The following is a 288,358-nucleotide window of genomic DNA, read 5'->3' as shown; positions in this document are numbered from 1 at the left end:
GGGGAACTGTGGCTGCCCTTGACATTTCTCATAAGCAGATTTTAGCAGGAGAAAAGCCCAGGCGGGGGTGGGGCAGGCCCCCATGAAAATGCCAAGATTCTGTGACTCTTTCCTCTTCCCACTGCCCCTAACAGAAACTATATCTCACAGGGTTCATTTGCTCATTTTTTTCCCCCAGCAAGTACTATATAGGGCATCAATTACACACCAGGTATACTGCTAGGTGCTGGCTGCAGGAGCCAAATTGTTCCTGCTTTCACAGAGCTTCAGGCCACTGGGGAATCAAAAATCAAACAAGTAAATGAAAAACAAACATATGACAATAGCTATGAGAGAGAACTGCATAGTTCTGTGAAAATGTGTATCGGGGAGTTGCCAAGACAGGGCCAAGACGTGCAGGCATTGACCAGCTGGGGGGTTTGTGAGTGCCAGAGAGAAGCCATGCAGAGGGAACAGCATGTGCAAAGGTCTCTTGGCAGAAGGAAAGAACTGAAGAAGGCCACTGTGGTGGCACAGGAGGCCAGGCAGAGGCCCCACCGTGCAGGGCTTTAGAAGTCCTAACAAAAATGCCTAGGAAAAAGGGGAAGCCCTTGTGCTCCAAGCTGAGGGTGCTGGATTTAAAGGTGTCCTCTGATTCTCCCAAGGCCTCTGATTCCTCCCAAGGAAAATCTTGGTCCAGAGATCTGATTCCTCCCTCTCACTAGCTACATTTAAGCAGACACTCAATTCCTGTCTACTCCACCTTAGAAATTGCTCTCAAGTGGACCTTCTTCTCCCTAAGCCCACCACCACTGCCTCAGTGGGATCCCAGCCTTCCCACCCTCCCACCCCCAGACTATTGCAGTTCAGGCTTCTCCACCTGAGAATCTTCCCTCTGCAACCCACCGTCCATGGTGGCTTCCTTCCTGAAATGTACACCTGGCCTCTTCCTGGCTTGTGCACCTCCGGTGGCTCCCCGGAGCCTGGAGAAGCAACCCCAGTCTCTTGGAGCAGCCCTTATGCCTCTGTTCTTCCTGAGCTAACCTACCTGCTAGTCCCCCTTGTCTCCTTACTCCCCAGCGTCCCCCTACTCCCCTGCAGACCAGATGCCATAGACCAAAGGAACTCCTTGGCCTCCCACAAACACACATGTACCATCACTTTGCTGTTTCCTTTTCCTGGAATGCCATTCCTTCTGCACTGGAAACTCCCTTGTCTTTGTCAACATAGTCACACTCTGCCAGACACCATCAAATCCCCCAGGCAGGGAAATTCTGCTGCTACAGCTCCTTCACCCTGGCTAGGGAGAGCCAGCCTCGCTTGAGGGCAAACACTCCTATACTATCTGGCCCATGATGGATGCTCAAGAAATGATGGGAGCCAAGTCCACATATTATATGATTCCATTTATATGCAATGTTCAGAACGAGCAAATCCATAGGAGACAGAAAACAGGTTAGTGATTGCCAGGGGCTGGAGGAGAAGGGAATTGGGAGATATGAGATTTCATTCTGGAATAATGGGAATGTCCTGGAATTAGTGGTGATGGTTGTACAACACTGTGAACACACTAAAGAATACTGAGTTGCACACTTTAAAATGGCAGATTTTATGTTACATGAACTTTAACTTAACAAAAATTTTTATAGCCCTGGCTGGAGTAGCTCAGTGGATTGAGCACGGGCTGTGAGCCAAAGTGTCACAGGTTCGATTCCCAGTCAGGGTACATGCCTGGGTTGCAGGCCATGACCCCCAGCAACCACACATTGATGTTTTTTTTTTTCTCTCTCTCTATCTCCCTTCATTCCCTCTCTAAAAATAAATAAATAAAATCTTTAAAAAACCCTGCAGGATTCTGTATGCTGAAAATTTAAAAAAAAATTATAAAAAATGATGAAAAGATGAATGAATTACAAAAGATTTTTTTATTTTCTAATTTTCTTTTATCCCATATCTTTCCCCCATTCCCCACCTACTTTCCATTGGAAACCATTTTAATTTAAATAATAGAATTTATCCAATCACAGACCACATCTGAATTATAATAAAGTACCAATTAGTAGCCCCAGATCATTGGGGTTTGACTCTTTGGCGGTTTGTCTTTCTCCCACTCATGGAGAAACTGTGAAGGGGGAGAAGCTATCTTGTCCTGGTGTGTCATCTTTAATACACCCATCATCCGCCTTGCTAAAGACCAAACTTGGACTGCTATCAATAGTAAAAGTCATCATTAGGATTGTTTGAAGTTAGACTGTGGTTAAAATAAATTTCCAAAGCCCTTTATCCCATGGGCTCATTGGCTCATCATGAGAACCTTCTGGGGAGGGGCATCCTTTTGGTGGAGAGAGAAGCATGTGCCCGTATTGCCCAGGGAGTGGCCTAGGGGACTGAGCTGAGTTCTTCTGAACTGTTGGTTATTTCTGCTCAACTTTTCTTTAAATGTGTGGGCTGTATTTGCTACTCCTGTACTTGCCACTTGGATTGTACTTGTCACTCTAGAGCCAACATTCCTGGGAACATGGGAAAACACTAGAAGGTACTGACATTGAGGAGATCACTGGGGCCATTTTAGCAGAAAACGACAGAGACGAGCCCCAATGAACGAGGTTTCTGGTGTTGACTCCTCTTCTTACGACTGACTCAAGTTCTCATCTTCAGCCCCAAGAGGCCTATGAGACACACTGTTAAGTGGAAATTACAGCCACCCCCTCATCCCACGATCTGACAAATATCCTTCTGATCAGAGAATTCTCAGCTGAGGAACTTAAGATGTGATTTTCAAAAGTGGATTGGGGAACCAGTTAATCTATGAAAAGTTTTGTAAATAGTCCCCATGGATTAATAAGGAAATCCTGCCCTGACTGATGTGGCTCAGTGGGTTGGGTGTCATCCCTCAAACTGAAAGGTCTCAGGTTCAATTCTGGGTCCCTGTTGCAGGGGCAGTGGAGGTAGTGAGTGCAAGAGGCAACCAATCAATGTTTCTCTTTTTCTCCCTCCCCACCTTCTAAAAATAAATAAATAAAATCTTTTTAAAAAGCAAAAGGAAGTCACTTACATTACAAAAGAGAATTTCAACCATATTGCAGACAAATTATGTGACTCATTTGTTACAGTTTAGCATTTTCTTAGCATGTACTATATTGCAAGTACTACTCTAAACGCTTTAGGTAGATTAATGCATTTAGTTCTCACAACAACCCTGTAAGGTAGATATTGCTATTGCCCTCATTTTATAGATGAGGAAATTGAGGCACGAAGAGGTTAGGTAATTTGCCCGAGGCTGCACAACTAGCAAATGGCTAAGCTGGAATTTGAAACCAGGCAGCCTGGCTCCAGAGTCCAAAGACAAATGAGGCCCACAGCGCTGCGGTTGATGGGACAGGCAATCAATGTGAACGCGCGGTTTTGGCTGACTGTACCGGTGGAGGACACAGCACAGGGAAGTAAATGTGCGTTTAACAGATCTCACAGGAAGTTAATTTGTAAAACGCGTTCCGTTGTGCAGTTTGCATTTTTCTCCCAGAGAGGAAACAGTCTGTGTGGACTATTTTCATATGTTTGTGAGCTGACCTGATGGGCCAGCTTAAAGGTTGGGAGCTGGCGGGGGATGGAGTGAAGGTCAGTGGGCTGGGCTGGGTGAAGGAGGTGGGTCAGCCTCCTTATTCAGCTCCGCCCCCACGCAACTAAGCACTCTGCAAGACTATATCCTTCATCTGCCTCCTGTCCTTTCCTCCCGCAGGCTAGACGCCTCCCACATCACAGAAAGACTGCAGATCAGCTCCCTTGTCCTCTAGAGAGAAGTGTCCTGTTTCTAAGGCAAAGAGCTAGACAGTGATGGTTAATTAAAATTTCAAGTAGGCAGTGGCTTCCTTGGTCGGCTGAAGAGAGGGTCAGCACTAATTGTTTTAAAAGAGCATTGTAGAGAGCCTGCAAGTCAGTTGGATGCTTGCCTGACTTGGGCCCAGAAAAGGGCCTGGTACCCACCTTCTCCCTGCCGCAGCGCTACTCCCACATCCTTACTTCCCGGGGAAGGCGCTGAAATTCCTGCCTTTTACACGCTGTGGGTGTTGGCCAGGGAATGAGGGGTGGAGTGGGGGTGAGGGGACGGCTTCCGGACCCCTGGGCAGCTCCTGCCCTAAGATCCCAAGCTCTGTGAGAAAAGCCCTTTAGGACAGCTATGTGGCTTTTGAGCCATGTGGCTGCCCCCTTTCCTGGGAGACACTCAGACTCTCATCTCTAAAGTCACGGGCATCTCCCCCACAGACACACCCTTCCCTGCAGAAGGCGGCCCAGGGCAGGCACACAGTGTCGACAGAACGACTCACTTTTGATTGTTTCACTGACTGAGTGTGGCAGTGTCAGGAGTGGGCATGTGTGCAGGAGGCCCCTGCCCCAGCACTAGCTTTATCCCTCTGGCCTCCAAAGAGTCTGCCATGTGCAGAGCAGGTTAAAGACACCGAGAAGGTGAAATTCTGTGTGTGTGTGTGTGTGTGTGTGTGTGTGTGTGTGTGTGGAGGGGAAGGGACTGGGGATATCCATTCTCGCGTCCAATGCAGGCTCCTCTCTGCCATCTCCCTGCTCTCTGTCCTTCAGGCCAGGGCCAATTGGGTCTCTACTAAGAGGAAAGAGATAGCAAAGTCCACCAGAAACTTCCTTCTCATTCTCCAGGGAGTCAGGGGTCTGCCCCATGGAGACCCCTCGATCGTGCTGACCAGGAGTCCATGTCGTCCTTTCGCAAAGGCAAAACAGATAGCCTCCTGTGCAGCGCGGATGAAGACTTAGGAAAGGTGCCACCCTCAATATTTTTATTTTTTGTGCCTGATATCCCATCATCAGCAGTTCTCACTGTTGGGTTTCAATGGTTTAAATGCTTATGGGAAGAGGAGAGTGTTACTGTTACAGGGTGCAGCCAAGAGGGGGGACCCCAAATAGGCATTTGACATGGGGTCTAGAACTTAAGGTATCCAGGAGATTTTAAGATGTCTTCACCCCCATTCCCCAGGTGTGAGCTGGGGGAAGGGACACGTGGAGAAGGGCCTTTGAAAGCTGTTTCTCATAGCAACAGCCTTGCAGCTAACCTCTGGCGTGGTCATTTAACATATCTATAGCCTTTGGCTGGTCACTTAGATATGTTAAATAGCTATGGCCATGCTCAGAGCCAGGGGAATGGAAGTATCTTCCCCACCAAGATGTGACTGGGGGCAGGTCCCCCAAGCTACAGTGCCTGCGCAGGAGCTTGGAGAAGATTGGCTCCAGGACATGGGGCCACACGTGCCCAGACTCATGATGGCAGCCCAGTAAAGCTGGGAGGATATGAGTTCTGGCATGTGAAGCTGAGTGTGGGAGGAGTCGGAAATGGGGCTGCAGAGGAAGATTGGCGCGGGGATTTAAACCCAGACACGGCAGCCATTGAAGAGAGAACCACGCGGCCTGGACAGAGTGGGGACTCTCCCTTCCTGCAGCCCTGAGAAGGGGAGAACCATGCGCAGCCCTAAGAGGGAGAACCACGCAGCCTGGACAGAGTGGAGACTCCCACAGCCCTGAGAGAGAGGGAGAACCATGCGGCTGTGGAAGTGAGGAGAGGATCACAGCCCTGAGGGAGAGAACCACGTGGTTTTGACAGAGTGGGGACCCCCGCAGCTTTAGAAGGGGGAGCCACCACCTGGTTTTAGCAGAGATCCCGGCGACACAGCTAAGGGTGCCGGGAACCCAGGGAGGTCTCCCAGTGGAGATGGAGTACTAACTGGGAATAACCAGAGGACTGCCTGAGCCATGGACTTCTATTTCTTTTCCTGAGATACGGTACTCTGGACTGGGCAAAGGGGGAAGGAAGGAAGGACTGTGTCTGTTTATGAGTGTTTTAAGGGACTTTTGGATTTTGGTGAAGACATTAGGTCACTACTTTAAGTCTGTATAGCACTAAATAAACATTTCCTTTCCTTTTCACAAATCTCTGGCATTGAGAGATGTCTTTCCTCTGGCGGCAGACATAACGGACCTGGGGGCTTCTTTCAGTAATAGTATATCATCCCATGCCCCCCCCTGTTTGTTCTGTAACATTACTCTTGAAGACCCCTCTCCTAGCATTGAAATCCCCCCAGGAGAGAAAGGCCCTGGGGTGGCACAAATCTCCCCCTCCCCCAGGCCTGGAGCAGGGTGGGGTGGGGGTCGCTCAGTCGGGGCAGGTGTGTAGAAGACTGGTGTTCTTGACTTCCCTATTCTGCTGTGAGCTGTGCAGCAGTGAGTGAAGGAGCGAAAGGCAGGGAGAAGTGGTAGGCTCATTGTGAGTGGCTGCTGTGAAGTTTAATTCAATTCAGACTGGCTGGCTTATTGAATCAATGTTGGGAAAACACAGTGCTCTCCTGGGAAGAGAGGTGTTTGGTATAAATAGAAGGTATTATCACTGCGAGGCAACTGGGGGACGGCGTGTTGCTCAGCACAGCTTACGGCAGTCAAGAGCCCCAGCCGTGGGCTGCTGGGGTGAGAGAAACCTGCTTTCGTTCGCTTGTCCCGAGAGAAGGAGCCTTTCCTCCCTTCGGGGATCACGATCAGGGTGACCTGAGCAGACCCAGCACCCTCTCCGGGGGCTTGGCCCCTTCTCTGCTGGGCACACTGTGCCACCTGCATTCTCAGGGGGCGCTTGGTAGGGTCCTGGCCCTGCCTGTGACCTGGCAGGAATCAAGAGATCACCGCTCTGCACTCAGACTCTGCACCAGGGCTGTGCTTCCCCTGATGTTGGGAACCGCCCTGACTGGTATCAGAGGCTGAAACCCCCACCTAGCTAAGGCTAAGGGAACGCCCTTGGAACTGTAAGCCAGCAAGGAGACAAAAGCTTATCTTCCTGGCAGGAATGCTGCTTCTGCTGCTTTATTCATAACTGAACCCCAAAAAGCTTGGTCGGTTAGCCAAAGACGGGTAAGATTCCCCACGGGGGAACGACCTAAGCCAGGCACGATCACTTTTGGGAGGCCCCCCAAAAGAAGGACTTGGGGGGCTGCAGCAAAAGGGGGGTGATGGACCCTCGCTCCTCGGCTCTGACATAGCCTGAGTTCTCAGCATCTGGAAGAAAATCTCCTTATCTCTCGGTTGCCTTAGTTCCCTTGCTCCACCTAAGCCTGAAACAATGACAGGGTGGTGCAGCTCGGTACTGAGAAGTGCGGATTCCCCTGGGTGATCAGGCCTAAGAAAGAACATGTAAATTACTGTGAAACCTTCTTTGTTTAGAATGCTCTCAGTTGAATGAGAAGGGTCTTAGGAGGAAGTTAGTTTGTTCCTCAGTCTTACAGCTCTTTGACCCCCAACTCAATAGACCGGCAGAGTTCTTTGTTTTCTATAGTTCCTTACTTCCCCTAATGAGTACTGTACTTTACCTGAATTATTATGCAAAATGAGCCTAATAAAAGCAGGTATGGACGGTAAATCAGCGCGCTCCCCACTGGGGGGGTGGCCATTTCGTCCCTACTTCCCCACAGAAACTAGTCTGTCTCTGTGCATGTGTTGTTTTTTCTCGCATGTTTTGTCGAGCCATCCACAGCGTTCCGTGGTCACTGCTGGCCGGTGACCCACGCACAACACCCTGACACCACCCTGTCCTGTTTATAAGATGGCTTTATCAAGATACAATCCACACACCATACAACTCACCGATTTCAGTTTGTGGTTCAGTGTTCTTTGGTGTATTTACAGATACATACAACCATCACCACAATTTTAAAACATTTTATCACCCCCAAAAGAAACACTGTACCTTTTAGCTTCCACCCACCCTCAGCCCCCATCTTCCCACCAACACAACCTCACACTAAGCAACAACCCTACGTCTTATCTCCACAGATTTACCTAATCCGGGCATTTCATACGAATGGAATTGTATAATATGTGGTCTGTGCGTCTGGCTTTCTTCACTTGGCATGATTTTTTAGAGGTTCACCTGTGCTGTAGCGTGTGTTAGTGCCTCATCCCTGTTTATGGCCAAATAGTATCAATTGTAGGGTACACTGCGTTTTGTTTATTAATTTACCCGTTGATGGACATTTTGGTTGTTGCTACCTTTTGGCTATTATGAGTGATTTTTTTGTGTACATATGTTTTCACTTTTCTTGGAAATATATCTAGGTGTGGAATTACTGGGTCACATGGTAACTTCAAGTTTAATTGCTTGGGGAACCCCACCTTGTCCTTAATAGCTGTTGTCAAATAACTGATTTAAGGAGTACCGGATAGGCAACCATTCCAGAACACTCACTGAGCTTTTTCTGTGTGCCAAGCACTGCTCTGGAAGCTGGGGAAACAGCACTGAGCAGAGGTCAGGCAGCCGGGTAGCTTTGCCTCGGTGAGCACTTTGGCTTTTACTTTGAATGAAATGCAGACAATTTGGAGTTCCCCCCCACCAAAAAAAAAAGATGTATTGAGGTATAATTTACAAATAACAAGCTGTGCACTTACAAAGTGTGCAATGTCACAACATCTAACATGTATATTTATCCATGAAATAGTCACCACAAGATAGTGAACATCATCCCCCAAAGTTCCCTTGTGCCCCTCTGTCATTCCTCCCTCCCTCCCTTCCTCTCCACCTACCCCCAGGCTACCACTGATGCAACTGCAAATTAGCCTCATTTTCTACAATGAAACCATGTGCTCTTTTTAGTGTGGCCTTCTTTCACTTAGCATAATTATTTTGAGGTTTATCTGTATTGTTGCTTGTGGTAATAGTTTATTCCTTTTTTTCCGCTGGATTTGTATGGATTGTCCATTGTATGGATGCATGACAATGTGTTAATCATCCCCAGCTGGTGGACACTTGGGGTATTTCCAGTTTGGAGCTCTTATAAATAAGGCTGCTCTAAATATATGTGCACATATATAAGTCTTTGAATGGACATATGCTTTGGTATCTCTGGAGTAAATACCTAGGAGTGGGCTGGATCATATGGCTTAACTTACGAGCAACAAGCTGCTTTCTAAAGTGATTGTACCATTCCCTACGCTCTCACCAGCAGTGCATGAGAGTCCAGTCACTCCACTTCCTTTCCAACACGTGGGACGGGCGGTCTTTTTAATTTTACCCATTCTGATAGGTACGCAATGGTATCTCATTGTGATTTGAATGTGCATTTCCCAATAACCAGTGATGTTGAGCATCTTTTTATGTGTTTATTTGCCATCTATCTCTTCTTTGGAGAAGCATCTGTCTAAATCTTTTACCAATTAAAAATGGGTTGTTTGTTTTCTTACTATTGAATTTTGAGAATTCATTGTATATATACTTTCTCAAATATATGATTTATAAATATTTTCTCCTAAGCTATGGCTTACCTTTTCACTCTTTTAAGTGTCTTTCAAACTGAAGAAATTTCTAATTTTGATGAAGTATCATTCATCAGTTTCTTCTTTTTTGAGTCATGCTTTTGGTATCCTATCTTAGGAAACTTTGCCTAACCTGAGGCACAAGATTTTTTCCCCTGTTTTCTTCTCCAAGGCTTATAGCTTAAGACTTGACATTTAAGTCTGTGATTAATGTTGAGTTTTTTTTTTTTATATGATGAGGAGTATGGATTGAAGTTCATTCTTTTGGGACATTAATTGAAAAGACTATTCTTTCTCCTCTGCATTACCTTTGTACCTTTGTTAAAAATCACTTGTCCATATACATTTGAGTTTATTTCTGGACTTTCTATTCTGTGCTGTTGGGAACTGCCCTGCCTGGTATCAGAAGCTATAACTTCCACCAAGGCTAAGGCTGAGGGAGTGGCCTTGGACCGTAAGCCAGCAAGGAGACAAAAGCTTATCTCCCTGGCAGAAGCGCTGCTTCTGCTGCTTCATTCATAAATGAACGCCAATGCTTGGTCAGTTAGCCAATGACACATAAGATTCCCCATGGGGGCAATGATCTAAGACAGGCACAATCACATGGGAGGCCCCCAAGAAAGGACTTTGGGGGCTACAGCAAAAGGGGGTGATGGACCCTCACTCCTTGGCTTTGACATAGCCTGAGTCCTCATCGTCTGGGAGAAAATCTCCTTATCCCTTGGCTGCCTTACTTCCCTTGCTCCACCTAAGCCTGGAACAATGATAGGGTGGTGCAGCTCTGTGCTGAAAAGGGTGAGTTCCCTGAGTGATCAGGCCTAAGAAAGAATATGTAAAATCCTGCGAAACCTGCTTTGTTTAGAATGCTCTCAGTTGAATGATAAGGGTCCAAGGAAGAAGTAAGTTTGTTCTTTAAAGTTTTACAGCTCTTTGACCCTGACTCAAAATAGGCCCTCAGACTTCCTTGTTATCTATTGTTTGATCCTTACTTCCCAGCAATGTTTAATGAGCTTTACCTGAATTCCTATGCAAACGAAACCAATAAAAAGCCTCTCCAGAGGGGGAACGGGGCGCTCCCCACGTGAGGAGTGGGCATGGCACCCTCCAGGAGAGAGGGTGGCCAAGGCGCTCCCCACGTGAGAAGTGATCCTGCTGTTCCTATTCCCCCACAGGACCTGGTAGTCTCTGTGTATGTTTTTAGCATGTTTCGATGAGCATCCGAAGCCACGGTGGATAATGCTGGCCGGTATCCTCCACACTGTGCCGTTGATCTATTTGTCTATTTTTATGGCAAAACCACCCTGTCTGGATTCACTTTACAGTGAATTTGAAGTCAGGCAATGTTCCTCCAGGTTTTCAAAGCTGTTTCGGTCATTCCATGTAATTTTTTAGAATCAGCCTGTCAGTTTCTACAGAAGAACCTCCTAGAATTTTGACTGGAATTTCACTGACCCTCTGGGAAAATTCGGGAGATCTGACATCTTGCCAGTGCTGAGTCCTGTGAGCCGGGAACACAGAACACTCCTCCCTTTGCTTAGGTCTCCGGTTGCTCTCAGCAGTGTTTTGTAGTTCGCCGTGTCCAGGTCTCTGCAGGGTGCCTGTGCTCTCACATATCTTCACATAGCACGCTCAGCTACTAGGGGAGCTCCAGATCTGTAGCAATTGTTTTTCTGGCTGACTCATAGAGCAAAACGCCTCCTGGGGCCACTTGCTGGGAATAAACATGTGGCATTAGCAAATGCCCACTTTCTCTGCCAGAGAGCACCCTGTGGCTGCCGCCTGGGGATTGATGAGGCTTTCTGGCTGCCATCCTGCAGAACTGCGAGCTCAGCCTAAGTTCCTTGGAGCTTCATACCCAGCCCAAGCCCAGCACTGAAATGCACAGAAGCAGGGTTGAGCCTGTCTTGCGGAAAGCTGGCTCCTTCCTCACACTCAGCTCGGTGCACATCTTTCCTGACACGCGCTCATCAGTTCAGATCTGCATATGTCCACTGAATCATTTTCTTGGAGACTACTCTAAGTTTTTCCAGGAAAACACCCACAAATGAGAAATAGCCAGATCGGTGCTGTTGATGCCAAAAGCCAAGATATAGTGGTGTCAGGGTGAGTTTGGAGCTCAGAAGAACTTCTGTGAATTCTTCCACTAGGTGTTTCTAAGATTAGTCAGTTCCCCTCACCCAGGCTCCATCACCTCATGCTGGGTTAAAGCCATAGATGCCAGGCTGGCCTCTCTGCCTCTAGACTCTCAACAGCAAGTAATTTCTGCATGGGGTGGGCTAGATTTATCCTTATACATCATTATATGCATCAAACTGATCTCCTGCTCAAGAACCATCTGTGACTCCCCAGTGTCCTCATGATGAGGTCCAAAGTCTTTGGCCTAGTATTTAAGGAACCCCGACATTTGATCCTTCCCTGTGTGCCCCAAATACTCTGTTTCAGCTAGACCAGTCTTACTGGCCCCAGCATGCTCCCACCTCTAAGCCTTTGCTCCTATGTGCCCAGTCCTGCCCATCCCTACACTCAACTGCTCAAATCTCCTTAAAGATCAGCAGACAGGGGCTGCCTCCATCACCCAGCTGCAGGCCCTGCTCAGCCTTCTGCAGGCAAGCTCTCGGCATTTCAGTGTCAGTACCTTCCCACACACCTGCTCTGCCGGGCTCAGGCTTGCACCTGCTCCGAGGCTGTGCTGCCCTGGACTGGGGTTTTCCTGCTTGTGAAGCTGGAAGAGGCACTCCTCAGCTGCTTGAATTCTCCTCCTACTCTCTTTTGATTCCTCAACTTCCATGCGGAAAGTGTCACCCACAGATGTGAAGGCTGATTACCTTTAAGTCTGGGGCTGGTGCTAGTACAGACACAGTGACTAGATCCTGGGTTAAAGGGCCCTCAAGGGCCTTCTGGAGGGCATTGTCTGCCCAGGGCGAGCTTCCCTTTCAGCTTGCCTACCTGGAAAGCAATTCCCAGCCATTCTTGCCAACCTATTCACTCACTGAGCCAGAGAACATATTTTTTGGTGAGAGATTTGAGCATAATTTTCTGCTTTCAAGGGACCTCCCACATCAAGTCCAATGTCCTATCCCTACCTCTGGCACCTGAACTCCACCATTAGACATTAGAGGGCCCTTTTGGTGGTGTACGGCACTGCCCACTTCACGCTCCTGGTCTGAGTGCCAGTGGGTATCCGTGAGGAGGGTGAGTCAGAATCTTCATTTACAAATAAAAGCACTGACACAGCTTCTACCCAAGTCTGCCAGCTTCCTCTTCAACCAGAGGGCACTCCCAAGCCCTTCCTGTATGGACATCCCAGGGTCACCTCCAGCCCTCAGGAGGAACGAGTTTATCTGGCCTCTCCCTGCATAGGAGACAGCTCGAGGGCCTGTTCTAGTGGCTGGCTTTCCGCACCTCAAGCTCTGGGTGTAGCTATGAGTTGAGTTCTTCATCTATGTCCTCTGCCTCTGTGCACCTGAGAGCAGGTGTGCGAGGAACAGACACAGGCCACCAGCTGCTCGCCCCTCTTGGGCAGCTGGTGGACTTGGCTTCATACATTCAGCACTGGCTTAAAGAGCTGTGTGGGTTACCGATGCCAAGTGCTGCGTTGGCTTGAGGTCTCCTGGGCCTGGACAAGCTCCGGGCGTGTTTCCTCCCTCAAGGCCCTGCCCTGAGTGGGACCTGAGGTTCAACAGCTTCTTGACTGGGCGTTTCCTTTGTTTCCAGTTCTTACACTGTCATAAACAGTGCAGCAAGGATCGTCTCTGCGTGTCCTGTCTGTCACAGAAAGGGCCTCGATGGGAACCAGACAAAGACAGGAGGGCTGCTCAGAATCCAAATGGATTTAAATCTATTCAAGAGGTGTGGCCTTACCAGTTTGGAAGATCATGAAAAGAATGAAGAATAGCATTAAGTAGTCAACAGAGGAGTTCCAAGGAGTGAGGAAGGGATGGGGGTGGGGACACAAACCAAACTCGAGAATTAGGGAAGGTGCAATCCAGGGCCCCTAGGCTGAGAGCAGCCCATTTAGAGGGTGTGAACTGAGAGTCCCAGCGTCTAAGCGAAGCTGCTGTGTAATTGGGCTCAAACTGTCCCTACTGCATTAGAAAAGTCTCCTTAGGAGCCTGTGGCTCCAGATCCCATGCCACAGCCATAAATGTGATCTGTGTGTAACCTCTGCCATGGCTTTTAAATGATGACAGCACTGATGTTGCTGCCACTCTTCCGCCAGGCCAGGCTGGGGCCCTCCCAATGTCAAGGGAAGGAGAACTGAAGCTCCTCTTCCTCACAGGGAATGCCTGGCTCTGGAGGAGCCCATGGGACTGGAAACTGCCATGGGCCTCTAGGGCCACCAGCTTGCCCTGACCGTCCCTTTGAAGCTGGTTAAGATCTTACCAGTCATTTTCGCCAGGTCGTTCCAGCCCCCACCCACCCTCCAGTGCCAAAGTCCCATTTTTAGGCTTCATTATGGCTGGACCCTTCGTCAGTCACTTTAATCCTTATCAGGTATGTATTGCTGCACAGCAAACCATCCCCAAATGTAGTAAATTAAAACAATGACAACACATTTTTCTCCCGAGTCTTTAATGTAGGCAGGGCCTAGTGGGGACAGCTCCTGTCGTCTCTACTCGGTGTCAGCTGAAATCCCCTGGGGGCTTACTCACCCCCATCCCGGCAGCAGTCAGGCCAGACCAACAAACTCATCCCTACTTTGTCCACGTGGCCTGGGCTCCCTCACAGCACGGTGGCTGAGTTCCACGGCCTCGCGTCTAGAGAGAGAGGCCGATGGAAGCGATCCTGCCTTTCCTGGCCTAGCCCCATAAGTCACAGACCATCCCTGTCACCACATTCTGTGTAGTGGTAGTCCCAAAGGCCCACCCAGTTTCAAAAGCAGGGGGCGGGGAAATACAGTCCAGCTCTTGGTGGAGTAGCAACAAGCTTCTGGAACATGTGGGACCGGAGTTATTGCCGTGACCATCTTTGGAAACTGTAATCTTACACGCTTCTGCACGGTGCTGTCATTGGCTATGGGCCACTCCAGGGGGCAAAGTCCCAGGTGATTTCAGCTGGGAAAAGTAACGACCTGAGGGCTGTCTGCCTGAGGTAGTCCCCGGTGGGGGCTGTTCGAAACACAGGCACAGGAAAGTCGGGGACAGGGTGCACAGAAACTCTCAGGAGTCTGCCCAGGAGCTCTGGGAGGCACATCCCAGTGTCTGGTCCAGGATAACAATACAAATAATGGATGGATCAGAAGTCAGGGTGAATTATATCCCTACCCCTCATCTCACGTGATCACAGACATCTCAGTCTTTTGAGAAACAATTAAGTGACAGAAAATGTGAACCCAAGATCGGCTAGAGGCTCATCTGTGACCAAGAGCTGGCCTGACCTACATGTCCATCACTCAAACCCTTGCGGTCTCTGCCTGCGGGAGGGAAGGACCACTGGCTCTCCCTGCATACCACACTGTTACTTAGACATGCCTGGTGTTGATCCGATGCAGGCTAAAAGTCAAACCCGTTGGTTTTCTGTTTGTTTGCTTTTTACTCATGGTCTTACACATATGCAAAATGAATTCTTCATCTACTGAACATGGTGTTCCAGTAAGGTTTTGATAATCACTACCAAAACAATTGTAAAGGTGTTTGTTGGGCCACTGTGACTGTATCGTTTTGGGTGTGGTCAGCTGGCTCCCCTGAGATAACAATGGGAGAGAGATTTTTCCCTAAGAATGAGCAAACACGTGCACGGGCGGGGGCCTGCAAAAGCTACAGTACTCCTTGCCTGCCAACACCAGGAGGGCTGGTGCACCTGTCTGTTAGGGCCGTGTCGTGGAATAGGCTTTCTCACTGTAAGGTGAGGTTTTTTATGCCACATCAAACCTTGAAGTTTCCCCCTTACTGTCCAAACTGCAGCGGCTTAGATCCCTCCCACCATCCCAGGGCAGCTCGGAGAATACTCCGAGTAACAGAAGCAAGGATCAACTGAGCTTTTGTCCTGGGAGAGGTGGGGGGGGCAGGGAGAGTGTTGTTCCCAGACGAGCAGACACCCTTTCTCCTGCAGAGCAGTCTCTGAAGGAGGCAGCCTGACTCTAGTTCTGACATCACAGGACAAACAGCCTGACAGGCTGCCTCAGTTTCCTCAAGGCGACTGTGACCAGACTGGTCTGAAGAGACACTGAGGTTGACAGGACATAGAGGTCCCCTGTGCCACTGTGCTTGGCAGTCCCCATCACCGCCCCTACCCCCAGCCAGGGGGCCTGTGGCGGGGGAGTGGCACTCCTGTGACTTTATGTAAACACTCGGTTGTGTCTCTCAAGACCAGGAGCTTCCAGCTTTCCTAAGGACCCAGGCCCGTGGCTGTGACTCCCATGGCTAGGTTCTATTTCTCTCTTCTAAAACCTTGATCCATCTCGGAGTCTTTAATGAAGAACAGTTTTAATATACAAAGCAACTTCTCAGGGGATATCACTCATCTAATCCCAGGCCTCTGCCTCCTTTAAAAAATGAACAATCTAAACCATAAGAGAAAACCATTGTATTCATAGAACCCCAACCCACATGGGGAAATACAGCAAACTAACTCTTCCACAGCATTCCAGGTGGTGCTCAGCCCTTCCTTCCTCTTCTTTGGTGGATGCCATGGAAGGTAGCAGACCTGCTCTACACTTTGCCTCTAGAGCTGTTCCCTCGGCATTGGAAAATGCACCAGATTTGGAGACGGAAGGCCCGGGAACAAGTCCCAACTCAGCCCTTACTAGCTGTGTAACTGAGGCAAATCTCACAGTCCCTCTGAGCCTGCTTCCCCACCCACGTCTGCCTTCTCCTCCTCAGGCGTGAGGCAGAGGACAGATGAGATGCATGGGAAACCTCAGTGAGCTCCAAAACTCGCTCTGTCAATATAGATAGTTATAACTGGCACTGACTCAGTACAAACCCCAGGTTCCTTGCCTTGGGACATTGCGGAAGACCTCTGCAGGATCTTGAAGCTAGGGCAGAATTGAGTGATCCCTAAAGACCATCGGGCTGCTCCGGAGACACACATTGCAAGGCCTCGTGCCCTCAGTGCTGTCCTTGAACCTCTCAGGCAGGCAGCCCCGTGGAGCGGTGCTGAGGATGAACTGTCTGTGCATACAGTGACCGGAACTGCTTCCCCCCTCCCCCCCCAAAACTGGCTACTGACACCAAACGTAAGAAGTTGGCTTACGGAATTAATGAAGACCTCAAAAAAAAGCGTGAGTTGGGGTGAAATGCCAGCATTACGCTGGGTGATGAGGTGTGATTAGCGAACATGAATTTGTGGCTGTTTGACCTGGGCAGCCCCTCTTCAGCTCCCTGGAGCTCCCACCTACCAGGGCCCGCTCTCAGAAAGGCCTGCTGTCAGTCCGTGCATCATTTGGGCTGAAATACACTCATAAAAATTCTTACAGGTTTAGACGTTTCTTCGTTAACATAGATAACTGTATTATCACAAATTGCCATTCTTCCTCAGTAATCTACCTTCTAAACAAAGTCAGACATATTTAAGCCTGTATTCCCTATTTTAAATGTCATGGGGATTTAGAGTATGTGTGGTTTCTGAAGATGCAGAAAGAGGGTGAGAGTTTAATCACATTACTTAGTGAAAGTACAGTTGCTCTATTCCAAATGCTAGTTCTACAGAGCATATGTAAGGATTCTGGGACTTCAATAAACATATCTGTGGAACACTCTTCAATTTTCAAAAAAGAAGGCTAAGCTAGGAAATTTTTTTAAATAACAAAAGTAACCATACTTCCTGACATTGCAGTCAGGCTTTCCTGAGGGACATGACTTATGTTTACCCTGACGGTTTTAGAAAGCACAAAGATATTTCAAGCAGACATTCCGCAAAGATGTGGGCATTGGACTATGTGACAAGACTTGCTGTTTCCTAATGCTTTCTGACAGACAGAAATAAATATATATCTTTACACCCTTTGGAGTAGCGCAGGGTACTAGTGCTATGAAATCACACATCAACCTGGTCTTTTAAGCACTGTTATCTTCACCATCCTGTGATTGAGGGATGGAACAGCACGAAGCTGTCACTGGCTGTCACTGGCACTGGTCAAACAACTCAGCATCATCCAAAGCATCGTCTTCCGCTGTGACAGACAATGCTAAGAATGAATGGCCCATTAACAACCCTACCATCCATCACCCACATCACATCCTATGTGGATGGGATATAAGATTGGATTAAATCAAACTGGATGTTTACACAATTTTCTATCAAGAGATTGGCTGGTACACAGTTGGGATTCAAATGCATGCTTATTACTTCGTGACAGAAAACAAGGGTTCTCAAGATCACTTGCATTTGTAAGGTTTTGTCTAGTGTTAAAGTGGTTCACGGTCATAAAGAGACTGAATTTTCAAACTGGTATCCTGAGCAATGCACTTCGAAAAAACCCACCAGGGGTTCCCATACTACCCCCAAACTTCAATTTCCTGACAGTCAAGTGTCTTAATAAATCATATCATAGACGTTTAACATGTTAAAAGTGTTACATAATAAAAACCGCTGCTTGGTTACTCTGCTTGGATGCTACTCTAAAGACTGATCCCTTAAGAGTTGAACCCTGTGGATTTTTAAACTCAGAAATGCAAATCAGCAAAGCTAGGTGGAGTAAACTCCATGATACTTAGTTTGTGTACTAAAAGGTAGCCGAGAACAAACAATATGAACAGGCATTATAGCGCAGGTCAGGGCAGAAAAATTATCAGCCTTTTTTTCTCTAGGAAACGAATGCTTTTCCAATAAAAGAAAATTTCTAACATGGAATACTGTGCATATTACATTATAGTACTCAATGAAATAAATGCAAACACTAAAATAAAGAAAAATTATTCATAGGAGGCAATCCCTTGGATAAAACAAAACAAACCTTAATCAAGACAAAGGTAAAACAAGGCCCTGACCAGGTAACCCACAAGTTTCCTGAGGGAAAACACTGCCCTTTGTGTTCCGTTCAGGGGTTTCATGGTCATCACCACACTTTTTAATTCATGTCTTCAACCACTGCTTGAAGAAAACGGCTGTGAGTGTACAACAAAAGACTTAAGAGGAAGGATAGCAAATTACTTCAACACTTAAATTCAGTCAAGCTTAAATATAAAAGCCAAAGGACACGATTAGAACTGGGTTTACTTCCTTTTTTAAAAAAAAGATTTTATTATTTATTTTTAGAGAGAGGGGAAGGGAGGGAGAGAAGCATCGACTGGTTGCCTCTCACACATGCCCAACCGAGCGGGGCGTGCCTGGCCTGCATCCCAGGCTTGTGCTCTGACCGGGAATCGAACCAGCAACCTTTCAGTTCACAGGCAGGCTCTCCATCCACTGAGCCATACCAGTCCTGGCTGGTATTTCCTTTTAAATCAAGGAAATCTGGTAGTTTTCATATCCAATATATACAAAAATCAACCAGAGAAGGACTTTCTCCGGCTGAAGCTGAGTGGGGAACTTAGAGCTTGATTAGAACTCTGGCTCCAATGTCATTCATTCCCCTTAGCCAATTACAGAGCCTACTGAGGAAGGTGCTTTAACCACGATTATCCTAATAACATCGGGAGCTGACTTATTCCTAAGGAATGCTCTCTGAATACTTGAAATGATCATCCAAAATAAAAAGGGCAAAATAAAATTATTTATCTGCTAGTGGATAAATAACAAAACTGTGGGCTGTGGGTTTCAGTCACCAAGTCTTAGAAGTGCTCTACATTATTTAAAATTAAAATGCCGGATACACTGATCTTACATTTAACGGGATCCTGCCAATTTTCTTATGTCCTACCTACTGTAAGTAGGTAGACAACCAAACCACCTCATGCTTTCTAGTTCCTCAGGACTTTCACCAGTTTCTGGTGACTGCCAACTGCAAAGGCAGGAACCATGTCTCTTTTGTTCTACAGTAAGTTATTTAGAATTTAGTATTAGGATCAGCTTGTATTTCGTATGCATGTGCGTGAATGTGACTGAAGTATGACTGTGAGCATGAAAACATGCTTAGATGATAATTTCATTACAAATGATTATCTAAACACCTATCAAACTTTACAATTTTATGATTTAAAAATCAGTTTAATTATATCTGTTTTTTTCTGATAATTTTTAAGATGGTTTCTTGTGCCCTGGTCGGTGTGGCTCAGTTGGTTGGAGCGTTGTCCAGTAAACAGAAAGATTGAGGGTTTGATTCCCGGTCAGGGAACATGCCTGGGTTGCAGGTTCAGTCCCCGGTCAGGGTGGGTGCAGGAGGCAACCCGTGGACAGCCGAGCAGCCCCGCCTGATGCACAGCCGCCTGCGGCTGACAGTTGGAACCCCATGTGGTGCCTCCACCTGCCAGCGCGACGCAGAATCACCCGTGATGGAGCCAGGCTGGCTGAGAAGGGCCAAACAGGGCTTAAAATGGTGGCTTAGTTCAAATGTTTACATTAATAAATGTTTTACCGCCAAATAATTGATTCCATGTGATAATTGTGCTATTAAAAATCATAGGATTTACTTTCTAAAGTAATAACTCATAGGCTGTGCTGGTGACACACATCAGAAGCAGATGGCATAATTGTTCAAGCTGTCTGAGTCTCACTGTGACTTTGTTAAACTTCATCTGAGGACAAGACCAAGGGTCTAAACGGAAGGTCTGCAGGTCACAATGAAAGAGCTCCCTTTCCATGGCATGCACATAGACACACACATTCACACACCCATTCACAGTCATTCATACACATTGACATACGTGTTCACACCATTACACACCTTTACACATCATTACACACATCCATTCATAGTCACACACACACTCATTCATACACTCACACACATTCACATCCATTCTCGCACACACATATCTGTAGTGAGGGCTGGGGTAGACACCCAGACGCCGCACCTGGGGCTGGCCCCAGGGTGCTGGTCCTGCTCACTCCTCAGATCTGGGCTGTCAAGATCTCCTACCTATAAAACTTCATTAGTTGTTTCCTTGGGTTTCCTTAAACTGCCCCCTGGTGCAGCCTTTCCAGGTGGAGCACAGCACGCCTGTGAGCCCCTCCCCCAGTCTGTCAGGCCACTCTGTCAGAGGACAAGCAGCATGAGAGTCACAAAAAGAGAGGAAGGAAGGAACAGAAAGCAACTCATGAAACCCACATCTCATACGATCGTTAAGAGCTCTGAAGAAAATGCTGAGCTCTGCAGAACCTTCAGGTCCCAGCCTCTCTATTCTTCAAGGATAATTTTCTTCCTTTCCTTTCTAGTTCTCATGTGAAATGCATTCTTTATGAGAGAAGAGAAAAAGTTAAGAGCCAAAATTCTACCACTGGCTGATGGGAGGAAAATGATGCAGCCTCATTCCCTCCTTGGGATATGACCACAAGTGTCCAGGCCCCCCCCTCCCCCCAGAAGACTCCCTCCCTATCTCCTTGCACATGAATTTCCTCAGACAGGTCAGTGCTCTATGACTCAGATGTAGGACCACATTTCTAACCCAGCGCACGCCACCTGCAGCATCACAGAAGCAAACACAGATTGACACATCAGTGACAGCAGCAAGAGAGGCGGAATAGTTACTGACATTTACTACGTGTCTGGTATAGGAATAAGGGCTTCCTGTGAATTGACTTAACTTCATTTAAACTTCAACAGCCCTGGCCAGTGTGGCTCAGTTGGTTGGAGCATCATAACCAAAAGGCTGAAGGTTCAGTTCCCGGGTCAGGGCATATACCTAAGTCTTGGGTTTGATCCCCAATCTGAGCACTTGTGATCCTTGGTCCAGGCATGGAAGGCAACCAGTTGATGCTTGTCTCTCGTGTTAATGTAACTCTCTCTCTAAAAACAGTAAAAAATGTCCTTGGGTAAGGATTACAAATTTTTTAAAAAGAAAAAAACTTTCAACAGAGTCTATGTTGCAGTTATTATTACCTCATTTTGCAGGTGTGGAAACTGAGGGTTAAACATCCTTTTCAAAGTGGTGAAGCTGCATTCAAGGTCAAATGCACAGTCTGGAGCCTGACCTCCTCCATGTAGGTGCAGATCCTGCGGTGCACAGGCGGTGCCAAGTAGAGCCTGGATGTGGGGTGGATGGAATCAATCACTCCAAGGTGGCAGCTGAGGTCCTGGGAAAGAGGCTGTGAACAGAACGGGCGCTGATCCTCACTGCAGCCACACCGCCTGGCCCCACGCCACTCTGTGGGCCCCAGAAGACAGGAGTGTTCCCAGCACTTAGGCTCTCATGCACCGTCACCCGGGAGCCTGACACCCTCCCTACACTGGCGTGTGGATGAAGGCCTTTCCTCCTGTCTCCCCCACGAGGATCTGGGGCTGCTGCTGACCTGTGTCCCCAGCACATGGCCTAAGGCCCTGCCCTCGGCACTTCTATCACCGGCTGGGACATGCAGAGAGACACGCAGATGGACAGATAGATGGCGGGTGACTGAAGGCAGAGGAAAGGGCATGCATGCATCTTTCCCGTTTTCCCCAAGTCAGGACTCTTCTCGCTGGACGTCTCACAGGACTGTCACTGCAGTATTTAAAGGTCACACAGTGACCCCCAATGACTAGCGTTAAAGATGTCCCGAGGCCAGGAACGTGGGGCCTGCTTCAATGAACAGATAAGGGTGGTGCGTAAGTTACATATTAATTAATAGTTCAGAGTCACTCAAGGATTCAAAAAACTTTCGTTCCCTTTGGTAACCTAATTTCTGATTTTACTTACTTTGCAAACCTTTAAATACTTTAAATTTTTTAAAAGAGTTATTTAATTTTAGAGAGATAGGAGAAAGAGAGGAAGAGAAGCATCGATGGGTTGCCTCTTGCACACCCTCACCTGGGGACTTGGCCCTCAACCCAGGCATGTGCCCTGACTGGAACTGAACCTGTGGTTTGCAGGTCAGCACTCAATCCACTGAGCTATACCAGCCAGGGCTAAACACTTTAAATTCTAATGAAAGTAATAAATACACATGTTTAACATATAAAATAGTGCAGAGAGCTGATTAGACAAGAAGAGATGCAAAAGAGAGAGAGATGGGGATGAGTAAGCGAGAGCAGAAAGGAGGGGAGGGGAGGGGGAAGGGGAGGGAAGGGAAGAGAAAAGAGAGGAGGGAGGGTCCCTCTAGCCCACCTCCCCACCTCCAGACCTGCTCCTCAAGGGAACCACTGCAATTGGCTTTGAGGTCAGATCTCTAGGGGTCACCTCCACACCTTTCCATAAAGCTAACACACCTTCTTGATCTGACGTGGTGCTTCCCCTGCTGACGGTAAGGACACGGCTCCTTCGCCATTGCCCCCGCTGTCAGTGCGGTCACATCAGTCTGTAGCGTATTTGAAGTTGAGTCTACAGTGATCATGGATTCGTAACACTTTCACTAACGAGAGAGGTGCCCTTCATATCCTGCCATGCACATGAAGGTGGCCACATGGTCACCCTCTTCTTCCTGTCCTCACCTCTGCTGCTGATGCATGCTTCACCTGGTTAGGGCTGGCAACACTTGCCGTCTACTTTTACTCATAACTAAGTCTCTTGTGTTTGCCTACAGAGTCTAGAAAGTTGAAAACAAATCACCCTGAATTAGCATAGCTAATCACTGTAACAGACAAACCCCAGGATGAAGAGCGGCACAACCACGAGTGTTCGTTTCCTGTGTGCCTGCTCGTGAAGGCAAACAGGTGCATGCGCAGCCACTTGGGACCCCAGGTGCGAGGCTCTGCCACCCTAACCCTGAGACTTCCCCTGCAGTCCTTGGCATCCCACTTCAGCCACAGCCAGGAGGAGCCCTGCAGGGTCTGGTCACAGGTCACAGAGAACCTGCCCCCCACCCCCATGGGAAGTCCCCTGGCCAACCCCTGCTGCTCGTCACCCCCACACCCTTGCATCAGGGGAAGGTGTACCTGACCTGCCTCGGGGTCGGACTTCTTCCAGTCACAGGAGAGGCTCCGAGTGCCTCTGTCTTACACTTCACCAAGTATCCGAGCCAACTCTTGTTTTCAGCAAACCGTGTTGGACCGTGCATTTATTATGGAGTGTTTCCCTACGATTTCTAATTGCCTTTCATTGTTGAGAGAGAAGGAAGACCAACTCTCGGCACCAGGATGCTGTGTGCTGCAGACAGTGCTCGGACCTACTCTGTTTCCTCTGCTGTGACTGTTCTCACGCTGCCTCTTGTCGGCCCAGCAGCCCAACACTTGGACTGTAACTTCTTGTCTCGTATGGAGTGACTAGTGGTTTCTTCTCTTTATTCTCTGCCTTTCATGGCCCCCATTTCCCACCCTCTCATGCTCACTGCCGAGTCCATGGGCGACTTCCTACCCCTCTGGAATGTCTGTCCTGGGCCCCCGAACAAGGTGCTCCTGTGTAACTGGCTGCGCACCAGCCACCCAGACGTCCTCTGCCCCCACAGTATCAGGTTCCTGGTACCATGGACCCTGTTGCTTCATCCTTTGTACAAAGCAACATGAGGCTGGTGTGATCGCACGTGCCTGTTACACATGTCCCAGGGGGTGGCCACTGGACACTAAGTTCTACAAAGCATTTACAACTTGTCCCTGTACTGAGAGAACATTTCTGGCAACCATCACCACACGTCAGAGCTACTCAACAAAAGCCACTTGGGGCTGTAGGTGGGCACTGAGGATGATCTGAGTGTCTTTACAGCATCATGTTTAGTGGCAGAGACACCTGGATCTGTTTCACATTCCATACATAGAGCCTCAGGAGAGGACAGCCTGTCCTGCTTACTACCCTGCTTACTGCCTCTCACTTTCAAAACTCAGGGCCAGATTTACATCTGCAGTGTCTCAGGTATTTTGACAAATGCTTCCTTATCACTTCTCTGATTCAGCACCAAAGTCCTACAGGCCTCCTCAGGGGGTTGTTGAACAGTTCACGCCACAGACTCCCGGAGCTCGCCGTGTGCTCGGCCCTGTCCTGAGTGCTGGAGAACTGGCTGCTGCTGTTCCCCGTCTGGACCGCCCGGTGAGTGCCGCAGTAACAGTGCAGAGAACTAAATACTCTCACGCACAAATGGGCACAAAGAGAATAGGAAACCTGTCTACTATCGGTGGTTTCTGTCAATGTCAATATCCCAGTTGTGAGATTTTTAAATATGTTATTATTGAAGGAACTAGGTCAGAGAATGTAGACCCTCTCTGCATTATTTCTTATAAACAATGTGAATCTACAATTATATCAAAAAAGGGTTAAAAAATAAAAGGAAGGATCCAGACTTTTTTGGCCCTGTCCCAGAGATCCTGGCCCAGTAGGTCTGGCTGAGGCCTGGGCTGGGTATAAGGAGCTGCCCAGGGTACCTGGTGGTTGGTGGGACCAAGGGCCACCACCCAGAGCATCCACCTCGGCAGGTTCCGTCCCCTTCTCCCATCGTGGGCGGTGCCAACACCTTCAACAGAGCTGATGTGTCTCCGCCACTTCTAATGTGATCACACAGGTGAACGGTTCCTTCCCTTTACCTTTACTGGTTTCTTAAAGGAGTTTCCAAATTGTTGAACCATCTCACAAATCACAGTGTGGGCAGCACACTCCCCAGACAGGGACCCTTCTGCTTCATTAAACCACATCTAACAAGTGACACGGATGGGGCCAGCAGTGTCATTCCCTGAACACGGTGCCGGGGACCTATCGGCAGAGCAGATTCACTACTTGGGGCCTTGGCTGGGTCCTGGCGGCTGTCACAGACTCAGTGCCCCTGAGTGACTCTCCTCAAGGATGAGTGATGATCACAGGGAAGGTGGCAATGTCAGCAGGGGTGTGTGCCTTTTAATTATCTGCAGATCTCAGCTGTAGAAATGGTACTTATGCTCTGTCAGATTTAAGGGATGATGAATAATTTTTCTGTGCACACTCAGCAGAGTGGTGTTCATATTAGGGGAATAATAATACCTTGTCTTCATTTGCTCTCTCCCTTCCAGAGACGGCTCCAATTAATCTTTCAACTTGGCTGTGAGAAAGGAAAAGTAATGATGGTGGGTGAAATCAACACACCCCATTTTAGGGAGTTAAACAAAGATGAGAGTCTTTCAGCTAAGATGGAGGCATAGGTAGATTCACTTTGCTTCCTTGCACAACCAAAAGAAGGACAACAACAAATGTGAACAAAAAAATAACCAGAACTGCCAGAAAATCAAACTATATGGAAGTCTGACAACCAAGGAGTTAAAAAAGAAATGCTTATCCAGACCAGTAGGAGGGGCAGAGATGGGCAGCCAGGCAGAGAGGACTTTCAGCAAGGTGGCAGCTTGGAGGACCAGGGCGGGCAGCAGCTGTCGGACCAGGTGGTCCCACATTCTTGTGCAGATAAGCCAGGAAGAACAGCTAGGGAGCGAGACAGACCATACAACCCAGGGTTCCAGTGTGGGGAAATAAAGCCTCAAAACTTCTGACTGTAAAAACCTGTGGGGGTTGAGGCAGCAGTGGGAGAAACTCCCAGCCTCACAGGAGAGTTCATTGGAGAGACCCACAGGGTCCTAGAATGTACACAAACCCACCCACCTGGGAATCAGCACCAGAAGGGCCCAATTTGCTTGTGGGTAGTGGGGGAAATGACTGAAAGCCAGCAGAGAGCAGCGCTTGCATCATCGTTCCCTCTCGGACCCCTCCCCCACATGCAGTGTCACAGCGCAGCTATGTGGGTTGCCCCGCCCTGGTGAATACCTAAGGCTCTGCCCCTTACTGCATAATTGGCACACTGAGATAAGAAAATATGGCCCAAGTGAAAGAACAGATCAAAGCTCCAAAAATAGAACTAAGCAATTAAAGGATAGCCAACCTATTGGATTCAGGGTTCAAAACACTGGTAGTCAGGATACTCACAGAAATCATTGAGTTTGGTCACAAAATAGAAGAAAAAATGAAGGCTATGAAAAGTGAAATAAAGGAAAATGTCCGGGAACCAATAGTGACGGGAAGGAAACTGGGACTCAAATCAATGAAAGTGTGAAATATATGAAATATATTGAAATATGTGAAATACATGAAATGAAATATATGAAAGTGTGGACCAGAAGGAAAAAATAAACATTCAACCAGAACAGAATGAAGAAACAAGAATTCAAAAAAATGAGGAGAGGCTTAGGAACCTCTGAGACAACTTTAAACATTCCAGCATCTGAATCATAGGGATGCCAGGAGACCAACAAGAAATTGCAAGAGCAGCAAGAAATTGAAAACTTATTTGAAAAAATAATGAACAAGAACTTTCCCAATCTGGCAAAGGAATAGACTTCTAGGAAGCCCAAGAAGTTCAGAGAGTCCCAAAGAAGTTGGGCCCAAAGAAGTATACACCAAGGCACATCATAATTACATTATCCAAGATTAAAGGTAGGGACAGAATCTTAAAAGCAGCAAGAGAAAAGGAGACAGTTACCTACAAAGTAGTTCTCATAAGACTATCAGCTGATTTCTCAAAAGTAACCTCACAGGTGAGCAGGCGTTGGAAAGAAGTATTCAAAGTCATGAAAGGCAAGGACCCACATCCAAGATTACTCTATCCAGCAAAGCTATCATTTAGAATGGAAGGACAGATAAAGTGCTTCCCAGATAAGGTCAAGTTAAAGGAGTTCATCATCACCAAGACCTTTTATATGAAAGTTAAAGGGACTTATCTAAGAAAAAAAAGAAGATAAAAAATATGAAGAGTAAAATGACAACAAACTCACAACTATTAACAACCAAACCTAAAAAAAATCCCCAGAAACAGAAATAAACTAAGCAAGCAACTAGAACAGGAACACAGAAATGGAGGGAAGATAACCCTCCAATCACATGGAGGGTTATCAGCAGGGAGGGGGAGAACAGGTTAAAAGGTACAGGGAATAGGGAGCATAAATGGTAGGTACAAAACAGAAAGGGGAGGTTAAGAATAGTATGGGAAATGGAGAAGCCAAAGAACTTATATGTGTGACCCATGGACATGCTGGTGGAAGGGGGGGTACAGGGTGGAGGGGAGTAAAGGGGGAAAAAAATGGGTCAACTGTAATAGCATAATCATTAAAATATATTTAAAAAAAACAAAGATGAGAGATGGAAAGTGATTCATCGAAAGTCCTACACTTACCCAGCAGTCAAGCCAGGGAGATCGTAACTGCCCCCCGAAGACTCTGCTTGTTAGGGTAATAACACTGAGCTGTCACAATGGACTTTTCAGCCAACTGCATCCACCTTCTTCAGGGAGAACATCCAGAGGGAAGGATAAAATAAAAAATAGCTCATACCAGCAACATAGCACTTTAAAGGGCTGTGAGTAGAGAAAACATTGTCCACTGACTTCTAAAGAAAGTTTACTTGCTGTTGAGACTCACTTTCTTCCTTCCTTTTCTTCTTCTTAAAGAAAGAGAACAGACCTGGCTGGCGTGGCTCAGTGGATTGAGCACCGGACTGCGAACCAAAAAGTCACCAGTTCTATTCCCAGGCAGGGCACATGCCTGGGTGGCAGGCCAGGTCCCCATCTGGGAGCGTGCGAGAGGCAACTAATCTACATCTCTCCCACAGATGTTTCTCTCCCTCTCTTTCTCTCTCTCTCTCCCTCAAATAAATAAATAAAATCTTTAAAATAAATAAATAAATAAATTGGCCTTTTTTAAAAAAAAGGAGAAAGAGAACACATCATTCTGGAGCCACTATGATGGAGCAGGTCCATGGCCAGCCATCCCCCCAGTGAAAAGCCGGTGTCCGCAGACTCTGGATGGAAGCAGCAGTGGGTAGACTGGGGACGGAAGTCAGAACTGGACGAATGGCCAGCATGGTGGTGACCTGATGGGTTTTCCCACCTTGATCTCAGCTCTGTCCTAAAGGCGGTGAGGCTTAGCCCAGCTCCATGGGCAGGAGGGGAATGACACAGAGAGGACTGGACTAGGGGCCCTGCTCCTGCCCTAAAGCTGCAGCCATGGCCCGATGTAAGCTCCTAAAATGCTGAGGAAAAACATGTTTCTGGCAAGGACCTGGGGAAATGGGCCCCTGTACATCAAAGACTTTGGGGGGAGTCGTGCTTATTTTTTTCTCTCTTTTTCTCTTGCCAGTTTGTCCTGAAAACCACTCAGTTATGGAAGCTGCAACACAGTGCATGGGGGTAGAGGAATCTAAGATTCTGAGAGAAACCAGACCTTCTAGCTGAAGGACCTGGAAGGTGGCAGAGACTCCAGGAGAAGCCGCACTGGTGGTGAGCTGAGCCCACACGGAGCACAGCCCGGGGGCCAGCACCGGCTCTGGTCACACTGGTGCTGAGGTCACCCCCACAGACGCTGAGACAGAACTGCGGTCTGAACCTACTGTTCTCTCAGGCTGAAACAGTGGTCTCCTGTCTTCTGCCGTGCAGTGTTGGGAAGACAGACTATGGGGCCCCGTCCAGTGAGGAGTGAGGGCCGCACAGCCATCGCTAGCTTCCTCTGAAGTTTGGAGGGAGAAAATAACTGAATTTGAGTAGGCAAGTGGGGCGGGGTGGCCGGAGCTCCAGAGCCCCAGCCTGCAGACCCAGCACACCCTGGATTTTAGTTCTGAGAACGAGTTCATTTTTTGCAAATAAACCTATTTTTCTTTTGCGCTTTCAGTCTTTCCCTATGTTTTCTGTGTTAAAGACTAACTTTCTTATCTGAAAGGTGAACACAGTCAAGGGAAGAGCAGCTGTCAGCCCTCAGCATGGCTGGGGTAGGGAGGTGCTAATTCAGCATGGATTTCTTTCTTCCATCCATCCATGCATCCACTCACCCATCCATCCATGCCTTCCTTCCTGCCTGCTCATGTATTTGTGAATGGAGAAGACCCAGTTGACATCCTAGCACAAGTGGTCACAGCAACATCTGGGCCAGAGAAGGAGTGGCCATTCTGGTCCAGCCGCTCCAGCCAGCCCCACTCAGCACTACAGACTGGGCCTTGAGATACCGTCCACCAAGGATGGAGCAGGACACCTGAGGAGCAGGCACCTGAGCCTGCCTCTGCCACAGCCTAGACCTCCTCCCTGAGAGCAGGGAAGGGCAGGTGCTAAGGGAAGTGTAGCCCTACACCAAGGGCCCAAAATCCCCAGCTAGGGGAAGTACACAAAAGTAGGGTATTACCAACATTTGCCCACTGTACAGATGAGAAAACTAAGGCTTAGAGAGAAAAGGTGCCTGGCTCAAAGTCACACAAAGTCAAGAATAGCCCAGGAACTAGGAAGGGGAGAAAGGAAAAGGAGGAAAAGATGGGAGGAAAGGAAAGGAAGAGAAAAAGAGGACCCTGGGGCTCAGGCTGGAATCTGCAGGAGCAGTGGGCAGTTGCCCAGGCAGCTGGATCTGGCCTCCCTTTGTGTCCGGGTCTGCAGGGTGGGTGGCCAGGGACCCACCCACCTTTGCCCCAGGGCAGGGCCAGGGCTCCAGCTGCTGTGCGCGCCTGCCCTCTGGTGGAAAAATCTGGAAATATTTCCCCATTGCATCTCCACCCCACCCCCTCTCCTCCTGTACTTTTTTTTAAAAATATTTGTTATTAATTTTTTATTTTTAGAAAGAGGGAAAGGGTGAAAGAGAGGGAGAGAAACATCGATGTGAGAGAGAAACATGGGTCGGTTGCCTCTCGTACACGCCCCAACCAGGGACCCAACCCGCAAAATAAGCATTTGCCCTCCCTGGAAATTGAACTGGCCACCATCGCTTTGCAGGACCCAACCAACTAAGCCGCACTGGTCAAAGCACCCGCCTCCTCCCATACTTCTAAAGGAACCTGAGGGTGTAAAGTCAGTGAGGCACCTACTGTGCACCTTACTGAGCTGAGCGAGGGGCTGAACGGGAGATGAGGAAAGAAGGAAAACAGCAGTGTTTCTGCGAGTGTATAGATCGGGGCAGGACAGAGGAGGACACAGACCGTGGCCATAGGATGAGGTAGGGACTTGGCTGAGGGAGCTCAGGTGTCACATAGTAGGGTTGGTTTAAAGTAGGGCAGCCCCAAATCAGGGGTGTGAGGGGCCCAAGGGTGTTCTCCCACACAGGCCGGTCCCATTCTACACACAGCCCCGGGGCAGAGGGGACGTCAGGTGTGCAGCTGTGTCTGCTGTGGAGCCTCGGGGCTGTGGGGCAAGGGGGCAGATAAAATCCCTCTCCTCACGGTCTTCACCCAGCCTCACCCTGGACAGGCTGAGGGAAGAGATGGGTGAGGACTTAGGCTCTGGAGCCAGGCTGCCTGGGGCCTTCTGACACTGGGAGACCTGGGCACTTACTTCCTCTCTGGGGGCTCCAGGCTCCCCACCGGTGAGACGGTAATGAGAGGTCTAGTGCCCAGGTCCGAGGGTTGCCTGTGAGCATTAAAGACACTGGCACAGGAAAAGCATGTGGTAAGTGCTATTTATGCCGCCCTTCTTCCTTTTGAAGTGTCACCTCTCACTCCCATGGCAGACACTTCCACATGAGGGCAGAGGCACCTTATCACCCAAGGACACTGAGCTGTGGCTGTGCTGAGCCTGCAACCCAAGAGCAGGGCACAGGCTTGGGCACTCCAAGGACAGCGCTGCAGCCTGGATTCCCAGCCCCCTCGTGTGTGTCCCTGAGGCCCTGAACTCTCTCCTCAGTGAAGACTTTGCTCAGGACCCTCCCACAGGACCCTCCGGGCTGCTGCAGTCTGGTTTCAGAGTTGCATCATACAGTTTTTGCCTAAAGCATTGGCTACAGGCAATACATCGACCGAACTTGTCTCTCTGGAAACTGAAGAGCTCTCAACCCCCACTACTCAGAACGTGGTCCTTGAACCAGCAGCGTCGATATCACCAGGCAGCTGACTGGCAGTGCAGACCCTCAGGCTCCACCCCAGATCCATGGTACCAGAACCTTCGTTTTAACAGGAGCCCAGGTGATCTGTGGGCATTGCTGTTTGAGAAGCAAGAGTGTCTTCAGCAATGATGCTATGGTGGCAAATGAATGGGAGGTGGTGCACATGCTCACTGAGCCTTCCCTGTGCTAGGATCTGGGAATTCTGGGGGTGCTGGCCGAGGTCAGAGTCTCCTGGCTCACATGGTCAGCCAGAACTCCACTGTCACGGCCACGCTGACCAGCCAGAGCTGGGAGGGAAGGATGTGCAAAAAGCCCTGGGGTGTGCAAATAATCCCCTGCCCCTCACCCTCCACTATGGGCCAGGATCTGTCCCGGCTCTCTGGCTCAGAGCAAACTCTGGGAGTGGACCCTAACTCCTCTAGATGTGGGGCCAGAGCTGGGGCTAGGAGCAGGCACCCTGTCAGGGCAGCCCCAGTGTGGGAAGAGCTTGGATGGAGCCCTGCAGAAATGCAGAGGAGGAACACTGGTACTGGTGGGTGGAGACAAGGACCAGGACTCTGGCTTCAGGGCTGGCTCAGTGGGTGGGGGATGGGTGAGGGCAGCACCCTCTGCTTCCCACAGCACTCACCTGTGCACAGCCAGGGCAGGGTCAGGCTGTGAGCAGAGCCCAGGGATGCAGGGGCCCTGAGGGCACTTCAGGAGGTAACTGGGGTTCAGGGGGCATTGCCCACTCCCCACAGGTAGGGGACAGCGAGAACCTACCAGTTGTTCACTGGGTATAAGGGAGGAGGACCAGGGCTGGACTGGGGGGTGGACTTCCTCTGTGGGGGCTCAGGAAGAGTTTCAGGGAGAACAGCCTGACACGGGGATAAGGCTGCCTGGAGCCTGTTCGTCAAAGCCCTGGACACCCTGAGGTGGCAGGCCCTGGGTCTCTCTCTGAGTCAGGCCACACCCCTGTTCCCACAGCCCCCCTGTGCCAGTTGGCTGCCAACATTTGCTGAGTGGCTGAGTGACCTGGCAACTTGGTCAGGGCCCTTGACCTGCAGAGGAGCCTCAAGCACTGGTGCTGCCGCCCCCAGTAGCTGTGGTTGGGAGGGCCCTCCGGGCCTGGGTGTCTGGATGCCAAAGACCTCCCAGGGCCTGGTTTCTGAGTTTGGGCCTCACCACACAGGGGGTTTCTGCCAGTCCCACTTGACAAATGAGGAGACCGAGACCTGCGGGAGCACCTAAGTTTTGGTGAGCCCCCCAGGCTCCAGAAAATGAGGCTGGGTTCCTGGTACCCTCAGAGGCCTTGTCAATAGGCTGCCCAATTAAATTTGAATTTCAGATAAACAACAAATAATCTTCCAATATTCATGGTCTCATGCAGTATTTTATGTCTGATTGGCTGTATCTGGCAGCCCTGCTTGTCCAGCCATGGAGCTGAGCCTGCGCAGCCCCACGCCAGGTCAGGAGCTGGAGGGGCCAGCTCCCAGGTCACCCCAGGACACGGGCACATGGCCCTCGTGGTGGAGCCACCGCTCATGCCCAAAGAGTTGGAGCCTCAGTCCAGCTCCAGCCCCCTAAGCTCGGCAGCTCGGAGGCCCTCAGACCTCCCTGCTCAGCCCTTACCACCCACACCACGGCCGGAGGAAGGTCATCTCCACTCAAGCTCCTCCACAGCAACCCCAGTGGCCAGAGGCACAGGCTGTCCCATCATGGCCTGACATCACTCTCTCCCTGACACTGTCCCCAGGAATCTCAAACAGAACTGGAGGGGAGCTGCTATTGAAGGGGTGGCCAGGCAGCAGGCCAGCTAGTGAGGAGATCCAGGCAGCCCAAATACTGCCTGTCCCACCCCCTGCAGGCCTGCAGCCCCAAGGATGCAGCCTCCGCAGCCTCCAAGCTGCTCCCACTTCCAACGGCCAAAATTCCTGCTCCCCAAGTAAGAAATGAGCAAAAACTCAAAGGCAAGGAGTTAAGATCACCAGGGCTGTCACAGCCCTAGGATGGGAGTCCCCAGGCCATGCCAGAAGCAACACCAAGGTCAACTGGCCACCAGAGACCCACAGGCTGGCCTGTGGGGGACAAGAGGCAAACCCAGGGTGAACCTGGTCTGCAGCTGGGACCCACCCCCTCCACGAGCAGCTCACAAAGCGGCGACTGCATCTCTGACCAAATATTGAGACACAGGTTTTGACCAAAAGAAAAAAAGAGGGATTTTTCATTTGTGAATTTATTTGGGATGTCCTAAAGAGATTTAAGGAATCAAATATTCATGAATCTTTTATTACAAAAATAAAATTTTATGAAATCAGATGTGTGTGTGCCATCCACCCCTCTGCGGCCCTCGCTGTGCCTGGGGCTTGGGGGCGGGGCCTTCACAGGCCACCTTTCAGGTGCTGAGAGGAGCGGAGGGACAGACAGGTGAACCAGAGCCACGAAGAAAACAGACTTCGGTGACGTGCCTAGGGAGTGATGGGGACAATATTGGTTTTCTATCACGACCCTAACGAATGACCTCAGACTGAGTGGCCCACACCAAGAAGTGTGGGATCGCAGGTACTGTGGGTCAGAGGCCCAAGGCGGGTTCCTCAGATTGCGCTCCTTCTGCTCCTTGTCCGGAGGCCCTTGCCCCTGCTCAGGCAGTGCCGGCCCAATCCCTCCTTACAATACAGGACAGCTCCCTTTCTTGTCCCCTGTCCCTGCCAAAGCCACTCCCAGCTTCTAGGGACCGCCCCAAAACTTCGGCCCAGGGTTCTTTCATCCAGCCTCAAAGCCAAGAACTGGGTTGAGCCCCGCCCATGGTATCTCTGATCCACCTCCCTGCCCACTTTCAAGAACACTGGTTACATTGACCCACCTGGCTGATCCGGGGCAGCTGCCGGGTTACCTATGACCTGTCTTACCACTGTGGCCCATCACCACATGATATGCCACAGTGCTGGGTTGGGACCTCTGCAGTGACTCCTGAATAGGGTCAGGGAAGGGCTCTCCAGGATGTTATACTCAAACTAAGACTTAGCTGTTGAGACGCATCTGGCCACACGGAGAACTGGAGAAGCCCCCCACAAAGGGACAACAAGTTCCCCCAGGGCAGGGAGAGGCGGGCTGGCCGGGGTGCAGGGCAGGATGGGTGGGCAGATGAAGGGCCTTGGGTAGGTTGAAAATGTTATCACACCATTAAGGTTTTTAGGCATGAGAATGACATAATCTGATTTATATTTTTAAAGATCGCCCAGTGATTTAACATTAGAAATGGTAATTAAGATGTGCCTTGAGAGCATAGGTGGGATTTAGACAGATGAAGAGGGTGAGAAATGGGCTTCAGGTACAGAGACCGGGGACATAGCCCAGAGGCAGGAGACAGGGAGACCAGAGACCAGAGTGCATGCCAGTAAGAGACCTGTGAGAGACAGGACAGGGCAGGGGAACAGAAGACCCTCCGGGAATGGGACAGGGCACGGGTGGGGGGATCCTCCATGGAGGGTATAGGGCAGAGGGGGTAGGGGACCCTCCATAGAGGGTGTAGGGCAGAGTGGGTAGGGGACCCTCCATGGAGGGTGCAGAGCAGAGTGGGGAGGGGACCCTTTATGGAGTGGATAGGGCAGGAAGAAGGGGATGAGGGGCAGGTGACGGGTGATACCACCCCGTCCATGGAGGGTACCATATTTCCCCTTCCTGTCTCTTCCCAGGTTCCCTTGTGCCCCCCACCCCCGGCCCCCCGTCCTCCCCTCCCCCACATTCCCTGCCCTGACACTCTCAGGTCCCCTGTTCCCCCTGCCCTGCCCCTCTCCTGGCCTTCTGTTCCCCCCCGCCCTGCTTCCTCTATGGAGGGTCCCCTTTCCCCCTTCCCTCTCTTCTTCACAGAGGGCCCCTGTTCCCCTGCCTGTCCCCTCACTCCCGGGCTGGGACTCCGAGGGGCGGCGCCCTGGTCTGCTGTGTCCATCTCTCCTGCCTCCTGGCTGCGTTCCCACTCTCCGCACCTGAGGCACAGCTCGCCCTCTTCATCTGTCTAAATGAGCGATTTTCAACAGGTGTGCCACACAAATTTTCAAAACAAGAAATACCTGACCATTCAGTCAGGGGCACCGACCCTTCTCCCTTAGACTGTCAAGTTAAAAAATGACAACAAACTCACAACTATCAATATCTGAACCTAAAAAGAAACAAAAACAAAACCAAACTAAGCAAGCACTAGAACAGGAACAGAATCACAGAAATGGAGATCACATGGAGGGTTATCAGCAGGGAGGGGGAGGGAGGAGAATGGGGGGAAGTTACAGGGAATAAGAAGCATAATTGCTAGGTGCAAAATAGACAGGGGGAAGTTAAGAATAGTGTGGGAAATGTAGAAGCCAAAGAACTTATATGTACGACCCATGGTCATGAACTAAGGGGGCTGGGGGATGCTTGTGGGAGTGGGATATAGGATAGAGGGGTATAAAGGGGAGAAAAAATGGGACAACTGTAATAGCATAATCAATAAAATATATTTTAAAAAATGACAATACAGTTTCAAGCAGGAGCCTAAAGAAATGTCTTGCTATGGTCTGTTGGCCATTCAAAAGTTAGGAAATTTAACAGTCTTAGACATTAGAAATGTCTAAGAAGAGAGAAAAGGAGAAACGAGAGGGGAAAATGAGAAATGAGGGAAAAAGGAAGACAGAAAGAAAAGAAAAAAAATGATAAAAGTCTTAAAAAGAGACCAAGGCCCTTGACTAAATACTCAGGTGCTGCATGCTTTAAACATTCTCGCAGCACACAAGTTTGCCTGCCACGGCACAGCTGCTGAAAATCACCGGTTTAAATCCTGTGTACTCGAGACACTTCTCAAACATCATGTTAAGTGTCAAATCACTACGTGGTTTTCGGAGAGGAAGACGGGGAAGAGGTAAGGAGGGTGTAGAGGGAATGAATGGTGATGGAAGGGGACTTGACATGGGGTGGGGAACACACAATACAGTGTACGGATGATGGATTCTAGAATCGTACAGCTGAAACTCATATAATTTTATTAACCAATGTCGTCCCGATAAATTAAATTAAAAATAAATAAATAAAGGGTGGAGCCTTGGAGCGTGGAGCCCTCAGGAAAGGACGAATGCCCTTCTCAAAGAGGGCCCGCACTAGACTGATCAGGGGAACCACCTTGTAAACTTATAAATGTCTAACCACTATGCTGTACACCTGGAACTAATATTGAATGTCAACTCTAATTGAAAAAGTGTTTAATTAATGGAAATAAAATACATAAAAATAAAAAATGCAAATGGGAGTGGTCTTTTAAAAATATAAATCAGATCACGTCATTCTCGTGCCTGAAAGCCTCACTGGCTCCAGCAGCTGTCAGCTGCGCGGACGGGCTCACTGCGGGACAGTGCTGCACTGCCGGAGAGGAGTGTCCTGACCTCTTCCTCCAGGTGCCTCTGTCTGTCCTGGCGGCCTCTGGCACTGGGGCAAGGCAACACTGTGCCTTGAGAGTGAGCTAAGCATTCACTTAGGCTGCTTAGTTCTAGTGTAGGAACAGACACAGAAAAAATAAAATTAAAAAAAAAACCCTTAATGGTTTTGATAGCATTTCAGCCCACCCCAGGGACCTTTATCCGCCCACCCATACTCCCATGCACCGCCCCAGCCCACCCATACTCCCATGCACCATCCCAGCCCACCCGGCTCATGCAGCCCTGAGGGCAAAGGCTGGGAGGGCGCCGTCCGGGCAGCCAGTGAACTTGCATCTGGTTGGACATCTGAATGGAACTGCAGTTCCCTTAGAGGGGAAATGGAGGGAGGCCCCTGCTGGGATCAGCCACACACGAGAAGACTAAACTTTTCATGAACAGTGACAGGATCGCAGCTGCGTGACCTCACCATGTTCTCACTCCTCCTCTGCATCCCAGGGGACCATGGGTCACCCATAGCAGGAAGCAGCTCTCTGGCCTCTGAGAACCCATGGACCCTCTGTGGAGCCCTTGAGCTCACACTGCTGATCTCAGACTACGGATCCTGGACACCTTAAGTCCTGGGATCTGTCCTGTTTCAACATTGTAATTCCACTCTTACAAAGAAAGCCAGCTCTGAGTCCCTCGTACACTGCTGGTGCAGCTGCTGTGGAAAACAGTGTGAAAGTTCCTCAAAACAAACAAACAAACAAACAAACAAACAAACAAACAAACAGCCACAGAACTACCATGTGCTCTGGCAATCCCATTTCTGGGTGTTTACTCAAAGAACCGAAGGCAGGGCCTTAAAGAGATGCACGCCCATGTTCACAGCAGCGTTATTCACAACAGTGAAAACATGCAAGCAACCCAAGTTGAATGGGCAAACCCAATGAGGTCCATCCACAAAGTGGAATCTGACTCCTCCTCAAGAGGAAGGACATTGCGAGAGATCCAAGATGGCAGCGGAGCAAGTGGATGTTACACTCACTTCCTCCCTGGACCAAACTGGAATTACAACTAAGATACAGGGCAAGCAACCTGAATAATCAACTGGACTAGCTGAAGAGAAGTCTTATAACCAAGGATTTAAAGAAGCTGTCACGTTGAGATTGCTAGGAAGGGCGGAGACACAAAGAGGGACTGACTGAGTTGTGTGGCTCTTAGGCGGAGGCCATTCCCTGCACCTTCCTCCAGGCTGACCGGTACCAGATAAAAACACAACAAAGAGAGAAAATTATAGGCCAATAACATTGATGAACACCAATGCTAAAATCCTCAACAAAATTTTAGGAAACCAGTTCCAGCAATACATTTAAAAGATTATTACACATAAAATAAATAAATAAATAAATAAAAGATTATACATCATGTTCAAGTGGGCTTAATTACAGGCATGCAAGGTTTGTATATCTGCATATCAATAAGTGTGATATACCATATAAACAAAATGAAGGATAAAAATTACATACATACTCATATCAAGAGATGCAGAAAAAGCATTTGATGTAATCCAACATCCATTTATGATAAAAAATGTCAGTGGTGGGAACAGAGGGAACATACCTCAACATAATAAAGGCCATATATGATAAACCACAGCAAACATCATACTCAACAGACAAAAACTAAAAGCATTTCAACTTAAGATCAGGAACAAGTAATATTATTCAACATACTACTGGAAGTCCTAGCCACAGCAACCAGACAATAAGAAGAAACAAAAGGTGTCCAAATTGGAAAGGAGGAAGTAAAAACTGTCTTTATTTGCAGATGACAGGATGCTATATACAGTGAAGCCTCAAGATTTCACCAAAAAACCGCTAGAACAATTATATGAATCCGGTAAAGTGGCAGGATACAAAATAGATATCCAGAAATCAGTTGCATTTTTATACACTAGTAATGAACTATCAGGAAGGGAAACCAAGAGAACAATCCCATTTACAATCTCATAACATAAAAAAACAAATCTCGGAATAGATTTAACCAAGTATGTAAAAGACCTCAGTGCCTCAGATGGGTTCTGGCAGCTGTGACAGGCATGGTGCCCATGAATGACGCTGCTCAAGGACACATGATGATTAGGTGGAAGGCGGCACCATCATTGGGAGCATATGCTTTTTAATTATCTATAGATCGCAACTGCAGAAATGATACTTGATGCTCTGTCAAAGGTAAGGGATGATTAATATTTCTCTGTGTACTTGGCAGAATGGTGCTCAAAATTGTGGTAATAACAGTACCTCATCTTCATATGCACTCTTCTTCCAGAGATGGCTCCAATTCATCTTTCAACTTGGCTGCAAGAAGGGAAAAGTTGTGACAGTGGGCAAAATCAACACACCCCATTCAGCAAGGGTTAAACGAAGTTGAGAGACAGAAAGTCATCAAAAGTCCGACACTTACCCCATGGTCAAGCCAGGGGGATGCTAATTGTGCCTCGAAGACTCTGCTTGTTAGGGTAATAACACTGAGCTGTCATAACGGACTTTTCCATGTCTGAACCCAGTGAAATCTACTTGCTCCTTGTGTCCCATGATGAGGACCAGGGAGCCCCCATGGCTCATCCTCTCCACAGCAACGCAGGGACCCCGGGCTCCTCCATCAGGTGGCTCCAACAAGTGCCCGGGAGGCCTGCTGCCCCTCCACACACAGCGGCCAACGAGCACAAACCAAGGGCGTGCGGGACAGATGGACAGACGGTGTCAGAAAGGCCTGGGAGGAGCCACTCACAGCTGGTTCCACCTCTGCCCAGAGAGGCTCAGAAACACAGAACAGCACGAACTGCGTGTGTCTCAAAACTGAGACAGCACCGCCACCCTCCGGTCCTGGTATCTGACTCTGGGCAGATACCGGGACCAGAACTGGCTCCATCCACCTTCTTCAGGGAGAATATCCGGAGGGAAGAATAAAATAAAAATAGCTCATGCCAACTACATAGCACTTCAAAGGACTCTGAGTACAAAAAACACTGTCCACTGACTTCTAAAGAAGGTTTGCTTACTGTTCAGGCTCACTTTCTTACTTCCTCTTCTAGTTCTTAAAGAAAGAAAATACACTGTTCTGGAGCCACCGAGGTGGAGCAGGTCCACGGCCAGGTATCCCCCACTGATGACAACCACGAGCTCAGGACAGAAGAGAGAAGCCAGTGTCCGCAGACTCTGGACGGAAGCAGCAGTGGGCAGACTGGGAGCGAAAGTCAGAACTGGACGAATGACCAGCATGGCGGTGACCTGATGGGTTTTCCCAGCTCGATCTCAGCTCTGTCTTAAAAATGGTGAATCTCAGCACAGCTCCATGGGCAGGAAGGGAATGACACTGAGAGGGCTGGACTAGGGCCTGTCGGAGCCAGAGTGGGGGGCTGCTGGGGACCCTTTCCTCTTCTCTCCTGACTCTGCTCCTGCCCTGAAGCTGCAGCCATGGCCGGGATGTAAGTTCCTAAACTGCCAAGGAACAATATATCTCTGGCAAAGACCTGGGGAAACGGGCCGCTGTTCTCCACAATCTGGGGGCCATCCTGCTTATTTTTTTCTTTCTTTTTTTTAGTCTCTTGCCAGTTTGCTCTGAAAAGCATCCTGTTATGTGAATCTGCAACACTGCTTGGGGGGAGAGGAATCTAAGATTCTGAGAGAAACCAGACCTTCTAGCTGAAGGACCTGGAAGGTGGCAGAGACTCCAGGAGAAGCCGCACTGGTGGTGAGCTGAGCCCACACGGAGCACAGCCCAGGGGCCAGCACCGGCTCTGGTCACACTGGTGCTGAGGTCACCCCCACAGACGCTGAGACAGAACTGCGGTCTGAACCTACTGTTCTCACAGGCTGAAACAGTGGTCTCCTGTCCTCTGCCGTGCAGTGTTGAGAAGACAGACTATGGGGCCCCGTCCAGTGAGGAGTGAGGGCCGCACAGCCATCGCTAGCTTCCTCCGAAGTTTGGAGGGAGAAAATAACTGAATTTGAGTAGGCAAGTGGGGCGGGGTGGCCGGAGCTCCAGAGCCCCAGCCTGCAGACCCAGCACACCCTGGATTTTAGTTCTGAGAACGAGTTCATTTTTTGCAAATAAACCTATTTTTCTTTTGCGCTTTCAGTCTTTCCCTATGTTTTCTGTGTTAAAGACTAACTTTCTTGTCTGAAAGGTGAACACAGTCAAGGGAAGAGCAGCTGTCAGCCCTCAGCGTGGCTGGGATGGGGTGAGATGCTAATTCAGCATGAGTTCCATTGTGCGCACAGGCCCAGCTGGACCTCAGAGCCCCCGGGGCACCAGGCTTGGTTCTGCGCCTTTAACTGGGGGAGGAGGGGGGTGTCAGGCAGGTCTGCCTGTGCTTGCCAGTGGCCCGTCAGTCCTCCCGGTTCAGATGGTGAATGTGGAGATGCTGTGACCGATCCACGCCCACGAGGTATAATCATGCTATGGCATCCTGCTTTTAAGCCACGTGGGCTTCACTTAATTCATCCATGTCAGTACTTCTGAGAAGCTTAGGCAGAAAAGTAAGTTAATCTAACTTATGTTTATAATCACTTAAATTTTTTTTTAAGATTTCAAACTACTCAAAAGTAGAGAAAATAGTCAAATGAACACCCATGCACTAATACGCATATTCAGCAACTAAACAGTTTTTGTCCATTTCTTCATCCATCTCTTATTTTGGTTTGCTGAAGTATTAAAAAAAAGTCAGATGTCATGTTCTTTTACTCCTACACACTTCCACGTGCATCTCTGAAAATGTGGTCATTTTCACATATAACATGGTGTCATTATTGCATCTGTATTAAAGATACAGTGCTATTCCTTGGTATCATGTAATAGCAAGTTTGTCATAAAATTTCCCAGATGGTCTGAAACATGTTTGTTTAACATCTAGTGTGTTTTAATCAGGATCCAAAGAAGATTCACCCAATAATAGATTTGCTTATTCTGTGGCTTACATTTAAAATAATGAACTTAACCACCGTGTTAAGAATAGACTGCAGCAGGACAAGGCAGGGCCGGAAAACCAATTCCAAGGTCATTGACCTGATCCAGTTGAGACATGGTGGGACCTGGACCAGCGCAGCAGCGGAGGTGGTGGAAAACGGTGGAGTCTGTGTGTGCGTTAAAGATGATGCTCACAGCATTTGCTGATGGGTCAGATTTGTAGCAGGAGAGTGAGGGATCACAGTTTGGGCATAAAGATGATTTTAAAGTGCAAACATTTGAAATCTTATCTGAATTTCCCTTAACTGACCAGAGCAGATAAAAAGACCAAGGCCTACTGGCAGCAAAGGCCACCAAAGCCTCTGTGAGGGTCCTCAGGGCCACAGGGGCTGAGGTGGGAAGACCCTCTGGATCCAGACGGGCTTGTGCAGCGGTGGGTGCACTTCGGGAGCAGTGAAGACATTCGTTACAGAGACTTGATAGTGGACAGAGCTCGACCAGGGAGGCCCAAGTGCAGCGCCGTGAGGTGGGGGCCCGCAGCAGTGGGCCCTCCCCAATGGTTTGCAGGACTGCCTTCAACGGCAATGCCGAGTAGCATTTGTAATCATTTGAGACAGAGGAGCGTCTAGAGGAAGATAATGGGTTTTCTGCTTATAAAGGAAAGTGAAAGCTGGAAAGATTGATTTGAAAAATGAAAGAGATCAAGGAGATGTAATCGTATTTGCACCTCGCCCTCATAGAACAGATCACACTGGTTTCAAAAGAGTCTGAAGATGGATGTATGAGGGACGGTCTCATTCACCGCAGCCCTGAGGTCAGCATCTCTTGAAAATTACATTCAGTTTTAAATAGTCTCCAAACAGAAGCCTCACTGTTCCCTCCCTGACCACCTTCAGGGTGTTGCCTCTGTCCATTATGTTCTCTCCATCTCGCTCAGCATTCCAGGTGGAGTCTGTGCAGGCACAGCCAGGGTTGCAAACAGGCACAGAATGACCATTCTGGACCAGACTCTGCCACGCCTGCCACCCTGAGCAATCTAATCACCTTAGGCCTGTCCGTTTGGAACCGTTAGGGAAGGTCTCAGAGACACCAGATGAATGAGGCATATTAAACCTGTTTGGTGTCAGGAGACAGAAACCCACTCTGAATGGTAAATGCACGGACCTGTCAATCGCAGGCATCCTGAAACTGGGAAACATACAGCCAGTCAGTCCTCTTGGAACCTGGTACAGGGACATTAGGAACCAAGGCTTTTCTCTCCATCCCCCAGGGAGCTATGTGGACTTGGAGAGCCTGCACCATCCTTTGGCTCTCTACTTTCTGTGGTTTCTCTGCTCCTCACTGATTTCACATTGTGTGTGACTTTGACACACCATAGACTGTGAGTGAGAACAACTCCAAGGAAGAGGCATGAGCTGGGTGACCACCTTTCTGCAGTGGGAAACCATGCATCCACAGGCAGATTCTCTAGGGCCAGTAATCTGGATTAGGGACAGGTTCTGTGCCAGCTCCAAGCTGGTAGTCTTCTGCATGTATTTTGAGGGCACTTGGGAACTCCCTCCTCCAGAAATTCTACAATTAGAGCCTCTTTTGTGTTAAGCCTTCTACGGGCAAGGCCTTGATGTAAGGAAGGAGCAGAGAGGGACAGGAAACTGTCTCCTGAGGAACAGCAATGAGAAGAATGTTTTTGTTTTTTTATTTTATTTACTTTGACAGAGAGGAGAAGGGAGGGAGATAAGGAGCAAAACCTCAATCAGTTGCCTCTCATACACCCCCAACCGGAGGCCTGGCCCACAACCCAGGCATGTGCCCTGACCAAGAATCAAACTAGCGACCCTTCGGTTTGCAAGTCAACACCCAGTCCACTGAGCCATACCAGTCAGGGCAGGAATTCTGTGATAATTCACATAAGAGGATCTCACTCTGTAAAAGTGTTAGTTGAAGGGAGATGAATTGACAAGTGTCCAAACTGTGATGAGCACCGTCTGAAGTGTAGGCTGCCTAGAAGCTGTGGCTCTGGGAGGCGGAGGGCAGAGTAAGTCGAGTTCCAGAAGAAGTTGAACTAGAGCTTGTGGGTCCATGATGAGGAGGACTTGGGTATGCCTAGGGAGAAAGGGGGGCACTGAGGAGGGGAACTGACCCCCATGGCATTTAACACCCAGCTTTAAAACAATCCTCAAAACAAGAGTTAAAGATTTAAGAACAAGACTCATTCCAATATAAAATGGACATGCACTGAAGATTTTTTATTCTGCTTTTTAATGAGGGAAAAAGTAAGATGTTAAGACACAACATTCTAGGGGTCAGGGCAGGTGAGTCAGAGAGGGGCAGGAGGTGCGTGTGGCCACAAAGAGGCCAGATGAGGAATTTGGGGGGAGTGGATCTGTTCAGCATCATGATGGTATCAGTGTCGATATCCTGTCTGTGACAGAGCACTATAGTGTTGCAGGGAATTACCATTAGGGGAAACTGGGTAGAGAGTATATAGAATCATCATTATTTCTTACAATAGCATGTGAATCTACAATGATCTCCATATAAAGCTGGGCATTTATAGACAATTTAATAAACATTAAAATAAGTTTGCTGAGTTATATATGAAAATTAGTTAATGTCCTATGGGGCAATAAGTAATAACTTGGGGGTTATTTTTTCTTCTGTATGTAAATCATATGCACAAATATTCAGGTTACTATGCAACTTCACAGACTATGTGCCCTTAATTAGTAGTAAATAGCAAAGTCAAACAATGGTATATTCCCTTTAAAAATTAATATTTAAAAGAACATGCTACCATCAGGGATGAAAACCTTTTCTTAGGATTACTCTTTGGGGGAATGTGAGTTAAACTGGGAAATGGCAGATTTAGAAGAAAAAAGATTTTCATATACGTATGTGGGAGTTCATAAAAAAATGTGACTCAGAAGGTTAGAATTTTGGGCTTATATACCATCTTAATAGGGGAAGTGAATGAGGAAAAAGGGCCTAATGGGAAAACAAATGACTTTTAAGAAAGACAAATAGGCCCACAAGGGAATAGACAGGAGATATGAAAGCTCTGTGACAACGACTGTCTCGGTGATTTCTTCTCTCTGATCACAGGACTCCCGGAGGAGGGGATTTATAACAGCTGAATTATTTTGAGAGGCTCTGCTTTTAGGCAGAAAAGGGGAGTTCAGAAAAAATAACTTCACAGTCATCTTCTTGGGCTTTTATAAGTTTAGAATAATATATATATGGTCTTCCCAGAAGGTATGCAGCCATTTAATATGAAAAATAGAGACATTTATTGAAGAAGATACAAGATACAAAAACATTACATAGGACAATGACGTCTCAGTCCCCTTCAAAGTAGACATCTTGGGACCTCACACAGTTCTCCCAATTGCCATCAGCTGCCCTGTTGTATTTCCTGAATCTCATTGACAGTCTAAAATCTCTTCCCTTTCAAAAGTGATTTTAGTTTTGGGAAAAGTGAGAAGCTTCAGGGTGCCAAATCTGGGCTGTAGGAGAGCTGAGTCATCTGGGTGATTTGATGTTTCACCAAAAAACTCTGCACGAGACGTGATGCATGAGTGGGCGTGTTGTCAGGATGAAGCTGCCAATCACCAGTTGCCCATAGCTGCGGCCTTCTGAATCATCTGAAAAATCTCTGCAGAGGAATGTTCAAGCTGAATGCAAAATTTGATGCAGTTTCATTGCTCTACTTGCTCAGTCGTTTTGAATACAATGGCCACATAGTACACGTGCTCACTCAACGGCATCACTGCCCCCACTGACCAGTACAGTGAAGTCATCATTGTTCACGTATGTGCATTCCAGTCCACTCTCCTTGGCTGCCAGGTTACATTGATGTTGCACAAACTGTTCTTGTTATATTAACAATGGCTGGACTTTTTCTGGACAAAACTCTAATATACACATATACATATACACAGCAATCCCCCTTATCCATTGTTTCAGTTAACCATGATCCAAAAATATTAAATGGAAAATTCCAGAAATAATCTGTAAGTTTTAAATTGTGGACCATTTTGAGTAGCCTTATGAAATCTTGAGCCATCCTCCCCATCCCACCTGTGATGGGAATCATCCCTTTGTCCAGTGTATTCACACTGCATAGTGTCCCTGCCCAGTAGTCACTTAGTGGCCATCTTGGTTATTAGATTATGACTATCAAGGTACTTTGTGCACTCTCACAAAGAAAAACCAAGAAAAAAATCCCATTTCCTACAGCAACAAAAATAAATAAAGTATCTAGCAATAAACTTAACCAAGAAGGTAAAAGACCTGTACTCAGAAAACTACAGAACACTGAAGAAAGAAATTGAGGAAGACACAAATTAATGGAAGCACATACTGTGTTCATGGATTGGAAGAATTAACATTAAAAGGTCCATACTAAAAAGGCAGAAAACTGTACTTGAACAACAATTAAAAGAAAAGGAAAAAGAGTCCATACTACCCAAAGTAAACTATAGATTCAATGCAATTCCTATTAAAACACCAATGGCATGTTTCTCAGATCTAGAACAAATACTTCAGAAATTGATATGCAACCAAACAGGATCCCAAATAGCCACAGCAATCTGGAGAAAATTGAACAAAGTTGAAGGAATCATAATACCTGCTATCACACCTTATTACAAGTCCACTGTAATCAAAACAGACTGGTACTGGCATAAAAACAGACACATAGCTCAATGGAACAGAATAGAGAGTCCAGAAATAAACCCATGTCTCTATGATCACTTTACATTTGACAAAGAGGGTATGAACATACAATGGAATAAAAATAGCCTCTTCAATAAATGGTGTTGGGAGAACTGGATTGGTACATGCAAAAAAAAATGAAACTAGACCACTGACTTACACCATACACCAGAATAAACTCAAAATGTATAAAAGACTTAAACACAGCCATGACACCATAAAAGTCCTAGAGGAGAACATAGGCAGTAAAATTTCAGATATCCCATGTAGCAATATTTTTGATGATATATCTCCTAGGGCAAGGGAGATAAAGGAAAAAAATAAATAAATGGAACTACATCTAATTGAAAAGCTTCTGCTCAGCTAAAGAAACAATCATCAAAATGAAAAGGGAACTGACTCTATGGGAGAACATACTTGCCAATGATACACTGGACAAGAGTTTAATCCAAAAGGACTCACACAACTCAACACCAGGAAGACAAACAATACAATCAAAAAACGGGCAGAGGACCTGAATAGATACCTCTCCACCCCATAGACATATGAAAAAATGCTCAACATCACTAGCCATCATAGAGATGTAAATTAAAACCACACTGATATAGCACCTCATACCAGTCGAAATGACTATCATCAATAAATCAACAAACAACAAGTACTGGCAAGGATGCAGACAAGAGGGGACCTTAGTGCCCTGTTGGTGGGAATGCAGATTGGTGTACCCACTGTGGAAAACAGTATGGAATTTCCTCAAAGAATTAAAAATGGAACTGCCTTATGACCCAGTGATTCCATTGCTAGGAATACGCCCTAAGAGTCTCAAAACACCAATTCAAAAGAACTAATGCACTCCGATGTTTATAGCAGTGCTATTTACAATAGTGAAGTGCTGAAAACAGCCTAAGTACCCATCAGTAGATGAATGGATTAAAAAACTGTGGTCTGTCTACACAGTGGAATATTACATAGCAGAAAGAAAGAAGGAATTCCTACCTTTTGTGAGGGCATGGATGGAACCAAAGACTATTATGCTAGGTGAAATAAGCCAGTCTGTGAAAGACAAATACCATATGATCTCATTTATAAGAGAAATCTGCCCTGGCTGGTGTAGCTCAGTGGATTGAGCGTGGGCTGCGAACCAAAGTATCACAGGTTCAATTCCCAGTCAGGGCACATACCTAGGTTGCAGGCCACAGTTCCCAGCAACCGCATATTGATGTTTCTCTCTCTCTCTCTCTTTCTCCCTCCCTTCCCTCTCTAAAAATAAAATAAATAAAATCTTTTTAAAAAAGAGAAATCTAATGACAAAATAAACTAATAAGCAAAACAGAACCAGAGATATGGAAACTGGGAACAGACTGACAGCTGTCAGAGGACAGGGGGTGGTGGGGAGGGAATGGTGATAAAAAAAGGGAAGAGACTAGTCAAAGAACATGAATGAATGACCCATGGCCATGGATAATGGGGTGGGGATGGACTGTGGGACTGGGGAATGGGGCTGAATGGAGGAGGACAAAGGTGGGGGGGAATTGGGACAACTGTAATAGAATAAACAAGAATAAAACAAAAAAAGGTGCTTGCAGCGCTTATATTCAAGTGAGTCTCATTGTACTTAATAATGGCCCCAAAGTGCAAAATCAGTAATACTGGCAATTTGGACATGCCAAAGAGAAGCCATAAAGCGTTTGTCTGTATAGGAAACAGCATAGCATGTGTGTGTGTGTATGTATGGCTCAGTAGTATCTGCAGTTCTAGGCAACCAGTGGGGTTGTTGCAACATATCACCTGCAGGTAAGTGCATTTGGGTTTCCTGAAATTCCAGCTTCCAGGACTGCATAGCTCCCTCACAAACCTAGTTATTCTAGATCTACCCCTGGCCCCCATGAGGTCCAGCATACCCTTCCCACCTGCATTCATCACAGCCCTTTACTTTTCTCCCACAGGTAATCCTCCTCAGTTGAAGTCTATCTGGTGGTGGGCCCAGGTACCAATAGCCCTCTCTGCACACACCTTGTATGCTTGGGAAAGAGAAACTGAAACCCTTTTTACTTAGTCTCTCAAAAGGAAAGTAATACCCGTCCAGCAAGATATCATGCATTGTTCAGTCCCCACTGGGAAGATTACTGCATACAAATCATTCCTTCATTTCGCCCCCTCCCTTCCTTCCCCCTACCCTTCCTCCCTCCCTCCCCTGACCTTTCAGGAGAGCCTGCTGGGCTCTCCATCCTGCCCTGCATGACCCTGGGTGTCCTCATCACTTCTTCCCAAGCCTGCCTGCACAGTCAGCTCTCCCCAGCATCTAGGTCAGAGCCCGCTCACTGGCCTCTGGGCATCCCAGCCTCGAAATCAAAGAGAATCTGTTAGGAAAATTAATGTGCCCAATAACTGCTGCCTGTATTTTTATTAGAACAAACTCGCTCAGAAGTGGGGAAGCTGTCCCTGCGGGCAGATTTTCCAGACAGCATACTGTCTTCATCTTGTTTCTGAGATTAAAGTGACCTCTTTATTAGAAAGAGGTGCCCTGGCTGGCATTGCTCAGTGGGTTGCTCACTGGCCTATGAACTGGTAGGTCACTGGTTCAATTCCTGGTCAGGGCACGTGCCCAGGTTGTGGGCTAGGTCCCCAGTTGGAGGTGTGCAGTTACCAAGAGGTAACTGATTGATGTTTCTCTCCTGTTTTTCTCCCCCTCCCCCTCTCTCTAAAAACTAAGTAAATAAAATCTTTTTTTTTTTTTTTTTTAAAGAAGAGATTCCAGTAGAGGATTTTCTTCCTCTGGCACTACTGATATCCAAAAGGTCCCAGTTTCCCCGCATCTAACCCTATCTGACTTTGGAAGGAGAAGAGGGCTTGGCTGGAAGGTTCAAGGGCTGGCCTCCTGCTGGACACATCCTGTGTTCTGTGCATTCAGGGGCACAGCATCCTCCCTGGGTCCAAAGAGCAAAGTCCCTTCATCTCTTTGGTCTTATTTCGCCTTCTGTAAGATGTGGTGGCTGGATGGGAGGGTCTCAGAGATGGGGCTCTCATATTCAGTGATTGGGATAGAAGAAGAGGCAGGAACTAAAATGACAAAGCAGAAATCCAAGTGACCTTTTGGAGCACTCAAAGGTGTGCCAGTGAGCAGGATTTACTGTTGGCCTGGTGACAGTCACCCATCACACTGCTGGGGAAGGTTGGGTGTTCAGATGAGGGACCTAATTTCTGCATTGCACTGGAAGAGATGAGAAAGCCTATCCTCTCCCACCACCTCCATACCCAGCTCCTCACCAGCATGTGGCGGTGTGGCACAGACGAATCCTTTCCTTGCTTTAACGATCTAGTTTACTGCAGAAATATAAAATATTCATGCTGAGAAAGGCCAGGGAAGCATCACAAATGCTTCCCAGGGGTTTATTTGTGCCAGGGGCTTGAATTTATGGGGAAAATAAACCGCCTTTTCCTCTGAGAAGCAATGCTGGGAGAAGCAGGACACGACTCTCAAGAGGACACAATACCCAAGAGAACTTCGAGCAGTGGTTCCCTACAGAAGGGCTTGGGGAGGGGCCAGCTGAGGGCCACAGGGAGGGGCTGTGGCCCCAGTAGAGAGGTCTTCTGAGATCATATTTCATGGTAATTTGGAGGATCAAGGATGTAAGTGGGAGGTGGCTACCTGCCAGCCGAACCAGGAGGAGGTAAGAATTAAGTAATAAATTAAATTAAATTAAACTTAGGGAGTCTCTTCTTTGCTGGTGTCCACCCCCCAGGCCCCCCCCCCCCACCTGGAGGAGGAGCAACACTGAGGAACAGAATCCAGCTAGTTCATTGCTTTTACAACATGTCATGGAACTACTGTTGATGGAGTTTATGAGGACACTGGCCAGACTCTGGATAGATTGCCTGTAGAATTTACCAACTGTGGTCAGTGCCACAAAAGCTGCTGGAACCTACCTTTTTTTCTCCCTTTCATTTTAAAAATGAAGGTGTAATTTACATATAGTAAAATTCATCCCTTTCAATGCATAGTGTTGTGAGTTTTGGCTACAGCCATTCACCACAATCAAAATATAGAATAGTTTCATCAGCCACAAAACATTCATTGTTTCCCTTTGCAGTCAACCCCTCCCCCAACCAGTCCCTGGTAACCACTGATCTGTTTCTGTCCCTGTGGTTTCCCCTTTTCCCAAATGTCACATAAGCGGAAGTATACAGTATGTAGCTTTAAATACAGCCTCCTTCACCTAGCAGAAGGCAACTGAGATTCATCCATGCTGTCCCAACACACCAATCGTCCATGCCTTTTTATTGCTGAATAGCATTTCATTGTCTGGATGCACCACATTTTATTTATTTATGCTCCACTTGAGGGGCACTTGGGTTGTTTCCAGTTTCTAGTAATTAGGAATAAAGCTGTTATAAACAGATTTTCATTTCTCTTGGGTAAATACCTGTGAGTGGGTTTTTCGGGTAGTATGATAAAATGTTTAACTTTCTACAAAACTGCCCAACTGTTTTCTGCAGAGGCTGTATTATCTGGCCAGCCCACCAGCAGTGTAGGCACATTTCGGTTGCTTTGCATCCTCACCGGAACTTGGGTTTGTTAGGCTTTTAATTTTAGCCATTCTAGTAGGTGTAGCGGGTCTTATTGTGGTTTAAATTTGCATTTCCCTAATGACTAATTATGTTAAACATTTTTGCATGTTTTTTTTTTTTGGCCATTCATATATCATCTTTGGGGAAGTGTCTGTTCAAATATTTTATCCATTTTTAAAAGTTGAGTTGACTGGGTTTTTAAAAATTATTATTGAGTTTGATGCGTTCTTTATATATTCTAGATTCGAGTCTTTTATCAGATATGTTTTGCAAACATTCTTTCCCAGCTTGTGGCTTACCTTTTTATTCCTTTAACAGTGTCTTTTAAAGAGCAGAACTTCTTAATTTTGATAAAGTCTAGGTTATTAATTTTTTCTTTTGTAGATTATGCTTTTAGTGTCATATGTAAAAAATCTCAGCCTAACCCAAGGCCACAATGTCTTCTCCTAGTTGTTCAGTTTTGTTTTACCTTTATATCTAGAAACACCTTGGGCTCATTTTTATAGAGTACAAAATATGGATTAAGGGTTATTTTTTTGCACGTGGATATCTAATTGTTCTGGCACCGTTTCTTGAAATGCCTACATTTTCTCCATTGAATTATCTCTGCATCTTTGTCAAATTCAATAGACTGTATATGTGTGGACCTATTTCTGGACTCCCATTCTTACCTATATGTCTCTCCTTTCTCCAGTACCACCCTGTCCTGACTACTGTGGCTTCTGGTAAGTCTAGAAGTCAGGTAGTGTCAGTTCTCCAACATTGTTCTTTTTCAAAATTGTGTTGGCTATTCAAGTTCTTTTACCTTTCCATGGAAACTTTAAAATCAGCTTGTAAGCACCACTTTTCTCTGAGGAGCCCACAGGTTTGCAAGGGCTGCCCAATCAGGATCCACACCACTGCTCATGATTTATCAAGACACGGTCTGCCCTGGCTGGTGTGGCTCAGTGGGTTGAGCACTGGCTTGAGAACCAGAGGTCACTGGTTCCATTCCTGGTCAGGGCACGTGCCTGGGCGGCGGGCCAGGTCCCCAGTTGGCAGTGCACCAGAGGCAACCAATGAATGTTTCTTTCACATGTCAGTGTTTCTCTCCCTCTTTCTAAAAAATAAATAAAATCTAAGAGAAAAAAAGACATAGTTCTAGTGTAGGGTGACGGTTTGTGCAAGACTCTGAGACCAGACGGCTCAGATTCTAACTCCAGTTCTTACTAGAACACGGGAAGCTTACCTGATATCCTGTGCCTCAATTTTCCTTTCCATACAAATGGAGGAAATGGCGGCACCTAGTTCACAGGATTTTTTGGTGAGGGCTGTGCTAACATGTGGAAAACAAAACAGTACCCAGCACACAGTAGGCCCTTGATAAGTGTTAGCTATTATTTATATTAGTTTTACTTATCTCAATCTTTCCCCTTCTCTCTACACTCCCACCAACACTCCACAACCACTGAACTACTGGTTTTTCTTTCAAGGGTCCTTCTCAGGCTTTTGAGCCTTTTGATAGCCAGCTTCTCACATGGCTACAGCCCTCCTGGATGTTCAATGTACAGACATCCTTTGCTGTTTTGTCTTAGCTGTTCCCTCTCATTATGACGTTCTGTAGGAAGTCTGCTTTGTGAGCCATATGCTTTGGCTAATAGTAAAAGGCCAGGCTGAGCTCTGCTTACTGTGTCCCAGGCCACCCAGGCTAAAGGCCAAGTCCCAGTTATGACCCTCACCACTGCCAGCAAGCAAGACCTGTGCCTCCCCCATCGCACTGGTTCCATTCTTCCTCCATCAGCCTGGCATATCCCCAAGGGCAGGAACTTGATCTGTCTGGTTCCATCAAGGCCTTCTCAACAGTGGAAACGGCTTCCCCCATAGGACCAGGAGTCGCTGGAGGTAAAGCCTCAGTGTCCTGATCTACCACAGACCCCCAGCAGGGTATTCGTACTTTTCCCACCAGGGTGGGGTGGCTGAAGGTGGGGGGCTATACCAATTTCTATGGGGAATACCTTTTTTACTAAATATTTTAATGATTTTTACAATCATAGTTGTACAATGGACTGCCTTTTTAAACAGAACTCACTGGGTATCACTTAATTTTTTCTTGATAGTTCAAAGCCAAAAGCATGTGCACCGGTGACTGTGCACTAGTGTCCTCACTGCGGCCGTTTAAGGCACGTGGGCTGCTTACACCCCGCCCTTGTGTCTCCCCTACATTCCTGCAGACTGAGGGCACGGGCTTCCTCCTCTGTCAACACTTACCTGTTTTCAGGCCCACCCCTTTCTTTCTCTAAGCTGAGAAATGAATCTGAACACTAGCAGGACCCCATTATTAATGGCAATAACAATGAGAAAGAGAAAAACAGCCCCTGGGAACCGGGCACTGGCCTGAGCAGGCTGTGGAGGCCTGCCGTTGGACAGAGGGCTCTCACAGAATGTCTAGTGGGACCAGTTCGCTCCGTGAGCTGAGTCAGAGCTTGACAACAAACGAGACTGCCGTCCACCTGCAGTCATGTCTAAACATGGACCAAACAAGGGTATGGTCCAAACCACAAAAACATCCTTCCTGTTTGTCTGATATGGATGACTGTTGCTTCTTTGCCAATTACAGCTTTTGCTTCACTTCATTCCTCCCATTTTCTAGGTGAGAAATGTTAAGATTCCCAAGGACAGAATTACCTTCACTTTCAGACACTATCTTATTCAGAGCAAACCCTGCTTCTCTGAACACTCCTCAAAGTCATCTAACACAGATCCTTAATAAGCCTTTAAGAAACAGTGCTACGAGATATGAGATACACCGCCTTACCTCAAAGGGGAGGATCCCAGTAGAATTACAAGAATGACAGCAGGGCCATTAGGAAGCTTTCTGTGTCCCTCATGTCCCAACCCTCCCCAGAAACCTGGTTATTTGTGAATCTGCATACATTTCAGATCAACACAAAATCAGTTGGGAACATGATCACTCACTACCTCCTACACTGCCTGCCCTGCCCCCCCCCCAAACCCCCTCCACATTATCCTGAGAAAAGGATATGCTCAGTTCTTCTTATTACATTAAGAAGCACAAAGAAATTAACTGCTCAAAAAATTATTGGTAGAACAGTGTCTGCCAACAGAAATTGTTTCAATAACAATTGCCCAGAAGAGAGTGCACAAAGCTGTTGAGACATCTACAGGTTTCTTTTCAGCAAGCCTTCCCAGCTATTCAGAAGACATAAAAATGATCTTTGCAATGAACAAGTAGTGTTTTATTTCCATAGGGGAAGTATTGCTCATTTAAATCATTTCATTTCCTTTATGAAACAGGAAGCAAATGTCTCACACTTTTGGAAGGTGGTAGCCATACAAAAATACATCTCAGTGTAAATGCAAGGCTATTCTGTTCATTATAGTGAAAAGTTTGAAATTTGAGCTAATGTTTTAAATCTAAGAAAAGAGAATTGATAGTGCAGACGATGTGCTTTCTTCCAGTTTTCTGTTCCGAGGGTCGTCCAGAGACCGTACTTCGGGCTCTTTCAAGCAAAAAGGACGTTTGCATTTCATCCGGAGTTGCAGATGGGAGTAAGTCAGGGCCTCCGACAGGGGGCGCTGCCCGCTCCTCCTTCCTTTGTATCAGGACCTCGGTGGGTCAGGAAGAAGCCCAAGCTGTTAGCCTATGGGAATTTTCCATTCTACAGGCTGTATTCCTAAATGCTGTCCTTTAATGCCCCGTATCTGTCTGTGAGAAGGAGGAAAAAACTATTTTCTGCTATATGGCAGTGTTTTCTTTGTCATTCTCTATTGAGCTATCATTAAGTTATGGTGTTCTCTGGAGAAATCACTTTAATCTCTTTGGGGGTGTCTTACAAGGCCCTGAAGGTGATTCAAGTACATCCAGGCAATAACTTCTCTACTGAATCAGAGAATAAGCTGTTAGAAAAACTCATTTGCTGTTTCACTTGAGTGTCCCTCTCTCCAGAGGCGGCCCTCAGCTGAATGGCCTGGCCGACAGGCGCGGCCTCCTGCTGCGTCCCAACAGCGGCATCCGCTTTGTGCTTCCACTGGCTGACTGCTAATTCCTGCTACCATCTTAACCGCTGGCCGCCCAAGGCTCCGGAGGACCGCAAGGGAGCTTGAGACCCCCTTTAGGGGGTTCTGCAATTAAAGACAAAAGAAAATCTTTCAAGAATTAAAGTGGAAAAATATCTTTTTTTTCTGCCTTTCTAGGTTTTCTGCTGGGTCTTTGTAACAAAAGGCAGATTAACAAGAGAAAAGCAAACACATCTATTTAGTGTAAGTTTTAAGAGACAAAGGAGTCTTCCTAAAACAATAAAGACCCGAAAAAAACAGTCAATCTGCATTTTTATGCTAGGATGGAGGAAGAGCTGAAAGTCAAGGAGAGCCCTGGTTGGTGTGGCTCGGCAGGGCCAGTGCTGGACTGGAAGACAGAAGGTTGCCAGTTCAATTCCCAGTCAGGGCACATGCCTGTGGTGGGGGCCAGATCCCTCTGTGAGAGCACTCCAGAGGCAACCAATGTTTCTTTCCATCGCTATCTCCCTCCTTTCCCCTCTCTCTAGAAAATTTAAAAATCTATTTTGAAAAGGCCATTGGAAAATAGGATAGGACAAAGTTAGGAGCTAAGGGTAGTAAACTGGAGATAAAGGGTTTGGAGATAAGGCCTGTCCCTCTCTGGAGATCAGGATGCTCCTTGTCTCCAGGTAGAGGGAAGGTACCTCTCACATGAGGGTTTTATGACCTGCTTCAAGGAAGGTCAAAGACTCCCTCCTGAAATTGCTAATTCTCTGATTCCATTGGCTTAAAGTATTCAGTATACCAAGGTGCCATATTTTGGGGTTTTGTGTGCTGAGCCCTGCCAGGATTGCAGGCAGCGGGCCGACACTGCAGCAGGAGAGACGGCTCCAGGCATTAGGGCAGTCTCCCTCACTCTCTCATTTTAGTTTGCTTTCCTGCTTCCAGTCCTGGTGAGCTCAGCCCTCAGTTTCTAGATAAACAAAGCTGCCAAACACTCCTTTTCTTTTTTAAGGTTTTATTTATTTATTTTTAGAGAAGGGAAGGGAGGGAAAAAGAGAGGGAGAGAAACATTAATGTGTGGTTGCCTCCCACATGCCCCCCACTGGGGACCTGGCCCACAACCTAGGCATGTGCCCTGACTGTGAATAGAACTGGTGACCCTTTGGTTTGCAGTCCAGTGCTCAATCCACTGAGCCACACCAGCCAGGGCCCAAACACTCCTTTTTGCAGGTTTTCCACCCATCCCACCTTCCAGAAATTTCTCCCACACAGATGTTGGCTGAACTGAATTGTTGAAAACACAGGGCTCCCTACTACAGATTCTGCTGGCAGCTGGACTCCCGTCCATAGGACTTCTAGTCTCTGTTTCTCCGTCTGTGAAATGGAAATAATCAAAAGGAGGGCTAGCCTGTCATCCTTGAAGTCCCGATGGGAGTCAGGATATTTCCAAAAGGTGGAGAAAGACTCTTTGTAGACTCTTTCCTTGAGGCCTGAGAATTTAACCACATAGTCCTGGAAATAATGATTCACATGCTCTATTTTCCCATTTTTTGAATGAATGAATGGATGGGTGGATGGATAAGTGGTCTAAGGTCAAACTATACAGTCTCTGCTTCATTAACCAGAGTCAAATCTCAGATCATGAGAGCTGGGAGAGACCTTGAGGACCATATAATGCAGAGATTCTCAACTGCTCTTATAACCCTGAGCTTTTAGAAAGTGTGGTGCCTGGGCCCCACCCCCAAACTAATTATATCTGGCTCTTTGCAGGGAGAGCCACCGCTGCCTTTTGTCGAAGTTCCCCAGGTGATGTCTCTGGCCCCCAGAAACAAGCACCAAGGATCTGGTCCAACATGCTCTCAACATGGATAAGACAAGCTGTAGAGGTGATGTGAGTCCAACCAAAGCCTCACAGGAATGGGATCCTGTGGCTTGCGGCCACCAAAGGGAGGCGAGGGCCACACCCGGAGCAGGAGAACAGAGAACTGCAGGAGGTCAGTTAGTCTACCAGTTTTTTTGTTTTTTTAAATCCTCACCTGTGGACATTTTCTCATGGCTTTTAAGGAGAGAGAGAAACATCGATGTGAGAGAGAAACACCAATCAGTTGCCTCCTGCACACTACAGAACAGGGGATCAAACCTTCAACCCAGGCATGCGCCCTGGCCAGTGAACACTACTGGTTACAGGATGTCACTCCAACCCACTGGGTCAAACCGGCCAGGCAGTCAATCAGTGTTGAATACCTGGTGTGCCAAGATCTGGACTAAGTGCTGAGGTTAAAAGAACACAAAAATAAATTTCTTTCACTTCTCCCAAGGAGCAAAGTATTTGTGGATGAACTTAACAACACATCCATAACTGGAGCAAGGGGAAAGTGGGCCTTATGCTCAAAAACGTTCATCGGAGTATTATTTACAATAGTGAAAAACTGAAAATAGTAGTCTGGTCGTAGAATTCCTAAGTAAACACTAGGTTTTATCTACTTGATGGAATTTTAAAGCCATGAAGTAAAGCTTAGTTTTCCTAGGACAATTATTATTACAAGGAAATGTCCTCATTATAAGTGGAAAATATGTGTAAGACATGACCTCGTACACAGGCTATGATCATCGGTTGTACGTACACGTGAAAGCCTAGAAGGAAACATTCCGAATGTGAAGAGGTACCGAGAACAGGGTACTTCCTCTTTCTTACTTTTTCCTTCCTTTTCTCTAGTGTTCAACCATTTTTAAATGAGTTAGGCCAGGGAGTTGGAACTGCCTGACTGGTGAACAATGGGGGCCATTCCTTGCCTCTGTACCTTGGGAGTGCCCTGCAGTTTGAATGGCATCAGTGCAGGGATCCTCACCTGCAGGCACGGGCTCGGAGAGACCTCCCAGGGGCTTCCCAGTGGGTTAACTGGAAAATCAGGTGTTAAAAAACAGAACCCAAGTCTCTGTCCTGTTTTTTCTACTCTGGATTTTGGTGGATTTGCACAGTCTCAACACCTTGACAGACATTATAAGGGAGGTTGTGCTGATGGGTTCTGCACATTCTGGGGAGCTGGGCCTGTCCTGGGGCCTGGAGCTTGCCCCTCATCCTCCTCAGCCCCTCACGCAGGAATGGAGACCCATGAACAACCAACCTTACAACCAGGTGTGGAGGGAAAAGTGCCTGTGGGACACTGGCTCCTTGAATTGATCACCAAAACGATCTTGAAAACCAAATTAAGTTTGTTCTCACTGTGGGGAGGCAGAACACTACCAGAGTCTTAGGAGTACGGAGGAGGGAGGGCAAAGTGGGGGCGAGGTGGGTATTTCTATGTGGGAACTTGATTAGAATTGAGTGAGGATCGTAGTGCAATAGTTTAGAATTGATGGATACAGCAAGGCTAGGATTTGAAGGCAAAGATTTTGAAAAGTCTTGGGTAGTAAACTGTCTGTTGTGGTTTCAAACTGTTAAAAAATAAAATAAGGCATGTTAAAACTTTAAAATTTATTTGAACAAAATGGATTTGATTGGGCAACGCCAAGCCAGAAGTCGTTAGAAGCCTTCCATGGCTGGGAGCTGGAGGAAAACTCTGTAGGAAAAGGTGGAAGCAAACTAAAGAAATTACTGATTGTCTAGGGCTGTTTGCTGGTTGTTCTTAGGTTCCCATTTCACACCTTGAGGCATTTACAGGCTTAGATTTTGGCCAGTCTAAAGGTTTTCTTGTTTATTTATTTGACTTAACACTATTGAAGAGTCGAACAGTGTGATGTTCCTGGAAATCAGAGTCCCTCCACCTCAGCACTTTTGACATTTGGGGCTGTCCTGTGCAATGTAGGATATTCCACATCATTCCTGGCCTCTCCCCACCAGATGCCAGAAGCCCTCCTCACCCATAATCATGAAAACCAAAAATGTCTCTTGCATTGCTAAATGTTTCCTGGGGGATATTTAAATTTAAACGACTCTGTCAGGAAGTTCTTAGCATCAACAGTAAAGTTATTTGTAACTTTTATCCTCCTTGGCCAGAGTTTCCTATAATAGTAAAGTAAGGCTGATAAGTACAGTTGGAAGAGTAAACTCATGTTAATATTGACCGTAAGTCTAGGGGTGTAGGGGGTTTGGCTTCCGACCCCTAGCCTGCAGCTTCTTGCATTCTCCTGTTGGTTTACAGTCAGCTTTTAGCTAGAAGATATTACATCTGTACAGTCACGAATCGGTGGCATCTAAGGAATGAAAAGAAAACGTGCCAAGGTTTATTGAGCCCTTACCTGGAGGTCATAGACTTCACATTATCCCATGAAGTGCCATTACCCATTTTGTAGACTGAAAAACTGAGGCTCAGAAAAATGAAGAGAATTGCTCCTGTCACTCAGTGAATGGTGAGGTTGGAATCTGACTGCAAGGGTCTGCCTCTAAACCTAGTTGCCAGATTTAAACTTTGTGTGGGACAGGGTGCTGGCCGCTGAACTGTTGGGAGGAGGAGAGGTGAGGAGTCGAGGGAGCGTTGCTAAGAGAGGTGGTGGGGTGAAGCCCAGCCTCTTGGTCTCTGGTTTGAGCGCCTGGAGAGGAGTGACCCCTGGTGGCCACGCGGCATATTGCAGCCACAGCCAATCCAGCCGCTGCACTAGGACAGGGGCGGACATTTGTTCTCGGTTCTGACCTCTACCCAAGAGCAGAGATCCTACCAGGGCCTGCGGGAAGGAAGCCATGAAGGCGAGCCAGGATCAGGGCCACCGAGGAGCTTTTTCAAGCTTGTACACTGGAGGGCCATTCTCGGGCTGAGTCAGGCACTTTATCGCCCCCAGGCGGCTGATCTGCAAAGAGCCTTAAACTTAAGAGGACCAAAGGAAGAACTGCTGAAATCTGTGTCTTCCTGTCCTCTATTTCTCCACCAGGCTTCCTGGCTCCTCTGCCCACTCCAACACGTGGGGAGTCAAATCCAAACTGAGGGCAGCACTGGAGGGAAGTTCCTTAATAAAATCAGGAGGAGCCCTGGCTGATGTGGCTCAGTGGATTGAGTGTCAGCTTGAGAACCAAAGGGACACCGGTTTGATTCCCAGTCAGGACACATGCCTGGGTTGCAGGCCGGATTCCCAGTAGGGGCCAGGCAAGGGGAACCACACATTGATGTTTCTCTCCCTCTTTTCCTCCCTCCCTTCCCTTCTCTCTAAAAATAAATAAACAAAAAATATTTTTTAAAAATCAGCAGGAGTCTGTGCCCAGGGTAGAGTCCTATAGTTGCCTTTGTGTCAATCTGCTTTTTAGTAGATTTCTTTAGTGCCATACAGGCTCCACATGTCCCCGCAGGGGACTCATTCCTATTCCAGAATTCCTCTGTGCCCTGCGCTGTGCTAGGATATGTCAGTGCTGAGGGTTGCAGACATTACCCACTTGTGGCCTGCTTTCCCGGTGTTGAAGAGACAAGACTGAACACCCAGCCACACAGCAGGTGTGTCTTCCACCCCAAGCCCTAAAGAGACCTCCCTGCTGGCCCTTTTCTCTGAGAGCTGCAGAGGCCAGAGTGACTTGGGAAGGTGTTAAGGTGTCTCCCCAAAGGCCCCTTTCACATTCCTTGGTTGTGTATTTGGCCCTGAGACAGGCCAGTCAGCCAGGACAAGTGGAATAGGGAAACTGAGACAGATAGTTACCGTATTTTGCCATGTATAAGGTGTACTTTTCGCCCAGATTTTTGAGGGAAAAATAAGGATACCCATTGTACATGGGTAGTACTAATTCTGTACCTATATAAATGTTTTTGATTCTTTTATTTATGCTTATGCATTAAAAGTGTAACTCTAGAAAGCAATAATGATATCTGTATGCAAAATAATATCCCTTATGATACAAAAAACAAACATCTAAATATAAATAAAAAATAATTGAATTAAAAATTAAAAGATTTTTTTCCTGACAGTTTGAGCCAAAAATATGGATATGCATTATACACGGCAAAATATGGTAACTGGCCAACCAATTTATAGCCATCCAGTAAATTCTATCTTTTCTAAACCAAGGACACTTAACAGTAAATGGTTTACACTTCTCCTCCCCAACCAGAGCGTAAATATCATATTTTTCAGACCATAAGACGCACCTAGGTTTCAGAGGGAAATAGGGAAAAAATTTTGAAGCCAAAAATGTGGTAAAATATTTAATAACATAAATAACTTAATATTTCACCAATGTAAATGTAAACAGAACTCAACAGCAGCATTAACAACCATTATTCCTCCCAAATTTGGGGCTGGGGGAGTGTGTCTTATAGTCCAAAAAATATGGTAACTTAGATCACCCTATTCAGGGAGATAGATCCAGAAATCCAATTAGTGCCATTTGTGCTAACCATTCCCAAGGAAGGTTGGAGTTAAGGGAATAAATCTCATTTTGGAGCATTAGCATAAAACTAATGAGTATTCTATTGAGATCCTTCCCTAAGACCTCCCTAAACACCCAGACTTTAAAAACCCTCAAAACAACAACCACCAAAAAAATGGAACAACACAGATCTCCTCTCTCTCTCTCACTCACCTCATGCTCAGGGCTTTTTCTTCCCTTACAGATGTGCATCTCCTAAACCCTAAGGGTCCCCACAAGACTTGCAACCAGGGGAGCAATGGGCAATGACAGCTCATCCTGGGCTAACCCCCTGAACCTGTCCCCAAGACCCCCTTTTCTCTGAGTTCTCGGAGAGCCAAATCAGCACAGCCTAGACTCTCTCCTGCTGCTGCTTCTCTCCTAGGCTGCTCCTCATTTCATTGTCTCCAGCTTTAATATCACCGGGACTTGTGTACGAACCCACACACCCCCAGCTGGCCTTAGGGAGCCCCAATAATGGCCAGGCCCCCTTTCCAGCAACAACTCAGAACTCGTCCTGCTCTCTGATTATGGCCCAGGCTCTACAGGACTCAGGAGGGCTCACATTCAATGCCTAAACTGCCTGTTTTTCTCCTTCCCTCTGTATTCCCTCTCCACCCTGCTCTGTGCAGGGGGCTGACGGCTTCACCAGGCCTCCCTTGTCCTCTGGCTGCAGATTGGGTTCAGCCAGAGGGGTAAGTGGGTTGCCCCCCATGTCCTACTGCTGGGCTGAGGGTTGGTAGGGGTTGGGTTTCTGCACCTGAGGCCACAGCATTATGGACGACCTCTCCCACAGCTACAGTCTCCCCCAGTTCTGGTAAGGACTCTTTTCCTTGCCCTTTCAGGGCTCAGGGGTAAAGTAAGAAGAGGGTGCTTAGTTAACTAGTAACCAGGAAAGAACAATGAGCCTTTCTAAAATAGCTTGCTGAGAAAAACCATGGGGGCAGTCACGTTTATCTTCCACAGCTTCAGCACTACAGATCAGTGATTACAGAAAACAGTGCCTGGTTTTTCTACATCCTGATAAAAATCACCTCAAAGGGTTCTGAAGTAATTTAATTATTTCCAAACCCTACCCCCAGACTCCCTGACGCCAGGGGGCACAAGGACCCAACCTTATCTTCCCTATACATTTACTGTAAAACCATTCACGGTTGCACCACATGTACCTTAATTGAAACTTCTAACACACCAGATGTATGGGGTCTGGCAGAAGTAAGGCTTGTTTGAGTGTGGTTGGTAGGGTATGTGAATGTTTTGCATGAGATGAACAGCAGTTTGAACATTTCACTTAAAATGTCATATGGTGTGCTTGTGTGTGATATTTTTATATTACAGAATTACATGCTTACGATTTGGTAATAAAAGTTTTGTAATAAAAAAAGGGGGTTATTTGTGCTGGACCCTGTATGCTAGGTTTACTTCTCTGCTTTTGTAAGCACCCAAACTTTTCCAAAGGTGGAGCTGCTATTTCCAGGTTTCTTGAAACTCTGCTCTTGGGCTGTATGTGTCAGGAGCCAAAAAACACTTTCTAATATTTTCAGAGATTCTGGTTCTTTTTGTTGACAGGGGGTAGTGGCTTGAGAAGAAACTTTTCCTCTACTGTCTTAGGTTAAGTTCCTGAGGGCTTGTAAATTAAATTTTAAAAAGACAGGAAAACAGTCACACGATTTGTGTTAATATTTGTAGGCACAGAAGCTCACAGAAAAGAAACATGTGGGGGTTCAGAACAAGCCACCCAAGATGTGCTTCTGTGGTCTATGGATGGTTTTGAGCTAACAGCAATTGTAGTGTCAGGCTCAAGAGAAACTTTGGCCTAGAAGAACTTGAATTAGGGGCCTTACCCATAATAAGGTATTATTAGAGATAACATTTTTGACCTACCTCTATGGCAGGGGAAACTCGTCTGCTCTTCTCAGCATCACACTTTGGCCCTTTGAAGTTCCCAAGGCAACTTACCTCATCCCTAGCTCAGAATGTCTCATGGACCTAGACCTTCCTTCCTACCTCTGAACCTTTCCAGCATGTCTCTGACTTTCATTCATGCATGTGAGATTTCCATGCACATATAAGTATTAAATTTGGTTATTTTCTCTTGCTAGTCTGTCTCATGTCTATGTGAGTATTAGACCAGCCAGGGAGAACCTTGAGGGTAGAAGAAAATGTGTTTCTCCCCCACAAACAAAACTCGAAGAAGTGGTTCAACTCAGGGGCTTATATACCCTTTTAACAAAGGAAAGAGGGATTGGGCCCGAAGGGATGATAAAGTGTGGGAAAGTGACTAGGAAATATGTGGGGGAAACTAGTAGAAGATAAGGGTTATTTTAGTAGGCTTTGTTTATGCAAATTCATCTTAGTGCTGACTCTCTGTCTCTGGTGATAAGAGTCTCTTTTCCTGGTGTGGGATGGGGGACACCTTCAACAGGAAAATGTATAGCTTTTCAGGCAGATAAGAGGAGAGCAGACAACTCTTTCTGCACCTGTTGATTCTCAACTGCCTTCAGCTCCAAATAATCCTTATGCTAAAGTGGTATATTTCGGGATGGCACGTCCTGATGCCCTTCGCTTCTTGCTGTGGCTTGCGCTTGCATGCTCTGTCATCATCCATTGTTGATTTCTGTTAACCCAGACCGTTGTAAATGTTGTAAACAGCCTCTTGTTTGTCTTTTTAGACTGGCAGAGTGCCAAGGCCAGTCTCTGACTCCTACCCCTGCCCCTCTCTTCTCATGGAGCACCGAGGATGTGCTGGCATATAGTTGGACACAGAGATGATAAGACCGTCAAGGCCTCACAGCCTAGAGCGGCAGGGAGACCGTAACAGGTAGGGAGGCTGTGGTGGGAGCTTGCAGAGCCACCCAGCCCTGCCCCAAGCGTCCAGGGGGCTTCCCGAACGAGACCGGCGAGCTGAACGGAGGAAAGCAGACAATGCAGGGAGCGGCGGCAGCGGCAGCGTACATTTGAGTGCAGAGATGTCATGTGAGGGGGACTGAAGTTTTGTAACCCCAAAATATGCCTTTTGGGATATTGATTTTAAGCTGGTTATTTTTAAGAAACAAGAGACTCAGAAAGAACCCAGGACCCTCCCTCTTACCTGACGATAGGAATTCAGATAGAAAAACCTGCTTAAATGAAGGCAGCGTCACCTTAGCACCGGAACACAAACCAAACGCGGCGGACCGGGAGACGTGCAGCAGAGCCTGCTTGTCGGGCTCCCCTCCGTGTCCCGTTGCTTCTGGGTGGCCTGGCAAGAGTTTGTTTGCCACGTGTCCGCTCTCTCATCTACCAGTAAAGTACCTGCTTTCCCTTTGAATCCCAGACCCCTGCCTCTCTCTCCTTTGCCCAGAATGGTATCTGCACTTCAACGGCCCAATGCACCCTCCATCTCCTGTTCTTACGGCATCCCCACATGATGTCTGCAATAAACTTTAGACATTTTCTCCTGCTAATCCGTCTCCTGTTAATTTGGTCACTAGCCCAGTCAGAAGAACTTGGAAAGGTGGGGGGAAATTGTTTTTTTTTTTACTCCCACAACATTCCTCAGGCACCAAAATGGCCACAGGGAGGCCCTGCCTGGATGCAGGGCGACCACTTGGCACGCCCCGAGCGGACAGTGCGCCCTTCCCGGTGCTGGGCCCCGCTCTCTGGCACTGCTGGTTTGACCGCGGAACTGCAGCAGCCACGACACAGAAAACTCCGTCCTGAAAGGACCCGAGTGCGGCCAGGCAGCGAGTGCGAGGACATGTGTGAGTTGCGTGCTCGGCGGGCGGGTTCGGCCATGCCCATTCTCCCACCTCCCAATGCTGTAGAGGTGAGTTTCTTCTCCCACCTCTGTTCCCTGAGGACCAGCAGAAAGGTGTCCCTTCTGTCTTAGCATCTGAGCAGACTTGACAGACCGCCTTCCTGAGGTTGTGGCTGGGGTTTGATTGGGGCTGGGCTGGCTGCCTGGAGAACGGCTGAGGGGGCGGAAGGCCAGGGGTCAGGCCAAGGGGACCCCTCTCTCACAAGCCCTCCCTCGGCTTCCCACTGGCCTCCCCTGCAGGGGGCTTGGGGAGAGCGCCAGGGCCGGCTCCCCTGCTGGAGGCCCAGGGCTGGGCAAATCCCACCCGCGCCTCCCTCTCTCCTCTTCTCCCAGCCTGATGAAAACCTGTCAGAGCCTCACAGAACGCAGCTTAAAAAGGCAAAGGAGCCCTGGCTGGTGCGGTTCAGTGGACTGAGTGCCTGCCTGTGAACCAAAAGTTTGCTGGTTCAATTTCCAGTCAGGGCACATTCCTGGGTTTTGGGCAGGTCCCCACTTGGGGCGTGTGTGAGGCAACCAATTGATGTGATCTCTCACATTGATGTTTCTCTTTCTCCCTCCCTCCCCCTCTCTCTAATAATAAATAAGTAAAAAAAAAAATTTAAAGGAAAGGCAGATGTAGAGGGAAGGCAGGAAGCGATCTCCCTATTGTGCCCTCTAGCTGGAGACAGGACCCCAGACCACTTCAGGGGAGTGTGGTTGTCAGAATGTCCCACACCCTGTGTTATCTGCCCCCCTTGAGTGTGGGCTGCGCCTGTGAATGTGACAGAATATCACCCCTGTGATTAGGCTGCTGCTCAGCTGACTTTGAATTAATCAGAAGGAAGACCACCCATGATGGGCATGACCTAGTCAGGTGAGCCCTTTTAGACAAAGCATCGGGTCAGAGACACATTCTCTTGCTGGCCTCAAGAAGGAGGCAAGCTGCCAGGTGTGAGAGGGCCTATGGACGGGGCATGTGGCGAGGACCCGGGCAGCCCCTAGGAGCTGAGGGTGACCCCTGGCCAACAGCCAGTGAGAAGGCAGGGATTTTAGTCCTACAACTGTGGGAACTGAATTTTGCCAACATCCTGCACTTGGAAGAGAACCCCAAATTACAGGTGAGATCACAGCCCTGGCTGACACCTTGATCTCAGAGGCAGAGACCCTGCCAAGAGGACACAGCTGACTGGCCTAGGCTCTTCCCAGAAACTGTGAGATAATAAGTTTGTGTTGTTTTTTTAAGCTGCTAAGTGTGTGGTAGTTTGGTATGCAGCAACAGGGAAGTAATACAGGCAGTGTTTATAGGCCTTACCATCATCCTGGGCACCTCCATTCTGGAACATTCCCACTAACCCCTGACTTTCTTCTTAACCAGAAAGAGTTAGAGAGCTAACAACCCACAGAAAGCCCCCCACATGGCATGTGCTAAAAGGAAGACCCCTTCAACCCAAGAAATCTCTCATATCTCCTGTTGTGCTCTAGTACCAAATATTCACCAGTACTCATGTAGCCAACAAATATTCATGTAGTTATCTATTGTCGCAGTAATGCTGTATAATAAATTATACAAAGACATAGTGAGCTAAAGGAATTACTACTTATTGTTATTTGTGAATCTGTGGGCTGGCTTTTTGGTTCTTCCAATCTCAGGGGACTCACTTACGAGTCCATAGGCAGCTGCAGGTCAGGTAAGTGGCTCTGCTGCTCTTGGCTGGCGCTCTTGCACATCTGAGGGTCAGCTGGTTGTGGACCGCCGCCGCTAGGCTGACTCAGATCTTCTCTACATTCCTCTCACAACCCTTCAGCGCAGACGGCGGGGTATATTGTCATGGCAATGGCAGGAGGCAAGAAAGAATAAGCCCGATTGTTCAGGAGAGCAAGTGGGAGTGCATGTGTGCTTTCCAAACCTCTGCTTGCAGTCGTGTTTGCTAATATCCCATTGGCCAGAGCAAGGCACATAGTGATCCCAGAGACAAAATGCGAGGGGCCTATACAATTACAGGAAGAAAGGAGGCATTGATGCAATGAGCTTGCCACAGGGCCAGATACACACAGGCATTGTTCTGGGCTCTGCAATGGGAAAGAGGCTTTGAACACGACTGCAGTATAGTGAGCAAGGAAATAAGAGGGGTGGCAGGAAATAAGGCTGGAGAAGTGGCAGGACCAGCGATAGGAAATGTGGGTTGTATTCCAAGTGTGACTGGGAATCCACTGGAACATGGTAATGGGGGTGGGGGTGACTACACTACATGATCTGATTGTGACTGTGCTTCTTAACAGGTCACTTTGTCTGTTACATAGAGAATCAATGAAAGTTAGGGAGATAAGTGAGCAGGAGGATACTAGGGGTAGTAGAGAGAAGGGAAAGGACAGTTTTGAGCTATGTTTGGAAGTGGAACTGGCAGAAATTGCTGAGGCTTTGGCTGTGGAGAGTAAGAGAGGAGGAGGTACCAAAGTTTCTGGCTTGAGCAACTTGGGACCAGAGCGGTGCCACTTACAAAGGTAGAGAAGAGGCAGAGGACAGGTTGGGAGGAGGGATCAGGAGTTCAGCTTTGAATATACTGCCATGCACAGCATAAAGATGTTTCAGTCAACAGCGGACCGCGTGTGACGCTGGTCCCATAAGATTATAAGGGAGCTGAAAAATTCCTGTCACGCGTTCAAGGCAATACTGGTGTAAACTAACCTGCTGTACTGCCAGCTCTATAAAAGTAGAGCATGTACAATTATGAACAGTACGTAATACCTGACAATGATAATAAATGTTACTTGTTTATGTATTTATATACTATACTTTTTAATCATTATTTTAGCATGTACTCTACTTACTAAAAAAATGTTTGTCATAAAACAGTGTGCTGTATTGAGCCGGTAGCAGCCTCATATACCTCGCATTTACCATGTCTCTTGATTGCATCATTTTCTCTTGTGCCTGGTTTAATCTTGTGTTGTTTTATACAGTATGTGCTCTATGGCCTTGTAGCCTAGGAGCAAGAAGATATACCACATGGCCTAGGTGTGTAGAAGGCTGTACTATCTAGGTGTGTGTGAGTGCACTCTGTGATGTCTGCAGAGTGATGAAATAGCTTAGAGAGACATTTCTTAGAATGTGTCCCAGATGTTGAGCGACATATGACTGCGTTAAGTGTGAGACACTCATGAGACAACCAGGCTATTGAGCATGTGGGTCTAGAACTGCAGAAGGAAGATTTGTCCTGAGGTTGGGTCTTTCCAGAGAGAAAACTGGTTGGCTGGGGCACAATTTCTAACTTAATGGGTTGTAGGTCTTGGAGGCAAGGGTCTTGAAAGCCTTGACGAGCAAGCTGTAATCTCAGTAAGTCAACTGCTTAGTTAGTTTACAATCTTATCTTTTTAGGAGCTGACATTTCCTGGAGCAAGCAGCTAAAATATTTCTGCTTGGTCCTAGTATTATTTAACACAAGGACAGGAAAGTGTGTTCACTCAGTTCTCATCATTAACTGGGAGGCCTCAGGCAAGCGACTTTTTTAAAAAGAATTAAGTAACCATTTTTATGGTACTTATTGTGCTGGGCAGTTCTGAGTGCTTTATGGCTATTAATTCATTTAATTTTTACAACTCCCCAGTGAGATGAGTACTGTTATTTGCCCCAAGTTACAGATGTGCCTCTCTCAGACGCAGACCAAGTAGCCTGTCTGAGGTCACACCGCTGGTGAATGGTAATAAATTTGGGCCCCGGCCTTCAGACTCTTAATCTTTCCCTTGTTTAGCTGCTTAACTTCTCAGCTTTCCCTTATAGACAATGAGAGGGCTGGCCTAGATGATAAAGGCTGGGAGTTGGGGAAAGGGGGAGATAGTAAAGAAAGAATCATTCATGACACTTTTTAAAGATGGTAAGACAGACTTTATTCAAGAGGGGCTATTACAATAGGGTTTTGTAGTTGGCCAGAGAGACTGTGCTTGAACACAATAAGAAAAACTGGGGATTTATAGCCCAGGCATGGGGGCTCTTTGGGGTCAGTGGATAGAAAATTACCAAGAGGCAGGGTAATTCTTTGTTAAAATGACCTAACAGGATTTCTGTTGAAGGCAGGCTAGAGCGAAAAGATATCAAGGGTGACTGGATGACAGTGTGTGTGGGGGTGAGGGGGGGGGGATGTGGGGGAGGGGTGTTCATTAAACTAACTCATTAGGATTCTTGGTAAAAGTGGACAATGCAGAGATGAAGTGGAAACCCAAAAGTCAAGGCCTAGTTAAGAAGAAAGTTCAGAGGAGTCTGACTAGAGTCTGTTCAAGGAAAGAATCTTTGTTAGGAGGAAATCTTCCTCTACCATCTTATGCTAAGAGAATGGGCCCAGTGGCTGCCAAGCAGTCAGCTTGTAACCAAAAAGATAGGGAGTGGGCTGCTACCTCCTGGTTTAAATGACAGTGATGTTGAGTTGAATTTTGAAGATGAAGATACATTAGAGAACTCTGGACTTGCAGGAAGATGAAGAGTATGAACCATTAAAAAATAAAGATCTCAGATTTCCCTAAAGATAGACTAAAAATTGAAGCAGAGGCAAAGCAAATGCATATGAAGAGTATCCTGGAATTCCCTTACATATATGGAATAAATTTCAAGAATTGCATAAAAAACACTCTTTCCCTGACTGGTGTGGCTCAGTTGGTTGGGAGTTGTCCCACAAAGCAAAAGGTTGCTGGTTTGATTCCTAGTCAGGACATGTGCCTGGGTGGCATGTGGGAGAGGCAGCAGATCAATGTTTCTCCCTCTTTTTCTCCTTCCCTTTCCTTCTCTCTAAAAATAGTAAATAAAATCTTAAAAACACTCTGAACTTCAAGATTTGGAAAGAAAAAAAAAAAGAAAATGCTCCAGAAAAGGTAAATTGAAGAGTGAAGAAGAATCTCATTGTGAATGGCCTGTCCTCAAGTGAAACCTAGTGGAAGGAACTTACTCAGCAATCTGAAGTCAATAACAGGTCGGAATGCCCTATTAAAAAGAAAAAAAAATTGAGAAGTTGAGCCTTGAAAAGAGCATAAACCAGGCTGTGGAAGAGTGAAATATCTAGCTACCCAAGAGCTTGGTATAAAAATTGCCAAAGCAATTGCTGCCATAACTTTGCAAAAGCCAAAAAGGAAGCTGAAAATTCACAGGTTGCTCAGAAAAAGAAGAAACTTGCATGGGGATTGGAAGCAAAGAAGAGATGGGAAACCAAAAGCAACACGGGGCACATGTAACTTGCCAGAGTTCTTCAAGATATTTGCATCTTTACTTGAGTTTTTACTTGAGTCTTCAATTGCTCAATTTACTGAAAAGATTTTCCTGCTTATGTTACTTACATATGTTGGTGGGAAAAAAAGCATAAAATTTGGGAGTTGGTTATCAAATCTTTTTAATCTTTTTCTAAAGAGTTCATCTTACTACATGAATAAAATGAAGTGTTCCATTATTTGTACACGGAATATAAGCATACATACAGAGAAAAAAGATGGGATTTCATTCATTCATTCATTCATTCATACAGTGTGGGGTAAAAGTAGGTTTACAGCTGTTTATATGGAAAATAATAAAATAATTAATAAGCAAGACAAGAATAAACTGTTTCATGTATTTACAACTATAAACCTACTTTTGTCCCACCCTGTATAGACCTGCAATATAAGATCAATTTTACATTTTTTATGATTTAATTATTAATTTTTAGTGAGAAAGGGGCAGGGAGAAAGAAAGAGGGAGAGAGAGAAAGAGTCACCCATTTGTTGTTCCACTTATTTATGTACTCATTGGTTGATTCTTGATTTTATTTATTTATTTTTAGAGAGAGGGGAAGGGAGTAAGAGAGAGGAAGAGAAATATTGCTGTGAGAGAAACATCAGTTGGTTGTCTCTCACACACCCATGACTGCGGGCCTGGCCTGCAACCCAGACATGTGCCCCAACTGCGACCGGGGGTCGACGTTTTGGTTTTCAGGACAAGATCCAACCCACAGAGCCATACCAGCCAGGGCCATTGGTTAATTCTTGTTTGTACCCTGACCAGACCCAAACCTGCAACCGTAGCGTATCAGGATGACACTCTAACCAAATGACCTACCTGGCCAGGGTCTGAAATTGTGTTTTTAAGATTGACATTTGTTCATAACAGATTAGTCATCATTGCTTCTCAGCCTTTTGGCTAAGAGGAAGTATAATGGATTAGTCATAGTGTAAGAAATTCTCAATTGATATTGGCTTCACAAATGACATTATTTTAATGTTATAAAAGTAATTTTTGGTTCTTTATGGCATGCAGTAGAGTCAATACGGTCACATAATAAAAGCAACTGATTAATTTTTGTGTACCTCCAGATAAAAAATATTACAGTGAAAAAGGGAAGGAGGGAGAATGAGGTCTGCAAATTAAACTGACAAAAAACAGATTAGCAAGAGAAGAGACGGTTTATTTATAGGTGGATCGCACATGTCCGTGGGAGTGCTCATCTAACTTAGGGGCTTGTCCAACTGCTAGGGAAAAGGGGTGGGGGGAAGCTCTTCCTACAGGAAGAACAAATAGGTTTCTTTAGGGAAGACAAGCGGCTTTTGGGGAGAACAAAAGAGAGATAAGAATGTTAGGGATAATGTTTATTTATGAAGGTACATGTAGTCTTCATCTTCAGAGCCATCAAATATCCTTTGACAAAGGATTTATGGTACATTTACTCTTGGTTTTTCTCCTGGGAGCAGGCCCACTCCAAAGGAAGGAATTTATGACAGTCCTCACTTGTCAGAAGTTTCTTTTTTTAGTTAGATAAGAGAAGCTTTGAGAAGGCATCTATCTGCTTCTGTTGAATCTCAGATGTCTTCAGCTTAAAATAATCTTTATACCAATTCTGAGGTTCCAGGGTGAGTTTCCATTGGGCTGATCCAGTTCTACCATTCTGTGGTTTAGAGTGAAATGGCAAATGACAACCTGCGACATGTCACAAGCTGCATGCCACAGATGCTGGGGCCACAGCTATCACACCACAGTTTGGGGTCTGTGGCCTGAAGAGGCTGTTCTCTGAGACTGCGCTGATGAGAGGGAATTGTGTGTTCAGAGGAGGGGCTGGAGTGGGCAGGGATTTCAACTGAGGTGGCAGAGGCTTTTTGAATTTGGATTGGTGCAGGGAAGTGGGTGAGGGCATTGCAAGGGCAGCAACGGCACAGGGAGGGAAGGGATTTATTTATATTTATTGGGCACACGTTATATGCTTTCCATCCTCCCAATAATTGTGGTACCAGTTCAAAGATCATGCACCCGATGCTTCAAAAGGCCAAAACTCGACATGTCAGAGTTTGGAGTAAGGAAAGGTTTTTTGATCGAGAAGGTGCCAGGTGAGAAGATTGGATCCCTGATTCTCAAATCCATCTTAAGAAACTACAGAATTTAGCCTTCTTTTCTGTCAAGGGAAGGGAAAACGGGAGGGCTATTTTTGTGAAAACTCAAACTTCAAACAGAACTCCTCTAATGACCAGCATGTCTAAAGAAGGAGCTGATAACGGGAAGGCCACAGGAGCTGTGCAGGCTTGAATACGAGGGAGTCAGAGAGGCTGAGCCTTTCGCTCCATTGGCAACACTGTGAGGTAGATATTAGTTGATCCCCATTTGTCAGATTGGGCAACCAAAGTGAAAGTGCAAGTAATTTACCCCGGGTTGCCAGAATTTGTAGGTGAGGACATCAGGATTGACACCAGGTCTGCATGGCTTCAAGGTGGGGATGACCCCAGAACGGTGAAGGTAAAAGGCAGGAATGAAGTTAGCTGGGGAGACAGCCTGGAGCCAGATCTTGGAGGTTAGAAGCTGAGACCATATTCCACGTGAAAGGGCTACTCTAGTAACTAGAAAAGCACCTGGCAGTTCTACGCAGGATGTCTCTGGAAGCCAGAGAAATGCTGGTGCTAGCTCTCCCTATACTGGTGCTGATTGTGGTCAGAGGTAATATGGAAGTTTCCAAGGAAGCTAGCTACAAGTTGGAGAAGAAGGCTGAGAGTCTGGGAGGGGAGTCCCTCCAGCCCATGGAAGCCGGCTGGCCTATCTTTCCTCCCTCCAGGTGGTCTAGGCCCTGTGGGTTCCCAGCCAGTCTCTCAGAGCCCCCCCACACCTTGGGCACTTGGCAGGGTACACAGGCCCCTTTGATTCTGTCCTTTTGCTGCTGGAAAGACAGGCTGCAGCTGGCATCTCCCACCTGGCTGCCACAAAGTCCTTCCCCTCCTTATTTCTCAGGACTGAGAAAGTAAAAATTAGCAAGGAATGGAAAGTTAAAAATGTGCCCTCCATTCACTGGGCTGAGACAACAAAGATAAAACCAGCAACAATGTAAAACAGGAAACACTATTTTCTCCCAAGGACAAGCTGCAGCTGCAAAGTGGTATCAGCATAACAACCATCCAAACCTGTAAGAATTTTTATGAGCTTATTTGAGCCAAACTGACAATAGCTGGGAAGCAAAACCTCAACAGATTGAGAAAATGATCCAGAAAATAGCAGTTCTGCACCTTATTTTATACATTTCAATCAAAGAAGATGTAAGTGGGTTACATGAAATCCACTGGTGATAGATTAGACAAGCAGGAGAAAGCAAAAGTGTGGGACCTCTGACACTGGATAAAAAGTAAAACCATAGACACGTTTGTTCTTCCTTTACTCAGGTAGGTACAGCATAGTTAACAGTTAACAATTAACACAGTCACAGTAACAACCAGGGGATGTGTGGTCTCCCTTTGGGGGGGCGCCTGTGTCCAGGGGGGTCTGGAAAAAGGAAACTACTCTGACATTTCAAAGGTCTGTTATCTAGATGCAAACAGACAACAGACAGGCTCAATCAAGATAATGACTGACTTATGTCTGGGAAGATTCTGGTCTGGGACTTGACTGCCACGAGGATCTGCTTTTAGTTAGAAAGTTTTCAATCTCAGACCATCCGATGTGGTCACTTTGGGTCTGAGCTTTCAAGGCCGCCGTGCAGGCCTCCCCTGAGCTTGTCAGGTTTAGTGTGTGGCCCCTTTTCATCCCCATAGGCCCGAGGACTACTGCTTTCTTTCTTTGTTTTTTAATTTAAATTTTTATTAAATTTATTGGGTGACATTTGTTAATAAGATTATGTAGGTTTCAAGTGTGCAATTCTATAATACATCATCTGTATATTGTTTTGTGAGTTCACCTCCTATGCTTTCTTTACTGAGAAATCTGGTTCTCTAAAATCATAGACAAACAAAAACTTTGCTGTTTGAAACTGTATTAGCAGTAGTGAAATAACCCACTACGCTTCTCTTGCTTGGAGCCCCTAATTCACTTTACACAGAGAAGCAGCTTTGAATTACAACACAGGTGGACAACAGTAGACGGATTTTGGGCACTCCATTCCACATCCATCTTAACTTTGTGGGTTCTAAGGAAATGGGACCTTGGCTTCACTTTGAGATCTACACATAGCTTTGCTCTGAGCCCGTTCCACCCAGTCCCAAAGCACAGAACAGCTTTTTCTTTTGTTTTCCTTTGTTTGGTTTTCCTTTGTTTGGACAGATGCCCCGTGGTTCCCCGCTGTGCCATGGAGTCTCCTTCCTTGCAACTGGCCAAAAAAACCTGACTTTGTCAGACTGGAAGCTTCTCCCTGGTGATTAAAGGCTGTTTGGGCTAGGACAGGACCCTCATAAAATGCCTTTTTCCAGACTTGACTTTATCTCCCAAGGCCCAAGAAAAAGGCAAAGATTGTTGTGTCAGCCTGTTCCTTGGATGGATGGAGAAGGAATGCAGAGAGCTGTATACTCTGCTCCATTTATCTGGTGTTCATGGTGGGGCGGGCATTGGGCTGAGGGCTTTACAATGCCATTTCACTCAATCCTCACCACAACTAGGTGAAGAAACTGAGGCACAGGGAGAGGTTCAAAAACTTGCCCAACAGTCATGCAGTTGGTAAGCAGCTTAGCTGGGATTTGAGCACGGGAACTCTGGATGTAGAGTTTGAGTGCAGAGCTCTTAACCATGAGGCCAGAGGCTCCTAAACCAAAATCTCTGGTGCTCTTAATCCTGCAGTACTTTCTCCACTAAACTCCCAGGCCAAAAGGGATACTTAACAGTTCCATTTAAGTTTTACGTCCATATAGCTTAATAAACATTTATGTCCTAATAATTTACTGTTTGAAAAAAATGCATGTAAATTAAAAGAAAAAATAATATCTTTATTCCATTCTTAAATATCCCATACAGAGTGTCAGCTGATGGTCATCGATGCCAATTCAATGCCAACAGGAATCTCTGATTTGGGGTGCAGTAAAGAAGAAAACCTCATTCAGTGAAAACAGCTCAACTGTGACATAGCACGGCTGTGGAACAGCTCAAGAGTGTTACAGCTCAATTATGAAGCAGCATGGCTGTGGAACAGCCCTGTGAGGTTGCCCTGGGGCAGGGTGGCCCTGCTCTGCTGTGCTTCACCTGCTTCAGTAAGCCCTGTTCTGCCCTGCTCTGCTCCACACTGGTTCATTTGCTCTGGTCCGGCGAGACTTCTTCGGTGTTTCAGCTCCAGCAGGGGAAACACAGTCTCCTATCCTGGGTGGAAAGGGAAACTGCACTCCCTGAGCCCCAGGGGGAGCTGATGTATACAGACCAGAATGCTGCCTCTGGCCCCTGATTGGTCCATTCTCATTTAAATGAGGACTCCTAATCAGTGAAGTGTGATGGGTCCAAAAAGCACTGTCCCAACTGGTTAGAATGGAATAGCTCTGACTGGTCAGTAGAGCTGCAGACCAATCTTTTATAAGGGCTGACTCAGGTGGCAGGTACATAGCACAGACAGACAGTTTAGTGCAGGCTTCTCCCTAAAGCATGAATCCCGTGAGAGACCCCTGTTTAGAAATGGCTGCTAGTCTCTTTTAGAACAAAGTTAACCACCAGGAACCCTTCTATCTTCTTTCTCAGCATCCATAATAGTGATGGGAGGTGAGTGCTGATTGGGCTGCCAACTCCTCAAACTTTGGACTCTTTTGGATACCACCACCCTCGTTCCACATTAATTTCTCTCATGGTACTTGCTTTTTATTACAGAAAAGACCACAACTTCAGCTTCATAAAGATTATTTTGTGGGGACCCACTCAGAACCCTAGAGTTTGTATAGAGATTATTTTAATCGGAAGACAGTTAAGATTTAACAGAGCTTCCTTTATTTGACTAAAAGCAGCAACTTCTGAGAAATGAGGATGACATAAATCCCCTCTCTAAAGGAGTTTCATGATCACAAAGAAGAGGGAAAGTCCACTCATACCTCAATAAATAATTATCACAAACTGTTTGTTCTCTTAAAAACCCATTTGTCTTTCCTTTTTAAAAATTTATTTATTTATTTATTTATTTTTAGAGATAGAAGATGGGAGGGAGAAAGAGAGGGAGGGAAACCCTGATGTGTGACAGAAACATAGATCGATTGCCTCTTGCACGCCCCCTACAGGGGACCTGGCCCGAAACCCAGGCATGTGCCCTGACCTGGAATCCAACTGGCAACCTTTTGATTTGCAGTCCAATGTTCAACCCACTGAGCCATACCAGCCAGGGCCATTTGTCTTTCCTAAAGAAACCTATTTGTCCTTCCAATAGAAACCGTTTCTTCCCCCTCTCTTCCATGCACTAAGTAGATATATAAGCCCCAAATTCTAACCATCCCTTTGAGTTACCTAGTTATCACTGAGCACTCCTGCATGTACTGGTGTTGCATTCCAAATAAACTTTCTTTTCTTTTACTAATCTGTCTTTTGTCAGTTTAAGTTGTGAACTCCCCAAAGTGAACCTAAGCAGGTAGAAGAAATGTTTTTTCTCCCCCATCAATGTCATCAAAACTGTGAACTACCTTTCCTTCGTAGTTTTCTGCAGTGACCCACAAATGTCGATGACTTTCTCTTGAAATTTAAGTACACCCTATGGTGTCTCTGTGAATTTATTCTAGTTCACTGGAGTGCCTTGGTGCTCAGTGTGGGAACCAAGGTATTGGCCTAAATCCCTGTCAAAGTGATCTGACATAATCTATGGGCTTGCTGGGACTGGCATAGTTTAACTGCTTCTTTTCTCAGCAGCCTCTGTCTTCTCTGGACGTGTCTGTCTGGTTCATGGCTGTGTCCCCTGTGCCAACATCAGTGTCTGGCACAAGTAAGAACTCATTTGAAGGAGGTGTCACCTGGGCTTAGGGAGCACAGGTGCAGCTCGCACACTAACTCCTGAAAGATATTTCACCCCCCACCCCCCTCACTTAGGAGTCATCCCAGAGTAAGTGTGTCCAGACCTTTGGATAAAAATACTATTTCCTGATCTTCTGGCTCTTTTTCCCCAGACTTTATGGAGACCATATTCTCCCTATTTCCCCATTCTTTCTATTGTATAGCAAACAATACAGCTGCATTAGGTTACTGTTTATTATACTATAGTCTGTTCTTAACACAACAGTCTGCATTAGATTAGGTCACACTTCTGCACAAAACTTGCAACTGCTCCCCAGCTTACTCAGGGTCAAAGCTAAAAGTCCATAAGTGTTTGGATGACCTGCCCTCGACTTTCTTCTCTGAACGTCCTGCTGCTCCCCCCAGCTCATCCTCTTTGCAGCCATTTGGGCCTTCTTGCAGTTCTCAAATGCAGAATGTTTGCTCTTCACTTAGGAGTTGTTTCCTCTGCCTGGAAGGCCCTTCACTTAGACATGTGGAACCAGTTAGGACCACCCAAATGGGACAAGCAAAGGCTAATTACTCGGAGCATGCTACAGCAAGGGAGTCAGCCACCATCATTTGCGTTTGGCAGTGACTCGAAGGCATTGCTGCAGGGGTTGTTGTTTGGTTCCCTGGACTGGTTGCTACAGATATGGCTGACTTCCTGAGCTGGCTGCTGCAAACTGAAGCCAAAGCACCTGGCAGCAACCAGTCCAGAAATGACTGGTCAATGACAGGTCAGCTCAGCTTCTCTATTTTTTTGTTCCCACTTGAAACTCAGGACCAATCAGAGAAAGCGAAATATGTTCCCCAAGCCAATCACAGAATATGTTCTGCTTCTAGTTAGCCCACCTCCAGCTTTTCCATGCCAACTACCTCCAATTAGGGCACGCCTGAAGCTTTCCCTTTGTTCACTATGAAGCTTACCTGCTCCTCTGCCTGTCTTTAAGTCTCTGCCAAATGCAAATGATAGTACCTGACTCCCTTGATGTAGCAAGCTTTAAATAAGTGTCTTGTTCTGTTCATTCTTATTTCAGTATTCTTCACGTGTATCTATACTCAGTACATACCTTCTGGAGATGGCTAGGTGTTCTTGTCTACCAAGGGATTGTGTGTTTGATGCGTTAACTGAAGAAGAGGTTCAGGCTGTAATAAAGAACAAAAAGCATTCATTTGAGCAAAAAGATTGCAACCTGAGAAATGCCAACTCAGGTGGCAACCTGTAGGGTAACTCAGGATGTGGCCCCTCCACAACCTCAGAGAACAGGTGGCCGCCTGGCTAGCCGCCATAAAGAAGGAGGAACACAGTCTATATCTGCATAGAACAGCCCCTGTGTCTCAAGGCTCCTGTGTTTATCACAAAAGTGTAGAATTTTCACACACTACTCCCTCCCTAACCCTATAAGTAACACCAAGCTGGAGGCAGGGTGTGGTCTTTTTTCTCCCACTGATCTGTGCACTCCCCTGCAACATAAGTAATAAACAGCATGTCTGCATCTGCTTGTGCTCCGGGTGGTTTTTCAGAATATCACGAACACAAGTACGGCTCCTCAGTTTGGAGCTCCTGTGTTATACAACCTAAACTGCATTCTGGAGAAGACAAAGAAAGGCAGGGTTTATAAAGCCGAACCCCACAAAGTGTAATTCTCTCATGCAAAAAAAAAAAAAAGGATAGCAGGGTCCTGGCTCAGTGGGTTAGGTACTGGCCTGTGAACCAAAAGGTTTCCTGTTGGATTCCTAGCCAGGCCAGGTCCCCGGCTGGGGGCATGAGAGAGGTAGCCAATTGATGTTTCTCTCCCTCTTTCTCTTCCCCTCTAAAAATAAGTAAATAAAATCTTTTTTTAAAAAAAGGGATAGCAGGGATTGGTTAGACCCAATATACAAATGAAGATGGACTCTAACTTTAAGGAAGAAAGTCAAGTCCACATATGTCCACCAACAGCTGTTCCAGGATGTTTATGGATTCGAACTGAGTGTAGCAACAGAAATAGCAACTTAATGGCAGTGCCGAGAACTGAGGCACATGGGTATGCATGAGCCAGCTTCTCTAATAGCTTCTTCATTATTTTAAGTCATTCTCTTAGCAATGTTTATTCCATTTCCATTTCTGCATTATCAGATGATTCTAAGATGTGTAACTTGTTACTTGTCTAATTCTTTAATAAGATTTGTGGGGGGCATCTGTCAATGGAAGAAAAGTCCAAATCTGTAGGAATTTTTATGAGTTTATTTGAGCCAAACTGCCAATTGCCCGAAGCAAAATCTCAATGGATTGAGAAGATGCTCCAGAGAGTGGCAGTTTTGCACCTTATTTTATACACACAATCAAAGGAGGAGGGGGTTACATGAAATTCATCAGCGATAGATTAGGGAGGTGGGAGAAAGTAAGACAGGGAATCTTTGGGATTGGATAAGAAGTGAAACAAATAGACACATACTTCTTTCACATAGGCAGTTACAAGGTGGTTAACAGTTGACAGTTAACACGATAGCAATCATAATGAGGGGCTTGTGGTCTCTGCTCTGGTAGGAGATTGTGCCCTGATGGGTCTGGAAAAAGGAAATTACCCTGACATTCCAAAGGTATGTTATCTAGATACAAAAAGACAACAGACAGGCTCAGTTAGGGTAAGGACTGATCTTTGCCAAAAGATCCATTGGTCCAGGACATGACTACCTGCCATACTTGCTTTTGATTAGAAAGTTTCAAATTTAGACCATTCTATGTGGTTACTTCCAGTCTCTGAGTTTATGAGGCCACCATGCAGGCCTCCCCTGAGCTTGTCAGGTTTCGTATGTGGCCCTTTTCATCCACATATCTAACTATAGCCTTCAAAATCTGGCCCAAGGTTGATATTGTTCTCATGACTGATGAGGGAAAAAAAGTTCAGAGAAGAAAAATTACTAGGTTATCTGGCTGGTAGGGTGGGCTTAGAGCCTAGGCCCCCATTACCCCAAAACGTAGGCTCACAACCTTTGTCCCATAACTGGCTTATTCCCTTAGGGCCTCCATTTCCTTTTTGTAAAACAAGAATATCATATTAAGTTGAACCAAATGAAACAGTAATATTGCATTTCAAAAAAGGTTCAATATTGGCAATTTCATGCAGTTCATCCTAATTCAAGTTTGTTGTGAGGCTTCAATAAAATAATGTGAAATAAAAGGAAGTCTAACATTTGTCAATAACACAGGACTTCAGGAGCAGCGTCCCAGAATTTACCACTAAATTCCCTACACCATCATTTTCTAGCTGATCTTGGGCAAATTACTTCAGCCATTTGTGCCAACAATTCCTAATCTGTAATTCTGAAACCCAAAAAGTTCCAAAACCCTAAAGTTTTGTGGCAAACTCACTTGGTAGCAGATTTTGACCCAAGCTGACCTGAGCCTATTCATAAGCTTCATTGTCAACAAGGAACTACAACCCCAAAACGCAATCACTTGTGTTAAACTCCACTTAAGCATGCCAAGGCTTTAATACGTAACCTGATTTCAGCCTTCCCCAGGAACGTAATTTTAACACATTGGTCTGGAATTTCCTGGTCAGCAGAATGAGGTAATCCTCCTAATAAACCCTATTGTCCCCCAAAGAAAGTAAATAATCCTCAACTTCATTTATGATTTCTTTTTCTCGCTGCTTCTGTGCCCTTAAAAACCTTTCCCTTTCTGTAGCCCTCTGGCGCTTTCTACTTGCTAGTAGGGATGCTGCTCAATTTATGAATCATTCAATAAAGTTAATTAAATCTTTAAAATTTACTCAGTTGAATTCTTGTTACCAATATTTATCCTACTTAATGTGAATAAGCATGTTTTGCTGCAGGAATGTTTGATTTCAAGGTGTTGCCCAAACTCTCTGGAAGTGTCACATTATCTACCCTTCGAATATATACCTTTGAAATATATTTGAAAAAACCTGATTTTATTATTTGCTTAACAAAGAAAAGTGTGTGACAGAACACAGCTTCTCCTAACAAACTAGAGCTGATCTTATATAGGTAATTACCAAAATACAGCTGTTGCTGACTGGGGCTGGTTTCCCGGATTCTGGATTCCAGTTATTTACTTACCATTTGGGATTAGGGCCAAAAGATGGTCAGCCTTCTTATATCTTTTTATGTACACCCTGTAAAAAATCCTTCATTCTGACGCCCAGGTTTAGATAAAACTACAGGCCTCAGCCCTGGCTGGTGTGGCTCAGTGGATTGAGCACAGGCCTGTGAACCGAAAGATGGTGGGTTTGATTTCCCGTGGGGCACATGCCTGGGTTGAGGGCCAGGTCCCTGGTTGGGCGGGGGCGGGGGGGGGGGTCTCTGAGTTAGTCAACTAATGTTTCTCTCCTCTTTCTCTCTCCCTTCCTCTCTTCCTGAAAATAAATAAAACCTTAAAAAAAAAAGGAGTGTGAACCTTAAGTATTTACCTCATAGGTTGAGAGGATTTAATTAATCTATTTAAAATGATTGAATTATTGCCTGGCAAAGGGTAGTTGGCAGGTTTTTATCATAAATACGTGAAGGACTTGCCACTTAACATTCATTTAGCAAATATTTGTCAAGTGCCTCTGTGCAACGCTTTGAGAACACAACGTGAACAGGAGACTAGATCTACTGCAGACAAAAGTTTGGGTCCGTAATTTTCCGGTTCCTTGGTAGGTGTCCAACCGCAGGATTTTCGAGCAGGCGCTGGCTGGAAGAGATATCCCTGCAAGGGTCTCTATTCGCGGCCCTTCGCTTTGTCCACGGGACCTCAGACGCTCATGCCTCCACGCCGTATAAGCACTCCGCACACTGGAGCCCACCCTGTGCTCGCAGCCACCACGACCACCCCTTTCTGAGCCTGAGCACTTTTCCGTACCGGTAGCCCCGCAGCTGCGCCGGCTTCCGGCCGAGGTGTTCCGGTCCCGAGAAGCCCCCCGCATCTGCGCACCAGGCCCAAGGCTGTTCCCGCCAGGGGGGCAGCAAGGCGCAGCGGCCCGACCCCTCCCCTTCCCCGTGCGGCCCGGCTCCAGGAGGGGGCGGGGCCGAGCGCGCTCCGCTTAGACACCGCCCGCGCACTTCGAGGTGCCTGCGGATTGGCGGCTGGGGCCAGTATTCCTCCGGCGCATCGCGCGCCTCCCCCCAGATTTCCCGCCAGCAGGCGCCGCGCGGTCGGTTCTGTGCTTCTAGTCGCTCGGTCGGATAGAGCGGTTGGGCCTTGCCGCCTGTCGCTATGTCTCGACAGAGCACACTGTACAGCTTCTTCCCCAAGTCTCCAGCGGCGCTGAATAATAGCAACAAGGCCCGGGTCAAGGCCTCAGGTGAAGGCGGCGCTGCCGCTGCCACCAGGGCCTCCCCTTCCCCCAGCGGGGATGCGGCCTGGAGCGAAGACGGGCCTGGGCCCGGGCCGTTGGCGAGCTCCGCGTCGCCGCCCGAGGCGAGGGACCTCAACGGAGGGCTACAGAGGTCGACAGCGCCTGCGGTCCCCTCCAGGTAGCCGGGTGGGGTGTGGGGGTCGAAGGCAGGAGCACCGCGGCGGGACGCACGGAGCCCGGGGTACAGAGGCTTGTCTCGGGGCACTGGAGTGTGTGCGGCCAGGCCCTGGGCTCGGAGGAGCTGGGGTTGCACACTTCGTTTGAAAGAATATCGGGGCTGAGTTTGTAGCATTGGGGGTGTAGACTGTAAACAACGCAGGAGGAAATAGACTGCAGGAGGAAGGGGGGAGGGGAGACGCGCAGAGTTGGGAGGAAGAGGAGATAGATGCATTCCGCTAGGTTGGAGGGCTGGGTGGAGGAGAGAAAGTGCAAGCAGCTTGGGGTTCGGGGAAGAATGGGGAGATGTGAGCCTTGTGGATGGGGCGGAAAGATTTGCCCGATTCCCGCACGGTGCGTACCCAGGGCGGGGGAGGGGTGGCGGGAAAAAAGTGCCTAAGGGGGAGGATAAACGCTGGCGCCCTGGGCAGTGTGGGTGCGCGGCTTCCCAGGATGCCAGGAGAATGGGTGCCAGGAGAAGATTCCTTCTTGAAAGACGAAAAAGTGAATTAGGACTCCGGTAGACGTTCGGGGAACTTTGGATACGAAGCTCCAACGCCGAGACGCTTTGGGGGACGGACGGTCGGCCCTCGGCCTAGGTTTTGCGTTATGCCGTTGGGAGTGGTGTAGACCTCTAGCTGAGAGCGGCGGAGGGTGGGGGGTGTGTCACAGCGCTAGACGTGCGGGTCTGATTGGTCCTAGGGAGGATTGCGAGTTGCAGGGGCGGGGTGGGGGGGGGGCGGGGAGAAAGTGGTGGGATCTCCTGGGTCATTCCCCAGGTTGATAGCTGTATACCAAAACAGTGAAAAATTGAGTCTTTTAATTTTGACACATGGAAGTATTGAGTTGAATAAAATGTTATTTCATGAAAAAGAGCACCATTTCTGTCGGTCCCGCGGAGGGTGGAGCACTATAATTTTTTCGGAGTCCAGTGTCTTGAAAGTATTTGATCCGACCCTGGGCAGGGATGTACAAACGAAGTTGTGGGGAAGTTGTCTGCATGTATGCTGTTTCCTGGGCAATTTTTTTGTTGTTGTTGTTATTTCAGTGCTTAGCTGCCTTTTTGTCCCGAGTAGAAAGTGACATTTTGAAAAGCTGGCATTTACTGTATCCCAGATGTTGAATTGGGCACAAAGTGTAAGGGTAGCTGTGTGAAAGGATGAAGAAATAGAGGTTCAGAAAATACAAAGAACTCCCAAGATCAGAGAGTTGGGTAGTGGTTTTGAGTAGTTGATTTGAAATGTCCTGTGTTAATAGGCATTCTACAGATTTTTCAAGTCCAAGTGCAATTATAACGCTACCCTCATTTAAACGACCTTCTAAGGCTGTTTATATAGTTGTGTGAAGAGTATAGCAGGATGTGCCTACCCAGAATATGCCTCTTTGGCATAAAGATTATTTTGAGCTAATTATTTTTGAGAAATAGCTGACAAAAGAGAAACTCAACACTGTAATAGCTATCTTCCATACAGGAAATGTACATTTATAAAGGAAATCTCCATTTGTAAGGGTGTCTCCCTCTCTGTATCAGAAAGAGAAGGATGACTCTAAATTACAAGCAACTTATTAATGGAGAAGGTACTGACCTAAATCTGCATAACAACCATACCGATGTTAACTTTTCCCCCGGTAACCTCCCATAACTTCCCCTCCACCTTTCTTTTGTCTTTAGCTGCAGGTGGTATTTAAGGTGGTGGCGACTTGGGCTGTCTCAGGGAGTTACTCAGTTTTCCTTAGTATCTCCCATGTATACGGGAGGTATGCTTGTTAATAGGCTTTTGTTTACTTTTTTCTTGTTAATTTTTTATTACAGAAGGTCTCAGCCAAGAACTGAGAAGGGTAGAGGGAGAAATATTTTTCCTCCCCTACACATGCATCCTTCCTAACAGACTTTTTTTATGGTGAGAGATAGTACGTGGTGTTACGTTTACTTGAATGTGAATTGATTTTTCTTGCATCCATGCTAAACAGACACATTTATTGTATGGTTGTGCTTTGTATTGAGTAGGGAGCATATGCTATTTTTTTTTTCAAATTATAAGAGGAAGTTTATTTAGAAAGTTAACAGGTAGTGAGTCCAGTGGGCTGTATCGGCACACGTAGCACGTTTCAGAGACAGAAGAAGGGTCCTGGGGGTTTAGGAGAGAGAAAGGCAGAGGTAACATGCCTGAGGGGAAGAAGAGAGGGAAGGTAAAGTCATGGGCTTATTCCCCCATAGGGAGAAAGCCTATTTGTTTTTTGAGGTTTGACCTCAGGAAACCTGTAAAAGCATAGCATTATTTACACTTGACCTACTATGGGGACCATTTCTAGAGTATTCAAGAAAGATGGGCATTTCATACTAGGTTTCTTCATTTATTTTTAAGATTGATTTGAGAGAGAAACATAAGTTTGTTGTTCCACTTATTTTATACATTCATTGGTTGATTTTTTAAAAAAGATTTTATTTATTTTTAAACAGGGGAAAGGGAGGGAGAGAAACATCAACGTGTGGTTGCCTCTTGCATGCTCACTGGGGGCCTGGCCTGCCGCAACCCAGGCATGTCCCCTGACTGGGAATTGAACTAGCGACCTTTTGTTTCTCAGGCCTGCACTCAATCCATTGAGCTACACCAGCCAGACATTTTTTGATTTTTGTATGTGCCCTGACTGGGGATCAAACCCACAAACTTGGCCTATTAGGAGGATTCTATAACCAACTAAACTACCCAGCCAGGGCCTAGCTCAGTTGTTTAGTTAGAGCATCCTCTGGGGTGCTTCATTTTGATACTAGGCTTATAAAGAAACTCTCCAGTACCTGTGTATAGATTGGGCCTTGATTCATCCTTCATTCAGCAAATGTTCATGTACCTATTCTGCCATGTACAGTATTAGGCATTGTGGATCCTGGATATAATAGTGAACAGGACAAGCAAAAAGGCAGTAATAGAGCAGGAGCAGTGTATGAGTTCTGTGTGCTTTGGGACCAGGAGGGGTGGGGGCATGTATTGATCAGGGTAGCCTTTCACCTCTCTAGGCTGAGACCCAGAGGGTGTATAAGAGTTAGCCAGGCTACAGTGCGGGTGAGGGAGGGGATATTAGGAAGTCAATTTAGGAAGAGGAAGGTCCTGCAAGTTGTGGCTAGAAAACAGAAGGTGGAAGCCATGGAGAAGGTATGCAGGGATGCAGTTGTGAACAAGCTGACGGGGCCACAAAGACATTTTGACTTCTGAGGGTCAGACGAAAGCTTTAAGAGACATTGAGACCCTGGCTGGTGTGGTTCAGTGGATTGAGCATCAGCTTGTGGACCAAAAGGTCACTGGCTCGATTCCTAGTCAGGGCACATGCCTGGTTTGCTCGCCAGGTCCCTAGTTGGGGGCGTGTGAGAGGCAAAACTGGTCTATGCTGTTCTCAGATGTTTCTCTACCTCCCCCCTTCCCCCTCTCTAAAAATAAATACAATCTTTTAAAAGATGATGTTGAGCATTGTTCCCCCCTCCATTTTATTTTTTTTTCAAATTTATTTTTCAGAAATTGAACATCTTAATGTTGTTTAGATTTCCTCTTGTGCTCAAGTGTTAAGTGTTTTACCTATTTTTTCCTAATTCTTTGTAAATCCACGTGTGATGCAAAAAGTCTTTCTCCATTCTGGTTTGTCCTTTTGTTCAGGTTATGAGATCTTTTGAAATGAAGTTACTGATTGTAATGTTGAACTTGGCAGTCTTTTTCTCTATGGCTAATGCTTCTGTAGGTTTCATTAAGAAATTCACAGAGCAGAGTGATACTTTAGAACTAAGTGTGGTGTTTGGCAGGGGAGACCACTCAGGAGCCCGCTGTGGAAATGGAGAGCAGATGGGGGTGATGGCAGTGAGGACAGAGGATTTAGAAGTGGCTGAAAGAGTAGGTGGGTATTGATGAAGATTTAGATTACGGGGGATGAAAGAGAAAGGAGTCAAGATGACATCAGTTTGAAGTAAATGTGCCCTGGGCCTGATTTTCAATACTTATTTTTTCTGTTGTTATATTAAGATCGTAATTGACAAAGCTGTGAGCAAGACTTCTGACTACTTAAATCTGGCTTTTAAAAACAAATCATGGCCAGTGCCTTCTTCATAATCTCATTTCGATAATTGCTGTTTGTGGGTAATGAGGACATTCATAGGTTAGAAGTGGTACATCAGACTGACAAGTTTTGAGTCTTAAGATAACTATCTGCCCTAGCTGTAGGTGCATTTCCTGAGAACTTTCATATAGTTAAACATTTATAGTAATATTTTGTTCCAAGTTCTATCACGCTAATATATGTAATTGTAAGAAAAGGATTCAAGCTTTTAAAAAAGTATGATTGTGAACTCATAGTTTTGCAGACTTGACTTGTTTTAATTGGCATAATTAAAACAGGCATTTTAAAAAGATGCTCAACTTATACTTGGGCCAGGAGCCTTTTTTAAGCTGGCTTTTTAGGACTTTTTATAATATTATTACCTTAGAACTTTTGAAAACATTTTTTTATTCTGATGACAGTTCTCAATTTTCCCAGTTTCAAGGCATGGACTTAAGCTGTTCTCCAAAGAAACCTGGTTGCTAATACTGTTTAGGAAATACAGTAGTAGAGGCTAGTTTGGATAATTATTTTAATAATCACCTTAGACCTAGTGCATAAGTGATGGGAAACACTACTTAGGGACTGGAGCCGAAGCTTTGAAAGCAGGGTATGTGGGTAGAGGTACAGGTAAATGGACAGGTATGATGGGAGCCTTGGAGTTAATCGCTCTGATTACTTCTCTCTCTTTCCCTCCCTCCCTCCCTCCCTCCCTCCCTCCCTCCCTTCCTCCCTTCCTTCCTATCACTGCATTTAGTTAGTGGACGGTAGGGGAAGTCTGCTCTAATGGTCCACCTTGAAAGGCAAAAGCAAGCACAAACACTGGTAGTTTGGTTTGAAGAGTGTTTGCCTATCTGTGGTGACTCTGTTTACATACACGAGTTTTTGTTGGACAAACCCAGTTTATCTTTTATTGTTTAGAGGCAAATTGTAGCAATGCTTTTGTTATCTATATTTTTAAAAAAGTAGGTAGCTAAAAATGTTGATTATAAATTTGGGCACAATAAGTAATGGACACCAAGGTTATAGACTAAAGAGAAAATAAAAATAATGTGATTTTTAAAGTAATCTTGAAAGATAGGCTCAATGCATGTTTAACTTTACTAAGTCACTTATTTTGGGTTGTTTCATTTGTTTTTCTGAGATGTCAGATTTTATTTTTTCATTGTTTTTAAAATCCCAATATGTCAGACATTTAGGATATATTAAAGTTTTAAAATACTTGTAAAGTCATAATTGAATAAATAAAGATATGATACAAGTCCAATATTAATTTTGGCGTTTCAGGTTGGGCGTTAAGGAAAAGCTAATGTATTTTACATTGTAGTTAATGTATACTTAGATGTAAGGTGACTCTTTGGCCTAGATAAATACATATTTTAAGATTTTATTTATTTTTAGAGAGAGGGCAAGGGAGGGAGAGAGGGAAACATTGATGTGCCAGAGAGAAAGCCATAGTAGGTTGCCTCTCTTATGCACTGCGTCCTGGTTGATTCTGCAACCCTGGCGTCTGACCCGACTTCCCTGATCGGGAATCCAACTGATGACCTTTGGCTTTGCCAGAGGATGCTCAGCCAGTTGAGCCCCACACAGGCCAGGGCAGGCCCAGATATTTTCAAACTGAACTTACATTTACATGGGGCTAGATGCTCCTTGTTAATATTAACACATTCTAAGTTATATGAAAAATGAAATAGGAGATATAGTCAAATATTAAAATACAGTAAAGATAATATGACTTAAAAGAAAGTTTGATGTAGAGCCTGTTGTATACGTCATGTTATTTTATAAGATTGTTTTGCAGGTCCTTTTACATTGGACCTTGTATGAAAGATAGCAGATAATTGTAGCACATTCCAGCTGTCATTCCACACATATTTACATATTTTAAAATACAGTAGCATTGGCAGAAAAAAATTGGAATTTTTGCATGGATGTATTCCTTTTATTTTGGCCTTTGGAAACTGCACAACTACTAGAGGTAAAATTTTTAAATTACCTTTAAAGAATTAGAGTTTGCACACAAAAATTAATAAATTGGAAAAATTTTAATGAGAAATGCTCACAATTTTTAGTTCCTCATTTCTCTTTGTGGCTTGAAACCAGTGTTTCCTAGGCCGGAATTTTTAGTTATGTTTTCTTAAAGCCTTTTAGCATTGGAGTAGAACCATGTCTTAAGTTTTTCAGTCTTAGCATTTTATAGTATACTGCCAATTCATAAAGCAGAGAAGTTTGGTTATATGTGAGATTCTGTAAGTATAAGGTTATATTTAGGGTAAGGTGGTATTGAAAAACAATTTTTGTTTAAACAGTTCAGTTTATAATATTTCAGTTTTACAGGTGAATTTATTTTAAAACTAACAGTGTAATTAGCTTTTTACAAATATTTTTTTCTCTAGTGACAAGGCACATTTGCCTTTCAAATAAATTTAAAGACATTAAAATTTAAAGTTGGTTGTTTGGAAAGGGATGTTTTTTAATCATTTGTGAGACCTCTGAACATTGTTTCACAATTTGCACTATATTTGTAGAAATGACAAGTTTTAACGTAACAACAGTCTTAGAAAGCTCGAGTTTTTTCCTTTGGGATAAAACTAGGGTGATTAACTTATTTGTGTTAAAACTACTATTGCATAGTATAGTTATAGATATAAAACAAACAAAAAAATCTCCCCCATATGTCTTTTGGGTCTCAGGAACTTGAGTCACTGTTGAGCATAGAGAGGAACTTCAGGAGGCAGGCATGTGTGGCTATCTCACATTTTTTTTTTTCTCAAGAATTTTTATCTTTTTATTTAATTTCCCTGGGAGCCCCTAAGATTCTTGCAAATGCTCAGTTGCCTCCTTTCAGCCAAAATATAATTTCAGTGGGTTTGGGGCATCTCGCTCCCTTGAACTTTAGATGGTAGCACCAAGATGTGCCTTCTTTTTAAGATTTTATTTATTTATTTTTTAGAGGTGGGGGAGGTGGGGGAGAGGGAGAGAGAGAGATACATAGATATGTGCGGTTGCTGGGGGTTATAACTTGCAACCCAGGCATATTACCCTGGCTGGGAATCGAACCTGCGACACTTTGGTTTGCAGCCTGTGCTCAATCCACTGAGCTACACCAGCCAGGGATAAGATGTGCCTTCTTATCAAAGTCTCTGATATAGTAACTCCATTCTTGAGAATGCGTAACCTCTATAGACATATATGTAATGAAATAGCTAGTGTTCAACTGAGTCCGTCTTTTGTTCTTTCAATCTATATAACTCAGTTTACACAGATAAGGAAAAATTATTTTCAGTTTTACAAACCAAGACTACTTTGTAAATCTCCATACTGGTTAGCATCAGGGCTTATCTAGAGATATTTAATAATTTCAATACATGGAGGAGGAACTGTTCTAAACTGGCCAGTGGTGGTGTTAGAGCTTCTCTATGAACACACCAAAACCTTACTTGAGTCTCCATTTCAAGGGATTTAATTGCCTTAAAGAAGGGCAGCCAGGCTTGACAGATGGCTATCCCTACCCGTCCTCCTTCACAAAGATCCGCCTTGGCAAACACGGTTTGAAGCCTGATGTCTCAAGACTATATAGCCAGAAATATGCTTCCTTGGCGTTATGTGTATTTGCTCTGTTTAGGCCACTTCCAAAAGTTCAGGCTCAGAATGCATAGTGTGTTTATGTAAATAAAGGTTATTTCCCTCCTTTAGCAGCAGAAGTAAAAAAAGTAATGGCTTTAGGGGTACTCTCAGCTACTTAAGTACAGACAAAGCTTGTGGTTTTCTGAGACCAGTGTGATAGACTTTGTGGTTACGAGGCTAGTGCCTGAGTTTAAGGGAAAGCCTGCTTGACAATAGGGAGGCTTGTAAACAAACGATTCTGTACAGTGATGCAGAGCAATAAGGGTATTTGTCTCTTGCTAATTACTGGGTCTGTTAGTAAGACAGAAGCGTGGTAAGAAGTTTGAATTGTGCAGACACAGCGTTCTGTTTGAAGATGACCAATGTGGTGAGCTTGACTGCAACCTTTACAAATTTGTAAAGGTTACTGTAGATTTCTGTAAGTTGAGAAATACTCTATTTACTATAAAGGCCCTTGAGACAAGCACCAGCGAAAGTCATGCTCCGGTTCTTGTTTCTTCGGTAATTGTCTAGGTGTGGGGTTTCTACCTCACATATTTTGAAGAAAGGAATGCTTTAATTTCATGATTAGGTCTGAATAAAATGGCCTCATTTTACTAATGATGGTCACTTTTCTAAAATGTCTAAAATATTATTGTTTGTAGTGTACTTATTTTGGTAGTTATTCAGTGAAAAAACCTCTAAGCAGGCTTAGAAAATCTTGGTATATGGTACCTGAGCAGGGTTTATCAGCTTTGTGGACTCTTCTGTAGTCTGTTAGCTAGATTCTTCTACCCCTGCCCTTCCCCTCCCTCTTTCTCCTCTCCCTTTCTCAGGGAGCCTTCAGGGCTAAACCAGTTTTTTGTGAAGATTGAATCTATTTTGAATCTGTAGGCATATGTACTGCTACCTGATATTTTGGCGGGGGGCACTTAACCTGTTGACAAGGTTTTTCATGAAGCCAGATTTTTAGGAGCAGGTGAGTAGTAGTGGGCTAGGTAGCTTTGGTTAGTGTTTGGGATGTAGAGAAGCTTAACTGAAGAGCACAAGCAAAGTCTAATGAGGTAATATTTAATATAACTAGCAAGTTACATAGTTGATATATTTGATGTTTTACTGACAAGTACTGTGGTTAGAGCCACTTCCCAATTCATACTGTGTTGGAGAACAGGTGTGATTTGTAACTTGGAGAACATTGTGCAAGTCTGTACCTTTATCCTGCAGTCAGTAGCTTACCAGAGTTTTGCCATAGTTTTTAAGCTTTGAAAGAGTCTGAGAAAGTTTCTCACCTTAGTACTAGAATTCATTATATTTGTGTTAGTTTATATGTTGTGATACCTGCTTATGTTTAAAAAATAACTTGAAAATCTGATTTTAAAAAATCATTAACTCTAAAATTTATGTTCTTGGAAACTTCAGAGGAGTCTTAACAATATATTGTTGGAATTGTTTATTCATAGGTAATTACCTTTAATGCAGCTTAACCGAATATTAACCAAGTTGTGTTTCCTTTTGGCAACAGTTCTTGTGACTTCTCACCAGGTGATTTGGTTTGGGCCAAGATGGAGGGCTACCCCTGGTGGCCTTGCCTGGTTTACAACCACCCTTTTGATGGAACATTCATCCGTGAGAAAGGGAAGTCTGCCCGGGTTCATGTACAATTTTTTGATGACAGCCCAACAAGGGGCTGGGTTAGCAGAAGGCTATTAAAGCCATATACAGGTAAGAGCCACTTTCTAGGAGGGGGCGGGTAGAGTACGTATGTGTATGTATGTAAGAGAATGAGAGCCTGCACATGTGTGCACAAGTGTCAGTGTCTTCCATGAGGTGAAATTGTGTATTTTACTTCATCGGATTACAGGAGTGGTGGGGTGAAAGGTTTAGTATGGAAAAAGGATAAGATGCATCTAGTCTTTAATTCGTTGGTTGCATAGAGAGGAATTTTTGTGTCCTTTGAGTGACTTACAGCAATATCATGCCCTAAAAGGAAAAATGATTTCATAATTTGATCTTACGACTTGGACCAAAATATCAAATTCAGACACGAAAAGGGTAAATTAAACAGTATGACCATCCTAAAGGATCAAAAAGAAATGCAGTGCCATTAGGACATGTAGCACACAGATCAACAGCATTCTCCAGGACAGTTAGAGATGTGTACTTAGCTTTCAAATTCCTCACCTACGAGCACATCCGAGTTCACTTTCATATCAGATTTGTTGAACTTTAATTTCTCCCAGGTCCAGCTGTATTTATCACAGCAGACGACAGTAATATGTGTAGCTTCACTTAGGTTAGTGCGTGCACCCTGTTAATCTCTTGAATTCCAAAGAGCATGTATAGTATGATTGCGTAATACAGTGACTAGACACACTCAAGCATGACCATGGCCTTCTCCATCAATCCTCAGACTTTCCAGGCTAGGACATGATTGAGCTCAATGTTTTAGAATCAGCACAAGGATTGGTTTCCCAGAAATATCTGGGACTCATGCATTTTGGTCATAGTACTTATCCTGCAGGGTAGGGGTAGGGGAGGGCTCACTGAAGAAAATAAGTCTACATGGAAACCTGACATGCAAGAAGGGAAGATAATCAGAAAATTTGGTTCTGTCTTCTCCAGTAGTTTGCTTTGTAATCTTGGCCAACCAAAGTAATTTATTTCTGATACTGTTTACTCACATAAAATGAGTTGGACTAGATGATGAAAGAGGTCTTTTTCCATGAGTAATTTTGAGATTCTAAACACAGCTTTAGCAAATGACTTTAAAAAGGGATCAGAAAGCTTCTGTGTATATTGTCATTATTTTCTAAAGTCACTCCTGTGCATATAGGTCTTTGTCCTTTAAATTTCTAAATTGTTGCAAAACATACATGTGAATAAATCAGAGAGGCATGGATAAAATAAAGTCCATTTTGTGTGGGGGGGCTGTCCTTAGAATTGTATAGTAGAGGATTTGCATCACAGTCTGTTGGGAATGATTTTGGTTGTAATTTGCTGCAGCTTTTTAGAGAAATGGGAAATAGCAGCCTTATTTTAGGCAGTCCATAAAAGTTGGTAAATCCTTGGAAACTTAGGACTGTCCTATTAGTTTCAGTATACAGAAGAAGGAAATAATGTGAAGTTTGGATCGTTTCAATTTAGGCAGATTCAGGTTTGTTTTCCAATTATAGTTACATTTGTTCAGAAGAAAACACATTTCTAGTTATAACTCCTGGAAAAGAACTAAACAGTTTTGTACCATTAGACTAGTGATCTTCTGCATCTACTTTTTTGCTCAGTGGATAGAAGTGTCATATAATATTACAGCTTTTAAATATATTTTATTTATTTTTAGAGAGGGGAAAGGAGGGAGAAGAAGAGGGAGAGAAACATCAGTGTGCGAGAGAAACATTGCTCAGTTTCCTCTCATGCCAACGGGGAACCTGGCCCGCAACCCAGGCATGTGTCCTGGCTGGGAATTAAAGTGGCAACCTTTTGGTCTGTAGGCTGGCTCTCAACCCCCTGAGCCACACAGCCAGGGCTACTACATCTTTTTAAAGTGAAACAAATAAAGGAAGAGTTTTACTTTAAAGCAGAGCTACTGTTTTGAAAAAAAAAAAAAAAAATTAACACATTCAAAGTCTCAACAGGGTTACCCACTCAAAATGTTAGGGTCCCTTATTTTAGAGTTATTTTTTAATACAACCTTACTGCCTTGGGGACAAACTTATTTCTAATATCATAGCTTAATTTAATGGACAGTGTAGTCCTGAAGTAATTAAAAAAAAAAAAAAAAAGGATCTCAAAACAAACTCCTTGACATCTCATGCCTCACCCCCAAGAGGTATGCCTTACCTGTTTGTTTAGGGCTATAGTCCCTGGTCATTAGGAGGAGAGAGACGGTGGTTCTGGGTGATGCAGGTTCAAGGAGGCAAAATAGGTAATTTCAGTTCCACTGGTTGTTTTACCCTGAAGATTCCTTCCTTGTGGGCTTTATTGATCTATCTATATGAATTTAATACTTGATTGTTGTCATTCTTGTTTATTTGGGCAAGTGCTGTAGGTTGAACCAACTATCCAGCCAACGGTTCTTATTTATAAGTGTGTATTTAGGTTCAAAATCAAAGGAAGCCCAGAAAGGAGGTCATTTTTATAGTGCAAAGCCTGAAATACTCAGAGCAATGCAACGTGCAGATGAAGCCTTGAATAAAGACAAGATTAAGAGGCTTGAATTGGCAGTGTGTGATGAGCCCTCAGAACCAGAGGAGGAAGAAATGGAGGTGAGACATTGCAAACAGTTATTTCTGCTAGGACAGTGATGGAAAAAAAGGGAGGGTGCATGTTAAAGTAATACTCTCTTGTTTTACATCTATATACTTCGGTCCTCATACACACATGCTTTTTTCTGAAGTTTTATAAGATTTAAACAACCTTGGTTTCAAATGTTAATGGTCATTATTTGAGTGAATTAAGTCCCGTTAAGGAAATGAACAAATAATTTGTCCACTTAAAACATTTTCTAATAGAGGAAATTAATGAGATATGTGCTTAACAGATTCTTGTATAAGCTTGGTTTTATGTTTTGTTCTTTTGTCTTATAGATGAGGGGAAAAGTGAGTTAATATAATGGGTATTTTAAGAGAAATGAAAGAAAAGTTTTTAATTTTAATTTTGAGGTTGTGGCCAAGGGGGTCATGACATTACTCAGGCTTAGAACTGGATGGTAACTACAGTGATTTTTTTTTAGCCTTCACTTGTGAGAGAGGTCCATGATAAGTAGATGTGTCTTGTCCAAGAAGATACAGTTGGTTTGTGAAAGATCGAGGACTAGAATTGGTAAAGATTAATTTACAGCTTTATTATACTAAAGAATATATAAAATGGTAAACTTCATAAATATGTGTTCTGTAGAAGAGGTAACCCTGGAAGATAACAGAGGGAGATTTAAAGGTTTTATTTCTACAGCTATAATAATTACATCACCTATGGGTATCCGTGGTGTGTGGGAATGCTTCATCTCTATTGGATAGGATTGAACTGTCAGGACAGAATTACTAATCTTGAATGTGTATTTGTTCTAATGTTAGGTGAAACTGAAATTGATATATGCCTTGAGAAAGAAAATTATTTCCATTTTTGAAGGTTGGTTTTTCTTTTGGTATATGAAGTTGCAGCATACTGAGAGGTATTCCAGAGCAACGCTGTAATTTTCCAAATTTTGCTTTGTTTTTAAATGCTCTTTCCTTGCCTGACAGGTAGGTGCAACTTATGCATCAGATAAGAGTGAAGAAGACCATGAAATGGAGAGTGAAGAGGAAGTACCACCTAAGGTGCAAGGATCTAGGCGAAGTAGCCGCCAAATTAAAAAACGAAGAGTCATATCAGACTCTGAGAGCGACATCGGTGGCTCTGATGTGGAATTCAAGCCAGATGCTAAGGAAGAAGGAAGCAGTGATGAAATAAGCAGTGGATTGGGGGATAGTGACAGCGAAAGCCTGCACAGCTCTGTCAAAGTTGCTCCAAAGCGGAAGAGAATGGTGACTGGAAATGGTTCTCTCAAAAGGAAAAGTTCAAGGAAGGAAATGCCCTCAGTCACCAAACGAGCAACCAGCATTTCATCTGAAACCAGGAGTGCTTTGTGTGCTTTCTCTGCCCCTCAAAATTCTGAATCCCAAGCCCACATTAGCGGAGGATGTGATGATAATAGTCGCCCCACTGTCTGGTATCATGAAACTTTAGAGTGGCTTAAGGAGGAAAAGAGAAGAGATGTGCACAGGAGGCGACCCGATAATCCCGATTTTGATGCATCTACACTCCATGTGCCTGAGGATTTCCTTAATTCCTGTACTCCTGGGATGAGGAAGTGGTGGCAGATTAAGTCTCAGAACTTTGATCTTGTCATATTTTATAAGGTGGGGAAGTTTTATGAGCTGTACCACATGGATGCTCTTATTGGAGTCAATGAATTAGGGCTGGTGTTCATGAAAGGCAACTGGGCCCATTCTGGTTTCCCTGAAATTGCATTTGGCCGATACTCAGATTCTCTGGTCCAGAAGGGCTACAAAGTAGCACGAGTGGAACAGACTGAGACCCCGGAAATGATGGAGGCAAGATGCCGAAAGATGGCGCATATATGTAAGCATGATAAAGTGGTGAGGAGGGAGATTTGTAGGGTCATTACTAAGGGTACACAGACATACAGTGTGCTGGAAGGTGACCCCTCTGAGAACTACAGCAAATATCTTCTTAGCCTCAAAGAAAAAGAGGATGATAATTCTGGCCACACTCGAGTATATGGTGTATGCTTCGTTGATGCCTCGCTTGGAAAGTTTTTCATAGGTCAGTTTTCAGATGATCGCCATTGTTCCAGGTTTAGGACTCTAGTGGCACATTATCCTCCAGTACAAGTCTTGTTTGAGAAAGGAAATCTCTCAACAGAAACTAAGATGATTTTGAAGGGTTCATTATCCTCTTCTCTTCAGGAAGCTCTGATACCAGGCTCCCAGTTTTGGGATGCAGCCAAAACTTTGAGAACTCTCCTTGAAGAAGGATATTTTACAGAAAAGTTAAATGAGGACAGTGGGGTGATGTTACCCCAGGTGCTTAAGGGTATGACTTCAGAGTCTGATTCTATTGGGTTGACACCAGGAGAGAAGAGTGAATTGGCCCTCTCTGCTCTAGGTGGTTGTGTCTTCTACCTCAAAAAATGCCTTATCGATCAGGAGCTTTTATCAATGGCTAATTTTGAAGAATATATTCCCTTGGATTCAGACATGGTCAATGCTACAAGACCTGGTGCTTTTTTTTCTAAAGCCAGTCAACGAATGGTGCTAGATTCTGTGACATTAAACAACTTGGAGATTTTTCTGAATGGAACAAATGGTTCTACTGAAGGTACTCTGCTAGAGAAGATTGATACCTGCCATACTCCTTTTGGTAAGCGGCTCCTAAAGCAATGGCTTTGTGCCCCACTGTGTAACCCTTCTGCTATCAACGATCGTCTGGATGCTATTGAAGATCTAATGGTTGTGCCTGACAAAATCCCTGAGCTTGCAGACCTTCTAAAGAAGCTTCCAGACCTTGAGAGACTATTGAGTAAAATTCATAATGTTGGCTCTCCCTTGAAGAGTCAGAACCATCCAGATAGTAGGGCTATAATGTATGAAGAAACTACCTATAGCAAAAAAAAGATTATTGATTTTCTTTCTGCTCTGGAAGGATTCAAAGTAATGAGTAAAATTATAGGGATTATGGAAGAAGTCATTGATGACTTTAAGTCTAAAATCCTTAAGCAGGTCATTACTCTGCAGACAAAAAATCCTGAAGGCCGTTTTCCAGATTTAACTGTAGAACTGAACCGATGGGATACAGCCTTTGACCATGAAAAGGCTCGAAAGACTGGACTGATTACTCCCAAAGCAGGATTTGACTCTGATTATGACCAAGCTCTTGCTGACATAAAAGAAAATGAGCAGAGCCTCTTGGAATACTTGGAGAAACAGCGCAGTCGAATTGGCTGTAGGACCATAGTTTACTGGGGAATTGGCAGGAACCGTTACCAGTTGGAAATCCCAGAGAATTTCATCACCCGTAACTTGCCAGAAGAATACGAACTGAAGTCCACCAAGAAGGGCTGTAAACGATACTGGACCAAAACTATTGAGAAGAAGCTGGCTAATCTGATAAATGCTGAAGAACGGAGAGATGTATCACTGAAGGATTGCATGCGGCGACTATTCTATAACTTTGATAAAAATTACAAGAACTGGCAGGCTGCTGTAGAGTGCATTGCGGTGTTGGGTAAGATTTTCAACAAACTTGCTTCTAAGGCTTTGGTTAGTAATATCCCGTGTCCCAGTTGTGCATATCCCTTAACATAAGTAAGGTTATGGTGTTTTGAAAAGTATGAAATATACTTGCCTCCTCATGAGGCAAAATAAGATAACTAGACTGCCCATAGTCATGTAAGTCATTCACTGGAAACTTCATTGTTAGTAAGTAGCCTTCTGGCCTTCCTTCAGTTTTAAATAATTGAATAAAAGATTAATAAAAGTAAATACTTTAAATGAGACAATTTCCAAATAAACTTTTAGTATTTGAAGAATACTGTTTTTGATTTCCCATTTTTGTTAACACTAATTTACAACTATCCCTTGACCCACCACTTGAGGTTTTTGCATAACCTCTGCATTTTTTATATTTTAGTGAATCATTACATGCCTGTTTCAAGAGATTCTAAATTATCCCTTTCTCTTAGCCCAAATTGTCACTTTCATCCCTGCAGTTGACTTCTAAGAGCCCTAATTTATGTATTTGTAATTTATAACCTTTTCAGCTTCATTCATTTTTCTTTGTATTTCAAGGCTAACTTTTTGAAGCCTTTACTGTTTTACAGCTTAGGGGTTTTTTTTGTTTTTAATATAGCTACCACAGTTTACCCAACATTTGTAACCCAAATTATGCTATCCAAATTTGTAACATAATTTTGGTCTGAACCTCAGCTGTCCAGAAAAGCATCTTCATGTATTTTGAGTACCACATTTTTTTTTGCTTAAGCCAGTATAGCAAACAGTTTGGTGGGTATATTAAAATCCTCCCTCAACAGTGTTCAAAATTGGTGAATTTATTTTCCTCTATTAAGGTTTGTCTACTGTCAGAATGTTCTGCTTCTCCCAGGAAGTGTTAGCTTCAGAATTATGTTCTGTAATGAAACCACATATAACACTTAAGCTAATGACTCATTTACAGTTAATGAAAGCACTGTATTATGCAATTAATGATAATATCACTAATTAAAGTGCCTACTGTAGCTGTCAAAAAAGGAATTAGAACATACCACCTCCATTGAAAAAGCATTTTTGAAAAAGATTTTGTAGAAGTTGGGTTTTTGAGATTATCAAGAAACTTCAAAAATGATGAAACCTCACTTTTCCTTTCTTTAACAGATGTCTTATTGTGCTTGGCTAACTACAGTCGAGGGGGTGATGGTCCTATGTGTCGTCCAGTAATTCTGTTACCAAAAGAAGATGCTCCTGTCTTCTTAGACCTTAAAGGATCACGCCATCCCTGCATCACAAAGACTTTTTTTGGAGCAGAGTTTATTCCCAATGACATTGTAATAGGCTGTGAGGAGGAAGAAGAGGAAAATGGCAAAGCTTATTGTGTGCTTGTTACTGGACCTAACATGGGGGGCAAGTCTACCCTTATGAGACAGGTAAACTATGAAGGTTTTGTTACAGAAAGTCATTTGTAACAGTTTAAGAGTGAATGTTTTAATGCCTTTAGACCATCCTTGTCCAAACAGCACATGAATTACATAGAATTCAGTCAGTGACTTAAGGAATGAAAGGGAACTTGAATGTTTATAAAATTTGATCATTGTATTTTTCTAATCACTCGACTATCTGTCTCGTGTTAAGAGAGGAACATGTTAAAAAGGCAAGGGAGGTTTCAGGTCGTGATTTTTTTTTTTAAGATTTTACCTATTTTATTTTTAGAGAGAGGGGAAGGAAGAGAGGTAGAGAAACATCGGTGTGGGGTTGCCTCCCACACTCCCCCTACTGGGGACCTGGCCTGCAACCCAGGCATGTGCCCTGACTGGGAATCAACCAGTGGCCTTCTGGTTTGCAGGCTGGCACACAGTCCACTGAGCCACACCTGCCAGGGCTCATGATTTCTTTATAAGCTTTTTGACTTCATTCTCTCTGAAGGTAGATACATTCATAACAGAAATAATGCAAATGTTGCAGGTTGTCTTTCGATTAGATTCATTTGTAGGAATTCTTACAAAAGAGCCATGGCAGAGTTATTCATCTAGAAAAGCAAAATTCATGACCTCTAGTAACTGTTAACAACTGCTTTTAGGGAATACAATAAATGTATTTTGTCTTCTCTTTATACCAGAGATTGGTCTACACGAGTTTTACATTTGTAATGGGTTGTAGGAAAAAAGGCCAATCACGTGAGAAAGACATTGAGCCCTTGACAGAAATGTTGGCTCTCCTGCACTTCTGCACTAAATTATACTTAAGTTCACCAGATTTGCTAACTAGATAGAGGGAGACAGCATAATGCAGTATCGTGGTTCTCAACTTACAAAATATGGAATGCTCCTTGAATTTGCATGTCATCCTTTTGCAAGGGCCAAGCTAAGCTTCTTTATATTGTTCCAGTGTTAGTATCTGTGTTGTTAAAGCTGGCACCTTTTGTTTTTAATACAAAATAAAATCACCTACAGAGCTCATCAAAAATGTATGGGGAGAATGTCCTTCTCTGAAATGAATCCACTTGGACTGGAATTGGTTCTAAGCACCCCAAATGGTTTTACTGTATAGCCAGGGTTGAGAATCAGTAGTTTAGTACACAAGCTGAGATTTCAGAACAAGTTAGGACCTAAGCCACTTACTTGCCTTCTCAGTCTCACTTTTCTTACTTGGGATTGTGAAGTTTTTAAGTGTCTGATTCTACCTATATAATGGTTCTTAAGAAAGATTAATGTTTAGCTTAGGTTATTGTCTGTCTTCTGTATATGTATGTATCTATCATAGTCTTTTAATACCCGTCATAAAAGACTTTTTCCTCCCTTATTCACACAGGCTGGCTTATTAGCTGTATTGGCCCAGATGGGTTGTTATGTACCTGCGGAAGTGTGCAGGCTCACACCAATTGATAGAGTATTTACTAGACTTGGTGCCTCAGACAGAATAATGTCAGGTGAGGTTTTTTTTTTCCCTTGCATGAGGCTTTATTACTTGATTTTTCTTTCTTTTTTTGGTGTTATGTGAAGCAAAATGCTCTCAGGCATTTGAAAACACTATGAAATTCTTAAAATACTGTGAGTAATCTCTTTAATGACATTTAACCTTTTGTACAACTGGGCAGCTCATGATAAATGCAAATAGTAGGAACCTGTAAGATGAACTTACTGTACTGTTGTAATAGGATTTTTTAAATGATTGCCCATTTGTGATTTTTTTAAGGTGAAAGTACATTTTTTGTCGAATTGAGTGAAACTGCCAGTATACTTACACATGCAACAGCACATTCTCTGGTGCTTGTGGATGAATTAGGTAAGACAGTACAATTTCCATTTGAAGGCTATCTTTAAAACAAGTATTAAAAAAAGAATATGAATGGACTCAACTTTGTGCCATAGACCCACAGTTGGCGATAATGTGTAAAGTCTTTGATTACGGAATTTCTTAATCCTATTCAAATTTGGTTGCTATAAAATATGGGGATAACAAGAGTACCTAGGGAGAATAGGGAAGTTCTGAAGATCAGGGGGTACTTGACAGTAGTCTTAAAATGAAATGGACCCTCACTCCAAGGGCTAAGCAGACCTATTTGACTAAACAACCTAATTTTTATCCTGAGGACACACCCATTGATTTTAGAGAAGGGCAACGGGGAGGGAAAGGACAGGAAACATCAGATCAGTTGCACACCTACCAGGGACTCCAGGGACCACACCCACAAGCTAATAAGTAAGGTATGTGCCCTGACCAGAAATTGAACCCACAACCTTTTGGGTTTGCGGGACAATGCTCCAACCAACTGAGCCACACTGGCTAGGGCTAGAATACTTGTAACTGATGTTGTTGTACCCTGTTTTTTGAGTGAGGTACATCCTTTTTAGGGAGATACTAATTTATGCATGTTTTACTTTCCTAGGAAGAGGTACTGCAACATTTGATGGGACAGCAATAGCAAGTGCAGTTGTTAAAGAACTTGCTGAGAATATCAAGTGTCGTACATTGTTTTCTACCCACTATCATTCCTTAGTTGAAGATTATTCTCAAAATGTTGCAGTGCGCCTAGGACACATGGTATGTACAGACTGCTTATTCAGAAATTGGTTAGGTTTTTGAGATAATCAAGTTGGGTACTTTCATTGTTAGCACATGAGTATAACTAGTATTTCTCATTTTTAGGCATGCATGGTAGAAAATGAATGTGAAGATCCCAGTCAAGAGACTATTACCTTCCTTTATAAATTCATTAAGGGAGCGTGTCCTAAAAGCTATGGCTTTAATGCAGCAAGGCTTGCTAATCTTCCAGAGGAGGTTATTCAAAAGGGACATAGAAAAGCAAGAGAATTTGAGAAGATAACTAATTCACTGCGATTATTTCGGTAATTATAATTGGCCATAATTTTGTTATGCAGCTGACCTTATTTAAAACAGTAAAGAGAGATAGATGATGTACTTTGAAAAATGTGAACTAAAACTTTTTTTTTTTTTAATTTTAAGGGAAATTTGCCTGGCTAGTGAAAGGTCGACTGTAGATGCTGAAGCTGTCCATAAGTTGTTGACTATGATTGAGGAATTATAGACTACATCAGAAGACTTGAGTTCATTTTTTTTTTTTTGGACAAAGGTGGTAAATTCAGACAACGTTATGATCTAATAAACTTTATTTTTTAAAAATGACCATTTTTCCATTTCTTTCTAGGAAATTAAACCCTTTTAATTCTTATCTACCTTCTACATAATGGTTATTGAATACTTCACAATATATTAAGTCTAGATGTTATGGTACATGCATACACTTTCAGGCTGTTTTATACCCACTGTCACCAATACACATAAATGGGGGAGGGAAGCTATGAAACTGTATAGGGCTGTATATATACTTGTCTCAGCTTAATGCAGGAAATTGTTTTAATTTCCAGCAGTTTGTCTAAACTGTTCAAAAAAAAACTTATGAACAGAGTTCAAATACAGGACTGTTTTGAAGAGACTTTCTAAAGTGTACTTTAAAACATAGTAGTTTTTACCTTTCACAAAACTGAGTTACAAGAATACTTTTGTTTTACAGTGCATCCCTTCCTAGGAAGTCTCATTAAAACACTCACTTTTCTAGGGGTGATTCTGAATGCTGCACAGGGAAGGGAAGGAAATAATAGTCTTAACTTTTCTTAAAGGATACCAGAAACATTGCTGGATATAATTTAAGGTTAGTGTTTTCTCTTTCATAGAAAGAACGTACATCCTGGGACATGAGTACATTACAGCGAGTCTAGGTGTGCTAACAAAACAGGGCACGTTCAAGTACAGTAAGATTCTGCTTGAAATTAAAATAAAAAAACAAACTACATGAGATTAAAGCATTAAAATCATATTTCTCAATCTGAATACATGTTAAAAAAATCAAAAGAAATGCAGAAGTGCTAGCTCACATTTTTACCATATTACAAAAAGCAATTGGTACCCATGTCCATAAAGGCAGCAACAAAGCTGCTTGTTGTCTATTGAAGAGAGTTCTACTGCAAATTGGACTGCATTCAATGCTAGCTGTAAAAACACCAGCTTTTTTTCAGAAGTTGGTATCTGTACAAAATTGCAGCTTATTTTTCTTCACTTCTGTCCCTTCAAGTCTTTACACAGTAATGCTAAAACACCCAGCTTTGAGATCCTGAGTCAATATATTGCCACTTTCTTTTTGGTAGCTTCAGCTTCATAGTGTCAACTGACCTCATGTATCCATTTTTAATACAGTCTCTTCCTGTAGCATGGGCAAATATTTTAAATCTTCTTCCAAAAATGTTTTAAGTTATGTTAGAATGGCAGAACTTTTTCTTTAGGTAAGGAATTCAGTTGTGCTGCAATGTATTAGATTCTATAGGTGGAGCAGAGTCATATAGTGTATCTGTATCATGTGTAGGCTCACCAGCTAATGTACAAGGATTAGACAGTGTTCCAGCACCACAGTCACAGAAAAACCTAAAGCAAAATGAAAACCCAAAAATTAGGAAGGGGAGGAATAACTGGGTAATAGAGCAGGCAAGAAGGGGGTGGGGGAGTAATTGGGTAATTGAGCAGGCAAGTATGCTACATACCTATCATGTCTAATAAATTCTACATCATGTCCCTGATGGCACTTCTTAATGCAGTTCACACATATGGCATTTCGATCTGTGGTGTTACAAGTGTGACATCTAAAAAGCAAAAGTTTACATTATTTTTTTCTTGAACATGTTATTCAAAATAATTACTATCAAGTACTACTAAAACAATTACGGGGAGAGGAGAGCCAAAACTCAGTAACTGGGATGTATGGGAACACATCAGAGTCTTGTACTTTCTCCCATATTTATGGTCTCAAACACAGGATCCTCCAGTAGACTGATCACAGAACTCCACGTGGACAAATTATAAAATTTTGTCTTTCAACTGGCAAATACCCAATTTACTCTGCCTTGGCTTACACATGCAAGGGGTAGGGGTGGGGTATCTAAAAACACTAGCTCTTGCCAGTATAGGTGAAAAAAAAAAATCTCCCCCTTTTTCCAGACTCGTAAATAATTTAGAAATATACCTGTAGAAATCATGCATGGGATAGCTGGTATAGCTTGATATTTTATATAAACATTGACCTCTACTAACAGCCTTTTCTATGGCATCTTGATTGTTCATTATTTTGTTATCTGCAATAAAAAAAAGTAAAATTCTAGAGGAGAAAGACATAAGAGAGATAATAGATTATAGGGTTATTGTAACAGAGGCTAACCAATGAAGTAAATAAGAACAGAAAACGGGCTTTCCTTTTGTGTGAGGTACTCCAACTAAAACTGAAGTCAAAACAAAACTTGAAAATCTTGAGTTCTTCGTCGAGTGACAAGAAAATAAGTTACCTAGAGAGCAGTGGCTTTTGATTATTACCTTTTCATAGCATATTTTGTGTATTTATAGGCAAAATGTAGATGCCAACATACCTTTCATTGTCACATTAACACCAGATGCTAAAAATAAGCCTCCAAACCGGTTGTTAAAAATCTGATTGCCTTCTAGTGTTGCAGTCGCATGATTCGTAATTTCAATACCTGAAGTAAAATTTAAACAGATGTATCACTTTATATACTAGTTCTTTTATATCAGATGTATATTAAAGTGCAAGTGTTTACCTGAATGACTGACAGTAACATTTACTTTCCACTGTTAATACACTATACTGGTATGATACAAGATGGTTCATAGTTTACTACTTTTATAAAACTTTGCGAACTAACAAGAGGATAGTGCCTACAAACATGTTTAGGTAACAGCTGGTTTATATACTGGAGAGGAGCTACATGATTATTTGGAATATTAAAAGTAATTGTCTTCATTAGCAAAAAGGTGAAGTATATATGCAGGATACTTGGATTTCACTTATCAAGATTTTTAGAAATGTGTGTGTGAGGCCAGAGGCTTGAATTTATCTGTATTCCTAATGGTAGTAGTACAAAACCTGCATTTATTCTATCCCAATTAATGTTTCATAAGAGTAGGAGAATCCAGAACTTGCATTAGGTACTCTCATAACGAACTGTAAATAGGCATTCAGCCACTTTTGCAGCACACTTGGCACACCTTTAGTTATTAAGCAAAACAGGACACACTAAAACCCAACCACTAACATATAGAAAAAACAACCTAGAAGTAACAAAAGAAAATACAAACCTGCAGCAAATCCATCAAATATTCTGTTTTTCCTTAAGACTGGATGACTATTAGTGCTGATGAGAACACCTGCTTGAGCATTCCTGAAAATATCATTTTCTTCAAGGAGACCTATAATAAAATATTTCCTTAGATTAAGGCTAATGCATATAATAATTTTGGGTGGTATTGAAGGTTTTTTTTTTTTTAAAGTTTCTTATTTAACTGCATTGTGAAATTCAAAGAGTTAACTTGTCAACTGGAAAGCAAGTTCATTAGCAATTCAGGTTAGTAAAAAATTGCAAAAAAATTGCAGGTGACCATTCTAGCCAATAAACGGAAGTTTCATGGTTACAGGGACCATATCTACTTGACCCACCATTGTATCCCCTGTGCCTGACATATAGTTGATTCCCACTGAACACTGCTGAATTAATTCCTTTGAAACATTTTTAGAACCTTTGTACCCTACCCTCAAGTTTTAGTTGAAGTCCTGGTTATGTGTGACCATTATTACTATAATGATTCCTTGATCAATTTCCTTTACTCCAGTCTCTCAACTCTTATGACGTCCCTTCTCTGCTAAAGAAACTTTCATAATAATGTTTTAAATTAACTTGCCATTTAAAGCCTTTCAAAATATTCCCCAAGCTACTTCTTTGTCTCACTCCATTTACCTATGCTCTGAATATTTTTATCCTTAATGTGTTTGGTTTATATTATTTCCTCTTCCTGGAATGTCCTGTATTCTTCCTTCCTCATGTCATTTCCTCTGGGAAGTTTTTAGTTTCCTTTCATCAAATGTATGATTCTTCTGGCAGTTTAACAACTACTAAAAGTTAGCCAAGGAATTGGACTTTGGGCCTTCTTATACCAACTCTTACTAGCACTGAGTGGGCAAATAACTTACCTTGTCATTAGCATAATATCACTTACCACATACAATTACTGTGAGAATTAAGTCAACATATGTAAAGGTACATAGCAGTAAATAAGTATGAGCTAATATTAATACTATAAAATTTACTCATGTACAGTGAATTATAGTTAGCTGTGAACTAGTGTTTCTCTGCCCTGTGAAAATGTGAAACATGTTATTTTTGTAGGTATTTGACCCATCTGGTATTTCACAGTACTGACCACTAACCTCAAGTACTTTTGCTAAGGTCTAGTCCAACTCCATATTCTGAAAGCACACAGAAAGCCTCTTATGATTTGGGCCCTGCTCCTTCACCAGCCTGAGCTTCCAGTACCTTTTGCCTTACTAAACCACTTTGTTTCATTCAGACTTGCTTATTACAATGTGCCATTCCATTAGACTAAAGTTTCTGGATGCAGTGCTGTTTTATTCACCATTATATCTTTAGCACCTGTATCACGGTGGTTGGTATAGAGGTATTCAATTAATAATAACAAATGAAAAACTGAAAGAATTATGCCTTCTAGTCCTAGAATGGCCTGCTTCTCACATGTTCCCCACTCCTATTTTCCAGTGAATACTCATTTTTAAAGACACAGCTTAAGAACGATTTTACTTCATGCATCTTTTCTCAATACCTTACAAATAAAACTACCATTTTGTATTGTGTTTCCTCACATCTTGTAAAGATTCCTATCAGAGATATGTTCATTGAATTACTAAATTACTATATAAACTACTGGCGAGTCTATGTTATTAATAGACAGAATCATAATTCCTTGGTTGCAGTAATAAATTTTGTTGATTAAATCTTTGTATGTTAGAGTAATAACTGGCTATCCTTCCATACAAGGTTAAGTATACAATGTTGGGTTACTGACATTTCAGGAATGGTGATAAATTTGCACTAGTCATTCTTTCCCAGTCTCTATGAACATGAATTTGCAAAGGGCAGGGACTGTGGAACTTTTGCCTCATTACAAAGTGTGTTGACCTTTATGGATACCAAACCCAGCACACCTTAGCTTCATCAATTCCCTTCTCCAACAAACAGTTCTAAACAGGTTCAAAGCAATTTATCTATTACAGACATTTTAATATATTTACAAACCAATTTCTCACACCTAGTTCTATAACTTGACTTTTAAGTTTATTATAATTATATCACTCTTCTGAATAGTAAAAAGTCCAGAGAAGCTAAACAAACTCAGCTACCTTAAAAAAGCCTTACTAACAACAGGCACAATCAGGGTGGCTACAGAATGAAAAAAATTCAGCAAACATTTGTCTACTTTAGGCACTAATCTTCTAAACCATCTCAAAGACTTGATAAGAAAAAAAATTGAAATTTACTCATTTATAACATGTTAATTGGCAATGTCATTGATGGTTAAAGATATGGAAGAAGAATAATGGAAAATTGGGGTTTTGACTAATGCAAAATTAACAACAATACCTCGACCCCCATTAAATATACAGATGCCACCATCTCTTCCATCATGGATTTTATTTCTTCTTAGTGTAGGGTTACTATCTGTCTTAATCCAGACTCCAGCCATCGCATTGTCAAATATTTCATTGTCTTCTATACAGCCTAGACCTATAAATGCAAAAATTTAGGTTATGTTATTTAGAAAGTATGTTACTAAAGACAATTAGCACTGAGAAAAAGATGAAAGATTACACATACCAGAATTATAAACTAGGATTCCACCATTCTGTCCTCCCCAGATTTTGTTGCGCCTAATTTTGGGGTTGCTTCCAGTCCTATGGATAGAATAGAAAACAATGCCATTTTAATTGCTTCCACTTATAGGTAACTAAAAATCCACATTAATCATCATTAAAAAATATAGTGGAGTCCTTCAAAATGCTTTATATTAAACCAATTAATAAACTGGTTTAATTTCCCACAGAACAATTATATTTTATGTTGTTACTACAGAGTTTCTTAACATGTAAACTAAATGGAGGGGGTAAGATTAAATGACTGTTATGTACTTGTTTCATGTAAAATGAAGAGTTGAATTATACGATTAGGACTACTAGAGTTTCAAAAACTTATAATACAGGAAAGAGGGGGTGTGAAAAACTATTAATTTTATAGAAATAGCATAAAAACACGAGCTCCCACTTATGGGTGCCTACAATATGCCAGGCATAGCTCACAAATATTTTTATATAACTTTCCACTATCCCAGTATGGTTGAGTACATTGAATGTTATCCTCAGCTAGTCCAAAAAAGTTACAGACTGACAATTTAAACCAAGAGTATGATAGAGTGTGAATATATATACAAAAGAGGATTAAACACTGAATAACAAGAACTTCTCCTACATACCCCACATATTCCCTACTCCCTCCCAAAAGAAAGCCAAATGTGAAAATATTTACCTTATCTGAACCCCTGAATACATATGATTATAGATATCATTGTCTTCTAGCACTCCATGTCCATTGTCATAAAAATAAACACCAACCTAAAATTTAAAAAAAGTTTTTTTTTTTTTCAAATGACAAGTGTTTACAAAACAATTATTCCCACACAAGAGTCCAAGAAAATCTTACCTGCTTGCCACTGTGTATCCTGTTTCTTCTCAGTACTGGAGTGCTGCCAGTTGTTACCCAGACCCCAGCCAGAGTATTACTATAAACTTCATTCTCTTCTATTACACCTTGTCCTTTCTCGTGCTAAATAAAAGTTACACTGATTACAATATATATTTTATATAAGTAAGAAGTTTTTAGTACATTCCCCTCTCTAAAGACAGTTTTAACAAAAACAAAAATTTTTTAATTTTTGTTCTTTATGTGGGACAAGGAGGCAATGATAACATTTTTATGTAGCCTCTAAGTTTAGGTCCCCAAAGTTTTTATACTATTCTTTATGTGGTTTTGTACTTTTAAATCTACTATAGTAAGAGTAGTATCATGCAATTTTTTTTTAAACAAAAGAATTTCTAAGATATAGAGCAAACTAAAGATCTCTCATTTAGTAAGTTAATATTTATTTCAAACTTATCACTGGTAAAAATCACTTCAAAATGACATGGTCTCAGATTGCTAAAATTTTTATTTTTAGCAGAAGATTTAAGACAAGAATATTTCTAGAACTGTAAATAAAAATTGGAATCACACCTGTCATTACCTAGAGCTTTCAGAAATTAGGATCCTATTATTTTCTTATGAGAGTCAGTTTTAACAGTTTGATACCATAGTAACAGAAGACATATAGAGGCTTTAAAATTTTGTAATATGCTGAATTATGTTTCAACATAAATTCATGTGAAAATTGGCTTTTTTTTCTCTGGAAAATTTCAGAGATTCAAATAGTAGTCAGTCACACTGGCAAAATTCCAGTGCAACAAATATGATTCAGACTGACAAACAGCTGTTGTTGTAAGTTTAGCCAATACTACCAATTATAATTAAAAAACTTTAAAAAGATTCATCTATTCTACCTAGATTTAAGTCAGTTGATTAAATTTTACAGAACTCTACACACACGATAAAATTAAACATCATTTATATATACTCACAGGGAGAATAAGAGTCTTATTCACTGTCTAAATATTAAAGACAGTCACAAATTCATAGCCTAAAAAATTGGCCTACCTCAAGCTAGATATAATTCTGCTCCCTCCCTCCTTCTCCCCTGGTTTTGATGTATGAGATTCCAGAACTGTACTTATTAACTTACCACATAAATTCCACCATGTTGGCCATCATGAATTTTGTTATGTCGAACAATTGGACAACTGTTTGTCCTAATCTGAATTCCTGCTAATGCATTTCCTATTTAAAAGTAAAAGTTACATTGTCAATATATGGAACCTAGTGAAACATAGTATAAGTTTCACATTATGTAGTAGTTAAAATTCTTACTAATTTTAATAAAAGCACAATTCTATAAAATGTAATATTTAGGAAGATACTTCTGGGGAACTATGTGTAAAAAGATGCAAAGGTTTATAGGCAGTATAGGTATAGTGATTAAGGGTAGAGACTCTTGGCCAGGCTGCATAGTTTTAAGTCCCAGGAAATTCTACCTACTTCCTGGGTGACTTTGAGTAAGTTATTTAACTTTTCTGTACCTCTGTTTCCTGATCACTAAGTGGGAATATTTAATAGGATCTACTTCATAGGGCTGATGTGAATATTACATGACTTAATTTAGGTAAGGTGCTCAGAACAGAGCTTGGCACTGAGTAAGTTTTATTTATATAAGTATTGTCATTGTTAGCAAAAGAGAGTCTAGGAAAGTATCAGTGTCTAGCACATAGGAATCCAATAAGTTGCTGAATTAGTATCTCAAAAGTTTTAATGAGGATTAAATATTTTCCCTTTCTAGTAACAAACTACAATGGGAATAATTGTTAAACGATGGAGTGAATTTAAGGAAACTGTAGATAATCCTTGAGATTATTTATCTACCTTATTTATATTTTCATCCCTGGTATCTGGCACAGTACCAGGTACATAGTACGTATTTAGTAAATGTTAAGTGAGTATTACAGAATAATCTTTAATGAGAATTTTTAAAAAATTGGATCAGTTCTACTTAGTTTTAAACCAGACCATTTTGCTAACGTGAGGAAGACAGGTCAAACTAAAATTTTACAGAACAAAACCACATGCTTACCATAAATGTCATTTCCTTCAATAAGGCCTCGTCCATCACCAAAGATGTAAACTCCCCCTTGGTTTCCATTAAATATAGAATTTCCCCTATAATTAAGTGAAATAATAAAAATAAGCACTGATTCAGCAAAGTTTACTTGCTTTATCTAATTAATTATAAAACCACTCATGATGATATAATCTTGGGAAATTATTCAACTTTTATGGTCCTCCAGTTTCCTAATCCATCAAATGAGAGACTCAGGCTGGTGTGGCTCGGTGGATTGAATGCCAGCCTGTGAAGGAAAGGTCACTGGTTTGATTGCCAGTCAGGGCACATGCCTGGCTTGTGGGACAGGTCCCCAGTTGGGGGGCACACGAGAGGCCAACCACACATTGATGTTTCCCTCCCTCCCTCACTCTCCCTTCCCCTCCCACTCTAAAAATCAATCAATCAATCAATCAATCAATCTTTAAAAAAAATAAAACTCCTCTCAAAATGGCTCACACATTCAAAAAAACTTTTTTGAAGCTGATCTAGACACATTTGCCAAATAGTAACAAGATGGAAAACCCATACACTAATAAAACCACCAGAAAATAAAATTTGACAATTAAAATACTTTATGGTCTTTAGTTAAATTACAATAGTTCTGTTTAACATTCTTAAGCAATGCCTTTAAGACTGGATCTGTTTGTTTCCTCATTGTGGCCAGAGGGAGAGGCAGAAACTTAAAAAAAAAAAAAAAAAAAAGATTTCAGGTATTTATTTTTAGAGAGAGGTGAAAGGAGGAAGAAAGAGATGGAGAGAAACATCAATCTGAAAAATACTGATTGGTTGCCTCTTGCATGCACTCCGACTGGGGGCTGAACTCACAACCCAGGCATGTGCCCCAACCAGGAATCTAACCAGTGAGTGAACTGAAACAGCCACCTTGACCTTTCACTTTGTGGGACAATGCCCAACTAACGGAGCCACACTGGTCAGGGGTCTGGGCCAGTGGCAGAAACTATTAAAGAAGAAGTCACAGCTTGAAGTTTTGACTTTTTTGTTATTCTTGGTCTGTTTGTTCAAGAGTCTTTGAAACAGTTTGCTGAGTCATTCTATTGGTTGACTCTCAGAGAACAAAGAATGATAGGTCACTCTGGTTCTAGCCCTTTTACTCATTTACAATGCATTTTGATGAATTTAAAGTTAAAATATGATAACTGTAACAGAATAAACAATAAAAAAATTAAAAAATAAAGTTAAAACTATAGCATTTAGAACTGTCCATAAAGTAATATCGACCATGGCTTAGATCATTAATAAAAAATGAATCAAACACAAAATAAATGCAATAGCTATGCTCATTCAGATGCACAGTATTAGGAAATGTTATTTTATAGCAGATAGGTACCTAGAAAAACCAGCAAGAGTTAAAGCTAAGTATTTTGACTTTTCTTTTTTATTTGAGCCCTCACTTGAGGATATGCCCATTGATTTTAGAGAGAGAGAGAAAAGACTGGGGAGGGAGAAGGAGAGGGAGAAACACTGATATGAAAGAAATATCAATAGGTTGCCACCTGTACGTGCCCTGACCTGGGATTGAACCCACAACCTAGGTATATGCCCTGATTGGGGTTCAAACCTGCAAACCTTTGGTGCATAGGATGACGCTCCAACCAACTGAGCCACCATCCAGTCAGGGCTTGACTTTTTTAATAACATGAAACAAAATAAGAAAAGTAGTTTCTATTCATAATATACATAAATACCTTATTGTTGGGTCACTATTTGAGGTAATCCATACACCTGCAAAGTTGTTTGCATAGATTTTATTTTCTATGAATTGTCCTCTTCCTTTTTCGTGGACATATATTCCTCCCGTCTGCCCATGATGAATTTCACATCGAACCACTGTGGGATTAGCATAGGCTTTTACTTCAAAGCCTGCTATCCTGTTTCTGTGTATGTTGCAACTTTCAAAGTAACCCTGAAAAATACAGAAATCAAACCTGTAGCTAAGACTACTTTCCAAAAAGAAACACTAAAAAACTTTTTAATATACACCTCGAAATTAAGAATCAGAGATGTTCAAGAGTAAGAATAAAGTATAGATATACACTAAATTTCCAATGATAAACATATAAGAAAATGTTTAATTTTAGTACAACAGAACTACAAACCCTCTAATTAGTCTGAATATATTCAATGCCAGGAAAAGAAAAATACAGAAAGATTTATTCAATTAACTGCAAATAAGTACCATTACCCCAAAAGTATATATATTCTTCAAAGTATTTGTGAATATTAAAGAAAATAAATCCTTGTAGCCTCAAAAATGTCCCAAGAAACTAACTTCTAAAAAGTTGACCTAGGAATATAATGACACTACAGAAAGACAAAGACAAAAAGATTTCCATGGTAGCCTAACAATAGTGAACTGGCTAAATAAAATGTTTTTGAAGACTATGCTCATGGTATAAATACTATCATGTTAAATGAAAAGAACAGTCTATACTTCAAGGTAGTGTACATAAAGTATGATCTCAATTTTATTTAAAGAAAACTCGAAGGATTAAATAAAAATATGAGGGCATGATCATCTGAGTAGTGGCATTAAGGATGATTTCTGTATCCTTTATACTTCTCTGAATTTCTTAAATTTTCTACAGTGGACATGTTTTGCTCATCTTATAATGAGAATAAAAGTACTCTAACACTGACATTTTAAAATCTAAGACTCAATTGAGATTAAATATTAAGAGAAAAAAGATACTGTAGCACTCAGTAGCCAAATTGTGACATCCACCCATCCATCCACACCTCTTGTTAAACTTCCATGTACTGACCTATATTATTTATATATTTGTCTTATCTATTTATACCTGATCATAATCTCCTGAAAGGAAAGAACTATCCAACTATGCAAGACTTTATACATAGCAAGCACTCAAGTAGGATTTGACAACCTTTTGCCATAGAAATCTAGCAGAATTTAAAACAGGATGTTAATTCTGAATACTCTAGTATACTGCATGTTTAACTCTTTAAGAACATGGACCTCTGAACATAACATTTAGAAGTAGTTTTCAGGCTTCATCTTCCAGAGATAAGGTGCAAATTATCTATCATTTACCATCTTATAATGAGAATAAAAGTACTCTAACACTGACATTTTAAATTCTAAGACTCAATTGAGATTAAATATTAAGAGAAAAAAGATACTGTAGCACTCAGTAGCCAAATTGTGACATCCACCCATCCATCCACACCTCTTGTTAAACTTCCATGTACTGACCATTTATCTATCATTTACCACTATCATTTACATTTGGATTATAATCTTACTCATTTTCTTTAAAAAAATTGGGAGTTAAATAAAAATTGTTTCTTTGTAAGTTTTTCTTCTTTGATTTATACCAAATAAATGGATACTGGGTGAATTTATACAAACTATTAAGGCAAAACAGAGCACCAAAGAACAAAAACAAATTTAGAAAGAGGCTAAACTAAAAGAATTTAATGTTCTATTGAAATAATTAAACTTATATTTCTGCTGCATTTATCTCTGAGAAGGAAGCTCAACTAGTCTTTTAGTCTCTCTCTGCCTAAAGTTAAATGACATACTTGATTGGTAAACCTGGGAAAGAATAAACTAGGTATGCTCAATTCAGCTTCACCCCTTTCCTCATAGAAGTGAGCTACCCTTAGGTAGTAAGCCTTCTGCTGCTACTCAAACACTGCACCTGTGACTAAGTGGGTAAGCCTACTTAATTTTGGAGTTCAGTTGAACAAACCCAGTTTGGTTCTCATTTTAAGTTGTACATTCCAACTTAACCTTAAAAAGTAACAAAGATAATATGTCAGCCTCCTCATGCTACTTCATGGCTTTATTTCTTAATTGGTTCACAATGTGACAGAGAAATGTGAGCTATTTTGGGGGCTTTCATGAAAATCCCAATTAACAGGCTGCTGTCATGTCCTGGCTATCCTAGTTAAACATACAGTAGTACTCCAAGTATACTTTGCTATATATTGACTAAACATTATCAAATGTGAGAATGCTCTTTCTCTATTTTCTTTACGTTTTAATTTTGCACAATAAGGGAATCAACTAGATCAACAAGGTTATTTAGGCAAACAGCTGATCACTCTTTATTTTCCCTTACCCAGAGGCCCATACTTCCAATTCTTTTAGTGGATTTGTTGATCTGCCTCCATATTTTAATATAAAGACTTATATTGTTATATCTTGAGCTTTTAGATTCAGGTATTATCTACTGACTTCCTATTATGGAAGATGAGAATTGAACTCTCCTACATTTCTATCCCCCATCATACACATTCACACACTGTATTTTTCCTATGTACTAACATCATCATTTGGGTTAGATTAGTGTGCTATTCAGAACTGAACAAATTTCAATTTTCCCTGAAGTTAGTAATTATCTTATTCTTTCTCTTTGCTTAAATCTCTCGTGATAATCTATCCTAAACTTGTTATACCAGTTGTTTAAATTACCTCTTATTCACATTAGATTTATCAATTTATCTTCCTAAATATAAGCAGGTTTTATCATCTGCTCTAACCTGGACTGGTTGCCCTGGTCACAAGCACAAGGTCATTTATCACATTCAATTCAGATTACGCTAAAAAATGTCCCCTATTTCTGTCAACGATGGAGTTTGTAATCTTTATCTTCTGTTTTAGGGTAACTTTCAAGAAAAGAATGCAGCAAAGAAAATTTTTTCCTTCATGTCTTAAAATCAGAAGCCTCTACAATACAACAACTGTGATTTATTACATTTACAAATAACAACTGATAAACGTACAGTTTTATAATTTTACAAGGATATATCTCTTTAGTATTATTCTGGGTTAAAGGGCTCAGTTAATATAAATCTGCTTTAAAATACTTTTTAATGAAATGAATCTGTTTTGTTGGGATGCCTTTAGTAAAATGGTCTAATACAGAACTGTAGGTAGAATTTAGACAGAATTCTACTTTGTTTTTTAAATGCAAACCACAGAAGCTCCAAAATCTATGCAAAACTCCAAAGGCACAGACATTTTACCCCATATTATGTGATTTATGGCCCTACTAGAAGATACCAGATTGCTAATGGCTTCTTTATATTTAAAATAAAAGCTCATTAACTTCTTGGCACAAGCATTTCTAAATTTTTGCCATACACATTACTTAAAGTTATCATTCTATCAAGTTAAAAACACTGATATAAAAAATAACAGATGAGACTAAGCACTTTATATTTAAAATTTCTTGAAATAAAGTATTCTTTATTAAATGACAGTAAAAGGCACTCAAGTGTTTCTCTTAAAACTCTCCACACCCCAACAAAGAATAAAAAGGAGGAAGAAAATACATGCTATCTTCACTGAAATAAACTTCCATAACCCCAAAATATAATCTATAAAAATGCTTGCTAAATACTGAGAAATCTGGATAAGGAAGAGCAAGGTGCTAAGAGCACAAATGTTACCTTAAAAACCTTCAGCAAGGCAGTTTCTCCTAAGTAACTGAAGGTTCTAATAAGCCTACCTAATGATCTACTCAAGTGATGGGATCTAGTGGCATGAATAGAACAACAGAGAAGGAAACGGAGTGTTATTTTCACAGAAATAAGTCACAAGAAGTAAATCTGAAGAAGAAAACCCACTACATTATGTGTAATTTCTGTCATATAAAATTTAAGTTTCCTATCTAAGGTAGACTATCCAAAGTAATATGAGAGGAGACAGGACAGCCAGATTTCAGCACAGAGAATTTGTCATCTGTCAATGTGTCATGAGTTAAATTCATAAATTTGGAAATGTCTCAAAAATTTAAACCAATTTGGTATTCTTATATCATTTTAATTTTATTGAACAAAATGCTCTGTAATGGATTTAATATTAAACAAAGATAATTAGAGAACTGAGAACATTGATAGAAAAATTATTTTTAGTAGTGAGATTGGCATTGTGGTTATGTGATAGAAAAAAGAAAGAATCCTCATCTTTTAAAGATACATGCTAAAATATTTACGGATGGGATAATGATGTCAGGATTTACTTAAAAATAATCCAGAGAATAAAGAGGAGAGTTAAAGAGTGAGGAGGTACTGATGAAACAAAATTGGCCATGAACTGATAGTTGCTGAAAGTGGAGGATGGGCACATGGGGATTCATTATACTATTCTCTCCACTTTTATGTACATTAGAAAGATTTCATAAAACAAAAATACATTTAAAAATTAGAGATAAAAACCAACTGGAAACAAAACAGAAAAAGAGACAAAGGTATGGAGACAGTAAAGAACACAGATTTAAAGAAATCACATAAATCTTAAAGGAAAGGAACAATTTAAGTAATAGGAAAGAAAGGAACATATGGAACAGAAATAATGTAAGTAAAACAATACACTTATTTTTAAAAAGTTTTTATTTTTAGAGAGAGGGGAAGGGAGGGTAAAAGAGATGGAGAGAAACATTAATGTGCGAGAGAAACTTCAATCAATTGCTTCTCATATACTCCCAACTTTAGAGCATGTGCCCTGACCAGGAATTGAACTGGCGAACTTTCAGTTCACAAGCTGGCACTTAATACACTGAGCCACACCAGCCAAGGTGTAAACAATCTTTTATAATTAATTCTTATGAATAAGGAAATTTAAATTCTAAGTATGTCACAGACAAGGAAAAACAATTTCAGAACAAAAAAGATAAATATAAATATAATTAAATAGTACAGATTCAAAGAGGACAATACAAAAACTAGTTCAAAGGTTTATTTTGCTGTTCTCTGAAATTCTATAGAAAACAAAGTCAAATTTTAAAAAGGTTATCTTTAGTGACATCATCCTACCAAACATGAGCTGCAATAAAGACAAGCAAAAAAAATATAATTAAGTCCTCACTTAAAGTGGTTGGTTGATGGGTTCTTGGAAACTTCAATTTTAAACAAAACAATGTATAAAGAAACCAATTTAACCATTGGCTACTTGACATAAGCAAGAGTTACTGTATTTTGTGATGTATAATGCATACTTTTTTGCCCAAATTTTTGAGGGAAAAAATAGAATGAGCATTATACACAGGTAGTAATTGTATCTGTTCTTGTGTTTTGTAATTGTTACATAAAATTCCTTGTATCATAATATGTTCAAAAATAAATGCTAAAATTCCTTTATAATACAAAAAACAAGTACTTAAATATAAATAAACAACTGAATTAAGAAATTAAAATGAAATACTCTTTCCTGAATGTTTTGGCCAAAACAAAACAAAACAAAACAAACAAACAAAAAAAACCATGGGAGCACATTATACATGGCAAAATATGGTAAGTTCCTACATGTGTTTTTGGTCACGAAAACATCACCAAATTTCTAAATAAAGACACAAAACACATCAGACACTGAAGTAAAGGTGAGCTACACATACATTTAAGAAAGATTAATAAATATAGGATAATTATTTTTCAACCTGTTTATTCCAGTTCACAGTCAAAGGTGGCTGGAGCCTATCTGTAGCTCATGGAGCAAGGAGGAACCAAACCTGGACAGGATGTCCTTCCATCTCAGGGTGCATACATGATTTTTTTTTTCTTATTAAAGATTTTACTTATGCCCTGGCTGGTGTGGCTCAGTGGACTGAGTGCCAGCCTGCAAACCAAAGGGTCGCCAGTCCAATTCCTAGTCAGGGCACATGCTGGGTTGTGGGCCAAGTCCCCATTTGGGAGTGCACAAGAGGCAACCACACACTGATATTTCTCTCCCTCTCTTCCTCCCTCCCGTCCCTTCTTTTTGGAAATAAATAAAATATATTTTCAAACATTTTATTTATTTATTTCCAAAGAGAGGGGGCGGGAGGGAGAAACATGAATCAGCTGCTTCTCACACGCCCCCAACTGGGTACCTGGCCTGCAATCCAGGCATGAGGGCACACTCATGATTTGGACACCAATTAACCTAGTGTGCACATCTTTGGGATGTGAAAGGAGACTAAAGCACCAGGAGAAAATGCGTGCAGATAAGGGGAGAATATTCTGTGCAACTCCACAAAGACCATGGACCCAGCCTAGAATGTTTTCTCATTGACATTATAAGAAAATGATGTTATTCAGGGATCTGTCGTACTTGGAATGGAAGAACATTTTACCAAAGGATTTTAAAGAACTGTGCTGCAATACTAAAACACATGACAGGCCTAAGATATACTTTATTTTAATCCTTCCCTTACAAGTCTCGTTATTAATCCTTAGTGCCTACAGTTGTTTAAAAAAAAAGTTATAAAAAATAGATTTCCGGTCAAGATGAAGGCATAGGTAGCCACACTTTGCCTCCTTGCACAACCACAAAAAGAAGCACAACTACCTCAAAACAATTAACACCCAGAACTGTCAGAAAAATGAACGGTATGGGCGTCTGACAAGCAAGGATTTAAATAAGCCAACTCATCCAGAGGGACAGGAGAGGCAAAGACGTGGAGACAGGTGGAGAGGCAGGGAGAAACAGTGTGGTGCGGAGAAGCAGAGGTGGGATGGGCATTCCCACATTCACATGTGGTATATAAAAATCAGGAGGGATACCTTGAAAGAGAGCAATCCCAGCCCCAAGGTAGACAGCACAGCTGGGAAGATAACTCCCCATAACTTCTGGCTGTAAACACCAGTGGGGGTTGGGGCAGCAGAAGAAACCACCGAATTTTCAGGAGACTGCATGGTCTTAGAACTTACGCAAACCTACCCATGTTGGGATTCAGCACCAGCAGCAGCTTGAAGGGTACCAGTTGCATACAGGAAGTGAGAGAAGTGACTGGAAAGGGGCAAGGGCTGGGCAAACCTCCAGAAGCCAGGCAGTGGTATCATCCCCTCTCCAAGCCCTCCCCCAACAAAGAACTACCAAGGGTTGAAGCAGGTTCCCCCAACTCTGGTGATTATTTAAGGCTCCACCCCCACACAATTTACAGGTGCCTTTTCTACAACAGGCCATGCTACTAAGACAGGGAGTCAAAGCAGCTCTACTTAATACACTGAAACAAACACAGGGAGGCTGCCAAATTGAAGAGACAGGGAAATATAGCCCAAATGAAAGAACAGAACAAAATCCCAGAAAAGTAACTAAACAAATTGGAGATAACCAACCTATCAGATGCAGAGTTCAAAACACTGGTAGATAAGGATGCTCAAAGAACTCACTGAGTATGGCAACAACATAAAGGAAGAAATGAAGATTACACCAAGTGAAATGAAAAATCTACAGGGAACCAACAGAAAAGAAGGAAATCAGGATTTAAATCAACGATTTGGAACATAAGGCAGAATTAAGCATTCAGCCCGAACAGAAAGAAGAAACAAGAATTCAAGAAAAACAAGAGTAGTACAAGAAGCCTCTAGGTCATCTTCAAATGTACCAATATCTGAATCATAGGTATGCCAGAAGAGGAAGAAAATGAAAACTTATTTGAAAATATAATTAAAGAAAACTTCCTCAATTTGGTGAAGGAAATAGACATACAAGTCCAAGAAGCACAGAGAGTCCCAAACAAGTTGGACCCAAAGAGAACCACACCAAGACATATCATAATTAAAATGTCAAAAGTTAAAGAGAATCTTAAAAGCAGTAAGAGAAAAGAAGAGGGTTACCTACAAAGGAGTTTCTATAAGGCAAAAGGGAGAGGATGGGGGGAAAGGTTCACAGATTAAAAAGCATAATTGGCAGATATGAAATAGACATGGGGATGTTAAGAACAGTACAGGAAATGGAGAAGCCCAAAAACTTACACGTACCACGCAGGGACATGAACTAAGGGGGGATTTCTGGAGGGAAGGGTGGTAATGGGTGAAGGGGGTCAAAGGGGGGAAAATTGGGACAATTTTTAAAAAAAGGTTTTACTTATTTATTTTCAGACAAAGGGGAAGGGGGGGAGAAAAAGAGGGAGAGAAACCTCAGCGTGTGGTTGCCTCTCATGTGCCCCCCACTGGAGACATGGCTTGCAAACCAGGCATGTGCTCTGACTGGGAATCAAACCAGAGACCCTTTGGTTCACAGGCCACACCTCAATCCACTGAGCCACACCAGCCAGGTGGGACAACTATTAATAGCATAATCAATAAAATATATTTTTAAAAAGTTATAAAAAGTGAACTGTATCAGGGGTGTGTTATAAATAATTATGATGATGAACTTTAGTAAGTAATCATCAGGATAGGTATTTTTAAAATGAGGAAATTACTCAGATTAAAATTATATTGATACCTCAAATCATTTGTGAATGAGAACAGTGGCAAGCATAAAACTGATATTTGAAATGTATGTAATTCTGGGGCAGTGTAAAGGCAACACAGGCAAAGAAAGTCTACTAAAGGATAGTTCCATTACAAAATAAGGGACCATTTAAGAACTATAGCCCATCTTCCACACCTTTGCCCAGACTCTCCAATTCCCACCTCCTTGGAGAAAACACCTACAGTTTGCAACAAAATGTATCTTTAAAAAAATTAAAACAAAACAAAACATTTTATTTACTTTTAGAGAGGGGGGAATAAAGGGGGAAAGAGAGGGAGAGAAACATCAACTATTTGCCTCTTGTGAGCCCTTAACTGGGGAACTGTCCCAAAACCCAGGTATGCGCCCTGACCAGGGATCAAACTAGTTATCTTTCGGTCCATAGGCTGGGGCTTGGCTCAATCCACTGAGCCACACTGGCCAGGGCAAAATGTCAGTATCTTTATTCCAGCTGGAGAAGGGCAAATGGTCATCTCCACTCTGTTTTCTTATTAACCAGCCTGAGCTACAACCCAAGTTGTAAACGGATTGTTTTTCTCAGGTTATAGCTGTCCCAGGAATAATGATGAACTGTTTGGGTCTATCTAATCAGAACCTGATAAAAGGGTATACTCCTCACAGTCTAGTTCAGCTTAAAAAAAAATTCTGCAAATGATGAAAATAAAGAATTTCCTTTGCTAACAGATTTGTGTATGTGAATTTAATGTTCCCAAGTTGCTTGAGTAATGCCATACAATAGCAACAAAACTTCAACCCCCACACCTCAGACATCAAAAAATGTACTAAGACTTGAAAATTACCTCAATGAAAATTACACATTAAATGAAAATACCTGAATAGGCACCCAAGAACACATTTTAAATAGTAGCCTGAGAGCTCAAAAATCTGTCTATAGAAAATTGTGTAAAATGGTATAGTAGTATTTAAAACATACCATCCATAAAGATGCCTAATTAACTGCTGTGTAATAGTTTCAGAATTTATATATTACTACTGTACCTCTTACTAAAAGTTCTGCCAGTTAAAAAATTTTTTAAACAGGAGTAAAATGGAAGTCAAACTAATGATAAAACCATCACTTCTCAAAGTACATACTACAAACAACCTGTATTAAACTCACTTATGATGCTTATTAAAAAAATGCATATCCTGGGCCTGATCCTTGAAAATTCTGATTTACAATGTATGGGTGATTTTTTATACACACTTACATTTGAGAACTACTGGATCAGATATTAATCCTCTCAAATGTCATATCAATTCCCTATGGACTCCATCTTTTCTACATGATTACAGTGTGAGATCCATGAATGTACAGAATATTGCATATTGATTTTAAAATGTAATGCTGAAATGAAATCTCTTTTAAATCTATACCCTGCAATTCAGATAGTTTGGTGGTTACAAAATGTTGAAACCTATGTGAAATTTAACTGATATGAGGTCAGTTTTTCTTAATAGAAAAGCTTTTCTTAATTTTATTCTTAATAGAATAAATGTTCTTACCATGCCATGATCAAATGTGAACACACCAACATCACGTCCATGATGAATATGATTCCGTCTAATAATTGGGTTTCCATGATTTTTAACCCAAATCCCAGCTAAAGCATTATTGGAAATTTCATTATCCTCATATATTCCCTATAACAATTAATCAGAAATAAACATTATTAAAGCCTCAAAAATATTTTAAAAGAATAAAAGCACAAGATTAAAAAAATACCTGGGCATGATCTGTTATATAAAGTCCAACATTTTCACAGTCGCTGATATTACAGTGCTTGATAGTGGGACATGCTCCTTGACCACTAACACATACTGCAGAGCCAACTATAAAAGAACAAATTTATTTAAAAACCTATTGGGCAACAACACAGTGACTATTTTATAATGAAACATACAGGAAACACTAACCTGTACATGTACTTCGGATGATACAGTGATCAATAATAGGACTACAATTTACTGTAATTTCTAAGCAGTGGTGTGCATTGTGGTGTTGAGCAGATTTGTCATCAGGGTTAAACTAAAAAAATACAAATTTTGTTAACTAAACAATCACTGCTTTAATGATTTGAACACATTATTTTACATCTTAAAATTTCTTACCCTTATTGTCATATATCCAACATAAGCATCTTCAGAACCTTCCATAAAAACAAAGGTTGAATCTCTAGTGTTTTCAATTATAACTTTGTCTGCTACTTTTCCAGGTGCTGTGGAGAAAATATTTAGAGCATATTACCTTTATTAGACGGATGAAATGGAAATTAAAAAATTACTTTTAAAAAATATACTTTAAAAATACAGTACAAATACTTTGCTACAAAACTAGTATAATACTTTTTATTGTTTCTAAGTTGAGTAATTTTTTAACAGAGAACTTTTAAAAATCATTAATATTGAGTAGGGAGGACAAATACCCATTTTATTGGCAACTGTTTCACTGGCCTTTACTAAAGGCAGTCATATTTAAGGTAGATATTATTTAAGTATCATACTGAAATCCATATATAATAATACTAATATTCAGCTACAAATAGTATTTACTGTTGAAAGAAACCTCTTTATTTAAACTTATTTCCAAAACTGGCCTTGATTTAGAAAGTAATAAAAATCACTATGCAGAAATTTGCCACACCTCCTTCCCCTTTTTTATGGTGGAAATGAGGGAGGGAAGAAGGGGCAGTAATGCAAATATTATGAACAAGCCCTCTTAAAATGGTCTATATATACTATACCGGGGGTGTCAAACTCATTTTCACTGGGGGCCTTATTAGCCTCACAGTTGCCTTCAAAGGGCCAAAATGTAATTTCAACTCTTTAACAGTTAAGGAGTAGTTACATTTATACAGTCCTAGAATTACTTCAGCCATTTCAAGCCAATCGCAAGGCTGACATGGCCCCTGGTGAAAATGAGTTTGACACCTCTGTATATCCTTAAAAAAATCAGAGATATCATAAGTCTTCAAATGACTGATCAGTGCTCAACACATATTTTATTACATTTATTCACAGAATCTCGAGGTAAAAACAGCTTTTATATAACACAAAACTATGTAAGATAAAACAAACATTTGTCTTTCCTTAATGAAAAACCAATAAGGCAGTTGAACAAAGTATTGACATCAAGAAATACATACATCTTAAAAATAAATAGCTAACCTCCATAATTTCTGAAGTCCGTGTTTTCATTTCTATCATTATAAAATAGGCATGATATTTAATTCCTATTTTTTCCTCCCATTAAGGTATTATCAAGGTTCATCTAAATTTTAAGTCACCAACATTTAATAAACCCATTATGCAAGTAAAATATTAAAATTCTGATAACAGTGCATTTCAAAATACCTGCACCAATCATGGTAATTGGAGATTCAATATATATCCATTCATCAGTATATATTCCAGAATGAACAAAGATAAGTCCATCAAAATGAGCTTCTTGTACTCCACCAAGGGCATCTTCAATTGTGTCATAATACTAAAAAAATAAAAAATAAAAGTGTCAGTATAGAACTAAAAGATTACCATTTTAAGTCCAATAAAAACATACATCAAACTTACCAACATATTTTCTCTTCCTTTATATCTTGCAGGGTTACTGTAGAAATGTTCAGCAAATCCTGGCTTTACATGTGCACCTTTATACTAAATGTAAACAAAACAAAACAAAAAAAACAAAACCAAAATGAAATCATATTCTAAATTAATTTAGTATTCCTGTATGAACATTAAAAAAATGACCAATTATTGCAACTAATTTTCTTTTGCATATGCAATATAAAATCTGGAACAGCTTATGACTCAGTAATATCTAAGAACAGACAAGGTTTCTCAATTTCAGCACTATGGGTATTGTGGGACAGACAGGTCTTTGTTGTGAGGACTATCCTATGCACTGTAAAACATTTAGCAGCATTCATGTCTCTACCCACTAGCTACCAGTAGTATCCTCTTCTCCAGTTGTGACAACTAAAAATATCTCCAGAAGTTGTGCAAAAGTACCCTAGCTAAGAACCATTAGTAAAGGACTATATGAAATTAAGCTAAATGTGAAACTTTAAAAAAACTACTGAACACTAATAACTTAAACACAAGTTCAAACATATCCATAGAAAGTACAACTGCTTTCATGCTACTGATACTGTCAATGTTTAAATTATTAATAAATGTCAGTAGTAAAATTGTAGAATATTTTGTTGGTTGATAAATGTTCAATGGCTTGAAACCTATTCTTGAGATTAAAAATTTTTTTAAACTTAATCTTATTTGCTATCCGGTTAATTGTTTGTCTTTGCCCAGTGATACATGTTCCTCTGTAGTATCTATTACTTCATCAGGGTCATTACACCTGTTGTTATGAATGTGGCAAAATGTTTACCTCAGTAAGTCATGGAATACCTGGAACATTCCCTGTTTTCACAAGGTTCACAAGATAGGTTCATATAACAACAGAAATATTTCCCTGCATCAGTTTAAATTTTTTAAAAAGGAAATTTTATTTACAAATATATTATATATATAAACCAATTTTTCTATTTATATATCATACCAACTGCTGGAAACTCTCTTTCCAAGGATTTGGATGTTCATATTCTTCTGGATTAATCTGGTAGAATTTGCCAGGTTCAGGATGCATCATAGGGCGGGTATATTCAAATACTTCCATATATAATCGTTTCCTGAAGGTGGATAAGGAATTAAAGAGTTCTTCATAAAATATCTTTTAAACAATTCCAAAACATTATTTGAGGATTCAAAATAGTTTACCCTTAGCACCATACAAGCTGTTGCGAAATATAGAAAGTATAAAGGAGATAACTTATACTTTCAGTATATTCATTAATAGTTTACTCTATTACCTTCCAGTCTTTTAATCTACAGATAGTTTCATTTGTTACAGTTGTGATTTACATAGCATACAAAAACAAAATTTTGTATTCTGCTCTTTTTTTTATAACATACCATTTTCCCATGCTATTTTTTAAAATATATTTTACTGATTATGCTATTACAGTTGTTCCATTTCCCCCTTTATTCCCCTCCACCCTATGCACCCCGTCCCACCTGCACTCCCCCCCTTTAGTTCATGTCCATGGGTCGTACATATAAGTTCTTCGGCTTCTACATTTCCTACACTATTCTTAACCTCCCCCCGTCTATCTTCTACCTACCATTTATGCTCCTTATTCTCTGTACCTTTTCCTCCTCTCTCCCCACTCATGCCCCTGCTGATAACCCTCCATGTGATCTCCATTTCTGTGATTCTGTTCCTGTTCTAGTTGTTTGCTTAGTTTGTTTCTGTTTTGGTGTTTTTTTTTTTTTTTTTTTAGGTTTGATTGTTAATAATTGTGAGTTTGCTGTCCTTTTACTATTCATGTTTTTTCTTTATCTTCTTTTCTCAGATAAGTCCCTTTAACTTTCATATACTAAGGGCTTGGTGATGATGAACTCCTTTAACTTGACCTTATCTGAGAAGCACTTGATCTGCCCTTCCATTCTAAATGAAAACTTTGCTGGATAGAGCAATCTTGGATGTAGGTCCATCCTTGCCTTTCATGATTTCGAATATGTCTTTCTGGTCCCTTCTTGCCTCCAAGGTTTCTTTTGAGAAATCAGCTGACAGTCTTATGGGCACTCTTTTGTAGGTACCTGTTTCCTTTTCTCTTGCTGCTTTTAAGATTCTCTCCTTATCTTTAATCTTGGGTAATGTAATGATGATGTACCTTGGTGTGGTCCTCCTTGGGTCCAACTTCTTTGGGACTCTCTGAGCTTCCTGGACGTCTATTTCCTTTGCCAAATTAAGGAAGTTCTCCTTCATTATTTTTTCAAGCAAGTTTTCCATTTCTTCCTCTTCCTCTTCTCTTTCTGGTACTCCTATGAGTCAGATGTTGGAATATTTAAAGATGTCCTGGAGGTTCCTAAGCCTCTCATTTTTTTGGATTCATGTTTCTTCATTCTGTTCTGGTTGAATGCTTCTTTCTCCCTTCTGGTCCACACCGTTCATTTGAGTCCCAGTTTCCTTACTGTCACTGTTGGTTCCCTGTACATTTTCCCTTATTTCACTTAGCATAGCCTTCATTTTTTCATCTAATTTGTGACCATATTCAACCAATTCTGTGAACATCCTGATTACCAGTGTTTTGAACTGTGCATCTGATAGGTTGGCTATCTCTTCATCGCTTAGTTGTATTTTTTCTGGAGCTCTGATATGATCTTTCATTTGAGCCATATTTTTTTTGTCATGGCATGCCTGTTACATAATAAGGGGAGGAGCCTTAGGTGTTCACCAGGGAAGGGCAACCCACGTGGTTGCGTTGTGATGCTGTATGTGGTGGAGGGGTTCAAGAAGGAACAATGCCGCTTGCTTGCTCCATTCTCTGCCAGTTTTCAGTCACTTTCTCAGCCACCCATAATCAAATTAGGCCCTTTTGGTGCTGATTCCTGAGGGTGGGCTTGTGTATGTTCTAGGACCCTGTTGGTCTCTCCAATGAACTCTCCTGTGAGGCTGGGAGTTTCTCCCGCTGCAGCCTCAACCCCCACAAATGTTTTCAATCAGAGGTTTGAGGCTTTATTTCCCCATGCTGGAACCCTGGGTTGCACGGTGTGTCTCGTTCCCCAGTTGTTCCTTCCGGTTTCTCTGCACTTGAATGTGGGACCGCCCAGTCCTCAATCAGCCACCTCCCCCGCCAGCTGCAGCCTTGCCCACCCAGGTCCACCAGCTGCTGCCTTGCCAAGAGTCCTCTCTGCCCGGCTGCCTGTCTCTGCCCCTCCTACAAGTCTGGATGAATGTTTCTTCTTTAACTCCTTGGTTGTTGGACTTTCATACAGTTCAATTTTCTGTCAGTTCTGGTTGTTTTTTTATTCTTAAATTTGTTGTTGTTCTTTGGCTGCATGATTTGGTTCCATGCTTCCATCTTGGCTGGAAGTCCTCCCCATGCTATTATAAACTATAAAAGTCACTGCTCATGACTATACCTCAACCCTCCAAGTAGACATTACTTTGTGTTCACTTAGTTCATTTCCTTATTGCCAGACATAATTTCAAATTTCTCCTCACTATTAACTATGCCATTATAAAAAATATGTACAGAAGGCAAAAAAATTTTCAGAAGTGGAATTTTCAGAAGTGGCTATGAATACAACTGTCCAAGTTTTTTCCAACAGTGATATATAAAACCCATATCCTCACTAAACTATCTGTTTTAAATTAGATTTAGTTCTGATTTTAAAAAGCAATTAAATAACAAACATTTCACACAATCACACAGTTGTTATTAACTGATAACCAGAGAAAGTACTTCATTTATTATTTTATAAATACCAAGTTGACAACTCACATTTGTGATAAACAGGTAACTTAGAATTTATAAGCAATCTAATTTTATTCTTATTTAATTGTAATCACCAACTTGCACTTCACTTTCCCTATCATCTTTACTATTTTGGGTAGCAAATAATGTATCTCAAGGTAATAAATAAATTTTCACTTACCACAAAATTGGATCATTAGCAAGCTCACTGAAGCGTTTACACACACAAGCTGCTCTACAAAGATCCTGTTCCAGCAAGTAAGAGAAGATTTTTAGAACTACTTCATCTGGCAGTTTCTCCTGAAGATACTGTTCAGCAGGTGCTGCTATAAAGAGATTAGCAAATAAAATATAAACAATCTATTACTTATAATGTTAGCAGTGACTTTCCCAATTTTTTAGAAAGCGGCATTTTGCCCTAGCTGGTGTGGCTCAGTGGACTGAATGCTAGCCTGTGAACCAAAAGGTCACAGGTTCGATTCCCTAGTTAGGGCACATGCCTGGGTTGCAGGCCAGGTCTCCAGTAGGGGGTGTGTGAAAGGCAACCACATATTGATGTTTCTCTCCCTCTCTTTCTCCCTCCCTTCCCCCTCTCTAAAAAATAAGTAAATAAATAAAATATTTAAAAAGAAAAAGCATCATTTTCATTTTATCTAATGAATATCTTATTTTGTGATGACAATCATTTTATAAACATTTTCCTTTCACAGATGACACATTTATTTTCTTTTATGCTAACTTAAGTATTCTCTTTTAGCTATTTTGTACCATTTTGGAAACTGGTGAAAGTACATATATAAAAGGTATTTTTATATAACAAAGTCACAGAATGAGATGTCAGAGCTGTTACACGTTTATTCTATAATAATCACTTTCTCAATCCCAAATATAATACTAAAAAGTACATTTAAATTTAAGTATTTTGGTATGAAACAAAATTTAAAAATAATTATTGGACCTTCTCCCTTAGTTTTCCCATAGAAAATACCTGCCAGATCTTGTGATTTTCCAGACACTCTTGCACGTTTTGCACGATGACCAAAGTTTTCTGTAGCTGAAGTTGAGGCACCCTTCAAAAACAAAATGAAAACTAAGCAAATATTTTTACCATACATAATAATTACTTCTAAAAAATGATGACATTCCCTTTTTTGTTTGTTTCCTAACAATTCTTTCATTACAAAAAGAAAAGTAGTTACATTTAATTTACCTCCATACTGCTCTTTGTAGGACACGCTGTTCTTTTCGGCAAAAGAGTTTTCCTACGAAGTTGGTAAGGACTATTTTGTGCACCAGGACCTGATTCTTCTGCAACCATATCTGCAGGTACATCATCATCTGTTATAAACAAAAGCAATATGAAAAATGACATTTAAAAATCTCTATGAATACAGTGAACTTTTTAAAAACCTATATTTTTGGAGGGGTAATATAACTTTTATATAAAATTCCAGTTAACTTGATAATAATCATCTGAAAGAAATACTGGTTTTCTACTGTATTTCTTACTTCAAAATAGATTCCAAAATATATCCTATATTAAAATACGAAAAGTAAACAAAACCATTAGAAGAAAATAAAATTTTTTTTATAATGTTAAAGTGGAGAAGCTCCTTTAAGGTTATTAACACAAAAGTTGGAAGGCATTAAAAAAAAAAGGTGAGAAGGATGTTCACTTGATGAGGGGCTTGCCCAAGAGGGATGGGAAGGACAGTCTAGTGAGGTGTGTCAGAGTCAAAGCAGGGTGAAGAGGATATCCATTGAGAGGGACAGCCTGGTATGGGATATCAGATACCAACCAGGATCAAAAGAATGGCCACACAGAGTGTGTTCTGGCATAGGGTACTGAAGAGGAGAAAGAAGAAAGTCTGCATGGAGGACAAGGTAGCTTAGAATGAAGAGTCAGAACAAGGAGAGAAGAGTATTGCACAGCAGAGGGGATGGTGGACCTGGAAGACTGGTTACATGCTATAAAGGAATTGACCAAATAATTATATAAGATAATGGAAGCCAGATACCTTCAGTCAGAGAAGAGAGTTAAAATACAAAAAAAAAAAAAAAGAGAAAACTAGAATAAACTCGATGTTGTTAGACTAGAATTGAAGGTATCAACATGGAACTCATGATTTTTAATAGTTACAGAAATAAATATAAACATAAATGTTTGGATGCATGTATGCATATATATTCCCTAGCTCTGTCCACTGAGAACGAGCCTAGAAGCAGTGGCATTCCAATACCAATGAGCACGAGTAATATTTGGAGCTTGGCTTATGAATAACATTTTCTATAAAAAGAAATACTGTATTTTACAGTGCATAATGCACACCTTTTTGCCCAAAATTTTTAGGGAAAAATAAGGATGAGCATAATACATGGGTATACTGATTATATACCATGGGTATAATAATGGGCATAATAATCCTGTGAACAATGTACACAAAAATGTAGGTGTGCATTATACACAGCAAAATACAGTAAAGTCTCCTTGGAGAAATGGCTGATTCCAGGTTGGGGGAAATATAAGATGACCCTGGAGTATCTTGTGGTAGTAACAGAAAGGGCTTAAAGAATGATGAAGACATGGCAAAAAACCACAGATGTAGGCCTGAGTGGTCACCCACTAACAAAATTGTATTGGAGCATCAAAATTCATGATAGTAAAGGGATTCACACACATAGTGAACAGCAACCCATAAATTCATACTGCTATAAATAAATAAATAAACCAGAAGTTTGATAAAGAATGGGATGTTTAAAGTACCTTTCCCACAAAAACTTAAGTAGAAAGGGAAAAACAGTAACTCTATGGTAGAGATGCCAATCAGAGAGTGCCTTAATCAAGTGATCATCACCATTACTAGGACAAACTGAAACAGTGTGCCACCTGATAGCCTACAAGATCACTGTACTGTATCTATGATATTCCTAAAAAACATGCATAAGCTGAAGTGTGAAAACATCAGAAAGCCAAATGTGTTCTACTGTTTGAATCATCCTCAAAATTGTCAGTCATAGAAGCCAGGGAAAATCTGAGGAACTGTTCCAGACTGAAGTATATTAAAGAGATAAAGCATATACTGAAGAGATACAGCAAATAAACAGCAACATGTGGTTTTGAACTGGATCCTTTTGCTAACAGGTTGGTATTAGGACCAATACTGAAGCTTTGATAGGAGTCTAATGATTAGAAGACAGCAATGTGTCAATGTTAATTTTCTGATTTTCATAGTCATTTAGGAGAATATTCTTATTTGTAGGAAATACAGATTAAAAATTAGGAGGTGATAGGACAACAGGCTGTCAGTTTACTCTGGAAAGGATCAGGGGAACAAACTTTGTTTTGTACCACTAACTCTTCTTTAAGTTTGGATTGTTATAACAAGTTGCATGAGAAACCAGAAGAAAAATTAGCAAAACTAATGCATACTATTTAAGAATCTATACTTTGTTATTAAAATTAATTTTTAAAAGTCCAAAAAAAAAGGCCCTGGCTGGTGTGGCTCAGTTGGTCGAGCATCTTCCTGCAGAGGTAAGGGGTGCCTGTTCAGTTCGTGGTCAGGGCATGTGCCTGGGATTCTGGCCTGGTCCCTAGTTGGATCATGTGTGAGAGATGACAAGGTTTGTTTTCTCTCCCTCCTTCTCCCTATTTCCCTACCTTCCCCCCTCTCTAAAACAAACAAATAAATAAAATCTTTAAAGAAAGCCAGAAAATGATTATCATATAAATGTTTTTTGTGGAAAGGACAGGATTATGACTAGAGTGGAGCACATAAAAGGCTTCCACAGTGGTTGGCAAAGTTCTATTTCTTGACCTGTTGGTATTACAATACCAATCTTAGTAATAATTGTAAACTTTAATAATAGTTCAATAAGCTATAGATTTCTTTTATTTGAGTTTCTCAACCTGGCTGTATTTTATAATAATAGAGGATTTTTAAAAGATGAGGGGTTTTAAGGGTATAACATTAAAAAATAGGGGTTTTCCTAAGAGCAGTTCTTGGTCAAATTAACATTTTTAAGCCTAAATTTTCTCAACTATTAAAGATGATAACAGTACCTTGCAATCCCCAGGGCTGTTGAAAGGATATAAATAGAATAAAATATGCAGAACACCTGTCAGCAGTACACATGGCTCACATTAAGTCTTTAATAAATGTTTCAGCAATTATTTCAGTTAAATAATATTCTATTAACATTACTTTTAAACAAAACTTGGATAAGTTTTCTATGTATTGCAATATAGTGAGAAAATATAGCCAATGTGACATGCCGCGGTATTTGTGGAGTCATTCCATTGTAGTTTAATATGTGGTTATATTTCTATAAATGTTTCATGTGCTTGAAAGAGACACCTACATTCTATATTTTATAGTAAAGCATAAATATATCTAAAATATCAAGTCTGTTCATTGTGTGTTCAAATATTCTATACCTTTACTTTGTTGGTAGTGGTAGCAGTGGTGGTTTCATTTGTCTTTTGTCTGTTGAAGTAAAACTTCCTCTAAAACTTCCCACTGTATCTGTAGGTAGTCCATTTATTTTTAGTATGTAAATTTTTGCTTTTATTATACTTTGATATGTTATTTGGAATACAGGTTCAAGATTATTATTTCTTCCTGGTGAATTATTCCTTTCATCATTATGCTTAATAATACTTTTTACCTTAAAAATCTATTTTTGGCTGATAATATTTTCTAACAATTTTTAGTTTTGTTTTATATTGGCCCAGCACTTTTTTAACCCTGCATTTTCAACTTTTACTTTCAGGTCACTGCATTTTAAATTTAGTTCTTCTTAACCACTTATTGCTAGATTTTCTTTTCAGCCAAAGCAAGAATATCTGTCTAATCTGCTATTTGACACATCAAACACCAATTTCTATGATTATATTTTTAATTTCAAAAGTTTCCTTGGTTTTCTTTTCCAACTTTTTAAAAAAAATACTGGTCTATTACTTCACTACACTTCATTTCCTTTTTCAATTCTTTTAATCATTTTATACACTTATTTTATATTCTTTTAGATTGTTTTAAAATCAGACACTTCTTAAAATCTAAGCACAATTAGAGACATTGCTTCAGGTTCTAGGCTGTATGCCGCAGTTTTAGTGCTAGCTATATTTTGGCAAGGCCCAAGGCCCCATTTCCTATCCCTGTATGTTCCCTAAAATTCCGCCCCAGATCCATCAAGGACTTATAACCAGGAGTTAAAGGTCTTTGTGCTATTTTATACAGGAGTATCCCCTTTCTTTTACTGCTTTGATTCCTCTCATTTCTGCAAGTGGGAATTTCCTTCATTTTTTTCTTTCCTCAAGAGTTTAGCTATGCATTTATAGTTTTGTGTTACATTTCTTTATTTATAGTGTGTATGCATGTGGGGGTGATATCTCTGTCAGCTTGGTTTACATGCTGTGAGTAGTCAGTCAGTAAGCCAGTCAGTTTCTACAACACTCAAGTACATTCTCAAACTCTTCATCCCATCCAACCCTCTCTCACCCTCCAACTTTTGTTTAAAATCTACAGACAGTATTATTAGAAATCCACCCACCCCAGAATTCTCTTTTCCTTCTCACCATCAACACAACAAATATTAAAGACTGAAAAGTAAGGAATTCAGAGGTAATAACAGGAAAGAGAAGGTGTTGGTTAATTCAGCTACAATCTGAAGTTCCCACCAAATACATGAAGCTACATGGCTTGAATCATATAATGTCATAGTAACCTCAACCTCCCATTCATAAACACTGTCCTGTTCTAAAGCATTCAAAGCTCAGTTACAAAATAATTGGATCAAACTCTTATTTGAGCAGGGGTAAAGAATCTGTGCTAAATTTCCATACAGTTCTCATAATAAGTTACCACTGACTATAAGGTACTGTGCCAGAAGATTTTTACAAAGGGGTCATTCTGAAAAGACCATTTGTAAGAAGCAAAGGAAAAAGTTAAATAAAATCTCTGGTTATTAGTGTTCTCCTCATTGTTTGAACTCCTGTAGCACAGTGTATATATACACCATACATTCTTTACCATACCATAGCTGCCTTATGTTGTTACTTACTTTTTTGGTATATGCCTTATTTTCCTAATAAAATCATAAGCTTTGAAGGAAAGGCCCCTCCCTCTTTTATATTCTTCCTCAGTGTCTAGCTCAGTGCCCAATAAGTATTTATTTATGACTTTTTAATTGTATTTTTCCCATTACCATTTACCCCTCTTGTACCATCTTCCATTTCCACTCACCTCCCGCTACACCACAATCACCACACTACTGTCCATGCCTGCAAGTCCTTTTTCTTGTTTGCTGGATCCCTCCATTCCCTAACCCCTCACCCCCAGAGCTGTCAGCCTGCTATCTCTGAATGTGTCTATTTTGCTATTCAGCTTGTTCATTAGATTCCACATGAGTGAAATCATATGGTATTTATCTTTTTCTGACCCAACAAGTATTTAAATGTTTATTCTCATCTATGAAGGCCCTCTAATTTTACTCAATTCAAAGAATTTTCCCAAGAAACCATCACTAGTGGTGGGCTGTGATGACTTACAAACTACTTTACAGAAAGCAAAAACCCAGACAGGAACTACTTCACTTCTACCTACCTCTTAGTCCACAAATTCAATTACATGTATGTTTATCCATTTTTTTTGTTCCTTTATGAAATTATGGAGAAGTATTTCCCAAGATAGATTTGGAACATAAGAAGCAAACAGAAAACATCTGTCAAATAATCAATGGTAGCTTATCTGGCTCCAAATCAAGAATCAAGAAATCATGAAGTTATTACTTATGTCTTCTTCCAACAACAAAGTCTATAAACAAGCCCTCAAAATAGCATCATGTTAAAATTTTTTTAACTTTATAGCTTTTCACTATTACATGTAATATGAGAATGCTAATATTTAATGTCAAACTGTAATATATAACTAATAAAAATAACTGAACATCAAAATATTTAATTTCAACTGTAAGTTATAGAAAAACTAATTTTCAGTTCGGAAAAATGTTCTTGACCAGGTATCTCCAATAGAAACAGGATGTGAGCCATATTTTGTAATTTTTAAGTTTCTAGTAGCCAAATAAATTTTAATATAATTTAACTCTCTCTCTATAAAATTACATTTCAAATTATAATATAAAATGATAAGATACTTTACATTTTTCCTACTGAATTTTTGAAATCACTATGTATTTTTAACATAGCATGCCTAAAATTCAGACAAGCCATATTTAAAGTGCTCAATAGCCACACGTGGCTAGTGGCTACCCTAAATGGACTGACTATACATGCACACAACATAGTTACTAAATTTTTATTGATCCCCTTAAATAAAAAGTGCCATGCACTTTTTTTATTTTAGATTTGACTATAAATCTTATAAAAACATACTAGAGTCTTCATTATTACTAGGAACTACAGTGGAAAGGCAAAGGCTTCTGGAGAATAAAAGCATGCTTCCTTGACCCCCCCACCCAAAAAGTTTTTTTTTGAAATCTTTGATATTAAATAGCACTGGAAATTTACATTAGGATTCATTTCAACAAAAGAAGACACTTAATTCTACACATTCTGAGGCTAGCAGGATACCTTAACTTTTACATACCTTTATTTTAAAGATTCACAAAAGACTATACTAATGACTGGCTGGAGCTTAAAGTCTATACACTTTAGGGTATAGAGTAATCTAAAGTTACAGGGTAGTTTATAGAATTTAATGTACAAAAAGTTTTACCCCCCTCCCCAATATATACATTCCACATTACTTACCCATAGCTACAGATCAGACTGGACACTTAGGCAAATCTGTGCTAGTAACTGTGCTTAGAAACAGCCCCCAATCTCATGGTATAAAGAACCACACTTGGCAACTGTTTCTAACACAGCTGGGAACTACCACAACTTTTTTCCAACTACTAAAAAAATCCACAAATGAACTGAAATCATGGCAAACATTTATTTTAAATTACAGTATTTTACTAAAAACTTAAATATTTTACTTTAAAGATTTACTTACAAGATTTTAAGGTCAGGTCTCCAGAATTAAAGTCCTTTTAAAAATCTGCTTTATAAAAGCCTGCCTTGTTGTAATCAGATGCTTCTAATTGTGTTATATATAGTCACAAACTTTAAACAATTTAATTACTCAGAAGACTGTTTTATACTTCCATTAATGTACTGTTATTATTTATACACACATGTACTTAAGCACACACACACACACTTCTGAATTTTCACCACAACATGAACTACAAGGATTATTTAAGGCTGCTCAAAGAAAATTTATTTACACTGACCACTGAATAATCTTTGGAAACTAAATCTCTGATATTATGAAGAACTATACTGGAAACTCAAGTAAGGCTTCAGTTCAACAGAAGAAATTTAAACAAATTCATTCTAGATTGCTTTAAAGTGTGTTTAACAAATACTTGCTCAGTGAATAAAGAATAAAAGAATGAATGTACCACACACTGTATGAAGTAAACAGAACCACCAAACAATACTGTATTTGCCCTCCAAGAGCCTGGGAGTGACTATAATACAGTCAATAGTAATACAGTATGTCACATACTGCAATAGTGATAAACAGAAGGTAGTACAGGAACACATGGTAACATCTAATCCAATCTTAGATGAGGTAGGCATTTGAGTGAAGATTTCAAGACAGCCCACGCTGAGATGAATGACAACTGGGAGTTAGTCAAACAGGAGGAGTAGCATGTGTGAAGATCTGAAGGTGTTCACCTCCAACATAGGTCTGAAGGAACTGTAAGTTGCTCTGTATGGTTGAATCATATAGCAGGGGACAGATTATAAAGGCTGCTATGAACACCTTAAAAAATTTAGATTTTGCCCTGGCTGGTGTAGCTCAGTGGATTGAGCTCGGGCTGCAAACCAAAGCACTGCAGGTTCGATTCCCAGTTAGGGCACATGCCTGGGTTGCAGGCCACGGCCTCCAGCAACCGCACATTGATGTTTCTCTCTCTCTTTCTCCAACCCTTCCCTTTCTAAAAATAAATAAATAAAATCTTTTAAAAAAATTTAGATTTTTATCTTAAAGGCCAAGGATAGCCAATGAGGAGTTTTAAACAGAACAGTGACAAATTTTGATTTGTGTTTTAGGAAGATTACCTGAACCGTGTAAAAATGGTTGAAAATGGATGATGGCACTGGTGGTGGGAGATCAGTTAGGAGGTTATGGCACTTACATGTATCTTAGATAAACATGTCTTGAATTATGGTAGCAGAAATGGACGAATGGCATAGATTTGAGGTTTAGTAACAAACTAAATTCATTAAACTTGGTGGCTGAATATATATTAGTAGGAGTGGAGATCAGGATGGAGCCAGGAATATTAGTCTGGACAGTTCAATGGGTGACGGTACCATGTATATTGAGGCGAGACCTTTGTGGGCAAGACAGAGAGGGGGAGGAGGAAAAAGATGAGCTCAGGTTTCGATTTTGAGTTTTGAGGTACCTGTGGGACATTCAAGTGGAGATTCTTAACAAAACTAAATATATGATCTCAAGCTCCAGTGAGTGATATGGACAAAAGAATTAGAGAATTTTGTCACTCTGAAAATATACTGTATTAGGAATGGAGGTTCAGAAAGTGTAGCTCTCAACATTTACATATGGTACAATATTGATGTTTCATGGTAGGTGTGCTGTCCAACTCTCAGGAACCAGTCATATAATGCTAAAAAATTTTTTATCTATTGATGTCAAAATTATCAATACTGTATATAAAAATGTCTGTAGGTCCCAGAATTGACAAGAATTCAAAACTCTAGCTTGATGAGAATAATAAAAAGAAAACCAACTGACAACTACTAATTCAAGGATTAACATCCCTTAGGAATAGCTGAGCTTTATTTTCATTCTTTCCTGCTACACTATCACATTCTGTTCTCCTAGGACACCCCCCGCCCACCATTGCTTTCAGGGAAAGGAGGAGTATAAAATAACTTCACCCTAAAGTGGAACATGTATTAATTTTTTCTTTCAATTATTATTATTTTTAAATATATTTTATTGATTATGCTGTTACTGTTGTCCCATTTCCCCCTTCACTCCCCTCCACCCTGTACACCCTTCTCCCACCCACATTCCCCCCTTTAGTTCATGTCCATGTGTCATAAGTTCTTTAGCTTCTACATTTCCCATATTATTCTTGCCCTCCTCCTGTCTATTTTCTACCTACCATCTATGCTACTTATTCTCTGTACCTTTTCCTATTCTCTCCTCCTCCCGCTCCCCTGTTGCTAACCCACCATGTGATCACCCTTTCTGTGGTTCTGTTCCTGTTCTAGTTGTTTGCTTAGTTTCTTTTGGTTTTGTTTCAGGTGTGATTGTTAATAATTGTGAGTTTGCTGTCCTTTTACTATACATGCTTTTTCTTTATCTTCTTTTCTTAGATAAGTCCCTTTAACATTTCATAAAATAAGGGCTTGGTGATGATGAACTCCTTTAACTTGACCTTATCTGAGAAGCATTTATCTGCCCTTCCATTCTAAATGAAAGATTTGCTGGATAGAGCAATCTTGGATGGAGGTCCTTGCCTTTCATGACTTGGAATACTTCTTCCCAGCCCCTTCTTGACTGTAAGGTCTCTTTTGAGAAATCAGTTGACAGTCTGATGGGAACTCCTTTGTAGGTTAGTCTCCTTATCTCTTGCTGCTTCTAGGATTCTCTCCTTCATTTTTACCTTGGCTAATGTAATTATGATGTGCCTTGGTGTGTTCCTTCTTGGGACCAACTTCTTTGGGACTCTCTGAGCTTCCTGGACTTCCTGGAAGTCTATTTCCTTTGCCAGAATGGGGAAGTTCTCCTTTATTATTTGTTCAAATGAGTTTTTAATTTCTGGCTCTTCCTCTTCTCCTTCTGGTACCCCTATAATTCAGATGTTGGAACGTTTAAAGATGTCCTGGAGGTTCCTAAGCTTCTCCTCGTTTTTTTGAATTCTTATTTCTCTGTTCTTTCCTGTTTGGTTGTTTCTTCCTTTTGGTCCACTCTATTGAGTCCCGGTTTCCTTCCCATCACTATTGGTTCCCTGTGCATTTTCCTTAATTTCTCTTATCATAGCCTGCATTTGTTTATCTAATTTGAGACCAAAATCAACCAATTCTGTGAGCCTCCTGATCACCAGTGCTTTGAACTGTGCATCTGATAGGTTAGCTATCTCTCCATCACTTAAAAGGATGGGTTCTGGGGCTTTGATTTGTTCTTCTGTTTGAGCTACCTCTTCTCTCTTTCCTCTGGGGGGGGGGGGGTCTGGTCACACCTGTTACAGTGAGGGGCAGAGGCTTAGGTATTCACCAGGGCAGGGCACCCCAGTCACTGGGTTGTGACGTTGTATGTGGGGGCGGGGTTGAGAGGGAACAATCATGGTTGCTCTGTTCTCTGTGGGACCTTAGTCCCCTCTGCTGCTCCCCCCAAGCAAACTGGGCCCCTCTGGTGCCAATTCCCGTGTGGGTGGGCTTGTGTACACTGTGGGACCCTCCAAGGACCTCCCCTGTGAGGCTGCTTGTCACTCCGTGCACCTCAACTCCCACAGGTGTCCTCCATCAGTGTCCCAAGGCTCTATTTCCCAGCACTGTAATCCTGGGTTGCGTGCACTGCCTTGCTTTACAATCACCGCCTCACTGGGTCTGCCGGTTGCCACCCCTGGGACAGGGTCTGCCAGCTGCCACCTGCGCACTCAGGGTCCACCCGCTGTGGTCTTGCGTGTCCCGATGCCTTACGCGCCTGGTCCCACTGCTCTCTGCTGTCCACGCTTGGCTGCTTGTCTCCGCCCTTCCTACTGGTCTGGATGCACGGGTCTAATTCAACTTCTTGGTTGTCCGACTTCCATTCAGATCAATTTTCTGTCATTTCTGGATGTTATTCTGTTTCTAAATTGTTGTTGTCCCTATCTTGGTTGTGCGTGGAGGTACAGTGCGTCCACCTATGCCTCCATCTTGGCTGGAAGTCCCCTATTTATTATTTTAATTGTTGTTCAGGTACAATTGTCTCCACTTTCACCCCCCCCCACCATCCCCACCTCCCACCCTCGAACCCATCCCCTTTGGCTTTGTCCATGTGTCCTTCATACATGCTCCTTGATGCCCCATTATCCCCGATTATCCCTCTCCCTCTTCCTCCTCTCTGATTACTGTCAAATTGTTCTTTATTTCAATGTCTTTGGTTATAGTTTGCTTGCTTGCTTGCTTGTTCTGTTGATTAGGTTCCACTTATAGGTGAGATCATATGGTATTTCTCTTCAATCACTTGGCTTGTTTCACTTAGTATAATGCTCTCCAGTTCCACCCACGCTATTGCAAAAGGTAAGAATTCCTTCTTTTTTTACCACTGCCTAGTATTCCATTGTGTAAATGCACCATAGTATTTTGATCCATTCATTTACTAATGAACACTGAGGTTGCTTCTAGCACTTGGCTATGGTAGATTGTGCTGCTATAAACATTGGGGTACACAGGTTCTTTTTAATTGGTGTTTCAGGATAATTAGGGTATAATTCCACAGTGGTATTGCTGGGTCAAAAGGTAGTTCCACTTTTAGTTTTCTGAGGAGATTAAATACTGTTTTCCACAGTGGCTTCACCAGTCTGTATTCCCACCAACAGTGTGCACTAGGGTTCCCTTTCCACAACCTCTCCAATACTTGTTTGTTGATGATGGCCATTCTGATTGGTATGAAGTGGTATCTCATTGTGGTTTTAATTTGCATCTCTCTAATGGCTAGTGATGCTGAGCATCTTTTCATATGTCTCTGGGCCCTCTGTATGTCCTCCTTGGAGAAATGTCTGTTCAGGTCCTTTGCCCATTTTTTAATTGGGTTGTCTGTCTTCCTTAAAAAATGAAACTTGACTACCAACTTACACCATCCACAAAAATAAATTCAAATAGATAAAAGACTTAAATTTAAGTTGTGACACCATAAAAGTCCTTGAGGAGAACACAGGTAGGAAAGTCTCAGATATTCCACACAGCAGTATCTTCACCAATATGTCCCTATATCTCAGGATAAGAAATAGAAGTCTGTGGCTCAGATAGCCCCTGGTTCTTCCCGGTAACCCGTGCTTGGCTGGCAGGCCTCCCACGGTTCACAGCACCTTCAGCTAGCTATGTTTCCAGGATTTCCAATTCTTAATCCAAACCCACATGGTACCTTCTCAAGACTCACCAGCAAGAGTCCTTTCACCTCTTTCCTTCCAGCAATGTCTTTCCTGCATTCTTCCAAACTGCTAAGAGAAAGCTCTACATTGCTGCTACATCTTGGTTTCCAGCTTCCTAAGCTGCGTGGTGAAGGGAGCCCCAAAATTGCATAGTTCTCCCCAAAAATGCATGGTTCCACATCTTGCAAGAAAACAATGTGTTTCCTGCAACCTCAAGACAGTGTGGTTCCGACCCCAAAGTGGAACATTTTAAAATTCTTTCTTACAGTCTCATATTTTTACCTCTAGTTTTACATTTTCACTATTTCCGAAAGTGAGAAAATTCACAAAATAGTAATTACTCTTTTCTACTTTATCAAAAAAGAAAAATATCTTTATTTTTAAAAAGATTTTATTTATTTATTTTTAGACAGAGGGGATGGGTGGGAGAAAGAGAGGGAAAGAAACATCAATGTGTGGTTGCTTCTCATGCCCCCCCTACTGGAGACCTGGCCCACAACCCGGCCATATGCCCTGACTGGGAATCGAACTGGCAACCCTTTGGTTCACAGGCTGGCGCTCAATCCACTGAGCTACACTACCAGGGCAAGAAAAATATCTTTAAAGTTAGTAACTTTTCAATACATTTTAAATATTTTTAAGTTTGATTGAATGACAATGTAATTCAAAAGTAGCATTACATCTAAAGTAGAAGCTGATATTATCAGAGTATCACGTGCATCATTAACTCAAGATCAGAATAATCATGGCCCCAAATCAACGATTAAGACAAACCTAACTCTAAGCTAATCTAAGATTCATAAAAGTCATTTGCTAGTCACTATAAACATGTCAGTGAGGGACTTGATCTAGTAGGGAAGCTAAGCAGGGGTGTCCAACCCACAGCCTGTGGGCCGCATGCAGCCCAGGATGTTTTATGAATGCAGCCCAATGCAAAATTGTAAATTTACTTAAAATGGTTTTTTTGCTCATCAGTTTTCATAATGTTTGTGTATTTAATGTGTGGCCTAGATAACTCTTCTTCCAGTGTGGCCAAGAGATGCCAAAAGGTTGGACACCCAATTGAAAACAACAAATTCATACTAAAGACATAATATGCAAGGTGTTACAAAAGTATAAAATAGGAGACACAAATGAACATAAGCATAGGGTTTAAGAGAAAACAATTTAGCTTGTCCCTAATTTTATTTTCACATAAAATTTAGAAAATTTTAGAAATGCTTTTTATTAGTTCAGTTTTAGGGGGAAGAAATAGCCAAGACTAGGAGGAGGGTAGAGCATGAAGATCAAAATGAGAATAAGGCTATTATACCCTTATAAATGTTAAATGCTTAAACTCTGATGTGACTTCATCTCAGAAACTATGTTTTGAAGGAAGGAAAATGGACAGAGAGAGCAGGGCAAGAGAGAGGGGAGTGGGGAGGCTGAGCATCATCAGTTTTTTTCTTCTCAGTTCCACAGTGAGACCATAATTTCCAGAAATGTATGATTTCTGGTAACATTTTAGAGATCAACAGATCACCTGACAAGAAAAATACTAGTTTGTTTTACTGAGGCCCATTAAGGTTCAGTTAAATACTGAAGGTTAGTTAGTAAGTGGTAGCAAAACAATTTTTAGGTCAATGGAGTCCAAGTACAACATTTTTATTACTTACTTTTAACAAGGAGTCTCAAAAAAGTTTACTATATAATCAACACAAATGATGATGTGACAGAATTGGAATAACAGTAGTACTACTACTACTGCTACTACTAGTAAACCGAAAAACTGAAAACTTAAAAGTGCAGGCACTAGTGTTTCAAGGGTTTTATATACGTATTAACTCACTGAATCCTTGTATAAGATCTATTAGGAACATATTATTATTCCTATTTTACAGATGAGGAAACTAGGCAGAAGGTTAAGCATCTTGCCCAAGATCACACAGTATTAAGTAGCAGAGGCAGTCTAGCTCTAGAGCACGACACTCTTAACCACTGTTCTATCCAAATATAAAAGAATACCAGGAAATGGTACACATACGACTTTAGGAAATGTTTACAGAATTAAAGAAAAATCAAATCATACTTTTTCATGTCTTTATTCAAAGTGTTGAGTTAACATTTTATACAGAACCACAAAAATCTCTTTAGATATGTTTCTATTGTAAATATTAATAATATTTGGAGACTAATGACACAAAAACAAGCCATGTAGAGGAAGCTACTCCCTAATAAAGCATGCTACAACAGAAAAGGGAGCTGTCAAGTTCCCTGAAAGCCTCAGAGAAGCTTTAAACACTGAAAATCTAAGTACAAAAAAGGGTAACAGTAATATGTGGATCTGAAAACAATGGCATTCACTGTAGATCAATAAAAGGAAGTCTAGTCTCCTCATCAAACTATGAAACAAGAGTGAAGGTAGGATAAAGAAATTTCCAGATATGCAGAGACTTACAAAAGTTAACTCCTATATAACCTTAGAAAGTCACTCAAGGACATACTTCAACAAAACTAGGGAGTAAATATACAAAGAGGAAGATTTGGAATGTAGTAATTAATGACACCATCACAGAAAAACAACAAAGGGAAGAAATTCCAAGGTAAAGGGTGTGAGGCAGGACTATATATTGGAACAAGGCTCCAGAGGGCTGTAGGAATATAATTTCCTGGGCAGTAGGGGTGGGTGGGGGGGCGGGCGGGGGGCAGAGGGTTATATACTGGAGAGCTTATAAAAACTTGAGGGAATGATAAAGGCAATTATGTGAAATGTATAAAAGAATCCATCAAAATAATTCAGAACAATCTCTTTTGAGTGACCTAGGAATAATATTAGGTAGTAGTGAAATAGAATCTAACATGTACTTGGCTCTACAGAGAAAATCTCTCCATATGCATAATAACACAGAACACATTATTTTTCAATATCTAGAATCAACCTACATACAAATCACTGTGGAAAATATCTCATTAACAATATACATGTTATTTAACATTGACAATGGAAATGCAGAGTTGAAACAGTTTAGTGGTGAAAGGCAAGAACCATGGTATCCTCATCTTACAAAGAAGCGAGTCTATATTCATAGTTGAGGAAATATAAAATTAAGCTTTAAGTATGTGCTTTAAAATTACATTGGGATGAAGTAGGTGGAGGGAATGCTATAAGTAAACCATCGCAGCAGAAATCAAGAAATCAACAATGTTTAAATTTCATGGAGAAACAGTAGGATAAGTTTTGAGCAGCAAAATAGAAGACATCGTGCTATTTATGCACAGAAATTCATCCACTTTACTCAAAGTTAACTGCTCAGGATTCACTTATCTTTACTCTGCTCACAGTTCTTTTCATTAGGGCATCAGATTTCCAAGTCTCCAAATGGGAAATTTTGTTATCTGAAGATTACAAAATCAATATATATATTGCCCCAGTCAACAAAGAACATGCCATTTGTTTGGAGAGAAGGACATGTATGGTAATTAAGAAGCAAAACAGTATCTATCTATTATCTATCTATTTATCTATCATGCTATGCTACAGTACTAGATCATGTGAGACAATTAGAGGCTATGAATATAGTTTATATTCATGTATATTTTATGAATATAAAATAAGGTATTACCTCTGTAGTGCAAACAGTTCATATAAAAATTATAGAAACACAATGAAAAATAAAAGTAAATGTGGTTCAGAATTACAGGGGAAGATTTTATAGGACAGAAATGGAGCTTGAGGATAAGTTATGAGCAGACAATGAAAGATGAAAAACTAGGTGTTCAGAAAAAAAAGACACAAAAATCACAAAAAAAGGGAAGGAGTTCAGTGAATCTGTCTTATTCAGGAGCTTTCATGGGAGGACATAGGAGACTAAAGAAGTAGGTCTTCAGGAATCCACAGGCACAGAATGAAAATATTTTTTAGACGAGATATTTCTTACTACCAAAATTATAAGGAAACATCCTTAGTGGTTGCAAATATAGAAAACATAAGGCAGCTCTAGCAGAATTTTTAAAAAGTCCATTATTTTTGTATTTTTATGTGTAAAGAAAAAAATATATATACACGTATGTCAATCTACCTGCAAGTTTTACTGAAGTAAATAAAATATCACATTAAAGAACAGCAGATGGCGCCAAAATGTTTATTTTTCCACCACTGCCCTGAGTCACATAAATCATTAACTGAAACCAAAAGGAAAAACTCATCATATTAGAATTGAAGAGTATTAAAAAAAATTACAAATTATCCAGGTTGTCACGTGGTATAGCCATAGACTGATGTCAATAACAATGACCTAGAGCATGAATACCTACTTAAAAATACAGGATTCCATCAAATACAAAAACAACTATTGGAGTTACTTTTGGTTTTACTAAAAATTTAACTGTACTTCTTTCAAAAGAGTTACTAGTGTGAATAAAGTATTAATATCTACAAAATTAAAGAAACTGATATCAATATTTACATAATAAACTCTTAATGGCACTAACAAAACTGATCAGCAATATAGATAATTAAAAATACCCTTCACAGAAATGTATTTTTCCCTTCTTGATTCTAAGATGTATAATGAGGACTACCACAATAAAATATACCCACTGATCTCAAGATTATCTAGAGTTTAAAATATGAAAATGTAAAATTTTTAAAAATTGAGGGTTTGGAGAACACTTGTGTCAACATCAATGGCTCCCGTAAAAAAATACACCTGTATGGTTTACTTTTTTTATTGAATTTATTGGAGTGACATTGGTTAATAAAATTATATAGGTTTCTGGTGCACAATTTTATAATACATCATCTGTATATGGTCAAGTTTCCTACTATCAGCATTTATCCCCACTATACCCTCTTCTATCTCCCTCCACCTTCCCTTTCCCTCTGTGTCTATGAGGGTGTTTTCTTGTTTTTGTTTTTGCTTAATCCCTTCATCTTTTTTACCTAATCCTGCAACACCCCTCTCTCCCCTCTGACAACTGTCTGTCTGTTCTCTATTTTGTTAGTTTATTTTATTCATTAGATTCCACATATGAATGAAATCATATAGTACTTGTCTTTCTCTGATTGGCTTACTTCACTTAAGCATAATGCTTTTTAGGTCCATCCATGCTGTCACAAAGGATAAGATTTCCTTCTTTTTTAACAGCCAAGTAGTATTCAATTGTGTAAATGTACCACAGCTTTTTTTTTTTTTTTTTAATCCACTGATCTACTGATGGACACCTGGGCTGCTGCTTCCAAATCATGGCTATTGTAAATAGTGTTGCAATGAACATAGGGGTGCATATATCCTTTCAAACTAGTCTGGATTAGGTCAAGATTAAACTAATTTGCACTGATTGAAGTCCAAGTGGTGGTAAGAAAACTTGGCAATATTTAGAAGTGATAGGTGCTAGATGATTTACACACACAAAAAATAGTACATTTTCATAAATTCATCAACAAATGAGACCTCAAAAAAGACTGTGGTTCGATCACTTGTGTACAACTAAAGCTTTACTGTGGTCTTTCTTATCTGTAGCCCTCAAAGTGTTTTCATAGCAATTTTTTTCAGGATAGCTGAGGGTTTTATACCCATTTTAAGCACCAAAACAGAATTTTAATTTTAATCATTATAGTTGAAAATATTTCTGAAGTAAATTTAGCCTTTAAAAGAATATCCTTAAAATAATGTAACCTTTTCTTGATTATAAGATAGTCATTAGGATCATGAAATTAATCTACTGTTTTGTAATATGATGAGACCCTGAGGATTAATTTGCCAGTATAAAGCTATTTTCTGGAGTATGTTGTCCGAAACTGTTGGGTTTCTTGTGTTACTGTTGCAGTTTATGGATTTTTCCTCCTCCCCTTTTTTGCTGTCATGTTCTTAGCTGTCACTTCTAGCTGTCCAGGAGCCTGACCATAGACTCCTCTTTTCTCTGATAAACCAAAGAAATTGTATGCCATGTATCTGTTTTAAAAATAAGGGTAAAATGGCACCAAAAAGGGGGCTTAGGAGACTTTTCCAAAAATAAAGTACATGGGTTTTAGAACTATGTAATTCGGCCCAGAAGTCTTTATTGCTTCTGCTTCTTAGCATTAAGATAAATTACATTACTGGACAGCTTTATTCCAAATAGTTTAAAATACTTTAACATTGTGCTCCGAGTGGTTAAAACTCATCTGCCTGACAGCACACAACTAAAGGATCTCTAACAGCAGCTATGACATTAGAAATTGGCTATATTTTACATGATTGGTTAATACATTTCAATGACAATTACAAACACAAGTTTTCAATCTTATCCTTAACATTTATTTTACCTTAACCAAGGTTAAGCAAAACTGCAGCCTCGTAAGCAAAAATCAAAAAGTTCAAACAAACTGTCCTTTGTTCCACTGGATAATGGGAGAAAAAAGGTTTTTCCTCTTCTCTATTATTTTTTGAGTTGGGAAGTATAGCAGCGTTCAAACCTAGTTGTGCACTGCATCACCTGTGGACTTTGTAAAAACACACATATAGCCACACTTTACTTTCTATGGAGTGGACATTGTGATTGACTTCATAATATCTACCTACCACAAATGAATAGTCTAGCTATTTACGGTAATTCCACTCAAGGATGAGCAGGCCTAAACCAATTTGGCCCAAGGAGATACAAGAAGTAGCTTGCTTTTTTGGCTTCTGGGTTAGAGAGGGAGGTCATTCTCTCTTTTCTCCTAGTAGATACAAACAAGGATAAATGCTGCATTATTTATGGTAGGCAGTCATCCTAGGCCCTTGAGGGGAATTAACTTGAGACAAAACTTGTCATGTGAGATAAGTTTTCTTATTGTTAAGACAGTTTGAGTCAGATTTAAGCTACTCAACACCCAAAAGCATCTTGAATTTTGAAAAAGATCCACTGTTAACAACATACAACCAGGGTTGAAAGCCATTGGACTGGAGAAATAATAATCTAAAATTCAAAAGGAATTTAAACACCTAAAGGAACTTGAAAAAGAACAAAAAAGCCCAAAGTGAGAAGAAAGAAGGAAATAATAAAGATCAGAGCAGAAATAAACAAAATAGTCTAAAAAATACAAAAGATCGATGAATCCAAGAGCTGACTCTTTGAAAAGATAAACAAGATTGACAAAACTTTAACTGATTCATCAAGAAAAACACAAAGAGGACCCAAATAAATAAAATCAGAAATAAAAACTGACACCAAACAAATACAAAGGATTATAAGAAAATATTAGGAACTGTATGCCAACAATTTGGACAGCCTAATACAAAATGGATAAATTCCTAGAAACATACAATCTTCACAAATTAAATCAGGAAGAATCAGAGAATCTGAATAAACAGATTATACCTAATAAAACTGAAACAGTAATGATAATTAAAAAAAAACCTCCCAACAAACAAAATCCCTCGACCAGATGGTTCACAAGTGAAATTTTACTAAACATTCCAAGAAGGACTAACTCCTCCCCTTCTCAAACTATTCCAAAAAATTCAAGAGGAGGGAAGACTCCCAAACTCATTTTACGAGGCCAGCATTATCCTAATTACAAAACTAGATAAAGACACTATAAAAAAGAAAATCATAGGCTAGTATCACTGATGGACATAGATGCTAAAATCCTGAATGAAATTTTAGCAAACTGAACACAGCGGTACATAAAAAAAAATCATACATCATGATCAAGTGGGATTTATTCTGGAAATGCAAGGTTGGTACATTTGCAAATCAATAAATGTGATACATCACATAAACAAAAGGAAGGATAAAAATCACATGACCATATCAATGATGTAGAGAAAGAATGATAAAACCAAGCACCCATTTATGATCAAAACTCTCAGGAAAGTGGGAAGAGGGAACATACCTAAACTTATTAAGAACATATATGACAAACCACTGCCAGCATCATACTCAATAGGGAAAAACTATGAACATTCCCCTTAAGACTGGGATGTCCGTTTTCACCTCTCTTATTGAACATAGTACTGGAAGTCCTACCCACAGCAATCAGACAAGAAGAAATAAAAGGCATCCAACTTGGAAAGAAAGAAGTAAAACTGTTATCTGCATATGACATGATACTGTACATAGAGAACCCTAGAGATTCCATCAAGAAACTACTAGGACTGAAAAATGAATTTAGTAAAGTAGCCAGATGCAAAATTAATACACAGAAATCAGTTGCATTTTTATATGTCAATAATGAACTATCAGAGAGAGAAATTAAGAAAACAATCCCATTCACAATTGCTTCAAAAAGAACAAAATACCTAGGCATAAATTTAACCAAGGATGTAAAAGATCTGTACTTGGAAAATTGTAAGACACTGAAGAAAGAAATTTAAAAAAGATACAAATTAGTGGAAACAGATACCGTGTTTATGAATAGGAAGAGTTAACAGCATTAAAATGACCATAATACCCAAAGCAATCTACAGATTCAATGCAATTTCTATCAAGATACCAATGATGTATTTTATAGAACTACAACAAATATTTCAAAAATTTATATGGAACCACAAAAAGACCATGCACAGCAACAGTGATCTTGAGAAAGAGGAACAAAGTTGGAGGAATCATGGTACCTAATATCAAAGTATATTACAAGGCCATAGTAATCAAAACAGCCTGGTACTGTCATAAAAACAGACACAAATCAATGGAACAGAACAGAGAAGTTCAGAAACAAACCCACATCTTTATAGTTAATTAATATTCGACAGAGGAAGCAAACACATACAATGGACTATAAGGATAGTTTATGAAATAAATGGTGTTGCGAAAACTGGGTAGATGCATGCAGAAAAATGAAACTGGACCACCTTCTTACACTACAAACAAGAATAAATTCAAAATGGATTAAAAACTTAAATGTAACTTTTCTCACTTATTTTGCCAACAATATTTTAAAGTAAAATATTAACCTAACACTTTCAGTTTGTGGTACATAAGAGTTCAACAAACACCTATAAAGAAACAATTCAAAACAAAAATTGATTACATCAATTGATTATAAAACAAAAATTGATTAGAAATTGTTATATAACCCAAATCTATTGGCCTCTTCTGCTGACAGACTCTAGACTTCTAGTTGAGCAGATGACCATCTATAATACAGCCCACACATTTCTCAGCCTCCCTAACAGCTGAGCTGGCCATATGACCAGGTTTTGGCCAATGGGATATAAGAAGTGTCCTGGTATGACTTCTGGGACAGGTTCTAAAGGGAAGAAGAGAGCCCTTCTTCACCCTGTTTGCTAAGTACAATGTTGGAACAGGAACAAATATTTTGAACCATAAAAGTCATGTGCTGAAGGATAGTGTAGTAATTGAAAAGGAACCTAGGACCATAATGTCATACATAGTAGAACCTTCAAACTAATGTTATAAGCTTACCTCTAGACTTTCATCCCAACAGAGAAAAATAAATTTCTACATTTTTAAACAATTGCTGCTTTAGGTTTCCTGTCACTCTCACTAATCTAATTTTAAATAATAATCACACAAAGCAAAAACATTCTATGCATTTGTGTAAGAATCTTAAATACATTTTAGACATTAGTGGAAACAACATGAGCTATTAGAGTCAACAGAACTTGTTCAAATCTAAGTTCTGCTACTTAGCTATATGACTTTGGGCAGATTACTTTGTCTCACTCTCCACAGCTGTAAAATGGCAGAAAAATATCTGCTTCTTAGAATTATTATTGGGATTAAATATAATAAAGGGGGAAAATGAGAAAACAAAAGGAAAGCAAATGTCAGCAACGAGAGGTAAGAAAAGTATTAGCTGGGAAAAGGAAATCAAAATAAAGTTTAGGAACTTCCAGTCAAGATGGCGGCATGGGCAGACATGGTTTGCTGCGTCATACAACCTCATCAAATTTACAACTAAAACATAGAACAACCATTACTCAGAACTGCCAAATATTGAGCTGAATGGAAAAGTCTGACAACTATGGATTTAAAGAAACTATCTCCATCCAGACTGGTAAAAGGGAAGCAGATGCAGAACAGGCTGGTTCCTCACTAGCAAGTGGTGGATAAAAATTAGGGAGGAATATCTTGGGAGTAAGGACTCCCAGTCCCACACCAGGCCTCCCAGTCCAGCATTCCAGCACCAGGAAGATAAGCCCCCACAACTTCTGGCTGCAAAAACCAGTGGGGATTGAGTTGGTGGAAGAAACGTCTGGAGTCCCAAGCAGTTCCTCAAAGAACCCACACATGGACTTACCTACTCAGACTTACTCCCTTGAGCTCCAGCACCAGGGTAGCAGCTTGAGAGGCACTACGTGTCTGCCATCAAGGCAAGCAGAGGTCACTGTCCCTTTTTTAAACCTTCCCCCCACAGACCCAACAAGCCAGTGCCATATCTGAGATTCCATCAACCTGGTTAACACTGTTTGACTTGATCTGGAGATCCCCAGAAACTCAGCCCCACCTAACTTACAGACCCACCCAAGCTGCTTTTCCGTATTAATGGGTAGTCTTGGCTCATACCGCACAACTTCCTAAATAAATTTTCTCAAACAAGCAACAGCTGGCCTCAGTGAGCCCCAGGCCAGGCACTAGCAGCAGCCAGCCTAGATTCACAGCTAGGCTTCACCTGGGAATCTCCAAGACCAGCACAAGTAGCAGCCATCTAATATTGCTTTACAGCTCAGGCATGGTAGCAAAAGAGGTGAGGGCTGACCTTGGTCTGCACCACCAGGGAAAACCCAGGGCCAGCACACCCGGTGGACAGCTACAGACCACATCAGAGCACCACCATCCTGCACCTGCTCAACTGATCCTCCATGAATGGCAGAGGTTGGGGGTCAGTGGTCACAGCCAATCCTTGTAGCTGACCGTCTAGGATAAATCCCTCCCACTGATCTGCCAAGAGCAACCAAGGCTCAACTACAAGAGGACGGTGTACTCAGTTCACAAAAAGGATACATCTCAAGTACCCAATTTGGATAGCAGGGAAGGTTGTGCACTGGACCCTATAGGACACCTATTACATTAGGCCACACTACCAAGACATGGAGTCAAAGCATTTCTACCTAATGCACAGAAACAAACACAAGGAGGCTGCCAAAGTGAGGAGACAAACACAGTGCTAACGAAAGAACAGATCAAAACTCCAGAAAAAGAGCTATACAACATGGAGATAAGCAATCTATGAGATGCAGAGATCAAAACACTGGTTGTAAGTATACTCAAGGAAGTCAGTGAGGATCTCAACAGCATAAAAAAGATCCAATCAGAAATGAAGGTTACACTAATTGAAATAATGAACAATTTACAGGGAAATGACAGTACAGTGGATGAAGCTGAAGATCAAATCAATGATTTGGAACATGAGGAAGCAAAATACAACCAATCAGAACAAGAAGAAAAAAGAATCCAAAGAAAAATGAAGATAGTATAAGCAGCCTCTGGGATAACTTCAGGAGGTCCAACATTCCCATCATAGGGGTACCAGTAGGAGAAGAGAAAAAGCAAGAAATTGGAAATCTGTTTGAAAATTAATGAAAGAAAACTTCCCTAATTTGGTTAAGGAAATAGACATCAAGTCCAGGAAGCACAGAGAGTTCCAAACAAGATGGATGCAAAGAGGCCTACTTCCAAGACACATCATAATTAAAATGCCAAAGGTTAAAGATAAAGAATCTTAAAAGCAGCAAGAGAAAAGAAGGTACCCACTGGGGAGTTCCCATAAGACTGTTAGCTTATTTCTCAAAAGAAACCTTATAGACTAGAAGGGATTGGCAAGAAATATTCAAAGTCATAAAAAGCAGGGACCTATGGTCGCTTTACCCAGTAAAGATATCATTTAGAATCGTAGGGCAGATAAAGAACTTTCCAGTCAAAAAAAAATTAAAGGAGTCCATCATCACTGAATCATTATTACATGAAATGTTAAAGGAACTTATTTAAGAAAACGATCAAAACTATGAACAATAAAATGGCAAAAAATACGTATCTATAAAAAATTGAATCTATAAAACACAAACTATGTAAACACGAAGAACAGAGACAGAATCATGGATACAGAGAGTGTCTTGATGGTTGTTAGATGGGAGGGGGATGTGGGAGAATGAGTGAAGAGGGAGAGGATTAAAAAGTACAAATAGGTAGTTACAGAATAGACACATGGATATAAAGTACAGTATAGTGAACAGGGTAGCCAGAGAACTCATACACATGACCCATGGCCATGAACAATGGTGGGGGTACTACCTGGGAGAATAGGGGTGCTGGGTGGAGAGGGAAAAATCAGGACAGCTGTAATAACATAATCAATAAAATATAATAAAAATGATATTTTAAAACCTAAAAATAATGTACATAGTGGGTTGGCCAAAAAGTTCATTTAGTTTTTTCCATATGATGGCTCTAGTACTGCTTAATTGTCTTCATTCAAACTTCATTTGAAACAATTTTGTTGGATTGTATTGTGACAGCTGTCATAACAGCATGCATTTTATAAAAAAAAAGTATTAAAATTGATGAATTTTTGTGCAGCCATTTTAGTCATGATGGAAGAAACTACACAACATTTTCAATGTATTATGATTTATTATTTCAAGAAAGGTCAAAATGCAAAAAAGGATTTGTGCAGTATATGGAGAAGGTACTGTAACTGATCGAAAGTGTTAAAAGTGTTTTTGCCAAGTTTCTTGGTACTACTGACATTTTGGCCAAATAAGTTTTTGCTGTGGGACTGTCATGCACTGGATGATGTTTAATAGCACCCTTGGCCTCTATCCACTAGAAGTCTATAGCAGGAGATAGCTGACATACTCAAAATACCTAAATCAATCAAGTTATTGGTGAAAATGAAAAATGTGTCTTTATTTTATGGAAAAAAACTAAATGAACTCTCTGGCCAACCCAATAGGAGGTCATTCAAACACATTATTTCATCTTTTATAACATAACACCTGTAAAATAAGAGTACTATATTATATGACATCTAAGGGTTCTTCTGCATCTAAGATTATCTCACACGACTATGTTATATCAGAAATATCTATTATCTATCTAGCAAGTTTGCCCAAAAACTTTCAGTTCTAAGCCACTCACAAAGACACACACACACACACACACACACACACACACACCCTCCAGTAACAAGCAGAACTTGCCATGATAAGCCTTGATTATCTTGACTCTTTTAATGTACATAATACTGTGCTGACTCTACAAAGTTTTGATCATCTGGTATATCTTGTGTGTATTCTCAGAGTAGCAATTTATAAGGATTAAGGCTTTCAATGACACAACTTATAAATGAGAGTTACCCTAAAGATTAAAAACAATCTTCTACTTGCTTGCAGGTTACACATTTTGTTTAACATAGCTGCCTTTAATTAATTGTTTTTTAATTAGCTAATTACTAATTTAATTAGTTAGTTTATTGGCACATTGTAGTATCAGACAGGCTAGGTTAAATTGCAGCAATGAACAATTAAAAAATATCTAGCTTTATCCCGGCCAGGCAGCTCAGTTGGTTGGTGTGTCATCCCATGTGCCTAAAAGACTGCAGATTTGATTCCTGGTCAGGGCACATACCTAGATTGCTGGTTCAATCCTGGGTCAGGGCGTGTATGAGAAGCAGCTGTTTGATGTTTCTTTCTCTCTCCACCACCCCCCTCTCTAAAATCAATAAACATATCCTTGGGTGAAGATTAAAAAAAGTTAAAACAATCTCCAGCTTCAAACAACAAAGATTTACTTCTTGCTCACTCTGCCTGTCTATCACTGGTTGGTGAAGAGCTCTGCTCTGTAAAATTATTCTCTGGAATTCAGACTTATGGAGTAACTACTCTCTGAAATACTGTTAGTGACAGCAGAAGAAAAGAGGGCTCTGGAAGGTCTCATACTGGCAATTAAATGATTGGCCTGGAAGTGACATATTCATTTCCAACTATTTAGGAAGAACTGTATACACAGCCCAGTGACAGAGTGGTCAGGATGTACCAAATGGAGAAGAGCCAAAAATATTTATTAAGTATAAATGAGTACACCAAGTGGCCATCCTAATGACACAGAAAGATGTTAAATAAATGTTTTGTAGTGATTAAGATTTAAGAAATCATTAATTCTAATAGTCATGTCATCACTTAAAATTAGGAACTTAAAAACTTCACTGAATTCATCAACATTCTTCTTACAGAAGTACTAAACTCTAGGGGAAGGCACATTAAATGCTTTGAGTATGTCAGTAGAATTGATAATACATATCTGTATCTATGTGGACAGATACAGAGACATACATAAACATATTCTCCTGAAGACACTATAGATCAGGGAAAGAGAGGTGGCAATGCTAGCCCAAATTCAGGGATTTTTAAAAAAACCATTTTGTTGATCCTAGTTAGTTAGTGTTAGCTTCCCATGCCACAAGGAATGAGAACAATTTTTAAAAAGCCTTTGCATATGGGGAAATAAATTAGCAAGGGTCACATAGTTAATTGCCTACAAAGGTCACAGGTAAAGAAAGTGAGAGAAGTGAAACAGTAAGAAATGGTGGGGGATGCAGAGAACTACAGAGTTTATGGCTCATGCAACCCTTACACAATGCTAAACCGTGGCCAACTTTTGGAATTCAAGCCAGTGCTATCAGGTGATATAAAATGTTAAAGGAATCCAGGAATCAAGATGATGTGAAATTTCACATTTAAAATGTTGGGAACCAACTGAATTTACTTTTTACAAAGACTGTGCAGAATAAAACATTCTACTGACCAGATCCATCTGTTAGTTGTAAATCTGAAACCTCAGGCTAGGCAAAGTTAAAGACCTTTTATGCACACATCTTCTGGAAAGCTGCCTGATTCTTGACTGTTGTCTTAGAGGCATCTTAGAAAAATAACTCATTATTTTAAGGAGGGTGGGAATATTGAGGTAAAAATTAGGAGTCTGACAGAACAGACCTAAAGTACTTTATACAATTCTGCTTTTAAAATTATTTAAAATACATTAATATAAACGTTAGTATAAGAAAAAATTTTAGCAGAAACTCCTAAAGTACTATTTTAATGAAGTTAAAGTGTCAGAGTTTAGTTTTTTTGTAGGGATTAAACAAAAGTAATTTATATCCAAACAGATCTCCCAAAATCCAATTAAAGAGTTCAGATTTTTCTTAACTTGTCCTTCAAATACAGTGCTATACTATGGAACCCTGATAGACATGACTAAGGGTTTTTTATTGAAGTACACACATTTTGTTGTTGTTCAAGTTATAGATATTCTACAGTTCACCTTAATAATGACTGATAGGATGGATTTGCAAGATTGCTTACCTGGGATAAATCTTAAGAAATTTACATGACTTTTGCTTCATTTAGCACGGTTCAAATTAAACTTAACTCTTAGACATTTGCTTATCACTTTAGAACCATACTTCTGTGCCACAAAATTTAATGAATAAGCTAGGGAAATAGCTTGCTTTTTCCTTTAATCCTTCTATGAGAGATAAAAGTAAAATTGCTCTATGTAAACAAATAAATTATACATGGCAGTTTTTTAATTTCATGCTTTACTAAGAAACACAACTTCCATACATTTATATTTATTGTATACATTTATCTAAATTACACAATTGATTATATTAGATTAAAAACATGTATTTATATTCCATATATTTGTATTGTCACCCCCAGACACAAATTTCAACTTTTTAAACTTCAACTGATAAAGACTAACTTATTACAAGATCTTGCTATCTAGTAGGTCCATTTTAGCAGTTTTCATATTTTCTGTACAAAAGTATTTAATTATTGAATTATTTTATAGCAGAGTTCTTCTAATTGTTCTTAGGGAAATGTAAATGCCAAAGAGATCGAAGTAGAACAGGGATGAAAAAAAAGGGGAGACTGTTTTATATTTAATGTATGAATAATTATTATTAGTAATTATTACTCTGTCCTCTTTCTCTGATTTGTTTTTTCAAAGCATTTATCATTTATCATACACTAGACTGTAAACTTCATGAAAATGGGATTCTGATTTATACACTGCTATACCACAGATGCCTAGTTCCTGGGAGATGGTAGATGCTCCATATATGCTCAATGAATGTGTTAAAATATTTTTTTCTCTTGAATTTGTTTAAAGTGACAGGTTACATTAAGTGGTTTTCTGGTATTAAACCAACTTTGTATTTCTGGAATTAATACCATTTCATTACTATAAGCTGGGTTTAACCAGCTAATGTTTTAAGATTTTGGCATCCCTGTTCGTAAGATATTTTCCTATACTGTTATTGGTTGATTTGGGTGTCAAATATTTTTGTATTATTTCACTAACATATATAATATAAATGCTCTAGAAATACTTGTTGAATGATTAGTCTTTTAAAATACACAATTCTTTTTCCTATTTTTTGTAACTATAAAATTTTGGGGTTTGGTGTATTTTTGGTGGGGGAGTTGGTACAGGGGAATTTGGTTTTGTTTTCTACTTAGCATTTACTGGTAATTAACTGATTAGCATTATTTATTTCTAAAGTTAATTTTGGCAATTTACATCTTTCTAAAAATAATGGTTCATGTTATCTGGGATTCAAATTTATTACATGATGTATTCATTGAACTATCTATCATAGGATTCTTAAAATTCTTACCCTATCTTTGGTTATACTTCTTTTTGCTTAATATTGCTTATTTATATCTTTTTTCCTTTATTACTCTTGTTAGAAGTTTATCTATTAGTCTATATATTGACTAAATAGTCTAATTATTTATTTCATTAATTTTTACTTTATATTGCTTTTGTCTTTAGCTTCATTCTTGTCTCCTACTTCCAAGAGGTTAAGATTCAATCACTTTACATTCCATCTTTTAAAATCAGTATTTTTAAGGCATCAACTGTCTGTTCACTACAAAACTTGCAACTGGTAAGTTCTGACATGCAGTGTTTGTGTCAAAGGATTCTAAATATGTTGTAATTTCTAAAATGATTTTCTCTGATAAGTTCTCTACATAGTTTTCAAATGTAATTTTAAAACCCATTGTTGATTTCTCATTTAGTTGAAGTTCAAGAATATGCTCTAACTGATACTGATTCCATGAAATCTGATGAAACTTCCACTATGACTTAATACAAATTTAACTTTTGTAACTTAAATTTTGCACACCTGAAAATAATGTATATGCTCTACTTGTATGTGTGTACATATTTTTAAAACCAAGCCTGCCAATTGTATTGCTTAATCTTTTATATACTAATTTTGTGAGGTATGACTATGACTGTGGACTCATCCATTTTTCTATGCTTTTTGGATTAATATTTTTCTTCACATATTATAAGGGTATTATACTTTATTCTACTTCACATATGATTGGCAGTGTGCCTTAGTAATGATTTGTTTTTTCAATTTTTTTAAAAAGATTTTATTTATTTTAGAGAGAGGGGAAGGGAAGAAGAGAGAGAGAGAAACATCAAAGTGTGGTTGCCTCTCATGTGACCCCCAATGGGAACCTGGCCCACAACCCAGGCTTGTGCCCTGACTGGGAATCCAACCGGAGACCCTTTGGTTTGCAGCACACACACAATTCACTGAGCTACACCAGCCAGGGCTGATTTCTAAGGTAGATATAATATTTCAATAGTTTCTCCTCATAAATGTGACATTGCTCAAGTGTCTTTGAGGTTTGTTTTTAAGAAGTTCAATGATATTCTGACTCTAGATCATTGGTATGACCCCTCCCCCCAAACTCCCTGAACCTTTTAGGTTTTTCTCTTTATCCCTGATGTCCTGAAACTTCATCATATCCACAATGTAAGTCTTTTATCATTCACTGTCATGAATGCTTTGTGGGCCACCCCAGTTTGCATGCAAATTCAATTTGACTTAAGTTTTCATAAATTTTCTTGAAATACTTGTTTAAATTACTTCCTCTCCCTTTTATTTTTCTGGAACTCCTTGTACTTGAGAGCTGGACCTTCCAGACTGGCAGTTCTCTACTTTTCTTACCCATATTCCATAATGTTGGTCTTTGGATTCTAGTGTCTGGGAAACTTCAACTTTAACAATTCTATTTGTATAATTAATTCTTGTTATATTTATTTTCCATTTTCATTCTCCATATACAAAGACAACTATTATAAATATCATGAATCTTTTATCACAAAACAAGTATCAGTATTTTTTAAAAGATTTTATTTTATTTGTTTTTAGACATAGGGAAAGGAAGGGAGAAACAGAGAGTGAGAAACACCAATGTGGTTGCCTCTCATGTGCCCTCAACTGAGTACTTGGCTTGCAACCCAGGCATGTGCCCTGACTGGGAATCAAACCAGTGACCCATTGGTCGCAGGCTGGCACTCAATCCACTGAGCCACACCAGCAAGGGCTTTAAAAGATTTTATTTACTTTTTAGAGAGAGGGGAAGGGAGGGAGAAGGAGAGAGAATGAAGTATCAGTGTGCAAGAGAAACATCAATCAATTGCCTCTCACATGTCCCCACCTGGGGAACCTGGCCTGCAACCCAGGCATGTGTTCTGACTGGGAATCGAATCTACAACCTTTTGGTTCACAGGTCCGCCAGCACTCAATCCACTGAATCACACCAGCCAGGGTGCATTGGTTCTTACACATGGTTTGATGAAGGATTCTGATCACCTTTCCCTTTCACAAGATATCACACTGGTCCATAATACTGATTGGGCTTAGTGAGCTAGTAATAGCAACTACTCTACACTTATTGGTAAAATATGTATGTGCCAGGAAGTAGGAAATAAATCTGACAAAAATTCAGGTGTGTTTAACTTCAGTGAAACTTCTACAGATCAGTGGTGCTGGAATGTTGATCACTTTCTAGGGTGAATGATAAGTTTTTGCATCTGGCCTCTCCTACAATTAATTACACACACACACACACACACACACACACACACTGCCTAGTTGGCCTCTTTGGATTTTGGAGGCAATATTTTTCATTTGGGTGTGTTACTCTGGTTCATTTATTAAATATTCCAAAAAGCTGCTAGTGAGATCTTGAACAAGTGAAGGCTCTGCAATAGCTCCAATCTACTGTGTAAGCTGCTCTGACATGGGTTATATGATCCAGTAGATCCAATGGTGCTTGAAGTAGCAGAGAGGGATGCGGTTTGGAACCTCTCGCAGGCTCCCATAGGAGAACTACAGCACATGCCTGTTGGCATCTGGAGTGAAACCCTCACTTCCTTTGCAGATAACTACTTTCCTTTTAAGAACCACCTCTTGACCTGCTACTGGGCCTTAGTAGAGACTGAACACTTAACTATGGGTCTTCAAGTTACCATGCAACCTGAGCGGATCATAAATTGGGTGTTATCTGATACACCAAGCCATAAAGTTGGGTGTATACAGCAGCATTCCATCATCAAATAGAAGTGGTATATATGAGACAGGTCCCAAGCAGGTCCTGAAGACACAAGTAAGTTACATGAAGATGTGGCCCAAATGTCCATGGTCCTTATCCCTGCCACACTACCTTTTTTCTCCCAGCCTGCGCCTACAGCCTCATGGGTGGTTCCCTACAATCCACTGACAGAGAAAAAGAAAACTGAGGCATGGGTTACAGATGGTTCTGCATGATATGCAATCACAACCTGAGAGTGGACAGCTGTGGCACTACAGACTCTTTCTGGGACATCCGTGAAGGACAGTAGTAAAAAAAAAAATCTTCCCTGTGGGCTGAAATTCAAGTAGTGCACCAGGTTGTTTATTCTGCTTGAAAGGAGAAATTGCCAGACATGCGATTATATACCAATTCATCAGCTACGGTCAATAGTTTGACTAGATCAGCGATTTTCAATTGGTGTGCTGCAGTAGGCATACCGACATGCTGCAAGAATTTTTAAAACACACAACACCTGACTATTTAGTCAGGGGCATTGACCTCTTTTCCCTTATACTGTCAAATAAAAAAATGACAGCAGCCAACACAATAGGTGTGAATGAATCAAAATTATACTTATTTTGTTGTCAGATTGGCAAAAAATAATATTTTTTGGTGTGCTGCACAAATTTATTAATTGGTTCATATGTACCATGAGATGAAAAGGGTTGAAAATTGTTGGGTTAGATTGTCAGGGACTTGGAAGGAACATGATTGGAAAATTGTTGACAGGGAAGACTAAGAAAAAGGTATGCACCTCTCTGAATGTGTGAAAGAAGATATGTGTCCAATCTTGATGCCCACCAAAGAGTGACTTCATCAGAGGACAATGTGAGTTATCAAGTGGATAGGATGACTATTCTGGGGGTATCAGCCAGCCTCTTTTTCTAGCCACCTCTGTCATAGCCCAATGGGCTCATAAACAAAGTGGTCATGGTGTAAGGATGGAGGTTATACATGGTGGGTTCAGCAACATGGACTTACAATCACCAAGACCAGCTTGGCTACAGCCATTGTTAATTGCCCAATCTGCTAGTAGCAGAGATCAACACCAAATCCCCTATGAGGCACCATTTCCCAGGGTGATCAGCCTCGTAGCAGGCTCACTACACTGGACCCACTCTCATCATGGAAGGTGCAGCATTTGTTCTTACTGGCATACACTTACTCTGGGTACGGATTTGTCTTCCTTGCATGCAATGTTTCTGCCAAAACTGCCATCGGTGGACTTACAGGATGCCTTATCCACCCTCATGGTATTCATAGAGCATTATTTTTGATCAAGGGAATTCACTGAAGTGCAGCAATGGACCCATGCTCATGTGATTTACTGGTTGTACCATATGCCCTACTGTCCTGAAGCAGTTCTCTTGACAGAAAAGTGGGATGGCCTTTTAAGACTCAAGTTACAGCACCAGCTGGATGGCAATATCTTACAGGGCTGGGACAAGGTTCTCCAGGTGGCTGTATATGCTCTGAATAAGCATCCAGTATATGGTGCTGTTTCTCCAATAGCAGGATTCACAAATTCAGGAATTAAGGAGTGTAAATTCAAGTGGCAGCCCTCACTATTACCCCTAGTGATGCACTAGCAAAATTTTTGTTTCATGTCCCTAAGGCCCTATGCTCTATGGCCAAGAGGTCTTAGTTCCAAAAGTAGGAATGCATCTATCAGGAGATAATAAGAATGATTCCACTAAATTAAAAGTTAAAACTGTCATCTGGACATTTTTGGACTCTTCATGCCTCTGAATCAACAGGTAAAGAAGGGAGTTACTGTACTGCTGATATTACAGAACCAAGGGGAAGTTGGACTGTTACTCAACAATGAAGGTAAAGAGTATATCCAAAATACAGGGGGGACCCCCAAGGGCATCTCTAAGTATTACCATGACCTTGTATTAAAATTATTGAAAAACTACAACAATCTAATTCAGGGAGGACTACTTAATGGCCCAGACCCTTCAGGATAAAAGTTTGGGTCACTACACTAAGTAAAGAACCATGATCAGTTAGCTGAGTTGCTTCCTGAAGGCAAAGGTACTATAGAATGGGTAGTGGATTAAGGTAGTTCTAAATATCAGATATGCCATGACTGGTTACAAAAGCCAAAAACTGAAATTGACATGAATTACTTTTTTACTTTGTTATGAATATGTCTCTGTTGCATGTTTTCCTTCCCTCTCTTATCCTCTTATCATTTAACATAAGATGTACTGACTTTATATCATAGTATGTAAACTATACATAAAAATAACATCACAATATTTAAATTATTGGGTTATCCAGAAGAGTAAACATCATCTAAAGACTTTGTATCCTTCTCTGGGAAAAGGGTTTGTGTGTTTTGATAGTGGCATCATGGTAGGTGGAAGTATGACCTTGTTATTGTCTTGATTTGGATACTAAAAATGATTTAAGGAAATATTTATGGTATCAGTTTGACAAGAGGTGAACTTGTAATGGCAGACTGGTGTAATATAGCTGCAAGCCAAGCAATGCCAAGGATTAACAGCCACCAACATAATCTAGGAATAGGAAAGGAAGGATTTTACCCAGAGTCTCAGAGAGCACATGGTCCTGCTCACACATTGATTCTGAACTTCTAGCCTCCAAAACTGTGAGTGAATAAATTTGTTTTAAACCACTCAGTTTAGTGCCTGGTTATGGAAGCCCTAGGAAATGAATACAACACATATTTACAAATTTTACCTATCTACACTCAGACTGGTAGATGGGACACCTAGATTGCTTCCATCTTTCTGCTGCTACAAGTAATATACTGCAATGAACACCCATGCACATATCCCCTGTGAAACTCGTAGAAATACAGCTTGAGATATATATATCTAGAAACAAAAATGTTGGGTCATGAGATATTCATATTCTTAACCTAAATACCACTAAACTGAGCCTCAGAATGACTACAGAGTATATACTCCTATAACACTTAGAATTATTCAGTGTAGTAGTATTACAAAACCCACAAATTCTTTGATACTTCTCCCTTTATAAGTGAAGCCTATTCCTCTTCCCTTAACTTTGGCTGGACTTAGTGACTTGCTTCTAATGAATAGAAAGTGACAATATGCAGTATGGGAGAAGAGGTCATAAAAGGCACAGTGGCTTCCTGTTTGTCCCCTCTTGGATACTTGCGGTGGAGGGAAGCCGGATGCCATGTGTCTTAGCTTAGGCTGCTGTAACAAAATACTATTGCTGAGTGGCTTATCAACAACAGAAATTTATTTTTCATAGTTGTGTAGGCTGAAGTCCAAGATCATAATGCCAGCATGATTGGATTCGGGTCGAGGGCCCTCTCCTAGGTTGCAGATAGCTGGCGTTTTCCTGTATCTTCATGAGGAAAAAAAAAGAGTGAACGAATTCTTTGGCCTCTTCTTAGAACAGCACTAATTCCACTCACGAGGGCTCCACTTTAGTCATCCAATCACTTCTTAAAGGCCCCATTTACAAATACCGTAACATTGGGGATTATAGTTCAACAATATACTTTCAACGTATAAACTTTGGGGAGGAGGAGGGAATCATTCCATTCTGTACATAACTCCATGTCATTAGGAGCAGCCTCATGAATCCGCTCAAGCAGCCCTGTGGATAGGCCCATGCAGTGGAAAACTAAGACCTTCTGCCAATAAACCAGCAAGGGACTCAATGAGTCCTGCAATCTTAAAAGCGGATGTTCCAGTCCCAGTCAAACCTTCAAATGACTGCAGCCCTGGCCGACAACTTGACTGCAGCTTCATGAGAGACCTTGGAGTAGAACTACCCAGTTGAACTACTACCAGATTCCTGATCTTCAGTATCTGTGAGACAATAAATGTTTAAGAATAAAGTAGGAAAACAAAGTGTCAGTGTCAATAATGAAACCATAAGTCTATGGTTTTAGACAGGTTAGTTTTCCCAGAAACTACTCTTGTAACTTCTTTGAAAGACATAAATCTATAAATCAAAGAGGCAAAGAGGGTTAAAGCTTGGGGTTTTCAACTTTTAATATGCAGACTTTCCATTTAATCATCTTAGGTTGAAGGCTCCACCCTCACCTGTATGTATCTGGTATATTTTCTCCTATAAAAAACCTTCAGCTTTTTGTCTTGATGGTAAAGATGCAAAATACCTACTAGCATAAGACACAGGGAGAGAGCTGAAGTCTAATCACACTTTTTAAAGTCTTACTACCAGTGAGACTCTAGGTTTTTTGCCTTGTCCTACACTCAGCTTTCGCAGGCCTTGGGGGTGGTTTGGCATGATTTCGCTTGTTTCTTGGATATGCCAAGTTGGTTACCACTCATTTATTCATTTTTCAGTTGCCAAAAACTGGTTCTTTTCCTTTTCCCTATCTATTGTAGGTTTATGTTTTTTTAAAATTATTTGCTGTAACATTATAGTGTTTCAGAGGAAACAAAGATAAACATGAGTTCAATTCACCTTTTCCATCCCTTTACCTTTAATCTGTGTTCCTTCACTTTGAGTGTACCTCTTGTATGTAGCTGTTGACTTAAAAAAAAAAAAACTATTATAACTGCTAAATACCCATAATTAATTGTAATTAATTTAATATTTATAATTAATTATCTTTCTACTTTTTGGGTTTAAAATCTATTTTTAAAGACTTTACTTATTTTTAGAGAGGGGAAGGGAGGGAGAAAAAGTGGGAGAGAACCATCAACTATTTGCCTCTTGCATGCACCCAAATGGGGAAACTGGCCCAAAACCCAGGCATTTGCCCTGACCAGGGATCAAACTGGTGACCTTTTGGTTCACAGGCTGGCACTCACTCCACTAAGCCACACCACCCAGGGCTACTTTTTTGTTTTATTATTACATTTATTCCGTTTTTTTTCTTTATTTCACACTCTCCCCTTTCCTGTTCTTTTCTCATACTTTAACTCTTAATGTACTATTTATCATCTCAGTCCAATGGACTAGTTCTTTAAAATAAATTTCAGGTCATTTTATAAATTATTTACAGAAGATTGAAGGAATAGTGAAAGATAACCTCATTAGAAATTTTAGTAAGAATTTAAATGTAGCAAACCTCTTTGTTCAAAGTAATTTTTTACAAACATCATTAAGAGAGGGAGGTACACTGTCACAGGGCTGCTTTCAGCAAAAGGGCATGACCTAGGCTTATGATGCAAAATATTCCTGTTGAATGATTAACTGAAGGAGAATACCACAGTTCTTTTTGTCTTTCATCAGAAATATATTGTGTGTTCACCAATTCTTAGATCTGAGAGAATTCATACAGGATTTGATTATCTCAAGACTCATAATCTGAGATTTAATGTACATGATCAATTTTGCTATTATATTTAGAGTATAGAGCGGTAATATCTAATAGAACTTTCTGCAATGATGAAAATGTTATATATGAAAGCCAGTGAAATGAAGCTAACAGTTACACTCCCTCTCTACATAACCAACCCACAGTTAGTGTGACGGAGGGACTAAATTTTAAATTCCATTAATTAATCTTAATTAATTTAAATATAAACAGTCACATGTAGTAAGTGGCTTACTATATTGGACAGCTCAGGTCTACAGTGCTAACTATCTTTGCATTTATTTTCTGATCTGTATGTCTCTCATCTTTTATACCGTTTCAAAGGAGCATGCAACACTTGAGAAATGCAATTTAAAAACTGAAAAATGACTATTTCACTATTGTATCTTTCTTCTAGGAGATTCTATCATTCTTGCTTAATTTTAATCTTTGTTTTTCTTTTAGCATAGTAGTATATAATCACTGGTAATGATAAAATTCCTAAAATTAAATATCGTAATATTTAAAGATACAGGAAACCTAAGATCACTAAGACCCCAATAATGTACCTTTTAGATTTATAAAAAGGGTCTGATGGACTCATGGTAATTACAATAATAATAGTAAGTACAATTTTCTGTTCTTTGAAGATCTCTAAGAAAGGATAAGTAAAAACACCAACCCTTATAAGAACTGTTGAAAAAGAAAAACAAAAAACTAAAATTAGTCCAACTGATCCCGACGGTACACCGGTGGTTAAGCTTTCTACACTTTTAAATTTCAGCTCTGTTGGCCTGGAAGCCATTGATTTTATTTCCATTCTTTCCATAGTCACCCTTAGGTTAAAAAAGAAACAGATGCAGCACCAGCAAACATGCACTGAGTGCTTACATGCACTAAGTACTATTCTAATAGCTTCGTATGCATTTCACTTAATCCTCACAACACTATGAGGAGGTATTTCATTCTCATTTATAGATAAGAAAATTTAGGTACAAGAAGGTGAAATAACTGTAATGTTACACAGCTAGTAAGGGCTAAACTAAGATTCCATCCAGGTAGTCTGGCTGCAGAGCCAAGAAAATAGTATTTATATTTTTGTAAGGTGCCCTAAAGTAAGTCAGTATCTCTGTATTCACTTTTTGTGAACTAGATAATATTAGAATTTTTGACTCAATGTAATCATTCCCTTTTGTTCCAACTTTATTATTCTCTAATATTTTTGTTCTACCATTACAAATATTCTACCCATTTACAATCAATAGTAAGCCCTATTTAGTAACATTTTTAAAACCAATTATTTGCTCATGATGTATTCTTTTATCCATTTCTTTCTCTAGTTTACTATTTTCCTGCTCAAGTACACCCTTTGATTCTTATACTAAGTTTTTATAAGTGAAGAACTCTCAGTTTTTGTGTGTATCCTCACTTTAGGCCTATTTTTGCTAATAGTTTAAAAGAGTACAGAATTCAGGGAAAAGTTACGTTCTTTCTACATTTTGAGGATAGAACATCCTATTATTTTCTGGAAATTACTGTTCCAGTAAATATACTGTTATTATAACTGATGTTCTGGTGTAAGCATTTTGCCTTACCATTTTAATGAACTCTATTTTTTATATTCAGCAATTTCATTATTGAGCATTTAGAAGATTTTTTTGGGGGGGTATTTATCCTGTTAAGCTATTGTTCAGTAATGTACAATTTCAATATGGAAACATAAGTTTTACTTCAATTCTGAAAAGCTTAATCACTGTACCATTAAATATTGTTTCTATGCTACTCTAATCTGTCCTAAAATTTCTTTTGGAAATAATGTTTGAATCTTTCAGGTTATGTTCAATATTTATTTTCATATCTTTCATTTCTCTCTCGCTACATTCTAGATGAATTCAATATTATATTCCAAATAACTGAAATTCTTTTACTGACTGTGTTCCTTCAAGTATATCCCATCTACTGAATTCAGTTAAATGATTTGTGTTCTCTTCTGATATCCACTTGTTAATTAACATTTACTTTTGTTTTTTTTACTATTATTGTTTATTTTGTCTCCTTGAGAATCTTAAATGTACTCAGTCACTTTAAGACTGTTTTTCATAGACTAAGAATTCACTTAAATGAGAATATCAATTATACCCCCTTACTCCCACACAAAAGGAACCATACTACAAACAGTACTATGATTCCCTTTTTTCCCCACTAAGCAGAGATACTTCTGTTAGTACACAGAGCATTTAATTTTTTTTTAATGGTATTGACCAGGTTTTTTCTCCCCAAGGGTTAGATTTTCTTGGTGTTCTTGAATTTTGTTTGCTGTTCCACTGTAAGTCAATGTTTGGGGGGGGGGGGGCACTGCTGGGTACGTTTATGTGCTTACCTTACTCTAACAGTTTTCATTTGCTATCATCTCACCACCACCCCAGAAAGAGGCTTCTAATTGCTACAGATGGCTCTTCCTCGAGATCCAGTCAATAAGTCATGGGTAGGTCGACCCAGATCTTATGCAGGAGGTTTTCATTGTTTCCTTCCAACACTGTGAACATGCAATTTATATATATTTAGTTCCTAGCTAACATACTGTTTTTGTTCAAGTTCAAAGATGTTTTATTTTTGTTTTGTCTTTAAGAATAAACACATTTTAATTTTGGAAAATAGTATCCAATCACATTCCACAGGTATGTATCTCAGTTGCATTCTCAACAGCAATGTATGAGACAGCTTTTACCCACAAGACTATTATCCAACTTTTATGTGTTTGCCTAATAGGTAAACTATATCATTTTGGTTTGATCTGAATTTCTCTTACTATGAATGAGGTCAGCAACTTCTCATATGCTTATAAGCCATTTGCATTTATTTTTCTGTAAATTATCTATTTATATCTTTGCTCACTTTTTTATTGGATTGCAAAATCTTTTAAAATTGAGTTTCCAGAATATTCTTTATGATATAAATTATAGATAAGTTTTGCTAGTTTTTAATAATGTATTTTGATTTTACTGATATGGTTTTTGACACTGAGCACTCTTCAAAAATTGTGGTAGCCCTGACTGGTGTGGTTCAGTTGGTTGGGTGCTGTCCTGCAAAGCAAAATGTTGGTGGTTAGATTCCTGGTCAGGGCACATGTCTGGGTTGTGCATTCAGTCCCCAGGCTTAATGGATCAGGGCACCTGCATAGGGCAATTAATTGATGTTTCTCTCCCTTGCTTTTTTCCTTCTTCCACCCTCTTTAAAAATAGATAAATAAAGTGTTTAAAAAAAACTGTGGTGAAACACACATGGAGTTTACCACCTTAATAATTTTTAAGCATACAATTTAGTAGTATTAATTACAAGCAAATTGTTGAGCAACAGATCTCTAGAGCTTCACCTTGCAAAACAAACTCTGCCTACTGAACAGTAACTCCCCTTTTCCTTCTCCTCCTTGCCCCTTGGCACCTCCCATTCTACTTTCTATGCACGTGACTACTTTTGATACCTCATCTAAGTAAGTAGCATCTGTCTTTTTGTGAATGGCTTATTTCACCTGGCATAATGTCCTGAAGGTTCATCTATATTGTACACCCACTGTATGTACATATCACATTTTCCTTATCCATTCAGAAATTCTTTTTTAATGCAGTAAATTTATCCATTTATAAATTCTGGATTCAGTTGAAAATATCTTCCTCACACGAACATTAAAAAACAAACTTCTTTAATGTTTTCTTCTACTACTTTCATCACTTTGTTTTTCATTGAACCATTTGTATTATGTGTGAAATACAGATCCAACTTCTTTTGTATGGCTATCCAGCTGGCCCCAGAGTGAATCAGTTGATCTTTTCACTACTGATTTGAGATGCTACCTTAATAATATTATATTCTTATATGTGTTTGAAACCATTTCTGGACTTTCTATTCTGTTTCACTGATCCATGTGCCTGTTGGCTCCTATTGTACTGTTTTATATATTATATCTTAATATCTGGCAAGGCTAGTTCACCCTTGGTACTCTTCACTTTTCAGTCTTCTTGGCTATTCTTGTTTACTTTTTCTTTATTAACTTTGGAATTAGTATGTCTAGTTTTAAAATTAGTTTGTAAATTACCCCAATTAAGAACTATTGCTTAATATCTCATAATCAAATATTTCTTACTACTGATGTTTTCATTATTCCTCATACTTTCTGTAAATTTCTGCTTAGCCTAGGTTGCTACTGATATAGATACAGCTGTTGAATTTTCATCATATTCTTTAATAAGTGCCCATCTTTACTATTGCTTTTTAGTGTGAATTCCACCTTGTACATTAAGATCATGATACCCTAAATTCTGTTCACTTTGCCCATCTTTTAAAATGTTAGCCTTTCACAATCATTTTGTTGTAGGTGTACACATTGCATAAACCTTGAATCTAATCTGAGTATCTTTTTCTTTTAAAGATGAGTTAAGTCTTATTTATGTTTTTTTTTTATATGTAAGATATGTTTGGTCTTAGTACTGACATGTTTTGTTACGAGTGTGGCTCTCAGTATTCTTTTAGTATATGATTTTTTTTTGAAAGCTTTATAGTTCTTTCAATACTTGTAAGACTTACATTTTTGTTCTAGTGGTTACACTTATAACTTAGTAGAATTCCCCTAGATTTCCATCTCTTTACATAACTATTAGTTCCTTATTATGAACAATGTCAAAATTAACGTTTCCTCTTCCTCCCCCTACCCAATTTAATCAATAGTGTTATCTTTAGGGCTTCCTCTGGAGTGTTAAATGTTTATACTTCAATTATTTGATTTGTGATCTTTACATATCTTTCAACTACCAGTAATCACAATGAGGTATAATCTATAAACTTCCTTCTTTCAAATTTTATTAGGTTTTATTACTTCTACATCACCAGGGTCTATAACATTGTTCTGTCATCATGATCTCTATATTTGTTTTAGTTTTTAGGACTATAAAATATATATATATATATATTCTATCTATCTGTCTATCTATCTATATATATATATATACATACACACACACAGATATAGACAGACTCTCTACCTATATAGAGTCTCTACCTATATATAATCTAAGCTTACTACCAATCCTTTCCTCAAATGTCTCTCGGATGGCTGAAGTTTACACTTTAGTATTTTCCTCCAGAAGTGCTCCTGTAAACAACATTCCCTGAGTTCTGTTTGCTATCTTTTATACTTGAAGAGTGGCATGACTGGATATGAAATCTCTGGCTCCTACTTTAATTCTTTATCTTGTAAATACTGCTCTACTGATTTCTGGTATTGAATGTTGGGGAGAAATCTGAGGCCAGCCTGATATCAACCCCTTATAAAGGATTTTGTGCAGGGGATGAGGAGGGTAGTTGGCTGACCAAAGGAATCTGTTTATCTTTATGACCATTCTGATTAGTTTTCCCTTGCACAGATGCCCTTTCAATATATAAATTTTAGTTCAGTAATTGTACAGTAGTAATTTGTTGTTGCACTGAACTGCTAAAGGGGTTTCACTTTTAAGTGTGTTGGATCTATTGCCTTTTGTATTATTTTCTAAAAATTAAAAATATCTTTAGTTCCATTTCATTTTGTCCATTTTTCTTATTTTTATCCTTATGTCCCTTATTGTGCTTTCCTCAGGTCTAGTATGTTCCTTGGGATCCTTCCAATTTCATCTGCATTTTTGCTCTATTTTTAAAAAATTATCTTCTCTCATTTCATTTTCTCCTGTTACCTTGCCATCTCTTTCCAGACTTTCTGCATTTCTGCTTATGTTCTCCTTTCATAGAAAATGAAGATTTTCCCAACTCTAAGTAAGTGTATGGTGCAATTTTGGGTGACAATTTTCACATGCTCTGTAGGACATTTTTCTAACGAGTGACTTCTTTTGTCATTTGAAAGTTTTGCTGTTGCTGTTATTTTCTTTTGTATTTTTCATCATAAAATATGTTGGATTTTTCCTGAAGCAGCTATTTACTGGTGTGGAGAGGCTTCACAGTCCAGAGACTCCTCCTTTGATGCCATATAGAGAATACAGAGAAAAGCTGGTTCCTGTACATATGGCTCTGTGTCCATGTAGCTCTGCTTTTTCAAACCAGGTATTTCTGTCACTAATTTTGCCAATATAAACAAGAGATTTAGATTTTGAACTTCAAGGTGAACACCTTGCTCAGTAAGTGTATTTTAAGCACACAGCTTCCTCCCCTTCTCAGATGCTTTTGATAGCCCTTTAATAAAATTTAGAGCCTACATATTATGTCTTTCAGTTCACTGAAAATGGTAAGTTGAGACATTTTTTTCCCTTCTCACTTTTTACATGACTTAGAAAGATGCAGACTTATGCAGCTATATTTATGCTGAAAGTCTTATTATAAATTGTGTATGCCTGTTTAATCTATCACTGTTGTCTTTGAGAAGGCGGAGAATCTCAATATTGGAACTCACAGCAGCCATCCTGATGACTTCTCCTTATAGTATATTATAGAGAAAAATTAGAGGTAAGCTCCTTGTCAGTCAATAAAACTCAAGAACATACATAATGTGTATTACATACCACTGAGAATCATTTTCAAAGAATACATGCATTTGTATTTCTAGTGGGAAAACAGTAACACGTTAAGTAAGAGAAAATATATATCTATAGTATGATTCCAATGAAAGTATTGTACTTCTACATGTTTCTATAAATTACATTTACAGCAAAAGAAATGGCATAGTTTCTTTAGTTTGGCTGTTGCTAACTTTCAATTTCTTTTTATACCTTACTGAATTTTCAAAATTTTCTTGGGAAACCCACAACTGATTATTTATTACTTCTGCCTTCCAGAAGCAACTATAGTGCAACTATAGTGCAACTGGTGATCATTTTCATTCAACAAATATTTCCTAAAAATAAGTATTTTTATAAATTTATACATGGAATAATACTAATATAGCATAGTATGTAATTTAAACTTTATTCAGATTGTTTTTAATCAGAAAGACATGGATTCTAACCCTACAGTTGCTATTTACTAGCTCTTGTGAGTTGTTTAAATTACCTAAACTTCTGTATCCTCATATGTAAAATGAGTATATTACCTACATATGGGAGATGTATGAATAAAATGAGCGTTTAGTGTCTACCTAGAACAGAGTGATCACGAAATGTGGTTATAAATATTCCAACTACTAAAGAGTAATTATAATATAATTACTACAGAAATTCCTTGTGCTTCTTTCCCATGGATATCTAGATAGCGTAATTGGCACTTAATTGCTTATAAAACATTTTCTTGTTATGCTCAGTATATAATATATTAATTATACATCAGTTCTATTGTATATTACAAATCCACACACTAATAGTATATAACTATTAATAAGAAAAATATATTTCTGGTGAGTTTTCAGAAACTTCATCGCCAAACAGTATTGTTAACAAACATTTGGGACACAGAACAAGATGAGCTTACAGTATAAAGTGTTATCAAATAGTTACTGATAATCATTCACACATTAAGTGTAAATGGACCTACCAACAACTGTAAATGATAGCAAGTACTTGAGGTTGGGATATGGGGTAGCTACCAAGAAAGCATGTGGGTACAAAAGGAAGTGACCAAATAATGAAATCAGGCAACAACTGAACGCACAATTTTATATCAGTGTCAAAAAAACAATTACACACACGCGTGCGCATATACATATATGGAATAGCAATGTGTATGGTTTGTTAAAAAACATTATGTAGATGAGTATGTCAAAAGAAAAATCATATTAAAGAAAAACAGGTAGCCAGAGTGTAGAAGCCTCTGAATTCCAGACAAAGAATTTAGATTATTCCAGAAGTGGTAAAGCCTTGAAGATAGAAGAGTGCCTAAATTCAACTTTAATTTCCCTTTTGAAAAAGAAACACTGACATAAAGTGAACTGAGAGATGAACAGAACATGATGACAGAGTAAAATTTCTGTCCTGGTAACTCTTCCAATGCCCTTTGTCTGGCCCATTTCCTCTTACTAAGAATATCCTCCCACCCCCCTTTCCTCTATCTGTGACATACTCATTCTTCAAGATCTAGTTTAAGTATCCCTTTTTGCTGCGAAGTCTTTCCAAACCATTTTCATCCCTTAGACTAGTTTCCCCTCAATTCTTCAGTATTTCATGTATTCACTCATTTGATAATAATTCACCTCACACATTAATAGTGAGATTATTTTTTAAATGGCAACATCTATCAAACAAAAATGCAAATATCATTTTGACTTAAATCACTTTTATGAAGCTATTACTGAAATCATGACATAAATATATTTGTACAAAGATGTTCACTATAGTCCTATAATAGCACACACACAAAAAGAGCCTAAATATTAATCAGTAGAGGTACATTTAATATAAATCGTGGTCTAACTGGTGTGGCTAGGTTGGCTGGGCATTATTTTACAGAGCAAAAGATCGCCAGTTTGACTCCTGGTCTGGGCCTGAGTTGTGGTTTTAGCCCCCGCTACCCCCGTCAGGTCATGTATAAGAGGCAACCAATAGATGTTTCTTTCTCACACTGATGGTTCTCCCTCCCTCTTTGTCTTTCCCTTTCTCCCTCTCTAAAATATATATATATTTATATAAATAAATCATGGTACATTCGTATAATGGACTTTTCTACAACTGTAAAAAAGGCGGTAACTTTACAATTATATTGATATAGAAAAATGCCCTGGATATATTTAAGTAAAAACTTAACTTACAAATTAATACATACAGTCTGGTTTTTTTGAGTGAAAAAAGTTATGTGTATTATATACACATGCATTAAAAATTCAAAAGTAAACACAGTTAAGAGTAATTTGGGGCGAAGACAGGTGAAGAGGAAAGAACTGACTTCATTTTTATGTACTTCTGTATTCATTAATTCACTTCTCAATCATTAAAAAATTCTGAGAGTACCAGGTACTTATGATTTATACCATTCACTTGGCACGTACACATTAAATATCTTTTAAGGGAATATATTATGTTCCTGTTTAACCCCATTGAACCATAAATATCTTGAAGGCAAGTTCTTACTTTCCCAGAGGAACCACAACACCCTAGAACTGAATGTTTATAGATGCACATGTCTATGTAAAAGTATTTTAAAAAAGAAATGAACAGGTTCACATCTAATTTATGATAGTGGTAGTTTCTGAGAACAGTCAAAGTGAGGAGGAGAATGAGTACGTTTTAGCTCAATAATTAACATTTTACCTCTAAAATGTTTTTCTTTTTTTTTTTAAGATTTTATTTATTTATTTTTAGAGAGGGAAGGGAGGGAGAAAGAGAGAGAGAGAGAAACATCAATGTGCGGTTGCTGGGGGTCATGGCCTGCAACCCAGGCATGTACCCTGCCCAGGAATCGAACCTGCGACACTTTGGTTCGCAGCCCGTGCTCAATCCACTGAACTACGCCAGCCAGGGTGTAAAATGTTTTTCATAAAAACTCACGTATATTAATTATCTGTATGTTAGATAAGGTGCCATTTTTTCTTCTGTCATTTGCATTAACTTTATTAGCACCTATGAAGTCAATTTCTTGATTATTCTTCAGTGATTTTTTAAAATTTCTTTTGTCCTTGCTTAAGAAAAACTACTTTCTCCTAATTCTTTTGATTTTTTAAAACTACTGAGTTCTTATTTGGAGAACATTATACTAAGTAAAATAAGCCAGTTACAGAAAAACAAGTAAATGCTAAATGATTCTACTTACATGAGGTATCTAAAATAGTCAAATTTATAGAGGTAGAGTAGAATGGTGGTTGCCAGAGGTTGGGGGGATGGGGAAATGGGTAGTTGTTATTTAATGGACATAAAGATCCAGTTATGCAAGATAAGTTCTTGAGATCTGATATATATCACCTATAGGTAACAGTTTTGTATTAAATATTATACTTTTAAATATTTAAGTACATTTAAATTAAACGTACTCTTAAAAATTTTGTTAAGAGAGAGCTCATATTAAATATTCTTAGTATAATAAAAAAAAATTTAAAGTGTTGAGCTCTTTAATCACTCGGAATGTATTTCTTGGTATTGAAGAAAGTAGGAAACTAACTGAATGTTTTTGCAAATGAATAATTGATAGTCAACAATTATCACTCCTTGACTGGTAAATTATTTCCTCATTGCTCTGAAATACCACCCTTATCATAAATGGACACTTGAATTCACAGTGGAAAAGAACTTTACTTTACCTCTTCAAAAACATTAGCCAATTTTTAAGCATCTGAAATCAGTTACCCAGGGAATCTATCATCAACATGGTTTACCTTACACTCTATAACTGCCTTATTTTCAACCACTCACAGCTAAAACAAATCAAATCAATCCAAAAGAAACAAACTGTAATTTTACTTGCATATTCTTTTTTAGTTAAGACAAGTATTCTAAAAAATGTGTTTAGTTCAAATAAGGTTACAGAAACTTTTACCAGATAAACAGGTTCAACCAATCACTAAATGGAAAAATGAACAGAATGATAAAAAATTTTTGTAACAACAGATTACTGACTGGGAGTCAAGAGACCTGGGTTCTAATTCCAGCTGCCCACCTCGAGTAAATGAATAAACCTCAAGACTACGGTTCTACTTCCAACATTCTATAATTTCTAATTATCATCTCTAAGATAATTAAAATATCTAATAACCAAAAAAGAGAAGGTATATAGTCTTCCTTAGTGATCAGTTTTAAAATTAACCAGATATTCTCTATACAGTCTAAATCACCATACTAATAATTTAAATTCATTTTCTCCAGCTATCTTCTGAGCACAATGAAAAATAAATGAGCAACATTTTTCTTTTAATTACTTTCAACCATGTGAAAGCCTTTGTTCATCCTTTAGCTTGTCCCTCTTTAGAATACTTAAATTTTTCTAATAGATATATTTGCCCAACCATTTTAACATTTTACAAGTCTTATTACTATGATATAATATCATATATTTACATGGGCACACACACTTTAGGATGATTCATTTAACTCTAGTCCATATTGCTTGTTGCTATACTTAGTTCTAGCTAAACATTTCTAAGTGATTACTCATTTTTTTGTTGTTATTTCTACAAAGATTAAAGCACGTTTGCTTTAAAAAAAAAAACCTGACTATTCAAAGTAATTTGACTTTCATTCTTAGTTTCTCTGGTACTTAGCTTCATACCATTTTTAAAAATTATTATCTATGATCTTAGCTTTTTGGGTTATTAACCTCATACCATTTTAAAAAATCTATGCAGTTAATATGCTCAGTCACTTATATTAGTAATTATATGAACAAAACCACATCCAGGGTAGTTGAAGGGAAACAGAAACAACTATTTACTAAATGCTTATTTGCAAATGGCTAGCACTATTTTTATAATTTGTAGCTTCCACAAACACAACTTAAAAAATTTCTGCAAACTATTACAACACTGATATGACTACTTCAAAAAAGGATACTAAAAGCTTTATTTACATATGGTTATGTTGCTCTTGTTCCCTATTCTGCTACCAAAAGTCACTGTCTCAGAAAAATACCTTAAATATACTTGTAATCAGGTCTTCATAAAACTACCTAGGATTACTATCTAGAATCTACACTTAAAAGACTCATTTGCCCTAAAGCTTATCAGTAGTCCCTATTTTAAAAACAAAATGAAAAAAACAAACAGTTCACCTCCTTCAATAAAGGCTTTTGTGTATTTTCTAATAGAAAAATGCTTGTTTCCATTTGGTTTAGGTTTATAAAGATTCTGTAAGATGATCAGAAGACTAGTTGAGTGTGAGGTGAATTAACTTCAAATCTAATCACTAAATTTAAGCTACAAAAGCCCAAATTTTTTTGAAAATCATTGCTAGGTTCTTATTATTCCCAAGCACAATAGAATCCACAATCTAAATTGTCTTAGAATATAGTATATTAGAAAGGGAGGGGTGTATTTTCTTTATTGATAATGATGAAACAATTTCCTTTAGTAATCTCTTTCAATTTAATTAAGCTGAGTCATTAACTTCTTTAGAGCTAATTCTAGTTTTATGCAAAAGAAAATATCCCCATATATTATTATCAAATAGACCTGAGTTCATATCATTCCAAGGTACAGAAGAAAGAGCCATCTGTTGTAATCAAATAATTTCTTTTTTCTAATTATCCAGTTTTTTGCACACTGAATTTCCATCTCCCATCATTTGACCAGGCGTGTAATTAAAATACTATTTGTTCTTACTACCATTGTCCACTATCACAAACTTATCCTAGAAAGACAGAAATACTGGCTCAAAGTTCAAATATCAAATTTCGTTTTTAATTCTGACTTTTTGATCAAATTATTTTCATTACCTGTAAGTTATAGTGCCATTTATTATCCTAAAGTTACTGTGAATACAAACTAAAAATTTCCATAAATAAGCACTTAAAACACAGTTAACATTGAAAAAATGGAAAGTTTTAAGCTTTTATTCAAATTTAAAATGACCTATGTGGGGAACCAAACCACACAATAATGAGTTCACATAATAATCAGAACTACTAAATTCTTTTTTTTTTTAGACTTTATTTATTCATTTTTAGAGAGGGAAGGGAGGGAGAAAGAGAGAGAGGAACATCAATGTGCGGTTGCTGGGGGTTATGGCCTGCAACCCAGGCATGTACTCTGACTGAGAATTGAACCTGTGACACTTTGGTTTGCAGCCCACGCTCAATCCACTGAGCTACACCCGCCGGGGGAACTACTAAATTCTTTTAAAAAAATACAAACCTCCCTCCTTCCAGATTTCATGTAGCTCTTGAAAAAAAAAAAAGAAATGTAAAAGAGTAACAAAAAAATCATCTTACCTCCACCATCCCAAGATTCTATGCTAACATCTCTCCAACAATTTTTAGACACTTCACAAAATCAAGAGTGCATATTCAGTTTCATTATGTTTGTGTTATCAATGCATGTCTATGATTAATATGTGACATTTTTCTAGCCCTCTAAAATCACAGACCCTGTACAAGTTCATTACGTACAGATCTCCCACCTCAGTTTTCATAGCTTTCAAAATTTCAGCTATGAGGTTCCCAATCAGATCAAATGACCCATTCTGATCAAATGACTCAGAAATAGAGGACAGGTTCCCTGTGAAATGTAGCAATAGAGATACTGAGACAGATTCAGAAAAATTCATAAAGAAGACCTGAGAGTTACAATTACTTGATAAGTAGGATTACAGATACTATGAAGAAACTTTCTGCAACTGAGGAGTTAGATTCTAGCAACATATAATCTAATTTAGGTCTGTCCTCCTACTTTGTTTCTGGATATAAGTGCAAAAGAGTGAATATAATGAAGGATGATACTGTGAAAACAAGATGAATGACCCCAACTCTGCAGGTAATGTCCTTCACTAGGCACATACTTCTTCTTAATCACCTATACAAACATGCTATAACTTAGCTTAATATTTGGGCTGCAACAAGTTTCTAAGCATGGCACAGAGGTAATACAACAAATGATTAAAGGGTACAACATATACCAGACAGCAGAGGTTTTTAACAAACCATCTTAACAGCATTTCACAGAAAACTCTAACAGACTGGTCTTGCAAGCAGCCTAAGAATAATAAGGTTACAAATCAACCAATCTTTGTCTCTCATCAGATGATGAAATTATCGACCCATTATTTGCAATTCACCTTGATCTTAAAAGTTATTTAAAATTCAGCCTCTATTTCAACTATAAATCCCAAAAGGCAAAATGTATGTCTATATAGTAATACCTAACAAATTCAGATCTCATTGATTTATGCTGGTAACTCAAATGATACAGAAAGCGTTTTAGAGCATTTCAGTGTCACCATATTCAAAATCCGCTAATTTAGATGAAATTAAGACACCACTCTAGAAAAGAGGTAAAATGCCACTGAAAACGCTTTGGCTCCTTATGCTCAAACTTTACAGCAACATTTACTGAATGTGGCTGTGCGTTTAAGATGGAAAAGAAGGTGGCAGTCTCTTCCACACTGCTTGCTGTAGGCAAGAAAGAACAACTGTTAGCTCTAACACTGGACTGCTAAGTGCTGAAAGAGCACACATGAAATAATGAAATCTTACTCTTTTGGTATCTAAGGTTATCTATATCATCAGTTTCAAGCAAGTAGTTCCTTAAGAAGAGTTTCATCTGTCATTCTCTGGGCATACTTGTGTAATAGGGGATATAAGCCTACCACTTTAACACAAGCTTTCACTTGAGAAAAAATTTACTATGCTGTCAGAGGCACTTTTATATCTTCCTATACATCGCTAACTGATGATCTGGGTCAAGGACTAGAAAAACAACTTTGAGGGCAAAATGTACCCCAATTTTTCTGTGAAAGTTTTATAATTTTAATGTAATTTGAAGATAATAAAAAATAATCAAGATATGCAGAAAAAGAGAAATAAAATGATACAACCAACTACACAATAGCAAAATATTTTCCAAGAAGTTAAATGGATAAGCTTAAACATAGTAGAAACAGAGTTCCAAACTGAAATGAAGGAACAAAAATATTTATGGTAGTAGCAAAAAGAAACAACAGGTTGTTTGGGAATGAAAGCTCAGAATCACATATTGAAGTCCAAGGTGTTTTTTAAAGCTCCTAAAAATAAAAGAGATTGCCCCCCTCCTCAAAATAAGCCAATCTGTGATCTTTGGTAAAAATTAAAATACATAAAGCTGATGGATGAATTTCCTAACACTGGACTGTTAAAGGATACAAAAGTAGACATACCAAAAGACTTAAGAAAAACACCAATATTTGAAATAAAATCAGTTGTTTTAGCAACATAATCATGGGAAGCTTTGCTAGTATCTGTCTTAGAGCTGTTTCATCTTTCACTTCTTGTAAAGTAAATGAAAATTTTGCCTTTGGGAAGAAATAAGCAATGGTAGAGAATGTGTTAATGCTTTTTATTCACTAAATGATATATAAAAAATGCTCATAGCAATACTGTTCCTGACAGCCAAATATGAAAAAACAACTCTATGTCTATCAACTGTAGAATGGATAAACTGTAGTATTATACAGCAACAAGAATGAACAATATATTGCTACAAGCCACAACATGGGTAGAACTCACATAAGAATACACACTGGGTGATTACATTTACATCAAGTTCAAAAACAGGTAAAACTAATCCAATCTCTTAGAAAGACAGGGTTGGGGTTAGTGACTGGGAAGGGTGAAGTATGCTGGTAGTGTTTTATTTCTTGATGTAGGTATTACTGGTTACACAGATGTGTTCACTTTGTGAAAGTCATAAAGCTATGTATACCAACAATTTGTGCACTTGTATACTTTTATTACAACCTAAGTTAAAAAAGACAAAATTTATTTCCACAATTTAAGCAACTATATACTTAAGCAACTGTATACTTAAGCAACTGTATACTACTATGTAGTACACACAACAATATAAAAATAATTATATATAAACTGTTTCTAATTCAAATGACCACTACTAATTTAAATGATCCATGATACTGGCAACTCCCACCTGCTTGAATTCTTTCTCTTCTCTCCATTCCAACCCTTACCCAAAATTAGTCTTTTGAAAAACAAACAAACAAACAAACAAAAACAAAAATGAAACTTTAAGGAAAATTTCAGGTTTGAAAATAGATTAGGAAAAACAATAAATGTGTAAGGTAAATGATTTCTGCAAGAATCTCCTACATTCTCCCTCCCCTAACATGCTTATTTTGCCCTTTAGGAATTAGTCCTACCAAAAAGTCTTTGTCCAAATCACTAATTTCTCTTATCTTTACTGGGCCTAAAATACCAAAACTTGACTAAGTAATCAGTTTCTTATAAATTAAAATGCATCTCAAAGGATTATGAAGATATCAGTCATTTGTACACAACTGTGAATTAGTTCTATGGCTACTTTTAACATATAGATAACCTTCCAGGTGAGGAATGATGAATGACTCCACCATTTCTTTTACCATATGATCACTCTGCCAAAAATATTAGATTTCAAAATGTACTCTCTTCACACATCCCTATTTCTTTCAAACAAGTCTTCTTTCATCTTTCTCCTCTGCCATAATACAAACCTGGAATGACTCCTACTTTTTGTTCGTTAAATTTTACTAACTTCTAATTTCCCTTAAAGCCTGTTTTTCTTCTTTTTTCAAAAATACATGATCAATTATGTGTGAAGAAACAATTACTAGTGATATTATATACTATATACCAACACTGTCTATCTCAAAATATAACAGGTGAATAAAAAGTTATGCTCTTTTTCTTCTTCCCCATTCCCTTTCCTCTAAAGGGTTAGATCATCATAAAGCCACGTCTTATGTTATATACTATGTTATAGCCCATAGTATACTATGGGTGCAAAATCATACTTGAATGTAAAAAAGAATTCTCAAAGCTAAACCCAAGCAAAGCTGGCAAACCAACAAAGGCTAAACTGATTCAAGTCAGTTATCAATATACCATATTAAAGAAACCAGTGGCCATAGGTTGAACCCATTTAGCAGCCAGTTAATTTCACACTAAGGAAAAACTTTCAACAAAGATTTTGACACAACCCAAATCAACCATCTGAAAATGAGTGTTGTGGTATACTATGGGAAAATAGTAAAACTAAGATTATCACTGTTACCAGAAAAAAATAAAAAATATAGATTGTTACTCCATTTCTATCATTAAATAATTTGAGCTTTGAGAAACTATAAAATGGGTTCTCTTCAGAAAATAGATGAATACACCTCTTTTCTCGTGAGATGTGGACGTATTCCTTAATGTTTTTTAAGGCTCAGCCACCAACTGAGAGAATAGCATGTTTTTTTTCTCTCTGTGTGACACAGTCACACAATTCTCCATCTGTTAGAAGGGCAAAACATTTGACAATTGTAGTTTTAGAAATTGGGACAGTAAGCAACTAACATATAAAACTTATATTTGCTTTAACATGCTATCTTATTTTGGGTGTTTTAAAATAAAAAACACCATTCATTTTCAAAGTAAATATTTTCTATATTTCCTTCAACTAAAATAAATTATGTAAAGAAGTTAGTTGGTTTCATTTCCTTATTTTCTAAGGATTAAGTTGAAGCACATATCTTGTATTAACTAAACATATACAAAAACCCCAATCTATGTATGTAGATACCAAGTTATGGTGAGAAAAGAATTAGTCCACAAACATCAAAATTACTGCTGAAATCTAACTTAACTCACTTTTTTCCCCTTTCTGAAACTGTCCAGTTTATGAGCTAAAATGACCTAACACCCTTTATTCATGACTTATGAGTAATTCAAGGGAAATCTACCCTTCTTTGTACAATGCGTGCTTAGTGATCTCATCAACAAGCTGGAAAAACATGCTGGCCAATCAGTGCAATCTCTTCTGGAGACAAATCTACACGAGAGGTAAAATTATGATCAGAAGGTTAACTTAGAAAAAGTGAAACCAGATGATTTAACAATAAGGGCATTAGACTACAGGATCAATCTCCAATAGGATAGATGGGATAGGATAGGAGACAGATGTGCTTCAAGGGTTATTTCCTCCCCTGAAAGTGATGGAGACATTATGCCAAATGTATTTCGTTATCTTCCCTTGTTTATGGAAAAACCAGGTGACATAAATCAGTTTTCAAATTCTTCTGTTACTTACTATGCATGTTCACTCTGTGTAATGTCCATCTTATGGAATTGTTAAGGGTTAAGTGAGGTAGTATATAAGAAAGTGTCTGGCACAGACTCTAGTATACATAAGCAGAAATAGTCAATGTTTATCATTATTCTATTTCTTCTGTCTCCTTACTGTTTCTTTGAAGAATATTTCAGTTCATCAGATTTTAGATTAGTGAGATTTACAAGTCACCTAGATTGCACTTTGGGGGATGCCAGAAACTCTTTAAAGACTATCTCTTGGATTTTATCTCTAGGAATTAGTTTTATATACAGGCGATTCAATTCCTTACTATTAACATTTAAGAGAACTACCATTTAATTGAGTAGCTACTATGAGCTGTACTTTACTATCTCTTATCCTCACAATTTTTCCATAAGGCAAGTGTTATCATCCTCATTTAAAAGATAATTAAGGCTCCATGAGGTTATTGCTTGCTCCATGTCAAACAGCTCTTTAATGGTGTAGCCGGATTAGAACCCAGGCCTAACTCTTGAGCTCCTTCCATCATACTACCCAAATATCTCATCCCTGTATATTTTATTTCTTATAATTTTATTTTCAGAGGGTAACAACTGCATTTTGGGGGTACCTTACTAGCAATCTCAATATTAACCACAGTTCTCTGGAAGACAAGAATGCAATTAAAAGGCTGATAAATTAGTGGAATGGAAAAGTCTAAAACAGAATAACCCTTCAGAGACCAATGGGACAAGATAGATGCAATGTAAGAGTAACTTTTTAGTAATAAATGGGGAACAATAAGAGAACATAAGTTGAGAAAACTCATTATTATAAATAATTTAATTTCAAAGTTTAGACAAATGGGAAATAATTAAGAAAATACTCACTACCCTTGAATAACAAATCTAAGTCCAGGGGTTCTCACTAACAAGTCAAGATCTACAGGTGGTTCTTGCCTTACCTGGTTTCCAAGCTTGCTGGTTTTCCTTGGGTTTGTCAGAATTTCCAGTAAAGAAAAAGAAAAGTAGTATGGGGACACCCTTAGGCCTAATCAGCAGAACTTGGACATCAGTATTGTCATTATCCCATTTCTATTCCTCAAATATTTCTAAATTTTGATTAAACAGACTCTTCCCCCACCCCCACCACACACATGGTAGCATTTTTTCTTATGGGATGTAAAGATTTTGAAGATTTAGCCACCAGATTGGTGAAGAGTAACCCACAGTACTTAGTTCCTAAACAGGAAAAATCATTTTCCTTGTCCAGAACTCTTCTATCTAGAAAGGCTACAGAAGTTCCTTATTACATAAGTAGCAGAAAAATCTGAAGGTAAAATATCATGGGCCAGAGCAATCCCACAGAAAGTATAATTAGCATACATGACTAGAACACTAAGGAGTTGTCTGGCTGTGGCATATTATAAATATGTAGCTCCATTAGGAATATTTTATGTAATACTATACTACTGAATGATTTCCAAAAATTCAGTTAAAATAATCTTAAATTTCAGAATCATAGGTGATTATTTTTATCCCACAAATACATATGGGATTTAAAGAGATTAACTTTTTACTCTCTACAATTATTTCAGACTAGAAATTAATAGCAAAATCCATTAATATAACGTATTTATTAAGTCTTTTGAACTATAAATAATCACAGTTAAAAATTTCAGCGCTTCAAAACAATCTTATGAATTTTCCAATAATTAGAAGAAAAATTACACCTACTTTCAAAAACTTCCATATCAAGATTTTCAGATGTCAGATTTCATCTTTTATTAAAACATAATAAATCAGAAACTAATAGTGATTGATTCCAAGTAGAAGAGTCTGGTAGCTGAGGGTAGGTATATGCATTTATTACTTATTCAAAGTAATCAATTTTAACAAACAACTAAAAGTACTCAGAATACAAAGTACTTCTGCAGACTTCTCACACTCCTAGAAAATTTCCTTATACTTCTAGAAAAAAGACTATCAACCAAGTAGGTATCAAGATAAATTAAGCAGAACAAGCTGCAAAAGCTAAAATCCTTTTAACATTTTAAAAGAAAAATATAAAATATTCAACCCCACACTACTTTCAGTTTCATTAACTCTGAAATACATGATCAAAGTGTCCCTATGTGGAACACAAATTATTTTCCATTAGCTTAAAGTGGTATGTGAAATTCTAAACTAAGGGATTGAAATTAAATGATTAAAAAAACTAATGATTAGTGGACTCTTAGTATTAAGAAATTCTTCCCCATGGACATCTTTGAAAAATCCTTGTAAGATCACACTATAAGGCTGTTTCTTTCTCCTTCAAACATTGACCAATACATGTAACTGTGTGTGTGTGTGTGTTGTTTAAGGATATGTCAAGGAAGTTTTCAGACCAATTAACCTACTGGCAAAAAAGCAACTAAAAATCAGTTCTGACAGAATTTTTGCTTGAAAAATATACTATCTTGTAACTATTTTATTACCTCTAAAGAACCAAAAGCCCATCCTTTATGTAAAATAAATAAGTTACTTTATATAGAGATTGAATTAACTTGTCTTAAAACATTGAGTCTCACTTCTTCAATTCCCTACCTGGAAGGTTGTCCAATTCACTATTATGTAACTGTATCCAAGACTCTAGCGCAAGAATTACATATCCATTAAGAGTTAGTAAAACCACACACACACACACACACACACACACACACACACACAGTTAGCTGTAGTTCCTTAATTACCTTGTCAAAATTATGAAACTTAGCAAATTCTAAAACAAAACCTCCTATCCAAACCAGAAATAGTAGACACTTTGCATGCTCCATAAAACTTTTAAAATAAAAGTATTCTTCTTAGCTAACTTCTTCTGATCATTATGTGAACCATACACTTAAAAATGTAATCACACCAATTTTCAAAGAATGAAATTTTTACATAAATCTAGCAAAATATTATTTTTAGCATTTCAATTCCTCTTTGTTTTCTTCATTCTGAGGCCATTTATTTGTTCCCTAAAAGATCCATAGCATTTTCCCTAAAGACTAATCAGCAAGTTCTTTTCCCCTCTGTGCCAACACAGAATCTCCAGAACATTTCTACTAGTTGCAGCAAAGCAACAATTCTACAGTGAATTTGATTTACCATTTGGTCAGGTACACACTGAAATTTTGATTCATGAACACCTTAGTCAGTTTACGAACATCAATGGAAAGAAAACTGACACTCTAGCATGTGACTACCAACAACCACCACCAAGTCAACTTACTTCAAAAAGAAGCAGACATTAGTAGCTAATAATTTCAAACAAATGAAGAAAAGTGTCTAAGATAAAAGTACCTCAACGTCTGAAATTACACACAAACTGTGAAAGAGATGAAAAAACATTTAGAAACACACAATGGGACTAAGTTAAGTTTGGCTGAAAGAATGTGATTCAGTGCTAATGTTGTGAACAAATCAGTACATCTTGAAAAAGCTTTACATCCAGCAATAAAATATTTTGCTGGGATTTCAATCCAGTGTCATTGTTTTCTTAAAATAAGCAAACAAACAAAAAAACTTGTCAATTCTCTTACAGTGCCAATTCTGGAAGGAGACTTGAGTATTATTTGAATGGAACACAAGAGGACCCTGATATGCAAACGTGAAAGGAAATGATGAAACTACATTTTTAATTAAAAAAAATGGTAAATGTATCAAAGAGTCATTAAAACATTTACCAATACTGTTGCACAAGACCTCTACCTGGCTTGAAACATCACATTCTTTGAAGCAACATAGAGCAAACTGCATTCTCAAGCACTATCTGAAACAGTGACTGGTGAAAACCCTTTAAAGTATTTTTCAGATCATCATCTCCGTCTTTCATTTGTTAAGTATTTTGATGAAGTAAAACAATGCAACAGCTTTTAGGGAAAGAATGTATAATTTAAAAAAGGCATTTAATCTCAATTACCTTAGTCAAAGGAGGTGTGACAACCAACGCATGTAAAATTAACCTTAATCTGCCAACGAAAACACGCAAAATGTCTCCTAACAATTCCCCTCCTCCTAAAAACAACAACCGTACACGTAAATATGGTACTGACCTCCACCCCACTGAGAGCAGCTAATTAATAAAGAGAGTAGTTACATTTGGAGACCAGGGTGCAACATCACACCTCAAAAACCTCCCAAAAATAAGCACATCGTCAAAGTAGAACTAAACATTATTTTTGCTAAAGCAAGAATCCAACCCCCGGGAGCCTCAGCCCTTAGACAATGGTGGTTACCAGACAGAGCTGCACAGTTGGGTCTAAATGACACATTTCACTAGGCCTTGGACACAACACACACACACACACACACACACCACACACACACCCCCCAAAGGGCCGGTTGTAAGGAAGGGGCGTTTCAAACCCCGCTAGGAGATGGAGGATAGCAAGGCGGTGTGGGGGGTTCGCTAGGAGGGGGCAGGCCAGAGGGGTGTTGATAGAACGTTAAGGGTAACTGCACTGCACGCGCGGGAGGGGGCTGGAAATGGCCGATGGATTCTATATTTATTTATTTAAATGTCTTCATTTAACGGGTCCTTCCAGGGGTTCTGTAACTAAAGCCAAACTGCGCAGCAAACATTGTGGGGTTGGGAAAGGAGTTGCTGCTCCCCCTACCCCGTGACTGGGGGGGGGGGGGAGAAACAAGTTCCCCGGCCAACACCACGGACCACTCCGATTCCCCCTCTCCCCTCCTCCACAGGAAGGGGGAGGCTAACAGAGAAAAAGGGGGAAAACAAGTTCCCCAGCCAACCCCACCGCCCGATCACTCCCAGTTGTTTCCCCCACCTACCCTCAGAAAAGGGGACGCTACAAACCGTGGAAGGCAGCAAAAAAGAGAGAAATCCCACCCTTCGCCCTCCACCCCCCAGCCACCAAGAGACTCCGGCGGGGTCCGTGAACTAGCCGGGAAGCCCAAGGGATGGGTGGGGGGTAGAGGGTGCCGAGCCCCGAAACCAAACAAAGCGCGGCCTGAGCGAGAGCCCGGGCGAGTAGGGAAGCCGCGGCTTTTCCTGCCGGCCCCGGCCGAGTCGGGCTGACACTGCGGCAGCCGGGGACCCGCCTCCGCTCAGCCTCCATCTCCCAGCCTCGGGGCGTTCCGGCCGCCCCCCGCTCACCCCTGCCGCCCTCCCCGCGGGTCCCCAACGGGCGGGCGCCCGAACCGACAGGCTGTGGGGAAGGAGCGCGGCCTTACCCCGCTCGCCGGCGTTGTTCCGCTCCTGGGGCAGCGGCGGAGGCGGCGGTGGTGGCGGCGGAGGCTGCTGCTGCTGCTGCTGCGGCGGCGGCGGAGGCTGCTGCTGCGGCTGCTGCTGCTGGAGTGGCTGCTGGGGCGGCTGCGGCGGAGGCTGCTGCTGCTGCTGCACCGGGCGCGGCCGCGACACTCGCCTGGGTCTCCGGTTGGCGGCTCGGACGGAGTTCATTTGCCGGGCTGAGGTGGCGGCGTTGGCGGAGGGACACACACGCACACGCACAGCGAGCTCCGAAGCAGAAGGGGGTGGGGGGAAGGGGGAGGAAGGAAAGGGAGCGAGGGGAAGGGGAGACGGTAAGGGTGGAGGGGGCGAGGGAGCCCCCGAGTCCAGAGAAAGGCCCGCGGAGACAGAGACCGAGCGAGGCCGGGCGGGCGGGCCTGACGCACGGGGAAGGCCGAGGCCGCCGGGCGGGGCGGCCGCGAGGGACGGAGACCGAGAGACGGGCAGAGCGAGAGAAAGAAAGAAAGGGTGTCCGCCCGCCTAGGAATCCCGAGGCGAAGCGCGGCGTCGGCGTCTGAGACGACAGACCCCGGTCCCGCCGACTCCCGAGCGGCGACTCCGGAGGCAGGGGTAGTGGGCGGGCGGGTGAGAAAGGGAGAAGGAGAAGAGAGGGAGAGGAGGGAGGGAGGGAGGGAGCAGGGGGCGCCCGGCTTCTTTTTTTTTTCCTCTTCCTCCCCCCCACACCCCCTGAAAGAGATTTCTGAGAGGAATTTTTTCTCTCTTTCTTCGGCCTCTTCTCTCTCCTCCCCCCCTTCTCTCCTCGGCGAAGGGGAAATGAGTGTGAAAGGAGGAGATGGGGGAAAAAGAGGCGTCGTCGTTCCTCCTCCTTAAAGGAACCTTTCCTCCTCCTCCTCCTCAGCCCCGTCGCCGCGGCTTCTGCTGCTGCTCCGTGGCAGGAGGAGCCATTGACACCACCGGAGCCTCCACTCGCCCAGTCGGTCCCTCCCCGTCGGGGGCTGGCCAGGGCCGCGGGGGAGGGCCACGGGGCGACGGGGGGGAGGGCCACGGGGCGATGGGGGAGGGGTGGGTGGGCGGGGAGGAGAGGGGCGGGGATTCTGGCCAAGAAGCCAATCGGGGGCGCTTATACAACCTTCCAGCCAATAGGGCCTTCCCTCTTATCACGAAGTCCCTTCCTTCAACGCCCTGTTTCCTCTCTCGGGTTTCCTCCCTCCCCCGCTAAGGAGGGGGAAGAAGGGAAGGGGGAGTGTGGTGGGGCGGGTGATAATGGGGAGGTATCAGGGCATATAATAGAGCAGGGGGTGGGCGAAGGGAGCGCTAGTGCGTAGCGACGATTCTAGGAGAGGAGGTGCTCGGAGGAAAGGGCGGGGGCTGCTGATGTAATGGGGAGAAGTGATTAATCCTTCGGTTCGCCGTTTCAGCTTTCCCTCAACCCCCACCTGCACCCGATTTTTTAAGCGGAAAAAAAAAAGTGGAGCGAAGGAGCTGATCTTTGGTAACTAGGGTTTTCTGTGGTAGGTAGGTTCAGAGTCTGAGCTGTAGGGAGCGCTAGAGATTCTGTGCCCTTTAGCTGAGCTGAGGTATTTGCAAACCTTGGCGATCCAGTTTGAGCGTGGTAACAGAAGTTTGGAAACGATTTCTAATCGTAGTCTAAGAGGAGTCATCTGTGTCTTGGGAAGGTTTTGATTAATAGGCAGTTTGCTTTTTGGAGACGTGGTCTGTGAAGTGTTCGGAGAAATATGTGGCAAAAGGTGAGAAGTAAATGTGTTTACGTTTGTTTATGTGATTAAAAATTTTTTTAGATCCCACAAACTCAAAGGAAAAGAAAAAAATCCCAAAGGAATTATCCTTTGTATCTGTATCTGGTCCCCTCAGCATAATCTCTCCTCAAGGAAAAAGTTTATTCCCTAGCTGTTGTGATGACCGAAAAATTACCCTTACTCAATTTTCTGTTCCCTCGTGTCATTTTATGGACGTAAAACTGGAAGTTTACCTGACTTCAGTTGTCAGATCTTTGGGTGATTTCTCTCTCTTTTGAATTTGATCAGTTTCTGCCTACGTTTGAGATAATTAAGCTGCTACAAGGTATGATAAAGTAAGCCTGGGAGGGAGTATTTTGGGACGAAGGAGAGGAAATGTGAGCCAGTCCTGTGGGATGGCTATGAAGGTGGCTTAACACAAAATTGTACATTTACTTAAAACCTATTTTTTTGTTGATCAGTTTTCATTAATGTTTGTGTATTTGATGTATGGTCCAAGACCACTTTTCTTCCAGCGTGGCTCAGACACGCCAAAAAGTTCGACACTCCTGGGTGTTTGAGTCCCTAATTTGATATGTTACTCTAGGCAAATTGCCTTTATGGACAAGGGGGGGGGGCACCTTTTAATAAGGACAGACTTTGGACTATAAAATCCTGTTTTCAATTTTTAAAACTTTCGTAATTTTTCGGATAGTGTCTCTTTGGTCCTGAAGATGGAGACTGCTTAGATCTAAGTTTCCTTCTCAAAAAGTATTTGAAGAGGAGGGTTATTAGAAAACAACTGAGGAACTCTAGGTTTTTGTGGTTGTTAGCTAGGTGCAGATGGGTACAATTGTAGATTTGGTCCACATAAATGTAGGGGAGCAAAGGGAAAGTATACATATAAGTGGATTTAGAAAACTTTTATTTAACAAGCACCTATTGATTCCTTCTACGTATTACTATGTAAGGTTCTATAGGAAATACCAAAAAATAAAATAAAAGGCAAAATATCCATCGTAAAGACTGTATTTTGGTATGACAGATTTGCTTTATTAATTCAGGTGTACAAAGAAAACAGAGCTTATTTTCTATAAATTTTAACCCAAGTCCCCACACTATCTAATTTTTAAAAAACACAAATGCTGAGTCTTTTAGATTTTATTTTCCCACTTCATTCTCATTCCAAGATATGTATGGGGGACAAGGGCTGCTAAATGAGGTATAGATGGAGTATCTTTCACATCTTTGTCACCTTAGATTTCTAAGTCATTATGGCAGTTCTTTGGCATGTAGCAGTAAGATGCCTTGTCTCAACAAAACCAATATATTAAGACAATTTTTTGATAGGTGGAAGTAAAATGTCTTGAGAAAGGGAGTGCTTTTTTCTAATTCACACAGTGACTGGTGGGTTGGTAGCAGCCCTGAGGGATGAGGAAACTTATGTGGCATGAGGGATGGGCCTGAGTCAATTGTGCCAGTCCCTCTGTTGTCCAATGGCATGGAATGGCTGGTATGGTCTGAAAACAGGGGTAAAACTTGTCATTTCTGTCCTTTACAGATGTCACACTGATTCTTCTGATGTACATACCTGAGCCATTTACCCTATACACTGCAACCTCTGTACTGACCCAGGTTTCTGCAGGTCCATTGATTCTCACTGTACCACTCTGTCTTCCAATGGGACACATGGGAACTTCTAGATTCCCTGCACACCACATGTAAGCCTTGATAAGATAGGAGCCTTGCTTTGGACTCTTCTACTGAGCTACCTGCCTCCACCAATGTTGCATTTTTCCCCCTACATTGTATTGAGCATGCTTTCAAGCTGAAAGCAGAGTGAACTCACAGACAAATGCAGGGAAGCAAACCACTAGGTCCAGTTTTCTTGGAATTCCCCATATCTAGGTGAACACTTCAACGATATACCTCCAATTCTACTTTTTACCTTGAGAAAGATGGAAAGTAAACTGGGTCTGATACCTCTTCCATGTCCCGTTTTCTTCTTTCCATCATGCCTCAGGACTACAAGAGATGGATTTTTCTCATTCTGGTACTATGTCAACATTCCTTATGTACCATATCCTCCTTATTTTTGTTATGGCATCTGTTCTTTGCTCCCTTTCTTGGAACCATGATGGCTTGATGGAGTGCTTGAGATACTATTTTAACAGTAGTGGAACATCTATTGGGAGATACTTAAAAATACTATTCTATCTTCATACGACTAACTGGTTTCTACCTATTCTTAGTTTATCTTACTAGATTAGATGTTAGAGTAGTCTTTGTGCAAAAGTGTTCAAAGCCATCTTAACTTAGAATTGTGGAACTTAAGAATTGTTAGAACAGTCATTGGAGATCATTTAATTCTCATTTCTGTATTTGACAGACTGGGAAACCAAACTTCAAAGAGCTGAAGTGACAAAACCAAATCCCATAACTATTTAGTAGCAAAGTTACTGGCTGCCAGTCCAGTGCCCTTTCTATTCACAAGTGTTATAGACTCTTAATTCTTCTAGTGAAAATCCAAAATATTCCAGATGGTTTTATTCATCACCAAGTCCACCTGTGTTAGCAAGTATTCTTGTAAATTAGCTGTCATAGAATTTATGTGTGAGAGAAAACAGGAGAAAACCTTAAAGGGGATTTTTATTTGGGGTAGGCGTCTCCCAGAATGATTTCAGTGTATACTCTGCATAATTTCAGAGGACTAAATTCCCTTAGGGTTTGTTCTCTCTTCAAGAACATTTGTGTTTGTTTTTCTCAACTAATTACTGGTGCTTAACAGGTTCGTGTACTTAAAATTATTTGTTTATAAAACCTATCACAATAGGAGTGTGGAAAAAATAAGCCCTTTAATCATTTTAATACCTGTCAGGTGATATTTACTGTGATTTTTAAATGATAATTTTTTACAATTTCAAAGATTCAGCTTCCCTTTCCTCTGTCATTCCATCATCTAGTCCCAAGTTGTCAGCACTCAGTCAGTTATATAAGACACCTCAAAGCTGCTCACTCCTTTTATGTCATTTAGGAAGTTAGTTTGATCTGAATATGGTTTTCTTGAAGGAATAACTAGCTCTGTTTAAAATATCCTTGTTAGAGTATGAATGACTTATCTCACTAAGCTGCAAGAATTCATTCTTTAGTACATACTCAGATAATATTTTATCAGTTAGGCAGTGGAAATTAACTTGGAACTAAGGATTTAAATTTAATGTGTATGTGGGAAAACCTGGTAAGCACATAGTCCAATGATACTCATAATAGAGGTTATCTTTAAAGAATTATGGAATTGAACTTTAATACCCTTCCCTGTTGAGTAATAGACATATAACACTATTAAAATAAATTATGTTCAAAATATAGGATGGGCTATGATAGATAGCTGTAAATCTTTACTTTTGCTTTTTAAAGGCAGAACCGAATTTCTAAGCATTTCAAGGAGATTGGGCCAAACAAAAAAAGTATATTATATTGTGGAAAAACTGGTAGGTGAACAGAAATATGGCTAGGTGTCAGAGTGGAAGACCAAGAGGGAGCTCTGCCACTTACTGGCTGTCTGACTTGGGGCAAATTACTTTGTCTGTGCTACAGTTTCTGCATCTATAAAGTGGGGGTGATAATGGTTCTAGTTTAATGGGATTTTTGTGATGTTTAAGTAAATTAATACTTATAAAATGCTTAGAACAGTGCTTGGTGCATAGTAGGCACTCAGTAAACTGTTGCCCATTATTGTTATTGCCATTGGTATTATTTCAGGCCTTACTTGATTATCAAAGTTACACAGACATTATATGTAAGGAAGCAGGTATGGCTTTTGTTATAAAGAAATATGCCTAGGAAATGAATGGTATTAGAAAAATTTTAAAAAGGTACAGGGAAGACAACACCAAAGGAAAGAGGCAGAACAACAATAGTTAGAGATCAGGCATGAGCTAAAACTGATGGGAAAAGGCCTCCTGTGCAGGATTTCTCCACTCAAGCCATACAGGGTGGACAAAAGTAGGCTTACAGTTGTAAGTGCGTGAAGCACAGGTTATTCTTATATTTTATTTATTAATAATTGTATTATTTGTCTTAGTATTATTATTATTATTTCATATCCTCACTTATGATTTATCTTTTAGGTAATGATGGCTGGTAATTTAACCAACAACCAATGAAAGTGGATACTTAAACAAAACCTACTTTTGATCACCCTGTATCTGAACTGAGGATCTGTGGCAGATACAAAATACACTGATATTTTTTCACTATGGGAACCTCTCAAGGGAGAGTCTAAGGAGTAGGTCAGGAAACAAATTCATAGGTTGAGAAAGAAAGAGAAGGAAAGAATGAAAGGAAAAAAAAAGGTTAAAATTTAAAAACTCACTTGGGCCTCCTTGAAGTGAATAGGAATGACAGAAAGATACAGTACAGGAGCAGAGAAAGAAATGGCAGAAAGTAATACACAAAGTAGTAGAAGTTACTGAATGACTGACAAATCCAAAAGCTAAGCTAAAGGAAGTGGAGTTTTAGGAGAGGACGTAGTAGACCCGTCTCTGATCCTGAGATTATGGCCTTTGGAAGTATCCATAAAACTTCAGATTCAGAAATCTGTTGAGAGTGATAATCCAGCTAAGATACATTTCAGGAAAGAGGACCTTGGAAGCAAGGTTAGTAGATGTAAGACGTTTTAGAGGAGGAAAGAGTGACAGCAGATATGTCATAAAGTTTAAAAAGTTTTGGGTTCGTGGCAGAGATAGACAAATACCCAGAGGAGATCAGCTGCAAGGCTATAGGTATAGACTGCTGTGCTATGGAGTGTTGTGTTCATCCATGGAAAAGGAAGCTCTATGACTTGACAGAGACCAGGCTCATTTTAACACTGGGCTGGCTTCCAGGCCCGAAACACCAGACTCAAAAGGGAAATGGAAATAGAAGTGTTCAAAACATGGGAAAGATACCAAAAGAAAGAAGGAAGATTTGGATGTAATCTAGATGTTCAAGATACTACCACTGAAAACCTCCTCATGTCTCTTTGTAGCTAATTGGGCATTTATGCCTATTCTTGAATTAATCTCTGGCAAAAGTGAGGGGATTCCTCTTAGACCAGTCAGACTTGCCTCTGTAGCTTCAGATGTGGTCAGATGGATGGAGGAAATGTGGGTCTCTAGAAAAAAATTAGTTTTGGGGGGGCTTAAAGAGGAATATGTTTTGTAGGAAGTCAACCATGTCCTTATAAAAAGCCATTATGTCCTATGCCATGGCTAACCTCTTGATGGGGAATTTACCCCATATGAATTTAAATTTACAGAGTTGGAAAACATGTTATAATAGACATCCTGGCAAAGCTGAAACAAACAAACAAAAAAGATGTTCTCTTTTCCTCTTTTGTTCCTTGGGCATTATTCCTTCCCCCAAATAATGCCAGTTCTGTTGCAGTCTCTGATAGGGTCTGTGTACTGGGCTCTCGGAACATCATTTTGTTTGCAAAATGCTGTTACTGCAGGATTCATATTTGCTTCAACATTTATGGTATACTAGAGGTTTGGATGGATTGCTTCAGTTTTGAAGGTACCAAAGTGCTGCACCCACTGTATTGGGAGAAGGCTCAAGGTGCAATGGCTGCTCAAGGAACCCAAACCTCAGGGCATTTGAAGGAGAATTTTCTGACAGGGATTAAGAAAATCAGGAAATTAGGGAGAATAGTAATTGGACTTTAAGGTCTTTGGAGTGTATAGTAGGAAGAGAAATTCATCTTGAATTTGGGAAGGGCTTTAAGGGTGGGAAGGGCTTCATATTGTTCCATTTTCAGCAATCCTTTGTGTTTTATTTGTAGTTTTTAAGAAGTTATCTTTTTTGTTGACCAATTTTGGACAATATGACTAGATTTCAGATGGGAAATAAACTGGGGAGTGACTATTTGGCCTAGGTTGCAGTATGGCCTTGAAGTTAAATTAATGACCTGCTATGACCTGTTACAGAAAGTGTTAGAGGACCAGCTTATCTGTGCATCTCAGTGGTCCCAGGAAGTTACAGTGAGGAGCAGGGATATCAACTAAGGGACTTGATAATCTTTCCTAGTTGGACAACCTTGGCTGTTAAAAAGAAAATAAATAATGGGGATGGGTGTTACGGGGCCGGGGGGGTTAGCTTCTCTCCCTGCATTTCTGTTGGAGCTCATGAAGAAGGAAACATCCACCCAAGCTTCTACCAATATTTACTCTCTTACTAGATCCTCCTCGTAGAAGAAGTGACTAGTCTGGTTAGAGGCTCTAGAAGCTCACTAGAGAGAGATTATGGCATTGAAAGACACTTAATTTTCATTTCTTACAGGTTCTAATACCTGCCTTTTCATTTTCTACCCTTAGTAGAACGGGCTGTTTTGCACACACTCTCTCCATGTCATAAGTGAAGGGAGAGGTCAGGTGGAGGTTAGGGTTAGTCCTCCCCTCTCTCTCTGTTCTTAACTCCATAGGCCTGGCAGGCAATGTCATACTGTCACCTAGTCAGGTAAGTGGATTTAAGCTCAGCTATTAATACATCCCTATATGAGTCTTATTCTTACTCTTACTCTTCTGTCATACTTGAGTGGGTCACAGGATTTAGATTTGGGGCTGGAAAGCAAGAAGCCTCACCTAGACGTCCTGGCCTCCACCCAGTCTTGACCCAAGCTTCACTTTAAGTTTGGACATTTGCTCAGTTACTAATAAAATGCTGCTGTGGTTCTCTTTGGGGCATAGATACAGGTGTGTATTTTCCCCAGGTAAGCTGGTCAGAAGGGGTGGGGTAGGATTTGAGTTTGTAATTCTCCAAATTTATAACACCATTGTTTAGGGACATACACTCAGTTTCTACATTCTAAAGCCATGAACATGTCTTAAAGGAGGTTGTCTAGTTCAGATATTCCCAAAAGAAAAATGAAGAAAGAACAATAACTTAAAAAGAAAGTTAGAACTGTTTTTGTGACATATAAACCAGAAGAAAACTTGTAAGTATATTTTGAGTAAGATTTTGTAGATGTAATTTAATTCTCTGCTTAGTGACTAATGATTGCTATTCAAATAATAAGTGATGTAAAAAATGTGAAATGAAAGTTCCAAATAAGTGGAAATATTGTTATATTCAATGTATATAATAAATTCCTAATTTTAATTATGAAAATCTATTTCCATTTTTTATTAATAGAAAATGAATTTTTCTCTGCCCTTAGCTTTTTAAAGAATATTGGTTTGAAGGGGTGCCACATGACTTCAGCCAATCCTTTCTCAGTTTTTCACTCCATTATTTACCTAATGTTGCTTAATGTGTGCCATCCACTGCTCAGCCCTCAATTCCATTGCTCCTTCTATTGCAAGGAGTGGTGGGGGTAGAGAGGAGGACAAGGGTAAAATTTGAAAAGATGAGAAGATCCACTAACACATCTATTGGTATGGCCAAATCAGAACACTGACAACACCAGATACTGGGGAGGATGTGGGGCAACAAGAACTCTCCTTTGTTGCTGGTGGGCATAAAATGGTATAGCCATTTTGGAAGACAGTTTGGAAATTTTTTACAAAACTAAACATGCTCTTATCATATAATTCAGCAATCACACCCCTTGGTATTTACCCAAAGGAGTTGAAAACTTATGTGCATGCAAAAACCTGCACGTGGAAGTTTACAGCAGCTTTATACCTAATTGCCAAAGTCTGGAAACAACTAAGGTGTCCTTTAGTAGGTGAGTGAATAAAGTGCGGTACAATAAATAATGAATATTATTTAGCACTAACTATGGAATGAATAAAGTGTGGTACAATAAATTATAATGGAATATTAATGAATAATGGAATATTGAGCTATCGAGCCACAAAAAGACATAGAGGAAACTTAAATGCATGTTACTAAGTGAAAGTGAATCTGAAAAGGCTGCAATACTATATGAGTCCAACTATATGACAGTCTGGAAAAAGCAAAATCATGACAACAGTAAAAAGATCAGTGGTTGCCAGGTGTTAGGGTGGAGGAGGGATGAATAGGCAGAGCACTAAAGATTTCTAGGGGAGTGAACCTATTCTGTAGGATACCGTAATAGTGGATTCATGTCATTAGACATTTGTCTAAACCCAGAGAATGTACAGTACTAAAAGTGAACTCTAATGTAAACTGTGGACTTTGGGTGGTAATGATGTGTCAGTGTTGGTTCAACAATTGTAGTAAATGTACCACTCTGGTGTGGGATGTTTATAATGGGGGAGGCTAGGCACATGGAGGCAGGGGGTATAAGGAAAATATCTGTATTTTGTGCTCAATTTTGATGTGAACTGCTCTAAAGAAATAAAGTTTACTAAAATGCACAAACACAAAATGAATTTTTTTTAAAGAAAAAAATTTTCAGATTTTATATTTTATTGTCCAAAAAACTGTATTGCAAAATAGACTGTCTACACATATGATGGGCATTCACTCCCCAAATGCTGCTATAGAGTGGGAAGGGTGATAAGCCTCATACATGTGCCAACCATGTCAAATGACTGGCTCTGTGGAGCTCCTGCCCCTATCATATTTCTATTCAGTGTGCAATAAATCATTAAGGTCAGCATTTAGATTTATATATAAAAAATTGTTGAGAAAAATGTTAGTATTTTTGTTCACTACACAGCTGGAGAAGGGGCCTTGATGTGGAGGTCCAGAGTTTTGGGTGTGAAAACATTGAAGAGTCTTAATTCATTCTCATAACTTCCCCTCCCCCACTTCAAGACAACCTCTGACAATGTAAAAATTCACTTACGGAAATTGAAAATTAGGGAACAGATCCTTTTGTAAAACTAAAACCCTCCAAGCTACTACTTACCTAGGATTGCAAATGAAAGGAGTCAGACTTTTTAAAACAAACAGATCAACAGATTAAACACCCTCTAGAGTTCTAATAGCCCTAGTTAAAAACCCTTAGTTAAAAAGTAAACAATTATGAGATTCTCATCAAAGGTGGATAGCTTTTAGCATAGAAGCTTGTAATTTTTTTAGGGAACACTACTTGGAATCCCTCTTGTCCCAACAGGAAGGTAATAGAGCTTTCCAGTCATTAGAGGCCTCATTTAGAGGACCAGGCCCCACCACGGGATGTGTCTCTTGATATGGATTAGCTTTATTATGTGACTTAACTTTGATGAATGTTTAACATAAAATGGAGGATATTTTTGGTTTATTTTACTTTATTTTTAAAAAATATATTTTCTTGATTATGTTATTACAGTTGTCCTAATTTTTCCCCTTTGCCCCCTCTGCCTGGTACCCCCTTTCCCTTCAGCAACCCTCCCCCTCCTTCATGTCCATGGGTCGTGCATATAAGTTCTTTGGCTTCTCCATTTCCTATTCTATGCTTAACGTCCCCCTGTCTATTTTGTACCTATTATGCTTTTTAATCTCTGCACCTTTCCCCCCATTCGCTACCTTTCCCCTCCCAGCTGATAACCTTCCAAATGATCTCCATATCTATGATTCTGTTCCTCTTCTGGTTGTTTGCTTTGTTTTTTTAGATTCAGTTATTGATAGTTGTGAATTTGTTGCCATTTTAATTGTTCATAATTTTGATCTTTTTCTTAAGTAAGTCCCTTTAACATTTCATGTAATAATGGCTTGGCGATGATGAACTCCTTTAACTTTACCTTGTCAGGAAGCACTTTAGCTGCCCTTCCATTCTAAATGCTAGCTTTTCTGGATAGAGTAATCTAGGTTGTAGGTCCCTGCTTTTCATCACTTTGAATACTTCTTGCTAACCCCTTCTTGTCTGCAAAGGTTTTTTTTGTTTTTTTTTTTTTTTTTTTGAGAAATCAGCTGATAGTCTTATGGGAACTCCTTTGTGGGTAACCTTCTGTATTTCTTTTGCTGCTTTTAAGATTCTCTCTTTGTCTTTAACCTTTGGCATTTTAATTATGATGTGTCTTGGTGTGTTCCTCTTTGGGTTCAACTTGTTTGGGACTCTCTGTGCTTCCTGGACTTGTATGTCTATTTCCTTTGCCAGAATGGGGAAGTTTTCTTGTAGTTTGTTATTAGTCTTCACGTCAAAATCCTTAGGGAAAATAAGTGGTCAGGGCAAGGACTGTTTACCTACAATCTGGGCCAGGATGTGCAGATACAGCCAGATATTCTTGCATTCTCCCCTGATGAGCCTTTTTCAAATTCTACTTCTTAATCCTAAATGGTTTTCCCTATCCCTCTCAACTCCAGCCTCTAGTGTCCTACCGTTGATGAATTGGACTGTGATCACTTGTTTCATGTCCATTTCCTGATTGCTGGATCTGTACCTTCGAAGATCTTAATCTCTATGTTGCAGACCCGGACTGGTAATTTGACCATTATTTCCTGTTTTCTTGCTTGATAATTTAATTGGCACTATAATGAAGTAGAAAAAACATGGGCTTTGTGGTCAGGTAGACTTGGGTTTAAATCCTGACTATCCCACTAATTGGTGGTCTGATTTAAGTAATGTACTCCTCTGAGGATCAGTTTCCTTTTTGGTAAAATGAAGATATTGATACCCACCTCAAAATATGGTTGTGACTGGAGATAGATAGTGGTGATGGTTGCACAACACTGTGCCACTGAATTTTACTCTTAAAATATTAAAATGGAAATTGTATGTATATTTTACCACAATTAAGACAGAAAAAGATGGTCGTGAAAATTGATCTTTATAGAACACCTATTATAATACCTGGCACATAGTAGGCTCTCAATAAATAGTAACTATATAGCATAAAATATTTTATGTTGCAAATAACAAAAAAGCACAACTTAGACTGGTTTAAACACTAAGAGAATGTGCTGGTTCATAACATTTAAAAGTATAAGCCTGAGCTCCGAATGGGTACTCAGTTGGAGCATTGTCCTGATACACCAAGGTTGTAGGTTCCATCCCCAGTCAGGGCACATACAAGAAGCAACCAATAAATGTATAAATAAGTGGAACAACAAATCAATTCTCTCTCTCTCAAATCAATAAATTTTAAAACTTTAAAAAAATTTCAAGCCTGAGGTAGTACAGGCTTTTGAGTTAGTTTATATCACTAAGGATTGTTTCTCTAAATCTTCAGTCACTAAAGGTTCAGTTTCTTCCCATCTTTCTACTCTGCCTTTTGCAATATCAACTTTATCCTAAAGCTGACAACTCATGATCAGAAGGTGGCTGCCAACAGCTCCAAACAGTGCATGTTCCCTCATCCACACCCAGAGAGAATGACTTGGTCCCAGCAATCCAGCAAATATTGTGATACTTGCTTAAATCACATGCCTGTCCTGGAACCAAAAGCTGTACATGGGAAGACGGAATGTGGTAATTGCCTCAAACTAACCAGGCAGTGGTGGGTCAGCTTCTCTGGGAGCACATGGCTACATGGAGTGGGGTGGAAAATGAAGGTACTGTGGAAGAAAGAAGGCAGGGCTAAGAATGAGCAGGCAAACAACAAAAGTCTGTTTTCATAGCTATTATCATTATTATTGGCTTTCTTGGCCTTTAGCCCTTGGCTCTTAGCTAGTTCTTTGGAAATTATTGAACAATAAAAACTATGCTCTTATTTGAATAAGTGTATTCTTTTTAGCAAAGGAAGATCAATAAGTATAAAGCCAAGTTTAATTTAACTGCCTGTGAGGCATCTAGAACAACAGCCAAACAAGCAGCAAAATGCACTGAAGAGAGGTTTCACAGGATTGAATATCAGGGATGGAAGAGAGCAAGGAAGAAGCTAGAAAGATGGTAACTTCCTACAGTGCCAAAGCCAGAAGGGTGAGGTTAGTTATTGGCCTGTTCTTTACTGGAGCCAAGTTAGGAGCCAGGACAAAGACACCAGTTAATAAGGGTAGGGGACTTTCCCCAAAGCAGAGTTGACAGAAGAAAAATCTGATTAAAACTTGATCTTGGCTGCTCTGCCTGCTCCTTTGCAGCACGTGCATCTATGATATTCCTCTTTCTCTTTTTGACCCAGTGCCTATCTAATGACTCACCAATTTCTGCCAATTTTATTTCTGTCCCTTCTGCCAAAAAGGCTCTTCCTCATTCCTTTGCTATACCTCAATCAACTAATTCCTACTTATTGGTTAAGACTTTAAATTCTGTGTTTTCTTCCCAGGAAGGGCTTCCAGTAACCACTGCTGGTTCCACCTCCTACCCCAAGACACACACCACAGGCTGATTTAAGTAATCCTGTTTGATGCCCCCTATCTGTAATCAATACCCAGGAGCCTAGCCTTGGCTGGGTATTGGTTAAAGCAGTTGGTTAAAGCATCATCCCAATATGCCAAGGTTGTAGGTTTGATCCTCACTCAGGGTATATGTAAGAATAAACCAATAAATGCATGAATAAGTGGAAAAAAAGTGATGTTTCTCTCTCCCTTTTCCCGCCCTTCCTCTGTGTCTCTCTAAAATAAAAAATTAAAAAAACAAATACCCAGTAGCCTAATGATTTGTCTACTTGTCTGGACCCAATCCCTGATGATGCCCCCACCCCCGCCACCACCACATTAAAGCTTCTGAAGAGCAGGGATTTTATCTTAGTTGTGTTTGGTTCCATGACACCCAGCACAGTGCCTGGCACTTACTAGGAGCTCAATGAATGAAGGAGGTATTTCCGTTGGTTACCATCTGATATCCTCTTACCCTTTAAGAAATAGAGCAACATGTAAAAACCGAAGTGTGCTTCTTACCTAAAAAGAAGGAGTTGGGAATGAGGAATAGAGACACGTTAAAGATGTTTTGTAGCAGTTTGCACCCACGTAGACTTTGGAAATGCGGAGGACAGAATCAAAACTGCCTATAAGGCTCTGGATGCCTCTTTTTTTTTTTTTTCTATTCTCTGTCTTCTAACACTGTTCCTATTCCCAAATTGTTAAAGGATATTTACATTTTCCCTATTGAGTCACCTAGTTTGCACAGTTTTTATGTTGTTTTTTTCCGGTCAGAGAATCAGGATGCGATTATTACTTGCAAGTGACCATTATAATAGTTCAGGCTTACAAATGCTGGTTATTGGCATTTACAGAGTGAAGCAAATCACCTGAACTAAATACCAGGTGCTCAGTAAAGTTACTGTAATACTTCATTCCTAGTTACAAAGAGCTCATATGACCTTTATGTAGGGAATTTGTTTCTGTTTAATTTATTTTCCCATTCTGAAACAGACATTCATCCATACAGGAAAGAACCCAATTATTGGGTAAACACAGTAACACCTAATGACTCTACCTTCTGGTATTTAGTTTCAAAACATTTTGCATTTCTTCACAATTAAATTAAAAAATATTTTGACATTATGCTAAAATGAGGTTGAACACAATTTTAAATGTTCCAGGAGGCACAACACTGAACCCTGTTTCTCAAAAGGCTAACTGAAAGTTCTTGTGCTTTGCCTGGTCGTTAGGTTTTGACAATAAACTAAGGGAAGAGGTAACAGAAGTGAGGGCTCACCTTAATAACTTCTTACAGGTTTCTGGTTATTTAGGACTATTTGGAGGCAGTATCATGATGTAATATGTCTCCATGCCTCACTCCTGCATGATCCCTGACTGCATTAAAGCCCTCTTACCCCACTTGTGGTATCCTCCCTGCTAGGTCCTCATCTCTCATGTTATGTCTTTATGACCAGAACTGAGGGCTACCATGCTATTTCTACATAATTACCCCACATGTACAACTTTTTTGATTAATAAGAATTATAATAACTTTCTTAATTCTAAAGTACACTTTCATTTTTTAAAATTTTTAGTTATTTATTTTTGGAGAGAGGGACAGGGAGCAAGAGAGAAAGAGAAGCATCAATGTGTGGGAGAAACATCAATCAGTTTGCCTCTCTCATGCATCCTAACTGGGGACTGGCATGTAACTCAGGTGTGTGCTCTGACTGGGAATCAAACTGGAGACCTTTCCTATGTGGGACCACATTCAACCAACTAAGCCATGCCTGTCAGGGCTGAAGTAAACTTTAAAATACTATTTCAGTGTTTTCTCAATTCTAAGGCATATTGTCCCCCTTCAGTGTTTCTGAAATTGGAATTAATTGTAGAGCCTTTTTTTTTCTCCTAGGAACATGTTTACTACATTTTTAGTCAATTCTATAGTCTAAAGTTTCTTAGAGTGAAGAATGTGGAATGAACATACTTTACTGGAGATGTTTTTTTAAGATTCAGAAAATGTTGCTGCATTTGGAGATTTGAGCTATCACACTGTTAATTCAAACAGGCAAAGAACTTTTGGGTAGGAATACGAGGGGAATCCCCCCCCCCCCAAAAAAAACAAAACCCTGGAATTATCTTCTGGAGAGTGAGCCCCTTGTAGTACAGGCTTCATCCACTAGGTGAGTGTCCTAGGAACCCATCTGTATCAGTGTACCAGCTGGTGTTGTGAGAGGCTGCATTCTGCTTCAGTAAATTCTTTTCAGGACTCCTTCAATGTGCACATTTGCCCATTTCATGAGGGGTGATTTACACACTGTGCTCAGTGTTCAGCACTTTTAGACCAAAAACCTCATGGTCCCCATGCCCCACCTTCTTTATTCACCCAATCTTGCCCCAAGTGACTTTTTCTTGTTTTCCCTGATGAAAAAGCCCTCAAAGGGAAACATTTTCCCCATGTAAAAGAGGTGAAAAAACGAACAGCTGAAGAACTGAAAAACATCAAAATTGTTGAGTTCAAAAACTGTTTTGAGCAGTGGAAAAAAAGTCCTGATAGATGTATCGCATCAAATGGTGAGTACTTTGAAGGTGACTGAAGTTTAAACATGTGAGAATAAATATATACTTTTTAATAAATAAATTACATTTTTTGGATTCCCTCCCCATATATAAATAATTTAGACAAAACAAAATAATTGTTAGTTGGTTATCTTGATTAACTGTTGTCTAGATAATTATCTTAATTCTACCCCTTGGCATTTCTAGTTTGAAGACGGGATACAAAGGAAATATGAAGCTATATGTCTCCATCATATAGAAGATAGGGGATCTTAAACTTTCTCTCTACATAAATTGTCTTAAAACCTAATATTTATATTGAATAAGAGGTGGGGGTTACAAACAATTCTCTATAGAACATCCTTTTTTTTTTTAAATGGTGCAACTACATTTTTTTTAAGATTTTATTTATTCATTTCCAGAGAGGGAAGGGAGGGAGAAAGAGAGAGAGAAATATCAATGTGCAGTTGCTGGGGGCCATGGCCTGTAACCCAGGCATGTAACCTGACTGGGAATCGAACCTGCGATGCTTTGGTTCACAGCCCGTGCTCAATCCACTGAGCTACGCCAGCCAGGGCTTAGAACATCCTTGATATGAATGACCAGTTATCTCAAACGAACCAAGGTCTTCCTTGAAAAGATTGTATCTTGATCTGATCTGTTTTCGCTAAAGAGCTGATGGCTTTTTTGATCACTGGTCTGTGGACAGCGGCAGAAAGTCAACACAATCATGAACACATGAAGTTTCTGCCTTAGGTAAAATGTTCAGAGATATATGAAACCCATTTGTGATATCCAGCAAAATTACACAATATTTTCTAAAATGTTTGCATAAATTTAAAATACTTAAAAATATTTTCTACCATAGACCACAGTTCCTTATTTAAGGATTATCTATTGTTTCATTTAACTATCCTAGTGCATCTCACTCTTACGTCTAAATCTAACTGTTCTAATTTTATTTACTTACAAAATTATATTTTACTGATTATGCTATTACAGGTTTTCCAATTTTTTCCCCTTTGCCTTATTTCCTCAGGCAATCTCCACATCATTGTCCATGGGTCATGCATATATATTCTTTGGCTACTCCATTTCCTATACCGTACTTTACATCCCCATGACTATTCTGTAACTACCAATTTGTACTTAATCCCTTCACTTTTTTTTGCCTGTCCCCCTGACTCCCCTCCCATCTGTCAACCATCAAAACGTTCTCTGTATCTATGATTCTGTTTCTGTTCTGCTTATTTGTTTATTTTGCTTTTTAGATTCAATTGTTGATAGATATGTATTGTCATTTTATTGTTTATATTTTTGATCTTCTTAAAGAAGACCTTTTAACATTTCATGTAATACTGGTTTGGTGGTAATCAACTCCTTTAGCTTTTTCTTGTCTGGGAAGCTCTTTATCTCTCCTTTGATACTAAATATTAGCTTTGCTGGGTAGAGTAATTTTGGTTGTAGGTCCTTGCTTTTCATCACTTTGAATATTTCTTGCCAATCCCCTTTGGCCTGCAAAGCTTCTTTTGAGAAATCAGCTGACAGGCTTATGACGGTTCCCTTGTAGGTAACTTTTTTACTCTTGCTACTTTTAAGATTCTCTTTTTGACTTTAACTTTTGGCATTTTAATTATGATATGTCTTGGTGTGGGCCTCTTTGGGTTCATCTTGTTTGGGATTCTCTGCACTCCCTGGACTTGTTTGTCTATATCCTTTACCAAGTTAGGGAAGATTTTTGTCATTATTTTTTTCAAATAGGTTTCCAATTTCTTGCTCTCTCTTCTCCTTCTGGCAACCCCATGATGCAAACGTTGGTATGCTTAAAGTTGTCTCAGGGGCTTCTCACTCTCTTTACTTGGGGGGGGGGGGTGGTTCTTCTTTCTTCTTCGCATTCTGATTGGTTATTTTTTGCTTCCTTATACTCTGAACTGCTGCTTTGATTCTTGGCCTCATTCACTCCACTGTTGATTCCTTGTAAACTGCTCTTTTTTTAAAACTGTGTATTCTTTGTTTCTGATAGGATCTTATTTATGCTGTTGAGGATCTCTCTAAGTCCCTTGAGCATCCTTCTAACCAGTGTTTTGAACTCTGCATCTAGTAGATTGCTTGTCTCCATTTTATTTAATTCTTTTTCTGAATTTTTTGTGTGTTCTTTCATTTGGACCATGTTTGTCTCCTTATTTTGGCAGCCTCCCTCTAGCCCCATGTTTGTCTAAAATTATTTAAATGATATCTTCATTGTTAACCCAGAGTGTCTGTGAGGTCAAATTTGATGTGTTTAGTCTGAGTCAGATTCAGAACATATTGTATATAATCTTTGAATGATTCCAGAGAATGCTGTTGCTAATTGTCAGAATTAAGGGGTTGTCTTTTAGGAACATGTTGGAAGATATTTGTATGCAATAAATTTGTATGCATTTGTGTTGTGATGTGCAGGGCCCTCTGAAGTACAGGGCTCAGGGCAAGGGCCCCTCTTGCCTGAATCTAAGCATGGCATTGCAGACCAGTAATAAATGTGTGTATTAATAATACCTTATAACATGAATATGCTACATTTTTTTAATTGCTTCCACATTTATGATTTCTTTTCATCTTCACAACCTATGGACTAGATGGAGCAATTAGAGATGAGAGAGGTCTAGAGAGGGTAAGTGATTTATCTAAAATTACCCATCTAATTAGTGGTAGATCTAACAGTAGCACTTAGGTCTCCATACACAGCTCTTCCTGTTGTATTCTGCTATACCATACTGCCTTCTAAATGTTTCTAAAACAAAGAGACCTGAAGGCAGGATACATTGCATCCCAGCATTTTTCATTCCTTAAAACCATTTGAATTTTAGAACAGGGAATAAATATGGGACAATGAATTTTTTAAAAAGCCATATGCTCTTTTATATCTGTTAAGTCCATGTGGGACCAATTTATATTTATTGACCAATGTTTCAGAACCTAGAGATTTATCTTCTTCCGGGCAAAGGTTTACTTGAGTAATATAGAATAAATCTTCCAAAGGGTGAGGATCATATTCCTTAATCTACTACTCATAGGGTACTAAGTACAACTCTGGGAACATAAACTTTGGGAGCATCTTCTAAGGGCCAGGGATTTTTGGAATGCTTACATCTTAGTGCAATATACAACACCTAGAAGTACAAAACATTACTATTAAAATTAGTATAACCCTCTTTTAATCATAAAGCCAGATTTTTTGTGATTCTCCTGTACAGTTTGCTCAGGACTGCCCTGGTGCCTCTGTATATATATATATATTCATATAGACCCAAGATGTCAAGTGCTTACTAAAATCCTTTTTCCCTCTGCACTTGTTAACAACTTTGTATTTAGGCTGCGTCTTATAGTCAAGGACATCTTAGATGGAATAGAACATAGTAAACTGTTAATGATCAGTACTTCTGGTGAGTTCTGTATTGCTTGCACTTTTTACAATAAGAATGAATTATTTTTATAATGAAAACAAGTTTAAAAATTTTTAGACACAAAATCCTATGTGGGTATACAACTTATTTCTTAGTACTGAAAAAATAACAAGAATGTGGTAACAATAAGTAACATTTCATAAGGTTTTCATGTTCATAATGGATTTTATAAGCCCCTACATGTTAGCAATTGGCTTGATACTCCTGAGATGTTCCTCACAGCAATTACCTGTGAATTATCCATAAGGGAAGCACTCCTAGAATTCCCTTGTTCTCACCATATTGTACTGTAATTGTCTGTTTACTTGGTTATTTTTTTTTTCACCAGTGGGAGAGCTTCTTGAGGGCAGGAAGTGCACCCATTCATTTTTGTGTCTTCAGCATCTAACACAGAGTGGAGTCTACCAAGTTTGTAAAGTAAATGACCAAATGAAAGACCTGTAGGCATTCAATATTTTTTAATGTTATTTCTACCTACATAATTTGACAGTTTGCCTCTGGAGAGAATGATTATTCTCTGTTAGCAAATGGCTTGTTCATCTCTTCTCTGTGGATAGTGAATGACAAAGCACAAGTAGGAAGTGTCATTTTTAAAAAGTGATTCTATAGAGCTTTACTTTCTGTTGTCAAATCTGTTACTCTTTGTAAATTCTGTGTAAGTAGGTAAAGAAAATCCCTTCCCAATTTGCTAGTTAATTAAATATATTACTGAGACAAGTTGTAGGTAGGGGAAGTTTAAAATATATATGTATGTGTATATATGTATGTACATATGTGTGTGTATATATATGTATGTGTGTGTATATATACATATATTTACTACTTAAGTTGGAAGGAAAAAAAGCTGCCTATTAAAACCTTATCTTTAAACTGTTGGTATTATGTTAATATAGAGGAAGTCTGTTTGGGAGAGTGTTCTCAGTTCCTAAAGTTCCATGACAAAAAATTGAACATATTGTTTTAAAGGATCTGGTACATGAATAAAAATAAAAACATTTGGTAACTTGTGGAATGTGAGGAAAAATTTGCACATCTGACAAGGGATTAATATCCAGACTATATAAAGAACACAACCAAAAACCCAAACAACCCAATTAAAACACAGGCAAAGTACTTGTATAGATATTTCTCCAAAGAAGAAAGCAGAAAGCCAATAAACACACAAAAGATGCTCAGCATCACTAATTGTTAGGAAAATGAAAATCAAAACCACAATGAGATAATACTTCACAACCATTAGGATAGCATATATACACATATGAAAAAATATATATAAAGTAACAAGTATTAATGAGGATGTAGGAAAAATTAGGACCCTAGTACATTGTTGATAGGAGTGTGAAATGATGCAGTCTTTGTGGAAAACAGTTTGGAAGTTCCTACAATAATTAAACATAGAATTGCCATATGATCCAGGAATTCCACTACTCAGTGTCTACCCAAAGGAATGAAAGCAGGGAGTCAGACAGGTAGTTGTACACCTATGTTCATAACAGCATTAGTCACAATAGCCAAAAGGGGGAAACAGTCCAAATGTCCTCTAACAGATGAATAGATAAACAAAATATGGTTTATGTACACAATGGAATATTTTGCAGTCTTAAAAAGAAAGGAGTTTCTGGTACATGCTACAACATCGATGGACCTTGGAAATGTTATACAAGTGAAATAAACCAGGCAGAAAAGGACAGATATTGAATGATTCATTGTATGAGGTACTTAGAGCAGTCAAATTCATAAAGACAGAAAATAGAGTGGTTGTTGCCAGAGGCTGGGGAGAGGGAGGAATGGGGAGTTAGTGTTTAATGGTTAGAGTTTCAGTTTGGTAAGATGAAAAAGATCTGGAGGTGCGTAGTGGTGATGATTGTAAATGTACCTAATGCCACTGAACTGTACACCTAAAATGGTAAACTTTATGTGTATATTTTACCACAATTTAAAAAATCAACAATAATTTAGCACATTCTAAAAAGCACTTTTAGTTGCAATATTTTATTTGTTCTTCACAACAACCCTGAGAGACATGTGGGGCAGTTATTGTTATACTCATTTTACAGATAAGGAAATGAAAGCTCATAGCGTTTGAGTAAATAGTCAAGGCACACAAAACTAGTAAGTGGTAGGTCAGAATTAGGACTGAGAACCTTAGTACAGTGCTCTTTCTTGTGTATTAAACTGCCTTCCACAGAATGGTCCCTGGGCCCTGACAATTGACAGTAACATTGAATTCACTGGCAAATGCCCAACTTTCAGTTGCAGTGCACATGTGAAGCCTGATTCCAAAGAGCAGACTTGAAAGGGCTTTCTGGAAAATGTGGGCAAAACAACAGGCGCAGAAACCATTAAAAACATGTACTGTTCCCCCATCACAACAATAACATTGTGAAGGGCAAGACAGGAATAGGAGAACTGAAGCAATCTCCAGGAAATGCTCAATAGCCATGTGTTAATTTATTATCATAGCTCCAGTTCCTTTCTAAACAATTTTTAAGGGACAATTCCTTGTTAGACTGGGATTTTTATGTTGTCAAATATTCCTTAAAGTTCATTTGTAGGCTGTAAGATGATTCTTGGGAATGTTTTTATTGTGGCTTAAAAGGAGCCTTATACTTGCCATGTAATATAATTTGATCTATATCTAATAGCCTCTTTGAAAAATAGTTATGATTTAAAAAGAGAGAGAGACATGAAGAATAACAAAACAGGCTTTTATCATACAACTGTGTGTTTGCATTGTTAATTCAGTCTCATAAAATCTTTCCAGTAAATTAATTACAGCTAAAAATCAGAAGGGACCATAAATCCAAAACTGCAGAGGAGTCACAGCCAGCTGTTCTTTAAAAATGGAATGCTGATCTTTATTTTTAAGTATTCAACAAACAGTCCTGAAGCACATCACAAGAATCTTAATAATATATTGTTGGTGGACTATGAAGTTTTGTTTTGCATACTGAAAAGAATTTGTTAGGTAATATTAATGTATTCTAGTATTTACAGGTTATATTTATGGCAGGCTGAGACTTAAAATTTGGTGGTGATAAAAAGTTTGGAAATTTAAAGTATAATTATACAGAGACAAAAATCTTCAAAATTAAAAAAACATTAACTTTTTTTATTTATTTAGTTTTTAGAGACAGGACAAGGGAGGGAGAAAGAGCAGGAGAGAAGCATCCATGTGTGAGAGAAACATCGATTGGCTGCCTCTCACATACCCCTAACTGGGGACCTAGCCTGCAACCTAAGCATATACCCTGACTAGAATCAGACCAGTGACCCTTTGGTTCACAGGCTGGTACTCAGCTGACTGAACGTCAGACAGAGCTGATGCTCATTTATTTTAATCATTTAAAAAATTTTCAGTTACAGTTGATGTATAATATATCACTTTCAGGTGTACATAGCAGTGATTTGACATTTATATAACTTATTAAGTGATCATCCTGATAAATCTTGTACCCATCTGACATCTTACATAGTTACTAGAATATTATTGACTATATTTCCTATGCTGTATTTTACATCCCCATGACTATTCTGTTACTACCAATTTGTACTTCTTAATCCCTTTCTCTTTTCACCCCATTCATTCTGGCAACCAAAATGTTCTCTGTATCTATGATTCTGTTTCTGTTCTGCTTATTTTGTTTTTGTGGGGGCTTTTTTAGATTCAGTTGTTGGTAGATATGTATTTATTGCTATTTGATCATATTTTTTTCCCTTTGTCCTTCACCTCCTTCTCCTTCCTCTTCCCTTTCCCTTTCCTCTTCTTCTTCTCCTCCCTCTCCACCTCCTTCTCCTTTTCCTTCTTCTTTTTCTTGTCTTTCTCCTTCTTCCTCTTCCCCTTCCCTTTCTTCTTCCTTTTCTTCTCCTCCTTCTTCTTGATCCTTGAACATTTCATATAATACTGGTTTGGTGGTGATAAGCTTTTTGTTGTCTAGGAAGCTCTTTATCTGTCCTTTAATTCTAAATGATAGCTTTGCTGGGTAGAGTAATACTGGTTGTAGGTCTGTGCTTTTCATCAATTTGAATATTTCTTGCTAATCCTTTCTGGCCTGCAAAGCTGTTTTTGAGAAATCAGCAGATAGTCTTATGGGCACTCCCTTGGAGGTAACTAACTTTTTTTTTCTTGTTGCTTTTAAGATTTTCTCTCTGTTTTTAACCTTTTGTATTTTAATTGTGATGTGTCTTCATGTGGGCCTCTTTGGGTTCATCTTGTTTGGGACTGTCTGCACTTCCTGGGCTTGTATGTCTGTTTCCTTCATCAAATTAGAGAAGTTTTTTGTCATTATTTTTCAAATAGGTTTTCAATTTCTTGTGCTCTCTCTTCTCCTTCCAGCACCCCCATTATGTGCATATTGTTACTGTTGAACTTGCCCCAGAGGCTCCTTGCACTATCCTCATTTGGGGGGATTCTGTTTTCTTTTTGATGTTCTGATTTGGTATATTTTGCTTCCGTATACTCCAAATTGCTGCTTTGATTTTCAGTTTCACCTACTTTACTCTTGATTTCCTATAAATTATTCCTCATTTTAGTTAGTGTATCCTTCATTTTTGAGTGGTTCTTTTTTTATGGTTTCCATATCCTTTTTTGGGCTGTTGAATTTCTAAGTTCAACTACTCTTTCATTAAGTTTATTGAACATCCTTATAATCAGTGTTTTGAGCTCTGCATCTAGTAGAATGCTTGTCTCTATTTTGTTTAGTTCTTCTTTTTTTTAGTTTTGTTTTGTTCTTACATTTGGGACATGTTTCTTTGTCTCCTCATTTTGGCAGCCCCCTGTGTTTGTTCCTATGTGTAAGGTAGAGCTGCTACATCTCCCAGGCTTGGTAGATTGGCCTAATGTGGTAGGTATCCTGTATTAGCCTGTTACTGTTAGTGACCCCACTCACCTAAGCTGGGTAGCCCAGGTGCACTGTCCCCCTCCCCCATGTGGGCTGGGTACATTGTCCTGTTGAGCCTTGATTGTTGTTGGCACATCAACAACAATCAGGGATTAGATTTAATACCAAGCTGATCAGCTACAAGGACTGTCTGTGACCATTGTGGAGGATCAGCTCTGCAGGGGCCCATCCCAGGGAGTAGGACTTATTTTAACAGTACTCTGTTGCCCACTGAGTCCACCCCTTGGTATGTCACTTGTGGAGGTGGTTGAGTGGTAATTTGATATGGTCTGAAGCTGTCTGCTGAGTGCGCTGGCTCTAGGGCCTCCAAGGAGGTGCAGGTCAAGATTAGCTGCTGCCCATGTTCTGCCTGAGGCCACCCAGCATGAGCTACAGAGGGATCTGCAGCTGGCTGCTACTTGTACTGGGTTTGGAGATACCCAAGAGAGGCCAAGGTTCGAAACAAGGCCAACTGCTGCTAGTTCTGGGAGTGGGGCCACTTAGCAAAAGGTATGAAGCATGCTGAGGTCAGATGCTGTTAGTCTGAAAGATTTTAGGAAAGTCTGAAGCATGAGCCAAGATAGGCCATTTGTGTTAAAAAGCCACTAGAAACATCTTGGGTGGGCTGGCAAGTTGGTAAGGCAGGGTCTCAGGGAATCATCAGGGCTGGGCAAACAGTAATAGCCAGGTTGATGAAGATTCAGATAGGCTCTTGCCTGCCAGCTCTGTCTCGATATGGCTTCTTCTTTATATCTTTAGTTGTAGGACATCTGTTCAGCTAGATTTCAGGCAGTTCTAAATGATGGTTGTTCTGTAGTTTAGTTGTATTTTTGATATCACTTCAAAAATATTTTTAAATTTTTAAAAATAAAAAAATTTTTATTGTATTTTTTCCATTACCATTTAACCCCTATATACCTCCTCCCTGAAATTTTACTAGTGATATTCTTGGGGTTTGTCCACCCCATATGACCATTTTTTTCCTTTTCACTATTTTCCATATTTTCTACAATGAACATATCTTACACCTACAATGCAATAAAATAAAATTTATTTCTAAAAATATTTTGTTTATTTACTCATTTATTTGTTTATGTGGGAAGGGAGGGAGAAAGAGAGGGAGAGAAATATCAATGTGAGAGGGAAACATCAATCGGTTTCCTCTTGTATATGCCCCAACTGAGGACCGAACCCACAACCTAGGCATGTGCCCTGACTGGGAATTGAACCAGTGAACTTTCACTTTGTGGGATGATGATGATGTCCAATCAATTGAGCCACACCACTCAGGGCAATAAAGTTTATTTTTAAATAATGATAATTAGAAAGAGAATCTTGCAGGCTAGGTCACTGGGCAGTTCTGTTTTTTTTTTTTTTAATTAAAATTACCTGAAAGATCCAAAAGATAAACAGTTGGTTTGCCAGCTTTCAAACTGGTAAATATATTAGTTCCATTTTATAGAAGAGTGAAGCCCGATACAGTTAAGGGATTGGGCTAAGTTCACTCAGCTAGTAAGCAGCAGGAGAACAGTAAACCTGACCTTCTGCCCTGCTAGTAGGCAGGCAGTTTGGTGGGGAGGATGGGTAGTTCATTTTACTACACAGCTTATATTCTGCCTGGTGATTCTGAGTAGGATGGGAGCACTTTAAACTCAGACATTGGTTTATCTCTTGTTTGACAAGGTTATGTATAATTAAAGAAGCTCTTATATTAGAAAAATATGGTTTATTTGCTCTGAAGCAACATTTTTGTATTTTCTTTTATCTTTATTGTATTTTTCCATTACTATTTAGTCCCCTTATACTCCCCTCCCTCCATCAATCACCACACTGTTGTCCATGTCCCTGAGTCCATTTTCCTTTTTGGTCAATCCCTCCATCCCCTAACCTACCCCTACCAATAGTTGTCATCCTGCTCCCCATCTATGAGTCTGTACCCAATTCCCTTGTTAGTTCAGTTTGTTCATTAGACTCCATAGGATTGAAATCATATGGTATTTGTCTTTCCCTGACTGACTTATTTCACTTAGCATAATGTTCTCCAGGTCCATCCATACTGTTGCAAAGGATAAAATTTTCTTCTTTTTTTAAGGCCAAGTAGTACTCCATTGTGTAAATGTCCCATAGTTATTTTATCCACTTATCTATTGATGGACAGTTGGGCCAGCTCTGAAGCAACTTTTGTATTAATTATTTAATATCTTAATTCATGGGTAGCAAATAAATCATGCCTACAACCACAATGAGTTTCCATATGTTTTGTAAAATTAAAGGGTCATTACATCTTGTCATCTGTGTGTACAATTCTATAGTACCTATCATGAAGGCTGTAAAGCCTCATTTATCCTCTTCCTTCTCATAGTTTAGCTATTGCTAAATCCTGTGATTGTTAGTCTCAGTTTTGATTATAAATCTCTCTCCCTTAAAGTTGTCTGCTAGTACTCTTTATATAACCCATCAAATCAATAATGACACCACCATTTACTGAATGCATACCATGTATCAGTCATTTTATACCCAATATTTCTAATCCATGATGTAAAAACTCTGACTACTTGTGCAATTTCATTTTCCACTGGTCTGACTGTACCTTATATTCTAGCTCAGAAGCTGGCAAGTGATAGCCTGTGGACTAAATCTGACCTGATGCTAGTTTTTGCATGGCTAGTGAGCTAAGATGGCTTTTGTATATTTAAATGGGTGAAAAGAATCAAAAGGTGAATGATATTTGTGACATATGAAAATTATGTTAGGTTCAACTTCTAGTGTCCACAAAGAAATTTTCATTCAAACATAGCCACTCTCATTCATTGAAGTGTTGTTTATGGCTGTTTTCATGCCATGATGGCAGTGTTGAGTAGTTGCAACAGGGACAGTAGGACACCCAAAGTCTCAAACAGTTATCTGGCTTTTTACAGAACAGTTTGCCAACACCTGTTCTAGCTCAACTAAACTAATTTCTGTCCTTACCCTCTTGTCATCACACACATTTTCCCTTCTGTCTGGAATGCTTTCTTTTTTCTTTCTTTACTCGTCTTTATTTTCTTTTATATCTTCACTCTCTCTAGCTTATTTTATTCAAATTCAGCATTTTATTTAATCTAGATGCTGATGGTACTCATATTTACATGTCCATATCCAACCTCTCTGCCTTTAACTCTAGACTTAATTACATGTCATACACATCTCAGAACTAACGTGTTCAAAGTTGAACTTGAAGTTTAACCCCCTAAACCAATTCCTTCCACTCTGCCCCATTTCAGCCAATGGCAATTCTATCCTTGCAGTTGGTCAGGCCAAAAAAACTTTGGTGCTTTTCTGATTCCTTTGTCTCACATTTCACATCCAATTGGTCAGCAGGTTATTTTGGCCCAACCTTCCAAATATATTTTGCAGCAGGTTATTTTGGCCATTCCTCACCATCTCTCACCATCTTTCATCTGGACTATTGCAATGACCTCTCACCTGGTCTTGTGCTCTTGCCCCTGTGAACATATCATGCAGTGGTCATGTCAGATCATGTCACTCCTTGCTCAGAGCCTTCCAGTGACTTTCTATCTGAAGTCTGCCCTCCTTATCAATTGTCTCTTCAATCTCATTTCCCCATACTATTCCCCTCACTCATTCTACTCAAGGGACACTAACCTTGCTCTTCCTCAAACGCTCCAAGGACTTGTCTACTTCAGGGCCTTTGTGCTTGCTGTTCCCTCTGCCTTGTTGTCCCATGGCATCCTGGGGGGTTGTTCTCATACTTTCCTTAAATATTAAAAGTCTCCTTCTCAGTGAGACTTTACATGACCTCATCTACAATTTCAAATCTGCATTTGTGGTTTAAGCTTTCTTCCTTAGCACAGTAGTTTTTACTAGTTATATAAATAAATCATTAATTCAGTTCTCTTTATTATTGTCCATACAAGAATGTAAGGCCATGAGGTCAGGGATTTTCATCTGTTTTGTTCACTGCTATATTCCCAGTCCCTAGAACACTGCCTGATACACGGAGAGTGCAGTAAGTACTTGTGGCATGAGTACATGAATGAAAACATGCAGCTCAAGGGCCTCTTCCATGAAACCTTTCCTGCAGCACTTAACCTGGGTGCTCTGGGTCCTCCTAGGCCAGCGAACATCTATTACTGCACTTGCTACAGTGTAGAACCATGATTTGTTTGACATGTGTTTTTCCTACTAAACCGAGATTAATTCATTTTTGTGTCCCTGTGCCTAGCAAAGCTCCTGGCACATAACAAACACTCATTTAATGTTTCCTAAGTGAATGAATAATTGTTCAACATTAAAAAAATACTCTTTATTTTTCAAGAAGATATTTCTCAGAGATCTGTTTAAATGTGAATGGTAGATACTTAAATTGGAATTGGATTAAAAATCACAGAATTATTTAGGATCATGCTTGTTTTAGATTCTGAAGCCACTGGAGACAAATTGTGGGTTTTATTGAGGACCTAGAGCCATATTACACATACCACAGAGCATGTTTCCTAATAAGCTTCCTGGTGAGCAATCAAGGTGCATTGCCTTGCCTGGTGATGTCCTGGCTACCCAGCTTGCTTATGCCATAAGTTAAGACTATTGGTGTGTGGAGAACATCCTTAGTTTTGTTTGTTTTCAATCAAGACGGGTAAGACCTGCTAATTGGTGAAGTTGAAAGGATCTTTAATCACTGTTAGAATGAAAAAAATACCCTTATTGTTTTCCTGTCTCTAAATAACATTTTCCCATCTCTGTCTAGGGAACAGTCACAAGTCAGCTAAGTAAAAATCTTTTGGTTGTTATTTAAAAACAAGTATTTACTGGGAGATCATTGACTTCAGTCTGGCTGCTACAGAAGGAGCTGATGATCAGGGTGAAGGCGAGGGTGATGCTGTAGCAATGGATTTGGAGGAAGGCTGTGCAAGGAGGGAAGCCTGCAGAGAAAACCTGACCTATTCTTGAGATTTCTAGTCTGTATCACTTGATAAATTAAATTGAGATTATACATTGATCATTTTGCATTCTCTTCCTAGTGATTTCATGTACACTTTCTTAAACAAAAAATTTTAACTTCCCTTGCTGAAAGTCCCTCTTTTTTTTTAAAAAAAGTGTGTATTAGGCCATTGCTAGTGTGAAAAGACCAGGTCCTGGGGCATAAAGTCTGAACCACCAGCAACATGGATAGGTGGAAAGATAACATATTCATGTCTGGGAGTTGTTGAGTATTTTTATACATGAAAGCTGGGGGTGGGGGCAGGGGAGAGATGTAAGCATTTTTGGAAGAATTTAACATTAACCATGGACAAAGGGGGTGGGAGAAGCTGAAGTGGGGACAGTTCTAGGACAGGACCAAAGTCCACAGGGAACAGCTGTCACTCCTGTGGATTAACTGTGGGCAGCGGATTGGAAAATTCATGTGTAAATAAGAAGTAGAGGTCCTTGGGGTCAGAATGGTGGTGGTTTCTGGGTTTCAACGGCACTTGGCTAGTCTCTCTTTAGAAATAGCCACCTGGAAGTTAATCCTAAATTCCAACAGATACACTGTACAGGAATGTGAATGGTCTTTTGTTGGAGGTGGTCCACAGCAAATAACAGGCTAATTGTTCTATCTCTCTTACTCTCCTGATGTTGTAATTTAATTTAGAACATCTCCAAATATTTTTCTTGTCAATTTCCTTTTGAGTCTGACATATGCATGTAGGGTGGTGAAGGCATTAGCTCCAATTTACAATTTGCTGGTGGAGAAAGTGAAAGCGAGAGGAGATGTGACTTGCCTAAAGTCAGTGACTAGTCAGGACAAGAACTCAGGTACCTGTAAAATGCTCTCTCTACTGGACCTTTCTTCCAAACTATCTGCTTGCTTTAAGATATATTTTTTAATTGCAAGTATATAGGGAGAGAACTGAAAATGTTTGAGGTGGCAGTGACATAGAGTGTCTGCTTTATGCTCATCACTTAAGTGGATACAAAGAAATAGAAAATATTGTCCTTGTCCATGAGAAATGTATAGAACAATTGGGGGAAAGAAAATGTAACTGTACATTTAATAAACCAAAAAATAAACAATATCATAAAGTGAAAAACATCAGGTTACAAAAGTTTGTATGCTAAAAATATTTATACACTTTTATTCACTTTTACTTATTTTACTAAAAGCATAAGCTGTAATAAGGACACTGCTCTACTTAGAAGCAAGAGCATGTGGCTTCTTTGCTTTCCTTACTGATTTAATCTTCTTACACACTCCCACCCTTCCACCTTATCTCAGCGTTTTCCAGATTAAAGTCTTTTAACAGTCTATTTTGATTTAAAATAGTCTCTCACAGGTAAATATTAATCAATTCAAAATTCAATTCCCTAACAAGGCTATTTCTCCCTCCACCATCCTTCCCATGATGGTGTCTTATGCATGGGGATATTCACCCGTCCTTATAGCACTGGGTCCGGGCCTGGTTTCCGTTGCAGGATAGCTGCTCTGGTTGATGTACACTAGCTGCCCCCCAACTAATGCTCATCTAATTTTTGGACTTTCCCTGGAGGGATTCCTTCTCTGTCACAGGGGAGCCAAGACCAGTTTGGGATTGCTGTTCTGCTTAGTCTGTCTAGCCACATTCCATTGTTCTGCTATTGCTCAACTTCCAACACATACTAGCGTGGGACCTCCCTGAGCTACAGTCTCTTCCTAGGTTTCTTTTGGGAGGCAGAAGAAAGGCTTCCTTGCCTTCAGCTTACCTTTCCAACCATTTAACATACTTTGCCCTTCAGAAATTCAGTCCAGAGAGTAGTGGTCCAGAATATAGTTCTCTGATGTCTGCTTCTGTTTCCCCTATTTTCTTCTCTTTTCCCATAATCCTCTGAGCAAAAGTTTCCTCTTCTGCCTCCCCCCCCCCCAGGTCCCTTGCCCCCTCCTCAAGTACACTTTCCTTATACTGAGATTTCTCAACTCCTGGCTTTTAGAAAACTGTGTGATTTAGTTGACTGGCTCTGTCTTGTCTTGTGTTAATAAAAAATAAAATTATTTAAAAATCTTTTTCTCTGTTCTCAAAGTTGGGCTTTCAAAACTCTTTTTCTTTTAATATTTTATTTATTTTTAGAGAGAGGGGAAGGGAGGGAGAAAGGGAGGGAGAGAAACATCAGTTGCAACCCAGGCATGTGCTGTGACCAGGAACTGAACCAGTGATCTTTTGCTTTGTGGGATGATTCTCAACCAAGTGAGCCACATGGATCAGGGCTTGAAACTTTTAATGTCTGATCAAAAATTTCATTTTAGAAGTAAAAACTGAATATTGGCTCTTTCCACTTTTTAGATTTCTGCTGTAAGAAGCTTAAAGGTTTAAAGAAAAAGGATGCATTGTACAGAAAGTGGGGTGGTGATATACAAGGAAGTGAAAAAGAGAAAAACATATTAATATAGTTTCAAAATATTTTCCCTGTTGTATATGCATAGAAAAATAATCTGGAAAAATATTCACCAAAGTGTTAATAATGATCCTCTTTGAGTGGTAGTTTTCAAGTTATTCTATTCTTTATGTCCTTTTGTATTTTCAGAATTTTTAAAAACATGATATGTATTGTTTTTTTAAGTGGAAAAGCCAATAAAAAGATTTGTTGGAGTGAAGGACAGGTTAAACAGCATAGAACTATACATACAAAAAGTATCTCAAGGCTATACCCCCAAATTAGCTGCCAAATAATTTATTTAACCACAGTTGTGAGTAATCCTTTCTGAGTCACATCTTTTCTTTCTTCTTCTTTTGTTAATTGAAGTGTAATTTCATATATCATAAATCCACCCTTTTAAAGAATACAATTCAGTGGCTTTTGGTATATTCACAAGTTGTACAATTCGCATCACTATCTAATTCTAAAACATTTTCATGACCCCATACCCATCTGCAGTCACTCTCCATTCCCTTTCCCTCAGCCACTGGCAACCACAAACATTTTTCTCTCTGTAGATTTGCCTGTTCTTGACATTCATGTAAATAGAATCACATAAAATGTGGCCTTTTATGTTTGGTTTTGTCTACTTATCATATTTTCAAGGTTCATTTATAATGAGTCATTTTTCTCTATCTCCTTCTATGAAAAGATTTCCTTCACTGTTGTAATAAAGCTTATACTGGTCCCTCAACCTTTGCTGTACAGTCCACGTAATGCAAAAAAGTCAGGCTAGCTCTTGCTCCAAAGTTGCATTACCTGCTCTATAGGTTCAGTGGAATAGAAAACTAATTGTAATTAAACACCAAAAATTTATACTTGGCTTTGGAATACATTATAACCTGGGAGTGGAGTGGGGGGGGGAAGCAGGGATAGGGTTAGGCTCAATGACTTAACGCCCTTAGAATCTAAGTTATATATTATTAAAAGCTTATGGGGAAAGTAGCCCCAGTGCATGCTAATGATTGTAAACAGATTTGACTGTATTTTATTGTGGGTGATAAACTTCCTCAGGTGGACATGAATGATATTGGGTAAATAAAATGTGTGTATCCTCTTGAATCTTTCTTACTTCATTATATTTTTTCATAGTCCTAGGTATTGGTCATGTCTTTAAGCAGAAATCCCAGCCAAGACTGGGATCCTCAATCCTGAAGTTTCTCATATTCCTACAGCATAAGAACACAAATGTCACTTCAAATTGGTAGTCTTTAATTTTTTTTTGTTGGTGGGGAGAGGAGGGGTAACATATTTAGTCCTTTGAATGTCTCATGAGAACTATGGACCCTTTTCTGAGAAATATTAGTTATAATTTCTAACAGTATCTAAGTCCCTTGAATCAATCATCCAAGATATCCACAGTGTCTTAGTCAGCTTAGGTTGCTATCTCAAAATACCATAGACTAGGTGGCTTAAACAGCAAACATTTATTTTTCACAGTTCTGCATGGAGGCTTGAAAGTCCAAGACCAAGGTGCCAGCAGATTTGGTGCATGGTGAGGGACTTCTTCCTATTTTGAAGATGGCCACCATATTTCTATGTCCTTACACTTGGAGGAGAGAGCTCTCCGGTGTCTCTTCTCATAAGGGCACTAATCCCATCATGTAGGCTCCACTCTTATGACCTAATCTACATCTAATAACCTACCAAATACCCCACCTCCAAATACCATCACACTAAGGATTAAGGCTGCAACATACAGATTTTGGAGGGACACAAGTATTTAGTTTGCACCACAGAGTTCATCCCCACATTGAGCATCTCCTTAGAAGATTCCCCCTTTATTACTCATTAGGGTTTCAGCCCCAGCTTCCAATCTTGTTTCCTGTTCTGATGAACTGAGTGGGACAACATAGCCTTTAAAGACCTCTTGGCCCTCTAGACAAGCCTTCTGAACCCTACTCTTAGTGCGGGAGGCACTGCTAGGTGCCTGTTTGAGATACGTCATCCAGATGAAGTAATGAGGAAGTATGTGAATAACAAGAAAGATGAGAATTTTGACATCATCCCCCTTATGTCTTCCCCACATTATGTTCCACATGTATCCTTGATTTCATCCCTGTTCCTCCTCATAGTTTCTGTCCCTTTGGAGTGGAGTGAGGTGGGTAAAAGTGCTAGTTCCTTAGTGTGGGTTGGAGAAAAGCTCTTACTAAACAGTGGCTACCTCCAACTAGATTCATGAATAAACTGAGCACAGATTCAGGGTCAGCAAGTAGGAAGCGACTCTGGAGGACAAGAGGAAACATCTGGAAAGCATGGTTTTGAACCTGAGCAGCAGATCTTTCTCAATGGACAGCTCAAGTCTTTGAATTACCTCTGTTTTGGGGTCTGGCAAAGCTCAGATTTCTTAATCTTTAAAGCACAAGTTAAACATTTGGTGTTGTTACAGGGAAGAGATGAAGGCATTTTCTCAAATAATAAAAGAGGAAGAACCCCAGCTGGATGGCTCAGTTGGTTGGAGCATCATCCTGTACACCAAGAGGTTGTGGATTTGATTCTAGCCCAGAGAAGAACATGCAGGTTCATATCATCTGCAGGAGACTCAGGCTGGGTCCAAATCACCAACTGACCTTGTCCTGAGTAAGACTTAGCAGTACTGAAAACTTCAAATGGGTTCTGATGTTGAAAGGTGCTATTTTAAACTACCACATATTATTTTTAATACAAATAAATATGAGAGTGCCCATCAATATAAAATCTCTCTTTAATCCACCCCAAGAGGAGTTGTTAAGGAAAATGGTGATCTACATTTTGCTAAGTTTAATGTTTTTTTTTTTCTGCAGTCCTCATCTTACTTGAAACAACAGTTTATTATTAGTCTTCTTGATATACTTTTTGTATTCAACTTTGGGGATATTCTACTTGTCTGGTTTCCTGCTACAGCATAGGCTGTTCTTTCTCTAGTTCCTTTATGGTTTCACCCCACTGTCCCAAGTCTAGATACTTGGTATATTTGTTAAAAATACTGATGCTTACCTCCTACCCTGAGAAATTTTCATTCTATTTGGTTGGAGCACAGACATATTTTTAAAAGATTGTTAAGATGATAAATTTTGTTATGTGCATTTTAACACAACTTAAAAAAATACTTTTAAAGCACCTTAGGTGATTCTTACTAGCAGCCAGGATAGAAAATTCTTATTTATCTGTTGACATTGCTCAAATGTATATGCTTGTACCTCTCCCATGAATGCTAGAATCATCTATTCAACTGAAAGCTTGACATCTCTACGTGGATATCTAACAGGCCTCTCAAACTTAGCTGGACAATGAACAAATTTTTTATTCCTCTACCTGGCACCTTCTCCTCCTATAATCTTCCCCCAAATTCTTGAAATCATTGTTGACTCTTTTCTTCCTCTCACATTTCACACCCAAAACATTAACAAATCTTGTTGGCTATGTTTTCAAAATATATCCAGAATCTGACAATCTTTCACCACCTCTGCAACTACTAGCCTGGCCCAAGCCACCATCATCTCCACCTGGTTTACTGCAGTAACTTCCCAGTTGGTCTCTCTGCTTCTGTTCCCACCCTTAAACACTCTTTGTTAAACTTAAAACAGATAACATTATTCCTCTGTGTCACATCCTTCAATTGGCTTCTCTTCTCACTCAGAGCAAAACTCAAAGTCCTTAAAATCTGCCTGTCAACCTTTATCTTTCTCATCTCTTACCATGTTCTGCCTGCTCCCTGTGCTGCAGGTACTCTGCCCTGACAAGCATGCCCCCACAGCAGGGCCTTTGCTCTTCGTGCAGCCTCCGAGGCTTTGATTGGTTAGATTGTCTAAAATCACATAAGTAAGTGACTGAGCTGGGATTCCAACCCACCTCTGGTTCTAAATCCAATGCTTTTGCTTATTGTACCATGTGGCCTCTCTACTGTAAACAGTATTTATTCAATCATTCAAGAAGTGCTGTTTTAGGTGCTGAGGACATAGCCAACAAGAAAAAGCCTCTAACTTTGTGAAGCTCACATTCTATCTGGGAGAGATGAAAAAATAAATTCAAAATGTATTGTAGTGTGTCAGATGGTGTTCAGTGTTACAGAGAAAAATCAAGCATGTCAAGAGAGACAGAATATACAGAGCAGGAGCTGCTATTTTATTAACATCTTTTATTACTGTGGTCAGGAAGGCCCCACAGTAAGGCAATATTCAAATATAGACCTGAGCAGAGAAGGAAGTGTGGGAATAAGCCACAGGGATAGAAAAGGGAAAAGAATTCAAGTTAATGGGAAGTCAAAGGAGTCCACATTTTAAAATTTAAATTATTTTCAATCTAACTAGCAACATACTGAAATATTTGTAAGTAACTATGGTGTACCTGTGTTTTGAATATTTTTTGAAGTGGTATGAATGACTTACTCTTGCCCAGTTGTGACTAAGCATTGATAGGGGTGTGAGCTTTCAATGGAAACAAAGTCTCTCTAGCCTACAGAAGCATATATCAAGTATGGGCTCTGGAGTCAGATCACAAGTATGAAAATGCCAGACCTATTGTGTAGACTATTTATATAATCTAGGACAGTTTACTAGTCTGATCACTGGTTGATTTTCACCAGTATTCACCTATGCTTTGTCTGTTCTGATTGGTTGACCATAAGAGTTGTTAATTATTATATTTATTGTTATATTAATCAATATTAATTTTATCTAAATTAAGGGTCAGCAAACTATGGCCTACAGACCAAACCAAGGCCCCACCATCTTTACAATCTTTGTAAATAAATTTTTCCTGGGACATGGCCATGCCCACTCCTTTATATACTGTCTATGGCTGTTTTCGCACTACCAAGCCAAAGCTCATTAGTGGAGATGGACAGGCCCCGTCCATCTGAAAGAACAAGTTTGGTAACTCCTGGCCTAAATGGAGATGGAATTCTGCTTTAGCTTTATTGAAACATGGTCTAAGCAGCTCTGGTTTGTACCAAATATTAACATTTTCAATCAGTTTGTTATAGTCAGGAAAGGAGTGATGCTTTGGCAGTCTTCTCAAGACAAGTTGCTAGGGAATCTACTTAGAAGTGAAGAAACTTCCTTCCCAATCTCAAGATGAGGGTGTTGAGGATAGGGGTTCCAAATGAGTTCTGAAATAAAATTTCCAGAAATAAAAAGCCATATATGGATCCATGACATTTAGGTATACAATGAGATGCATTACTGTGTCCACTTTTTTTTCCCCCCTTGTTCTCTAGTATCCTATCCTGGTGTCAGCCCTTACCAAGGGCTGGACCAAGGCAGGGGACAGAGAAGTGTTTCCAGGAAGGTGGAGGAAGAAGATGTTTTCTTGGCCAACTTGAGTGGGGCTTCAGGTCAGATTTACTCTTCAGAGCATTTGGGCCTTAGTTTTGATTTTACTTCTTTAGGATAAGTGCTTTAGGCATTTTAGTATTTTTAAAAAGATTTAATTAATTTTACCCCCATTTCTTTAAAGAGCGAACATTCCAAACCCTCAAATAAATCAGGCCAAGCCCAAAGGAAATCTGACAGTGGTCACAAAATAGTAGAGGTCAAAAACCAAAACACAAGAGGTCCATGTACTCCTTTCTATTCTTCTTTAGTTTGGTTTGGCTCTTACTGGAATTTGTGTGTGGAAAAATTGAGAGGGTAACTGAATTCTTGGTAATGGCATCATTTTACTTGGGAAACGTGCAGTGAGTAAGAGGGAATGGAGTCAATAAATGTGATTAATTGATCAATGCTGACTGAATACCTACTATGTACAAAACATTTAATATGGGCTCAAAGAATTTTTAAACCTACACGCAAAGCTGTACTGACTCTGTATCCATAATTCAGCTCTTAAAAATCAGGACTTCGGTGTTTTGAAAAGAGAATCCTGAAATGTTTCTTAGTTTAACATTTATTTCGTTTCAGAAGAAAGTGAAAAGTATTTTCCTCTTATTTAGGATATGATTAACTAAACACCCTCATCCTTGTTTGCAAATATTCTTGTAATCTTGGTTTTCCAGGAAAGATCTGATAAGAAATCAGAAATCAGTTGTTCCTTAGAGCAGATCAATTGTTTCATAGAAGTTGAGAGAGAAGAGTCAGGGATGTATGACCACCTCGTGCGATGGTGGAAGGGGTATGGCTTGTGCCTTTGTCTAGACAGGAAGACAGGTCAAGTGACAAGGCCCAGGAGAGCTGAGCAGCTGAGCGGCTGGGCCAGGGTGAGGTTCTAACACCATCTTTGCGAGCCTTTGGCTCTCTCTGCAGAGGCAGTGCAAGATGACTTCTCAGTCCTAAAGGACCCTGAGTGGATGTCCCTGCCAGGCATTACCTCCTTGCCTCCAATTTCCCTAGTTTTTTCCTTTCCAAAATACTATGGTTTTTAATCCTTACCCTAACTTTATCCTTATTGAGAAGAAATTCACTTATCTTGTTGGAAGAAGAAAGAGGGTATAAAACAAAGGTGTGTTTTTAAAGGGCTGTACACTTGATATTATTGTGCCTGTATTCTGGTTGTGGCACGTGTTCTGAACCTTCTTCCGGCTCCTTCCGTTTTCCTTCTTAGCCCCATCCATTGAGATTGGATCTCAGCAGAGCATGTAACTTCTTACTGTTAAAACTAGCCCCGGAGAGGAGGCCTGGTAAAGTCATTCATGTTAAGGTAAAAATTAGTATTAATGTTTAAGAGTATTTGCATTTTATCTCAGGAAAACTTCATCAAAAGGTGAAACTCCAAGTTTTAGGTAGTAGATGGGAAACTCATTCCCCTGAACAATTAAAATAAGTCTACAAAGGCTGCGGTTTATTGTTCCTCTCAAATATGAGATTGAATGACCTCCTATATGGATATATATGAAGTGGATATATGAATATAATTTAACATAATTTTAAAAAGAAGGAAAAAAGCTTTGCCATTGGAACTGGATTATTCACCTTTTCAAAAGCTAGAGATTTAGAGTGTAACAGTAGAGCTGAAGAAGATAATCATCTTTTAGCAGAAGAATATTTCAATCCCTTTTGGCTTTCCTCCAAGGATATGTGAACAGGACATTAAGTGGATGAAAAACCAACGTTTTCAATGTTTCATAACTGCAATCAGTCCTATGCATTAATGTTGGAGAGAGACTAAGTTATGAAAACTTTCATATTAAGGCAAGTAGCATTGTGACTCTACAGGTTTTTCTTCTTTCTTCTTCTCCTTCTCCTTCCTCTTCTTCTCCTCTTCCTCCTTCTCCTTCTTATAGGAGGAGATGAGATATTTTGTTTTAATTAATGTTTTTGTTTTTGTTTTTAAAATGATGAAAAAGAAAATGCTTCACTGGCACAGAGCAAAGTTTCCCATAAAACTCTCTTTGGCCATGGACTAAGCACAACACACATGGTGCCAAAGGGGTTTTATGGCTTCCCCTTGTTTCCCCTTCAAAGAAAAAAATGAGCACAGGAGCAAAAAAGAGCTAGAATGAAAACCACATTTCTGCCTTGGTTGGGCTTTTCCTCTGACTGACTAATCACTACAAGGGTTTGGTTTTGTCAAAAAGAAGTCAAATAACTAAATTACCTTCTTTCTACCTGCATTTCCAGAAGACATTAAACAGGGAATTCTGTGAGTTGAAATGCCACTGCTGTGTTGGTCGAGAATATTAACAAACCTGACTGATGTGGTCAGTAGCTCCCAGGCAGCCTCCTGTGAACCACAGGGTTGAGGCAGTCCTTCTGAAGACCAGGATACTGCTCTGTCCCAGCAAACTCTGGATTACCTGAGTGCTGACCACTTATGGAGCAGGGAGATCCTGGAGGGCTGTCAGACTCAGTTCTAGTCCTTGGAACCCAGGCCTTGAAACCTAAATCCTTCTAATGCTAACGCAGCAATTTACTCTGTTAATTGGGTAATTACCCGCTCAGAGATATCAGATGAAATATGGGCACTTACCCCCAGCCACCAAGGGAAACTGACCCACGAAGGTGGGATTCAGGGAAGTAAGCAATTCCTTCTTAGAATTCCCATTTTCCTAATTTTAAGCAAGGCTGATTCCTCCTTGTGCTCCCTGAACCTCAACTTCCTAATATAGAAAGTGAGGATTATTGATTATTTTATAGAAAAAAGGTCTCTATTTTATTGTAGTTATACACGCTCCATATTGTTAATATAAACATTACATTTAAACTTAACGGGGATTGGAGCCTTGGCTGGCGTATCTTAGTGGATTGAGCGCAGGCTGCGAACCAAAGTGTCGCAGGTTCGATTCCCAGTCAGGGCACATGCCTGGGTTGCAGGCCCCTAGCGACTGCACATTTATGTTTTTTTTCTCTCTCTTTCTCCCTTCCTCCCCTCTCTAAAAATAAATAAATAAAATCTTTAAAAAAATAAACTTAATAGGGATTGGGAAAAACTTTGTAAGATTAAAAATAGGGTGGGGGATCACAGAATAATCAAGTTCACTTTTTAAGAATTTAATACTCCTGTAAGTCAAGAAAACTATAAATAATATAAAAATCAAATGACAAAAGGAAAGATAGTTACATTATATTATAAGGATTAATATGCATTACTGATAAGGAATTCTTAAATAGACATAATAAAAAATTCCAGATATCCCATTATAAAAATGGTCAAAATAATCTTGAAGAACTATAGTAACAAAGACATTATGATATTAGTACAATAATATACAAACCAGTGTCTGCTTCTGCAGCATATATACTAAAATTAAAGTGGTACACAGAAGATTAGCATGGTTCCTGCAAAGGATGATGTGCAAATTAAAAAGGAAAAAGGAAAAAAAAAAGGAATGCAAAAACCAATCCACCAATCAACAGAACAGAATGAAGAAAGAGAAACATATATACAGTCATCTGATTAATGATAGGCAATAAATATTGTAAAGCAGAGGGCAAAAGACAGTTTTTCTATTAAATCATTTTGGGCAAATTGACTACCTGCATAGAATAAAATGTATTTGGAACCCCACTTCACACCATACAAAAATCAACTCTAAATGGATTACAGATCTAAATATGAAAGAGAAAACAACAAAATTTTGAAGGAAAACATAGAAGACTATCATCATGAACTTGGATTGAGCAAAGGTTATTTAAACAGTCACAAAAAGCATTAACCATTAAAGAAAAAAATTAAGTGGGCCATGTTAAAATGAAAAACTTCTGTTCATCTGAAGATACCACTTATTATTTTTAAAATTATATTTTATTGTTTATGTTATTAGAGTTGCCCCCAAATTTCTCCTTTTGTGTCCTTTCACCCAGCTCGCCCACTCCCTCAGACATTCCTCACACTGTTGTCCATGTCCATGGGTCCTACATATATTTTCTTTGGTTACTCTGTTCCCTATGCTGTACTTTACATCCTGACTATTCTGTGACTACCATTTGTGCTTCTTAATTCCTTCACCTTTTTCACCCATCCCTGAAACCCTCCTCCCATCTGTCAAACATCAAAATGATCTCTGTATCTATGATTCTCTTTCTGTTATGCTTATTTGTTTATTTTGCTTTTTAGATTCAATTGTTGACAGATTTGTATTTATTGCCATTTTATTATTTATATTTTTGATCTTCTACTTCTTAAAGAAGATCTCTTAAAATTTCATATAATACTGGTTTGGTGATGATGAACACCTTTAGCTTTTTCTTGTCTGGGAAGCTCTTTATCTTTCCTTTGATACTAAATATTAGCTTTGCTGGATAGAATAATCTTGGTTGTAGGTCCTTGCTTTTCATCACTTTGAATATTTCTTGCCAATCCCTTCTGGCCTGCCAAGTTTCTTTTGAGGAATCAGCTGACAGTCTTATGAGGGCTCCTTTGTAGTTAACTTTTCTCTTGTTACTTTTGAGATTCTCTCTTTTTATTTAACCTTTTGTATTTTAACTGTAATGAGTCTTGGTATGGTCCTCTTTGGGTCCAACTTGTTTGGGACTCTCTGTGCTTCCTGGACTTGTATGTCTATTTCCTTCATCAAGTTAGGGAAGTTTTTTGTCATTATTTTTTCAAATAGGTTTTCAATTTCTTGCACTGTCTGTTTTTCTTCTGGGAACCCTAAGATGAAAATGTTAGTATGTTTGAAGCTGTCCCAGAGACTCCTTAAACTATCCTCATTTTTAAATTCTTTTGTCTTCTAGCTTCTCTGATTGGTGTTTTTTTCTTCCTTATGTTCCAAATTGGTGATTTGATTCTTGGCATCACCCACTCCACTGTTGATCCCTGTACATTATTATGTATTTCAATTAGTGTATCCTCTGTTTATGACTGGATCTTTTTTATGCTGTTGAGGTCCTCACTAAGTTTCTTGAGCATCCTTATAACCAGTGTTTAGAACTGTGCATCTGGTAGATTGCTTGTCTCCATTTGTTTAGTTCTTTTTCTGGGGTTTCGTTCTATTCTTTCATTTGAGCCATGTTTCTTTGTTTCCTCATTTTTTCAGTCTCCCTGTGTTTGTTTATATGTATTAGGTAGAGCTACTTTGTCTCCCAGGCTTGTTAGAATGGCTTAATGTAGTAGGTATCATGTAGGGTCCAGTGGCACAGCCTCTTCTATTATCCAAGCTGGGTTCTCAAGGTGTGCCCACTGTGTGGGCTGAGTACACCCTCCTCTTGTAGTTGAGACTTGATTGCCGTTGGCATGTCCAAGGTCAGCCACCACCTGTGTTCTGTTCAGGGTCACATAGCATTAGCTACAAAGCAATCCTCAGATGGTTGTTACTTGTGCTTGTCTTGAAGGTGCCTGGGAGAGACTGAGCTGTGAACCAAGACCCATTGCTGCTGCTATTGCCAGACTGGGGCAACTTAGCAAGAGGTATGGGGCTCGCTGAAACCAAATGCTCCCTGTTGGAGAGAATTTAGGAAAATCTGAAGCATTGGCCAAGACAAGTCATTCATATGGAAATGCCACTGTAAACAGTGTGGTGGGCCTGAAAGTTGGGTAGGGTGGGGTCTCAGGGAATCACTACAGTAGGGCAAACAGTGTGAGCCAGGTTGATGGAGTCTCAGATATGGGCTTTGTGGGTGGAGGCTCAGCAAAGGAACAATGGCCTCTGCCAGCATTTCTGTCTGGGATAAAGCTGTCACTTCAGTTCTTGCTGTGATGCCAGACAATTCAGTTTCTGCCCATATGTTTCTAATGCCTTTCAATCTGTTGCCCTGGCACTGGAGCTCAGAGGGAGTGAGTCTGAGTAAGTCTGTGCATGAGCCAAGAGGAACTGCCTGGGATTCCAGCAATTTCTGTCTCCCACAGCCTCAATTCCTGCTGGTTTTTACAGCCAGAAGTTATGGAGACTTATCTTCCTGGCATTGGAACCTTGGACTTGGGGGCCTGGGGTGGGGCCAGGACCCATCACTCCTGAGATATCCCTCCTGATTTTTATCTGCCACATGTGGGTCTGGGACTAGCCCATTCTGCATCTCTGCTCCTCCTATAGTCTTGGTGTGGTTTCTTCTTTAATTCTGTAGCTGTAGGACTTCCATTTAGCTCAATTGTTGATGGTTCTGAATGGTGGCTGTTCTATAGCTAAGTTGTAATTTTGATGTGATTATGTGAGGAGGTGATCCATGCTTACCTGTGCCACCATTGTGACCAGAAATCTGAAATACCATTTAGTGACTGAAAAGGGAACACACACAGAATGGGAAAAGATATTTGCATACATATATTCAACTTAATGGATAGAAAAAAGAGCAAAGTTTGAATAGGCACTTCACAAAGAACATATCTAAATGAACAATAAATAAAAATAAACCCAATATTTGTCATTAGGAAAATTCAAATTAAAACCACAATGAGATACTGTTACATACCCACCAGAATGGCTAAATTAAAATATCTGATAATGCTAACTGTTGACAAGGATGTGAGGCAACTGTAACTCTCATACATTATTGATGGGATATAAAGTGATATGACTACTTTGGAAAACTGACAGTATCTATTAGTGACTTATTAGTCATGATTCAATGTTAGGTGAAAAGTTCAGAATAGAAAATTATTTATACAGCTCACTCCCAGTTATATATGTACTTCCATACATATACATAGTACATAAAACAAGAAGAAAATGCAAGGTCAACTGTTCATTTCTGTGACTTGGAATTACAGAGCATTTACATTTTCTTATTATTATATTTTTCTATGTTAGTCTCTGTCATAGCTTTGAACCTATCATTAAATAGGACTCAATGCCTTTTGGTCCCCAGGAGAATTCTATTAGGACCAAATGTTGATTTTTACTGAAGATTTTGTAGGAGAGACAGAGGAGAGTTTTATACTGTACAATTCATAGCACCTCATATATTGTACTTCCCTCACTTGTGCCTTGTGATTGTTAATTTTAATCTGTCAATATGACAGGGCTGTGGAATATGGAAATACCTATAGTTAGCATTATTTCTAGGTATGTTTGTGGGGGTATTTCTGGAGATTAGCATTTGAATTGGTAGACTGGGTAAAGCAGATTGCCCTTGCCAGTCAGTCTGTGTGGGCATAATCTAATCCATCTAATCCTGAATGGGACAAAAAGGTGGAGGAAGAGAAAATTCCTTCTCTGCCTATTTGAGCTAAGGTATCAGTCTTCTGCCCTCAGACTGAAACTTACTCCATTGACTGTCTGGTTCTTGAGACTTTGGACTAGAATTTATGGCATCATTTCTCCCGGTTCTCAGGCCTTTGAACTTGGACTATAACTACACCACCAGCTTTCATGGGTCTCCAGCTTGCAGATGGCAGATTGTAGGACTTTCCAGCCTCTGTAATTGTGTGAGCCAATTCCTCATAATAAATCTCTCTCTATATATGATTTTTTTTCTGAGTGCAGAATCAACTGTTTCATCTGGTTATTGATTGATGTTATGTAAGGCTAAATATATCCTATTGCTTCTATTTTTTTCTGGAGAACCCCGATTAATACACGCCTCATCTCAATTCTTTCCAGCCACAAGCCAAACAACATTTCCTTCTCTGGGTAGCATCTGGACAAGCTTCTTTCTGGTTACCTGAATTCGATATCTTCTCTATCCCAGGCCTCTAAATATCTTACCCTTTCTGATGCAGAAGAATTCATTTCTCCAAATATGCATACATCAATCACCCACTCAGCAAGAACAAACAGAAATTATCACATGCAATTTTAAAGTTTTCTACAATAAGATCATATTACTTTCAGAATCAGAAAATTCTGAAGTACTCTAGCAACTCAGTAGGAGGAAATTTTTCTCTAGGCAGCAGCAGTAATAATGAAACCATGTAATCTGCGAGACCAAATCCCATTGGTTAAAATTAACCTTAGGGCCAGAAAATCCTCAACCTAAAAAAATATGCATATCAGCACAAATTTATCTGATATTTTGTTATCTGTGTAGCATCTCTACTTGCAGAGAAAATTTAGTATTAGCCTTATATAACATTTATCATTGACCACATGAAAGAGTTAATTCAGGACTCAGAGAAAATAGTGTCATGGACAAACATAAGATTTAGGTAGTTTAACACTCACCTCTACTCACCTTTATAAGTTTTTAGTAGCAGCATAATTATCTTCTTAAAGTCACTCTGAACTAATGCCAAATAAGGTTGTATCTCATCCATGCATGCCCTTCCCATGTTCCACTCACTATCTTAGGAGCTAGGGTGCAGCAGTAAAAAAGGTGCACAAGGCCTTTCTTTTATGGAGCATATGGGGAAGAGAGAGTGTAACAGAGGGGATATTTAAAATAATATTGTCATATGTATTGCTATACTCTCTAAAGCTTGCTGCCATGGGACTTCCACCCACTGAAGCAGTATGTTTCAGAGCTTCAGGAAAAGGATGAATACCTGCTTTTAAAAAAAGTTATTACTCAGCCTTTCCTCCCCTAGCAAGAAAATTGTAGTGAAAGCCTAGTGTCATCAAAAGACTTTCTAAATTACTTTACATATCAACGATTAAGACTGAAGTACTATTTTTTCCATAATGCAAAGAATACCTTTACCCCAAACTTGTTGCCTAGGGGAAAGAACCTAAAGAACATCAGTGCCAGCCTGTTGGGAAGTGAAGGAGAGGAAGAGCAACTGGGAGCTTCAGTGGACTTGATGAAGAATGGGGGATAAAATGGAGGCCTAGTAGATAGGGACATTAGGACCAACGGCACATAGTTGGGACCTGTTGGGACCTGGGTTATAGTTATGGATATCAGCATACCAATCATAATAGTCAGACGGGGTTAGCTTTCCTTCACCTATTTCCAGTCCAGGAAACTGGTCTAGTCACTTCACAAACAATACCAGTGAGAAGCTAAAGAACACTGAATGGACCCCAGTAATGCCTCCAGTGCCATGTGGTCATGTAAGTGATACTTCTCCTCTGTGTTGTTGTTCATCACCTTAGAAGGGAACAGAGGGAGGGAAAATAAATCTGAAATATTGAAGACTTTATCTCTAAAAGATAGAACATTTATGAAAAGAGCCTTGGCTAGGAGAGGTTTGACCCTAAGTACCTTCACCCTTCTTGACCTGCCCCTGGAAAAGTGGTCTTGATTGGTTGGGTCCACTGTGCTCTTGATGTTCTTCTCTGCCACCTTTCTCAGGATATGCCCTAAACTTCAAAATATCCTCTCTTTATACTTGACTGTTATTCTCAAGCAAAATTCTGGAGAAAGATCCAAGATGGGGGGCTTAGTAGGTGGCAGTTACATTCACCTCCTCCCAGGACCAAAATGGAATTACAACTAAAATCAACCTGAATAGCCAAATGAACACTAGCTGAACAGAAGTCTTATAACCAAGGATGTACAGAAGAAGTCACATCAAGACTGGCTGGAAGGGCAGGCATGCAAAAAGGACTGGCTCTGCTCCCTCCAGCATCTCAGCTGCAAAGGTTCCCCCTGAGGAGTGAGGGGTTTCAACTCCATGCTGGGCTCCCCAGCCCAGAGCACGAGAGCAGAAAGATGCATCCACATAGCATCTGGCTGTGAAAATCAGTGGGATTCTGTCTGCCAGGTAGAGATGAAGAGTCTGCTAGAAACCTGGGCACCCTTTTAGAGGCCAGTGCACAAAATCTCATTTGTGGCCACTCACTCTGGGCTCCAGAGGAGGGAGAGCAAGTGGACAAGAGTCCTATGAGGAGAGACTGAGTTGTGTGGTTCCAGGAAGGAAGCTGAAATGATAGATGCTAGGGTTCCTGTGCTGAATTCCTCTCCTACATCACAGACACCATCTTTTGGGTTGAGCAGTCCCATCCATATAGCATCAGCATGTAGGAATGGAATAGCTCCACCCTTCGGACTTCCTGTCATCTGCCCTACAGAGCTCACTGCCTCCAGAGGAGGTGTAGATGTGGGGCAGATTCAGAGGGTATCAGTGACTGAATTGTGTGGTTGTAGGGTGAGGGCCATTCCTCCCACATTCCCACAAGCCTGACCATCATCTCCTCCTTAGGGGATATCCACTAGCCCCACCCTCCTGACTTCTGCTATCCCAACCTGCTGAGCTCAGTCTCTATGGAAGGTCTAGGCAGAATTTGGGGCAGACTGAGTTGTGTGGCTCTACGAGAGAGCCATTTTCCCTTTGCACACACAACTGGTGTATAGCCCTCCCTTCACATGGCCAAATCTTAGTTTGTTTTGGTGTGATAAACTCTGTTGGCCTAATCCTGATGACTCCCTGAGACTCTACCCCAACACAAAGGTTTGCAGCTAGCCTTGGTGTATCCTGAGACTTTTGCTGAGTGGCCTCAGACGCAGCACTGGCACCAAGTTTGAACCTGTATCAGGCTGGTGAATGCCACTTGCCCCTACCTGGTGACTCACTGAGAACCTACCTCATGCAACTCATGTACTGTCAGAGGATCTTCCAGTGACTGAGCTTAACCGGCAGCCAACAGGCAAAGGCATGCAGAGGTGGATCTTGGCTTGCCTTGGGCCTTTTGCTGACCTATCCCTTGGCTCAGTGCTTGTGGAAGCTGACCTTGGTGTGTAGCTTGGCCCTGCCCATGCACATCCAGGCCCAGCAGAGGCAGCCACAAACTCTGGATTGCTTTGTAGGTCCAAGCAGGTTACCCAGAGCCAGTCACAGGTTGCATGTGACGTTGACTGCATCATAGTCCTTCCCAAGAGGCTCCAGAACCAACATACCCCGTGGCTAGTTTCAGACAACATCAGAGCAGGATTCAATTAGCTCCACAAGCAACACATCCAAAGGGAGATCTCAGCAGACACCATACCCTGCTGAGGCAAATTCTACTTCATGAGTACCACAGGACACCTACCACATAAAGCCACCCTACCAAGACTGAAAGACATAGCAGATCCACCTAAAACACAGAAGCAAACGCAGAGAGGCAGCCAAAATGGTGAGACAAAGAAACATGCTCCAAAAGAAAGAACAAGAGAAATTTCCAGAAAAAGAACTAAATAAAATGGAGGCAAGCAATCTACTAGATATAGAGTTCAAAACAATGGTATATGGATGCTAAAAGAACTTAAGGGGAAAATGGATAAACTCAGTAAGAACTTAAACCAAGTGAAAGTAAATATGAAAAAGGACACAGAAACCATAAAAAGAACCAGTCAGAGTTGAAGAATATAGTATCTAAAATAAAGAATATACTAGAGGGAGTAAATGGTTGGATGAAACAGAGGATTGAATCAGTGATTTAGAAGACAAGGTAGCAGAAAATACCCAATCAGAGCTGCAAAAAGAAAAAAGAATTAAAAAGACGAGGATAGCTTAAGGGACCTTTGAGACAACATGAACATAACAACATCTGTATCATAGGGAAGAGCATTACACTAAGTGAAATAAGCCAGGTGGTGAGGGACAAATACCATATGATCTCACCTTTAACTGGAACCTAATCGACAAAACAAACAAGCAAGCAAAATATAACCAAAGACATTGAAATTGGGCACAGGTTGACAGTAACCAGAAGGGAGAGGGGAGGGGATAATTGGGGAAAAGGGTGAAGGGTTTACAGGAATAACTATAAAGGACACATGGACAATAACAAGGGGGGCTGGAAACAGGGGAGGAAGGTGGGGAAGGCTGAGGTGGTGGGGAGGGGTGGGGAGAAAAGGCAGAAAACTGTACTTGAACAATAAAAATCAAAAGTATTAAAAAAAAATAAATCCACCAAGCAAAAGACATAGGGTAGCTGAATGGATAAGAAAACAAGACTCATACATATGCTGTCTATAAGAGACTCACCTCAGAACAACAAACATACAGAGACTAAAAATAAAGGGATGAAAAAGGAAATTTCATGCAAGTGGACATTAAAAAGGTGGGGTAGCAATATTTAACATATTTTGCCATGTATAACATGTATTTTTTTGCCCCAATTTTTGAGGAAAAAGTAAGGATGTACATTATACATGGGTAGTACTAATTCCATGTGTGTATATATATGTATATATATAAATGTTTCTCATTCTTTTATTTATGCTTATTCATTAAACATATAACTCTAGAAAACAATATCTGTATGCAAAATAATACCCTGGAATATGATAATCAGTTTTGTTTCTAAATATAAATACATAAAAAATTGAATTAAAAATTAAAATGAAAGATTTTTTTCCTGAAAGTTTGAGCTAAAAATGTGGGTGCATACTATACATGGGAGTGCATTATACACAGCAAAATATGGCATATTAGACAAAACAGACTTTATTTTATTTTATATTTCTATTGAGAAAGAGACATTAATTTGTTGTTCCACTTATTTATACATTCATTGGTTGATTCTTGTATATGCCCTGACCACAGATTGAGCCCACAACCTTGGTGTATTGGGATGATGCTTTAACCAACTGAATTATCCGGCCAGGGCCCAGACAAAATATACTTTAAAACAAAGGCTATATAAGAAACAAGGATAACACATAAAGGTAAAGAGATCAAGCTAAATTCTCATTTTTTGGCCCTGATCTCAGCTAACAGTAAAATAAATATTTATTAATTCACAAAGGAATTAATTAACAAAGGAAAAAACAGCCAGTAAATTATTCCAAAGTGTTATAAATTTTATTATTTAAAAATTGTATATATACATAAAGGCTGGTTAATAGTTAAACTTAATCACAGCAAAACCAAATATTATGAGAATGAAAAGAAGAATTAACAGATATTAAGTTAAAAATGACCTCATGATAGGTGTTCTAAACTTTGTAGTAGGTTACACAACTGTGTGAATTAACTAAATATCATGTAATTCTTTGTTCTCCAATGGTAGCCATTAGCCCCATGTAGCTACTAAATTAAAACTTATTGAAATGATAATACTATAAAGTTAGAGTTATGAAACAATGTGGTACTGGCATAAGAAGATGGAATAATCTTTTCAGTAAATGGTGTTAGGACAACTGGATAGCCACATGCCAAAAAAAGGAGTCCATGAAGGTGGACAGGTAAGAGCTAAAATAATAAAACTGTTAAAACAAAACAGAGGGGTAAATATGCATGACCTTGGATCCAGCAATGGAGTTTTAGATATGACACCAAAAGTACAAGTAACAAAAGAGAAAATAGATAAATTGGGCATCATACAAATTTAAAACTTTTGTGCACTAAAGGACACAATTAAGAAAGTGAAAAGGCAATCAAGAAAATGAAAGAAAATATTTGCAAATCATACATTTATAACAGTCTAGTATCTAGAATAGATTGAGAACACTTGCAATCCAGTAACAAAAGACAAACAACCCAATTCCAAAATGGGCAAAGGGCCAAATAGACACTTTGCCAAAGAAGATACACAGGTGGTCAATAAGCACATGAATAGTGCTTAATATTATTAGTCATCAGAGAAATGCAAATCAGAACCACAACAAGGTACTACTTCACGTCCACTAGGAAGGCTATAATTTTAAGAGAAAAGAAAAAATAAGTGTTGGCAAGGATGTTGACCAGTTGGAACCCTTGTATACTGCTCGTGGGAAAGTAAACTTGTACAGTGCTGTGAGAAACAGTTTGGCAGTTTCTCAAAAAGTTAAACATGGCATTACCATGTGACCAAGCAAGTTCATTCCTAGGTATACATACCTCAAAAAATTGAGAACAGATATTCAAACAAAAGTTGGTATGGATGTTCATAGCAACATCACGTACAATAAGCAATAGGTGGAAACAACACAGATGTCCATCAGCTGATGAATGGATAAACAAAATGTGGTATATTCATTTAAAAAATGGAGTATTGACACATTACAACATGATGAACCCTGAAAACATGCTAAGTGAAAGAAGTCAGACACAAAAGGTCATATATTGTATGATTCTGTTTATGTGAAATATCCAGAAGAGGCAAATCTCAAGAGACAGAAAGAAAGCTGATTAGAGGTTGCCAATAGCTGGGGAAAGGGGATAGTGGAGGGTTACTGCTTGAGGGGTTGGGGTTTCCTTTTGGGGTAACAAAAATATTTTGGAACTAAAGATGGTTATATAATATTGTGAATGTAATAAAGGCCAGTGAGTTGTACCTTAAAATGGTTAAAGTGGTAAATTTTGTGTTATGTGAATTTTACCTTAATAAAAAAATATACAAAGTAAAAAATACATTTCCTGGGTTACACTAGCCACATTTTGGGTGCTCGACAGCCATGTGTGGCTAGTGCTACTGATTGGACTTTACATATTATAGAACATTTCTACATGCACAAAATTATACTGGACAGTGCTGATATAACTGTACACTTACAATGGGTAAGTTTATGGTATGTGAACCTTTGGTAAAGAGACAGGGCAATTTGAAAAGAAACATTCCAAAGGCAAATATAGATCTTGTCAAAGAACCAGAACCTTTTGGTTTCACTGATTTTCTCTACTGTTTTTCTCTCTTCAATCTCATTGTTTTCTGCTCTGGTATATATATATAAAACGGCTTGCTTTAGGTTGATATTGTTTTTCTTTATCAAGTGTCTGAAGGTAGAGGATTACATGATTAACTTAAATTTTTCTACTTTTCTAGTAGTTGAATTTAATGCTGTAAATTTCCTTCTTAGCCTTGGTTCTCTGCATCCCACAAATGTTGATAAGTTGTATTTTTATTTAGTTCAAAATATTGAAAACATTTTTGAGACATTCTTTAAGCAATGTGTTATTTAGAAGTATGTTATTTAATCTCCAAAATTTTTGGGGTATCCACCTATCTTTTTGTTATTGATTTCTATTTTAATTTCATTGTATTTTGAGAGCATATGTGTTATGATTTCTGTTCTTCTAAATTTGTTAACATGCGTTTTATGGCCCCAAATGTGGTCTATCCTGGTGAATGTCCCATGTAAGCTTAGGAAGAATGTGTATGTTGCTATTGTAGGATGAAGTATTACATAAGTTTCAATGACATCCAGTTGATTGATTATGCTATTCAATTCAATTGTCCTTACTGATTTTCTGCCTATTGAATTTGCAGTTACTAATAGAGGGACATTCAAAGCTCCGATTATAATAGTGGATTCGTCTATTTCTCCTTGCAATTCTATCAATTTTTGCCTCACTTATTTTGGTACTCTGTTGTTTGGTATGCACACATTCAGAATTGTTATGTGTCTCAGAGAATTGACTCCTTTGTCATTACTAATGTTCTTGCTATTATTGATATTGATATTAATAATTTATTAATCATTATATTATGGTTATGATATATTATTATATCAATAAATTATTGTCAATATCAACATCAATATTATTCATGTTGCCATAATTTTCCTTGTTCTGAAATTGGCTTCATCTGAAATTAATAGTTACTCCAGGTTTCTTTTGATTAGTGTTATCATGGTATATGGTTCTCTATCCCTTTTCTTTTTATCTGTATATATCTTCACATTTAAAGTGGGCTTCTTGTAGACCATATATGATTTTTATCCACTCTCTCAGTATCTGTCTTTTAATTAGTGTGTTTAGAACATTCACATTTGAAATGGCTATTAATATAATCGGATTAGTATTTAGCATACTGCTTTCTATTCATTAGATATTAGCAAGTGCTTTCTATTCATTGCATTTGTTCTTTGTTTTATGTCTTTCTTTACTTTTCTGACTTTGCTGTTTTTAATTGGAATTTTATGTGACTTGATTTTCTCTGAGCCCATTAATTACACCTCTTAAAAATCTGAATATTTGCCCTAGAGTTTGCAATATACATTTACAACTAATCTAAGCCTATTTTAAAATAACCTTGTACTGCTCCATAGGTATGAAATGACACAACAAAGTATTCCCAATTCTGCCCTCATCCCTTATAAAATTGCTGTCATCCAATACATTATTGCTATTGTGGTTTTTAACAAGCAGTTATCTATTAGGTCAATTAAGGGTAACAAAAATATAAGATTTTATTTTATCCTCATTAGTTTCTTCTATAACATTCTTCTTCTTCTTCCAAGTATTTTATCTATATGATTTTCCTTCTCTCTGAAAAACTTCTTTTAACATTTCTTACAAGGGCTTACTGGTGATAATTTCCTTTGCATTTGTTTGCCTGAAAAAGTCTTTATTTCTCCTTCACTTTTGCAGGATAATTTCACTTTACACAAAATTCTAGATTGGTGGTATTTTTCTTTGAACACTTTAAATCTCCTCTTGCTTGCATGGTTTTTAAGAAGTCTGTTGTAATTCTTATTTTTGGTCCTCTATAATTAAGGTGGCTTTTTTCCCTTCTGAGGGTTTTTTTTTAGGACTTTCTCTTTTAAAGGCAAGCATCAGATAGATTTGTCCAAATTAAAAAATAATAAAATTTTATATTATTAAGAAAAACAAAGCAAAATAAATGCCACAAACAATGATAAAGACAAAGGAAAAATTGGAAAAATACTTAAGATTGTGGACAAAGTGTCAATAGTCTTAACAGATAAATAATTACTACCAATAAATAAAATAAATCTAAATATTGTAAAAGATAAAAAGGGCAAAGAACATGAAAAGGAAACTTAAGAAGAATAAATGAAAATGGCCAATAAATGTAATAAAAAATCTTTGGTAATTAAAAAATGAAATTATTTCAAGGAGGAGATGTATTTTTAACATTTCAGACTAGTAAAGATTAAAAAAAAAGTTTTTTGCATATGGGGGAAGGGTACTGTCACAATCAGCCTATGGCATGCATATTGTATATTTGGAGGGTAATTTAGCAGATTTTATTAAATTACTTCAAAACATCAATTTCATTTGATTCATCAACTTCACTTCTAGAAATTTATCCTCAGAAAAGAATTGGACAAATATACAAAGATATATGTTTAAAGATGTTTATCGTGATAGTGTTTTTGTAATAGTGAAAAGTTGGCAACAGCCTGAATGTCCAAAAAGTGTTTTTTAAAGTTGATTTATGAGAGATGAGAAACAAGAAAGAAAAAGCCAGCTTCAAATAAGCAAACAAGTTTTTATAATAAAGACCTGTCTTAAATGGCAGTGTCTTTCACAGATAGAGAGCAGGAGGAACAGAACACAGTGTGACACCTTGTGCTTATGACACCCTCACCCCTCTGAAGACCCAGAAGTTTGCACTCCTGACAAGGTGGGGCTTAATTCCTTGGTTCCACAAACACACATCACTCTTTCTCTTTCTTTAAATTACCCACTATTTCCTTTGATGACTGGAAATGTAGTTTCTTCATTCAAAAACATCCATTTGAGACAATGGGAGAGGGTCTCCATCTGCATCAGTCTGACCTTGAGAAACTGATAACAGCAGAATGTTACTGCTCTGGGCATAGAAGTTGAGGAAGGGAAATCAGAAATTATAGTAAATACTCAATAGGTCCTTGGATGTAGTCCAGAAGGCCAGGATATGACATTAGCATTCCCATTTTCACCCTGGCTCCCTTAAATGGAACTGACTACCTACAAAAGCAGGGTCTAGGAACTCAGGGCAAAGCCTATATACCTGAAATGTTCCCATTATAACTTCCAACTTTGTTCTGCCTCTACTACCCATGGATGTCATATTCCCCAATCTTCTGACTTTTATTTCGCTGCATACTATGGCTTGTCCTTCTGACATCAGGTGCCTGGAGACCATTTTCAGGCAAGCCTCTCCAGCCTGGCTGGACCACCTCAACTCTTGACATTTCCTCCCCAGCGTAAACCAGGGAAACTAGAGTACGTTACTGCCATTTTCCTCCCCAGTCTCGGTGGGCCCACATACTCCACCCCATCTTCTCCACCTCAGGGTGGAGGGATCAGAAACAAAGGGATACAATTACTAGATCAAAGAATGTTAGAGTTAGAAGGGACAATTTTCACCATTTAGCTAAAGAAGCCTCATTTAAGTGAAATGACTTGCTCATGGCTGCACAGCTAATTGCACTGTAATGTGGCACCTAGGTACAAGGATGAGCTTTATTATTATTATTACCAATTCCTAAGATTCCATAAGATGACATTCTATTTGATCTATGGATAGGCAGGTGTGATTCAGCCTAAATGGAGATGGAACACAGGTCTAGCCCTTGTCTTTGTTACTCCCATATGGAGAAAGGAAATGTCCCACATTTTTGTCCAAAGCTGTCTGCTATATGCTTGACTGGTTCTCCTTCTGGGGAGAAGGATGCAAGCCTAGTGGGGTCCCAGCCTAGAGGTTGATGTCTGGGGTGGCCAGGAGCAGAAAGAGGCAGAATAAACTCGCAGACACGTTTCTGAGAGAATGCTCAGGGTCCAGCCAGCAGAAGCCCCATCTCTTTTTGAAAGGGATGCAGAGCTCAAAGTTCAAGGGCCAGGTAAACACAGAAACGGATTGTGGTTGTTGAGGCTGGGGGTTGTGGAGAGAAGGATTTGACAGATGGAAAAGTGGGATTGAGGTGAGAGGAGCTAGTTGGTGAATGGATAAGTCAGGCTGGAGTACAAACTCATTTATGGATAATGACTGAAAGTGTGGGGTGAGTTGACCTAATTAAAAACTACAGAGGGAAAGCCACACGTGGAAAACCACCTAGCTGTAACCTCCCACTTGTAGACAGAAAATGCAGTAAGACCTGATGACCCAATTGAATGTGTCATAGAGTTCACTTTTGCAGACAGTTACATAAAGGCTTTATAGCCAGTGGGGGAAAAAAAGGTCCTCCAGACTTCTTCCCATTACTGCCCCAGCCACAATGCCCTAGAGAGGTGTAGGCACAAGTTCCCCATTAATCCCTAAGGCTATATACACCTCATCATTCTTTCTGACTCAATCCTGGAAAATCTCTCATTATTTTTCCTGAAACCAGATTCCCTAAATATATGTGCTGCCAGTGTTAAGTCTCCCTCTCCAACCCCTGGAGTTAGCTTTGAGTTTCATTCATTTGTTCATTCATTTATTGATCAGATATTATTGAGTTCTTATGACATCATGGACACTGTGCAAGGTTCAGGGATACCCAACAGTCAATAAACAGACTGATATTTGCCTCATGGGATGCACAGTCAAGCGCTCACCAAATCGTACTGCATCCACCTTCACAATGACAGTCATATTTATAACCCATTTTTCTATCACCACTCCTGTTCAGTTTTCCAGCACTCTGTACCAGAACTTTTCCAGTAGACCCTTGTCTTCCTGTGTGCATCATTTCCTGCACTCTAATCCATTCTGTGGATTCTATATTCCATTCATTCCTAAATATGATAGAGCATCAGAAACACATGAGATATACAAACATAGATTCTTAGACCCCAAACCTATGGAATAAGAAAGGTAGTAGGCCCCCAAAATCTCTATATTTTTTAAAGCTAACTCTGTGATTCTCATGCACAGCCAGGCTTGGGAGCCACTGCTATACATCCTTAGCAAATCCAATTCCAACTGCTCAAAATTCTTTAAGAATTCTCATTGTCTACAGAATAAACTAAAATATTAGCCTGGCATACAATATTCCAGCCCATCTATCCCAATTTTCTTTTACTAAAATTCTAGCCTACCTTAATTATGTAACCTTGAGAAAAATCACTTAAATCAGCAAGTACAAAATCAAGGACACAGTCTTTATTAGTTTTCCTGTGCTACAAAAACTCTTTTGTAACTGTTTTAAAAAACTTTGAAGTAAGAATGTATTTACTTCCTTCTCCAAACACAGTTTAGGTGGTAAGTTTTGTCCACCACCCTCTGTTCCTTTCCTCTCCTGTTTCCCTTTCCCACTGCTTCGTGGATGTCTTCCTGATCTTTTTCTCATTTCAATTGCCATACTCACACTTGCTAAAGCAAACTAGGTTATTTTTGTGTTGGTAGCCACAAAGTAGTACATGTTTGCTATAAAAAATTTAATTATGAGGGAGAAAAATACCATAAACATTGGAAGTGCCCCTCCCCTTCCACTCTAAGACCCACCCCCCCCCTTATAGGTGACCCCTATTAACAGTTTAGTGATGCAAACCTCTAAAACACTTCTTACATTTCCCTGTCCATAGGGGTTTTGCATCTGCTCTTTGGATTGGTTCTACCTTCCCAACCACGTCTGTCTCTGTGTTGGCTCAGATCGGTTTTTTCCACTGGCTCCAGTATCCATGCCTTCGAACCCAGTTGAGGGTGTGCAGGGCAACTGCTCCTCCCCTACTGCCTTCTTTCTGACTACAAGAAGCGGGTCAACTAGTCATGTCATGCACTGTTATTTCCCTGACTTCCTTTCAAGAAGTATTTTAGTTGCCATTGAAGCCCTTCTTTCTGCTGTCACCTATTTTGGGGTCCCCTGTTGCTTTTAGTATCTGCAGCACATAGTTTTCTGCAGTACATTTTACCTACACACAGAGAAGGTGGTTGACTATGTGAGATTATTTCTTGAGTCCTAGAAAGATTTCTTTCCTGCCACTTCTGTCAAATATTTCCTCTGCCAGAAGCCAAGGTTTGGAATCCCTCCAACAATATTTTTGTAACAGCCTTATTGATATATAATTCACATACCATAACTTTCAAGTGTACAGTTCCAGCCCTGGACAGGTGGCTCAGTTAGTTGGACCGTCTTCAGTACACCAAAAGGTTGTGGGATTGATTTTCAGTCAGGGCACTTACTTAGGCTGTGAGTTTGACCGGCAGTTGGGGTGCATATGGGAGGCAACCGACAGATGTTTCTTTCTCTCTCTCCCTCCCTCATTCCTCTAAAATCAATAAATATATCCTCAGATTTTAAAAAGTGTACAGTTCCAAGGTTTTTAGCATATTCACAAACTTGTGCAACCATGACTATGACAAATTTTAGAACATTTTCGTCACCCCCGAAAAGAACCCCATGCCAATTAGTAGCTACTCCCCATTTCCTCCCAACCCTTTCAATCCTAGAAAACCACTCATCAGATTGCTCTCTTTGTGGATTTGCCTCTTTTGGATACTTCACATAAATGTGAAAGCATACAGTGTGTGTTTGACTGGCATATTTCATTCTTTGTTATTGCTGGATAATAATCATTATATGAATAAATCACATTTTATTTACCCACTCATCAGTTGACTGATATTAGGATTGTTTTCACTTTTTAGCTATTATAAATAATGCTATAAACATAATGTACAAATTTTTGTGTGGACATATGTTTTCATTTCTCTTGGGTATGTACTGAGGAGTGAAATTGCTAGATCATAAGGTAACTATGTTTAGCATTCTGAGGAACTGTTAAACCATTTTTCAAAATGGTTGTACCATTTCACATGCTCAGGAGTGGTGTATCGGAGTTTCAATTTCTCCACACTTTACCAACAGTTGGTAATTTTTAGTAGTTGCCCCAGTGGGCATGAACTGGTATCTCAACGTGTATTTGATTTTGATTTGTTTAATGCTTAATGACGTTGAGTATTTTTTCTTGTGTTTTTTGGCCATTATAATACATTCTTTGGGGACATGTTTATTCAGATCTTTGGTCAACTTTTAATTGAATTATTTGTTTTTTATTGAGTTGTAAAGTTCTTTATATATTCTATCTAGACAAAAATCACTTGTAAGATATATGATTTGCAAAGTTTTCTTTCATTTTGTCTGTTGTCTTTTTACTTCCTTAATGGTGTCCTTTGAAACACACAAGTTTTAATTTTGATGATGTCCAATTTATTTTTTCTCTGGTTGTTCCACTTTTGGTGTCATATGCAAGAAACCATTGGCAAATCCACAGTCAAGAAGATAAACACCTATTTTTCCTCCTAAGAATTTCATACTTTTACCTTTATGTATAAGTCTTTGATTCATTTTGAGTTAATTTTTATGTATGGTGTAAGGTAGGATTCCAACTTCAGTCTTTTGCATGTGGCTATTCAATTGTCTCAGCACCATTTGTTGAAGAGATTGTTTTTCTCCACTAAATTGTCTTGGTACCTCTCCAACAATGAAAAAAACCAGAACACCATAAAATTCTATATTTTCAGAGTTGGATATTCAATCGCCTCAGCTCCATTTGTTGAAGATATTGTTTTCCCCCACTAAATTGTCTTGGTACCCCTCCAACAATTAAAAAAGACAGAACACCATAAAATTCTATATTTTCAGAGTTGAAAGGAACTTTAGGAATCTGTTCTGGTCAGACTTCTTGGTTGCAGACAGCAGAATGAATTTTAGCTATTTTAATAGGAAAATAATTTATTGAATATTAAATCATTGTTGGAAAGAAAGAGGCAGAGGCTTCAGGTCAGAAGTTCTCAAACTTGGTTGCACATTAGAATTACTTCAGAGCCAATGCTTGTATTACATCCCATGCCTTAAACCACACTGTGGGAGTAGAATCCAGGCATTGGTATTTTTTTAAAAAAACATATTCTCAGGTGAGTTCAAAATGCACGGGTAAGATTGAGAATCATGCTCTAGAGTGAGCCTCTAGGAATAACATGTAGAACCACACTGGGGAACTTGCCAGGTGAGGGAGCTGCTGCTGACACTGACCTCAGAATAACACAGCCTCTACCTTTATCTGCCACCTGCAGCACCACTGACAACCCCAGAAACTCACTACCTCTACTGTCACCTGGACTAGCAAAAATAAACTCCCAGTGCTCAGGCTGTTTCCTTCGATGGCTCTTACTGGAAGTCACACATAGCTGTATCTGAATGGTAGAAACTGTCACACACTCACATCTTAGCAGCAAAGGAATCTGGAAAAACAATTTATTTGAATTTTTCAGTGGGAAGGTGAGATTCACAATGTGGAGAACCATTAAAATGTGATGAGTATGTTAAAAAAAATAGAGCAGCCAAGAAAGGTAAATGTCCATTACAAGGTGAATTGTTTAGTTACAGATCTGGAATGCATCAGAGCCACCTGGGGGAACTTTGCAATAATAAAGTTTCTCAGGCCACACCCTTGGCGGAGCTGATTTAATAGGTTCACATAGGTCCTAGATTTTGGAGGGTTTCATTCATGCCCCCTAATCAGAAGCTGTAATTCTACTTTCAGAGATAAGGCTTAATCCACACATATCTCCAAGGAAACAACAGAGTGACATAGACTCACACTAAAGTGTAAATGACTAATAGAGCTTCTGGCTAGGATTTTAATCCCAGGAATGGTGAACAGAAGGAGAGCAGAAAAGAGGTGTAGGCTAGCAAGTGTTAGGACTATGGTGTTTTTTGATCTTCTAGGATGGCCATTATCCACCCTTGGGAGAGTTGTATAGAAAAGTCATTTTCAATATTTGAAGACATTTGGCAGATAAAAACAATTGCTTACTATTTTCATAATTAAAACAACTGCAAGTAAAATCTCCCAGGCTGGTGGGGGTGTGCAGAAGGTAATGGTTTCTAAATTGAGTGCGTGTGGAAGCTGTCAGAGTCTCTGTGGGAGCGTGTTTATGAGATTTTTATATTAACTTAAAGAATGCATAGTTCAAAACGGATGGGTAAGTCTGCCCTAGACCCACTGATTCTCCTTTTTTGCGGGGGACAGGGCGTGGATTCAAAACAAAGTAGCAGGGGAGCCCTCCTATGGCCACATACTCCAAAAGCTGCCCCTCGTGCCCAGCAACAAAGTGCCTCTTCTAAAAGATTATAATTTTAAAGTACTCCCTCGAGTCTTCAACATACAATTTTTACAAATAACTGGAGCCACCCGGCGGTAGCCCAGGTGACCACTGTCTCTTATTTAACGTGCCGTATATTCACCATGTTTTGGGTCAGGGCTACTTCAAATCACACCTTCCCGGAAAGCACATTGCTTTTTATCAACAGCTTGATTTACGACCAGCAAAAATCCATAGCCCTCCGTGACCCTTCTAAAAAGCCTGCCTTTCATAGTGAGTCCTCTTAAGAAGGAATAAAATGCCCTCATTTCTCCTATCAGTGCATTGGCTAAAAACACTAGTTGGATCAGTGCTTTATGTGAGAGAGGCTTGTGTTCAGGGACAGGGGCCCTGAAGATAGAGAGCTGATTTCACAATGTGACTGAGAGCAATACGTAACAGCCTGCTCTCTGCAGGGAAAATGAGAATCGGAATTTTTACACATTCATAAAGGCAACCTTAGGCAAGTAAGGTTCAGCATGTTCTGAACCTTACTGGTCCTCATAACCTGTATGTTTTCATAACCTCATGACTATAATGTCACAAGGGTAGGGGCAGAGGGGGAAAGGTTGGCCAGAAGAATAAATCAATTAGGTGTTTAATTTGCTGGGGAAAAAATCCCTAGCAATCTGATAGGTCATTACCAACATCTATTAACCTGAATCTTTAAGACAGAAGAACAGAGTTACCTATGGGATGGGGTTTCATCTGTGTTTGGCTAACTGTAAGATGGGCAGAAAGCAGGGAATCATAATTGAAAGTAATTCAAACAAAATAAAATCTCCTCTATCACTCATGGCTGCTTGGTAAAGCTCACATTATACGCAACAAATCAGTGTTAAAATTGCAGAACTGGTGTGCAAGAAGGCTTTATTTTACATAGCCAAAACAGGAGCCATGGTGAACTAACTTTTAATTGCTTGTGCATAGATAGGGAATTTGAACAAGTACCTCCTGCAGTTGGGAGCTGGACATGGAAGTAGAAAGCTGGTTTTCTACAGCAACAGGACAAAGAAAAGGAGAAGCTGTGACTCCTGTGTACTCCTGACTGTTGTTCTGAGAGCTATGAAGTTCAGGTGACTTGTGACCAAGCCTGTTCCCTCAGAAACAGAGGAAGGGAGCTGCCACCTTTGAATAAACTTAGTGGCATTATAGCACCTCTCAGGTATAGAAACGCAAGCACAGCATTATAGGAGACCCTGTAAACTGTCAGGAAGGATGGATTGGCAAAGACCAAAATGAATGCTAACACTCACTTTGGAAAGATGAAGTGACATGGGCATTTTCATATAGTGTTGGGAGAGAATAATTGCTAGAGTCTTTCTGGGCATTTAAGCAGTTTTATCAAAATTTAGATGCGCTTTTCCTTTGACTCAGAAATTCCACCAGGAGTATCTTAGAGAACTTAACAAAGATATATGTGCCAGGATGGTGTTTTCATAGTAGGAAACTACCTAAGTAGAGAATATTTAAGTAAATTACAGTGCATCGATACAAAGCCATACTATGTAAGCATTAAAAATAATGCCTGGAAAAGATGTACAAAAATTGTTAGAAGAACTTTACCCTGTATGGCAAGGTTTCAGGATGGTTTTTAAATACAGGGAAAGGAAATGAATTCGGGAAGACCTCTTTGCCCTCAATAAATGCCAAGTAAAGCTGTTTTCCTTCAATATTAGGACTCCACCTATGAGACACCTATGACTAGGGATAAAGAAAGGTATTTGTTGCACCTTTCTTATTTAGAGAAGCCTTGAGTAATTAACTTTCAACCCATGAAGCCACGAGGCCATTAGAGAGTTTTGTTGAGGGAAGACTTTCTAGAGATTCTGTGTTTAACGAAGGCTTAGAGTATAGCTGTGATGTAGTAAAGTTATTCATAGAATACATGTTCATGCAATCAACAAATGAATGACCTGGATGCTTTGCAGAGGTAGAAAGGACAAGAGAAACCATCCCAAATCTCATTGTACAAATGGGAAAATGGGGTACTCAAAGTCAGCAACTACAGACTCACAGCTAGAGGAGGGTACACACAGCTAGTAGTTGTTAGATCTAGGACTAGAGCCCAGGGCTCCCGACTAGGGCGCTCAATACTGCTAAGGTCCACTGTGGCTTCTCAAAATCAAGATCTGTGATTCCCTTCCATTTCCAGGAAGGGATGGTCCCCAAGTTCTGTAAGGGCTGTTTGGATGCAATCACTAATTATTGGTAGACTACTGTTTAAGGCTGTGGTTTAATTCAGAGCTGCTCATAATTACAGTATTTGATACATGGGTTGTGCCCAGTAAATGCTTGGCCACTGGTAACCAGGATGAGCACGCTGTTTCTTCTGCCCTAGGAAGGGACACACTCAGTGTTTCCTACCTCATGTCCAGGTCCCCTGTGACTATAGTGACTGAAAGCACAGTCAGGGTGGGGCTGTTGATTACAGCTGAAGAAGCACAATTTGCTCTTTCTCCTGAAGGACCTTCCTGAAGCAAAGTTGTAGACTGTGTGGTTTTAGACTCCTTTTGTGTTCTTTCCCAGGGTTCCTTTTCTCCACCTGCTGCTTTTCCTCCCGTTTCTTCTTCCCATGCTTGCCAAAAACCTCTCAGTCACCTACCCTATGTCCATGATGAAGGACCATAAATGGCATTAAATAAATGCATGGTTTCTAACCACATTAAATAGTGTTTTATTGTGGAAAATTTCAAACATACACAAAAGTAGCAATAATGTCCACGTCCCCATTGCTTAGCTTCATTATTGTCAAAATTTTGCTAATCTTGTTTCAACTGTACTTCCTCTCAACATTTTTTTCCGAGTAATTAAAAGTACATCCCAGATATCATATTATTTCATTCATAAAAACTTTAGAACAGTGGTCCCCAACCTTTTTGGCACCAGGGACTAGTTTCTTAGAAGACAATTTTTCCACAGACGGGTTGGGGGAATGGTTTCAGGATGATTCAAGGGCATTACACTCAAGCTCACCTCCTGCTGTGCAGCTGGGTTCCTAATAGACACCAATCCGTGGCCCAGGGGTTGGGGACCCCTGTTTCAGAATAAATCTCTGAAAAGGAAATTTTAAAAAACAATCATTATGCCATTAGTTCACAACAAATAACAATAATTTCTTAATATCATCTAACAATTCATATCCAAGCTTCCCCAATTGCCTCAAAAAAGCATTCTTTTAATTGCTTCAATTGATTTAGAGTCAAAATGAGGGCTATACATTTCATTTGTTCGGTGTATTTTCCAAGTCTGTTTTTTTAAAAAGTCTGTCTGTCTTTCTGTGTGTCTATTCATTTGTCTATCTATCTACCCATCTACCTTTTTATTGTGGTAAAATTCGCATAGCATAAAATTAATCATTTTAAAGTGAACAATTCAATGGCAGTTAGTGGAGTCACAGTGCTGTGCAGCTGCCACCTCTATCTGGTTCTAAAACATTTTCATAATCTCAGAAGGAAACCCAGAACCCCATGCATCAGTTGTTCTTCACTGCCACCTCCCGCTGGCACTTGGCAGCCACCCATCTGCATTCTATCTCTAAGGATTTATCTGTTTTGACTGTTTCATAAAATGGAATCATAAGATACATGACTTTTTGTGTCTGGCATTTTGTGTTTAGCATTAATGTTTTTTGAGATTCATTAAAAAAATTGTGTATCATGTATCGGTACTTTATTTCTTTTTATGTCTGAATAATATTCCATTGTATGAATACACCAAATTTGTTTATCCATTCATTTGTTGATGACTATTTGGGCTATTTTCACTTTTTGGCCACTGTGAACAGTGCTGCTATGGACATGTGGGTGCATATATTTGTTTGAGTACCAGTTTTCATTTCTTTTGGGTATATATCCAGAAGTAGATTTCTTGGGTCATATGGTAAATTTATGTTTAACATTGTGAGGAACTTCCAAACTGGTTTCCACAGAGGCTGCACTGCTTTCTGTTGCCACCAACAATGTATGAAAGTTTCAATTTTTTCCCATTTTTTAATCCTCATCTGAAGACATTTTTTTTATTGCTTTTAGAGAGGTAGGAAGGGGGAGAGGAAAGGAGAGAGAGAGACATTGGTATGACAGAAAAGCAATGGTGAGTTGCCTCCCCTGCATACCTAGACAGGGGATCGTACTTTCCCAGACCAGGGGATCATACATGCCCGAAATGGGGACCGAACCCACAACCTAGGCATGTGCCCCAACTTTGAATAGTACCCGCAGCCTCTTGGTTATGGCATGATGTCCCAACCAACTGAGCCGCACCAGTCAGAGTTTTTCCACATCTTGACAGTACTTGTTATTTTCGACATTTTTTATTGCAATCATCTTCATTGGTGTGAAGTGGCATCTCATTGCAATTTTGATTTGCATTTCCCTAATGACTAATGATGTTGGGCATTATTCCACATGCTTCTTGGCCATTTGTACACTCATTTTGGAGAAATGTCTATTTAAGTCCTTTGCTCAGTTTTAAATTGGGCTGTTTGTCTTTTTGGTATTGTCTTTTTAAATCTAATAGTTTCCTTACCATCCTTTCTCTTTTCATGCTTATTTATTTGTTAAAAAAAATGGTCCATTTGTCTTGTATAATTTCCTTCATTCTGTGTTTTGCTGACCATTTCCACATGGTGTAATTTAACTTGTTTCTCTAGCTCTTTATTTCCTGTAAGTAGCTACTTTAGAACTAGAGGCTTGTTGAATTTATTTTTTAAGGTAGAGAAACTTCACAGGTGGCCTGCGTTCTTCCTACTGGACTACATTAAGAAGCACATGATGTCTAGTGGCCTAGTTTTTAATTATCAAACTATATATTGAGAACTCTAAAGTTCCATGGGGTTACTTAAGTGGCCCTTCAAATGTTTAATTCGAATTTCATTTAAAAATATACAACTGACTATTGCTTTTCTGGATTTCTTCAGATTTAGAGGAAGCCATATAGGTGAGCTCCAGCCCTCCACCCTGCTTCAGCCAGTTACTCTGCCTTTCACATATCAGGGTCTTAATACTTTTTCAGTAGAAAAAGTATTACATTAATTTAAGGCATATATAATAAAAATGATAAATATAATCAACCCCTTCTAAAATGTTAGGTGATTATGTGATCTTGTTGAGAGATATTTACAATCAGCCCTCAGGATCCTTGCATTTTGAATTCAGGAATTCCACCAACCATGGATAAAAGATATTTGAAAAAAAAAAGTTAAGTTGTTTCTAACACATACTGTGTAATTAGGCCTATGATGATTGTGTCTGTACTAAACATGTACAGACTTTTACTTTCTTTCATTATTCCTAAACAATACAACAAGTATTTACTTTACATTGCATTAGATATTATAAGTAATCTATAGATGATTTAAAGCATGTGGGAGGATGTGCATAGATTATATACATATAAGGGATTTGAGTATCTGTGGATTTGGGTATCCACTGGGTGTCCTGGTACCAATGTTCCTGTGGACACTAAGGGATGGCTCTGTATCATAACTGGGGGCTCTGGGCTTCTGGCTCTGGAAGTCAGAAAGGCCTTAAGACTCTATGGGGAAAAAATTCTTAATGGATGCAATGAGCACAACTGGTGGGAGAAAAGTAGAGTCTTTCTGGTGTCCCTCAAACTAAACAACAGAAACTGCTATAATCTCCCCAAACCCATGGCTGCTTCCCATCAATTCATATGTCCTTGCATCATTAAATGAAATTGTTTTGAATAATAGCAACTTGTACTTTAAAGTCAAGCCCAGAGCGTTATGAGAGGACCATGGTCCAAAATGGAAAGTGTGTGAAGTGGGAATATCTAGTGAGAACCTGGCAATTGCCTCTGGTGTAGGACACAGATGCCCTTCAGGTGTCTTTTGCTGGAAAGACCTCTAATTCTGATCACAAGAAAAGATCCTCCATCTTTCTGACACAGAATATACACACTCCCTGCGATACCTTAAATCAACACCTGATCATCCAGCAGACTCTTTTCCTGGAATTCCATTAAAATTGAGCTTCTCTCTATAACTGAATGTTGAACACATCAAGATGATGGATAATCCCTTATCCCCAGGATTTTAGAGGCAAAGTCTTTAGTCTTCTAGTGACTAAAAGGCAATTTATGAACCTTTCCCTAAATTCTAGTTTTATCCTCAAGTGTGTGCCTTTTAATCATCAAAGAGTTGTACAGTCTGCCCTCCTTGGAACTAGGAACAGCAGGATGGACACAAAGCTGGATCCCATTGCAGGCAGATGGGAAGAGCACTGAGCCCCCATATTTCCTCTGAGATGAGAAGACTCCAGTTCTGATTATTCTGTTTCTTTGCTCTGCAGTATTGTTTCTGGAGTAGAAGATTTTGCCAATAGAACAAATGCTTTAGCCATAGTCTGTGCTATCATTACTGCCACCACCACCATCAACATGATGCCTATATTCTAACATAATTTTAGAAGAGAGAGGCAATTTACTGACTCTCTTGACCTTTTGAAGCTCAGAAAAAAAAGGCTGTAGAAGCAAAGGGAGATAAAACAGCCAGTTAAAGACTCAGATCAGCTGTTGGCCTCACAAAACCCAAATTTACTGTAGAAACTTAATCATCTTTCTAATTGTCCAGACATTAATTGTCCATAAAGACTTTGATTAAATCGTACCAGCTTTTATCCAGACTGATAAAAAGGAGTATATACAATAAACATGAATTTTTAGACAGACATGTCAAGGTTTATTAGCTTCAAAGCTCTTTCCCCAAATTTGTCCCCAACTAATAGGTTTCAGAGGGATGATTGCAAGCCAAGACAGAGATACTGTTAGAAGAAGGGCTGGCCCCAAGCACACACAGAAAATGAGGCTGCAAAAGAGGCCTTCAAGGGAACTTGCTCCCTGTTCATCAGACTATATTCATTATGACACAGAAATCATACTTTGTGTATACAAATTTAGATATAAGATATTCATGGTGAACAACTGGAGAGAAACTAAATGTTCAACAGGGGGGAAGACAGGAAAGTATAATTCAATTTTGAAACATTAAAAAGGATGCTGCATGAAGTTGATTGATATGGAAAGATGTTCTTGATAAGTTAGTTGAAAAATAAGGTGGGAAAATTTTTGTGTATTTATAATTTTTCTTTTTAGTTTGGATATTTTATTCCTTTTAAAAAATTATTTTATTGTTGTTCAACTACAGTTGTCCACATTTACTGCCCCCCCCAACCCCCTGCCCTGACCCTGGCCATCTCCATCTCCCTCCCCTGCTTCCACCCCTCCTTGGTTTTGTCCATGTGTCCTTTATAGTTAGTTGTTCCTGAAAACCCTTCCCCCTTTCCCCCCACTATCCCTTCCAACCTTCCCTTTGGTTACTGTCAGATTGTTCTTAATTTCAGTGTCTCTGGTTATATTTTGCTTGCTTGTTTGTTTGGATATTTTCTTTTTAAAGAAATTATGTATACAGCCCTGGCTGGTGTAGCTCAGTGGATTGAGCGTGGGCTGCGAACCAAAGTGTCGCAGGTTCAATTCCCAGCCAGGGTACATGCCTGGGTTGCAGGCCATAACCCCCAGCAACCGCACATTGATGTTTCTCTCCCTCTCTATCTCCCTCCCTTCTCTCTCTAAAAATAAATACATAAAATCTTTAAAAAAAAAAGAAATTATGTGTATCTTATTTGGGAGGAGAAAGGGGGTTTTCTTCTAAGCTTTTTAGCATATTTGCATAGACTGACTTATCAGGCCAGTTCACTGTGGAAGGCACAGACATTTTGAACCAACGGGAATGAGGCAGATTAAGAAAGTACCAACTTGGTAAGAAAAGGGGAAGAACAAGCCTAGATCACATTGGAGCAGCCCTAGTGCTAGGAAAACTGGGGAGATCACAGATGGGATGAGTAAATGAAGGTTTGACTTGATGTGCCAAATTCCAAACTTTGAATTTGGTTTAAGTGCCTTTAAAATGAGGGTGAGTGGAATAATGTCAGTGACTAGGCCAAGTTGACATGAGGTGGGACAGGAGAGGTCCTGTGATGTTTCTGTCTTTCTTGTTGCTTTAACCTCTGTCTACTTTCCTTACCTACTTGGATCTGAGTGGGACGACTTGATGATTCTCTCCTGTATATCCCAAAGCTCAGGAGTGAGGTTACATCACCTACACCAAAAACGGGGTGTTCAAGTAGAGAGGGGGTGAGAATAGGGACACCACATATGTGGATCCTTTTTCCAAGTGTCAGTTCACTGCCCTAAATGCACTGCCCCAGGTAGAAACACAGGTTAGGATTCAGAGCCCAACATCAAAGATAGGGTGCTTTGTTTCAACAGGTTAAAAAACATCTTGTGGTATCACTACAAATATATCCAAAAGGTGTTGGCAACTTCAAAAGGATTCATTAAGAGATCTTCTCATTAAAGCCCCTTCAAGTTTACTAAACTGCATAAAGGTGCTTTTATACAAGCAGGCCCAGTAGGCATTTTAATAAAGACCTCCTGTTAGGTAACTGGACCAGGAGAGCCCTGTCAAAGGCCTGGAATGGAGAGCAGTTTGTTGTGATGCATCACTGAGGGCAAATTTCCTAACCCTTCACCTCAGTTTCCTCTTTAAAACTCAGCCTTCCAAGGACATTGAGAGGATTAAATAATATTGTTTGTGAACAAACTCATTAATGTTAATTCCTTTATAGGTATAGCAAAATGCTCACAATTATCATCTGAACTAATATCTGTGATTCTTGCTTTATGATTCCAGGTTCTTCCCAAGTGAATCATGACTTAAAAAAGACAATAGAAGAGGGAGGTTTTAAACTCAACCCACCCCTCGAGGTTCAGAAAGAACAAAATGGTGGGCTGTTGAAGGAAGGAGGCTGTTGGAAGGTCCGAATTTGAATAAGAGTCGAACGAAATATTCTCTCACCTCCCTAATGTTCAAATGATCTCCCTTGGTTTTAAGAAGTGAAACCTACCAGGTCTGGTTAAAATTTTGAAGCTTTCAGAAAGGTTGCTCAAAAAAGATTTTTTTTTAAAAGGGAAGAGCCATTGTTAGACAGATGAAGTAACATACACACACTTCAATATTAAATCCTGGACAAAAAAAATCCACCGTGATTACAATCTAGCTTCCAGTCCAGAGTCCAGTTTAGCCAAATATTTTGTTCATGCTTTTTAAAACTCAGTGGCGAGTACATAAAAATGTCTGCAACCCAGATGAGGTTGTTAAATTCTTTCGTAAGAACAAGACAGAAAAGAGAAGTGATTTACGGGAGTATGTTGCCGAGTTTGTTTTTTATTTTTATTTTTGCTCTTCTAATCCCCAAGCCCACAGCAGCCTGTCTAGTTGAATCTTGATTTGTTTTTGTCTCATATGAATGTGAACATCCATCCTCCCAGCAGAAATGGTAAATAGCTGTACACATCTATGGAATGAAGTGGTCATAAATAACTATCATTTATGGGGCTGGTGGGAGGGCAACCTTTGCGCTTAGAGAACTGCCTGCAGCAACACCGTTCTATGAAGTTTCCTGTAACTAAAGGAGCAACAACATTGATTTCTGTTGTTTAAAATTATAATTTTAAAATAATACAAACATAATACAAAGAAATTACTATGTCATAGATAGTATAAATGAAAAAACTATGTTTGCCACAGTGGTAACCACTTTAAATGATCAGTTTTAAGCCGCACAAATCATGAATGAACACTTTCCTATACAAATTTCAAACCATAGAGATAAAGCGAAAGTCCCTCTTGACCATCACCCCAATTGCATTCCCCCTTGAAGGTAACCGCCATTGTTAACAGTGGTGGGTTTGTTTCCAGATCTTTATAGTCTTTATGAGTATGCTTGCTTTGGTTTTTATTTTACACAAATGGCGCATCTCATTTATTATCCAGGGACTTATTTTTTTTTTACTTAATAATAAGTCTTAGATATCTTTCCATGTGAATGCATATATATCCATTTTACTTCTTTAAACTGTTGTATAATATGACTGTGCCATGGTTTATTTATGTACAATGAGCATTCAGCTATTTTCAATTTTTCACTACTACAACACAGAGCTCAACATCATTGTCCCTACTTTCTGGTGCACATGTGGAAGTATTTCTCTGGAATAGATAGGAAGTATCCATTTTTAGTCATTTCTATTTTTAGTTCTGCTGTTCATCATGATCAATCAAAATAATATACTAATTATTTATTTCTTGATTTACCAAATTTAGATGTTCTCAATTGACTCCTTACTATGAAAGATGGGGAATTTAACTCACTTATATGAACTTTTACCTCCCCTCTACTCCCAAGTTTTCTTAGTTATTGTTTTATCATTGGATCTCTATTGATTACTTTTACAACTTTATATAATACTCTTAAAAGTCTAGTTCCTTTTTTTTATTATTGTATTTTTCTGTTACCATTTCCATTACTGACCCTTATATTCCCCTCCCCACCACAATCATCACCCTGTTGTTCATGTCCATGAGTCCTTTTTCCTTTTTGCTGGATCCCTCCACCCCCTAACACCCTGCCCCCACCCCATAGCTGTCAGCCTGCTCTCCATCTATGAGTCTGTCTCTATTTTGCTTGTTAGTTCAGTTTGCTCATTAGATCCCACATATGAGTGAAATCATATGGTATCAATATTCGTCTTTTTCTGATGGTTTATTTCACTTAGCATAATGTTTTCCAGGTCCATCCATGCTAACACAAAGGGTAAAATTTTCTTCTATTTTTTTTTTGTTGTTGTTTTACAGATGAGTAGCATTCCATTGTGTGAACGTCCCATATTTGCTTTATCCACTCATCTACTGATGGACACTTGGGCTGCTTCCATATTTTGGTAATTGTAAATAATACTGTAATAAATTTAGCTAGTTTAAAATGAAACTTGCATTCTGAATATATACAGTCCTCTATGGAAAATTCCAGAGAAAAGAAGGAATGTGGTCCACACCCTTGAAGAGTTCCTGGTCTAAGGAATGGCCAATATTTTTACTCTATGGTGCTTTATATATGCAAGAGTTTACTGGATATCTTTTGGATAAATAATTGAATAACCTTTGGTCCTGAAGAAGACATGGCTTATCCTTTCAGGGAATATTCAAAGAGCAATAAAATATGTATTACATAAACAAGTACTGAGTACATTTAATACAATCCACTCATATGATAAATTCATTCAACCAATATTTATTACTCATTAACTATATGAAAAAAATTGCATTAAAGTATTTAATAAGATATAGTTCCTGCTTTCAAGGGGTTACTAGGATGTCTAAACTTTTAGCATCTCTGGGTCATACTGGAAGAAGAGTTGCCTTGGGCCACACATTAAATACATTGTGACACATAATCACAAAAACATCTCATGTTTTAAGTAAATTTACAATTTTGTGTTAGGCTACATTCACAGATGCCCTGAGCTAATGTGGCCCACGGGCCGCAGGTTGGACACCCCTGGTAGTATATAAGATTCATATACAGAGCTAAATCCATTAGAGAGTGGGTATTACTGACCAATTTTCCAAGTTGCCTCATTCTCATGTCTCATAACATTCTCTCTGGTTATCCTCTCTCTCTCATGATGTGTCTGTAGCAATGTTTATTTTCAAGGTAATAATGATAATACATCATGTGGACTTTGTCTGAAAAAAAAATGGAGCTAGACATGATTCCCTACCTCCCTAGGCAAATCCATAGATTTAATATCTCTGTAGGCAAATGAACTTTCCAGAGAATACACATTGTTCCTGCTGACTTTCTAACCCTAGCTATCTGTGATAGAAACATATTAATACACACCTATGGGGAAATTGCAAAATTCTTTTACTTATTAGTTCTACCATTACCTCAAATTCAGTATGTTATATTTTTGGAGGTAGAGAATGGCATGGAGAAAAAAAAACTTTGAAGCTAGATAAACATGAGTCCAAATCTCTGTTAATCTTAACTAGATAAGTGACCTTGGGCAAGCTAACTTAACCTCTCTGAGCCTGTTACCTCTTATTATATCAAATGAAAGTAATAGTGCTGTGCCAGGGACTGCTAATTCTTTTTCCAAATGTAGCCTATCCTTTACCATAGTAATAGAATTTTTAGATGATCATGAAGTTGCTGAGATAGAACAAGCCTTCCTTGGCCACATGCATAAATTCTGGTTAAAAGTGTGGGGACCAGTAAATATTTAACTGGCTCTACACACACAGGGAGTGTGTGTATAAGTAAATACATACATTTATCGTAAATTTTACTAACAGTAAAGATACAAAAGTTACAAATAATAATAGATATATAGTACCCTATCATAAGTTCTATGTAGCCAATTGAATCTTACAGAATGCTTTGGTTGATTGTTTCTGAAATCTTAAATCTACATGCAATCTATGTTCACCTTTCAACCATGATTTGACAAATGGAATTCCATTCCAATTCACTAACCCTTTTTCAAATAAATTTGTTATCATTTAATTTGAAATGTGATTTACTATTAAACTATTTTCATCCTCATATAAATTATATTCATTAAACTGAAATCTCTTTCAACTTTAGCACTGCATGTGTCAGAACCTCCCTCATTTGTCAATGAGGTGAGTGACTTCTGTGCTGAATTGGGTGATAGTTTTCAAATATGAGAAGAATATTTCCTTAGTGTTTGGTGTTATCATAATGTGATAGACACAGACACGCCACACTTTTAACTTTAATCTGCCTTTTTAACATTTCTCTCCATCACTTTCTTAAGTTCAGACACATAAAGAAATAATAAATCAAGCCCGGACTTGAGTTAGCATTTGCTGATTTCCATGGTGTAAATATGCTCATCATGGCTGAGTTCAAACTACCAGCACGAGGCTATTGAACACAAAGTTGGGTAGTAATATGCAGTGTTTCCACCATATGAACACAATAGATATAATTTCATGTTATGGTTATTTGGAATTCTCTGAATTGTCTATTTATATTTTCTTACTATTCTTACCATATTCTTTCTCTCTCCCACTTGTAAGAACCCTTTGTATGTTCTCAGTCATATGAATCACCTATCAGTAGAAAGTAAGCTCCATGAATACAGGAATACTATTTAGACAAATAACCAAAAAATAAATCAAACCCCAACTTGTAGCATTTGCTGAATATTTTATTCAACATGGCATCTGGTAGTACCTATTGCACAAAAGGTGTTCAACTAAATATTTGTTAAATGGATGAATGTGTTGCAAATATTCCCTCAGATTATAACCTACCTTCTTATTTAATTTATACTTAATTATTTTTGCTATAGAAAAATATTGTTTGTTGTCAAATATGTTTGTCTTTTTACTTATTGCATCTGAGTTTTCTGTCTTAATTAAGAATTCCCCTTTCCTCCCAAGGGTGATTATTCTCCTAAATTTTTCTAAAAGTTTTATTTTTTGACTACGTTTAAATCTGGAATCCATCTGGGATTTATTTTTGTATATGACATGCATTTCTTCCAGATGGTTAGCCCATTGTGCCACTTCTGGAAATAAATTATTTTTTTCTGCTAAACTGAAATTCTACCTTTATGGTACATTAAGTTCCCATGCATGCTGGACACCATTTCTGATTTTCTAATTTGTTCTATTATCTCTTTGCCTACTTCTGGATCTTTATGATACTCTTTTGCTATACTGACTTTTTAGTAATTATAACATAATAACAGAGCTCAGTTATAATATTTACTATAGTATACCATTCCAAGCAATTTAGATTTAATCCTCACAAAAACCCTATGAGTTGGGTACTATTAATATCCTCATTTTACTGATGATGAAATTAAGGGGCAGAGAGGTTATGGAACATGTTCTATACCCTACCACCAATAGTACAGACAGAGTATGAACTCCAGAGCCATGCTCTTAACCATTAGGCAAAACTCTCTCTGTGTGTAACATACAACCCTTTACTATTCTTGGTAAAAATAATTTTCTTAGCTATTCTTTGCACTTATTATTCCATAGTCATCTTTAAAATAATTTTATTCAGTTCCCAAACCAAAAAAAAAACCACCCCTCTTTATTGGGATTCTAATTAGAATGCAATAACTTTATGTATTAATTCCAGGAGACCTGTTTTTATGAATTAAGACTTCCCATTTAGAAACATGATAAATTTACTTCTGTTTATTCAGTTCTCATGTTATGTAGTCTTCAAGATTTTATAGCTTTCTTTTATATAGGTCTGATCTTATAAAATTTTATCCCAAGTATTTTAAATTTGCTGTTGTTATGAATGAAATTTTTCAGTATGCTTGAAAGTATAGGGGAACACCTATTGATATTTTTGTTTGTGTGTTGTTGTATATGTAGTGTTCAGTCATTTTATTAAATTCTTTTGTTAATTCTTGGGTCTTTTTTGTCACTTGAGTTTTCTAGGAGCACAATTATATCCCTTGCAAGCTGAGATAGTATTGTCCTCTCTCTCCCCTTTCCTTCCTCCTCCCTCCTTCTTCCCTCCTTTCCCTAACCTACTGTTTCCTTACCCAGTGTTAAAATTAATATAGAAAAGGATAAATTATTGATTCTTTCTTTTATTTACTAGCTTTCAAGATAATGAATTAATTTCCTACAATTCTCTGGAGGTGATCAAATTGGTGTTTTTCAGTTTTAAAAAAGCTATGGTAAAATACATATCAATTTACTATTAGTTACAGTACATTCACAATGTTGTGCAACCATCACCACTGTCTAGTTCCAGATCATTTTCATCAGCCCAAAAGGAACCTCCTTACTCATTAAGAAGTCACTCCCCTTTCCTCCTATCCTATAGTCCCTAGGGACATTAATCTTTCTGTCTCTATGGATTTACCTAATCTGGATATTTTAATATAAATGAAATCATAAAATGTGTGACATTTTGTGTCTGGCTTGCCTAGTTTTAAAATATTATACACTCATGGATTTAAATATATTTGATAGGTTCTAATAAATTATAATTATTACTTTTTTAAAGCTCAATTTTTCTTTTTTGGTCAATATGAGCCTCTTCAAGTTATCTTCTGAGTCCTTTTGACATCAATATACTATTTCTTATTTAGTATTACTAAATAAGATAAGCCTAGAATATTCTAGGCTTATTCTGTGTATTTTCTTTGCTGCAGATGTGGAATCAACCATTTCTCTAAGAAACAGAGGTTTCTTTTATTTATTTTTAAAATCTATTTTATTGATTATGCTATTATAATTATACTAGTTTTTCCCTTTTTGCCCCCTCCACCCAGTACCACCCTCTAGCAATAACCCCCTTAGTTCATGTTCATGGGTCATGCATATACGTTCTTTAGCTTCTCCATTTCCTATACTGTTCTTAACATCCCACTGTCTATTTTGTACCTACCAACATGTGCTTCTTAATCCCTGCACTGTTTCCCTCATTCTCCCCCTTCCCCCTCCCAACTGATAACCCTCCAAATGATCTCCATATCTATGATTCTGTTTCTGTTCTGCTTGTGTGCTTAGTTCATTTTTTTTTAGATTCAGCTGTTGATAGTTGTGAATTTATTGCCACTTTAATATTCATAGTTTTGCTCTTTTTCTTTTTCTTAAATAAGTCCCTTTAACATTTCATATAATAATGACTTGGTGATGATGAACTCCTTTAGATTTACCTTGTCTGGGAAGTACTTTATCTGCCCTTCCATTGTAAATAATAGCTTTGCTGGATAGAGTAATCTAGGTTGTAGGTCCTTGCTTTTCATCACTTTGAATAGTTCTTGCCAGTCCCTTCTAGCCTGCAAAGTTTCTTTTGAGTTATCAGCTGACAGTCTTATGGGGACAGCTTTGTAGGTAGCTATCTGTTTTTCTCTTGCTGCTTTTAAGATTCTTTCTTCATCTTTAACCTTTGGCATTGTATTTTTAAAAAGATTTTATTTATATATTTTTAGACAGATGGGAAGGGAGGCAGAAAGGGAGGGAGAGAAACCTCAATGTGTGGTAGCTTCTCACACATCCCCCACTGGGGACATGGTGGGCAACCCAGGCATGTGCCCTGACTGGGAATTGAACAGGCAACCCTTTGGTTTGCAGGCTGGCACTCAATCCACTGAGCCACACCAGCCAGGGCAACTTCTGGCATTTTAATTTTGATGTATCTTGGTGTGGTCCTCTTTATGTCCATCTTATTTGGGACTCTCTGTGATTTCTGGACTTGTATATCTATTTCCCTCACCAAATTAGGGAAGTTTTCTTTTGTTATTTTTTAAAATAAGTTTTCAGTTTTTTGCTATTTCTCTTCTTCTGGCACCATTATGATGCAAATGTCGAACCACTTGAAGGAGTCCCAGAGGCTGCTTATAGTATCCTCATTCTTTTGAATTATTTTTTCTTCTTGTTATTCTGATTGGCTGTTTTTTGCTTCCTTATGTTCCAAATCATTGATTTGATCTTTGGCTTCATCCACTCTACTGTTGTTTCCCTTTAAATTGTTTTTTTTTTCAATTAATGTATCCTTTGTTTCTTTTTATTTTTTAATTGTTGTTCAAGTACAGTTGTCTCCATTCTCCCCCCATCAATCTCCCCCACCCTACCCACCCCCATCTCCCTCTCTCAATACTACCCCCCCTTTGGTTTTGTTCATGGGTCCTTTACACATGTTCCTTGATGACCCTTCCCCTTCTTTTCTCTGTTATTCCTCTGCCCCCTCCTCTCTGGTTACTGTCAGTTTGTTTTTTATTTCAATGTCTCTGGCTATATTTTGCTTGCTTGTTTGTATTGTTGATTAGGATCAACAATACAAACAAGTCAGATCCTATGGTATCTGTCTTTCAGTGCCTGGCTTATTTCACTTAGCATAATGATTTCCCATTCTATCCATGCTGTTGCAAAGGGTAGGAGTTCCTTCTTTCTTTCTACTGTGTAATATTCCACTGTGTAAATGTACCACAGTTTTTTGATCCATTCATTTATTGATGGACACTGAGGTTGCTTTCAGCACTTGGCTATTATAAATTGTGCTGCTATAAACATTGGGATGCATAGGTTCTTTTGAATTGCTGTTTCACAATTCTTAGAGTAATGTCTCAGCAGTGGAATTGCCAGGTCAAAAGGTAGTTCCATTTTTAGTTTTTTGAGCAAATTCCATACTGTTTTCCACAGTGGCTTTATCAGTCTGCATTCCCACCAACAGTGTCTGTTCAAGTCCTTTGCACATTTTTTTAATTGGATTGTTTGTCTGCCTGGAGTGGAGTCGTATGAGTTCTTTATATATTTTGGAGATTAGACCTCGTCTGAGGTATCATCGGCAAATATGTGTTCCTATATGGCTAGTTCCCTTTTCATTTTGCTAATGTTTTCTTTAGTTGTGCAGAGGCTTTTTATTTTGATGAAGTCCCATTTGTTTATTCTTTCCTTTATGTCCCGTTTTCTGGGGGACATATCAGTGAAAATATTGCTGTGTGGAATAGCTGAGATTTTCCTCCCTATGTTCTCCTCTAGGACTTTTATGGTGTTGTGACTTATATTTAAGTCTTTTATCCACCTTGAGTTTATTTTTGTGTATGGTGTAAGTTGGTGGTCGAATTTTATTTTATTTTATCTTTTTAAAAGATTTTATTTATTTATTTTTAGAGAGGGAAGGGAGGGAGAAAGAGAGAGAGAGAAACATCAATGTGCGGTTGCTGGGGGTCATGGCCTGCAACTCAGGCATGTACCCTGACTGGGAATCAAACCTGTGACACTTTGGTTCGCAGCCCACGCTCAATCCACTGAGCTACTCCAGCCAGGGTCTGAATTTTATTTTTTGTATGTAGCTGTCCAGGTTTCCCAACACCATTTGTTGAAGGGGCTATTTTTACTCTATTTTATGCTTCTGTCCCTTTTGTCAAATATTAATTGACCATAGAGACATGGGTTTATTTCTGAAATGCATTTTTCTGCATTTTCTAGTGTTTGTAGAATGTATTCACTTAAAATTTTAAAAATTATATTATTTCTCCTTTTATTTTAAATAACTATTCATGTTTATATCTAATTTTGTATTTGTAATTTTATATTATTTTTGTTAAATAATACCCCCCATACACAAATTTATTAGCTTAAGGCCTCACCAAACTTGTCTACCTAGACTTGTACTAATTCGAGTTGCCTTGCTTCTCATTCAGATACGTGGTATTCCTATATCAGCTTCTTTCTTTTTTTAAAAAATTAAATTTATTAAGGTGACATTGGTTAATAACATAGATTTCAAGTGTACCTTTTTATGATATATGAACTGTACATTGCATTGTATGCTTACAACCCAAAGTCACTTCTTCTTCCATCACCATATATTTATGACCCCCTTAACCCTTTACTTCCCTCACCCCACTTCCCTATGGTAACCATCATACTGTTATCTGTGTCTATAAGTTCTTGTTTATTTTTCTTGTTTGTTCGTTTTTTGCTTTCAGTTTTATATCTCACTTATGAGTGAAATCATATGGTTCTTAACTTTTTCTGTCTGTTTGGCTTAGCATGATATTCTCAAAGTCCAAGCATGTTGTTGCAAATGGCAGAAATAAATCCACATGTATGTGGAAAAATAATTTTTGATAAAGGGGCCAAAAACATACAATGGAGAAAAGAAATATTTTTCAATAAATGGTGCTGGGAAAATTGGAAAGCTACATGTAAAAGAATGAAACTACAATACAATTTGTCTCCATACACAAAAATTAACTCAAAATGGATCAAAGACCTAAATATAAGAACTGAAGCAATAAATTATATATTAGAAAACATAGGTACTAAACTTATGGATCTATGGGAGATTTTATGAATTTGATCCTAAAGGCAAAGGAAGTAAAGGCAAAAATAAATTAATGGGAGTATATCAAACTGAAAAGCTTCTGCACAGAAAAGGAAACTGAAAACAAAACAAAAAAGGCAACCAACCAAATGGGAGAAGATACTTGCAAACAACAGCTCTGGCAAGGGGTTAATATCCAAAATATATAAAGAACTTGTGCAACTATACCAGCTTATTTCTTGATGGGTAATGATGGTGCTTTCTATATACTCTGTAAAGACAGGTTTCCCAAAGGATCTGAGACTGAAGGTAAGACCAATTTCTAGGTTTCTTAGCATGCTCCCAAGCATTATCTAAAAATAATAAAATGCAAAATGGCTTTTGGGCCATTTGGCAGCCATTTGGAACACTAATATCAAATTGGATCACTACCTTGCTCTTTGTGTCTAATATATTCCAGATGGATAAAAGATTTAAACATGAAAAATAAAGTCATAAAATACAAAGGAAAATTCCAACAATATCAATGTGGGAAAGGCTTTTTAAGTTTGATAAAAATCCCAGAAGTCATAAAAGAAAGGATTGATAATTTTAATGAATAAAAATGAAAAAATTCTGCTTGCCAAGAAATAATAAAGTAGAAGACAAGCAACAAATAGAGAGAAAAAGAACTACTTGTAACACATATCCAATAGGGTTTCTTTTCTGTGCTTTTTAAAAAATATTTTATTTATATATTTTTAGAGAAAGGGGAAGGGAAGGAGAAAGAGAGGGAAAGAGACATCAATATATGGTTGCCTCTCATGTGTCCCCAACTGGGGACCTGGAGCACAACTCAGGCATGTGCCCTAGCTGGGAATTGAATCAGTGACCCTTTGGTTCTCAGGCTAGTGCTCAATCCATTGAGCTACCCCAGCCAGGGCAGGGTTTATTTTCTTAATATAAAAAGAGCTCCTATACATCAATAAGAAAAAGGATTAGCAATATACAAATAGGCAAAGTATATTAACAGCTGGTTTATAAAAAATACAGATGACTTGTGAACATGTGAAAAGTTGTTCAATCACACTTATAATAAGAGAAATGCAAATTAAAAGTGATCAGATTGGCAAAGATCCAAAAGTTTGTAGTACCTTTTGTAGATGAAGATATTAGGGAGCAGTCCATTGTTGGTGCAAGTGTAAACTGGCATAACTTCTGGAAAGGGCATATTAAATGTGACATAATAACTTCATTTCTAGAAATTAATCATATAGATATATCTCCATTTTTAAGTTGTCTCATGTTGAAAGGCATTCACTATAGCATTGTTTCCAATAGCAAAAATGTTAGAAAGAACCTAAATGTCTGTCAAAAGGGACTGGTTAAACACATAATGGTACATCCATCAGTGGAGTACTATGAAGCCATTAAAAAGAAGAAAGCAGTTCTATGCAGATGTGAAACCATCTTAAAGATGCATCATTAAAAATGCAATGTTCAGAGTGGGTGGGACATTGACATTTAAATGGGTACATTTAATGCTTATGTTTTCATGGACTATCTCTAAAAGAGTGGTTGCCTCCAGGTAGATGGGTGGAAAAACTTACTTTCACTACATATCCTTTTGCACCTTTTGAATATTCTTTCATGTACTTATCTTACCTAATAAAATGCTACAGTTATTAAAAGTAAAAGCTGTTCTGTAACTTAACTAGTAAATATTCAAGAATTGGTAGATTTTTTTCCTGAAGATACATTACTGAGAATAAGAGTATTATTCTAACAGTGATCTGTGAATGGCTGCTAAGGAGTTTCTGAACTGTCCAAATCCCAGTCAATGACTTATCTCAGGAGAACACAAAAATCTAAAGTTGAAGTCTACTTAGTTGAACTGTAGTTATTTGTTTGCAGGAAGGCAGCTGGCAGATGGGAGCTGGTGAGAATGGGGTCGAGAAAAGGAGGCTAAAAGTAAAGATTGACAGTATTTATGTAGCACTGACTGAGGGAGATGTTTTGTAAAGTGCATAGTGTGTCTTTTATTTTTATATAAAATTAGTAACTATCACTTAAATGATCATTCAGTAGTGGCCAGAAACATGGCCTTTGGAAGCAAACAGATCTGGGTTCAAATCCCAGCTCTTCTTACCATATGAGTGATTTTAGGCAAATACCAATTTACAGTTTAGGTATAGGCAGTAATTTTTCCCTGAAAGTTGTTATAGATTAAAGAAAATAACAGAAAAAAAGTCTAGCACAGTGGCCAGGATATAACTGATGTTCACTGAATATTAACTACTATTTGTATTTATAGATTCCTTTTATCATTTCTACAACTTAAGGTCCTAAAGACTGATTGATAATTGAAACAAACTGAGCTAAATATATAGCATCTTGTCATTAACAAGATAAACATGGCCTTCTAGATGGGGTCTCTCAGAAATTCAGAGGGGCGATGACTATTTTTTCCCCTCTCTTTTGTTCTTTTATTTATTTATTTTTGAGGCTCTTTGTATATAAAACAAATAAAAAGTTCCAAAATGGCGTTAAAAATTATAGTATATTTTAAATGTTATTTACATTAAATCTAGTGAAATGTCATATTTGTGTCATTCACATAATAAGATTTGAAATATTAATGTATAGTGTACCACAGGCAGAACAGGAGACAGATGAAAGTTTTATAATGAATGCCATCCCCTTTTAGTCACTGTGTATCGCTGGTACTGGATGGTTGACCTCCTTTGATGATAACATCAAACATCTGAAGCTCTTCATGAATGTGATAACCAGCCAAATGGCAGGCCTGAGTCCCCAGCCCCGACAATAAGCCCTGTTCTGTGGAGTAAGGCAGAATAAAAGACAACCTCCTCTAATGGGCTGCAAAACTTGGGCACATTTTTCTTTTCCACTTGCTCAGCATTTTTAACTTGCCAGTGACAAGGAGCCAGCATCTATATGCCTTGTGTCTTCCTCTCAGCTGGTGTGACGCAGTCTTCAATGCTCATCTGGGCAGGTTGCTGCCCTGGGGCCTGGATAACACCCTTATAATGCAGGGAAAAAGAAATCCACTCACATTTCCCTGTATCATGGGGAGCCACTTCAGCCCAGTTAAAATCAAGAAATGATACAGTTAAAAGACTTTTCAAGAATCAGAAAATAGCTCCTAAGTGGGATCTTCAGTTGGACACCAAAGAGAAATGGCCCATTTTTTTCCCCTGGTTGAGTGAGTTTTTGCTGCTGACCTGTAAATTCACACTATTTCAAAGTTACTGGCCAGGAAATTAATGGAACCTGAACTTGGAATTTTTTTCTTCCTTACCTTATGTGTGATGCCTTATTTGAAATAATTCAGTCTCAAAGCGAATTTCTAGCAAATGGTGCTCTGGCTGCTATTAAATTTATTGATGGTGAATCCATCATCTCTGCTTTTTATGTATGATGTTGCTGATGTGATTTTTTTAAAGCTCCATGGTGAGACTTTTCTTGAAATTCACCCCTTCCATTTGCCCCATAGTGCTATAAGTGACTAGGTTAAGATACTGCTTCACAAATTAATTTACCATGTTCATATTTTATGACAAATTTTGCAAAACCATTAAGTAAACCAGTTATTTTTTTATATATTGGGATGTTTTTGATGTGCTAAGATTTTATATAAATTTGTTATTTATCTTGATGAAAGCCAGATAAATAAATGCTCCTATTGTGCCTAATAACTCAAGTCTTTGCTTTCACAAGGCCAGAGCAAGGCTGAAAGGAAATTCATCTCAAAGCTATTAAGAAAAGCCAGATAGAAAGAGAGCATAAAAATGATGTGAACTATGGCGAGAGAGACAGACCCTCTTCCAGACTGCTCTACATCATCCCAGCAACACAGATGGAACAAAGATTTAGAGTTCCAAACAAAACTCAAAAATAGAAAGAAATGATGTGGGATGGTCTGAGAAAGGTATCAATCTATCCTGTGTTCATAGTGACACAGGGAGAAAAAGAAATTTGGGAGCAAAAAAACTCTTCAGCAGCCTAAACTAGAAATAGCATTTCCCACCCCCAGGCTTCCACCATGCCCTCCATTTGAGTATACCTCGAAAGTAGCCCTGTTTCCATTGCTCTGTTTCCTGTCCAGGCATGCAGGGGGACAAAACAAAGAAAGTGAAGAAACCACCTGGGTGCCTCCTTCCTGATACTTGGGGGACTGGGTAGTTCTAACTTTCAAGTTATCACTGAAGCTCCTGGTGGCCAGACTACAAAGAAATTCTGACAAGCCATTGGGACCTTGAGCGTTTCCTCTAATAACCCACCTTGGGTGGTGACCTTTCTTTTTAAGTCCCTGCAACTGCACAGCCCAGAGCTTGATGCCACGCTACCTCCTGTACCATCTGTCAGACACCCACATGTCTTATCTTTCCATCATGTTGGAGGACCTTGTGAATTTCTGAAAACCGTAGGTTTTCAGTCCCATCTTCCTAATACAATTTTTTCAGCTGCAATGTTTTTCTCATTTTTTCTGGGTACAAATCCTGTCCATCCCTCAAAGTGCTGCTAAAGCTATTTCCAGTCAGAGAAAATTTCTGTAGCAGCATCAGTCATTCTTTGTGGCCACTTACACTCTATGTTTGCAGAATCACCCTTATAAGACACAGTCCACTTTCCCCTACAACCCTGACAATGCTGAATTCTCACTATCCCAGCCTCTATTGTAGCTAGGGTATGGGCATGTAACTAAGGCTTTCTCAGTGAAACACCCCCACCCCAGACTAGCCCTGGGGAGAGGCAGGGACTCTGCAGAATCCTTTCTGGTGGCTAGTGGGGGCTGTAGCAGCTGCAGATAATCTGGCTCCCAGAGGCAGTAATGGCTGTGGTCCCTGCAGCAGAGTTCTGTGTTAGTTGTGTCCTCAGGGCAAGCAACAGTCTGTTCCCAGCAACACTGTGATGTCTTTGGCATTCTGGTTGCCTGGAAAATTTGGAGCATAGCTTCTGCTTCTAAGCCTAGTTCTGCAGCCTCCCAGAGTTTCTGTATACCATCCCCTTTGTTTTTTTTAAAAACATTTTATCAAGATTTAATTCACATACCGTACAAGTCACCCATTTAAAGCATACAGTTCAGTGTTTTAAAGTAAGTTCAAAGGACTGTGCAATGATCACCACAATCAAACTTTAGAATATTTTTGTCTTTGAAAAAGAAATCTTGTTACCCATTAGCAGTCACTTTCTAATCTTTCCCCTACTCCCAGTTGTAGGTAGCCATGAATCTATTTTATATCTCTACAGATTTGCATATTCTGGGCATTTCATATAAGTGAAATCATATAATAAGTGAGGTTTTTATGGTGATTGGCTTCTTTCACTTAGTATGTTTTCAAGGTTGATCCGTGTTGTAACACATATTGGCAATCCATTCCTTTTTATTGTCAAATAATATTCCATTGTATAGCTACCCCACACTTCATTTACCCACTCATCTGTTGGTGGATATTTGGGTGATTTCTCCTTTCTGGCTACTATGAATCATGCTTCTGTGAACATTCACATGCAAGTTTTTGTGAAGATGAAGATCTTCACTTCTTTTGGGTACATGTACCTAGGAGTGGAATTTCTGGTATGGTAACTATGACTGACCTTTTGAGAACTGCTAAACTGTTTTCTAGAGTGACCGCACCATTTTGTAATGTGTGACTGTTTGGATTTCTCCACATCTTTGCCAAATAATCTTTATTATTACGTGTCTTTTTCATTATAGCCATTTTAGTGAGTGTAAAGTAACATCTTGTGTGTTTTTCCCCATTACTTGTTAAATAAATTGTTTATGCTTAAATCTAGTTTCTTGCAACTAGAACCCTGACTGATCCATTCCTTATTCAGCCCACATTGGCCTGTTCTATCTCTGAATTGTACTACACAATAGAGCATTTATTCATTCCCTGCTTGCAAGATACTTTTCTCCTTTACTGGGTTGAAGCTACTGGAGATCATAAAGTCCATTAATTACTTGGGTCTCTCCCAGATTGCCTAGCCTGGAGCTCAGCATTTATGAGGCTTTAAGTACATGCTTGTGAATTGAAAGATTGTTGATTGGTTCATTGAAACAGTTCTTTGCTTATCATGCAGTTCTGGAAATGTCTTTCATTCTTTCATTAAGAGGAGATACATCAACCATGGAGATATGTTATGAAGCAGCTGCTGGGGACATGGATTTTGAACACTGGCCAGATTTGGGTTCTGATTCTATCTCTGCTGATTTCTAGCTGTGGAACCCAAGAGCCAGTTAATTAGGCTCTCTGAACTTCGGCTTTCCTATTTACCAAAGAAAAGAAACAGGTACCTCAGATAAGTGTTATGAGGGTTAAACTACATCCTGTTGGTAAAACAATAGAACAGTGGTACATGGAAATTGCTCAATAAATATTAGTTTCCTCTGCATCCCCAACTACCCCTGCAACCCTGAGCCTAGAAATCTCACTTAGAGATGCATTCTTGTTAGATTTGCTATTTTTTGTTATATTTGCTTTATCAGACAGATGGAGCAAGACTCCTCCTTATAAGATTTTAGTAATGATCTTGCAAATGAGTATTATGTTGAGGGGGTGAGGAATTGGAAATCAAGGAAGGTGGGAATGACATTGTCAAAACTCAATTTAGAGAGCAGAGAACTGTTGATTTTAGAGGTCAAATATGAAGTTGCCACTTAGAAGGAAGGAACAGGATACAAGGGATGCCTGGGCTCTGCTGTTTACATGTCCTGTTTCCCCAAAGGACCCTTTTTTTGGTCTATGACCACATAGACACAGAATTTTTGTGAAGCAAAGTTGATGTTTATTTCAGATGACCTATTTCTAGGGGCATTCTGAAATCTGATTGGAAGAAGCCATGTGTACACCACAGGCTGAAGGATTAAACATGGGGGAGGTTGGCATGAATGTTGGCATGTTATGGGAAGATCATTATCAGTGGCAGCTGTCTTTATCCATAGTACATTTAAAGAACACTTCTATTCTGGAGGGCTTAAAACTGAGTGAAACTTTTTGCAACACAGTTGTAAGGGAGTTGAGCTGACATTTACATGATGAACTGATGGGAGTTGGATCTGCTTTTGAATGACCTTACCTGAAGGACAAAATAACTTGTCTCTTACTTAGTGTTAATTTTTTCTCTATCCTTTACTAGGTGATTTAAATTCCATTAGTGGGGGTCCAAGTCCTGCTATAGATTCCTCACTGTGAGCTCATATACCAAATAAATGTGAAAGGGTTAACAGATTGCTACTTTTATTAATGTGTAAGTTACTGGATGCATGGCCTTTGTGAGAATGAATTTTAGTTATGAGCTGAGGGAAATGATTATGAGAGAACCACATTCCTAAACAAGACACCCTATAAAGAAGAAAATGGCAGGTAAAGTGGGGAGGCTGAAGACACAAATTAATGTCCTGGTTTCCCCAAAGCCAGTTATAGTTGGCTTCATTCAGCCATTCAATATCATCTTAGGTTCTATGCTGGGAACTTGGATGACAAGGCAGGGCCTTTATTGTGGAGATACTTTGTGCTGTGTACAGATCTGTACCTAATCTGCTTACATTAGCTTGGATCCTGGAGCTCAGGATCTTGAATCCTAGTCTAGCTCAGTTTAGCTGTAGCCAACCTATAGGCTTATGAGAATGAGAATAAGGGACTATTATTGTAAGCCTCTTATTTGGAAGTTAGTTTGTTATACAGTATCATTGTGGCCAATAGCTGACTAATACAGCATAAGTTTGAATTGTCTTCTAAGAGCATTATGGAGTCACTAAAATTTTTTAATCAAGGGATAACTTGATAACCTTTGAATTTTTGAATGACCTCTTTGTTTACAATGGACTTATGGGTGGCCATTGCTCTGTTAGCTTGGATGCTAGAATAAGATACATGGAGTTATATTCAAGCCCTAAGTAGATGCTGGCCCAAAGATAATAAGAGCTAAGTAAAGCATATCTGACCAACCTGTAGCATGAAGTCCAAAGAATGAATTAAAGACTGATCTCCAGGAGACCAGCAAGGAGACTATTGCAATAATGTAGGTTTGAACTTGCAAGGGAGAGAAGGTTTTTTAGGTGGTAGAACTGATTGGTCTTGGTGATTGTTAAATTGCACGTGAAATTTGCAGGAGAGGAAGGTTAAGAGTGACTCGGTCAACAGGGTAGATGAGAGTGTCGTTCACACAAAAGAAAGAACATATTTCTTTCAGGGAAGGATGATAGCAAAGTCAGACAGGTAGTTTCCTTAAAAACATACTGAGACTTCTGGTCAAGAGGCAGCATAGGCAGACATACATTTCTTGCCCCTTCACACAACCACATAAATATTTAAACTGAAATATAGAAGAACCATCACCCAGAACCATCAGAAATAGAGTTGAATGGAAGTCTGACAACTATGGAACTGAAGAAACCACATCCATCCACACTAGTAAAGGGGCACAGATGCAGAATGGGCTGGTTCCACATCTACATATGGTGGATAAAAATTTGAGAGGGATATCTTGAAGAGTGAGGAGACCCAGGCCTACATCAGCTCCCCCAGCCCAGGGTTCCAGTGCTAAGAAGATAAGTCTCCACAGCTTCTAGCTGCAAAAACCAGCAGGGATTGAGCCTGTGGAAGAAACTTCTGGAGCCCCAAGCAGTTCCTCTTAAAGAACTCACACATGGACTCTCTACTCATATTTATTCCCTCTGAGCTCCAGCACCAGGAAGCAGCTTGAAAGGCACCAGTGGTATACAGGGAGAAACTGAAGTGTCTGGCATAAAGGTGAGCAGAGGCCATTGTCCCTTTTCTAAACCCTCCCCAAACAGAGCTGGCAAGCTGGTGCCATATGTGGCCTGCCTTGGAAATTCCCAAAGACTCTGCCCTACCCAACTTATGGGCCCACCCAAGCTGCTTTTCTATATGAATGCGTAGCCTTGGCTCATGCTGCACAACTTCCCAAATCCTCTCAAACAAACAACAGCTGGCTTCAGTAAGCCCCAGGCCAGGCACCAGCAGCAGCCAGCTTAGATTCATAGCTTGGTTTCACCTGGGAATCTCCAACCCAGCACAAGTAGCAGCCATCTCAGATTGCTTTATAGCTCATGCAGGGTGGCCCTGGGAAAAACACAGGTGGGGGCTGACCTTGGTCTGCACAACCTGGGAAACTTCAGGGCTAGTGCACCCAGTAACAACTACAGACCACGTCAGAGGACCACCACCCTGCACAGCTGATCCTCCACAGAGGGCAGAGTCTGGTGGTCAATGGTCACAGACAATCCTAGCAGCTGCCTGGCCTGGGTAAATCCCTCCCTTTGATCTTCCAGCAGCAACCAAGGCTCAACTACAAGAGGAGGGTGTACTCAGCCCACAAAAAGGGTACACTATGAGTAGCCAGCTTGGATGATAGGGAAGGCTGTGCCACTAGACCATATAGGATAACTATTACATTAAGCCATTATACCCAGACATAGAGTCAAAGCAGCTCTACCTAATACACAGAAACAAACACTGGGAGGCTGCCAAAGTGAGGAGACAGAGAAATATGGCCCAAATGAAAGAACAGATCAAAACTCCAGAAAAAGAACCAAATGAAATGGAGATAATCCATCTATCTGATGGAGAATTCAAAACACAGGTTATAAGGATGCTCAAGGAACTTAGTGAGGACCTCAACAACATAAAAAAGATCCAGTCAGAAATGAAGCATACTCTAATTGAAATAAAGAACAATTTACAGGGAAACAACAGTAGAGTGGATGAAGCTGAGAATCAAATCAATGACTTGGAACATATGGAACAAAAACCCAATAAATTGGAACAACAAGAAGAAAAAAGATTCCAAAAAAATAAGCAGCCTCTGGGACAACTTCAAGAGGTCCAACATTCACCTCATGGGTACCAGAAGAAGAGAAAGAAGAAGAAATTGGAAATCTACTTGAAAAAATATTGAAGGAAAACTTCCCTAATTTGGTCAAAGAAATAGACATGCAAGTTAGGAAGCACAGAGAGTCTCAATTGTAATGGATGCAAATGGGCTCACTCCAAGACATACCATAATTAAAAGTCCAAAGGTTAAAGATAAAGAGAGACTCTTAAAAGCAGCATGAGAAGAGCAGTTAGTTACCTGCAGGGAAGTCCCCATGAGACTATCAGCTTATTTCTCAAAAGAAACTTTGCAGGCTAGAAGGGATTGACAAGAAATATTCAAAGTCATGAAAAGCAGGAACCTACAGCCAAGATTGCTTTACCCAGCAAAGCTATCATTTAGAATCATAGGGCAGATAAAGAGCTTCCCAGACAAGAAAAAAACAAAGGAGTTCATCATCACCGAACCACTATTATATGAAATGTTATAGGGACTTATTTAAGAAAATGAAGAAGATCAAACTATGAACAATGTAATGGCAAAAAAAATACATATTATCAACCATTGAATCTAAAAAATGAACTAAGCAAACAAGAAGAACTGAGAAAATTATGGATAGAGAATGTACTGATGGTTGCCAGATGGGAGGGTGGTGGGGGAGAATGGGTGAAGAGGTGAGGGGATTAAGAAGTACAAATAGGTAATATGGAATAGTTATGGGGATGTAAAGTACAGTATAACAAATGGAATAACCAAAGAACTTACATGCATGACCTACAGACATGAACAATGGTAGGGGGATTGCCTGAGGGAGTGAGGGGTGCTGGGTGGACGATGGCAAAGGGGGAAAAATCAAGACAACTGTAATAGCAAATCAATAAAATATAATTTAAGAAGACTGAATTTGTGTGTCCAAGTCATGTCCAGGAGGTATTTAAATATTCATATCTGGAGAAAGGAGAGTGATACTGTTGGAGACATGCAGTTGGCAGTCATCAGAAAATAGCAGTAAGAGGAGCCCAATGAATATATGAATGTTTCCCAGGAGATTACGTGGTGTGAAAGCAACTTTGTTGAGATTGTTCCTACATTATAATACACACACATATTTTCCTCAGTTAAGTGGGAGGCAAAGTCATTTACTATGAGTTCTGGGTGTGGTGACAACATCAGGGATTTGAGGAGATTGGTGGTAGTGAAATCTACAGTACTGTTTGATTAATTATCCTCAGAGGAACTGGATATTCAAGGTGCAGGAGCCCTGAAGGCAGAAAGTTGGCTTGGACCATTTGGAGTTTCACCAGCTATGTTCAGCAGAAAATAAGCAAGAGTGGGGAGAGTGAGAATCAGAAAAAGGATTTGATTGATGGGTCATGGATGGATTCTCTCCACGATGTTGGGGGAGAGTTAAGGGAAAAGTCTGGATTTATAAATATACAAATTAGAGCAGTAGCTTTAAGTCAATTTAATTTAACCAAGTTTTTTTTCAAGTCCCTACTGCATATTTAACTTTACAACTGACAAATTCATATCAAATTTTAAATGATGAAGTCAAACAATAAATCAGTGAAAACTTATTTTTCATCCAATTTTCAAAACTATGTCATTTGTGTAAAGTGAGGCACACCTGTAAAAAGACTTTACAGTAAATTTATATTTAAAACACATTTATGTCACATAATTAAAAAACAAATAACAATAACAACCTTCTCATCTGCCGGCATAGCAGATAGATGAGCACTGTCAGCTCCATATTGCAGGTGGGAAACTAAAGCATGGTGAGACTGAATCATTTCTTCAAGGGATTTTGTATTCCAGAGCATCTCAGTGTTTGAATATGTGGTATATCATGTAAACTTCCAAAGAAGAACAGTGAACAAATAAGCTATCATTTATTAATATTTATGGAGCCCTTGTGTCATGCTCAGCCTATGGTGAATGCTATAAATTTTTAAAATGAAGATGTGCAATGTACATTCCTGGACTTAAAAATCCTATAATTTGGTTAGAGAGACCAAACCTCAACATACTAAAAGATTACAAAGAATGTTAGAGATAAATAACAACTTGAGACAATGACAGGAAAAATTCTGAGGCACGTGTGAGGTGACCAGTGAGTGGAATAGACAATAACTCGGAAGCTAGAGGAAAGGAAAGGTCAGAATGGGCTGGAGTTGACAGAGAAGACTTCATATAGGGGTGGGAATTTGACTAAACCTTGGGGAATGAGTAGTGGTGGAAAAGTCACCATTATCATTATCACCATGCTTACAGAAGAGCACTTGTATAAATTTGAACCCTCATAAGTCACAATTTGAGAGAACACTTTCAGACAGTGGTCCAAAAAGAATTCCCTGTGAGTAAGCATCAAGAGACAGGGAAGATGCAAGAAAATGCACTAAAGACTAACTTTATGAAAATCTCATTTTCCCCTGAGATCTGACTTTGTGGGGTTAGATTGAGTTTCTTTAGGATTCTCCCTGCCTTGTCTTACCTGTGACTACAGTCTCTGCATTGTGACATGCGTAATCTCTCCAGCTGTCCCAGTTAGTGCTCTATTATGCTTTGTTCCTCCACGAAGTAAAAGAGAGCTCCTTCCCAAACCTTGCTGGTTTTCCAGAATGTTCACTTCAGTTTCCTGAGGTTGGAAACCTCACCAGGGGTTTCCATGCACCTGGGGTTGGCAAACATTTTGGCCTGGATAGAATGATGGCCAGGCAGGGTGTTGCTACTTCTCACTTCTCATTTAAAAAGCTGGTGGTCAAGGGCTCTGAGAATACACAGTTTAGTGTTCCTACCCTATCTGAAGACTGATAGTCAGTTGATAGGGATAGGAAGATCATTGAATAGTGACTGTAAATAGAGTCTCAACTTTCACTGGGTACCTTCCAGACAGCAGACTCACACTGGAATAACTCTTCAAGAATGGGTCCTTAACATCTGTGACTTGAATCCAACAGACTCTGAACTTTCTATTCCCTTACAGGTTTCTGCAAACACACACCCACACCTGTTTTATCCTTCCACACAAAAGGCTTATTCTCTTATTTTCTCCTAAATGAGGTTGGATGATCCATAAAGAAGAGCTTATTTGTTCATTAAATGCAGGCATTCAGCAATCTAAAGCTCTATATTTAGAATCACAGTTGACTTTTGGTCAAGATGAGGACTAAGAAAACATGGGAAATCCTCTTTCCACTCCTAACACATCAGATTGCTAGATACTGCCCTGTCTGGTGTGGCTCAGTGGATTGAATGCCAGCCTACAAACCAAAGGGTCACTGGTTTGTTTCTCAGTCATGGCACGTACCTGGATTGCAAGCACGTGTGGGTCCCCAGTGTGGGGCACGTGAGAGGCAGCCACACACTACTGTTTCCCTCCCTCTCTTTCTCTCTCCTTTCCCCTCTCTCTAAAAATAAATAAAATCTTTTAAAAAATTGCTAGATACTAAAAACATTTTTAAAAAAGTATATAGCTGAGCTTATAAGCAACAAATAGAAATTTCCAGGTGTTAGAAATTAAGAGAGATTCCACAGAGGTGAGTGATAATTATGACTTATGAGCAATTCCAGCACCTGCAGGTATGGATTTTAACATCTGGAAAGGATGGTGGTTAAGCCTTTAGATCTCCTGTGTGTGCAGGTAAGCTGCACTTAGTCTCTCTCCAGGGCATGTTGGGCCGTAAATGTCAAAAGGGTCAGCTAAGAAAAATAAAGATCCTTATCCTGTGCTGTCTAGGTAGGCTCAAATACTCACAATAACCTCATCACATAGAAGCCCTGTGCCAAGAATCTAAACTAATTATTTGTGTGGAACCAGTGTATCCTAGTGAACCCCCAGCAAAGGCAGCTATGGAAAGGCTTGGGGTCTTATCCACAACCCAGGACACAATGTAAAAGGGACTTTAAGTATGCTTTAAAATGGTAAAAAAAAAAAAAAAAGAGGTGAAGGATAAGAGCTTGTAAAATAAGAACAGGACATGGTTTTGTTTTGTTTTGTTTTGTTTTTTGAAAAGGAGAGATTTGGAAAAGAATCCTGTAGCATTATATATTATCTTCCAAAATTGTTGCACATAGATGACCACAACATTTCCCATCTTACATACTTTTCTCTTATAGCATGTTCTTCATACTCCTCTACCAAGAAGTGGGTTCTATGCCCCATTCCTTGATAGACACAATTGTGACTTGCTTCATAAGTGACACTGTGTGACTTTGGAGGCTACATCAGAAATGTGAGGCAGTTTTGGCCGTGCTGACTGGATCACTTGTGCTGGTGTCCTGAGCTGTCTGCCATGTTAGGAGTTCACCTGCCTAGGAGTTGTGAGCCATAAGGAAGCCCAAATTAGCCTGTGTGGTGACCACATGTAGAGGTCCTGTGACTACATAAGGAAAGAAAAATGTCTGGCTCTCCACAACTTCTCCAGCCCTCTGCTGTTTCAGCCCTAACCACTGGCTGGCTGCAGCTGCACAGAAGACCCTAAGCCAGAACTTCCAGCTGAGCCCTTTCTGAATTCCCAATGCACAAAATCATGAACAAAACAGATTGTTTTAAACTGCAAAATTTTGAGATAATTTGTTAGATAGCAGTAAATAACAATAATATACAGAAACTCTAGAAGTTAAAATACTGAGAAAATTTATTGGGGAAATTGGATTAAGTAGTAATTTAGATTAACTAAAGGGAAAATACAGAATTAGGAAATATATGTAAAGAAATCATACAGAATGCAGAACACAGAAAGAAAAGACAGAAACAGGGAAATTAGGAGACATGGAAATTGAAGCAACAGGTTACACAATATGTTAAGTAGGGAAAGAAAACAGATTGGGAAAAGAGGAGAGCAAATATTTGAAGAGATAATGGCTACAAAGTTTTCCAGAATTGAAGAAACACATGAGTCCTCAGGTAGAAATAGTACAAATGAATTAAGTAGAATAAATAAAAACAAATCCAAATCTAGACACAGTGAAGTAAAAATATAGAAAGGCAAGGTAAAAGAAAAAACTTTAAAATTTCAAGGTAGAAAAACAGATTATCTATTAGGGTAAGCCATGTGAAATGTTGATCGATTGTAGATCACAAATGATTGAGTAGAAATTCTGCTTCTGCCTGTAAGGAATGAACCGCTATGAGAATTGTCTTTAATTAGAGAAAAAGACAATATGTATTAATCCAAGTGTCCACCAGTTGATGGAAAGATAAACAGATTGTAATTTACTCATACAGTGAAATACTAGGTGGCAATAAAAAGGAACAAACTAATAAAATAAAAAGGAAAAACCAATAAATACAATAACATAAATGAAACCCAAAAGCATTATGCTAAAAGAAAGAAGTAAATACAAAAGAGCATAAGCTATAGACTCCATGCATGTGAAATTCTAGAAAATTCAATCTAATCTATAGTGACAAAACAGACTAATGGTGATCAGGAGTGGGAGGAGGGGACAAACTATAAAGGGTCACGAGGGAACTTTTTGGCCATTGGGAATCTTTAATATCTTGATTGTGATGATGGTTACATTACTGTATAGTTGCTAAAACTCATTTATTTAAATACTTAAAATTTGGTAAATTTTATTGTTTATAAACTTACCTCAATAAAACATGGTTGAATACTGGACATTTCGTATGGTTCAATATAATATAAAGACAGAATGATACTGTCTATTCATCAGTAACAATAGATGCTGAAAGACCATAAGAATACTTTTAAAGCTGAAGGGAAAAATTAGTATCAACCTAGGAGTCTTTAGTTAAATCCATGGCTTTGGTATCCATCAAAATCACCTGGAAGGTTCATGAAAACATGGATCACTGATACCACCCATAGAGTTTCTGATTCAGTAGTTCTTAGGTGGGCTAAAAGTGTGCTTTTCTAACAAGTTCTTACGTATTTCAGATTCTACTATTATAGGGGTTATACTTGAGAACCACCAAGCTTAACCATTACATGAATGACAGCAAAGAAAGGAAAATTTCAGCCTTACAATAACTAAGAGAGTTTAGCAGCTGCAAAACTGCCTGAGAGAACTAGTACCTTCTTTCGACACAAAGCAGACCAGATCCAAAAGGGCTAATGGTGGCAGGAAGCACTTCTTTAAATATTACTGACGTATCTTCCTCCTCAAATTGCCAAAACACTGTTTTCTGGAGAAATCTCTTTTATTCCATCCTAAAGAAGTTTCCCTTCCACTTGCCAAAAATATGTTGAATGACTTCTTATTACAGTTAAAAAGCAGAGGGGAATGGAAGATTTGTTTTCCTACCTTTAATAGATTAAATTCTTTTTCTGCTACAAATGTAAGAAGCTGTTAACTGTCAGTAGGAAAGACCAATCGGAGTACATGTTATAAGGGCCAGGTTTTTTATGTAGTGGCAAAATAAGGTGGGGTGATAGAAATGATTCATTTTGTGTAAAGCAATCAATAGGTGTGTGTTTTTTGCTAGAGAATGTAAAAACAATTATAAAACCATGTTAAAGTAAATATAATTTTTATCATCACTAAGTGCCAGCAATTCTAAATAATGTCAATGATAAAATATTCTTCCCCAATAAAATCTTTTGTTGGGCTAAGTTCTAATTCTCTCTTAAATTTTAGTAATATATGTAAACTTCAGATTGGCACAATTTATTACATATTCTTTCATAAATACTGCATTCTAAATGGAAGTTACTATGAAGAATTCCCAGTTCTGTGATGGGCTTCCAATATATTCAGACTTAACCACATGCTTTTGTTTCAAGAGTAAGTTAGTAATGATCCAGAATCGTCTGAGTTTGCTCTCTGCCTCTAACCCCAGGGGTATTACATATTCCCATACTTAAATAGTAGACTCGAAATAAATGCCAATACCATAGTGATTATAAAAACAAAGAAACAGAACATGTATTACTAAAATTCCATCTTTCTATGTAAGCACTTAGCCTTTTTAATTGTGTTTGAAATTTAAAATAAAGCACAATGTAAAATTTAAGGTGTAATATTTTTGTTTAGTAAGTGCAAACTTTAGTTCATTCAAAATACTTTTTACTGAATATTAGTATCTTTAAAATTTAAATGTCTTTTTTTAGTTATCTTTTCTGATTTAAATAAACTTTATTATTCATTATTATAGCATGCTGATATGTAAATATATTTCTTATCTTTGACTCCAAAATACATTATAGTTAAAAAGTATTACTCTATTACTGATTATTTTTATGCATTATAATATTTCTATTTCTATTAGTACATATGCCGCTAAAACACACAGTCATTTAAATAAAAGAAAAATTCCATTGTTGTTTGTTCTTTTCTGAACATCATAATTATTTGTTTAATTCTATGATTATTACTAAAAATACTTTTGTCGTAGAAAGGAGGGAGTGTTAAGAATCATCTGCTCTGGTGTTGGCAGGTAGTAGGTGTGTGTACCTTCCAGAATGATTCTGTCCTGTGGAGGCTTGCCCCAAGTCTTTCAGCAAAGAGAACAGAAAAATGGAAAGAAGTTAATTTTTTTGGTCCTAACAAACTATTGTAATTGAGAAAGCACCCCTTTAACTCCAAATATTGTGGGGTGGGGTGTTGGTAGTGATGCAGTGGGAAACTGAGAGCTGATGTTTGATGGTGACATGTTAGGACCAGCCCCTGTACAGAGAATAAAAACAGGAAACTCATGAAAACTGAGTAAATCCCATTTTTAAATGGGGAATTGATCAGATATGAGCATAAACCAACTATGATCTCTGGAAGGTAGGGAAGAGAGAAGCTTGGAGAGGAATCAAATAATATTCCACTTGTTTCGGCCTACAATTGCCACCAAACAGATGTTGCTTCAGCAAACAAAGCTTGCCTTGGCTTGAGAGTAGTCTTCCCTGAATGCAGTCCCATTATATAAGTCAATAATATTTTGAGTAGCAGTAGCATGAAGGATATATACTGTATTCAGCAGTGTGTGTGTGTGTATGTGTGTGTGTGTGTGTGTCTACCTTAAAAAAAAAAGTAAGAAAGAAATTAGGTAAGGAAATGAGCAGGGTCAGTCCTGGACTAAATTATGAAGTTGATGAAGTTTAAGTTCTGTAACCGGCTTCATTCTGGTCCTTTAAACCTCTACTTTGTGTCCACCTTCTTTTCACAAGCCACCCAGGGTCATTCTGTTTTCTCTGAAGGATCCTCTATCAAAATATTTTTTATACTAAGATCTAAAAGCTTAAAAACAGCCAAATGTGATCTCATCTGGTGTACTGACTTTTTTTAACCTAAGCTTTTTATTTTTTGATGGTTACAGATTCACACACAGTGTAAGAAATAAAACAGAAATTCCATTTACCCTCTACCCAGTTTCCCCAATGATAACATCTTGTGAAACTAGGGTACCAAATCATAATCAGATTATTAAAATTAGTATTCAAGATACAGAACATTTCCATCACTACAAATACTCCTCAAGTTGCCCTTTGACAGCCCCATCTACTTCTCTTTCATCCCTGCCCCCTTTCTTAACTCTTCTTAACCCTTCCTTAACTCCTGGCAACCACAAATCTGTTCTACATTTCTATAATTTTGTCATGTCAGGAATGTTACATAAATAAAATCATAGAGTATGTAGCCTTTAGGGACTGGCTTTTTTCACTCAGAGTAATTCTCTGGAGATTCATCCAAGTTGTTTCATTAATCAATAGTTCAACCCAAGTGCCCATCAGTAGGTGAGTAGATAAAAAAGTTGTGGTACACATATGTGTGTACAATGGAATATTACCCAGCCATAAAAAATGAAATCTTACTATTTGCAACAGCATGCATGGACCTAGAGGTTGTTAAGTTAAGTGAAATAAGTCATAGGAAGACAAATACCATATGATTTCACTTAGATGTGGAACCTAAAGAACAAAATAAAGGAACAAACCAAGTTGAAACAGACTTACAGATACAAAAACAGACCAATGGTTGCCAGAGGGGATGGGGTTGGAGGACTGGCTGAAAAAGGTAAAGGGATTAAGAACTACAAGTTGGTAGTTATGAAATAGTCCCAGGGATGTAAAGTACAACATAAAGAATATAGTCAATAATATTGTAATAACTATGTATGGTGTTGGAAAAATTGGGGGAACACCTATTAAAGTATGATTGTCTAACCACTATGCTACCCAGCTGAAACTAATACAAAATATTAACTGTAAACTGTAATTGAAAAATAAAGTAAATAAATAAAAGAATGTGCTATCCCCAAAAATAGTTCATTCCTTCTGATTGCTGAGTAGTAGTCCATGATATGAAGGCACCACATCTATATTTTGTTTAACCATTTATCCATTGAAGGCCGTTTGTGTTCTTCCACTTTTTGACTATCATGAATAAAGATGCTTTAAGTATTCATGTGCAAGTTTTTGTGTGAGCATAAATTTTCATTTCTCTGGTGTTGTAAATGCCCAGACAAT

General features: G+C 39.8%; 2 protein-coding genes, 2 non-coding genes and 1 pseudogene across 5 annotated transcripts; 3 read left to right on the top strand and 2 right to left on the bottom strand.

The window, feature by feature from the left end:
• The first annotated feature begins 69,061 nt into the window (after positions 1-69,061).
• Positions 69,062-69,962, top strand: LOC123811347 (annotated as a pseudogene).
• Positions 69,963-81,985: 12,023 nt separating this feature from the next.
• MSH6 (mutS homolog 6) lies at positions 81,986-102,532 on the top strand. Its single transcript, XM_045826943.1, has 10 exons — positions 81,986-82,392; positions 91,642-91,841; positions 94,215-94,381; positions 95,357-97,901; positions 99,047-99,315; positions 100,697-100,814; positions 101,081-101,170; positions 101,775-101,929; positions 102,035-102,234; positions 102,353-102,532. The coding sequence occupies exons 1-10, from the start codon at positions 82,133-82,135 to the stop codon at positions 102,432-102,434; spliced, it is 4,086 nt and encodes a 1,361-aa protein (XP_045682899.1). The 5' UTR covers positions 81,986-82,132; the 3' UTR covers positions 102,435-102,532.
• LOC123812243 lies at positions 100,197-100,303 on the bottom strand. Its single transcript, XR_006784529.1, has one exon. It is a non-coding gene; the product is annotated as a U6 spliceosomal RNA (small nuclear RNA).
• Positions 102,499-190,315, bottom strand: FBXO11 (F-box protein 11). 2 transcript variants are annotated; one of them, XM_045826945.1, is made up of 23 exons: positions 189,314-190,315; positions 129,870-129,997; positions 129,648-129,729; positions 128,841-128,985; positions 125,899-126,028; positions 124,911-124,994; positions 124,695-124,827; positions 123,453-123,559; positions 123,258-123,369; positions 123,067-123,173; positions 122,847-122,984; positions 112,822-113,039; positions 111,086-111,171; positions 110,144-110,238; positions 109,012-109,134; positions 108,838-108,923; positions 108,133-108,209; positions 107,899-108,042; positions 105,545-105,655; positions 104,818-104,925; positions 104,421-104,529; positions 103,942-104,040; positions 102,499-103,825 (listed from the first exon to the last, which is right to left on the bottom strand). In XM_045826945.1, exons 1-23 carry the CDS (start codon positions 189,537-189,539, stop codon positions 103,696-103,698), a joined length of 2,778 nt encoding a protein of 925 aa, XP_045682901.1. In that variant the 5' UTR covers positions 189,540-190,315; the 3' UTR covers positions 102,499-103,695. The 2 variants fall into 2 exon arrangements, with proteins under 2 accessions (XP_045682901.1, XP_045682902.1); XM_045826946.1 differs by having other exon boundaries at positions 128,841-128,982.
• A 39,827-nt stretch (positions 190,316-230,142) lies between these two features.
• LOC123812253 lies at positions 230,143-230,244 on the top strand. The gene has a single exon (XR_006784534.1). It is a non-coding gene; the product is annotated as a U6 spliceosomal RNA (small nuclear RNA).
• The last annotated feature ends 58,114 nt before the right edge of the window (positions 230,245-288,358 follow it).

This window comes from Phyllostomus hastatus, unplaced genomic scaffold (assembly GCF_019186645.2).
Source record: "Phyllostomus hastatus isolate PE091 unplaced genomic scaffold, TTU_PhHast_1.1 phas_scaffold_78, whole genome shotgun sequence".
Taxonomy (NCBI): domain Eukaryota; kingdom Metazoa; phylum Chordata; class Mammalia; order Chiroptera; family Phyllostomidae; genus Phyllostomus; species Phyllostomus hastatus.
The sequence above is the reverse complement of the archived record's forward strand: the minus strand, read 5'-3'. Positions and strand labels throughout refer to the sequence as shown.

Excerpts from the sequence above, each read along its gene's own strand:
- FBXO11 (XM_045826945.1), bottom strand. The coding sequence starts at position 189,539 with ATGAACTCCGTCCGAGCCGCCAACCGGAGACCCAGGCGAGTGTCGCGG. Across the intron at positions 108,043-108,132 it reads AATCCTAGTTTATAATTCTG|GTCTAGGCTGTATAGAAGAC; the intron begins GTATGTGTAATC and ends TTGCATTTATAG. Across the intron at positions 104,041-104,420 it reads CCCATGCATGATTTCTACAG|ATGTCACACTTGTAACACCA; the intron begins GTATATTTCTAA and ends TTTGCTTTTTAG.
- MSH6 (XM_045826943.1), top strand. The coding sequence starts at position 82,133 with ATGTCTCGACAGAGCACACTGTACAGCTTCTTCCCCAAGTCTCCAGCG. Across the intron at positions 97,902-99,046 it reads AGAGTGCATTGCGGTGTTGG|ATGTCTTATTGTGCTTGGCT; the intron begins GTAAGATTTTCA and ends TTTCTTTAACAG. Across the intron at positions 102,235-102,352 it reads AATTCACTGCGATTATTTCG|GGAAATTTGCCTGGCTAGTG; the intron begins GTAATTATAATT and ends TTTAATTTTAAG.